Raw genomic sequence first — 288,358 nt, forward strand, 5'->3', positions numbered from 1 at the left:
GTGCGCGGGCCTCTCACTGTCGTGGCCTCTCTTGTTGCGGGGCACAGGCTCCAGACGCGCAGGCTCAGTAGTTGTGGCTCACGGGCCTAGTTGCTCCGCGGCATGTGGGATCTTCCCAGACCAGGGCTCGAACCCGTGTCCCCTGCATTGGCAGGCAGATTCTCAACCACTGTGCCACCAGGGAAGCCCTGAATTATACTTTTAATAGCCACATTTGGCTAGTGGCTATATTTCTGGGCAGCTCAGAAACAGAATATTCACACAGAGAGGAAGTACTGCAAGTGATTTTATAATGCAGTAACTTGGTTGTGTATTCCTAGTGGGGTAATGCCCTTAAGTCAAAAGAACTTAAAAATAATACTAAACTTTTTTCAGTAATGACTTTTAAATTAATAACATTGGTGTTATTCTGAGTCTGTTGGGTGTATATTATGAATTAATCAAATGAGTAATTACATCGGTGTCTTTGAGAACTCAAATTTTGGGGTTGTTTGGAGAGAGATTCAGACTGAAGGTTGATAGGGTTTAGTTTAAAAATTTTGAAGCATCTATATGAACTCATGATATATGTTTTCTTAAGAAAATATTTCCCAACGTTGTCCACCAAAAAGGCCTGGAAACAATGACCAACCCAGTAGCAATAGCATCTCTAGTGCTCAGATTATGGTCTCTAAATGCCTTTTCCCACTAAATGGAACCAAGACTCTTTGAAGAAAGAGGTGTTTCAGAGTTTAGGGCAGGGAACTTATGAGATAAACCTGGAACATCTTGCTATCATAGAAAACTGAGATGCTTTCAAAGACTGGTAGATCTATGTCAGAAAGACTCAGAGCCAGTTTGAAAAGCTCCCACTCAACAAAGATGGAAAAATGTGTGCACCAGTTTGGAAAACAACTGCAATGGACTGAACAACTTTAAATATATATATCATGAGTTTATATTAATACTTGAAAAACTCAGTTATATTTTAGGGTTCTAGGGAACAAACTCATCATTTTGAAAAGCTAAATAATCAAGCATTTATTCTGCCTTTTCTGTAAGAACTGTAATACTTAAAGGAAACCAAAGAGTCGATGAAAGTAAGTGTCTCTTTATAACACTATTCTATCTGTTAAATGAAGAAGTAATGATAAAATTAGAATATCACTGTCTTCAAACCCCTGGTAAATTAATGGATCTGGGCAATCATTACCGATGGATAATATCTTAAAAAGATGATAGAGATATGCTATGATGGATGTACACTGCTTTTTGTTTGTTCGATTTTATGTTATTGACATTTTGGAGAGGGTGGCTGGTATGGAAATTTTGGAGAGGGTAAACTTGATGGCTTGTATATAAGCCACATATCCCACTCCTAAGTCTGGAGATGGAGTCAGCTTCCTGAGCACCACTTGGGAAAACCAACCAGCCCAAAGCAGTGCTTGTAAGCGTGAACTCTGGGACTCAACTTCCTGGGTCCAAATCCCAACTTCGCGACTTGCAAACTGTGTAAGCTCAGGCAAGTTCCTTTGCCTCTCTGTGCTTCCATTTCCTCGTGCTGTATAAATCTTTGATAAGACTGATAAATCTTTGATGCTGAAAGTTTTGGTTTTTTTTTTTAAATTAACAGTCTTCTTATCAGTACAGTTAGTTTTCAGTATTCGAAGACAGTGGTTCTCGAATTTTAATGTGCATTAGAATCACCTGGAAGCCTTGATAAAATATTTATTACTGAACCACATCTCCCTCCCCACCCCAGATTTTTAATTCAGTAGGTCTGGTGTAGGAGCCTGAGACTTTGCATCTCTAACAGGTTCTCAAGTAATAATGATGATGCTGATCTGGGGACCTCACTTTGAGAAGTATTGCACAAAGAATTCCCTTATTCTGCTGCTGTCCGTTTCAAAAGAAAAAAAAAAAGGAAAAATAAGCACACATGACTTTAAAAAAAATTTTTAAAGAATAATTTCTAACCCTAACTTCATATAACAGAAGGAAACCACATTCTTAGTTTTGCCCCAAACTGAGAGAATTTGAGTTTTCTTTCTCTTTCTTTCTTATGACGGAATGAAAGAAAACGGTGCTTATGGGGTAAAAATGACATACCAGCTGCAGATTATTTTTCCCATTCTTTTTTTTAATAAAAAAATTCAGTGTAGCCAATTTCTCACCTACTCATCTCCATCTAAAACAAGATACCATCTGTTATGTATCCACTTAATCAGTACCGTGACAAATTGGAGCACACTCAGGCCTCTGATGCCATATACCACTCACCAGGAGTTTCTGACTAGACCTTTGGAAGGTCCTGATCAGAGGCTGAGAGGACAGCTGGCCATTATACTGCAGCTGGATACAATCAGAGAAGATGCCCCCAAGGACTCCCACCGAATAAGCAGGGTCAAACAGCCTGGCCAGGATGACGCTTGGAAAATGAGTTACCTGGGGTCTGAGAGGATTCTGAGTTTGATTTACTTTTCAAGAAGTTTATGTTATCTTTCAAAAGCGAATCTCTTTTCTCTTTGTGTCCACTGAACATGAAGTAGGGATGCGGAGAGTTTTCAGCATGTCCCTAGTCTGTGTCTATGCTATCACTGAGGTGCTGGCTTGCAGACAAAGTGCTTCTGTGCATGGAACTGAAGGTCTAATGTCTTCTCCTGCTGGTCCGAGGTGACCTGTAGACTGAAGCCAGACAATCCACATCGCTTCAGAACTCCCCTCCAGCAGCTACAGAGGTCTCTCATCTCTTTGCTAACAACCCATTTGAGTTCAAGAGCAGAGAAAGCAGGTGAGCATTTGAAATGAGTAGAAAAAAAATCAGCCAGAGAAAAGGAAACATGAAAAGCAATATTAAAAGAAGAGAAAAAGTGGAGTTGAAATTTGGAGACTGCAGTCAGGGGCAATGAGGTTAGCAACTGAAGTTTTAAGAAATATTATAGGTTTTTTTTAATATATGGTATAAAGGATAAAGAATGAAGATAAAGATACAGAACAGTAAAAGTTATGCAGATGATAACTATAGCCTTAAAAGGAATTTTAAGGTTTCATGATCTTTTTCTTTAAGGTTTCATGATCTTTTTCATGTCTCCAAGTATTTATTCATTAAAAAGTAAAACTAGTGTATATAATTTGAAATGGCTCCATGAAGGGATTTTCCACATTTCCTTAGTAATTCACATATAATATTAGGGAAAGAGGGAAAAACGCATAGTTTTTTTAATGAATAGAGTACATGGGAAAAAATTCCTAAGCCTGTAGGAGTATATTTCTACAATGCAAAAGGTAAATTGTTTATTTAAAGAATAAGTAGGAAATAAGATGTATTTGAAATGTGCTTAGCTCTTTTCTTTTTTCTTTCTTTCACTCAGCAAATATTTATGAGACCCTGCTATGGGCCAGGCACTCTTTCAAGGAATGGGAGATTCATGAATGAACAAAAGAAAGAAAAATCCCTGCTATCAACTTTTAGTAAGCAACAGAATACCTTGAAAATTTTGTTGAAATACAGATTTGGGGGCCCAAACCCAAGACTCTGATCCAGTAAATTTGTGAAAGGGCCTAGAAATATGTACTTTTAAGTATAAACTTAGGTGATTCTGATGCAAAGAAATATTCCCCATAGTTATCTCACTCACGCTTAAGGCATCAACTGTTTCTCACAGGAGTCCTGAATCTATTTCCCCAGCTCGGCCCCTGGGCTCCAGACCTGTCCATTTAAACTGTCTTCTGGACTTTTACACCCTGGCCTTAGGAAGTCAAATGCTACATGTAAACAAACTGGAATTACCCCTACATCCAAACCTACGCTTCTTCCTACATTCCCATTTCTGTGAACAACATCACCCTCTAGTTACCAAAGAATGAATTACAAGTTTACCCTAAAATTATGCCCTTTCCTTCCTTCCACAAAGCTAGTCACCTCCTGGTTTAGTTATTGCCTCCTTATATATTCATCCCTATTGCTTGTGCTTTAGGTCAGCCTCATTAACCACCACCTCGATTATTTCCAGAACCTTCTAACCTCAGAATCTGCCTTCCCCATCTATCCTCCATGCTGTTTCCACTGTGATCTTTCTAAAATGGAAAACCAATCATGTAACTCCCCTGCTGAACTCCTTAATGACTCAAAATTGCTCACTGAACAAAATCCAAGTTTTATGAAAAGGTTAACTTAATTCATGATCTGGTGGCCTCTCCAGCATTTTCCTCCTTACAGCCAACACCATACACTTAAGCCATAGCACAATCATACTTTTTATTCTGTTCCTTTGCTCTTGCTCCTCCATGTGCCTAGAATGGCTTTCTTAATATTCATAGCCCCTTGACGAATGCCTACTCATCTTTCAACACTCACTTTACTATAATATTTCCTGAACACCCCACCACACCTTCCCACTTCCCAAAGAATGGACTTCTTTTCTTTGTGGCCCCTTTTTACCATACGTTCCTAATATAACATATGTAAACCCCTAGGACACATACCACTTCATTTGTGTGTCTCACTTGGGTGTGTCTGCAAACCTATTGAGGACATGGAGCTTATTTTGCTCTGTATGGGAAATTTTATCACAGTGTATGCCACCTTGAATGAATGAATGAGAGAATTAAAATAACAACTCCTCAAGAAGTGTAGCTGAAAATTTTGTGCATAGATTTTTTAATATCCTATATTTTGCTGTAGTAAACTATTTTTATTTGCTTGTCCTGTCATACCAAATCTAAATCAAAAGTAAAGAATAGTGCTTCTGGGGCTTCCCTGGTGGCGCAGTGGTTAAGAATCCGTCTGTCAATGCAGGGGACACGGGTTTGAGCCCTGGTCTGGGAAAATCCCACATGCTGCGGAGCAACTGAGCCCACGCGCCACAGCTACTGAGCCCACGTGCCACAATTACTGAAGCCCGAGCCTCTGCAACAACAGAAGCCACCGCAATGAGAAGCCCGCGCGCAGCAACGAGGACCCAACGCAGCCATAAAAAAGTAAATAAATAAATAAATTTATTAAAAATAAAAGAATAGTGCTTCCTTTAGTTGGATGATATTTAAAGGTTAGCATGTACCTTTATCTTTAACAGTTAAGTCTCTAATTGAGTTCCTTAGTGGGTCCTTGATCTAAGCCGTGTACATCTTAGATTTTCGTTCTTGGGCAGAAAAAGACTTTTTCAGCTCCTCAGCTTCCTCCTTGTATATAAGTTTTGATTTACTCTGGTTTCAAGCTTTGTTTATATCTAAGGAAAGAAACTGATTACTAGCCATATTTTGTAACAGTAGAGGAATGACTCAGATTTATTAGTTTTATCCAAACTGTTTTCACAGTATCTGGATTAGGAGGGAATGGGGCCTGTTTTCTTTTATAGGAATAGACTCCAAGTACTTTCTTGGCATGTTCCAGTGGGTCAGCTCTTGCTTTCTGTATCTCAGATATTATTTTTTAAACCAACACCAAGTGAGCCTTATTATGTGTTCCAGGTCTTGTGAACTGCTCAGGGAATGCAAGGGTGAGTCCACAACTGATCTTGTTTACAAACTAGTGGGGGGATAGTGATGTGTTGTTTATTCGTTGCCATGATTTATTTTTTTAAACAAGTGGGTCATTGCTTATTCAGCGTCCTGTTGTACATTGAATTGTTCTTTAATCAGTAGTGATAGGTTCATAATTTTCCATCTGTTACTCAACCAAGCTTCCATGAGGCTAATGTGAGGTATTTGGCAGATGATGATAACCCCACATTTCTGTGGCAGTTTATATTTACAATGCACTTTGCCATGCATAATCATCCTTATTTGATGCCTGGCAGCTTTATGAGAATAGACTGAAATTTACTGGCTAGTAAATGCTGGCAGACTCTTGTGTGTGCCCTTGTAAGAATCACTTCCTAACAATCTGGGATAAGTGACACCCTTATACCCTCTCACCAAATAAATTTCCCAAACATTATGCAGGAAGATATTTAGGAAAGAAAAAAAAAATGAAGATTATTTTCCTGTGCTCCTTTCCTCATACATATTACTTTGTTGTGGCTGAAAAATAATAATGAGAGAAGCAAAGCTTTACTTTCAGGTAAAAGTGTCTTTGAATGAATCTTTCAGAGATTCCAGATGCTTAAATGCACATTTAGAGCTATAGTTAGAAAAAATCATTTTCAAACAGAACTGTTTGCCCTTGATTTATTCCTCGAAATAATTCTCATGCTAAAGAAAAAAATTAATCCTGACAATTATCTGAATAACAAGACAAATGTGTCATGGTTAATTGTCAGTTGACAGAAATATAATGGTGTAAATAGCACTTTAAAAAGATATTTGTCTATTCTGTACCTTAAGGTTCAAAATTATGTGTCCTGATTTTTGAAGCGCCAATCTTGAGTTGTTTAAATTCAAGGACCTCATCTGTATAGAGCTGAGAATTGCCAAGATATTAATACCTGCATTTTTATGATACATTCTAAAGTCAATAGGAAAGAGGTTTCTGAATAAAAGCCTTAAAATTACCTTATGAATTATTAATTACAGGGCATATTACCTTTGAATTATAAAAGCCCAGAAAAATGGAAAGGAGAATTGAAGAACATCAATCTCAGGTTCTTTAAAAATGTAATACCGATCATTTGAGCAGTGTACAAATCTTTTATTAAAGATAAAAAGGAGGTGATACGTTTTTTATTAACTGGAGGATATGTTCAATCCACATGATTAAAAATCTCATTACTAACTCAAGTCAGGAAAGTGATTTATTACTGAAACAGAATGGGAGGCATTCGGTTGTCCACAGCAGCGTTTATCAGCAGTAGAACTATCAGTTTGTATCTATTTTAGCATGCTTAATATATTTTAAAGGTGGCTTTGCCATCTGTTTGAAGAATTGAAGATATTTTTCTAAAGTTGGCAAGCTACCTTAAAGCAAAAACATTAGCTGTTTTTCATTTAGCTTAAAGTTTTAAGTTTTAGAAGACTCATTCTGTGTTTTAATGTAGGTAAAGTTTTCCATTGTAAAGGGAAAAAAATTACAGAGCCTATTATGGTTCCTTCCTCAATATTTGTTTTAAAATTGTTTCTAGTTAGGAAGTATTTATTATAGGAAGACAATTTTTAAGGGGGAAAGGAGAGAGAATCTCATGTGTGTTTGGTACTTGCAATAGCAAAGAGAGATTATTATTATTATCTTTTAGATACATTTGTTCCTGTGATTGTCATCACTTTGTTTTTAAGAGTAATTGTGGTAATTGCTTTTTGAATGATTTCAGACTCCCTCAGGTCTTAATTCAATATCTAAGATATTATATTTAGAAAACAGTCCCTTATTATTAACCTAATTATTTGATACTGAAGCTCATTTGTTCTTATCTATAATATAATGAAATATCCCTCCAGGTGTCAGGCAAGTTAATGAGGGTTGATGCTGTCAGGATGTGCCTCATGGCCACTGAGCAGAACCCAGAAGCTGGGCATGATTTGGCTTGATGGAGGGCGGACAACATTTAGTGAAGGGAAAATGACACTAGCTTCTTAACATGCTCAGCTGAGGATGAGCTTGGTGTGTTTGAGAACATAGGGAGAGGAAGCCTTGGGGAGGAATGGTGAGGAAACAGGCTCAGCTGTTCAAGAGCTTAAAGACATGAGTTTGGTTTAACTAAAACAGAACTCAGTTATGAAAGACTCATGATTGGACTGAAGTTATAGGGAGCGCATGGAAGCTTTTAGAACAAAGGAGTCATGGGAAGAGAAAATAGAGTGTCCTTCAGTGGGCTGGGACATTTAAGTCAGGCCAGCCAGAGAGCCAGAAGGAAATGATTCCATGGGCAGGAGGTGATGAGGCCCAAGGCAGTAGGAATTGAAAAATGATGTTGGTAAAAATCATCTTGAGAGAAGAATTTATTAGATAACTCTGATTTTTATGTTGTTTGCTTATAGTTGATTTTAAAATTCTCTGTTTCTTTTTAACTGAGAATTCTTACTTTTCTCCTTCATCTCTCTGTGCTTTGTCACGACTAGAAGGTCATTCTTGATTTCACATGGTTATGCCAGTACCACAGATCTTAGGAAGCACGTAAGAGATTTTTTTGAGCTCTTCTCTTTATGTATTCCTTCATGCACAGTCAGACATCAGACTCTTTTAGAGCTTCTGTTCTCCAGAGATCATCTGACTCTGCTCATTCAGGCTAGGGACAGCTGAGATTGCATCTGTGTGTCCATTTTGAAATGATGCCTTCAGGGATTGCTTATTTTAACTAACACTAGGGGCACCTTGGTTTCAAGGCTGCTTTGGAATTTGGGTTTCTAACTCTGTAAATATTAAGCAATAACTACCATGCTATAGATTGCCAGTATCATAAAAGACAAGAAAGACTGAGAACTTACCATTTTTTTTCCTCTCTCATTTAAAAAGAAAATTTTACTTAAGAATGGTTGCCATAGATATGCTCACATTGTCTAGTTTCTTGGCATTGGTATGTGTGTATATCTTCTCTGACTTATATAGTGCTTTCTGAAAAAGAAAAGTCTACAGAGTCTCATGTCCTTCTATCTATATTTATACGTTTCTGAGTGTATATATGTCTTAAAAAAAGAAAGAAAAGAAAAACTGTGCTTCAAATGCAAAATGCCTGTTACAAAGCATCATATTTCTTCAAGCTGTTTTGTCCCTTTGAGTATTTGAGTTTAGACAAATGCCTTTTCCCTGTTCCTTTTTTTTTTTTTTTTTTTTTTAAGCTGGCACATTCTTGTTCAATGAAAACAAGGGAGCAAGGGATTATTCCAGCCATTGAAATAGAAATGGTGTGTGAATCTGACAGCTGGAGCTTGGGTGTGAGATATTGCAATTTTTGCTGTAGGGAAAGGAGATAAAATGAGGGTTTGAATTTCATAGCATAAGGGGCTACCTAAATAGCAGCTGTTAGGTATGAGATCCCTGCTGAAGATTAAAAAATAGTAGGGGTTAGGTATTCCTAAACCCACTGAGTTGGAGATGGGAGTGGGGGGCAGCGCATTGCTTTATTTGAAGTAATTTTTTTTTTCCTTTTCTAACTCATGGGAATTGCTTTCTGGATGTAGAACTGCACATTCATAAATTCTGTTCACTTGCCTAGACTAAAAATACCTTCAGCCTTAGAATTTTCATTTTGAAGGAGCTGAATAATATCCATAGATTACATAAGAGTACATATTTTGAAATTGCTGAGATTGTTAATAACATTTCGGTGGGTTCGGTTCTGCATCTCAAGAGGGAATGTTGTAATGAGTTTGACTTCCAGATGACAATAAAGTGATCTCTCTCTCTCTCTGAATAGCACTTAGTTGATAACTTTTTTATGCATTTATTATTCCCTCCTATTATAGATTTTTGAAGCTGTCCTGTCTTTCTTGAAAGATAGATTCTTTCGGCATACTTCTTTTTTCTTATTTTCCTTCTCCACTATCACACACTTTCTGTACACTCCAGTCTCAATGTACTCCTTTTAACTCCACAAATATAAGTTGTTATCTCTCACTTCTGCGACTTCAGAGGACTAGAAGTATAGAGAATGATGAAGTTCTTTCCCCCAGGACCTGCTCGCTTTCCCACAAGGTAACCTCTGCAAACAGTTGCTTGAACATTGTAGTGCAGTGGTTATTGTGGTGGATCCCGAACATATCTTCCAAATTACTAGTCTAAATCAAGCCTTCTCAAACTTTGTGATAACAGAACCCTCTTTAAAATTATTAAGGACTCCCAAAGAACTTTTATTTAAGTGATTATATCTATCAATATTCACTATATTAGAAAGTAAAACTGAGAATACTTTTAAATGTGTATTTACTAATTCATTTAAAACTAACAGTAATAAATCTATTACCTGTTAACGTAAGTAACATATTATGACAAGTAAATATTCTAAAACAAAAAATATTACTATTTTTCTCAAATGGTAACTCTCCAGATTTCCTTCTGTTGTTATAAATTGTATGGGTCTAATACTATTAAATTTGTGAGGCTTAATTTGTGGCCTATTATATGTTCTATCTTGGGGAATATTCCATGTGCACTTAAAAGAATATACATTCTGTTGTTGTTTGTGGAATGTCTATACTATACTATCAATGTCTATTAGTTCTAGTTGGTTTATAGTGTTGTTCAAGATTTCTATTTCTTTGTTGATTTTCTCCCTAGTGTTTCTATCCATGATTAAAAGTAGGATATTGAAGCCTCCAACTATCATTGTTGAATGGTCTATTTCTCTCTTCAGTTTTGTCAGTTTTGCTTTGTGTATTTTGGATCTCTTGTTAGGTGCATATATTGATACATATCTTCTAAATCATTATGTATTCCTGATAGATTGACATTTTTATCAGTAAAAAAAAAAAAAGTCTTTCTTTGTCTCTAGTTTTTTGCCTTAAAGTCTATTTTATCTCATGTTAGTATAATCACTCTAGCTCTCTTTTGGATACTGTTTACACAGTATATAGTTTTCTATCTTTCTACTTTCGACCTATTTGTGTTATCAAATGTAAAACTTATCTGTTGTAGATAGTCTGGAATTATCTCTCCTCAGGTAAGCCTATGGCCCATTCCATCATTTCATTAGGACCTCTGGGCAAATGTCACTTCCTCATTCCTGCCAGGTCTCCAGTGCCTAGAATAGTGACTAATTCATGGCAGTGACCCAATACAAACTTGTAGAATAAATACATTTAACCTAATCTATCTAGACAAACTTAAATTTTATGGTTTAATATTAAATAAAGTACAAAAATTCTACTACTATAGCTTCAGAAATCACATGCAACTAATTGTTAACAACCTATCACTTATTAATTTTTAGTGAATTCTAAAGAAGAATATCCAGAAAAGCATTTTCAAAATGGCAAAGTAAGGACTTCCTTCCCCAAACCAGTCTTCCATAAAGCAATGAGAATACCGGCACAAATTGTCAAAATCAACTTTCTCAGAACTTGGAAACTTTCTTTTTCTCAGAAATTAATCAAAGGCATGTGACAGTCTGAGAATGGTTCATTCAAGAAAAATGGCTAAACCTTGGTAGGAATGGAGAGCTTGATAGTGTTTTAACTTGAACTATTCCAATCTTCCTCTCCCCAAATTCATGGTAGCATTGAAAACCAGAGCAAAGTTCCTGAGGCACAAAGAGCCCTGCTTGCCATGTTTAAAGCATAGCAAGAAGGCTTGTGTTGAGGGAGTGGGGTAAGTGAGGGGAAGACTGCAATGAGACCATAGTTGAAGCTAGATGCCAGATTGTGTGAGGTCTTGTGGGTCCTAGTAAATTTTGATTTTATTTTGAGGTAATGGGGGGATATAAGAAGCTATTGAATAGGCAATTGTTATGATTTATGTGTTAATGAGATACTTTAATCTCTGCTTCCTTTTGACTAGTTCACAAACTTCGGCTTCATCATTTTCTCACTTTTTCTTTTTCCTGCAGAAAGTTTCTTTTGCATGTTAAGATACCAGAGTTGCCGACTATGGATCTAATCTAATGAACTAGGAATCCCGCACCTGTGTGGTACATGAAAGGTTTTTAGTTGAGGGTTACAGAAGACTTCACTGTGCATCTCATATTCATGAAAGGAAATCCTATTTTTTATAACACACTTAGAAAACAAGCCACACTACTAGACTATCTTACACACAGAAATAATTATTTACCAAGAAGCAGTTTAGCTTATGAAAGACAGGAAGGAAAAGACTACTTCTCTCCCCTTCTGTTGTTTATAGTTAATAATAAGGAGAAAGAACCAGTCCTGAAATATTTTACTGGTAGTCAGAAATTAAACAATGCCACTGCTTTTTAGTAATAATAATAATAATTTTTTAAAAAGAATTATTATTATTTCCTGTATCCTTTTGTTAAAATACAGATTGAAAAAAAATATTTCTCTTTATTTTAAAACCTCTCATTCTTGAGCAACAAACTTGAAGAACTGGAATTGAACAGGGCTATAAAGAAGTTGGCAAAGAGGCAAACTAATGTTAATCCTTAATAAATGGTGTCAGGTATTCCATCTACTTCTTCCAACTTGGGATTATTTCATCAACAGTTTGTTGAATGTTTCTAATTAATTTCTGGAAATATCCAAGTTTTATCTAACCTATAACTATCATCTCTTTTCAGTAAAGAGCTTTGGAGAAATGCCATTTGCCATCTCTGGTAAGCCTATCTCTTGTGGTAGCCCCTGGATCTCATATTTGAACACAATTATATTAGAGAGCACAGATTAATTTGTCTTACATATTCAGAGCTAGTTTTGGGGGAAAATGTGATGCAAATTTATGTAAATTGGAATACATGTTTATGTAAAACAACATGTGATTATGCATCCCTACATTTACAAGAAAAATTCTGCTAGTCTTCTCTTAAAGTAGAGAAAATACAAATATACTCACAATCCCAGTTTGGACTAGGATTCTTGCTAGAATGGTTTGTCTGGCATGTGGAAAGGCTCTTATGTGCCATGGCATTGGTTAAGGATTCTGTGTTTCCTTTGCTGAAACATGGTTTTCAGCTTGAGTTTCAGAGGATGTTGCCAATTTTATCTCCCCTTCTCTGCTTTCCTTTATTTCTGTGATGAAAGATTTTGATTTCCACTAAGTAATTCAAAACGGTTTTGTGGGTTGTTGCTCAATTTTATAAATAAACATACATTGGTTGAGGCCATTGCATGTGCCTTTTTGTAATGAACTATCATAAAGAGAATGGTGTGTCCCCAGTCTTCGGAGACACTCCCTCTGTTCTTCTTTTTTTTTTTTTTTTTTTTCCTTTTTTACAGTGCACCTGAATAAGGTTGCTTCATCCTCTTTGATGAGGGTGGCCACATATATAATATTTTGTCTGAACAAGGATACTTTTGAGGGTAAACAGGATGTAATTTATTAATTAAGCCAGTTTTAAGGTTTAAACCAGTATTGTTCTAGGAAAACTGGGACATGTGATTACCCTAACTGTGGCTAATTCTAAGTATTTTTCCTCTCTTCAGCAAGTTTATTTGACTGCTGTGTTGTATGGTCAATACTAATTTTTTGGTCTTCCAAGCCTCACATTTTTATCAATCAGATATTCTCTAGAATTCTCAGATAAGAATATTATCTTTACCTATCAATTGTTTTAACTATTAGTTTAACTTTTCCCACATAATACTTTTGCACTGCTGTTTGGCTTGGTTAAGAGGTGGAAATTTTATTTTATTGGGTTTTATATTTGTTTCGCAGAGATAGAAGAAGAGTAATTGAGACATGAGCTCCCATCCTTGAAGAACCTCAGGCATTGTTTCTTTTCTTCACAGGTTCTGTCAGTTGCTTTCTTTTTACGAGTCTGCACGTTGCCAAACTGAGAAAAATTTTACCTTCCAGGAAAGGCTTAAGGCTGCGATAGGCAAAAAAGCATTGAATGTTGTAATAACTAAATAGCGAGCTATTTTACTTGCTGGAGGTGATTCCATTCTGCCAAGTTTGATGGCAGTTGGACTGAGACATCTTGAAAAAGAAGGAGAGTTGTGAAATTTGTGAAAACTTTCTTGGAAGGAGCCATCACCCTAGCAACCTAGGGGCTTAGTGATAGAAAATTGAACAAATTTCTACAAAGTAAATTATTTTCTACCGTTGCTTAAGCATGATAGGAAAAATATTTTTTTTTATAAAGAGATCTTACACAGGAGAGAGAACAGAGTGGAGCAGAGTTCCTACACTTTTAAGAGCATGTGAGAGGGAGATAGAAGAAAAGCTATACTGCTGAACAAGAGACTGTGATTTCACAATTTACTCAATATTTTTGAAGCTTGGGGTTTTGCTGATATTAAATGGGGGGAGTGATCATTTTCTTCAGTTTGGAAGAACAAATAAGACATTTAATGTTGAAATATTTTAGACATCACATCAATGTAAATAATACTATTATAATGCCATGTATCTACAGAGTAGGAATTAAGTAAAAGTGAATTGAATGATTATTAAATGATCAAGTGAAAGTATCGGTGTACAATTCTATTTTCTTCTCCTTATTTTAGCAGATGGACATTTTTTTAAATTCCTAATCTTCTAAAATCCATTTTTTTTAGAGAAAGGCAAATTAATCAATCTCAGGACAAGCAATTTCCTCTCAGGTAGTTAGTCATGTATTCTGTTGCTTCATATCCTTTTTGCAATAAAGCAAAGTATGAATAAATGAATAAATATAAAAAACACGGTTCTTGAAGGAAAACCTCCTGATTCAATGGTATATCCACATGAAGCTAGAACAATGGATGAGAACTGAATAAACATTTGGGAACATCCAGATTGCTTAAGTTTTTCACAATGTATTGTTGAGAATTTCTGAAGTGTTTATGATGGCCACAAGTTAAATGCAATACCTAAAATCTAGTAGATGATCACAAAATAGCCATCACTTAATATTCCAGGGATTTTAGCTTGATTGTCCTTAATTTTTATATGTAATATTACTTTAATTGATCTATAGTTAATTTCAGTGATTGACTGTCATTAACTTATTATATATGTGTATATATACACAGAAATATATGTGTATGTGTGTATATATTACATAACTTATTTTATATATGTATATGTGTATATATATATATATATATATATTTCTGCAACCCTTGCATTCTATTAATTGTGAAGTTCACCTTCAGTCCATATCATCACATTTTTAGAGAACTTTCTAGATATCTTCACCCATGTTAAGGGATTAAGGTGAACTTTATTCTAACCCTACTATTCATCCCTTCTCTCTTTTAAATTCTTTATAAAGGAAACTGCATAATTAAAGGGCAGTAGTTGCATGGAAAGCAAATTACTGCTTCAGCAATGGCTAAGGAAGTGAGTTAAACACTCTCCTTATCCCAACCCTACCTCCCCCTGCATCTAGTCCAAGGCAAGACTTTCTGCTAACTTTAAGAAAGTGTAGGTTGGGTTCAAAAACCTCAGTAAAGACTCTTTCTTGTCCCCAATTTGGGGATTCTTATATTTAAGAATGTCTGTAGAGGGAGAGAGACCTGTGATTGGACCCTCTTGAGTCCATTTACTCACCAGCTTAAAGATGGACAAGAAGGGATAAAACAGTTTTCCTGCCCCTGCAACCACCCAATGTTAATGTTTACTGCACCAGACACAGGAATCAAAAGACAGCAGGAGTACCATAGATTTTTGCCACTAAGGCACAGTAATCTTACATATTAGTAAAATGTAGCCCAACCAATGCCTCAGGTGCCTACCAATCAGGTTATCAGATCTTTCTTTTCGGAGGGGAGCCAGTGATAGATGCAGGTAGAAGAGCAGGAGATGCTTAGACCTCCATGGAAAAAAGGGAAGTGGTAGTTCCCTCTGATTTACCTATTGTTTGTCTTATACAAATAGGTTTAGGGGATAATCTTGGTCTGTGTTACTTGTTCTTCAAGGTAACTAAGAGTCTTTGAAAATTCTGATGTAACATATAAGCAATGCTATTGATGTGGGTTCTTAAGAGTGTGATGAACTTAAAATCTGCATCCCAAAAGCAAAATATTCAAGAAAACTCACCCCACCATTTACAGTCTCAAAAGAAGAGAGATGTCCAGAGAAGAGCATTTGCTCTCTTGTCTCACTTCTCTTGGCTAATGACTATCCCCTAACCTTTGTAACTTTTAGTACAAGGAACCAAGTAAATGATATACATTGTGTCATCAAGTACATTAGTCATTTTAACCACTGGTAATTGTAAAACGTGTTACAGGATTATAGTGACACATCAAATTCTAACAATGAGTATGAATCCTTATATGCCCCCCCGTCTTCATCACATGCTTACATGTGTGCACACATGTGCACACATACACATACTCGCATAGCAAAGAAAATGCTTTCTGTATAATACTGTTTTTCTTTTATGTAGTGTGATTTGTGTAGGCCAGAGATAGCATCCTATCTGAATTGTACAAGCTCATGGAAATTCTGATGTCCAATAAACGTAACCAAGAAGAAAAGTGAATAACTTAGAAACTATAGACCAAAGAAAGGTTGATAGTGGATTAATAGTCCCGTAGTAACCTATGTTTGAAACTCTAACATATGGCCTAATTTAACATATTCAAAGTCTAAAACTGAGTAGAGTTATTGCCTTGATCAGCCATTGTGAAAACTAACATTTATTAAGTATTCACTAATTGGCAGTTACTTGCGAAACATTTTGCAAGCCTTTATTTAATTGTCACACTAGCCCTAGGTTGAAGCTGCTATTATCTTCTTGATTTTACATCTAAAGGGTACATTTTTACCTCTAAAGCCTAGAGAAGTTAAAAACTTATTTGCACAAGGCAGAGTTTCCTCTGAATCCAAAGCTAAGCTCTTAACAATCTATTATTCTGTTTTTCCTGAATCATTTTTTATTCTCTTATATTGGTTTTGTTTTATATACTCACAGATATATGAAACCTGGTTATTCTGAGACATGGTTATCTTTTTGTGGATTGGCCAGCTGATTAGATCTAAAAAGTGGCATCCGTTTTTTAAGTATAATTTTTCATATATGTGTATATATGTGTGTGTATAAATATATGCATATAAATGTTCTCAATTTACTCACACAATTCATCTCAAGATCTGTTGTTATTTTTAAAAAAATTTTGCTGGAGTATAGTTGATTTACAATGTTGTGTTAGTTTCAGGTGTACAGCAAAGTGAATCAGTTATACATATACATATATCAATATCTGTTTTTAAGAAACAATACATAATGCTGAATAAAACAGACATTACATTGTTAGATTCTAAGAGAGAACATAATGTTTAACAGTTGCTAGGCACAATGGGGCAGTCTTAATCTCTCCCAGTTTATTAAAGTAATGCCATTTATTGTTCAACTGTGCCAACTATTTCAGATGGCTTTGAATACTCACTTGGTAAATGCTTTACTGAAACAGTCATTAAGTTCTCCCACTCCTGAGGCAACCAAATTTTTATCTCTCAAGATGAAATAAAAGTGATCTGAATGTTGCCTAAATCAGCATCTGAGAGAGAGGAAAAAGGTCACTCAAGAATGGAGTCAAGTTCTGACAACTTTGCAAAAAAGGAAGCAAGTCAAATTGTAAGTCATGCACTGCTGATTTAACGTGTGGGAACAAGAAAGATAGGAAGATGCTTAGAATGCTGGAGAAAGCTCTGTGCCTTCCAGTGTCATAAAATTCTCTTTGTAATTCAAGAAACAAAGTCAAAATGTTGGAAATGATCCAAATTTGGCTGCAATAACTTTTCTATTCATTCATCCTAAATGGTTATCAGTGGTTCTTTCTGGATTTGCATGATTTTGTAGCAACAGTTTTCCTTTAGGAATTGTAAATTGATCACCTGAACTGGACAATTAGCCAAACTCTTCAGTTTGGGAATATCTGGCTCTCTGGGAGGGTGAGGGGAGCAGGGGTGGGGGACTAGAGCTTAAGGGTGGTCTGGCCTGGAAGGAAGAGGAAAAGGTGTTGCCAAGGCAGTTGTCCTTGGTGTGTGACTGTTTATCCCTTTCCTCTTCCTGCCATTACCCTTTCTTTCACACTTGGGACTGTCATTCCCTCTACTTCATTCCTCCCTTGCTGTCCACTGCTGAACTTAATTTTAAACAGATTTTACAAATGCATAATGATGAAGGGAGGACTGAATCCCCACATAGCCTATGTGCTTGCTTCTTGGCATTCTCAGAAAAGGCTAGAGTATCAGACAACCATTCTTGTAACATTTGAGATTGACAAAGTCACTGTCATGGGAGTACAATCCTGGGTCGTCAAGGAGAATTGATTTATAATACTCCTAGCTGTAACTAGCACTTACTCTAGTTCCCATGCCTCATCTCTTCCTTTGTGCTTATTGGCTCTGTGACTCTGGAATAACCTAAGACCTTAAGTACTTGCTTTGCTCAGTTGTGCCTTCTCACAGCAGGTATTTAAGAGTCTCACTCTGGCCATGACCCCTCATCTACTTTTGTCTAAAAACTAGTACTGTTAAACTGTTCTTACTTTTTGAACTGTTTGACCCCCTACTCTTCTCCTATTTTGGATTTTTTTAATGTTATCTTTTAGTAAAGAAAGCTTCTTCCTATGCTATCTTATCACACAGCTATGACAGAGCACTGATTATACTTCTAGAATCCCTAGAAAATAGTTCACACCTTAATTTTTTGATAGATTTGAATGAAAGGGCTCTAAAATGAGGAAAACTAACTGAGTGCTTATTTTAAAATTAGGTAATAATGAGAAGATTTTGTTTCTTTTTTTAAAAAATTTTTATTGGCGTATAGTTTATTTACAATGTTGTGTTAGTTTCAGGTGTACAGCAAGGTGAATCAGTTATACATATACATATATCCACTCTTTTTTTTTTTTTTGATTATTTTCCCATATAGCCATTACAGAGTATTGAGTAGAGTTCCCTGTGCTATACAGCAGGTTCTTATTAGTTATCTATTTTATATAAAGTAGTGTCTATATGTCAATCCCAATCTCCCAATTTATCCCTCCCCCTGCCTTTCCCCCTTGGTAACTGTAAGTTTGTTTTCTACATCAGTGACTCTGTTTTGTAAATAGGTTCCTTTTTATCTTTTTTTTTTTTTTGGATTCCACATATAAGTGATATCATATGGTATTTGTCTTTCTGTGTCTGACTTACTTCACTCAGTAGGACAATCTCTAGGTCCATCCATGTCACTGCAAATGGCATTATTTTGTTCTTTTTTATGGCTGAGTAATATTCCATTGTATATATGTACCACGGCTTCTTCATCCATTTATCTGTCGATGGGCATTTAGGTTGCTTCCATGTCCTGGCTATTGTAAATAGTGCTGCAGTGAACATGGGGGTGCATGTATCTTTTCGAATTATGTTTCCTTTTGTTATTCTTTTTCCTGTGATGAGAAAGCATGAAGAAATGGGCTTTTGTTCATTCATTTACTCATACATATCTTTATTGATCATCTGTTATGTTTACATTTTGGACAGTATATTTAAATAAGATTTTTAGTCTTTTTTAAATAAGGGAGAATTTGGCTATCAATGTGATAAGACATTAAAATGAAGAAGAGAAAGGAAATAGTATCTACGTTATAGTAATTTTCAAGAAAGGGTGATACACTAGAAACAAGTTAGGAAGTTAGTTAAATAGATTTTGGCACAACCCTATACTGAAATATATATGTTATCATTACACTAAAAGAGCAAGACTCCAATGGGATTAAGAGAAAGCAACGTTTTCCTTTTTCTCTGTGTAAGCTAGTTTTCCCCCAACCCTTGGATGAAATCCAGGAGTGGTTCATGATTTTTATGGTCACATTCTTAAAATAAAAATTCCTTTACTCACTTTTAGTTGCAATCTAATTTTAATAATTGAAATAACCATTCCCACAGTAGAAACTCTGAACTACATTTAGAGTTAAAGATGCTGCTCTTCTGAGATGCTGAGTCTAGAGACTTCTGGTGGGAAATAGGTGTGGTCCGCTCTCTCCTTCTTCAACATTCTCTTCGCCTCACATCTCCTTAGCCAAGCTTTCTCAAATCCTTCCAGGAGAGTGGGGAAGAGAAGAGTGAGGAACAGGAAAGTTGTTACTTTACAGGTATTTTTATGGCTTGGCATTGACATACGTTAAGATTAGTGGATATTCAAAGCAGTCTCTTTTTTGGAACTTGTTTGGTGTTCTTTGGATGTTGGCCCTGGGGAATCTCTGGGCAGTGTAGTTCTCTGACATGGGCACAACAGTATCCTCCCAAGTCCTGCCCCTGATGGTACCTCCTGCAGCCTCTTATTGTGGAGATTCCTTCAAGAGATCTCCAGCCCAGTTCCCTTCTGCAATATCCACTTGGGCCATGAGGGACCTTGCCATACTAAATAGAATGTAGTTGCTCCCACTGCTATCTTTTTTACCTCCGGACACAAACGTCTGCATTTATTCTTCTTAGGTGGGGTTCGAACACCAGTCACCTCTGCTCATTCACATTTCAGGAAATACATAACAAATGCTACAAGGTCCTTTCAAAGTCCTCTCACTTCTTGTGATAGAAGGGAAGCACCTCTTTTCCTTTCCCCTAGCAGGAAGATAACCTAGAACTCAGCAACTTTCTCCAATAAAATATTCTCTTCTGGACTCTTTAACCTCGTTCTTTTTATATCTTTGTATAAAGTGCATACTCATCTCTAAATGGAACTGGTGGACAATTTGTTTTTCATCCCTATGCTTTTCTATATTTTCCAAGTTTTCTTTAATTAAATATCTATCTTTATATATTCCCAAAATAAAGATTGATTAATATGGGTGCTGCATATTTTACATTCATCTGCACAAAGGCAGATAATAGCAGTTCCTCACTACAAGATATGTGATAACTTTACCTATCCATCTGACACAATTATATGAATTATGTAGTGCTTTTTAAAAAAAGTTTTAATATGACCCTAACTTGGCATGTTATTTGATCAATGATATTTTAAAGAAGTGTTACAATTAGTAATTGGAAAATGGAATGAGATTTCCTCTTCATCCATTTTATAGCAGAATGAGAATCATTCTGGTTGAAATTTCCCTTCGCAAACTTTGAGACTACTCTGACCAAAGGGTAAAGTATTTGGGGTCTCTAATTCTACTTTCCTTTGATCGAGGGAGGGGAAACTCTCTAGCAGTTACCTTATGAGCTCTGAGGATCACATTTGGGAGGCATGATACTATGAACACTGGGATAAGAATTTTGCAAAACCTCAAGAAGGCATTGAATTGATAAGTAAGAGAACTGCCTTTTGAGAGTTGCGTGAGAGGAAAATGTCTGGGATGTACAATTTCAGAGTGGGATGGGATGTGTGCAAGGATGAGTAACTGATTGCCCAGTTGCCTTCAGTCTCTTTCCCTGTTAGGGGCCCATGTTATCTTAAGAGTATTATAGCTGACAGCTAGGATAAAAACAGGTCATCATTTCCAAAATGATTTCACAATCACCCATGTAACCAGGATTCTTTAAAATCAAAAAAGGCTTATGTTGGCAAATTCAAACAGAATGCAGGACAATAGAAAATAAAATAATCACATTATAGAGGGTACCCTAAAGAGGAATATGAAGAAATCTCTGATGATTTTCCTGTGAAAGTGTAGGCAGAGATCTAAGACTACCCAGAACAATTTATAATTTTAGTTAACAATGAAATTTAAATCTACTGCGTGGTTTATGTTTGTCAGTCAAATACATAAATCACTAAGCCATGCAAAATTTATCACGGTTGTTAGAATTTGCACATACCAAATATAATATCACTAAATTTTTTGCTCTTAACCTTTTTTTTTGCTTACATACTATACCAGTGGTTTTCAAATTGTGAACCTTAAACCAGCATCGTCATCACCTGGGAACTAGTTAGAACTCTATATTCTGGGGTCCTACCCCAGACCTACTTAATTAGAAACTTTAGGAATAGAACCCAGAAATCTGTGTTTTAACAATCTATCCAGGTGATTCTGATGAACCCTAAATTTGAGAACCATTGAACTAGAAGAAACAGTTTAAAATACCTGTAGTAATTCAGTCTGTCCTGGTTAAAGGGCTTTATCTGAAGGTGAGTGAATTGCAGTTTAATTATATTTTTGTGGATCAACCAAAGAAATAGATATTCTTACCATGGAGATGGAAGCAATTTATGGAAGATAAAAAGAAATATTCATCAGTTATGCATCAGAGCCAGTATTAGTAGATTTGTAGTACGTTGTATAATCCAGTGTTCTAAGAAACTACCTTAACTTCAACTTTCTCCAGTATCCAACTGTTGTTAACAGGTGCTGATATTCACATCAAAGATCTACTTCTTTGAGGAATTTTTTATGGAGCTAGGTATGTTTTAACTACATCAAGTCACTTTGGGTGAGAAGAATATGTTTGAGGGAATGAACTGCTGTACTGAGTTTATGATCACAATGTGAGAATGGGACATAATTATAGATAAATATTAAAAGATGCAGAGGAAAAAGTCTAGAACTTGTCTCCTTCAGGGATTCTTTCTCTTTCTGGGACAGGGCATTTATTCAGGCTAGTAGCTTAACCCAAGGAATAGAGAGATGTAAGGAAAATGTGATCATCTCATATTACAATATGATTCCTATGTTATAATGTGTCTCTCATCATAAATTCCAAACAGAGCATTAAACATCAGAGGAGGGAGAAAAATTGGAATTGAAATGATATAAAATAGGAAATATAAAAGAAAACAAAGTTAATTATGTAATGTATGCAACATTCTGGTGTTCTATGACAGTGTAAAAATTACAAATTTGTTACGATAGCCTCAAAAAACAAAGGTAAACCATGAAGATAAATTCATGGAGAAATCACATCGTGACTGACCATATTTCTCCACCATCTTTCTTTTTTCCACCTCATGACTTCTGGTGTTCTGATGTTCAAAATCATGTCTATGTGAAATGTGTAACACCTGATAGATGGATAGCACATTACCTGTGGCTGATTGAGCTGCTTGAGAGGATGGAAGTTCTTGAGGTCCCGGGAAATGATCAGGTCATCTCTGGGCCCCTGGCCTCCAGAGGCTAATGATAAAGGAGATACACGTTTTCGAGATGGTTCTGGTGGGTCCTCTCCATATCCCCATGGCCCTTAGGGGGACTGCTTGGCAAGTTAGAATAATACGAAATGGTAACACTGGTCAAATTGGAGTGATCTTTGTAACAGCTTCCCTCATTCCTCAATATCATCAGTGATGAAGGAGCACATATAGGACAAGAAATACTGAGAATTTTGTAGGATTCTCAAATGATCAAGGAAGGGTATTACTACTGTGCTTGGGAAAGCTATAGCTTTTGTCCACAGGGCTGTACTACAATATGCCAGACCCTCTCCATTTTATTTGTTCAGCTTAGAAGTTCTCGGCCAAAAGAATGATATATTGTTAGTAGTAGACAGGAGAGAGTTAGGCAACATAAGAACTGTGCATACAAGATAGCTTGGAGCATGGGGGAATGGTATACAATTTATTTGCAAGGAGGATGTTCAGAGTGGGGTGATGGAAGCAGCACTGGAAGGTTTAATGAGGATTATATATAATAGTTTATAGGAAAGTGCAAAAAGCTGGATGAAGTTAACAATGCTATTTTTAATCCAGAGTGAGCCAAATTCAGGAATTTGAGACTGTACATGTATACAGTCTCCATATAACTTGGTAAATTCTGCCACTTGTACAATTAATGGATTTTCTTTAGTGTGTCCAAAAATTGCTGCTTGACAGAGTTATTCTGTGGAGCCAAAAGAAAAAAACTTCATTATTATTATTATTTTTGCGTTACCACATAGAATCAATTTGTGGATTGCATAAACCACAGGATATAATTCACTATTTCAGCCAGAAACTTTCCCATCTGACCAAGACAATTGCAAATACACTAAACTTGCTTTAATGAAAAGTCATTCTTTACATAGCTTACATCGACATAAGATGACAAGTCACTCACCAGATAAAAGGTTCTTTGTTTGAATCAAACAATAAGGCAGCTCTTCCACAAAAAAATGCCATTCTATTCTGAACTGAATGCATTTTCAACTAATGCTGTATTCAGGACCAAAACCAAAGCAGGCCCATCTGCTAGGAAGGCCAAAAGCCCATTGTGTGGCATGTCAGTCCAGTCTGTTATAGAAATGGTCACTCTAAAACTGTTTGCAATTTAAAAGTGCATACTGAGTTTATGTTAACCTTTATTGACTGACTTCTGTTAAATGCACCATTAAGAATCCAATTTACCCTGGCTTCCTCTAAAATGTTGTGCTCAGGGCATTCCAATAGGTACATTATGATGGTCAGTTGTCATAGGCTAAAAGTCAGTACCTAATTAGCTCAAACACACCAAGCATTTGTCCCCAGTTTTAATCGGGGCCTCTCTTGCCCTGGGATTATGGGAGCACTGATGGAATATAACCTTATATAATGATTTTAGGGGTGTCAGGCTGGGTCCAGGGGTAAACGCTGATTGAACAAGGCTAAGAGGCCCTAGATAGTGAACTCTGACATCACTCTTTGCCAATCTGGCTCTGCATCTTCTGCTTAGAGTGAAAATTTGCAGAGGTTAGAACCTGAGTGTCAAGTCAAAATGAGATGATGAATTAGGTCAATTACTACATGGTAGACATGCAAGTCATGCTAATGCTTAGTAAATGTAGCACACTTTTAATTGCGATTACTGACATTCACATATATTTTCTTTTGTCATTTAAATCATCACAGGATTGTTAATAAAGTTATCCATTCACTGATTAACTCTTATGTGACTTCATATCAAGTTCTAAAATGCAGCACCTCCCTGAGGATGGCTTCCCCTACCATTCAGAGGGCAGGTTTCCAGGAAGGTCCACCAGCAAGTTTCCCACCATCCAGAGAGCCCTGGCTATGTCCATTCCAGAAAGGTCTTGATCTCACCTCTAGTCAGGCAGGCATGGGGTCACTCAGGCAGGCACCCCTTTGTCATTCTATCTCAGCCCTAGGGCTAAGAGTAGTGGCTATTACCTATATCTGTTATTCCTCTATTCTTTATATTTCTCTTTAACTCTACCTAGATAATTCTTTATTTACTTTCATCTCCTGTTAATAATTCTTTATTTTAAATTTCTCTGTTCAAATTACTGTGTGATTTCCATTTTCTGATTGGACTCAGATATAATAAACATCTTACTTTGTCTTATCTCTGATTGAAACCATTATTGAGCATCAATAGGCCTCCTGAAATCTTAGAAGGATAGAGAGATATGAATAAGAATCCCAACAAATTGTAAGTATTTTTTAATTTACTGGTAATTGCTTTCTTGCTCCAAACACAAATGTTTCGGAATTGTTTGGCATCACTGTGCATTGGGCATGTGAACTTGTGTTCGGTTACATCTCTGCTAAAAGGTAATTTAAAATATGTTCTTGGAAGGGAGGAGACAAGATGGCAAAATAGAAGGACTTGACACAAAAACACCAAAATCACAACTAACAGCTGAACAACCATCGACAAAAAAGACCAGAACCTACCAAAAAGTATATTCCACATCCAAAGACAAATAAGTCACAACGAGATGGTAGGAGGGGTGTTTTCATGATATAATCAGATCCCATACCCACTGGGTGGATGACCCACAAACTGGAAAATAATTACATCACAGAGATTCTCCCATAGGAGTGAGAGTTCTGAGCGCCAAGTCAGGCTCCCCACCCTGAAGGTCTGGCACTGGGAGGAGGAGACCTCAGAGTATTTGGCTTTGAAGGCCAGCAGGGCCTGAGTGCAGGAGCTCCACAGGACTGGGGGAAACAGAGACTCCACTCTTGGAGGGAACACACAAGCTTTCACGTGTACTGGGACCCAGGGCAAAGCAGTGACTCGATAGGACCCTGGGCCAGACTTGCCTGCTTGTCTTGGAGAGTATCCTGGGGAGGTGGGGGTTGGCTAAGGCTCACTGTGGATGCAAGGACACTGGTGGCGAAGGCTCCGGGGAATATTCATCAGCGTGAGTGCTCCTGCAGGTCGCCATTTTAGCACAGAGACCTGGTTCCACCCAACAGCCTATGGGCTCCAGCGTTGGGACGCCTCAGGTCAAACAATCAACAGGGTGGAAACACAGCCCGACCCATCAAGAGACGGGCTGCTTAAAGTCATCCGGAGTGCACAGCCACCTCTAAACACACCCCTGGACATGGCCTTACCCACCAGAGGGGCAAGACCCAGCTCCACCCACCAGTGGGCAGGCACCAGTCCCTCCCACCAGGAAACCTGCACTAACCCCTGGACCTCACCCACCAGGGGGCAGACACAAGAAGCAAGAGGAACTACAAACCTGCAGCCTGAGAAACAGACCACAAACACAGAAAGTTAGACAAAATGAGACAGCAGAGAAATATGTTCCAGACAAAAGAACAAGATAAAATCCCAGAAGAACAACTAAGTGAAGTGGAGATAAGCAATCTAAAAAAATTCAGAGTAATGGTAGTAAAGATGATCCAAGATCTCAGAAAAAGAATGGAGGCACAGACTGAGAAGACACAAGAAATGTTTAACAAAGAGCTAGAAGATTTAAAGAACAAACAAACAGAGATGAACAATACAATAATTGAAATGAAAAATACACTAGAAGGAATCAATAGCAGAATAAATAAGGCAGAAAAACGAATAAGTGAGCTGGAAGAAAGCTTGGTGGAAATCACTGCTGTGGAACAGAATAAAGAAAAAAAGAGTGAAAAGAAACAAGGACAGACTCAGAGACCTCTGGGACAACATTAAACTCACCAACATTTGTAATTATAGGGGTCCCAGAAGGAGAAGAGAGAGAGAGAAAGGGCCTGAGAAAATATTTGAAGAGAGAATAGCTGAAAACTTCCCTAACATGGGAAAGGAAGCACTCACACAAGTCCAGGAAGCACAAAGAGTCCCATACAGGATAAACCCAAGGAAGAACACAGCAAGACACATTTAATCAAATTGACAAAAACTAAAGACAAAGAGAAAATATTTAAAGCAACAAGGGAAAAGGAACAAATAACATACAAGAGAATCCCCATATAGTTATCAGCTGATTTTTCAGCAGAAACTCTGCAGGCCAGAAGGGAGTGGAATGATATATTTAAAGTGATGAAACAAGAATTCTACAACCAAGAATACTTTACTCAGCAAGGCTCTCATTCAGCTTTGATGGAGAAATCAAAATTTAAGACAAGCAAAAGCTAAGAGAATTCAGCACCACTAAACCAGCTTTACAACATATGCTAAAGGAACTTATCTAGGTGGAAAAGAAAAGACCACAACTAGAAACAAGAAAATTATGGATAGGAAAGCTCACCAATAAGGGCAAATATAGAGTAAAGGTAGAGAACCATCCACACACAAATATGATATCAAAACTAGCAATCATGAGGAGAGGAGAGTACAAATGCAGGTTATTGGAAACACATTTAAAATTAAGAGACCAGCAACTTAAAACAATCTTGTAGATACATATATATGTGTGTGCGTGTGTGTGTATATATATATATAGACTGCTATATCGAAACCTCATTGGAACCACAAACCAAAAATCTACAATAGATACACACACACAAAAGAAAAAACAATTCAAACAAACTCTAAAGATAGTCATCAAATCACAAGCGAAGAGAACAAAAGAAGAAGAGAAGGAAAAAGACCAACCAACACAAATCCTAAACAATTAGCAAAATGGCAATAAGAACATACATATTGATAATTTCCTTAAATGTAAATGGATTAAATGCTCCAACCAAAAGACATAGACTGGCTGAATGGATACAAGAACAAGACCCATATATATGCTGTCTACAAGAGACCCACTTCAGATCTGGGGACACATACAGACTGAAAGTGAGGGTATGGAAAGAGGTATTCCATGCAAATGGAAATCAAAAGAAAGCTGGAACAGCAATACTCATATCAGACAAAATTGACTTCAAAATAAAGACTGTTGCAAGAGACAAAGAAGGACACTACATAATGAACAAGGGATCAATCCAAGAAGATATAACAATTGTAAATATATATGCACCCAACACAGGAGCACCTCAATACGTAAGGCAAATGCTAACAGCTATAAATGGAGAAATCGACAGTAACACAATAATAGTGGGGGACTTTAACACCCACTTACATCAATGGACAGATCATCCAAAATGAAAATCAATAAGGAAACACAGGCTTTAAATGACACATTAGACCAGATGAGCTTCATTGATGTCTATAGAACGTTCCATCCAAAAGCAGCAGAATACACATTCTTCTCAAGTGCAAGTGGAACATTCTCCAGAATAGGTCACATGCTGGGCCACAAAGCAAACCTTGGTAAATTTAAGAAAATTGAAATCATATTAAGCCTCTTTTTTTACCACAATGCTATGAGGTTAGATATCAACTACAAGAAAAAAAAAACTGTAAAAAACACAAACACGTGGAAGCTAAACAATATGTTACTAAACAACCAATGGATCACAGAAGAAATCAGAGAGGAAATAAAAAATACATAGAGTCAAATGAAAACAAAAACACAACAATCCAAAACCTTTGGGATGCAGCAAAAGCAGTTCTAAAGAGGGAAGTTTATAGCAATGCAGTCTTACCTCAGGAAACAAACAAAAAATTCTCAAACCACCTAACCTTACACCTAAAGCAACTAGAGAAAGAAAAAGAAACAAAATGCAAAGTTAGTAGAAGGAAAGAAATCATAAAGATCAGAGCAGAAATAAATGAAACAGAGACAAAGAAAACAAAAGAAAAGATCAATGAAACTAAAAGCTGATTCTTTGAAAAGATAAACAAAATTTATAAACCTTTAGCTAGACTCATCAAGGAAAAAAGGGAAAGGACTCAAATCAATACTATTAGAAATGAAAAAGAGGAAGTTACAATGGACACCACAGAAATTCAAAGGATCATAAGAGACTACCACGAGCAGCTGTATGCCAATAAAATGGAAAACCTGGAAGAAATGGACAGGGACTTCCCTGGTGGTCCAGTGGTAAAGAATCCGCCTTCCAATGCAGGGGACACAGGTGTGATCCCTGGTCGGGGAACTAAGATCCCACATGCGGTGGGGCAACTAAGCCTGCGCGTGAGAAGTAGAGCTCAAGTGCCTCAACGAGAGAGCCCACGTGCCACAAACTACAGAGCTCATGTGCCCTGGAGCCCATACGCCATAACTAGAGAGAGAAAAACCTGCACGTCATGACTAGAGAGAAGCCCACACGCCACAACTAGAGAGAAGCCCATGCACCACAACTAGAGAGACGCCCACAGCCACAACAAAATATCCCACATGCCTCAACGGAGGGATCACATGTGCCACAACTAAGACCCAACACAACCAAAAAAAAAAAAAAAAACAGAAAAAAGAAAAAAAAGAAATGGATAAATTCTTAGAAAGGTACAATCTTCCAAGACTGAACCAGGAAGAAATAGAAAATATGAACAGACCAATCACAGTACTTAAATTGAAGCTGTGATTTAAAAACTTCCAACAGAAAGTCCAGGACCAGATGGCTTCACAGGTGAATTCTATCAAACATTTAGAGAAGAGCTAAAACCCATCCTTCTCAAACTCTTCCAAAAATTGCAGAGGAAGGAACACTCCCAATCTCATTCTACAAGGCCACTATCACCCTGATAACAAAACCAGACAAAGATACCACAAAAAAGGAAATTATAGGCTAATATCACTGATGAATATAGATAAAAATCCTCAACAAAATACTAGCACACCAAATCCAATAATACATTAAAAGGATCATACACCATGATCCAGTGGAATTTATCCCAGGGATGCAAGGATTCTTCAGTATCCACAAATCGATCAGTATGATACACCGCAGTAACAAATTGAATAAAAAACATGATTATCTCAGTAGATGCAGAAAAGCTTTTGACAAAATTCAGCACCCATTTATGATAAAACTCTCCAGAAAGTGGGCATAGAGGGAAACTACCTCAATATAATAAAGACCTAAATGTAAGACCGGATACTCTAAAACTCGTACAGGAAAACATAGGCAGAACACTCTTTGAGATAAATCACAGCAATATCTTTTTGGATCCACCTCCTAGAGTAATGAAAATAAAAACAAAAATAAACAAATAGGACCTAATTAAACTTAAAAGCTATTGCACAGCTAAGGAAACCATAAACAAAATGAAAAGACAACTCATAGACTGGGAGAAAATATTTGCAGACAAAGAGACTGACAAGAGATTAACCTCCAAAATATACAAACAGCTCATGCACCTCAATATCAAAAAAAACAAACAATGCAATCAAAAAATAGGCAGAAGATCTAAATAGAAATTTCTCCAAAGACAAATGCAGATGGCCAAAAAGCACGTGAAAAGATGCTCAACATCACTAATCATTAGAGAAATGCAAATCAAAACTACAATGTGATATCACCTCACACAGGTCAGAATGGCCATCATCAAAAAGTCTACAAACAATAAATGCTGGAGAGGGTGTGGAGAAAAGGGAACCCCCCTACACTGTTGGTGGGAATGTAAATTGATACAACCACTGTGGAGAACAGTATGGAGTTTAAGTTAAAAAACTAAAAATAGAACTACCATATGATCCAGCAATTTCACTCTGGGGCATATATCCAGAGAAAACTATAATTCAAAAAGATACATGCACCCCAATTTTCATTTCAGCACTATTTACAATAGCCAAGACATGGAAGCAACCTAAATATCCATTGACAGATGAATGGATAAAGAAGATGTGGTACATATATACAATGGAATATTACTCAGCCATTTTTTGAAAGAATGAAATAATGCCATTTGCAGCAACATGGATGGACATGGATTACTGTACTAAGTGAAGTAAGTTAGACAAAGACAAATATCATATGATATCTCTTATATGTGGAATCTAAAAGATGATACAAATGAACTTATTTACAAAACAGAAAAAGACTCACAGACTTCGAAAACAAACCTGTGGTTACCAAAGGGGAAAGGTGGGAAGAGGGATAAATTAGGAGTTTCGGATTAACATATACACACTACTATATATAAAAGAGATAATCAACGAGGAACTATTGTATAGCACAGGGAATTCTACTCAGTATTCTGTAGTAACCTATATAGGAAAAGAATCTGAAAAAGAATGGATATATGTATATGTATAACTGAATCACTTTTCTGTACACCTGAAACTAACACAACATTGTAAATCAACTATACCCCCAATATAAAATAAATTTTACATTAAAAAATAAAAATAAATAAAAATTTTAAAAATTACTGATAATATTAAAATAATTGAGAACTAATTTGCATACTGTTTCAAAAAGGCCATCTAAATTTTAAAAGGTACCAGAGCGTTTATATTGCTAAACTGAATGTATTAGGGCCAATCAATGAATAAATTGTTGTAGTTTTATGCATTGAGGTTAACCCACGAGCATAAATACCCATTAAAATTTAGAATTAGTTACATGGATGAAAAAATTTGTGAGCCCCAAAGTGTGAGTTGTTTTGTAAATAAAATGTCATAAAAAAGCTCTGATTAAAAATGTGAAATACTATTCCCCATCTTAATTTTCTAAAACAAAACAAAACAAAAAAGAAAATAATCCATGCTCAGTTCATGCTTTTAATAAAGTAATTTTAGTTTATCAGTACATAGTTCTATAATATGGTGGTTACATTCTTCTATCCATAACCCACCCCATTATTTATTGAGAACCAGTCAATTTTCTAGGCGAACAAGGAAGGTACAGCCCCTGCTGTCACAGTGCTTCTTATAGTCTAATAAAGAAAACTGTTATTAAACAAATAGCAAAACAGTAGTGTAGTAAATGTTACAAGAAAAAAGTTCACGGACTTTGAAAACACATATTGGTCAAATGAACTAAACAAGAAATCATGGAAGGTTTCCTGAGAAAGTGGTATTAACTTAAATAACTTGAAAGCTGGAGTTAGCTAAAGAAGGGACTGATAAGAGGAGATAGAGTTGAGTTTCTTGCAGGGTGAGGAATTGAAATATTTATCTATCTAATGATCTATCTATATATCTATATTTATTATTATATATTATTCTATTTTACTCACTACCAGTGTGCATTTAGATTTAATATGTCATAGTATATTTTGGATATTGTTTGTATTAACACACACAGAATCATCTAATTCTTGTTAATAGTTGTATATTACTCCATTATGTGGATGTGCCAGTAATTTATTGTCTCTCAGTTTCAGACCTACCCTTCTATACTCCTTTATGATGCTGGAACTGGAACTCTGTAGACCATGTTTTTCCTTTCCATGTGCTGTCCACCTCTTTCCCTGATTCCCCATTAATCTCTGCCAATAGGGGTAGTAGAAGGAGAACGGAAGGCTGGAGGACAAAGAGTGTCCTCCTTATTTTCTTTCTATTCCTGTTTCCTTCTATTCCTATTCCTATTTTCTTTCTGTTCTGTCTCTCTCTCCAGCATCACTTCTTTCTTTTGATAGTAGCAGTTAATTTCAGTAGTGGCAGTTGATTCCAATTTTCAGTTTTCCAACACGCCCACAACTCGCTCCTTTCTACCCCCTCAGAGACACAAGTACCACCTCAGGCAGCCACTTCTTAGAAATCTGGGAAGGACCACATTATAATTTTTGTGGGTCCTGGACCGTTATGCCTTTGTGGGTTCCTTCTACCTTAAGAAAATTTTAAAACTATATTTTCTGATGGTATTAGTATAAAGGCAAATACATTAATGTTATTTATAAAAACACTTTCATTGACCTAAAAGTTCATTCTTCTGATTTTAAAACAAATCAGAACAGTCTCATGGTACCCGAAAAGTACTTTGGGCCTAGGCACTGTGCCCACATTGCCTAAGGGGTGATTTGGCCATCGTTCTGTGTCTCAGATCCACAGGGTTCTTCCTCCTAGCTTAGAAGCACCAGTATCAACCCAGAGGTGCTTCCTCCCCAGAGCTCTAAGCCCCAGCTCCATGGATGCCCTTCCTTCAATGTGTTTTGGTAATTCTGACCTCTGTTGGCAGAGGTCTCTTTCCTTGGCTTGCAGATAACCACCTTCTTGCTATGTCTTCACATGTGGTTTCTCTGTTTGTGTTGTCTGTGTCCTAATTCCTCTTTATAAGGACACCAGTTATATTGGATTAGGGCTCACCCTAATGTCCCCATTTTAACATAATTACCCCTTAAAAGGTCCTACAGTCATATTCTGAGGTACTGAGTGTTAGGGCTTCAATATGTGAATTTTAGAGGAGGACACAACTCAGCGCATAACAAGTAGACTTGCCAACACTTATTTAACCAGAATTATATTGATGGTTGCTTTTGTTATTTTCAGCTTTAGCCATTACAAACATGTTTTAATGAACATTTTAAAATACATATTTGAACAAGTTCTTGTAAGTGTAGCAGTGGCATTAATTTCTTAGGACTGAGATGGTAGGGTACCTTCATTTTTAATTTATAGTTTTCATAACTATTGCCTTGTTGCACTCCTTACAGTTTCATATTCTTGCTCAAAATATATGAGCTTGCTAGCATTATCATCGCACTCTACATTTTGCTGATCTGATGTGTGAAATATGGTTGTATATTTGTTTTGATTTGCATTCTTTAATTATGAATCAGGGTATGCATTTCTGTTATATGTTTATTGTCTATTTCGATTTCTTTTTCTGAAGACTGCCTGTTTATGTGTTTAGCTGGTTTTCCGTTGAGAGTTTGGTTTTTCTAATTGATTTTTATGTCACATATCATCTCTGATTTCTTTAGCTGTCCTTATATTTTCACATCAACTAGTTAACTTGTCATTATCTTTGGTTCTTAGGTTAGAAATGACCTTCAGCACAAATCCTTCTATGGTCTCTCCTACAAAAAGCTTGGATCAGGGACACCCTCCTAAATATTGGGCTGATTTATCCATACTTAGAGCTTATCATACCTTTTTACACAGAATTGAAATTGCTTTTTATTCTCTTGTCTTTCCCACTAGATTATAATCTTAAGAGCAGAGATCTTGATTTGTTTATTGAAGCAGCCCAGGTAATTATCAGTGTCTGACTTTAAAGGGCATTTAATACAATTTTGGGACTTCCCTGGTGTCCAGTGGTTAAGACTCTGTGCTTCCAATAAAGGAGAGAAACAGAAGAAAAATTATAAACTTTTTTTTTTTTTGGCTGGCTGAAGGAAAGAAGGAAGGGGAAACAGTGAAAGTTCCTACTGAGCCATGATCCTTAAGGTTTTGAGTTTGAAAACCATTGATTCAAAAGTATTTGGAGATCTAGTCAGTCAGCATATATCTCATGTATAACTCCAGTTTTTGAAGTTAGCTAGCAAAGTTAATACACTGGCTGTAAGCAAAACGTAGTACTTTCATCACAACACAGGTAGTTTTTTTTGTTTTTTGTAAGAATTTTTAAAAGTATTTTGATTATTTTTAGGTGGAGGCCATCTATGTTGCTCTGGGATAGTTCATAATAGAGATTTGTTTGCCTTCTCTTCTCAACAGAGACAACTCCGCATCGCACTTAAAAGCTTGGTTTCAGTCTTATTTCCACCACTTCTAGCTTTGTGACCCTGTCCATGTTACTTAAAAGGTCTGGTCCCTAGTCTTGCCATCTGTAAAGTAAGGATGATATTATCATCTGCTGCATAGTGTTTCTGGGAGAATTAAAAGAGATAACATCTATTAAACACTTAGCACAATGCAATTAAGACACTAGTTATCATTATTATTAATACTGTCTTCCTTTCTTAGGGATCTGGAGCTTCCTTAGAGTGTGGTGAATTCGGAATATTTTCACTGACCTATCGTTTTTCAAGGATGGCAAGGTAATACATACTTTGATTGCCATGGAAAGTTAAATAGTATTGACTACAATAGGCAGTCACAGTGTGAAAAAGAGACCAATCTATCAGTTAGTGATGGGACAGAGTTTAAGCTGTTATGTATATGTATATGATACCTGCCCTTACGTATCTGCATGTCCTCTTGCATACATATGTGTACAATTGGCCTATTAATCTCATTAGGAAATTGTGGTAGTTGGGACAGTTGTTTCCCCCTCTAAATATTCCTAAAATTTTGTTTTTATATTTTGTTATTTCTTTCCTCTTCTAGAATGCCTCTCATATTCATTTAAATTTTATTTAAGCTATATAAAAAGATTTATGAAATGTGATACACATGGAACTGTGCCTTGAACCACCATAGGATTGTTTCTGGCATGTTATACACATGGAACTGTGCCTTGAACCACCATAGGATTGTTTCTGGCAAAGTGTAAAAATGAAAGCAGGATTCTTAATTGGTTCTAGGGATGCCTGATTATTTTGGAGTCTGTCTGAAATGGAATGCATTTGTTGTGGTCAGTTTTGTGGTTGAAAGAAGAGGCAGCTGCCTGAATGGTGAGATTTCAAAAGGTCCCAGAAGTACCGTTTCTCAGATCTCTTCATAATCTGCAATTAGAGGGAGATTTTGGGTGGGTAAATCTTTGCATTTTTCACAGGTGCCTTCAAGAAATTCAAACAGTGTGAAAATAATAAGCCATTCTTATTTATTATCTTTTTGAGGTAGTTGTTTTCTGATTATTTTCTAATATAATGGCTAATCTGGATGTACCTGTCAAACAAATAGGTAAAGACCTGGGACTTTCAGAAGCCCATGTTTGGTACTCTTGCAGAGGGACTTAAAGGAAGGGAATTTGTTAAATTTGTTAAACAGATAGATATCTATATCCATATCTGTATCTATATATCTATATCTATATCTATCTATCTATGATACGTGGGGATAACAACCATATATATATATGAATGCCGGATATGAGAATAAATTAATTAAACCTAATGCTTTAACTCTGAACCCACTGACTATACTGCTACTGCCTTGAGAGGAAAACATATTTCACAATGTCTATCAATCTATACTTTTTCAAGTCTAAAATGCATTTTATTCCACTTATGTCTGTTAATATGGTTACCTCTGGGTTATATAATTATAAAAGATTTAAACTTTTTTGTTATACTTTATACATTTTCTAAAAATGTTAACTACATGTTTGTTTAATAAGTAAGAAAAAATAAGAAAATACCCATTAGGTTTCTACCCACGTAAGGAACTGACCTGTAGCTGCCTAATTCCCCAGATCAATCATGAAGCAACCTGTACTTTAAAGAAATTGGAATGGAACAATATATAATTATTCAAAGTCAATACAAATGACTGGATTTCAACCACAGCATCAATATAATCAGAAGGAGAGTTGATAAAATGCAACGTAGATGTTACTTCAATGATTTTAGCTTAGCAAAATAAACCCTAAGAGAAAAACCCAATCATTTCAAACTTCAATTTTAAAGAGAAAAATCAAAACATTTAACCAAACTTCATACAGAAATGAGTCAGAAAGCTTCCATTCAGTTCAGTAAAGATTTATTCCGTGTGTGCTGTCTGTCTACCAGATACCACAACATGCTGAAGATACATACAGTAAATCACAGATTATGGAGAAAGTGTTTTACATAAACAAGGAACATATCTAGAAGGATGTAAGACAAAATTACCAGAGGTTTACTCTGCATGGTAAGATTATGGGCAACGGTTCTTCTCATTTTGCTTGTTTGTCTATTCTAAAGTTTGTACTATTACATATATATGTATATATTTTTCTGTTATATATACATATATATATTTCTATGTGATGTGTGTGTGTCCCTTATATGACTTTACTATCCACATTTGATCCTCATCCTCCTTTGTAACCTTTATTTCTGCTACTTCTCTCCACAATTCTTCTGCCCTGCTAAGTAAGAGCGTATCTGTGGGAAGAGGGCATTTGCTACATTAGGTTTTTACTTCACCTCCTGTGCCTGTCCAATGCCCTACTGTTGCCCATCTAAATACCATGTATTTCCAGCAGTCCCACATCCTCTGTGAAGCCTTCTCTGACCCTGAATTCCTAAACACTTGTCTCTTTCAAGGATGGGCATTTTGTGATAAGGTGCATTGTACTCCTATTTAACTTAATACCTTACCCTATATGGTACTTTACATTTCAAAGCAATTTCCCACAAATTATCTTATTTCCTTCTGTGGGATAGTCAGGGTAGATATGATCTCTAAGTTTTGTGTGTAGGAAAACAGAAGAATTATGTGACTTGCTTAAGTTTCTAAGGAGTCCAGACCAAGAACACAGTGTTTCTGATGCTTTTTTAAAAATTTTTATTTTATGTTGGAGTATAGTTGATTTACAATGTTGTGTTAGTTTCAGTTGCACAGCAAAGTGATTCAGGTATACATACACATATATCCATTCTTTTTCAGATTCTTTTCCCATTTAGGTTATTACGGAACAGTGAGTAGAGCTCCCTGTGCTATACAGTAGGTCCTTTTTGATTATTTATATTTTACATATAGTAGTGTGTATATGTTAATCTGAAACTCCTAATTTATCCACCCCCCCCCATCTTTTCCCTTTGGTAACCATAGGTTTGTTTATGAAGTCTGTGAGTCTGTTTCTCTTTTGTAAATAAGTTCATTTGTATCATCATTTTAGATTCCACATATAAGTGATATCATACGGTATTTGTCTTACTTCACTTAGTGTGATAATCTCTAGGTCCATCCATGTTGCTGCAAATGGCATTACTTTATTCTTTTTTATGGCTCAGTAATATTCCATTGTATATATGTACTACATCTTCTTTATCCATTCATCTGTCGATGGACATTTAGGTTGCTTCCATGTCTTAACTATTGTAAACAGTGCTGCAATGAATATTGAGGTGTATGTATCTTTTCAAATTATGGTTTTCTCTAGATATATGCCCAGGATTGGGAGTGCTGGATCATATGGCAGCTCTATTTTTAGTTTTTTAAGGAACTTCCATACTGTTCTCCATAGTGGCTGTGCCAATTTACATTCCCACCAACAGTGTAGGAGGGTTCCCTTTTCTCCACACCCTCTCCAGCATTTATTGTTTGTAGACTTTTTGATGATGGCCATTCTGACTGTATGAGGCAATACGTCACTGTAGTTTTGATTTGCATTTCTCTAATAATTAGCGATGTTGAGCATCTTTTCATGTGCTTTTTGGCCACCTGTGTGTCTTCTTTGGAGTAATGTCTATTTAGATCTTCTGCCTATTTTTTGATTGTTTTTGTTGTTGTTGTTGTTTTACGTTGAGCTGCATGAGCTGTTTGTATACTTTGGAGATTAATCCCTTGTTGGTTGCATCATTTGCAAGTATTTTCTCCCATTCTGTGAGTTGTCGTTTTGACTTGATATAATTTTATTTTCCACATATGGGGCTACACTTATTTACTTTTGTTCATAAAACTTTGGTCTCTCTGACTAAACTGTAAATAAATTTTATGAGCTCAAGGATTCTTTAACACTTACAACTATGGTACACACAATAGGTGCTCAATAAACAAAAAAAAAAATTTTTTTTTTTTTCTTTTGCCCCACAGCTTGCTTGTAGGATTTTAGTTCCCTGACCAGGGATCAAACCTGGGCCCTTGGCAGTGAAAACACAGAGTTCTTAACCACTGGACTGCCAGGGAATTCCCTAAAACTGTTGATTATTTAATATTTTGACAAAGTCTATGAGGCAAATAAACATAAATCAAAGCAATTTTCCTACCACATCATTAACATATAAACCTCCCAATATTAAAATCTATAGGTCTCTTCTTCCTCAGGATTTCATGTCACTATTCCATTTTTAGACATTTGTATTCGTTTAGGATATAAGCAGGACATTTAGAAAAAAAGTCAACATTTAGAAAGAGAAGATAACACTCTGATTTACCTGGAAGAGAAAGTTTACTAGAGAAATAGCTTGATTGAGCAGGGTACAACAGACGAAAACTCTCACCGGAATAGATGAAAAGAAAATCATAGGGGAAGAGGGAGGTGTCATGAAATGTGATTTGGAGTTCTTTCTGGGTTTTGTATATTTCTGACAAGGGTAGGGAGAGTAGGATTTCACAGAAACAAGATTCAAGGTTCAAGGTTTGCAAGATACCGGTGAGCTGAGATTTCTATCACTGGTGGTTTCCAAAGTGTATAACATCCTAGCTAGCTAATCTAAGAGTGGTAAAATTTCATGGTGAGCTTTGATGCTTCTGGATGAGATTGTTGGAGTGGGGAGCAAGGTGAACCCATCACAATCTAAGGACAGGCAATAAGTGTCCAGGGGAAAGTAAAAGTTTTTCTCATTGAACAAAAGACTACGATGAGGCAAACAGTGATGACAATGAGCTAGGATACTAATGGATAACAAAGCATAGTGTGCAATTGTTTCAATATTTGTATATCATCTTCAAGAAACTCATAATGTCTATTCAGGTCTTTTGCTCACTTTTAGACTGGGTTTTCTTTTACTGTTAAGTTTTAAGAATTCTTTACAGATTCCGGATACAAGTTGCTTTTGAGATATATGATTTGTAAATATTTTCTTCCATTCTGAGGGTTGTCTTTTGCATTTTTTTGATGGTATCCTTTGAAGCACATAGTTATTCATTTTAATGAAGTTAAATTTATCCAATTTTTTTATTTTATTGCTTGTGCTTTTGGTGTCATAGCTAAGAAACGATTGGTTATGAGTTTTCTGATGTGTTGACTTGGTTATGCTACAGTCCCAAGTTATTCAATTAACACTAATCTAGGTGTTACTGTGAAGGAAATTTGCTGATGTAATTAACGTTCCTAAACAGTTGACTTTAAGTAAGGGAGGCTATTCATTTGGAAGACCTTTAAAGCAGATCTTTAAAGAGAGAGAAGTAATTATGGATGAAGCTTCCATAGAGAGGGAAGTAATTATGGATGACAGCTTGGGCCTGTGCTGGTAGAGTTTCATTTTGCTCTTGTTCTTGCTTTCCTGATGGCCTGCCCTATGAATTCAAATACACGTAACCAGCCCCCATCATTGTGTAAGTCAATTCTTTTAAAAAAAAATTTAAAAAGACATCAATATCTGTATCTATATCTATATCTGTATCTATATCTTTATATCTATATAGATATAGATGTACATATGTGTGTGTGTGGTAGATAGACAGTTCTATTGGTTCTGCTTCTTGTTGAACCCTGACTAATATGGATATAGTATTAAATCTTATCACAGGATAGTGCTTCCCTATCAATAACTTCTCCCTTTTCCGGCCTTATATTCTGCACCACTCCCTACCCCCTCACCCCCCGCCATCCCAGCATTCTCAGAATCTATTCCTATATATACTTTCTCTGTTTCTGTTGGGATATGCTGGTTAGGTCCTGGAGGTCCTTCAGCATATACTACTTTCTTCATCCTCCCCCTCCCCCTCCCCTTCTTCCTCCTCCCCCCTTGTCTTGCAAGATAGATACCTTTGTGTGATTATTAAGCAAGAGGGGGCACACACCTTTAACAGTGAGGAGAGGCCACTTCTGCAGGGAAACCTGGGAATTTGATTTTTGAGTACATTAACCCGTATAGTCCCCTCCTACCTCTCAGGATCCTACACCTTTTCAATCAGAACCTGGACTATGGTGACCAGATTTGCTGTGGTTGGGAATTCCATCTTCTCTGGGGCTCTGCCAATCTTCCACTCTAATTATGGGTTTAATACTCACCTTTTCTGCCCTTCAGATTTGATTGATGAATATCTCTTTACATTCTGCCAAAAATGTCCCCTAGCTTTTATGTTTTTTTTTTTTTTTAAGTTGGTAATCGGTCAACCTCAAACTTTCATTAACTTGTCCAGTTAACTGACAGTTTCGAGAAATGGTCATCCAACGTCATAGTCCTGAACCTCTCAGTTACTTGATCTAGTGTCCCAGCAGTGCATTTCCTTCCACCAGTATTTCATCCCAGGTCACCACCTATAACAATTTTAACAATTGCACCACTATAGCATGCCACATTAGCTATCAGTGTCTATCAGAGTCAGGATTCTCATCTCCAGCCTGCCAACAGGTGATCCAGTCCAAAATCTCACTTTAGATTTTGCTTGTAAGGACCATGACAAACCCGAATTGTTTTAAGTCAGATACCTTAAAATAGACTCTGAAGCAGAGATCTGTGTAAAGGAGGTTATTGGGAGGACTTTCTGGAATAACACCAGTAAGGGAGTAAGAAGCAAGACTGGGCAGTGAGATGGGGATTAGGATTTCAACCCAGGGATTTTGGGGTGACACAAACATTCAGTCCATAACAGGGGGTAAGGTTTCTACATTCATTCAGAGTGGTAAAATGATGACACCAGTAGATCTTTGTGGTGATGATATAAATCTATATCTTGATTGTGGTGGTGGTTACAGGAATCTACCCATTACTATTGCTATGTCTTTGAAAAAACAGCGTAAGAATATACACACATTGTACCAACATTGATTTTTCTGGTTATGATATTATATTAATCATTATGTAAGACGTAACCATTGAGAGAAAATGGTTGAAAGATGCATGGAACCTCTCTGTACTATCTTTGCAATACCTGTATATCTATAATTATTTCAAAATAAAAAGTTTTTTTTTAAATGGGAAAAAAAAAAAGATTGGGCAGTGAGAGAAGCTGAGCTGCATTACACAAAAAGCCTTCAGATGTGTCTGTAGGGAGCTCTATAGCTGGGGCGGCATTTTAGAATTGTTCTGAATTTTGTCCCACATTCTAATGGGGCCAAGACTTTTTAGGCCATTATCAACCATTGTTTGGGTAGGGGCTGTCTCTAAAGAGGATTTTCAACTTTGGACAAGGCTGCAACTTTCCCCAGAAAGCAATTTCTGGTGAGGGACTTGGCTATGAACAACCAGCAGCCAATATTCCCAGAGGCTAAAGGAATGAGTGCCTTTCCTGAATGTAGAAGGGAAAGATTTGGGCAGCACACCACAGTATCTGCTCCATCACACTACCATCCACCCAACTTTCAGGCTCAAAACCTGGATTCTTTTCTCTCACATCCCACATCCAATCCATCAGAGTCAGCTTGATGGGACGTCCCCTATACAGCCTGAATTTTTTCACCTGTCACCATTTCCACTGCAAAAATCCACGTATTATATATCATTTTCCTTTATCAGGACAATAGTCCTCCAGTGGTTTTCCCTCTGTAGCCTCTTACCATTCTATACTCCATTTTCTTCAACACAGAGTTGATCTTCTGAAATATAAAACATATCATATTTTAACACCTTCCTATTGTTTCCTATCACAAGTAGCATAAAACTGATGTTCTTCACCATGGCGTATTCTAATAAATAACAGTCGCCATGCTTTGAGTCCAGAACCTGCTGATTCATTACCTCATGTAATCCTCACGATAGCCCTCACAAATGCTGTTATTGTAACTACTTTACAGATAAAGAGATTATATCTTAATGAGGTTGAATGATTAGCCCAAGGTCACGTAGCTGGGAAGTAGTGGGGTCTGGATTTCAACCCAGTACTGTTTGATTCCAAAGCCCTACTGTACCTCTTCTTAAAATGTCTACTTATGTAAAACTTCCAAGCTCTTGCCTTCAGTTTAAACAAACATTGTTTTGGCTTCTCAGATAACTCCCTCACCTATGAAATCATCATCATTATTAGGAACTCATATTTATTTCTCGAAACATACAGTATTCAATAAATTTGAGTTAATTTTGTATTTTGTCCTCATAGAATATCAGGAAAATGATTGGGAGGGGAGCTAATTTCAGATGGGAAAAGTAAGATGTAAGGTGGTCAAGTGACCAGTTAAAGGTAACAAAGTTAGCCAGTTCTGGGATCAAGAATGGAAGTATGGGGCTTCCCTGGTGGTGCAGTCGTTGAGAATCTGCCTGCCAGTGCAGGGGACACGGGTTCGAGCCCTGGTCTGGGAAGATCCCACATGCCGCGGAGCCACTAGGCCCGTGAGCCACAACTACTGAGCTTGCGTGTCTGGAGCCTGTGCTCCCAACAAGAGAGGCCGCAATAGTGAGAGGCCCGCACACCACGATGAAGAGTGACCCCTGCTTGCCGCAACTAGAGAAAGCCCTCGCACAGAAAAGAAGACCCAACACAGCCAAAAATAAATAAATAAATTAATTTAAAAAAAAAAAAGAATGGAAGTATGTCACTAACCTCTGACCAAGGACATTTCGTACCTTGGCTTCCTGCCCCCAGTGTGGGAGTTTCCTGATGGGAATGCTGCCTCCACATTTTCAGCCACTCCCCAGTAATACTCTGGAGAAATGCTTCCAGACAATAGTGGAGGAAACTGGAACCCTAGGAGAAGCAGTCTGAAGGACAGCATTGTCTAATTTGGAGCATGGGCAGCGGCTGGAGGGCTTGAGAGCTCTTCACCCAAGTGCAGCTTGAAGTGGCTGCCATCTTTGTGCAGTTGAGAACATTAAAACCTAATGTCTCATTGCGAAAGCTTGGTCTGGAAGTGAGAATTCATCCACACATTTAACTGAAGGTTAAACCTGGGTCATTGTAGTTACTGGAAGTATTGAAAGATGGAGAAATTGACATCTTTTTGTGTTCTTTGTCTCTTTGGCAAAAATGTCCCAACACTTCATGTAAATAATTATAAATAAAACAAAAGTCAGAAGAGTTGCTAGTTAATATTTAATGACTAGTTCTCTGGCAGTAGTGCACATTCCAAAGATTTCCCATTCGGTTGTGTTTATTATACTGCTATAAACTCCAGCAGGCCTAGCTTTCTCTGAGCTCAGAGCACACTTCAAGAGCTAATATTTCCCCTACCTGAGAACTTTAAAAATGGTCTAAAAATCCATAGCCAGATACTATATGTTGGTGCCTTGATGATGTTGTTAACTGACAGAAGTTAGCAGCAAAAACCATCTTCTTGTTTATTACTGAATGGATTGTGGGAATATCCACCTTTGCCAGCTTCGTCAGAGAAGGGATCATACGTCCAAAGAGGCCAAATCACTTCAAAACTTGGTACGCAAGCTATTTGTTTCTGGAAAATTAGGAAAATAACCTGAGCTTAAGGGAAACGAAAAAGCTCCATAGGCAAATTTGTAAATTGACAATATTTTGTTTAAAATACAGATACTGGGCTTCCCTGGTGGCGCAGTGGTTGAGAATCCGCCTGCCAATGCAGGGGACACGGGTTCGAGCCCTGGTCCGGGAAGATCCCACATGCCGCGGAGCAACTGGGCCCGTGAGCCACAACTGCTGAGCCTGCGCGTCTGGAGCCTGTGCTCCGCAGCAGGGGAGGCCGCGATAGTGAGAGGCCTGCGCACCGCGATGAAGGGTGGCCCCCGCTTGCCGCAACTAGAGAAAGCCCTCGCACAGAAACGAAGACCCAACACAGCCAAAAATAAATAAATAAATATATAAATTTATTTTAAAAAAAATTTATATAAAATACAGATACTGAGATCTATTAAATAAATAAAACTAACATTTTTGTAGGTGTTAGTGTAAAGAATACTTCACATTTGCTATTGAATTTGACCCTGTTAAGTTTTCAAGGATTCATGAAATTCTAGAGTCACAGGTAGCACCACTCTGAGTATGTCAGGAATAGAAAGTGTTGATGCTTGTATAGAGTAATAAAACCACTGAATCTTTTCCCAAAGAACTTCATACTAGTATTGTATTCTTGTAACAGCTGAGTTAGCCAAAGGATTTTTAATTTCAGCTTTATTAAATAGTCCTGGGTCAGGGTTATCTATTTCTAAATGAATATACTGTATGTACACAAAACCATGCAGTGTATAGATCAAACCTTTAATTAGTAATTAGCAAAAGAAAATCTATAAGGAAATGATGTGGTTTATGGGAAAAAACTTCAAGTCACAAATCAAGAGACGAGAATGCCTTTGAGAGTAAAAATAATAACATCCTGTATTTATTTAGTTTTTAGTTTGTGCCAAGAACTGTTTTAGGCTTTTTCTATATTGCCCATCTAATCCTTGTGACCACCCTCTGGAGTAGATACTGTTGTTAGTCCTGTTACGCAGAAGAGGACACTGAGGGATTGAGGGGTTAAGAACTTGCACAAAGGTGTTGAACTTCTAAGTGGAGTTGCTGGGATTCAAAACCTAGAAATCTAACTCTGGAGCCCAAGCTATTAACTGCTCTGCTAAATTGCCTTTTGATTAGCAACACTACCCTTGCTAAGTGAACATGGTCTTTATTTTATTTTCCCAGTCTATTCAAATGATCTGATACCTGCCATTGCTACTTCCGCAAAGTTGTTTTCAAGGTTAACTGAAATAATATATTGAAAAGCACTTTAAAAGATAATGTGCTCTTCAAATATGAGGTGATATTATTATATTGTATACAATGGTTAGTTACTCAGAGCAATGGTCCATGAAATGGTCAGCCATGAGTGTATTTGGTATACTAATAAACTGAACCACTGAGATAGGCTTCTAGATATATACACATTAGTTCTTCCCAGAATTCATGAGCAAGTCAAGGCTCAAACTGCCTCTGTGCACAGTTATTTGGAGATACACAGGCATATTTCTGGAAACAGGGAGGAACTGCTGTAATTGTTTGCACATGCAGACATTGTCTCAAATATGATTTCGCTATTTCAGAGATTCCCTTGTCATAACTACCAAAATGACACAAGCAGTACTTTTTTGTAATCTCCATATTTGACGCATGAAAGAAGACTTAATTCCTGTTTGAATAAACAACATAATAAGGTTATTGAGATTAGAGACCATTAGTATATAAAATTATGTCTAAGTGGCAGATATAATTAACATTGGATTGTAATTACACTAATTACAAGTCACATTAAGACACTCCAGTAATGACAAAGTGAGAACCCTATAATTGAATGGAATAAGTAGGGAAACATGCTGCTCACACTAATTACCTAAATGAGCTAACATGTCTTCGGAGTGACAGTCATGCTCAGTTATTACGCAGACAAGGCAACTGAGTGAGGTATTTTAAAAATATATATATATTTTTTTTTCTAATTTTCTTTCTTGATTCCCTCCAGGACCTATTTCAAGTCATGAGCAGCTTCAGAATTTTTCTCCTGCACCAAAGAAAACAAAAACTGCAATCAGAGCTTTCTCTAGCCTTGTTAAAGAAGAGCACATATAACAGTGATCTATAAACCCAGGTAAGATTCCAATCTTAGTGTATATGGAACACACTGAACACCAGTTGGTTTCTTGAACTGGGTAACGTTCTCCAATTTCTCCTCTGTCCTGGCTTTCCCAGCTTACCAAGTCAAGTAATGGTAGCTCACCGTGTACTTGGCAGCCTTGAGAATCATCAGATGGGGGTTCCAAAGTACCAAATATGGCTTCCAGCAGCCCAGCTCCAGAGAAGCCCTGGAGAGTGATAAAACCTGAATTATTCAAGGCAATTAATACCAGCATCATACTGGAACCCACATTTTAGCCCAAGCTGTTAAGTGGGAATATAAACTAATAGTATCAATAGAATATGAATTCATGGCACTGTGAAAATCGTTTATATTTTGTTGTTTCTTTTCCCCCCTCACATTACCTTTCCTTTATATACCTCTGACTGTCTGGGCACTACTTGGGTAAGAAAGGAAACTAAAAAAAAAAACAAAAAAAAAAACAGACTGCAGCTATTTAAAACCTTTCTTTGAAAGGAGAGATTTCTTTTTTCTTTTCTTTTTTTGAGGCAAGGAAGTCACAGTATGTGGAAAATAGAATTGATGCACTTCAATTGGTAAACAATGATGAATGCAGCTTTTCTTTCTCTTCTGTCAGTGAAGAAAGGACACTATGTGAGGCGTGCCTTTGTTAGTGGGGCTTTGGAACTGTTTCTGTCCATTCCTCTTATCCTTGTATTAACACAAATGAGATTTCCTTCTTTTAATCCAGACAATGCAGACAATGCAGTTTTGCCTCTAAGAAACCAGGTTTATGGGTTTCTAATACAAAGCAGTAAACCAAATACACAAGGTTCATTAATAAGCAGATACTACAATAGTCCAAAGGTGGCAATTTGGCCCTCCCACTCTGTTAATATTTGGCATGTAACTCAAAAATAATGACCCTGTTCTGTTGAAGTACTCTACTTCCAGGGTTCTGCAATTCTTGCAATCAATCATATTTTAGTTCAAAATGGACTTAATGTTGAATTTGAATTACGGGTTATACTCAATTAATTCTGTACTTGTACAAACTCATATAATCAAGCATTAGGAGTTTACATAAGAGGATGTTGATTGAAATAAATAGTGCTGGAGGCCAGCCTTCCGCTAATGGCCATGCAAATCAGAGGCTAATGGAGCTTGGCACGTTTAATCTAAGACGAGGAGTGGGGTGACTTAGATTTTATCGTTAGAACTATCCTCTTCTCACTGATGATTTTTCAAGTTGTTCATTATTTCTGTTTTGGTAAGATGGCAATTTCAATGGTTCTTTGCAACTTATTTAGAGTCCTTGAGGCTTAAAGCAGCTCACAAACATTTCATTTTATGTCACTACCTCCAGGTAAATGAGTCAGCCAAGGTGACAGAGCAGTCAGATACCCCAGGTCAGGGTTGGCAAACATATTTTGTAAAGAACCAGATAGCAAATACTTAAGGATTTCCATATCACGTATGGTCTCTGTTTTATATATATATATATATGTATGTATATTTCCAACTCTTCAAAAAATACATATATATATTTATTTATTTATATTTTCCAACTCTTAAAAACTGTAAAAACCTATTCACCATTTTTAGCTTGCTGGATTCTACACTAAGAGGCTGCAGGCAGAATTTAGGCCACAGGGCCAACCCCTGCCCCAGACTAATGTAACTGAATATGTACTACAGTGAAGAATAATTCTTTAAAAGAAGCTACATATAAAACTACTTAAATCAACTCTTTCAAAAGCACTGAAAAAAATGTAGCCCATAATTATTTAAAGTTATAGACATGTATATATATACTTGAATAAGTTGCTTTAACGGGTATATCAGATGTTGAGAGAGGAGAGGTGTGCTCTGCATAAGTCATGGGAGCAGCCTAGCATGAGTCAGAGCCTAAGTGAGGTGAGGAGGGCATCTGTGTAAGACTGGAGATGGGGGACTGGTTATATTGAGGGGGCTGATGAAATGACTAACTATGTTAAGGGTAAAGCCATCCAAGTATCAGAAGAGAACTACAGATATGGAAAGGAATAAAACTAGAATGAACCCTGAAGTTTTCAATGCATATGGATACATAAAGAAATAGACATAAATGTAAATTAAGTACCTACACACACGCGCACACACACACACCTGTATATACCTTCCCTAGCTCTGTCTACTGAGAGGCTGGGAGCAGCAAAACCTTAGCAACACTGAACAGACCTAGTGCTCAGATCGTGGCTTCTTACGGTCATTCTCCATCCACTCAAAGAAACCAAGGCTCCTTGGAGAAATAGTTGATTCTAGAACTGAGGCAGGGAATATATTAGTCTAGAAGATCTTTCTTGTTCCAGAAACAAACAAACAAACAAAAGGTCACAGAATGATTAGATCATGTCAGAAAGATCCAGAAACCACTTTGAAAGGATTCCCACTGGACAAATTGGGAATAATTTCAGCATCAAAATGAATAATGACAGTAACAGAATATTACGTTCAGTAAGTTAAGAAATCATGAGTAAATGAAAAGTTTGCTGAAAAAAAGGAAATTTACATGGTTTTAAAGTACCTCCTTACAAAGTACTTATTAATTACAAGGGGGGCTAGGAAGATTTACTTTACAGAAAAAAATCCTGGCAGGTACCACCTTAGTCAATGACCAAAGTGAACATCATCATTTGTGGGATAAATCTAAATTGTGTGCCACCTAATAGGATGCAATTAGGAAAACATGACATCACTCTTGTGATATTCTCATCAGAAAACATAACCTGAATCTAATCATGAGGAAACATCAGACAAACCTCAACTGAGGGACATTTTACAAAATAACTGCTCTCTAACTCTTCAGAAGCATCAAGGTCATAAAAATCAAGGAAGAACCGAGAAGCAATTCTAGTGTGAAGAAGAATAAAGAGATATGATAGCTAAATGTAACATGTAATTCTGAGCTAATTCATTTTTCTATACAAGACATTATAGGGACAATTAGCAAAACTTGAATGGGGTCTAAGGATTAAATGATAGTAATGTATCAATGTTAATTTTCTTATTTTGATCATTGCATTGGTTATGAGGAGACTGATAACCTTATTCGTAGGAAATACACATAAAAGATGATGGGGCATCAGGCTGACAAATTCCTCTCAAGTGGCTCAAAAAAAGGAGTTCTTGTCCTGCGCTTCCTGTAATTTTCTAAATATTCTAAAATATAAATAACTTTAAATGATTTCTTATAAATATAAGATATTAAAATGAGCATTCTAAGATGCTTTCCCATAGGGAGACAGCATGGTGGATTGGATACAGCATGAATTTTGAAATCTGTAAAATCTGGATTGGAATCTGGTTCAAATATTTAATAGCTGGATGCTTTTGGCCAAGCCACTTCACCACCTTAAATGTTAAATGTGTATGATATTATCTATATTGTAGTACCATTAAATAAATGTAAATATATTGTCAGGCATATGGAAGATGCTTACTTGAAGCTAATCATAGTAGAGGTTAATAGTAGTTAACAGTAGTACTAGTAATAGTAGTAACAATAATAGTATGAGTAGTAGCGGTGACAGTAGTAATGTTGTCAATGACATTATCAGTAATAACAGCAAAGAGTGGCGGTAGCGATAGACTTTTTACTACCGCAGTAACAGTAGCTGTTGTTGCCATAGATGGCATTACTATCATAATCATCATGGGCCCTCTCTAGGAAGGCTCACCTGGGTGGTCTGCTATGTCAAAGAGCTTCAGGAACCATAATCCATCGTGGGAAAAGGAGTAGCAGGCAAGAGGATATGTGGAGAACAATCGTATGGATGGAAAACATCCTCAGTATCAAAGGTGAGTTAATACCTAGAAAGAATCCATGATATTTTCACCTGGTGATCCCGCTCTCTTACTAAACATTATAGAAAGACACTTGGTTTCACTCTTGCCCCCGCCAACCTCCACTCCAGTGCACACAGACATGTAATTCTTATACCCCCTATCAGGCACACCCACGTCCTTATCCTCTGTGGCTTGCTCTGTCTTCAGAGTATTGTATATGTCAGGAGACATATCCGTGCTGAAGCCAGTTAAGAACCTTGAAGTCTCCACAATAGGTCAGTACAGGATTCTTCATATTCTTGCTCTGATTTCCTACCATAATTATACTAATATCCAAAGTCTCAATACTCAAGACAGATGTATATGCCTCATAACTCCTTATCTAGACTTTAAACTCTAACATGTAGTGTCTCACATTCCTTTCTTAACCTCTGGGGTTCAATACCTTGTGCTGCAGGGAATGGACCCTCTGCCAATGTTACTTGTATATAATAATCTTAGTCTAAAAGACCTTTCCAGAGATCATCTCTCTACTTAGTGCTGGAGGTACTGTACTGTCCAGATCCCTGTTTGAAAGTCTATTTGTAAGTATCTCCACCTATGCTGAATAAAGTGAGGCCTATTTAGGCCTCATTTCCCCTATTGTTTTCTGCAGCACTTCTGGATATGTGCAATGAAGACTCCCAGATGCAGACTCAATCTCCTACCTGTTCCTGAAGGATTCTTGACTACATCAGGGAATACACCAAATGCCTCACTCCCTCTGAAGAGCCTTGGAATTAAGACTCTCAGGCAAACGATTGATGTAGTCATGGTTGTTGGGCTTCCCTGTTGCTCCCCCAATATCTTTGCTGTGAAGAAGCCTATGAGCAAAGTTGCAGATACATTCCCTGCGAGGCTGTGCATTGCTGCACCCCTTCTCTTCTCTTTCCTGCCCCCGTGTCGGCTCAGCCCAAAGGCTTAGATTTGCTGCGGGTCCTGCTCTTTACTTCTGGCCAGGGCTCAGTCTCGTGGTTGGAGCCCTGTAATTTTCTCTTGTGCCAGCCCTTTCCATCCGAGAAAAGATTGCTGACCTACGCGTAGTCCAGGCTGCTGGTCAGCACACTGCTACCTCAGGGCAAATATTTTGAAGTAAAACAGCCTCCCCAGCATAAAAAGTAAAATATATTTTCAATGTGGTCTGAATTAGGTCCCTTCATTAGTGTTTGGTGCATATGGGTCCTCTTTTGGGGCCCCCTATAGGAGATGCTTCTCACCAGCCCCTGATCTGCTGGGCCCCACCTTCCTTATCCTTCCTGCCCTCTTGCTTGCTGCTCCTTGAGCTCACACTTCCCTGAGTTACAGCAGTTGCAGGCAAATCAGTCCTCCCAGCCCTCACGTTGCCTTGGTCCTTCATGTTAAGGTACATCCTGGCACCAAAGAATATTCCATCTGCCACGTGTTCCTTTTGGTGGCCTTACACCGCTTATGGAAACTGCTAAGATGCTCTATTTCAGTCCCTCCCAGGGTTCTAAAACACAGTTAAGAGCAGAGTTTTGGAGTTAAATCCTCACCTTGATTCTAATTCTGGGCAAGTGATTTAACTTCACTGAGCATGATGAGCATAATACGAGGATAATGTATAGACACAGTGGGGATGACAATTCATACATCACAAAGTTGTTAAGTACTGATATCGATAGCTGTGTATCACGTGTCACTGTGTGAAATGCTTTACATATATTACTTCTGATTCTTAGAGTTATATTGCCTGGTGTCCTGTATTCTCATTTTATGATGAGGAAATTGAGGCTCCGCGTGCCACACTAAAGCAAGTGGTAGAGCTGGAATTCAGTTCCAAGTTTTGGCTGACTCTTAAACTGGCATATTTCACTACTGTGCCATCTCTGATGGAAAGATTTTTCTCCAAAGAAACAAAGAGACACATTTCTCTGTGGCATTTCCTGTTTTCCTATTTCAAACATCTTTTTAGTTGCTGAAGAGTTGCCAGGATCAAAGACATAATTTATGTATTGAACTGCTGCAGGCTGGGAAAAAAATGCATTTGATCATGTTTAATCCTTTAACTCATTCACTACAGGAATTTAAACACTTCTAGTGAGGTGGCAGTAGACATATTTTAATGAGAAGTAATGTACACTGGACATTGGTGGGGCTGAAGGACACGTGGACAGAAATGATCAAGTCCTAGGGATCCTAGCCTGTAAGGTATCAGGTGCTGCAGAAAATAGTAAGGGGAAGAATTTAAATATTTGAGATCTGAGGAAAGGAAGTCTCCCCTGTGTGCTGGAAACCTCTCAGGATAGTGTTTTCTGACTGTCTCTTTAAACTTGGTCCTTTAAGTATTTCTCTATCTCAACCTCTTTGGTTTCCTTGATAACATTTTTTATACTTATATTTTTCCATTTTCTTTACTTTTTTCAATCTCCTTCTCTGGAATGTATGTTCTCTAAAGACCAGGATCGTGTCGCACAGCGACTGCTCAGTAAATGTGTCCTATTATGTAAAAGAATCTGAAAAAGAATATATATGTATGACTGAATCACTGTGCTGTACACCTGCAACTAACACAACGTTGTAAATCAACTCTACTTCAAAACAAACAAACAAACAAAAATGTTGACCGGGTGGTGCTGCGAAGCCTCTGTTAGCCGGTCCCCAGCGGTCCACGCAGCGGTCCCCAGTGGACCCCACAGGCAGGCCATCACTGTAGCCCCGAAGGGCATGCCTAAATCTGCACATGCTCAGAGACCGCCTCCTCCTAGGAAACGGGGCATCCCCTCGCCCGTTGCCCCACGCACGCAGGTCGCACGTCGGGGGAACCTGGTACAAAACCAGGTCGTAGAGGACCTGCCCGGGGACGCTGGATGCTGTGTGCTGGAGAAGGAGGGCCAGTGCGGTGAGCCTTGAGGCCTAGGGCAAGGGCCTGGTGGAGCAGGAGAGTTCAAAATAATGATCATTGTTGAATGAATACGCCAAAAGGCCAAACAAGATCCCCTCTCTTTGTGAGATCTGCATCAGGTACTGCCAGACTGAAATCCACATACCAGTGCAGGGATCACCAGGCAAGATAATATAATGCATGACAGTTTGTTTTCATCAACACTCCCTCTGGTTTGTACACCGCCCATCATAGAAACGGGCTTAGAAAGGGGATGTGCTGGCATCTCACCCACAAGGACAGTCAGGAAGGAAAACAGAAGCAGGTGGCACTGAAGAAATGGGGCCGCAGAAGTCGTTGACTCTGGCACAGGCGGCCAGGCAGTCCAGGGCAAGCAGTTCAAAGGTTGTGGACCATTGAGCAGATGTTTTCTTTTTCCAGAAAGGTTCAATGTCATAGGCTTCAGGCAGGTGTAGGCTGTGTAATACTGAGTCAGGTGGTGTCATACTGGGGACTTGGCCCAGGGGTGGCTCATCTTGGCAAAGAGTCAGGACTCAGAATGTTCCAACACTTGAAGGAGGAGACTTGTAAGAACTGGTCAGTATCAGTTTGCCTGTGAATTTCTGTGGGTTATCAGCATCCATAGGCAGCATACCATACACCATACCTGACCCTGTAGCCTTGAAATCGTGTTACAGAATCTGGGTGCCTAGGAAAATATTCACAACAAAGAATTGAGAGATAAAGAGAATTAAGCAACTATATGTACCATGTGAGGCAAAATATCTCTATCTCTGTATTTTTATCTACACCTATATATGCAGAGGAAAAGAACATATTGGGAAGAAATACATGAAGATGTTATTAGTGATTATCTCCAGGTGGTAGAATCTCAGGTGATGTATAGTTTCATCTGTATGTTTTCCAAGTCTTCTCCAGTTAACATGAATTACTTACAAAAAAGAAAAAAATAAATGTGAAAAAAAAAAAAACAGAGAAAGACTCCTCTAGGCAGAATAAATCTAAATAAATCAGAGACTGTGCGGGTAACTCTTCTCATGTTTCTGTTTCTCGTCCAGGGGAATGGCCTTCCTGGATATTCTTTGAAGTACAGACTCTGGTGCCTTCCCTGGCTGGGAGGCACCAATTACCTGCCCTGATGGCTCAAGACTCTCCCTTTTTGCTCATGGGTCGAACTTCTTGCTTCTCACAATATGTGATGGTGGGGGTGTTCCTCTCCTGTTCTTCTCTTTACCCAGCATTCAGTGGTGGTGGACACAATAGGCCTGAGCTTCAGCTTTGTTCAAAGACAAAGAATTTGGCAGGGACACTGAGGCAGGTATCACACTTTGGCAATGCCCCGTCCGCCCCCCGCCCCCACGTCTCTGGTACACTACGTGTCGGAGACCTTGAAGTGCAAACCCTTTAATTAACAGCCCCGCGGCAGCGCCACAGGCTTCTATATGTGTGGTGGAGTAGATGCTGGGATTGCGTGCACATTTGAAGAATCAAATATTGAATCTGTCGGTTTATTGCAAAAATTGCGATGGCTGGTTTAGAACCAAGGATGAGCCTAGACCTGCAGTTTTTCATGAAGCTGGAAAAAGCAAAGAGGGTGATTTATTCCTCTAGTGGTTAATCTCTCCCTGTCAATCCCTGGTTGCCCTTCACTCTTATTTTCCGAATTATACCTACCCTTCCTACCTCACAAGAGAGGCGGTTTGTCACATTTTCCTCTTAATTAAAATGTACAAGTCCTGTATTTTACTCTCTCAGATCCCCTGCTAGGTAACTGATTTAACTGATTACTTGAATCCAAGTTGAGGTGTTGATAGCTGATAAGCACTAGATGTGTTAGATGTGTTAATGTGTATGCTGATAACATTGGAATTTCTCCAGTGACCTTCAGAATCTTAGATCTACTGGGCATTTAAGACACCATGAGGTGTTGTAGGATAAAAATGTGAAGGCAAATGGGACTTTCATAACCCTAGGTGATATAGGCTACTATTTAATTGAGCTCAACATTTGGCCACTTTTATTTTCAGAGCAAATTCTCTGAAATCAGTAATGTTTGTTTCTGATTTCTGATTAGGTGTAGTACCCAATACTTGAAACTTAAATGAAAAAACTGTAACTAGTTATTTGAGAGGAGATTTGATGTTGAATTTAACAGAAAGTCTGATCTTTTTTGGATATGATTCCATTAAGATGAGTGTTATGTACTCTCTCCATCAAAAGACTAGCATAAATGGTAGCTGTGACATGGCATATTTAATAATGTATCCTTTTGTAAGTTAGTCAAAGATAGAGAATATAAGTTGGCTGGGGAAAAAAAGAATTGTGAAATTCAGTGATAAAACCTCTGATCATGCCTAAAAGGTCAGTTGAAATGGGCTGATTATACTTTATAATCAAGTGGTTCTTAACCTATACTGTGATGCTTTTAACTTCCTTGGCGTGACCTTGTTTTGGTGAAATTCCCATTTAGATTTCTGATTAGGGGTGTGTGAGTGTCTGTGTGTGTATTGGGAGGAAAGAAAGACAGCCACTTTGAAAATTCCAATCATTTATGCATTCTTCCCTCTTTTTCCGTGCTTTGATTTTAGTTGAACTGATTGCCTGTCTCATTTTATTTTAATCCATATAGCAATTTTTGCTTTCTGGTTCTTTCAAGATACATGACAAGTTTGAGTCTAATTTTTATTTGGCTATCTCGCTGTAATTCAGTGGATGTGATATGCACGTGTGTATCAGTTTGAAGTAAAAAAAAAAAAAATGTGAAGAAAAACCCACTAAGAGATCAGTTTTAAGGCTTGTAAGATTACTTCATTTCTGTCTGTCTCCTTCTCTATAATTTAAGAATAGTATCTGTCTTTTGTATCTCAAAGTGTAGTTGTAAAGTTCAAAATGAGATAATAAAATGAGTATTTTTAAAAGTATAAAATCCTGTTTAAAAATAATAAAGATGTTACTTATATTGCTTTGATTTTCAGTAGTTCTACCTTTTAAATTGTACATTATCTAAAGATAAAGAATCTACATGTTTTAATTTGACACACGTAAATACAAATATTTTTCCTTAAATATGTTTTTTCATTTAGTGTAAGATTCTCCTTTTGACTCTCAGTGAATAATTATTCCAAATTTAGCAATCTAATTAGCATTCATGCACATTGTCTTTATAAAATTATGGTGAAGAATATAAGTTATTTTTCATTAAAATGAAATAATACAAACTCTGATTAGGATTGCAACTATTCTGTTTTGCCAAGTGGTTAGAAGACAACAGAACTTAAACTTTGAGGAGCTAAATAAGTAAAACAAATTGTTTTGCCACTAGACAAAAGTCTCTAGTAAAATATGACCATTCTGCAAAATACTGGGAAAATATTCAGCACGAATTTGCAGTCAACAATTTTAAGAAATTTTTTTTCCCTTTGACGCTATGCTTCATTGATCTATTAAGCAGGTCCTGTTAGCATCCAGTCTCTTTAAGTAAGACATCCCGTGCTAGATAATCCCTGTACAGTTTTCAAAGTCATTTAAAATGAATGAATAAGCAAAGAATTTGTGATCTATGGGATTCTAGAGAAAAAGGTTGAGCAATTTTATGCTATATATATTAGAATAATTCGTATTGGTAAATACTGTATTCATGTAAATATGCATGCACATTTTTCAAGAGACTTAAAATAATACATGAACTCTTTGGTTAATGCTTGCCCCTGTAATAAATCTGTCATTTTTCCTTGGAAATGTGCAGTTACAAGGAATTTCTACCTCATTTGTGACCTCATTTGGACAGATATTTTTAAATGTTTGCCAGAAAATAAACAGGAAACGTATCTGAAAGCAGTTCAGAAAAGTCAGAAAGATACTCTCCTTCCAAGAATCTAGCTCAGTTACCATTCCTCTCCCTGTCCCTATTTAGTAGTCCCAGAGGTTTTTGTTTAAAGATCCAGGTCATAACTATAAATTAAGTAGTTTTCAGCACCTCTGGATACCTCTAAACAAAATTACCTAGATTCTTCTCTCTCCTGCCACACCACCTCCTCCCATTAAATGGAGAGTGGTACATGCTGCAGGAGACTCTTTGATCATTGAAGAGAGACAGAATGTTCTGCTTTTCAGCACATTTTAATCCACAGCTGGTGCACAGATTGGCATAGAGTATATGTTAATTTTAGCTGTGAATTTTTTCAGGTTGAGGTTGCCTATATTTAGATCTCTGGAGTTTTAGGATTGCTGAAAGTAAATGTTTGAATGAGAAAAAATATTGACTGGAGGAAAACACTGTTTAATAGAGGTGTTGATTTTGACCAGCCTAAAAAATGCTCATGTTGGATGAACATTTGTAATAGGAGAGATGAAACTGTGGTTATTACTGGGAACCACATTTATTCGATAACTATGCATTAAAGATAAACTGTGGTGTCTAAAGAATATTTGGCTTTTTTGGAAAAAAAAAATATTTTCCTAGGTTCATTTTAGAAAGCAAGGTATTACACTTTAGAGACAAACCAACACAAAACCTAATTTAGACTTTTAAAGTTTATTTTCAAATTTATTAAAATCCTAAAGTAATTATTTAACTATTGATTCTTGGACTGCCTTGCAAAACAGGCTCTTCATCCACAAGAGGGAACGTGATGGTCTATTTTATTTCCTCCTGAACTGGCTTTTAATTCCTTCAACAAATATTTATTGAACACCCATTAATTGCCAGGCAGTGTACTATTTGACAATAACTTTGATTGTTATTGCTCTGTGAGATGTAAATAAACACAGGATTTTTTTTATCCTGATAATACTATAGTATATGCTTTTCTGGTCAAGTAGTTTTAATTGCAGGTTTATCTAGTAACTCAGATAATTCAGAATGTGTATGTTTTGCTCAGAGCTCACCTCCATTCAGTCAGGGATGCATAGTATATGGACTCAATTAAAATAACAAATAATGTGCTTAAATCATCATTTTTTTTCTAATATTTTTCCACACAAAAAAACTGAAAAAACCTGACTCTATTCCAGTATATAAAAGAATAAATGTTTTAAATAGGAATTATGGTTTTAAAGCAAGTATATAGAAACGGATTGTTTAGATCGAGACCCCCAGTTTAACTTAAAATTCAAGATAAATAATTTTTATTTCATTTACATCTTATCACCAGAAAAAGAATTATAAAATATTCTAAATGAATCTTCATGAGAAGAGGAGAGATTGGCAATGTGTATTCAAAGCCTTTACAATGTTCATTATCTTTGAATTTAAAATACCTCAACTATGAATTTGGGGAAATCATCAAGATGCAAAGGGAGGTTCAGGATTATGTTATTTGTAATAGTGAAAAATGGATATAAATGAAATATATATTACAAAGTGTTTATTAGATAAATTATGATACATCATAGATTGAATGTGATGGCATGCTGTTACCACTGACATTATTTTCTTAACAGTATATCAGGAGTATGTTTCTTTTGCATTCCACTGAGACTACTTACATCAAGATAACCAATAAGTGGACTCCCCTGGTGGTACAGTGGTTAAGAATCTGCCTGCCAATGCAAGGGACACGGGTTCAAGCCCTGGTCTGGGAAGATCCCACATGCTGTGAGGTAACTAAGCCAATGCACCACAACTACTGAGCCTGCGCTCTAGAGCCCACGAGCCACAACTACTGAGCACATGTGCACCATGACTAATGAAGCCCGCATGCCTAGAGCCCGTGCTCTGCAACAAGAGAAGCCACCGCAATGAGAAGCCCGCGCACCACAACAAAGAGTAGCCCCTGCTCACCACAACTAGAGAAAGCCTGCACGCAGCAATGAAGACCCAACACAGCCAAAAATAAAATAAATAAATTTATAAAAAAAAGATAATCAGTAAGCTTCATAGAGCAAAATGCTCCATCATTTTTCTGCATATCCTGTGTGACCTATCTGCAGCAATCTTGTAGTATACTGTTCAACTGTTCATCACCCAGCAAGATGTGTACCCGGTACACAAAGCTACAGAAGTATAAGATGCCTTAATAAGGAGAATAAACTCTTGAAAACAAACCCAGAACTGACACAGATGTTAGAATTAGCAGAAAAGGACACTGAACATTGTTATAACTATTCCATATATTTACAAAGTTAGGTAGAGACATGGTAGGTATGAAAAAAAGATCCGAATCAAACATCTAGAGATGGAAAAATACAACATGTAAGATGGAAAATACACTGGATGGGATTAATGGTTGATTAGACATCGTGGAAGATGATTGAACTTGAAGTCATGGCAATAGAAGTGACCAACAAAGGAACACACGGAGGAAATAAAAAAGTACAGCCACAACAAATAAGTGAACAGATCATCAGTGAGCTGTGGACAATGTCAAGTGGCCTCTGGAGGAGGGAGGGAGGCAGAGAAAATATTTGAATGTGTAATGGCCATTTCTTTTTTTTTCTAATTTGGTAAAAATGATAAGCTCACAGATCCAAGAAGCTGACTAAACTCCAAGGGCAAGAAACATTAAGACAACCACACCAAGACACATGATAATCAAGTGCCCAAATCCAGTGAAGAAGAGAAAATCGTAAAAGCTGGCAGAGAAGGGAAAACGTATTTTAGTTGTAGAGGTACATAAAGCTTTTGTCACCAATAATATTTTGACATATGACCTTTTATTGTTGAATTATAGTTTGATTTGCTCTTTGACTTTAGAAAGCCTATTGTGGTCTTAATATCCTCAGTCATGGACAACTTCATCACCTCTGCCAGTCATCCATTTCACATTTTTTTTGCATGAGCTAAGTCTAAAATAAGTAAATCCTTTAATAATCTCCTTATTTTCTATTTCTTGTTTCTAAACATAATGGATGACTGGTTAGTGTGTCCTTATAAAGGCTGCTTATTTAACCCATTGGTCACTGGATTATAGTCATTTAGACATTTACGTAGTTGGTCATGCTTAAGGCTCTTATTAGCAGAAAATATAAACTTAGCCACACCACCAAAGTGGCAAAAGTTACAATAATTTACTAATATGATTGGTCAGTGCCTACTGTATAATTAAATGTAAATGTGTTGAATGAAAAATTGATAAATAGAGCCAATAGCGAATGTTATTTTTTTAAAAAGTAGAGCTTCTAACTTTTTCAGTATGATAATATTCACTGCTATCAGTTTACTGTCAACTGATACTTTGTAACGAACACATCAACAATGGTTGATTATGGGATATGGTATTTCAGATTTGTGAAGTTGATAAATTTATTTTTTAACCTATCTTTAGAACATTGGCCTTTTCATTAGAGAAACTTCAACAGATTTATTTTTTTGTGATGTAAACTGCGTGTGTTATTGGAAACATTATTAATTTTTAAAAGCAGTATGCCTGTGTTTTGAATAGAATTAAGTAGTCACTACAAAAGAATTAGTGACTAATTTCTAGACTACTCAGGGAGCTTTTTTCAGTTCTTAGGTATTATTATTATTATTATTATTATTATTTAAAAATCAAACCAAAGTACAAATCCTGAAGAGGATATGTGAGAGAGCTTCAAGCTAAGAATAGCATCTGAATTTGTTTTTTCCCCCTAGATTCCTAGGGGAAAAATAACAACAGCAACAACATTATATCAAGCCCTATGGTTGCTGAATTACACAACTTTATGCCTCACTTTTCTCTCTTGAATCTCAAACCTTTTATATTCAGATACTCTTAGGCTTTATTCTACTTGGTGAATCTTGATTCCTTCATCATGATTCAATGTTAGCTCCTCAGTGAAAATTATCCTTTGAACTGAAGCCGACTTAACAGATAGCTCTTGTGTATTCCACATTACTGTTACATATATTACATATTTCCATTAAGGTTTCAATCCCACGGAATGATCACATTTGTTAACATATCTGTTTTCTATGTTAGCCTATGAAGTCTTTGAGGGGAAGGCCATACCTGAGTCTCTACCGCAAGCATAACAGTAAGTACTTTGTAAATGCTGTTTGAATAGTCATGTTTAAAGAAATTAACATTGAAAGGTTATAAAATTTACTATCATGTAATTTTAAAATAAGCTAAATCTATTATTCTGTTCACTCCTCACTCCACTGCTTGCTTTCTTTTCATTCTTCCAGTGAGGATGCAGGGGAACGGACACTCTTCTTTCTAAAATTGTTTTATGAATGGAAGACAGAAATTAGATATTTACTAATATTTTCTACACTGAGTGAAATAACTTCAACTTCTTTAACCTTTCCTTAAAATATATATTTTTCAAAATTGAAGTCATATTTTTAGTGAGTATTAATTTAGATAATGTAAGTTAAAATGCTTTAAAATCATAGAATGCTATGCAGAGATGAGATGATAATAGGATTATTTCAAATCCAAGTTTCATTCATTCACAATTTGAGGAAGTGAGTTCCATCAGGTACGCTTTGTAAACACGATATCATTTTCGGCATCTATATGCCATTTTAAAAGGTCCGCTGCTGCCAGAAAGAAAAAAAAATCAACGGCCTACTCAGCATTGTCAGAAGGTTATAGGAAACAAAATACAAAGCATTATCAAAGCCTCGTTGTATGACTAAAGACGTAACAGAGCTGAAGATGAATACTGTGTCCATAATGGAATTTAATGCATCTTATGAGAGGTAGGGATGGGTCAGTGAAAAGGTCAAAGGACTTGGAGTCAGGAAAACTTATCCTCGGGGTCTCATTTCAAATAATGCAGTGAGGTCAAATAATGCACTAATAACATGAACACCCCAGAACCAAAGGAATCGTTATTTTAAAATCAAATTTCTAGTTGTTATTAGACATTTCTCTTTTAGATGATACCATATACATTTTCTCTGCTAAAATATACAGTTATACAGTTATTTAATTCTATATGAGTCTTCAAGTACAGTCTTCCAAGTGTGTTAAATTATAATTATGGTGAGTATGATCTGGCCCATTCATTCTTGCATGTAATTTGGTCACATACTCTGTGACCATGAAATGATTTCGTGTATGGAATATCAACGAGCTTTATTATGAGAGAGAAGCCCTGTGTTTGGATTCATTAAAACTTCAGTATGGAAGTCCAGTATGGCTTATTTATTTATTCATATGCTCAACTATGTCGATTTAACCCCTCATTTTAGGAATGTCATCTGTATGTTAGTTTATATGTCATAGTCGTCAGCCACCTAGAACAATTACCAATTTGTGGATCCTATTTATATTTCTATCATAAATGGCATTCTTTTGTAGACCAACTTTTGAACTTAAACCTTCACACAGTTGTAGTGTGAAGGGTTCATTTCTGTTTTATAATGGCATAAGGTTGTTAGAAAGATCTAGGGAGATGTGGTATGTGAAAGTGCTTTGTAATTTTTTAAAAAACTATCCAATTACAAGGTGTTAATTTTCTTTATTAGAGTACCTAGTATGTGCTGGGCACTGAAAAACCTTGTAATCAGTGAGATTTAAATTGATACTAGGAAATCCCAAATGACATTATAGGTTTATTATTTTAACCATTCAACCATGATTGTACATTTTAGAAATGGAGAAGTGTTTTCATTCACTGATGGAGATTGATTAATTTAGTGAAGGAAAAACAATTTAAATCCAATATATTTTATCATTTGATATTTATCTAATAGAGGAGTTGGTCTCCCTTTGGTCTTTAGTGACAGTTTATTGTCAATGTTATTATTTATCTAGCTGCATTGTAATTATGGAAATAAGTAATAGTAAAAAAATGTTATTCGTAAGTAGACTATAAGTCATTTCAATATCAATTGTGAATGCTTACAGTTTATGTTTATGGCTTACATCCATGCTATTGCAAAGATATTCAGGCAAGTACCTTTCTTTGTTAGTACCTTTGTTGGTCCTTCCTTTGGCAAGCCCACATGATTAGTACACTGGATAATTTTGTGATGGTGTAAATATGTTACATGTTGGAGAGACTTGATGGAGTGGTTTGTAACCAAAAGATGGTATAATAGCCATAGTTCTACTTGCCTGATTTTCAGAATAAATTTATTCCTTGATTTCAATTGCAAAACCAGTCTCCAACTGTGCACCACAATTTTTATATCTAAGAACATTATCACAATTGAAAGCAGTGACGAACTTTGTTAACGCGAGGTCTCTCTCACTCTTACTGTAGCATTCACTGTCTTGTTTTAACTTTGCACAGGCACAATACCAGTCAGTTAGGAATTTTTCAGTCTTTGCAAGCAACACTAAATACCTCTTTCCAGTGCAATATCTGCCTATAGAGAACAACTGTGTAGACCAAGAGGAAGGAAATTGTTTGTAGGGACTTTTGCTCCTAGGAATCTCTGAAATTAGAAAGGAATTTTATTCTGTGTGAATTTCTATACACATGAATTTGAGGGGTAGGTCTTAATTAAAGCTCCTACTGAAAGCTAGGAATTTGTATCTCATTCACTATCATTTTGGCTCAGACAGTGCTCCCAGGACCACTGCCTGGTTGAGTTGACGCACTTCACACAGTGATGCTGTCTACTTTCCAGTGGTCCTGTGTCTTCCACTTTAGGCTCTGGCTTGGGTCACCATTTGACTGTCTTTGCTCAGAGTCACCTTGCCCACTGTACAGCGACCTCTTTGGTAAGATCCGCAAGCCAGGATTTGAGTTCTCTCTATACCACGTAGGAACCGAGGGCCGCCAGGAAGAGCTGAACCTCAGGACCATCTTCTTCTTGAGCTCCCGGGGCACATGATGATGTATCTGTGCCCAGATTGTTACAGGGCAGCCTGAAAATAAGCCTCTTCCCAGAGTGAAAAGGGAGAACAGGATGGAGTAAGGTCTTCCCCTGCCCTTGGTGTGGACCGTGCTAACTAACCTCCTCTTCTCTGGACCAAAGCCCAGAAAGGGGAGTATTTACATAAGAGCCCAGTTTGGAGCTTCTTTGCAAGCTCTTGGTTTCCTTTTCTGGGATTGGAGAGTGCATAGCTTTTATTTTTCTTGTCTTACATGTGCCTTCCTTTGGCTCCATCAAAACCATAATGACAGAAACAAATAACTTCTATTATTTCAGGTGAACTCTGTGAACTGATTTCCACAAGCTGAGCTGTTAAATTGCTGCAGGGTTGGGGAACTTGCAGTAGGGATGAAAGAATAGAGACAACAAAATGACACTCAAGATAACCAGTAGAGCCTGAAGGTTGACTTTCAGGGTTGGGGAACTTGCAGTAGGGATGAAAGAATAGAGACAACAAAATGACACTCAAGATAACCAGTAGAGCCTGAAGGTTGACTTTTTGGGGGTAGAGTCAGGGCAAGGACCTTATATTCAGAAAAGCGAAAGAGAAAATTAAATAATTTAAACGTGTGTGTATTGTTTTTCTTCCCTGCTAGAATGTTATATACTCTTTTTTTTTAAAAGAAATCTCCGTTTTAATTATTTATTTATTTATTTATTTATGGCTGTGTTGGGTCTTCGTTTCTGTGCGAGGGCTTTCTCTAGTTGCGGCAAGTGGGGGCCACTCTTCATCGCGGTGCGCGGGCCTTTCACTATCGCGGCCTCTCTTGTTGCGGAGCACAGACTCCAGATGCGCAGGCTCAGTACTTGTGGCTTATGGGCCCAGCCGCTCCGCAGCATGTGGGATCTTCCCAGACCAGGGCTCGAACCCGTGTCCCCTGCATTGGCAGGTGGATTCTCAACCACTGCGCCACCAGGGAAGCCCGGGAATGTTAAATACTCTTAACAGCAGAGTCCTTATAGTTGCTGCTCATAAAAGATGCTCAGAGAATATTTATTTTATGAATTAAAAAGTAATATATAATACATGTTAAAATATTAACATGATTATCAATTTTTGGATTCACTGTATTGTGTTGAGAGAACATGAACTGTATTATTCTGTTTTTGAGAAGAATGACTTCTTTAGACTTTATACTTAGGAAAATAACTGTGATTATTTCATGTTGCTAGCAAAAGGGCACATTCTCTTTTGGGTAAAGTTTTATCTAATCATTCAATTTTATTAATTATATCAATTATTCATTTTTGTCCTCTTTCCTATTATTTTTCTCTTTCTGCCTGTTGGAGGGAGATGGAAATATTTTAGACATTTGTTGTTACTGTATTTTTCAACGACATACTTTTCATTCTCTGTCTGCCTTACCTTTTCCTCCTGTCCTTCTCCTCCCTCCCCTTCTTTCCTTCTCTTTCCCTTTCCTTTCCTTTTTGTTTCCTTTCTCTTCCTTGTTACTCTTCTTTTTTGTTTTGCTTCTCATTGTATTTTTCCCTTGTATCATTATTATTTTGTATGCTTTCACAGTCTTTTCTATGGTATTTGATATGTAACACTTGGTGATGATTTTCTTTAATGTTGCTTATAAACTTTATTAATAAAACAATCGTATTTATATATTTATTTCTATTTTCTAATTGAATTAGAATTTTATATAATAAAACTTAAATTTTTTTTCATTGCATGTGAATTACATGTCTTTGACTGCTTTGAATAATCTGAGCTATTTTATTTTAGGTATAAAAAATATAGGTAGAATCTAATTGCATTTTTTAAAGTGAATGTGAATCTGTCTTTCACTGAGGGAAATGAATTTGTTTATAATTACTGTGCATATCAGATATGCATATTTTATTTCTGTTTTCTTGGTTTAATTATGTCATAGTTCTTATGCTTCCTTGCTACTTATTTTTTCACATTTTCCTCCTCTATATTGACCATAAATTTTTTCATTTTTCTTTTCCTCTCTTTGTGCAAAATGTATGAGTATTTTCATTCTAATTGGAGTTAAATTTACCTTTTCAAGGCACATATTTGAAACAGTATTTATTTTAGATATAAAATTCAAAAATGAGATATGGTCAGATATTATGTATAATGTCCCTCAATTGAAATTTTTCTGATGTTTTTCTCATAATTAGATAGAGGTTATGTGTTTTTGGAAGAAAAGCCATCAATTATCTTTAAAGAGATGTAAACAATAAGAAAAAAATCTAATATATTTACAGAGGAAGGTACTATTTCTGTTGCTTTTCATTTGTTTGCATAGATCCATATTTCTATTTGGTGTCATTTCCTTTATGCCTAAAAGACTTCCTTTAGTCTCTTTTATAGTGCAGGACTGTTGGTGAGGAATTCTTTTAGCTTCTGTGTGCCTGAATGGTCCTTATTTAACCTTTATTTGGAAAGATATTTTCTCTGGATATAGAATTCACCCAAACTTGTTTTCTTTAAAGATGTTGCTCTGTGGCTTCTTACTTGCATTGTTTCTGACAAAAAATCTGCTATCTCCCTTAATGTTGTTTCTCCAGGTAATATGTTGTTTCTCCAGCTGCTTTTAAGATATACTTTTTCTTACTGTTTTTGAGCAATTTGATTGTGAGGTAGCTGGGTGTGGTTATCTTCGTCTTTCTAAACCATGGATTTTTTGAGTGTCTTGGATCTGTGGGTTTATAATTTTTATCAAATTTGGAAATTTGGGGCATTATTTTTACAAACATTCTTCTTTCCCTCTTCTTGTCCCTTATCTTTGAAGACTCTGATTATATATCTATTGAGCCATTTGAAGTTGTCTTACAGTTCACTGAAGTTTTGCTGATTTTTAAAAATTCTCTTTTCTCTCTGTGTTTCATTTTGGATAGTTTCTATTTCTGTCTATAAATTTGCTAACCTTTCCTTCCACAATACCTAGTTTGCTGTTAGTCCCATTCAGTGCAGTTTTATTATTATTATTTTGGTCAGGAGGATAGTTTTATTTAATTTTTAATATTAATTACAGCTACATTTTGTGGAATGAAGTTCTAAGGTACTGTTCTGACTTACACATATTAATTAATTTAGTCCTTAAAATAATCATATGCTGTGAGTACTATTTTTATCCCCATTTTACAGATGAGAAAACTGAGATGAAAAAGAGTTAATTAACCTCACGTTTACATAGATAAGAAGTAGAGAAACTAGAAATTCAAGCCAAGGTGCTCATGCTTCAAGCCATGTGACTAACCATGTATAGAGGAAGTCTTCAATCCACATGGAGCCAGCACTGCATAAATAAACATAAGCTTTTAATTCTCCCCACAGCTCTAGGAGATATGTGACATTATCCCATTTTTCTTTTCTTCTTTTTTTTCTCCATATTATACTCCTGTGACTTATTTATTATATAGCTGGAGGTTTGTACCTCTAATCCCCTTCACCTATTTTGCCCACCCTACCACTCTCTCCCTCCTGGTAACCATCCAGTTATTCTCTGTATCTATGAATCTGTTTTCATTTTGTTTTGTTTGTTTGTTTTGTTTCTTAGATTCCACATATACGTGAGATCATGCCATTGGAATTTTGATAAGGATTATTTTGTGTAATATGGACATGTTAACAATGTTAATTCTGCCAATCTGTGAGCAGAGTATGTTTTCATTTATTTGTGTCTCCTTCAATTTCTTTCATCAGTTTTCCATGTACAGATCTTTCACCGCCTTGATTAAATTTATTCCTAGGTATTCTCCCTGACACAATTGTAAATGGATTGTTTTCTTAATTTATCTTTCTGATTATTCATTAATAGTGTATAAAAATACAACTGATTATTGTATATTAATTTTGTACTCCGCAACTTTACTTTTTTATCAGTTCTCACAGTTTTCTGCTGTAGACTTTATGGTTTTCTATATATAAAATCATGTCATCCACAAGTAGTGACAGTTTTACTTCTTCCTTTCCAATTTGGATGCTTTTTAATTTATTTTCCTGCCTAATTGCTGTGGCTAAGGTTTCCAATACCTTTTTAAATAAAAATGGTGGGAGTGGGTATCCTTGTCTTGTTCCTGACCTTAAAGGAAAAGATTTCATCTTTTCTCTGTTAAGTGTGATGTTATCTGTGGACTTGTAATATATGGCCTTTATTATGTTGAAGTATGTTCCCTCTATACCCACTTGAGAGTTTTTATTATAAATTGATGTTGAATTTTGTCAAAAGCTTTTTCTGCATCTATTGAGATGATTTTATGATATTTATTCTTCAACTTGTTAATGTGGTGTGTCACATTGATTAATTTGTGGATATTGTACCATCCTTGCATCCCTGGGATAAACCCCACTTAATCATGGTGTATGATCCTTTTAATGTGTTGTTGAGTTTGGTTTCCTAATATTTGTTAAGGTTTCTTGCATCTATGTTCATCAGTGATACTGGCCTGTAACTTTCTTTTTTTGTGGTGTCTTTGTCTGGTTTTGGTATCAGAGTGATGATGGATTTGTAGAGTGACTTCCCATCCAGTATATTTTTGATGTCACATATTGTAGCTTTCATCTCTAAAAGTTCATTTTTGGGGTGTGTGTGTGTGTGTGTGTGTGTGTGTGTGTGTGTGTGTGTGTGGTCTAGCTCTCTACTTAACTTTGTAGACAAATTGAATGTAGTTGTAATAATTTTTAGATTATTCTTGTCTGATAAATCTAAGATCTGTGTCAGTCTATATTGTTTCAACTAATTTTCCTCTTTATTATGAGTTATATTTCTCTGCTTGTTTTCATGCAAATTTTTTTGTTTGGGGGATAGATATTGCTAATTTCACCTTTTGGGTGCATTATATTTTTGTATTCCTGTAAAAATTCTTGAACTCTGTTCTTAGACACAGTTAAGTTACTTAAAAATATTTCTATCCTTTCCAGTCTCGCTTTTTAACATTATTTAGGTGGGACCAGAGCAGTGTTACTTAAGAGTTAAGTCCCCACTATTGATCACTATTGATATAAGACCCTTGTGAGCACATGATCAAGTATGCTGTGAATCATGAACTTTTCCAGATTGACTGGTAATAGGCTCAACTCCTGGCCAAGTACTATTCCCTCAAATTATTTCAGGTGGTTCTCTCCCCAGCCTTTGGTAGTTTCTTTACATGCTTATGTTGATCAGTACTCTTTTGAGTACCTACAGGGGACAATTCACAGGTCTCTGGAATTTTCTCTATGTGCAGCTCTCTCCTCTTCAGTACTCTGTCTTGTGAATTCTACCTGCCTTCGTCTCCTTGGACTCTCAGCTCCATGTCCTTAACTCAGGGAGTCTGCTGGGCTCAGCCCTTCCGCCTTTTTGTGCTTCAGTCTGAAAACTTTATTAGGACAGTAAACCGAGCAATTGTGGCACTCATCTCTGAAAGAGTCCCATTTCTCAGATATCACACCACCTTCATTCCTAATGTAAAGAGGTTTGCCATATATTTTGTCTGGCTTTTTTGTTATTGTTGTTTCACGTGAAAGGGTAAATCTGGTCCCTTTTGCTGTATCTTGGCAAGAAACCTCTCTCATCTCTATTAATTCTTTTTGTTTATTTGTTTTTTGTCTTTGTATTGTGTAAAAGTTTTCAATTTGATGCTATGTATTTGTGAGAAAGATTTATGCATGCTTGCGCCTGATTTTGGTGCTTGAAATTCCATTTTAAATACTAGTTTCTCTTTTCTTTTACTTGGATTTTTAATTTGTTTTATGCTTTGTTTTTTATATATGTAAAAAAATATATATTTATATATATAATATCTTCTGATATCCAGTTACCTCTTTATTTATAAATACTCTATATTTACTTCTTGTATTATTTAATCTTTCTTTTTTTTCCTAAAAGAATTTGAGACTACAATGTAAATAGATGCTTTTTAAAAAAATTTGTCTGTTCCAGGCTTCTGGTATTCCTAAAAGTGGTAACAGATATTTTTCTGGTGTGGTGCAGATGGTGAAGTTTACTTTCTTTTACATTTACCTATATTTTCTAAATTTTCTTCATTGAATGTATACATTTATCATATAAAAGTTTATTCTATAAGAAAAATGCTTTTCCTTTCTCTCTGGTTTGTTGATTCTTTAGAGGTCCCTATCGCTATGGTTGGTGTTTTCCTGTTTACTTGTTCTTGAAAGACCAGAGATTTATTCAAGCCAAATAGTCTCCCAAATCTGGATGGGTGCAATCTCCTTGAATCTTCCCACTCACCTCCTGGGTGATATTTAAGAAAAAAAAAATCTTCCTTTTAGATGTTGAACTGGAGGGCTTTTTGGTATAAATTCATATTAGCATTAATAAATCCAAAAACTTTGGACCCAGAGAAGAGAAGAGAAAGTCTTATTGGGGGAATTTTATTCCTTCATTGTTTAATTTTGTACTGAGAGATATCTGTTCTCTTAGCACTCAGATTTCTAAGTCCAGTCATCCTGCTCTTGCCTCCAGCCAGCTCACATGAACAGCTCCTTTGATGCTGTGGCCCAAAGCATCAGGATGAGCCCTTCCACACCGGAGGGAAGGTCCTTGGCCCTGCCCACTTTCTACATAGTACAAATATACTTATAAGTGCTTCAGTGAACATGTTTTTCTTCTCCCTCATCTAGATTCCTGGAAGTGTTATTACTTGCCAAAAGTTATAGGCATGTTTAAGGAGTATTTTCAAATTACTTGCTTTCTAGAAATACTGAGCCGTTTTGCTCCTGCCATTATTATTGGAGAGCTGTCCCATCACTATATTACTTTTTTTCCCCTCACTGTTTTGATTTGTCATTCTTTATTAGTGAGGGTAAATTGTGTGGTGTGGTGTGTGTGTGTGTGTGTGTTTGTGTGTGTGTGTGTGTGTGTGTGTGCATGCATGTGTGTTCTTGCTATTTGGAATAAATTATTTGCTCATGTCCTTTAGCTATTTTTCTCTAGGATTTTTCATTATCCTATGAAAATTTCTGTATTGTCCTTTATATAGTAAGGTTATTAACCTTTTCATACTTTTTATAAACATGTTCCCACCCTTTTCTTATGTATTTTACAAGTACGTTAGGTTGATACTAAATTTTCTTCTCTCTATCTCTACCTCTGTGCTTTAACATGATTAAGTTAACCAAATAAACTGATGTGTTCCTTGATTCTTCCCATTATTTTACTTGGAAAACTAGTCCTCATAGAGGAATCAGATAAACAAAGACAACTAAATCTATTTATTACTTCTGTGTCTTAGTTGAATGTTTGTTAATTGAATGAACAGATAAAATTGTAGCTTCCTTCCCACCTATCCACCCACCCTGTAGTGCTTACACTGCTTCCAGCTCTCATTTTGTTAACATTATTAATATTTTACATCTCAAGATGCAATGTTAATTCTTTTAATGTCTACCATTACACCAATTTGCAGTTCCATTCAATTCCATTTCTAGTGTCTCTAGAGATGGGGAAGAGTTAGTCAGTAGGCTGACTGACCAGAAAGAATGTGATGTAATGGTGCCCAAATGGAAGTATTATGGCTCTGTAAAACCTTACCTCAAAATTTAGTGGTGTATACCCACCAGTTAATTTGCCTGTGGATTCTGTTGGTCAGGAATGTGGACAGGGCACAATGGAAAGCCCTTTTCTTTATTCTGCCATGTCATAATCTCAGTTGGACTCAAAGGCTGGAGTCTGGGATTATCTGAAGGCTTGCTCACACACATAGCTCGTGGTTGATCCTGGCTGTCAGTTGAGTCCTGAGCTGGAGCTGATGGTTGGAACATCTATCTCTCATCTCACCGTGCAGCCTGGGCTTGCACTCACCATGGTAACAGGATTCCAGTGATAAGTGTCTTGAAGTAAAGAAAGCCAGGCAGAAACTGCATTGCCTTTCATGACTTAGCCTTGGGAGTTATGTTGCATTACTTCTGCCACATTCTGCTCTTTAGAAATTACTCATTAAGTTTGATGCATATTCAGAGAGAGAGAACAAAGACCTGTGCCTCTCAGGAGAGGAATATCATGCCACTTTGTAAGAAGAGCACATATGTGAGATGGGATATATTGGTGCAGTCATCTTTGGAGAGCACAACCTGCCAAACTGTCTTTGAGATTTAGATATAATGCCCTCCTCAAGACTTCTAAACTCTAAGTTGTGTATATTCTACCAACCAAATCTACTTCCAATTTCTTTTTCTGTTACATTTTCATTGTTACTTGCTTCTCACTTCCAGTAGCAGCTCTTTTCTTCATGCAATTAAAATGTTAAATGTTGACCCTTTTCCATATTGTTCCAAAAGAACATTTATATGAGATATTTATATATGTATTAGATTTTACTGAAGGTTTGGTAGGTAGTTTAATGGAGGACAAGGATAGTAGGGATAGAAGAAATAATATCATAGCCACTATGGAGCAAATAATTTAAAATTAGAATATAAACAATCATGATATTAAAGACTTTTTGGATGTCCCTGTCACCAAGAACTTCTGACTGATGTACATTTCTTTATTGGGGATTCATTTTCTGTCACGTGACATTATTTTTTTCTACTCTAACCCAACCTCTTTTTCCTTTTTCTGCTTTTTCACATGCCCATTTTCTACTTGTATCATATCCAGAAATATTTAGGTTTATCATTATTTTACCACCAGGTTTCAGTTTATGCCCTGAAGGCCTTCTCTGTCAACCATAGCAAGGGGAACCATATGTTGGCACTTGAGCTGAAGATCAATCATGGGAATCCTTTAAAGGCAGAAGCTGCACTTATTTGTAATTTAAAAAACAAATTTGCCTCACCCACAAAACTATCAAATGAGTAAAGAAACAAGTAAGCATATAGTTTTCTTCAAGCACATTGATAATACTCTTTTTATCATTGAAAATGCCCTTTATAGTAGAGCAGCTGAATTTGTGATAGTTTTGGGGGAAAGCTTGCTCTTCTCTTTACTTTTTTCTTTTTTTCCACTGGGTCTTGCCAATTTTCTTGTAAAAATATGTTAACTGTAGGTGAACCCTGTAAGATTCAGCAAAGTGTCACATTTTTACATGAAGTGTGAGTTAATTGTTTTATGAGTAAGTGAGATTTATAATAGATTTGAGACTGGATGTTTGAAAGAGCTATTCTCAAAGTGGTGTACTCTAAAGGAAATATTTCTTTAGCACCTAAAAGCACCTCAATCCATTATAGCACAATAAGGTAAAACATTATTTCCAAAGTTTCAATTTTCTATGACTTGAATCCAGGATAACATTTTGCAATTTTAGTATTCATAGAAATGAGAAGTCAAAATGTACCTGAACGGTATGACTTGAGAAGATAAGATTTAAGTTAAAGATATTCTGTACCACCAATACATAACAGTTTTTCTTTTAGTTGGGAAATGCATCAACTAGTTTTTTTGGCTGAGAGCCATGTGGGATATCAGCTCCCCGACCAGGGATTGAACCCGTACCCCCTGCATTGGAAGGCGAAGTCTTAACCACTGTACTGCCAGGGAAGTCCCTCAACTAGTTTTTAAGACAACCTACTTGGTTGTAAAAACAACCCTTCTTATAGTGGGGCATAAGAAGAAAATTCATGCCCTCAGTTTCTGTGCACTAGGACAATGTTTGAAACAATGGTGGACATTCTAAGACATGCTTGTAGATTATATGTTGTGTGGTGTAGATTGTAAGTATTGATACTATGGGTTTTGAGAAGGAGGAATGATGAAAAATAACGCGTTAGGTTAACCTTCATTGAGCAGATAGGACGATCCTAAAGGTAGAATTCGGGTGAAGTCTTTCTAATTTGTAATGTGTGATAAGGATTACGGATCATTTGGGAGTAGTGTCAGGTTTACTGTTAGTTTAATGAGGCTGAATCTCCAAGGCAGCCATTTGCCTTGGACCTTGGAGCACAGGAATTTGTCAAAAATGGGTGGGGGTGAGGGTGAGAAGCATATCTACATAATCATTTCTGGTAATTTATATAGAGATACCTCAAAAGAGATCTTTGCTGAGATTTCTTATTTACTGTGATTTCCTGTTTCAGTCAAAGTATATTCACTTTCATACCTATTTTTGTATTTGTAATTTTATACTCTTTTTCTTAAAAGGTCTCCTGGTTTATATAAATCAGACCCCGCAAAACCTGTATCCATCCCTGTTTGGGAGACAGTGATGGAATCTGCAAGTTAGAAATTTAGTGTACATGGTTCCTTTTGATTTCAAAGAGGCAACTGATTCATAGCTATTTAGTATCAGAGCTAAGAACAAAACTCAGATCTGTTCATTTCTAGCTCTGTGCTGTTTACACAGCATGGTCTTGTATAGAAATCACCTTCAAGAGCTCTTCTTTCGGTTTATTAAAGTTAGCCGGATCTGATCTAATAAAATGTGGCACCAAATTATGTCATTGATAAAATGAAACACTAAAATCTGCTGTATGAAATGGCTCTGGCAGCATCTACCTTTCCTTTGTAGATACTATAGTTTCTTAATCACCACCATAGCTGAAATGCCTAGTGTTTAGAAATTGGAATGAGTTCATATAAGCACTTACATTATCAGGAAATATAAATAGCTCATTTATTCATGGTAGCATTACTGTGTTCCTAATATAGTTTTTATTGATGGATGCTTGAACTGTATCAATCCACTTAAAATTCAGAATGGTTCCTTTGTGCATGGCATTATGGCAAGAGTATAATTTAATTTAATAGAATCTTTTAAAACAATGATGTTTGTTTCATAAATGAATATTTTATATGTTGTGTTTAATTAAAATAAAACTATGCTACTGATCTAGAAAACACAAAACAGACTTGAGTTCATATTTATGAAGTGTAGCAATATTGGCAAGGCACAACTTATCTTGTTTATGAGACATGCTTGCTATTACTTGTACAGATTGCAGTCATTTTATTGCTGAGCTTTACATGGTTTACAACCCAACAAATGCAATGAAACTGTCATGAGGAAAATAAGCCTATAAAATTTTTTAAAAAAAGGTGACACTCACAGATCAAAATGCAGTTTTTGCTGAAGCATTGGTAGGTTTTGAACCATTATATCCATTTAGGCAGCAGGTTTCCTGGATATAGCTATAAATGAATGGGAGAAGGCTAAGATAGGACACCAAGGTTATTTTTAGCACCTCTGCTTTGAGTACAGTTCCTCTGAGACTTCGCTTTTGCTTTTACTCTGTCAATAGGTTCCAGCATCCCAGGTAATCATAGAAATGTTTTCAACAAAGGGACTGTTTGGAAATCAGGAGATGGTGTTTATATGTTTAAAAAAAAAAAAAAAAAGGTGTGTATGGATGGAAAGGTCCCTGTCTCTTTATTTAAAGTGTTCAAACTGAATATTGAATTTGATTCATATTTTTGTAAACTGGGACTGGAGCAAGAAATTTTAGTAAGGGCATCTGCAGGCTGCAGTGGTCAGGTGGGCTTGGCTGTCTCCGTGGCTTCGCACAGATAATTTATCTTCCAGGGCATTAAGCTGTAATTTACTTTGTAGGTTTTTTCTTTTATCTGAAAAATCATTTAATTTCTTGGCCAGTCATAAAATATTAGTGGCCTTAAATCTTGTACTTCTGCAGGTATATTTATGTTTATCTTCTTAAGACTTAGAAAAAATGTCATAAAAGCATTCTTAAATGAACTTTGGAATTGTTTACAGAAAGAACTCAGAGGGGAAAAATTCTTGTTTATACAGAGCACCTATTTGTTGCATATCCTCCCATAACTATGCCTAGTTTTGATCGTAACTGCAACACTTATTTTGTTTCCTGATGCAAGAATAATAAAGTTTTACTCTTATAGCTTTTTAACCAGTTGGGTCCTTGATTGTATCCAAGAGGTAGAAAAACAAAAGTGTGTAAAAGAAATTCAGGGAAGAGAAAGGAGAAATTTCAAAACATAAGACTATAATCTCTTTACTACATAGAATAAACCTTTTGAGAGCAATTAACAATGATAAACATACTACTTATTGGGTCTAGAAAATGTCCTGCTTGTCTTCTCTTATCTGAATCCTACCCATACTGCAAGGTGCAGTTTACATCCCATTTGCTCTCATCTGCAGACACATTTCATGGGTTTTTGTCTACAGTCCCTTTTCTGGAATTATGGATACAGCTCGTCTCTGGACCCAGGCCCACTGCAGTTTTTCTTATTTGTCCTGTTGTTCGTTTCTCAACCCACCAATACTTACAGAAGACAGCAGGGGGCCTGCAGTGTGGTCTCACTGCCATTAGAGGGCATGCCTTGTTAGACCCGGGTGTCTATGAGGCACTACCTACCCACTTCAACAAGCCCCATGCTCCAGTTCCCTGCTAGGTTAATCCCCTGCCTGAATGTCATTATGCTCAACTCTGGGACTCTGCCACACTGCCTTGCTCATGCCAGCCTCCTCCCACTGAGAAAACTGACCCTCTTCTCATTACTTACTGTTCTACACTCATACCTTCTCTACTTCCTCAACCCATTCAGTACCTGCTATCAGCTGGTATCCTGCCTTGAATGGATGGTTTTCCCTGGACTGTGCTAGGACCACCATCTTCTGGACTTTAAATATATCTTAGTTCAGTGTTCCATATATTAGATTTTTTTTTTCCTCCTTTCCTACCTCACTTGTGATTTCCACATAGAATCAATAATACACTGAGCTATACTTGAAATAGTATAATGCACATGTTAGAAAATGGGCATTGCACCGCCAAGCTATACCCAGAGGTACCTGCCCCATGACTGATTTATTTCCACAGTCCCATCACAGGTAGTCAACTTCAACCCCTTATTTACAGGTTCATATTTTCGACGCCTCAGCATTTCTCTTATTAAAACAGCCTGAATTGAATTAAAGTTGATCAGTGACTTCACCTGATGGCTTTCTTCTTTTGCTATGTACTTTAAAAGAAGTCCACATAGGCACTCTGCAGGCAAAATTCAATTTTAGTTATTTTGTGAATAGATAACACATGTACATAGTATAAAACTCAAAGCTTCCAAAATAAAGGTTAATAGTTTTTTACCTGTGGCACTTCCCATGCCACCCTCAATCGTTCAGTTTTTCCGAGCCACAACTACTGTTAATAGTCTCTGTATCATCCTTTCTGCCATTTTGCATGCATATATAGTACACACAAGCCTATGTGGATATGGTGATTGTGTCTATTCATTGTGCTTGTAGATATATAAATCACATACACACACGCACACACATACTAATACACTGTTCTACACTTTTCTTTCTTTTGTATTATACCTTGAAGATCATTCTATGTCATATATAAAGAGTTGTCTCATTCTTTTAGTGGCTATACAACATTCCATTTTAGGACTTCCTCCTATTGATGGATACTTAGAGAATTTCCAATATTTTATGTTACAAAGCTACAATGAATATTTGTCATTTCACAATGCGGTGGTACATATATAAAATGAGTATCTGTATATGAAAGTGCTGGGCCAATGGGTCTGTGTATTTATAATTTTAATAGATATTGCTTAGTTTCCCTTAACTGAAGTTGGACTGTTTTACTACAACTAGAATTCTTGAGGATGACGTTGTATCCTTAGGAGCCTAGCTGGAAATCGATGGATCAATTGGGTATTTGGTAAATGAACTGTTTACAAAATATGGGCAGGATAGAGAGAACTCCCAAGACATGCTGTAATATCCCAGAGCTAGTAAGGGGATGGGATTACTGCCACTAGACCTGAGAGGGCAAGAGGAGAGAGCACTTACTGGTACCAAAGACAGAGAGGAGGATGTGCGAGAAGGACCTCCTTAAATGGGCTGTGATCTTTGGTTGAGGAAGTAGCCAGCCAGAAGCAAACCCTCAGAGAGGAAGTCTGGAGGGTGAATATTCAGACCACATTCTCATCCCTCCTTCTGATGTCTTGTTGTTGTTACCTATTGCCCAAACTTGACAGGTGGCCAGAGGGCAAACGAGACCGTGGATGCTGTTCACACAGGTTAGCTAGCTGAGGTACAGAGCAGGGCAGAGAAGCGGGGCCAGAAGCGTACACAGAAGATACCCAGCTCATTCAGCTATCCCTGATCTTTACCAAAACATAGATCAACAGTATTTTTTTTATCCTTATGTATCTGAGTGGTGAGATATTGTATATGCATTTTTTCTGAATATGAGTGAGGCTATGAATATTTTGAAATAAGAGGTAATTTTATCTCTATTTCTATATCTATTCCTAACCTTCCCCTGTAACGTATATATTTTTCACTTTTATTTTGAAATGATTTCAAATTTACAGAAAAGTTGCAAAAACAGTATAAAAAATAGAGTTCCTATATATTTTTTATCCATATTTTCAAACTGTTAATGTTTTAGCATAGTTGCTTTTTCATTCCCTTCCTCCCTCCCTCTCTCTCCATGTGTGTGTAAATATTATCAATTGATAAATCTAAGATGTGTGTAAATATACACAAACATCTATATCACTATATATGGTGAACTATCTGAGAATGAGACGCAAACATGATATCCTTCAAGTGTGTATTTTCTGAAAACAGGTATTTTCCTACTTAGTCATAATACAAAATTAGGAAATTAATTTCATTATAATCATTTAATCTTCAGACTCTATTCAAATTTTTTTTCTGATGTCCACACAGTGTCATGCATTGTATTTGATTGTCATGGTCCTTAGTCTCCTTCAAGCTGGACAGTTCCTCTGTCTCCCTGTCTTTCATGACCTGACTTTTTGAAAGTTATAGGCTAGTTACTTGTAAAATGTCCCTTAATTTGGATTTGCTGATATTTTCTCATTTTCAGCAGGATTACCTCAAAATGTTACTGTGTTTATCTTATATCATATCAGCAGGTATGCAATGTCAATTTGTTTCATTACTGGTGATATTAAATTTCATTACTTGGTTAGCACATTTTATGCCAGGCTTCTTCACAGTAAAGCCATTTGATAAGTATTCGTGCTCATTAATTAATAAACAATCAAGTATCTTTTGGGGAGACACTTTGAGATTTTCACTAACCCATAAAGCTCTCTTCTCATTCATTCATTCGTTCATTCATTCATTCATTCATTCATGTATTTCTATCAATCAGGATTTGAGCAGAGAAGAACAAAGGATTTATTATAGGGGTATCACTTGATGCAGGAATGAGAGCTGATTACACAGTTTTGTGAGCCTTTTGTTTCTGTGCCTGGAGCTGCACTTGGAATCTCACTGGGCGGGCAGTCATGGAGGGCCAGTGGACATGAAATGAGGGAAGCAAGGATGAATTGGAACTAGTGAAGATAGAATAGAGTCCAATGGAGAATGCGCTCTCATCATCTCCAAGCCTCCAAGTTGGATTATGGAGTGTCCTGCAGGAGAAGCCAGTGTCCTTCACCATGGAACTAACCATGCATCTGGCCAGGCATCAGTGGGGCTGAGGCCAAAGATCTAGTGGTTGCTCCTACCTGAGAAGACAAGATAAGTAACAACGTGAGTGGGCTGCAACAGCATCGTGCTCTTTCAACTGACCTTCTGGTCATAAGGAATACTGCTGCTCATTTACTTCCATCTTACAGATCTTGTGCAAAATATCACTTCCGGGTCAGGCCAACTCAGAACTCTGAGGAAAGGGAATTCTGGGACATGTGGTCACAGATTAGTCCAGTTGATATAAGACAAATCCACCATAGTATTTATAGCAGTTTGAATTCATAAATTTTTATTTTACTCAAAGGATTACTACCTATTACAATTATTAATATTTATCTCGATGCTCAAATTGTTCCAGACTTGGCCAGTGGAAACCTTTCATGCTGACTCTTGTATTCTTTTGACATTTTCCCAGCACTGAGTATTTATTTACTTTTGGATACAAAAAGATGTTACAGGATCATCTTATATTTTCCCTGTCATAATCCAAGATTTAATCCTTTCTCCAAAGAGTTTTGGTTCTTTTAGTATAGAATGGCATTTAGAAAGTAATATCTAGAAGACACTTGTCTTCTTTGTTACTTAGGATCACTGCTTCTAGGTCCTCTCAACAGACAAAGCTAGGAAATACAGGAAAAAGGAAGGTAGAGAAAGATTTCTTTGCCTATTTTCCTATTAGGATGTTAGTCTTATTTTGTATTGAGTTTTGAGAGCTCTTTATGTATTAGGAAACTAACCCTTCATGATATGAGTTATGAATAGCTCTCCTAGAATATCGTTTATGTATGGTGTTCTATTGTAATTTAGTCTGTTTTGATTTTCTCCCTCTCTTGAGGGCAGTTTTGGTTACATATATATAGTGTAATTTGGAAATGTATAAAGCAGGGTTTTCATTCTAGTGATCATGTAGAAGACAGATAACACCATAAAATTGTTAAAGAGGGGGCAGGTATTCTTGAAAATGCATATGGGGGAGACTTTGTGACCTCTCTGCTTATCTGTAGGTAGTATCTTTAAGACAGAGTTCATGATGTGTAGGAAGACAATTTTTCAAGACTGGTTTTCATGGGAGACAAATCGGAGGTGTTTACAGTTATTTTTATTCACCATTCTGCCAACTGTTCAGAAAGGAGCTGTCCTGGGCCTCTTTCCCTTGATTTGGACCTTGATTATTTCTCCCTCCATACCTTTCTTGGTTCATTAATTCACTCTGTGCATAGTTCATTCATTCATTTAAAATTCATTCATTCATTAACTAGTTCCTACAGTGGACATAAAACTGAACTACCTTTTGGACAAGCTGGAAAGTGACTGAAACTATGGTTCTTATATTCAAGGCTTACTATGGTGTTTGAACGGCCAAAATAATATCACATGAATAACTAGAAAGTCACAGCTCAGCATCATAAATAAGCATAAAATATCTAGGACAGACTGGAGTCTAAGTTTACATGAAATATTACGTTTGTTAATTCAAAAAAGGAATCGGATTCTTTTGGTGTGCCTAAAGCCTATTTATATATATATATATATATATATATATATATATATATATATATATATATATATATATTTCATGTAACTTTTGTGCCTCAGAATTTAGGGTAGAAAAAAGAGACAGTGATTTAAGAATAGCTTGAAAACGCAAATCAGAAATCACAGGGCATTAGATGTAGGATAAATGGAAGTTTTTTGAACTCAGTTTCTTGTTGTTGTTGTTTTTTTTATATTTCCCTATATTTGCTTTCATGGCTTATTCTGTATTATCTAAAGGCTGGCACCACTCACATATCAAGACCCATAGCCTTGCCTCCTGTAGAAAGTCTATGTAAATACTATCACTAGCCAATTATTAATAATCATTTTCTTCCTTGCTCCATACTCCCTTGTCTTTCTATAATATCATTTCTGAGACAATATTTCACTTATGTATTTTCATATTAGTATCCTCTCCAAGACTAACTTACTAGAAGATAGGGATTGTATCTTACTCATCTTTGTTTCCACTGCCAAGTATAGTGCGTGGTAAATAATAGGTGCTCAATAAATGTTTGTGGGATAAATGAATGTATTAGTCTCCCATCTTAAATATTATTGGCTTTTGGGTAGTGAAAGTAGAAAACTGTTCCAGTCCAATCATTTAACCTAAATTGGTTTTCTTCTCCCAACTGTGAATTCAGTGGTGGGCATGATTATCCTGGTCTTGTTAATCTAGTTCATTTGTTGGCATGGAAAAGGTGGAAAGATGAGTTTCAGATGCTGTTTTTATGCCGTCCGTCAGACATCTCCTGTCCCATGCCATGTACAGACACATTCTGTTCACCAGCTGCTGATTTCTGTTTGTTCTCATCGTGTTGCTTCCTGGGCCAAAGGTGGTGCTGATGCTGCTGGTCTCTTTTCTGCAACAATGTCCCCTAATCACATCACCCAGATATAAAATGTGTTATCTATACTCCCTTCTGTCCTCCTCTGTTTTTTGTTTCCTCTAAGAAATAATGGGGAAATGCTTGCCAATGTGTATGTTTTGCAAACGTTCCCAGTACTCATGATTTATCCCTTAGTCCCTCTTCTAAGGAGATCAGATATTCCTCAGAGATACCACCAGAATTTGGAATTGTCTCTGGTACTTGGAGCAGATCAAAAAAGCTCTCCGGGGATTTAAATTTCCATAAATTTGAAAATTGGTGTCAAAAGGTTTTGATTCTAAGCCTGTAAAGGTGAATGCAGTACGATTAATTCATTGTTGCAGCTACTAAATTCACATTTTAATTTGCTGATAAGGAAAGGCAGAAAATAGTATGGAACTTAGACATTTCATCTGTCATGTTAGTTATACCCTGGCTTATAAGAGGTAGTTCCATGAGATTGTCTTTATGTTACTTTTCTCCCCTCGAGTTATTAAGAACCTTTTCCCCCGAAGTCTACCTGTAATTTCTACTATGTGGACCAGTATAAACTTGAGTAGACATGGCTTCTGCCAGCATGTATGGACTATAAGTCTGATATACCTTCTAAACTGTGAAAAAAGGATACATTTGGGAATTTCTCATTCAAATACTAATAAAGTCTGGGAGGGTGAGGGGAAAGACACTTGGATTCATATCTACTTCCTATCTCTATTCTAAGGTTAAATCACTGTTGGCATCTATCTGTTGTCTGACCACATATTCATCCAATTTTTAACTTATTATGTTTACCAAGAACTCAGCAGTCAGTTGGCACTGAGGTTATGCAGAGAAAGGACAACGTGCTGGCCCTAAAGAGCTCCAGACTCAAGGAAGGGGCATACTTGCAAATCAGGTTTTGATTGCCCTCTGCAGAGATCAAATTTTGAATGCTCTCTACAGAGCAAGCTTGTTGGAGCAAGAGTGGGCAGCTTCTTTCCCTTAAGAGACATCAAAGAATCTTCCTCAAGGAGATGAATCCTGGGTTAGGTGTCAAAATGTATTAGTAAGGCAGAGAGGAGGTAAGTGCTTATAAGATAGGTGTACGGTGTTAGTGTGTGGATGGCTCAACAATTACAGATCTTGGGTGGCTGTGGGCTAGAAACATAGCAAGAACTGGCATCTATTAAACACTTGGTATTACGTAGACCCTTTATTATCTTACATTTAATTCTCCCCCCAAAACATCTATGGCAGATATTATCATCACATTGGACCCATTTTTAAAGGTAAGGAAGGGCATCTCAGAGTAGGTTTGGTAACTGCCCTAAAGTTAAGTATACGGAAGAACCAGGATTTGTATGCAGACCATTTTTCCTACAAATTCTTTAGTCTAACAAATATATGTTAGGAGAAAGAGTTTAAGAGAGGATTGGAGATGTAGTGAGATGAGGTGTAAGAGAGAGGCAGATACCATATCATGAAGAGTTGTGTGGGCCTAATTAAGAATCTTGGCTTCTGTCCTGAAAGTGATAAAGTACCTTTAAAAGGCTTTAAGCCAGGAAATGGCATGATCAGATTTGCATTTAGAAAGATGTCTCTTGCTACAGGGTTCAGAAAGGCCAAGATTGTAGGCAAAGAGGACTGTTGTTGAACTGATCCAGTGGAGACATGACAGATGAGTTTATACAGCTCATTAGTAGCAGATGAGCCACACCAAAAAGTCATCTGCTTTTATAATCATCTTGATCCTACTTCCTTTTCAGGTCTTTGGTATCAGCTGGTTCCTCTGATTCCAAGCCTTTCCTTCCAGTTTTTAATTGATTTCCTTCCAACCTGCTAAACAGCTCTTGCTTCTGAAGCCTTACATTGAACTTCCTGTTAATTTGGCCTTGCCAAACTAGCAGTTGTCATTTTGATAATCTAATATTCACCTCACTTAAGAGACCTAATATTTGTGATCTGACTTGAATTTCTTCCTTTTAGTTTAAATTGTATATTGATAATAGATTTGGAAAGTGTACTTTTGCATAATTCTTCTTACCTTGTAAAAATATGTATGTAATTGCACCTAGGGCCTGTACAACACAGAATCATTTTTTTCAAGAGAATGATTTTAAACTGCCATTTTGAAGATGGGAAATATAGGAAAGGAAACTATCAGGCCGCGGAGTTGGCCAAGGGTGAAATCTAGAAATCTAAGCCATTGGAAGGAAGTCCGCAGTAGCTGGGTAAGTTAGACCGTATTTGGAGTGTTAGCGAGCTCTGTAAAGAAAATGTTGGCTGTGACTGCTCAGGCAAAGCAATAAATCCAACCCGTGAATTCCACGAAGGTCGAAAGTTCAAGAAGACTTTGGAAGATCAAAGAATAAGTTAGGGCAGCTGCCAGAAGCAGAAGAACCAGAAATTTGAACCGAGGGTGCGTGGTTTGCTTTATTTCCTTTTTTATGTTGCCTCTTAGGTATGAATTGCTGCTGTGTGCCACAGCCAGAGGATGACACAGTGTTCTCAGTGTAGTTAGATCCTCATTGCATGAGTTCTTGAGCTCAGAGGCAACTGAGTCTCTTTCTAATTGCAGGACTAAGATGAGTGGTCTAGTCTGAAAATGCATGTCAAAACTGGACAGCCCAAATAAGTGGGCTGCAACCCCTAAAGACCTTTGCATAGAGCTGTTTTTTTTTTTTAATTATTTATTTTATTTATGGCTGTGTTGGGTCTTCGTTTCTGTGCGAGGGCTTTCTCTAGTTGTGGCAAGTGGGGGCCACCCTTCATCACGGTGCGCGGGCCTCTCACTATCGCGGCCTCTCTTGTTGCGGAGCACAGACTCCAGACGCGCAGGCTCAGTAATTGTGGCTCACGGGCCCAGTTGTTCCGCGACATGTGGGATCTTCCCAGACCAGGGCTCGAACCCGTGTCCCCTGCATTGGCAGGCATATTCTCAACCACTGCGCTGCCAGGGAAGCCCTTGCATAGAACTTTGCAGACTGCAAAACTCTTTTCGTAGATATATATCGCACCCATGAAAATTTATTTTTATTATTATTATTTTTTAATATTCTCTCCCTTTTATTACTGTCAGTTCCTGGTATTTTATTTTTTATTTATTTATTTATTTTTCGGCTGCGCCGCATGGCAGGCACGTGGGATCTTACTTCCCCGACCAGGGATTGAACCCACGTTCCCTGCAGTGGAAGCACAGAGTCTTAACCACTGGACCGCCAGGGAAGTCTCTTATTTTTATTATTAATGACACTATACTAGCCTAAGGACTTGGACTCAAATATTCTGATCCAAAATCTTGTCTTTCCTTGAAAAACACTAAGCCCACAGTGATAGGAATGGCATGGGAATGTTGACTGGGTCACTGGAAACGACTCTTTGGGAATGCATTCCATCTAACTCTGTTTGCCCCTTACATATTTAGGCCTGTTCTTTCGCCTATTGAAGAACCATCTCAAGTACTAACTGCTATATACTCCCTACCAGATTTCTAGTCAGAAGTGATCTCTCTCCTCTTTGGTCTTCCCTAGCACACTTGCTTTGTATTTTTCTATGGCAGTTATCTTACCTTTCCATGTGTCATTGTTTTTCCATAATACGTCTATCCATGAATGCTCCCCTTTTCCTCTCACCCCAGACTTATTAACATACTTATTACCATGAATATACACCACGTGTCTTCAATAAATACATGAGTGTTTCAGAAAATTCTAGCAGTGCATGATTCTTTCAGTGTTGAACTTTGGGATAAAATGTTAAAAAGAATAAAAAGAAAAGTGCAAAAATTTATTTACCAATACAAAAAAAGAGATAGAGATGTATTGATAAAAAAGTTTACCTTTGTCTTTTCCAGTCCCATATCTGAGAAGCTCAGTACTTGCCTTTCACTGTTTTATATGCTTACATCAAACTAGCACATGCAGAATCATTCAGACACACAAAGATTTTATTTGAAATAAATTCTTGTGACATTGAATAATATAGTAACCTTCTTTAGTTTGGCAAAGGAGTTAAGGGGGATGGGTATAAAAAGGGAGAGTAAGATAGTGGTTAGTGGCAGGTGGGAGAGAGGTCCTGATAAATAATTTTTATTTAAAGGATTACAAGGATTACTGCAGGAAAACAGCCAGGCCTAAAAAGCTTGGCAGGGCCTTTGGATATGGTTTTACTATCTGGCAACCCTGTGCCATATGTAGAAAATGATCAAATTGGCCAAGATTTGGTAAAAAACAGTGGATTGCCAGCTCCTACTGTAGGTCATTAAAGTCATCTGTGTAAAGCAACTATACTCCAATAAAAATTAATTTTAAAAAAGTCATCTAAATTGCTTCTCTAAGTGAGGTGGGAATTTCTGTCTTCTCCCTGGTGGATTTGATAGTCCTTAGCCATAATTCTCAACGTGTGGTATCAGGAATTTGCAGGTACCACACCAGATCTACTGAATCAAAATCTCTGGGGATGGGACCAGCAATCTGTGTTTACTAAACCCTCAATGGTGATTCTTACGTTCATTAAAGTTTGAAAATTACTGAACTAGAAGAAAGAGTTAGAAAAAAAGGTTGGGCTAAGGTTGGGGAAGGAGATAAGAGGCTAGCTAGAGGAAAATTCTTTCATGGGGAAAGAACTGAAAAGAAATTAGAATGACTTTTTCCAAGCAGAAGAGCACTTAAAGTTTCTGGATAATTTGATGATCGGGAGACCAGAATTTAATGCCTCCGTATATTGCCTAACCCTACTTCTATAGCCAGAAATCTTGAGGTCTCTGGTTGGAACCAATGTGGAAATTCTGGTTAAGTTAATTTTTATCTCATGGCCTTGGTGGTATGGTGATAGACCAGCATTTCATCTTGCTTTCCTTCTAAGATCCTGGCCATTGATTTAATTAAAACCTAAATTTGGATGACACAGTTTCTCATAAAATAATGCTAATAGATATAAAATGCTTCCTTCTTGGTGTTAACGTCTCAAGATTGGATCTGTCCACACACTGGATGATAAGGTTGTGTTGGCAGAGTATCCGGCCTTGCGTACTGGGGAAAAGCTTGAGGTGGAGAGAAAAGTCTTTTCTCTCCTCATTTGGAAATCAAACAGCAGCAACAAAAATGTTGGAAACTTTTAAAAAGTTTAGTTTGATGGAGTGTCAAGCAGAACTGCATAGATTCAGAAATATTTACATTTGAGAACCAGAAAGTAGTGGGAACAGAAACTCTTCTGCCTCCTCCCACCTTTTCTGTCAGCTACTCAGTCATTTCTGAGTGGTTTGAAGTTTCTGTACAAGCATCTCGCTAATGACTGTAATTCATCACAGGAGGTGTTTAGTTTTGAAAATGAAATATGACTATATATTTTGGAGATAGATAGCGAGGGTTTGTTTATTGATTATACTCCTAGAGAAAAAAATAAAAGAAATATAACAGAGAAAAATGCATTTTTGAAGGTCCATCATAATAGCTAAAATAACTTGACCTGTAAAATTTCTTAAAAACATTCTACCTGTAACTTTACATAAAAGATAAAAAAATACTGATGTTGAATTTTTAAAACACTTTTGAGAAGACCTAAAGACGTATATGCCAAAAGTAAGTAACAATGATTAAGTCAATATCCTGGACACAAATTAGTGTTCTGACCATGAAGTCCCATATATTTGCTATCACCGAGCATTAGTTTTGCCTCGGAGTTTCCTAGTGTCTGTGGCAAAAAGAGAAATATGGGAAGATTCAAATTCCTTAATGAAGAAGTGGTTTTAAGGAAAAAGGTATAGTCTTGGATTTTATGTAGGAGGTACAAGGTAATGTAATGAATACTGCTCTCTGTAGTCATTTTTAAATAAATATAGAGGTGATTGGCATGTGACTTTTTAAAATAAGGAGATTAGGTGAATTCAAGGTCAAAGCATTTGAGGGTACAATTCAGGGAAGGTGAGTTATTACATGAGAAATTAAGCCAATGAACTTCACATATGTAGGCTTCTTGTGAATCTTATGTGTTAATTTAGAACTGAGAATAAGTGTATCCCTTAAACTTTCCCCTCCCTAGAAAACTTTAGTTAGACGTTCATGTAGTATCAGTTTAAAATCACTGTAGTTTCTTATATGCTAATATTATATGTTATTGGCTTAATATAGCTCCATATACTTGGAAGACCAGAAGAATGCTAACTAGGTAGAGATGTCATTATGTTAATAAGATGAAAAACTGAAGCAGTATTCTCACCCAGAAGGAAATCATTCCTGAAAAAGAGTAAACTGAAGGGACAGCACAAATTTTCCTCAGGAAAGCATCTTTAGATTTTCTATAGCACTTTAAAAAATGCTTTAACCGTGGAGAATGACAGAGAAAACTTTGGCCAGAATAATTTTCCAAGTAGTGCCTCCTCCTTCTCAATAGAAATACCAAGGGTTTATTTTCACATAAATGACACTAAGCATTAATCTAAAGATTAGTTTCATTCACTTGGGACAGTGAGATGAATAAACAAACATGGATAGATTTGGGACTTTCAGAGAAATCTGAATCATAGGTTAAACTAATCCAATCCAACTCTTATTTCTCTTTTTAGTCCCTTAAGAATCTTACATCCTCCAAATAAGAGTAGGTTCGCCACAGATGACTTTTTTCTCCCATATACATTGAAAATCATCCACTCGTAGAAATTTAAAGAATTTAAAGAATTGTCAGCAGAATTTTTAACTTTTAATTAACTGTAACTTTATTTTTTTGAAACTAACTGAAATATTTTGTCCTGATGATTGGAATGTTCACATTTAATTTGCCAAACAAACGTTTAAAAATATACTGTTAGAAATGTTGCAGGCTTTGTAAAGTGGCTTTCCGCTGGCTGAATGTTACAGCAGGACCAGACGTTTATTAATTCTCTCTGCCACAGAGCTAATAGAACTGTTCTTTTAATTCAACAAACAGAAGCCTGTGTTCTTTGGATGGTTATTTTATTTCCCATGGAGTCTGCATGCTGTTGGCTGACAATCACAATGGCTATGTATCTATTTGGCTCTGGATGGCTCTACTGAAAAAAAAAACAAAAAAAAAAAACAATCTTTTAATTTGTTTTGCAATAGTTCTGAAAATATAACTTCAAAAATTCTTAGCAAAGTTTCTGGAAATGATTTTTTTTCCCCCCGAGACACATTTTGTAGTGTAGAACTGCTAAAATCATAAGATAAAGACTAATTTGATCAATAACTAAAGAGTCTCACATAGTCCAAGTATTCTTCCAGTTACATTTAAGGTCCCCTTTTGAACCAAACATTGTCTTCTTTAACATATTATAATTTTTAAAAATAGAAAATCATTAACTAGTCCCTTGTACTCCCGTCTCCCCAAACACAGTCCATGGTTACTGCCTTACTCAGGCTGATGAGTAGTTAATAGCAAACTGCTGTGATAGGATGTTGGTAGGGGGTAGGGGGTAGGGGGTAGGGGGTAGGGGGTAGGGGGTAGGGGGTAGGGGGTGGTCAACTACTCGGACTCTGGGGCACAGCCCTCTCAGAGGTTCAAGTATCCTCTGCACTTTCAGCCATGTGATCTGGGGTGAATTACTTCATCTCTCCATGCTTTATTTTCCTTATCTATAAAGTGAGCATAAAGGTAATTGTGACTACTCCACAGGAGTGATATAAGAATTAGATTAATTTAGTTCATGGAAAAGCACCAGAGCAGTGTCTTACCAATAGTCGATGCATCCCATGAGTTGAGGTTATTCTCCTTGCCCTTGAGCAGCTTCCTTCTTAATACATTTCCACCCAGCTGCTTAACATTTGCGTGGATGCACCTGTTTCTGTTAGGAATTCAGTGTTACTTTAAAGGAGCATTTAAATGTAAGTGTCCTGAAGTTCTTCAAATCTTAACTTCCTCTGTTTGCTTTTTATCATTTTTTTGTTTCTGCTTTTAAACTATTAGCTTTCCTTTATTGCTTCCTGTATCAGTTGCTCAGCCTGCAACTTTCTGATTTTAATCTGCTGCACACCAAAAAATCAGATTATTAACCCAATTGGAATTTGAAATAAATTAGGAGTAATTTGACTCAGAGGAAGCACCTGGCGTGCTCTCCCTCTGTGTAAAGGAAATTCTCTTGACCGCATGGATTTTGTACTAGGTAGGATCTGTTTTGCTTTCCAGGGAATTGTTTTGCTTTTAAAAGTGAAGGTGTTAGATAAGTTGCCTTGGAAAAAGTGAAGTGTTACACTGTTAAACTGAATTTCCTTTTGATCTCAGTGTTTGCTGTGCTTATGAAAGAGATGGTGGACCTAGTGAGTACATGTAACCACATTTGTTGCAGGAGTGAATGAGACAATTTACAAATTCATGAATTTAAATATTACCCTGACTGCATTTCAAATGTCCTGGCTGTAGACTCACAACCTATTCCTCTGCTTTAGGCAAATGGAATTGATAGCAAGGGTCACTGCAGTGATTCTCAGATTTTCCTCCCAGAACCAGCCCCAATAAAGTTTTTTAGAAATGCAGATTCTCTGCCCCACCCTAGACCTATTGACTCAGAACCTCCGGGGTGGGCCCAGCAGTCCTTCCTGTAACAATCCCTCCAGGTTATTCTGATGCAGGCTGAATTGTGAGACTCCGGGGACCAAGGCTAGTGCACGGCAAACCTGATTACATATTAGATTCACCTGGGCGCTTCCAGCCCCAGAAATTAAATTAAGGTAAAAACAAGAACAGAAACAAAAACAAAACACCTGAAGAGAGTTCAAGGTAAACAGGGTTGAAACCTATTTCTCTAGACTGTGCTTTCAAGCACAAAGTAAAATAAGTCACTTAAAAGCTGTAATTTTAACAGGCCTCCATGATTCAGATTCAGAGTCGCTCCCTTTTCGCATCTGTGGCACCTGAACTCCTTCACCCTAATTGTTTACTGCTTACTTCAGCCTGGAAGGCCTCTGTGAAATGCACATGTTATCTGTGAGAGATGACATCTGGAATTAATATAGATGGATACATTTTCTCCTACTAACGTAGCCCTTCTTCTGTAGCAGTGCATCTCAAACAGCAGCCCACTTCATAATACCTGGAAGACTAGTTAAACGAAAGGTTGCTATGCCCCCCTCCAGAGTTTCTGATTCTGAAGGTCTGCGGAGAGGCTCAGTAATTTGCATTTCTAACAAGTTCCACGTGAGCTGGCGTTGCTGGTTCCTGGGACTATAAAAACCAGCGCTTTGAGGAAAGAAGGGTCCTGAGGAGTGGGGTTCCGAGCAGGTGAGGTTTTGCTGGGTGGGGGAAGGACAAGGCCGCGCTGCTCTTCCGCAAGTGGGAGACCTGAGTCACTGGGAGACACCCACCCCCCCAGGGGGTAAAGAAATAGAAGGGCTAGTGAATCTAAAATCAAGTGATTATTATTAGAATAGTTTAACTGATAAGATTAATTTCTGGTTTCCAAATTTTTATCTAGTGTTTTCCAGAACTTGAGGTGCAGCAAAATGGTGGTAGAAGCTTGTTTAAAAATTCAGACTTAGGGCTCATCTTTGCGACCTCTATTCACGAAATCTCGGATGAAGCGCAGAAATAAGCGACCCGGGTAAGTTTGTTGCAAATGGTCTTTTACTTATTTATTCGTTTGGAACTCTGTATTCGGGGGAACTGAGGGCCTGTATTGCTATTATTATCATGTTATTGAACATTTCTGGAGATTTAATCATAAAATAGAAATATTTTTCTGAGAGTAGTTCAAGTATACTTTTGCTTTGCTTTCAGAATGGCCTCTTCCGCTTCTAACTCCTGGTGTCTTTATTTGAAAATGGTTCAGTTTACTACTTAAAAATAATCTGAAGAGCAAATTCTAATATATTGGACATTTTTTATATGACATAACTGTCAGGTCCATCTAAATTCAGGAGAGGTGAGAGATCCTTCTATAGGTCCACTATTCGCAGTTGTAGAAATCAATTCAAATAACAAGGAGCACATGGGGAAAGTGCACAGAGCTTCATTCTAACAAATTCCAGTGACTCATCAGCTTTCCATATGATGATAGCTACCGTATTCCTGCCATACTGATGGAAATCTCTACAGATAGGGTTGTTGTCAACAGTCGTGATTTGCAAACATACAGCACTTCTAAAAATAAAAAATTATCAGCGGTTGTTGCTAGGTTTTTATTTTCTTGCTCCTTTTGTAATCCCCAGTTTAGGACCCAGTGTAATACAGGATAGTAGCATGCTTATAATGAACCTCGAATCTTCCTGTACAGGAAAAAAGGTTGCTTTCCACCCTCAGTAGTTAGGTGCAGTTTCCCTGAGGGTTATGAACAGGGAATGATCCCTCAAGAAATGTAGCTGGCATATTTAAATCTTTAAGCAAATTATAAAAGTCATTATAAAATCCGTTCACTGGGAAGGAAGGAGGGGTACAGTTCTTCAAGAACCTTTAACTCTTTTCAAAACAAGTTTAGTGGAGAAATCATTGTAGCAAAATACTGCCGGAGGAAGCTCTTCTATCTAGAAATCTAATGACCTCTGTCAAGAAACCGTGAAAAGTATCAGCTGAGGACATTTAGAAAGAATATGAAGGAATATTTGATGTTTTAAGGATATGTATACCTATTGTTAAACATGGAATTTTAGCCTGTATAAAATACTGTGTTTCACTAAGTATTTTTGATAATGCTTACAGAATGACCCATCTTGTTGGGTGACGTGTTCTGGAGATTTTCGTTTAAAAATGTTGCCTCATTCACTTATCTTAATAAGTCTGTATTTGTGTTAAAAGTTGTACAACTGAAATGGGCACGTGGGTGGTTGCCTCAAAGCGACACTGTGTTGAGGTCACTGCCTTAAACCACACATCAGTTTGAACGGGGCTGGCTCACATATTTGGCATTGGGAATTTATTTTCCCCCTGTGAGGAAATAGTTACGTTTATTCAGACATTCAACCTTGTCTTGATCGTTGGTTCCTGTATTCAGCAGAGAGAGAGCATGGGAACAGAAGTAGCTGCCTATCAGAGAAAGTTGCCAAGTTCCAGGGTCCCTAGGGAAATGTCTTGAGTAGAACACTCCAGAATATTTCCTGATTTCAATGCTGTAAAATAGTTAGTATTCTGCTCAGGCTGATAGGCAGTTCCTGTATTCACGCTGTAATAGGTGTTATGCTATAGAAGGCACAAAAATTGCTTCAAGCAGTATGTTTTCCTTTCTGGCGTTTAGGAGGAACTAAACGTGGGGAGATGTGAATGTCCCTCTGGATTTGCTTGTTTTCTCTAGGAGAGGGTTATTTAAGATCATGGAGTTACTTTTGTGAATGGTACCTTATAAAATAAAAGAATACTACTACCTTTTGTTCTGTTACTGTTACTCTCTTTCAGCAATAATATACTTCTGATCTTGGTGTAAATGTCATATTGTTTGAATATGCAAACATCACATCCGCCTACATATGTTCTGTTGCTTAGTAATTCTTGGCACTGGAGCACCATGAATTTTGTGCCTAATAAATGAGATACCCATCAGAATGAAAAATGAACTATGTTGGTCTCTTGAGTAAGATATCATTATTTCAGATTTTAGTTATGAAAAAGTAGGCTGCATTCTTGTGTGTGGTAGTCTAGAAATTTGGAGGGGAATTGAATTTAGGAATAACTTTTATTTACTTTTTCATCAAATAAAGCTTATACCATCTAGTACTTTTCCCTAGACATGGGCCAATATTTCAAAGCATTTATTTAAAGATAGACAGATTCTGGTTATATAAAGTTTTGTTTGAAAAAATTTTACTTAAGAATCTGTAAAAATCTCCTTTTATAATAAAACAAAATATTGTATGCAAGAGTGACTCCTGGAATTATGCCTTGAAGATCAAGTGAATTGTCTTCATCTTTGTATAATTATTACAGTCACCCTTTTCAACTCTGAGCCCATATCCCTTTTTGTAATGTCCATTCATAGATCTGAGTTTTGAGGTTTTTGATAGGGATCCCTTTCAGCTTCAAATCAATGAATTAAAAGATATATCTCTATTAACACAATTTAATCTTTCTCTGAATTTGAGAGACACTGTATCTCTCTGCCCCAAATAATTAAAGTGGTTTTCTCCAGTGGGGGGCTTTGAATCCACCAAACAAGATACCAGATATCATACTCTATTCATATGACATTCCTTCACTTCTAGATGTTCATTTTAACACTACTGTTTTCTCAGTTCTTACCTTGTGATAAAAACTGGGGATACAAAGATTTTAAAAAATCACTCTTCTCATTTCGGAGCTCATGCTCCTGTAGGAGAGAGAGACGTATACTTTAATGTTACAGTAGCTTTATAACAGGCACCAAGAAAACACTAGATACCACATGATAAAAGAGGTAAGAATCAGTTCCAAAGGAGGACAAGAGTCAAATGAATGCCTTTTAAAGCTCTCACCATGTTTTGAGTCACATCTTCTCCCAAGAGGGAAGGAGTATGGAGTATTCTGACTGTACCTCAAATGAAGAGAGGGGAATTTAAAGAGACCACTAAGAATTTGAGACAAGAACCTTGCAGTTTTAGGGATGAGTACAGAGTGGAAAATTGAAATGCTAAGAGGTACACCTCAACTACCTGAGTTTTCAAGGGCATCAGTGGATCAGCTATCTACTACATCATGGGATAAAGCCAATATAGGGCCACCTTAATTAATGAAGTATGTATTTTATATCCCTTACCTTAGGAGAATGTGGAATAAAAATATGAGCGATGTTTTATAGCCAAGTTATTTTTACTTTAGCTGAAACATGGTGCTTCTGTGCCTTTGCCTGACCTCTAAATGCTGATGCCTTTCTCTTTACTTCGCACATTGTCTCTTGGGTATTTTACTCTCTCATAGTTTCAGCTACCTACTGTGGGGTGATGGCTTTTAAGTTTTATATCAATATACTTTGGATTTATGTCTAATCACATATGTGACCTTTTCAACTGGCTATGTCGTAGGTACCTCAGATGTCCAGATAAACAAACTGTGACTAATCATTTTTTAAACCACCCTTCAGTATGCACTTCCTTTTGTGTTAATTGTGTCATCTGAAGTAGATGACACAATTATCCACTCAGTTGCTACCACATCTAGAAAGGGAATCAACCTAGGTACTTCAGTTATACCTTCACCCCTCATGTCCTATAAATTACTACATAGTGTTAAGTTTACCATCATTCCTTTCTCTTTATCGTCATTACAACTAGCATAGTTCAGACTTTCCATCCCTTGCTTAGACTCTCAACTTAACAACTTGCCTGCCTCCACTCCTGTCCTATTAATTTTTTATCTTCAATAAAATATCCAGAAAGGTTTTTTTTAAAAAACAAAAGTCTGAATATATCACTCCCTTGATTAAAAATCCTTCAGCATCTTGTTAAAATCTAAGCTTTGAAATGTAGTAAATAATTGGTTCCTTGAACTTTCTCTTGCATATACTCTGGACATATCTGTTGCCCTCTGCATTTGACTTAATGCTCATGAAATACATGAACTGTCTGCAGTTTCCACTTACATCATGCTAGATCTCCCTTCTGTGTCCCTGTTCTCATACTATTTTCTCTGCCTGGAATGCCCTCTCCACTGCTACTCATATTTTAAGATTAAACATAGCCATTAATACTGTGAAGCTTTCACTGACTGCCACATATAGGGTGGTAAAACTTACTCTGGATATTTTTATCTTGTATTGTACTATCACAATATTTATAATATTGATTTGTTTGGGTCCCCTGCTGAATTGTTAGTTTTGAATCTCCAGTGCATAACAAAGTAATTGGTATATTGGAAGTATTGGATGAATGAATGATTGAATAAATGTCTGCTAATCCCGCTTAGTAGTTTATGCTCTACATGTACACATTCTGTGAAGGGGCAGGCAGATGCTATTTGAAGTTGTAGGCCACAGAGCCAGTCTAGATTGTTGATCAAATTGAATATGCTAGTTGAACGGTGGAAGTGATATTTGAAGAATTATAATTTTGAAATTACTTGTGATATGGTGAAAAAAAGATGAGTTAAGAAAAACAGGAGATTTTGGCAGTTGCCCGAGATGATTATATTTAAAGTGGGAGTGGAAAAGGAAATGAGTAGGTTTGAAAGATACCATCAAGAAAAAATAAGCCAGGAAACTCAAGTACAATATATCAGCTGTAAGTGGTAGTGAGGAAACAAGTCTTAAATGTTGAGAAGATTTAACCATATAATCTGTGATTTCTTCCATTGGGCTGAGTAATCGAGAAAAGATGTATAATCCCTCTGGAACTGGAAAGACCCTAGGTTATATAGAATTAACATTATTATATATGTTAAAATTTGTAGAATTCTACTTCTGCCATGATGAAGTAACTGGTATTAGTCCTGCCTTACCACTGTAAACAACTAGAAAATTAGATGAAATATATAATAACTGGTTTCGGATACTGGGCAACAGACAATACAGAACTGTGAACTCTAAGAGAAGGAAACAATTGAGGTGTGCTCTGAGATATTCCTGGCTTTTAGATGGATATTTCTGGCTTTTAGATGAAATGACTTTCCATAGTACAGGGGGGCAGTTCAGGAGGTAGAGAGGGAAGAATTTGGAGAGGTTGAACAAACTTGAATTTACATAACAGAGAGTATCAAAGAGTTAGAAACTATGAAGAAAAAGAGTTCTAGAAAAATAGTTCTTGAAATATGCATAGGCTTGCCTTCAATCTGTTGCTGAATGGTGATAGATGTGTGTGCAGAGTGAAACCTTATGAGACAACAAATATCAAGGGATTTATAAATCACATAATTCCCAGAGCTCACACAAAGTTGGGAGTTTCCATCATGCAGAATAAAGAGATCTATTTGGACACCTGAGGCATTATGTAGGATACCAGGAAGTAGGTCCAAGCTGCACTTGAGTAAAGATTACTCTAAACAAGCCAAAAGAAATCTTAAAAACGTATCATGGATATATCAGACTGATCCATGAGTAATTAACTGCTTCTTACCACTAAATTTGAAACTTTCTAAAGTAACACTATAAAATCCAGATATTAAATAACAGTATTCATCAGGCCTCTTACTCAAGAGTTAGTAGGCATGTAAAGAAGCATAAAATGTGATTCATAAAGAGGAAAAAAATATCAGTTAATAGAAATATAGCCAAAGATAAAGAATTTGGAAACAAGAACTTTAAAAAGTTATTAAAAATATACTCAATATTTAAATGAAAACATGACCATAATGAGAAGTTAAAACTGTATGAAATGAAACCTCTAGAGCTGAAAAATAGAATAGCTAACATGAAAATTCGCTAGATGGGCTTACCACAGGATAGACTCTGCAGAAGAAAAGATTAATGAACTGAGAACATAGCAAAAGAAACTATCCAAACTGAAGCAAAAAGAATAAAAAAGTTTGCAAAAATTGAATGGAATCTCAGGATGGGACAATGGCAGTTGATCTAACATATATATAACTGGAGTCCCAGAAGTAAAGGAGATAAGAAGGCAGAAAAAGTATTTAGAAATAATGATCTATATTTTCCAAATTTGATGACAAGGATGAATTCACAGATCCAAGGTGATGATGACTCCAAAAAGAACAAATACAACAAAAACTTCACCAAGAATCATAATCAAATTGCTGAACCATTGATTTAAAAAAAAATCTTAAAAATAGCAAGAGAAAGGACACATTATATTCTAGGAAACAAAAATAAGAATGAATGGAGATTTTGTCTTCTGTTTGCATTATTTTTAATGCAATGGAATAGTGCCTTCAAAATGCTAAAGGAAAAAGTGAACATAGATATCTATAATCAGCAAAAATGTCCTTCCAAGAAAAGGTAAGATAAAAAATTTTCCAGACAATAAGATAAGAAATTCTAAATGTGATTCTTCAGGCTGAAAGCATATGATTTCAGACTGAAGCTAAATAGAGGAATGCAGGGCAACAGAATTGGAACATACATTGGTAATTATTATTTGAGGGGGGCATTCTAATTTAAAAGATAACCATTTAAAGCAAAAAAATAAAACTAAAATGTGTGGTTTAAATATACATAGAAGAAAATATAAGATTAGAAATATACTGCTGTAAGGATCTTACACATAACATATAATACAATCTTAATTGAAGGTAGATTCTGACAAGTTAAAGAAACTTATTGTAAATTCTCCATAACCTTCTAAAAATAAAATATTGAGGTATAGCTAATAATCCAATAGCAGAGATAAAATGAAATATGAATATATATTCATCCCTAAAAGAAGGCTGGAGAAAAGAAGAAACAAAATAAGAGAATGAACACAGATAAAACAAATAACAAGATACCAGGAAAATATCGATCATAATGAAGGTGCAGTGATTGTATTGATATCAGAAAGGCAGACTTTAAAACAAAGAATATTACTAGAAATAAAAAGACCATTTATAAGGAGTCAGTGCATCAAAAAGACAATCCCAAATGTATGCATCTAATTACAAGGCTTCAAAATAGTGAAACAAAAACTGATAGAAAAGGAGAAATACACAAATTTTAGTTCATTTATATACTCTCTGTAATTGATAGAATAGACAAAGTCAGATTTAGATTTAGAAAGCTAAAACTGCACTACAAACCAACTTTTCTTTATTTTTAAGAGTACTTTACCCCAAAGCAGCAGAATATATGTTGGGTGCAAATGGGAAAATTTATAAAAATTGACCACATTCTGGTCCACAAGGCAAGTTTTAATAACGTTGAAAGTATTATTCCTAGAATATGTTCTCTGATCAAAACTGAATTAAATTAGAAATCAATATAATTTAGATCATTCTAAAATATGGGACAATGAAAAACATTCTTTATAAAAGCCTTAGGTCAAAGAACAGATCAAAAGGAATATCCATATGAATTTAGAAATGATTTGAACTTCATGAAAATGAAAACAATAACTTTATGACTCAACTAAAACAATAACTATGACACAGCTAAAGAAGTTGCTTAGAGGAAAATATATAGAATTAAATGCTTTGTTAGAAAAAAATAAGTCTAAAATCAGTGTTCTAAGCATTTTCCTAAAGTTAGAAAAATACAAATTAACCCGAAAATAAATAGAATGGAGGCTATAATACAGATGAAACTGTAAATAAAAAAAATAATAAAATGGAAAATAGAAAATCAGTGAAAATAAAATTTGGCTCTTTGAAAAAAATCAATAAATTTTATAAATCTCTAGAGTGATCAAGAAAAATAGAAAACACAGTTACTGACAGAAGGAATCAAAGAAGCATTGGTACAGGGTCTCCAGCCATTAACATTTTGATAAGTAAATATGACATTTTTATGCCAACGTTTGAAAGACAGATGAAATAGAAAAATTCTTTTAAAAGAACACAAGCAAAACTGACTCAAGAAAAAAAAAAATTAACGAATAGCTAATAATGGAGTGGAATTCGTACTAGGAATTCTCCTTGTGGAAATATTTTCAATCTTAGATGGCATCACTGATGAATCCTATCAAAAGTTTAAGGAAGAAATAATACCAATCCTACACATTTTCTTCAGAAACAGAATAGAAGTTAATACTTACCAGGTCAATTTATGAAGGAGGTATTACCCTGGTACCATAACTAGGCAAAGACATTATAAGAAGAGAAAAATGGAGTCTGCTATCCCTATGAACTTAGATGCAAAAATCTTTAAATATTAGAACATCAAATCTAGCAGGATAAAGGGGGGAAAAAGATAATTATCTCAATAGGTGCAGAAGCAGTACAGTTGACCCTTTCCCAGCACGATTACCGTATTACCAAGTGTGATGTAAAGATATTACCTTGAAAGGAGCCAGAGAACAATACTTTATACACAGAGAAAAAGGAATATGAAGGGTGGCTGACCACTCTTCAGAAACAATGAAAATCAGAAGACAAATTAGATTTTTAAAGTCTGGAAAGAAAATGTCAGCCCAGAATTCTATATTTAGTGAAAATGTCTTGCCAAAAAATTCATCAGTTCAAGCTTTCACTTTTGACTTTGTTTCTTCTACATGTGTTAGTAAAAAAATATATATGGACATTTTTAGCAATCATGAAAATAAGTCCTGATTTTTCTGACTGGACAAGAGCCTAAAATATATATAATCTGTAGGCTGGATCTAAGCAAGACCCTCCTGACACTCAGTTTAATTGTATAATCAAGCATAATGTATAATTAACCCTAGGCAAAAAAGCAGTTTAGAAGTAAAATGTCTCCTTGTGAAAGAGAATGTTTGTAGAAATAGATATATTAAATTTTTCAGTACCTGAACATTAAGCACCTGATGTGCTCATCCAACTCTGCATGTTCTAAACCCTGCTCACAAGGCAGTCCTCTGATAACTGATTTTCCATCTACATCTGCCAAGAAGAAAAATGTAATAGCTATGCTCATGCAAGTCTTACATACCATTTAGCTGTAGCATTTTTGTTGTTGTTGTTAAAGTAATAAACTGGCATCCTACTTGGTGTATCAGCTTCTTATGAGCTTGGTTAACATGAGTTAGCCTCCTTGAACATTATCATAATTGGATCCTGAATGATCAATTTTCTGGCCCTTTAAAACTTCTCTGAAACCTGATTTCCCCATCACACAGATCTGCAGAAGATGAATAAACCCTACACCCCTGAGTCCTTTTTTTATTTTTTTAATTTGACGTAACTTCACATTTAAAGGAGATTTGAGAATAATCCAAGGAACTCCGGTTAAATTTTTTAACCAGATTTAGAAATTGCTTATATTTTCCCCATTTTCTTTATCATTTTCTGTGTACATGTACATATAAATATGTGCATATGTGTGCATACAGGAATATTTTTCTAATGATGTGTTAGAAACATCATGTTCCCTTTCCCCTAAATATTTCAGTATGTATGTCTTAGGAAAATGGGCATTCTCTCATATAAAACATATTGTAAAAATTAGAAAAATTAACATCTTAATTTGATACATTATTATCTAATCCATAGTCATGTTTAAATTGTTCATCGTTCCCAACATGTCCTTTATAGCCCCTTCTACCATCCCCTAGTCGAGTGCCCAATCCATGACAATGCATTACATTTAGTAGTCATCTTTTTCTCATTTTTTTGTGTCTAACATTTCCTCACCCACCCTTTGTCTTTTGTTAAATTGACATTTTTACAGCATTTTGTAGAATATCCCTTAGAGTTTACTTGATGTTTCCTTATTATTTAGATAAGGCTTTGCATTTTTGGTTTAAAACCACGGAAGTGATATGTCCTTTTTAATGAATCATATCAAGAGGCAACATGATGTTATTTTGTCTCAATTATGGCTAGGTAAACTTTGATCTTTTGGTTAAAGTGGTGTCTAAGAGGTATCTCTTTTATGAAGTTACTGTTTTAACCTTTGTAATTATCCATTGACTATCACCCCAATGGTAATATACTGTTTTCTAACACCATAGATTAATTTTTGCAGGTTTTTGAATTTTATGTATCTAAAATTATACAGTATGCGCCCTTGTATGTATTCTTTAATTTTACATTGTTTTGAGATCCATCCATATTGCTATGCAATTGCCATTTGTTTATTCTCATTACTATATAGTATTCCATTATGGGACTATACCACAATTTATCCATTCATGAACAATTGAGCAATCTTCCAGGTGTTACTATTAAAAGTGTGCTCTGTAAACAATCTTGTAAATGTCATTTGGAGAATCTATTGGGTGTACACCTAGAAGGGATAGAATTGTGAGTTGTATGGTCTCCATTTATGTAGTTTTGGTGGGCATTCCAAACGGTTTCCCATAGGGGTTGTACCAGCTTTTACTGTGACCAGAAATAAATGAGAGTTTCAGTTGATCTGAAATAATACCACTTTTATCTCTTCCTTTCCAGTTGTTTTTCATGTCATAGCACTTGTTAGAACCTCTGAGAAATATTGAATATAATTTTTATCGTGAATAAGAGTTGAATTTAATCAAAGAAATTTTCTTCATCTATTGAGATGATCATATGATTTTTCACCTTATTTTCTATTTATGTGTTAAAACATGGATTGATTTTCAAAATTTTTTACTTCTATTTATTTATTTTTATTGAAGTATAGTTGATTTAAAGTGTTGTGATCGTTTCTGGTGTACAGCAAAGTGATTCAGATATATATTATTTTTCAGATTATTTTTCCTTATAGATTATTACAAAATATTGAGTATAGTTCTCTGAGCTATATGGTAGGTCCTTGTTGGTCATCTATTTTATATAGTAGTGTGTATATGTTGATCCCAAACTCCTAATTTATCCTTCCTCCCCCCTTTCCCCTTTGGTAACCATAAGTTTGTTTTCTATGTCTATGGGTCTATTTCTGTTTTGTAAATAAGTTCATTTGTATCATTTTTTAAGATTCCACATAAAAGCAATATCATATGCTATTTGTCTTTCTCTGTCTGGCTTACTTCACTTAGTATGATAATTTCTAGGCCCATTCATGTTGCTGCAAATGGCATTATTTCATTCATTTTATGGCTGAGTAGTATTCCACTGTGTGTGTGTGTGTGTGTGTGTCTATATATATATATATATAGACACACACACATACCATATATTCTTTATCCATTTATCTGTTGATGGACATTTAGGTTGCTTCCATGTCTTGGCTATTGTAAATTGTGTGCAATGAACATTGGGGTGCATGTATCTTTTTGAATTAGAGTTTTCTCCAGACATATGCCCAGGAGTGGGATCCCTGGAGCACATGGTAACTCTATTTTTAGTTTTTAAGGAACCTCCATACTATTCTACATAGTGGCTGTGCAAATTAAATTCCTACCAAGTTTGGGTGGGTTCCTTTTGCTCCACACCCTGTCCAGCATTTATTATTTGTAGATATTTTGATAAAGGCCATTCTGACCAGTGTGAGGTGATGCCTCATTGTAGTTTTGATTTGCATTTCTCTAATAATTAGTGATGTTGAGCAGATTTTCATGTGCCTTTTGTTCATCTGTATGTGTTCTTTCAAGAAATGTCTATTTAGATCATCTGCCCATTTTTTTTTTTGATTTTTTTTTCATATTGAGCTGTATGAGCTGTTTGTATACTTTGAAAATTAATTCCTTGTTGGTCACATCTTTTGCAAATATTTTCTCCCATCCTGTAGGTTGTCTTTTTGTTTATGGATTCCTTTGCTGTGCAAAAGCTTTTAAGTTTAATTAGGTCCCATTTGATTATTTTTGTTTTTATTTCCATTACTCTAGGAGATGGGTCCAAAAAGATATTGCTGTGATTTATATCAGTGCTCTGCCTATGTTTTCCACTAGGAGTTTTATAGTATCCAGTCTTACGTTTAGGTCTTTAATCCATTTTGAGTTTATTTCTGTATATGGTGTTAGAGAATGTTCTAATTTCATTCTTTTACATGTAGCTGTCCAGTTTTCCCAGCACCATTTATTGAAGAGACTGTCTTTTCTCCTTTGTATATTCTTGCCTTCTTTGTCGTAGATTAATTGACTATAGGTTTGTGGGTTTATTTCTGGGCTTTCTATCCTGTTCCATTGATATATATGTCTGTTTTTTTTTTTGCCAGTCTCATACCGTTTTAATGATTGTAGTTTTGTAGTATAGTCTGAAGTCAAGGAGCCTGATTGCTCCAGCTCCATTTTTTCTTAAGATTGCTTTGGCTATTCGAGGTGTTTTGTGTTTACATACATATTTAAAAAATTTTTGTTCTAGTTCTGTGACAAATACCGTTGGTAATTTGATAGGGATTACATTGAATCTGTATATTGCCTTGAGTAGTATAGTCATTTTGACAATATTGATTCTTGCAATCCAAGAACATGGTATATCTTTCCATCTGTTTGTGTCATCTTTGATTTCTTTCATCAGTATCTTATAGTTTTGGGAGTACATGTCTTTTGCCTCTTTGGGTAGGTTTATTCCTAAGTATTTTATTCTTTTTGATGCCAAGGTAAATGGGATTGTTTCCTTAATTTCTCCTTCTGATCTTTCGTTGTTAGTGTATAGAAATGCAACAGATTTCTCTGTATTAATTTTGTATCCTGCAACTTTACTGAATTCATTGAGCTCTAGTAGTTTTCTGGTAGTGTCTTTAGGATTTTCTCTGGTAAGTATCATGTTATCTGCAAATGGTGTCAGTGTCAGTTTTAATTCTTCTTTTCCAATTTGGATTCCTTTAATTTCTTCTCCGATTGCTGTGGTTACAACTTTCAGAACTATGTTTAATAAAAGTATGAGAGTGGGCATCCTTGTATTGTTCCTGATCTTAGAGGAAATGGTCAGGTTTTCATTATTGAGTATGATGTTAGCTGTGGGTTTGTCATATATAGCCTTTATTATGTTGAGGTATGTTCCCTCTATGCCCACATTCTGGAGAATTTTTATCATAAATGGATGTTGAATTTTATGAAAAGCTTTTTCTGTATCTATCGAGATGATCATATGGTTTTTATTCTTCACTTTGTTGATGTGGTGTATCACACTGATTTCCAGATGTTGAAAAATCATTGCATCCCTGGGATAAATCCCACTTGATGATGATCCTTTTAACATACTGTTGGAGTTGGTTTGCTAGTATTTCATTAAGGTTTTTTGTATCTATGTTCATTAATGATATTGGCCTGTAACTTTATTTTTTTGTGATATCTTTGTCTGGTTTTAGTATCAGGGTGATGGTGGCCACATAAAATGAGTTTGGAAGTGTTCCTTCCTCTGCAATTTTTTGGAATAATTTCAGACATATAGATGTTAACTTTTCTCTAAATGTTTGATAGAATTTGCCTGTGAAGCCGTCTGGTCCTAGACTTTTGTTTGTTGGGAGTTTTAAAATCACAGATTCAATTTCAGTACTTGTGATTGGTCTGTTCACATTTTCTGTTTCTTCCTGGTCCAGTCTTGGGAGATTGTACCTTTCTAAAAATTTGTCCATTTCTTCTTGGTCATCCATTTTATTGGCATATAGTTGCTTGTAGTAGTCTCTTATGATCCTTTGTATTTCTTTGGTGTTGCTTGTAACTTCTTTTTTTCAAAGAGTTTTTCAAAGGGGTTGTACCAACTTTTACTCTGACCAGAAGTAGATGAGAGTTCCAGTTGATCTGAAATAACACTTTTATTTCTTCCTTTCCAATTTTTTTTCTTGCCTTATGGCACTTGCTAGAACCTCCAAGAAATGTTAAATGTAATTTTTATTATGAATGAGAGTTGAATTTTATTAAATAAATTTTCTTCATCTATTGAGATGATCTTATGATTTTTCATCTTATTTTCTATTTATATGTTAAAACATATGGATTGATTTTCAAATGTTGAGCCAACCTACATTTATAAGAGTGAAACAGTTTGGAAATTATCCTTTTAATATACATCTGGATTACATATGTTAATATTTTATTAAGGATTTTTGTGTTCATGAGGGAAATTGCTGTCTAACTTTTCTTCCCTGTAATACCCTTGTCAGGTTTTGGTATCAAATTTATGCTGGCCTCATAGAAAGTTGGAGAAGTTCTCTTCCTCTGTTTCAGACAAATTTAATATTGGGGTTTTTTCTTTAAATTTGGAAGAATTCGCTGTTAAAGCTGTTTGGGCTAGGGGTTTTGTTTGTGAGAAAATTTTAAATGGCTCACTTTCTTTCTTAGAATAATGTTCAGATTTATAAGGTGTCTGTCAATTTTGGTAAATTGTGTTATTAAGGACTTTTACTGCTCATTGAAATTAACATTTTTGGCATAAATTTGATTATATCTCCTTTTAAAAAAATTTATAGGATCTTTATCCCCTCTTTTTTATTCCTGTTATTGTCAATTTGTTTTGTCATCCTTTCTTCATTTTTACTCATGCTAGTTGGTTATCAAATTTATTAATATTTTCAAAGAACCAATCTTTGGCTTTGATTATCTCTATTGTGGATTTATTTTCCTTCTGTTAATTTCTGATTTTATATATATATATATTTTTAGTGTGCTTATATTTTTCTGGATTCTACTCCTATTTGTATTCCACTCTGGTACTTTCACTTAATACTATATGTTTCTCTTTGTTTAACAGTATCTACAGTTTTGGTTCATCGTATGTGATATTAAGTATTCATATGTTTAAAAATATTTTTCTAACAGTGTGATTTATTCTTAGATAAATAGAAGTTAAAAAGTTTTTAATTTCCAGTGTTAATTTTCACTCTATGATGATGTAAATGTTGCATATCTGAGATGTTCAATACAGTAGTTGTTAGTCATTTATGGCTATTGCACACTTGATTCATGGCTGGTGCAATTGAGGAACTGAATTTTTAATTTTATTCTAAAATTTATTTAATTAAGTATAAATGTAAATAGTCACATGTAGCTAGTATTATCTCTATTAAACAGCTTAGCTAGGTCTTCCAACAATCTAGTTTCTACATTGGCATACTTAAGAATAAGTTAATAGATGAAAAATGAGATACTACTGGTATTTTGAAATCTCTTGATCTGGGGTAGAATGCACAGTATCCTCTGAAGCCCAGATAGGAGTCTTTAGATTTAGAGTCAGAATGGAAATCGTTTGATCCCTGATTAGCTTGACCATTCTCCTGAGTCTGAAGTTTTTTGTTCTCTGATGATATAGTGAAACAATACCTATTGTGTTTGACAGCTCTGATTATTTGATTTAGAAAGCTTAAGTATGGCACTTAGAGAAAATGGAGGAATGTGAAGAAAGTCTAATATGGACCCCGAAGGACCACTGATGAATATTTTTAAAAACTTCTCTCCATTTATATGTGTCTTTTCTCCTTACCTTTCAAATTCAGCATTCATAAGAGGTATCTTGTTTCTCTCTGTTCCAGGGTGGGAAATTTCCATAGTAATATCTGAGGAAAAGAAAAATGGGAGAGTAAAAAAACAAAGGAGGGTCGGAGAAAAATGAAGTGTTGAATTCAATATACAACTGAGATTGTACTTAGAAACTATGACACCTGAAAAATTAAAATTCAATTAGAGTTTAGTTATCTTATTGAGGAAAACATGATTACAATCTTTATATCTTATAATTTTTTTTTCAGTATACCATAACCATTTTATTTACCATCAAGAATATATAAAATCAATGCAGGAAAATGGTATTACGTAAATCTCGTTCTTTTAATGGAATCAAAATCTCATGACTACAGAAGTATTTTTACTTGACTATAGTTATCACACAAACTTTAGAGCTCAATATTCTGATTAAGTTTAGAAGTATTTTAAACTAGCTTTTGGAATCTTAGAATTTATATTTTAGTCTTTCTTTTTCTTTCTCTCCCAGTAATATTGAGATATAAAACATAGCATATAGTAGGCTCATGATATACATACTTAATACATGATAGTTTATGTCATTTAGCTAACAGATTTGATTTTCCTGACAAGAAGCTTAGGTAGCCATTTGTGAGGACAGATTAGGTTAAAAAAAATCAGATCATCTCTGCCTGATCAACTTGACTTATGTGATTACTCCAGTGCTTAGTCTTTAAAAAAAAAATCTCCACTGGGAAGAACCAGTAACATTAGGACTATTAGTTGTACATACTATGACTCAGGATAAGCACTGCACTTTTAGGTAAAAGTTAAATCGATTTTAAGAAAGTATTTTCCTGACATAAGTGTACCTTATCTGAGTTTAATGTAAGAAGGCTCTGCAGACAATAAACCTAACTCAAGTACCACCTTAATGCTGGCAGGCAGTCATCCAGTATGTCCCTGCTTTGTTCCCTTGTCGTCTCTTCTACATGACTTTTTCACACCTTCTCTACTCAATCTACTGATAGTCCCATAGAGTCCCATCCCATTTCCATCCACCTACCAGCATCTGTGCCCGCACTCTGACTAGGAAGTTGGTCTGTTCCCATGGATGAACTCTTCATGCTCCTATCTAAAGCCAGTCACTCCAATAATTCTCCCCTCTGTCTCCCATCACCAATTTTGTTTTTTGCTGTCTCCTGGATTATTCCCTTCAGTGTACAAATATGCTGTTATTTCTCCCATCTTAAACAAAAATTTTATCTCTATAAACTACTGATTAAAATTTTAAAAATCAGGATACAGAACAGCATTATAGTATGCTGCCATTCCTTTAAGATGGAGTGGAAATGTGGCCAAATTGCCATATTTTTGTATAATATAGCCATGTTTATATATTATACATATATGTGTAAATATATGGATTTCCTTATATTAAAAATGGAAAGAAAAACCAAAAAATGAATAAAAATGGTTTCTTTAAGGGGGATGCAACAGGTGGAGGGAGCAGAAACGGAGGCTAGAATTCACTAAAAATGCGTTGTTTCATAATTTTGACTTAAAATTGTTATACTTGTGACTTTAAAATCAGGTATGAAGACCCTCATTACTATTTGTTGGAATTCTCACTCTCTGCTAATGCCCTTGCTTAAAGTTCCACTTAAGTGCTGCACCTTTATCACAATTTGCTAAGGAAGATTTTCTTCCTTTTAACACATACCACAAAAATGTCCTTGGCTGCTCCCTTCACTCTTCTGAGAATGGTTTTCCTTTCTGCCTGTCTGGGGGGGCACTGTAGAGAATACATCCCTGATCCCTTTTTGACCTGTGTGATTCCTGAAAGCCGACTGGGTGTTAAAATTCTTTGGGTTTAATTGAGTGTAAATATACCTTATAATTATCATTATGCTTTTCCTTATTCTTTGTTAAATATTTCAATGACTTATCTTACAGCTTCTGTAATTTTGAGCAAATCAATGCTATGCACTGATGTGGACCTTAGCTAGCTGAGAATGTTTATCTTTCACTGAATCAAAGGTGATTATGATTATTTTCAGGGAAAGCTAATGAAATTACCACCTGCTTGAAAGGGAACTCTAACAAGTCCCGAGTTTCAGAGAACAGAATCAGATCCTCGAGTTATAAACAGAAGAAAAAAATCCTCAGGGGTCCTGTGAACAATAATTTCCAAAAATAAAGCTCTTGTCTTTAATAATGTGTCAAAATTGTACCATAGAGTTGGTAACAGTGCAGAGAAAAGAATGAAACACTTTTAAGAATACTTTAGTGCTTGAGGACATTTCAAGATGAAAGTCCTTGAGGATGTTGTCACATTGGTAGAATTCCAACATTATAGTTCCTTTATGAAATGTCACCATCAGAGAGATTAATCTTAGAAGTATAGGATCACAGAAATGTTTCCATTGATGTAGGTTACTTTGTTGAACTCCAAAAATGTGTCAAGAGTAACAAATCTGACATGTCCAGTCAAGGACCTGTTTTAAGCAGAAACCATGGCTTGCAGGACACTGTTACATCTTAATTTTGTTTTTCAACCACAAAAAGGAGTCTTTGTTTGTAGTCAGGATGAACACCTGTGGAATCCTAAAACATTTACAGACATGTCTTTAAAAGCTCTATGGTACAGTTAAGATTTAATCTATCAAAGTGGTATAAATAATGTAGACATAGCCTTAGGTGCCAATTCTTCCCACAGCAGATAGAAAAACATAACAGTAAGAACTTCTTTACTGATTTTTATATAGCTCAAATTAACACTGCCAAGGGCAGGGGGGAGCAGTGTAATCTGGAGATAAAAACTTTTTGATATTAGTAATAATGTGCTGAAGACTAGAAATAGGAAATAATCAGGGTTCTGGCAAAGCTAAAATTATGCAGAAGAAATAAGATTCAGATAGTTTCATGCTTGAAACCTTGGTTATCATTTTGAAACTCTTATAATTAAAAAGAAAGTGATAAAATAATGGTCAAGCAGTTCTGGGACTAAGCATTGACCTTCCATATCCTTTTAATCTAACCTAAAGGTATTTCAATATTTATCCATGCCATTCAAACACCTCTGGTAGAATAGAATGTGGAGATTCAATCTAAAATTTAAACATTTATTTATTAAACATGAAGTAGAGTGTGCAAAGCACTGCACTGGCTACCATAAGGGATAAAAAAAAAAAAAAAAGTGTAAGATGTGGTTCTAATTCCAAAGATGATTAAGATCTAGTAGGAAAGATGAGAAAATATTTCAGCAGTAACTAAGATTCAAGGTGGTATATTTGAAAGGGAAATTTATTTTTGGTTGGGTTGTTCTGGAAATTCTCCTTGGTAGAAGAGAAAGTGAGACTTAATGAAGGCAAAGTTTTGCACAGGTCAATGTGATGAGGGAAGGAAGTTGTTGACAGCAGTACTAATGTAGAGCTGGAGAAACCAAGAGACAGAGTCACCAATTTTAGCTGGAGGGATAGATGTGTTAGAGGAATAGAGAAATAAGTTTAGAGAATTTTTCCCCAGAATGTGGAGGAACTGGAATCCCAAAGAAGTGTAGTCATTTGAAGAAAGTGGGTCTTGGGAAAGACTACCTTCATAGATAGAAACCACCATAGGGTAGATGTTTAATGGATATTTACTGAATGAATGAATTGGGAGACCATCACTGGATATTTATTACCAGTCTTAACAATAAGGTCCCTTATAAAATCAAACAGATAAACCCAAAGCAGATACATTAGAAAAGAGGTCCTTATTCCATCTAGAATAGAATTAGAGTCAAGGTGAGGTACTAAAGAAAAAGGAACTGCTCTTTCTGTGGCTATACATCAAGAAAGGTGTAATAAGCTAGTAATCCAATTCTCTTTTTTTGAGGTGAAAGAACTCTGTTTCCTTGCACTACTTATTTCATCTAGTACCTCCCAAACTCTGTTGTTCCTTACATAATCTTCCGTTATGAAAGACTTTATCCTTCTTCCCTTTTCTTCTGTCTTTACTGGAGGACAGATGTCTGTGTTCCAGGTCACCTTGTTGGGAAGCATCCCTTGATCCCTTTCAGGCAGTGTCAGTTACCTCCTTTTCAGTACAACAAAGGTGTGCACTACTCTTGTTATATTGTGCATTCCAAGTACAGTTCATTCCTTCACATGTTTGTCTCATGCTTTACTCTGTCCCTGTTTATCTATTTCTAGCATAGTGTATGATTGGCAAATATCTAGTGAATTAAGTAAATCCTTTCCAGTATCATAATTCTGACAATAGAGTAGAAAACTTATAAAGCAATTCATTATATCTAGAAAAATGAAAAAAAAATTGGTCAAGGGATTTCTGGCTCTCTGATGATGCTTCCTTAGTACCTGGAGGGAATAGAGAGGTGGTGATTCTAAGTGATTTAGACGTTTGGTCTTAGACATTTCATACATCTCTCTCTATGCACACACACACACACACACACACACACACACACATATATATATATACTCACATATGTTCATATATAATATGTATATATTATATATAATCTTAATGATCTCTCTTTTTCTACACACACACACATATGTACATTCTTAGTTGATGGGAGTATCTTCCAAAATACGATGCTTTGGCCAACATGGCTTTCCAAACAGGTTCCATAGAAACAAATGAAATAATCAAAACAAATCTTACTCTTCCTTCAGCCACACTCTTACTTAATTACCTGTTAATTATTTTGTGGGGAATTTGTGAATTTTAATAATTAGAAATGAGCAATAAATAGATATCCTATGGAACAAATCATACAATAAAGATATAGTAATTTACAAGAAGATAATTTTCCAGCAGTTTCCTACTTAAAGTTAAGCTTTTCATATCTTTGGGCATTTTTATTTGTTTTATTTCATTCTGGAAATCCACGGTTGGACTTAAAAGGGTCTGTGTGCTCCTGAAATTGTGTGCTATGTTTTGTAATGTGAGCATTTTTCTTGGGAAAGTGTCTTGCTTTTTTCTTGTCAAGGTCAGACTTTCAAAATTATCTAAGACTCAACGTATTCTACTCTGTCCATTATTGTCATGTGTTAGACAATGAGATATATATTCAGCAACAATAGTAATTATAGTAATAAACATATAGATAATTTCAAATTGATTGTATCTTTTAACCTGAACCCTAAGAAGTAAGTTTTTTAAATCTTAATTTTGCTGATTATTAAATTGAAATTCAGATCTCAAACATCTTGCATAAGCTAAGCAAGTTATTCCATGGTAGGCTGTGGAACCAGGTCTCCCATCTCCAAATCGGCAACTAATTTCAGTAGACTTGGTCCTTGCCCCATCAACTATATCCTCTTCAGGAATCTCTCTCCTTCCATCTGTTTTCCTCCATGAATAAGCACGATTAGTGCTTGGACAGCTTGTCCAACTGTTCCCAGTCTCACTTCCCACCATGGTTTCAAATCTTCTGAGCTTGGAAGGTTTTAGGGCAGGGAAAACTGACTCAGCAGAATTGATATTTTGAGTTGGCCGTAAGGAAATCAGTACGGTCACACTTCATTGCAGTGGTCAGAATGGTGGTACACTGGAGTGGGAACATAATTGTCAGAAAGAGATTTGTATTGGAAATTTGGAGGGGGAGATAAAAGAAAGTAAGTGAACTTGGAATAAAGCAAGGAGGGGAAGGTAAAGGAAGAGAGACCACTTGATATCAAGGACCTCAGCTCAAGCAGAAAAGTCTCCACATCTTAGGACTAGAGGTGACAGACTTCCATAAGGTCAGGAGAGCCTGTTCCCATTAGGTCTCAGTTACTCACAGTCTCTAAATACAGTCTGAAGCCATCCTCCCTGGACAAAGAAACACACTTTCAAGGAAGTTGAAGCCAAACGCATCCAACTGACCCAACTCTTGTAGGGACATTTAAAACGTCTTAACTCATCTGTGCTGCATACTGCTTCTTAGTTGATTGGATCCTTGTGATGCAAAACCATCTTCATTATTTTCTCATTTAAACGTGAAATTCTGTATCAGCATGGGAGCACCAGTATTTCTCCCCCATCCCCCATTCCTCATCCTTTTCCTGGATGTTTTCACGTACCAAAATTAAGGGAAGGGTTTTGCAATGTAACTTAAACCCGAAGAGGAAACAATGCTGGCTTCTGGTTCCTAAGGACTTCAGATATACCTCATTTATTCTTACTGTTTAATTAAGAAATTGAGATTCAGAAATGTCATATCACCTAATGGGGATAGAAACCTTGAGTCCTCAAATTTCTGAGTCAGGACCACTCCCTCCGTACTGTGCAATGTTCAGTATACATTTTCTTAATACTGCTGATTGACCAGAAAGGAAGTTGGTCCCTGCTGCTTAATCTTCCTGGTATTAAGCTTAATAAGTATTCTATTACTCTGATAACTTATTGCCATATAAATTCATGGCCCCTTGGTACTTAGTTATTTGTATCAATGCATGCACTAAACTAATCAGGTCAATGTTTATACCTATCATCGACCATCTAGTTCTCTGTCTTGCAGCATTTGGTTCAAGCCAAACATTGTGATTGGGCACATCCTAAGGCACAAACAGTTTTCACAAATCTGTACATAATTTTCCACCACTAAAGGAATAAAATGCTTTGCAAATAAATTCTATTAATATGTAAGAGGCCACCCAAAGCACTGCAGTATAGATCACCAGGGTATCTCAACATTCTCTGCTTGCTTAGTCTCAGGATTCTAGGCAGTGGAGGTGAAGAAAGGGTAGAGATGGGAAAGAGAATGGACCAGAGTTAAGTGATACCTTAATTTACCTTTCAGGTCAGAGAGGGCAGATTTCAAGCAAATCTTTAAATCTAGTGAAGGTTTTCTTTGAACTTTCCCTTTATGGTTCTCTATTTTAATCGGTAAGAAAACTTCTTCTTTGTCTACTGAAGTCCTGGAGTTCTGATCGAAAATGGCTTCTGGCTGACCCACAGCTCACTTGTGGAACATAATGTGGAGAAGGAAAGAGCTAAGGTTTTGCAGTCCTCTTTCTCTTCTCTTGAGATGGTCAGCACTGTTCTCTTTAGTGACTGCTCTCAGCCTCCATCCAGTGAGGGACAGGTAACATAATTTGTAACTCTAAGCCACTGAAATACTGGTTTGGTTTGTTACCAAAACCTCAGCACAAGCTAGTCTGTCCTTACTGATACATTTTCACTGTTTTCCCTCCTGATAAAAAGTCCATGGACCTGTGCTTTTGAAAAAGGACATTGAAGAGTTGCTCATATTTTACAATTAGTAATTCAGGTATAAACAAGCAGTATTATTGTAAGGCCAAATTGGTTGAAAGCAAGACAGCACTTCACATTTAGAGCAAAGCTGACAAGATGAGAAAGAGGAAGGAGTGGTTCTTTCTTTCTGAGATGGCTGTGGGACACAAGAGTATAAAAGGAAGACTGTAGGTCACCTCCTGGATTGGTATGTTATCCCAACTAGTACTAGGAAAATTTTCTTAACTTCTCTAAGCCTCAGTCTTCCCATCTGTAAAAAGATTTATTACTAATATCTTTCTCATATTGTTAATAAGTGGATTAAATGAGATAATGCATGTAAAACACCTAGCACAATGCTTGGATATCAGTAATAAATTAATAAATGGAAATAATTATTTTTATTCCAAAATTTTTTCCATCCCATCTTAATTCCTGTCTGAGTATAGTCACACTTGCTTCAGCAATGTAAAAATAATTATTTTCATTCCTATGAACCAGCTTACCATTTATGCCTAATGATGTGTAGCACAATAGCTGTTATACATATCATTAAATATGTGTCTGATTAACTTTGTTGTAATTTTAATTGCCACACAAAATTCCTCTTGTGCATACTCAACTATCAAAGACTATTGCTCATGAAACATGGTTGACTGCTTTCAGCCTGAAAGAATTACAGGGAATGTTGATCACACACTATAAATCATAGACCTGAAAGCAGTAGAGCACAAAGGAAAGAACACAAGTTTGGGATTCATGTAGACCAAGGACTAAAGGCTTCAGCTCCACCACTACAAGTTATTCAGCCTTCTTCTGAGAGTTTTTCTCTGTAGAACATGGCTAGTGACACCTACCATGTAGGATTTTGTGAGGAATAGAGGTGCTATATACAAGATGATCAACAAGGATCTTGGAACACAGTAGACAGTCAATTTTGGACTTCAGCTTAGAAGAGACTTCTGGAAGCCCATGGTATGAGCCACCTCTGCTTGGTAGGTATAATGTTATCACATCCTCCCCTCTCATTTTCTACAAATGCAGAGTGGGAGACACCAGCATGATTTGCCCAAGGTCATGCAGCTTATAAGTGAAGCAGAGAAGCTGAGCCAGCAGTGCGTGCCCCACCTCTTCCTCCACTCCCCTCTTTCACTCAGACCATGCCCACTGCTGGCAAAACAACCCAAAGCACACATTCTTCTGGGGTTGGCTCAGTGGCATCCTGTGCCTTCCTTCCCAAAGAGAGGAAGCACATTTGAGTCAGGAGGAAATGGAACTGCCAAGTAGGAAAAGAAATCAAAGAACAGAGGACAGCCAACCTGTTCCGTGCTGTAAATGTGGCAAAAAGCCACATCAATTTTGGGGAGGAAATTGGTACTATTTCCTGCTAATCAGAACTTGTCTTCATGGGGCCTGAGTTCAGAGTTTCATAGGAGACCTGCTTGCTTTTGGTAACCATCTCCGAATGCTTTCTTCCTTGTATAGTCCTCCTTCACTTGACCATGACCCAGGGTCCGGACAGACTGAGTAATCTGAGCTGTTTGAGATGATGTCTGCACACTGTCACTGTGGAGTAGATGTTCACCCGAGGAGCCCATCTGCTGCGTGCTGTTCCTTCTCAGAATGGGCAGCTGCATTCTCGGAAGGTCTGGTGCTGGTGAACAAACCTTGATTCAGAGCTCCGTGGGAGATTAATAGACAACTCAGACTTGACTACTGTCTCTCTTTGCTGCCTGTTTTCATCTTGGCCTAGTCTTTTCTCTGAGGCCCTGGGAATAGTTGATTTTGATCATTTGAATCTTGGTATATTACTTCATTAGGGAGGTGAGTTACTTTACTTCTCATGTACTCCTATAAAAGAGTAATTACAAGGATGAAATGAGAGAATATGGGTGAAAACATGCTAGATATATGTTAAGTATGAAGAAAATGATAGTTTTCCCCTCCTTCCTGCAAAATTAAATCTAGGGAAAGAGAGCTATAGTAAATCTAAATGTTTCTGATTATTTCAAAAACTGGGAAGGGTAAAAGATGGGAGAGGGTGCTAATTCCTTATCATATGGAATATTTCATTTTATTTAATTTTAAAAATTTATGATAGAAAAATGATGCAAATTAAACCCTATGGAGAAGCAGTGTACCTTTAGTGAATATTGTCTGTAGTAGGTATATAATTCATTTTAAAAATTACCTTTCAAAAGTCAGAAAAACCTTTGATAGATGAAGCAAAATGAAGCAAAATTACATTTGACATGGTTTGTTGTTAATGAATTCAGAGTATGAATGAAGCCATTTGAGGATAAATATTTTTCTGGTTATGATAAAATCTGATTATGATTTTTCTGATTAGGGGCTTGTGGTTTAGAAAATCAAAAGCACTGTTGCTAGAGGAGTTGTTTTTCATCAGCTCAGGTAATTTTCTTAGGTTCTTGCGAAGGTCCTGGCAAAAACCAAACCCATGATTAAAGCTGAGGATCCCATGATGCCCAATGACTTTTTTAAATCTAAGATTTATTATAATAACTAAATACATTGTTTCTCAATGTCCTTCATCATAGCAGTTGTTGAGTAGTGGAGAAGCAATTAGCTTCTTTTCCTGTATTAAGTGATGTGTCAAAGAAGGGGAAATGGCCTTTTATCTAGGTTCTACAAACTGGAAGTTCTGAAATGTCATTTTCCTAGAGGCCATATCATTTATATTACTAAGAGTTCAACATATATGTATATAGTTTATTTATATCAATAAGCCCATCTATTACACCACTGATGCCTCAAATAGTTTGAGAGAGGAATACTGAGGAAATGTTGGTGTGTGCCAGGATTGCTTGTTTGTGAGACTTGATTACGCTAGGTCTGTCTAGGCCTATGGGGCTGTTCCTGGACCATGATTTCCATCTGTGCTTTTATGTGCAACCAGAAAGGGCTGTGTGAATGCATATGAGGAGAAATCTGTAGCTGTTATACACTCATCTAAATAATTGAATTGAGGCAGTTGTACATGGAGAGCAATGAATGTTGTCTACCTTGCAAGCTACTGAGGAAGATGAGAGTGGTCACAGTGCCAATGGAACATTGATGTTTTATATAGCAGTGACTAATTTTCATTTTCTAGGTAACTATAGGGGAATATGAGAAAAATCTCCCAGAGGTCCCTTATTAATGATGATAATGGAGACAATGGCTTTTATACATGTATATGTGTGTACACACACACACACACATATATGGTGCTTGCAGTTTTCCAGGAATGGTGCTAAGTTCTTTATATGTTCAATAAGTATGATTGTTGTATAACCATCCAGGTGTGCTTATCATGTTGCTTATCATGTTTCCTTACATTAAGACTTTCACAAGCTTCTTCCCTTCCCCTATAACCCAGATTTCAGGAAGTCTAGAATCATGCTCCTATCTCATTTATCCTCATTTTCAGATAAAGAAACAGTTTCAGAAAATTTAAGTAACTTGACAAAGGTTGATTTCTAATCAATATATTAAATAATGTGAGAGGAATAACTTCTGAGTTAGGTTAGCAAAAATTATTCACGTAAGAGAAGGCCCTTGGGAACACTGACCTGATTGTTTCTCAGCCTTTCTTTTCCTAAATCATTATTTACTTTAAAAAGAAATGTATGTTCCAGCTCCCTTCTCTTTCTTTAAGGGAAAAGCAAAAAGTCTTCATTGGAAAAAAAAATTATTTAGCATGTACTGTATGTCAGGCACTGAACTTCTGCTAAGGATTTAGTTGTGAACCAGGCAGACAGGGTCTCTGTACTCACAAATGCAGCTGTGAAAAGGTAAGCAAACAAATGGGCAATTAATACGTTGGGGACTGGTTCTTCAAAGGCAGAATATCTGCTTCGGAAACTTACAGCGAAGAAGCTAATATCCAGTTAAATTATCTTTTATAAGATTATCTTGAGGTAACTATGTCAATTTGGAATCATAGGTATCCTTTATGACAGGTTTAAGACAGATATAGAAATTCAGACCTGTCTAAGGGAAGAAGGTTTATTAGTTTTCTGTTGCTTCACAAGTTATCACAAATTTAGTGACTTAAAATATCACATATTACCCCATAGTTCAGGAGGTCAGTAGTCCAAAATGGGTCTTATATTTCTAAAATCAAGGTATCAGCAGAGCTGCCTGCCTTCTGGATGCTCTAGGGGAGATGACATCCCTTGTTTTTTCCAGCCTCTAGAGGCTACCCACAATCCTTGGCTTGTGGCAATGCCACTTTGAACTCTGTTCCCTTGTTACATCTCCTCCTTTGCCTCTAAATCTTTTGTCTCCCTCTTTCACATACTGTATAAGGACCTCTGTGATTACATTGAGCCCATCTGGATAATCCAGAATACTCTTCTCATCTAAAGATCCTTAACTTAATCATGTCTATAAAGTCCCTTTCTGCCATGTAAGGTAACTAACAATTCAGAGTTTCTGGGATTACGATGTGAACTTCTTTGAGATTAAGATCTTTGGGATTATGTTGTCTAACATAGAACATTATAGTGAAAATAATAAATATTTGAATTTAATAGTTAATCTAGCTTTTATCCATTTGAAATCGATAAAATATAGATAGAAAGACATTTTAGGTTGAGTTGTTAAGAAATTCTCCTCAAACTCATTACTCTCAGGTTTGCAACTTGGCTCTTTTTCAGTCTGTGTGAAACACAGATTATGATTAGATCTTTTAACACTTAGGCCTTGCTTTTTATTTAATAGAATGAGCTTGTGTCTAGGTGTTTGACCTTCAAATAACTCCAAAGACCAATTTTAAGCCAACTGTAAATCAGAACCACTCTTCTTTTGGAATAAAGTAAATCAAAAATAGTGTGCTCACCCAAGAATAGGATGTTGTTTGCAAAAAAAAATAGACAAAAAAAGTGTCTACTATATTTCAAACCAGTGCCGGTTGTAAGAGTAACTACGGGAGCATATACTTCAAAGTTACTGGCCAAAAAAGTAAAGCAAATAAAGTCTCCATGGGATTTCTAACTTTAAAACTGAGGTAAAAGTGGATATTAGATTTTATAATTTACATTAGATTTGTATATGCTTGTATCAGTTAGGGTTCTCCAGAGAAACTGAACCAATAGGATTCATTTTAGGGGAGAGGCTCACACAGTTATGCAGTCGTGGGGATTGACGTGTCTGAAATTTGTAGGACAGTCTGGCAGAATAGAAATTCAGTTAGGGTTTCCATGTTACAGTCTTCAGGAATTCTCGTTTTTCTCTGGGAAAACAGTCTTTTCTTTTAAGGCCTTCAGCTGAATGAAGCCCACCCACATTATGCAGAGTAATTGGCTTTACTTCAAGTCAGCTGATTGTAAATGTTAATCGCATCTGCAATACCTTCACTGCAAGACTACTGTTTGACCGAACAACTGGGCATCACAGAGCTTAACCAAGTTGACACATAAAATCAACTATCGCCAATGCTCAGGGCCAAGAGCAATACTCTTATTCCTTTGGTTAGGGGCAGAGAAGTTTTTTGTTTTTGTTTTGTTTTGTTTTTTGCTTGTTTGTTTGTTTTTTAGTAGAACAGTCTTGAAAGTTATCTGTAATTCTCACCACTAAAGATTATATCAAAACAGACTGGCATTTAGATAGAATGAAAGAACTCAAAGGTTTTGAGAACTGAAAATTGAAAAAAAAATGAGATTTTGATATTTATTATCGTACATGATTTCTTAGTAATGGTTACTCTCATAACTGCTTTATTGCACAGACATCAGTCCATGTAGAAGGACATAGACATTAATCCCTGTGTTGATTAATTATTTTGGGAGCCTGGAATCACCTTGTGTTAATCAGCCAGGTTACTTAAGAATATGATGTCCAACATTAATTTTATTATATTATGACAACTATGGAGAAACCAGCTGATTTGCAAATGGGCCACCTATCATACTGATAAATAGGAACTGCCCAAATATACAGGAAATGTAGATTTAGAGCAATTTATAGATATTGATGTTAATAAAAATAGTTCTGTCATATTAAACATAACTAGATAAAAATTTGAAGAGATTAGGAGCTTAAAATAATTTAAAGATAAATAATGAGATTTTTATTAACTCCTTTTGAACAATTATTTTAACTGAAAAAAAAGGTTTTTTAAAAAGCATCAATATAATTTAAAAATATTGAGCAATGCATATCTTTGTGATGCTTATCTCTGTATCTGTTCAGTTAACTCTCTGCTGCTATCTTGCAGAGATGCCAGTCCAGAATCAGGATTTCTATACATACACCTTGTCAAATATTCCATGAAAGAGAATATTGGTGATAAAAAAAAAAATTAATTTCAAGGTTACTGAGATTGAATTTGGATTCTGTATTTGAGTTTTCCAGAGAAACATAACTACTAACAGGATAGGTGTGTGTGCGTGTGTGTGTGTGTGTGTGTGTAGAGAGAGAGAGAGATTTATTTTAAGGAATTGGTTCACGTGATTCTGGGAGTCTAAAATCTTCAGGGTAGGCCAGCAGGCTAGAGGCACAGGGAAGTGTTGCAGTTTGAGTCCCAAAGCAGTCTGCTGGCCTGATTCCTTTTTGCGTGGAAAAGGTCATTCTTTGTTGTATTAAGGTCTTCATCTAACTGGGTAAGGCTGATTTGAGAAGAGCAGATTACCCTCCAACCGCATAGTTGATCCTTGAACAACATGGGTTTGAACTGTGTGGGTACACTTATACATGGATATTTTTTTTTTTAGTAGTATAATACTACAGGATCCAAGTTTGCTTGAATCTCAAGATATGAAGGAATTGCATGTATGGAGGGCCGACTACACGTTATAAATGTATTTTGACTTTGTGGAGGGCCGGAGCCCCTAACCCCTACGTGTTCAAGGGTCAGTTGTACATACTTTGAAGGATAAACTGCCCAATGCAAAGTCCATTGACATAATGTCAATCTCATCCAAAAAAACACCTTCACAAAAACATTCAAAATAATGTTTGACTAAATATCTGGGCACTGAGGCCCAGCCAATCTTATGCATAAAATTAGCCATCATAGATTCTTAACTGATTTAAACTATGATTTGGAATAACTTGTGCAATAGTAAAACCAAGAAGAAAAGAGGCTAGGAATCAATATGTAGTTTTTATAGGCTTGATATTCATAAATTTCACTTCTCAAGATGTTTTATTTATTATTAATTTTCAGAACTTTTAAGTGCAGATAAAATTCTAATATTAACTACAGCAAAAAGGACTTTGTAAAAGGTGAATGATGGTGTAGCAGCAAGAGAAAGGGTGTAAGTGTCAGCTCAGAAGGAGACAAAAAGGTGGCTGTTTTATGCTAGTAAAACGTCCTGTTCATCTCCTCCCTAACGGGTGCTCTCTGCCTCTCCTTTACACCATTGAGAGCAGCTGTGGAATAGCATGCAGAGCTTAGGTTGTGGCTTCTCTGGCACCCACATGGTTTTCCTGAAAGCACAGGGGGAGCTTCAGTGAAGAGAGATTGCCAGCAAGATACAGAGGCAGAGTTGAACTCATCGATTTGTAATCCAGTCAGATTTGTAGGTAATCCTTCTTTATTCACCACTGTGAGATCAAGCTGGCCACAGTGATATGGAGATACGCATGTTTTTCTAGTTGACCTGTAATCGAAAACCAAAACAATAAAGCATACTAATTCTAGTCAGCCAAGAAGATAGCTGTTTACTCATTCATCTTTTTTCTTCTTGAGGTTTTTGATATCTTACCCCCAGTCAGTAAGAGAGTTGGATGTTTGAGTGACTCCATGCTTGTGTGCATTCTGGTCAGTTGCACTAGCCCATTACTAAGCTGTTTTACTATTACTGCTCCAGCGTCTATAGAATGCTCCCATGTCCCTCACCGCCACGATTCTCACCTTCTGCCAGTCCCTAGTCCATACAACCAGTGAGACTAAAGCAGAAATAGAAAACTTTTCAGGTTATTTCTATTTACCTTCCAAAATTCAAGGAAACTTCTACAGAGAGAAACTAAACCATTAACGATATCAATTTATTTACCATCCATCTTGGGGAATGAACATGGAATTAGATGTCCTACAAAGACCAGTGGCATTGAAGACCTTTACAGGCACTTTTCTCACCTGAAAAATGGTTTAGTTATATTTGAGCAAATATGTTTTAGAATAATTTCTTGGTATCTTCCTTTAATACTCACAAGGACCTTATGCATTTTAACTTACAGGGATAAACAAACAAAAATACACAGAATAGGCATGCATTCTATACTATACAAAATTAATTAACCAACTAAATTTCTCAATAAGAAGTAGTTATTTTAACTAATGGGTTCTTTCTTAATTAACATGGCAAAGCAGTCTAGTTTAATGTGTTTACATTTATTCTTCTGTTCCCTAGGCCAATTGTGTTTTTAATCTCCCTTTTATCTTGCCAGATTCTATTAATGAGTTTATTTAAATACACAGAACATTAGGTTAGGAAAAATATTAACATACACCGACTAATCACAATTATCTAGCCATAGTTTAGCTTTCTTCTCACCATGTGTACACTAAACTGGCCCTTTCATTAATGCACAGATTTTTTTTTTCAAGGTAAGCATTAAATTTTTCTCCTAACAGACTTTTTATGTTGCTAAAATAAATTGTGCATGTGTGTATAAATGTTGCTAATTTTGAAGTGGCTATTGCAAGTTGAATACCCTGGGACGCAGACTCAGAAAGATTGGCATGCAGGAAGTTTATTAGGGAGTGCCCATGAGAGCAGTATCTGTGCAAGGGAAGGGGAAGAAACAGAATTGGCAGAGTGAGAATTGTAATGGAGACTATGAAGCTGGGATGGCCCTTCAGAGTTGTGCTCAGTTGGAGCCAAGGGGCTGAGCCTTGACACTTTCATTTGGACAAGTCACCGGATGATGGCTGGCCCAAGAAGAGTACATGACTTGGGCAAGTTAGCTTTCTCCATGCAAGGGCAATTTCCAGAGAGGGTTAATAGCTGAGGAATATCAACCAGCATTAAATAAGTAAGGGTAGTCTTCATTCATAAAAATAAATTATTAGAAACTTTAAACAATGTCTCAATAACTTATTTTTATCAATCCTTTTTCCTATTTATCATCAAATACCATTCTATCTAAATACTTAGTGCCCTCTTCAATGCTTCTCTGAGAGTAGTTAGATACTACTTTATCTTTTCACTTTTCTTGTACTGTCTTTAGATAATATTAACAGGAAATTCATTTAAACACACTGTAAATCTAAATCCAAGTTATTTAAGCAACTGGAAAAAAGAAGAGGAAAAAGGATATATATATATAAAATCTCTAAATAATCGCCATGTAAGTTTTACCCAATTTTCACACATTTCCCACCTAGATTTTACACATTTCTATTACAATTAAAACAAAATACTAAAATGATTGAGGTAGTGTCAGAATTTTATGGTATACTTTGATAAGGTTTATGTTTAATCTATAATATTATAATCTTTAATGTAAATTGAAAATGTGGTTTTGTATAACAATAGCGTATTAAATGCCAGTAAGAAATTGTGATCAAAAATTTGTTTAGTGCTTAAAAAATAAACTGAAATATTATATCAGTTTAGAAAATAACTTGGTTAAGTTTAAGTTTAATTGAGTTTAACACTAATATGTTTCATTTGGCTCATAACCTTGAAGTCAGTTGGTCACTATGGCCATATTTTGTGATTACCTACCAGGAAAGTGGTCATCTCTGTGAAGGGGGAGAATCTTGTGATTGAGAAGGGCATCCTGGACCCTTTGGTGCTGTAGGCAGTGTTCTTCATACTGTTGGTACATGGATGTTCCCTCTATAACTATTTGTTCAACCCTACATACATGTTTGTGGCATGTAGAGTGTAGAGGTGACATATATGACTAGTGCTCACTGTATCTGGGTCTCATCATCTTTCTAGTGGGTGGGAAGACCTCTCAGCCCTCTTCGAATTAGGCTTGACAGTGTGACTGTTTCTGACCAGATAGCTATGAGCAGATCAAGGCCCTTCAGGATAAGTATGAATTCAATACCTCTCATTTCCTCTGCTGAGTGATGTTGTAATCTACATGTTGAGATAGCAGCATTTCAAAATCAAATTAGCTTGGATCCCTAAATCACTGTTTGGAAAGCAGCTGCCCTAGAGAGCCACAGGACATATAATGGACTTTGCACAGACAGGAAATAACCTTTATGTATTAAGCCACTGAGATTCCAGGCTTTTCTGGTTATTAAACAGTGGAGTTATGTTGTCTAATTAAAAAAAAAAGTATGTGTGTATATATATATATATATATATATACACACACACACACACACACACACACACTATATTTTATAATATGTGTGCTTGTATGTGTAGTGTTTAAAAACTGAATGGCAAGTAAAAAATGGAGAGGAAAATATGTAGATAGTTCTTGGTAGCTAAATTTCCTGGTTGAGTGTCTGATAGTCTCAGCTTATCTTTCTATGACACATAGTTTGATGCTTGTTAGCCGATGGGTCAACTGTGCTTAGTCTAATAGTGAATAGCTGGTAAGTGGTAGAAAGATGACGTGATTAAGTATTGGCCACTAACAAAGGACATTTTCTTCAGAGAAAAAATGGGCAAGCCAATCACTGTTTATAGAATAATATTAGAAGTCAACGTTTCTACCATTTACTATTTCTATGGCTATGATCCCGTGATTTGTACACTGTGTAAATTGAAAATGTCAGCAGCATCTTATTTGTCTGTGTCTCTTCCAGTCTTAAGATTTACAGTTCTTTGATATTGGCCATCTTACTTAACTAATTAGATGAGATTAATATCACATTATTTTTCAAGTAATTAAGTCTATTGGATATTGCTGCACTCCTTGTGCACTGCACAATTCACATGCACTACAATGTCAATGCACCTTCTTGTACTGTCCACTACCCAACCTGTATAACCGTATGTATGTATACACTAGATCTCTAAGTACTTTACCGTATACCTGCCTGTGTATCATCACTCAGGGTGTTTCCTTTATTTGGAAAGTCCAACTCTTACCTCAAGCTAAGTCAAGAAGTTGAACTCCAATTATACATTCTTCTATTTGGTTTTCTACAACACTTCTCTCCCTCATAGTGTATACCACAAAATTGAGCCCTTAATATTATAAAGTATCAGTGTAACTTATTCAAGGTTCAGATTCTAAAGTCAGCAGATTGGGTAAAAACTCATGTATAGTTAAAACTGTCCTTTAAAGTGATGAGTAAAGTTTGTATGTAATGGCATACAGTTTTCTTGTGTACACTAACGTTTTGAGAACCATGGAGCAAGATGAAAGGAAGCTTCTAAATCAGATGAGTGGACTTTGAAATTTGTCTTTAAGATAAACATCTTTTTCCTAGATAAGGAATTCCAAAGTTGTTTCTCCTTGCCTCCAGGGTTTACACTCTGTTTTAAAACTGAGTCTTTAAAATGTTAATACATGTCTAGATATTTTGGTTTCATTTGGAAAGCACTTGGTGCCAGTCCTGACGCAGTAGGTGCTCTGTAAATGTCTGATGGATTTGAGTCTGGTTCAGTCTATTCTTTAAAGAATTGTAGAGAAGACAAAGACCACCTGAGAAAATGTCAAGATTAGCTCAGATAATTTTGTAAAACAAGGACAAATATTTACTTAAAATTGGGGCTTGCTATTAAACTATAGTATTTAAAAGTGTGCAGTATTGCTGCAGGGTCTGAAAGATGAATGAAAAGAAATGGAAAGCCGAGAAATATATCAACACATATATTGGAATTTAGTACATGAGAAAAATAGCTTTCAAAATATAGAAAGGAATAAACTAGTCAATCCATATTGTTGGGATAATTTGTTGTCCATGTTCTTTCTATCAATTTATTTGTCTACCTACCTACCTACCTACCTACATACATATAACTGGGTGTCTTTCTCATACCATGAACCAAACAGTCTACATTGTTTACATATGTAAATGTTAAATACCTTGTTTTTGCTATCTTATATACATATATGTATCTACAAATAAGACTTCTGTTATCATACTGTTATTCTTTAGAAACTTGATTTTTCTGTTTCACTGATTTTTCTTTTCTAGATATTTCACTGTTGGTACATACAGATTTGATACACTATTTTAATGGATACATAACATCTCATATAAATGTACAATAATTTGTTTATTAGTAGATATATATGTAGGTTGTTTTCTAATTTTTCATTGTTATAATGTTGAAATGAAAATCATCATTTTTTCTTTTACACATGCATGACAGTTTTTTTCTAGAATGTGTACCTACACATATTGGGACAGTTTTGCCAATTGCTGTTAGTGGTGAACATAACAATTTATGATCACATTCAGTGAGAGCTCTCCTCTCCTAAAGTCTCATCAAATACTTGTAACTTCAGCCTTTCAACTTTTTCTTATGAGTGTGAGATTGTACTTCATTGGTGTTTTAATTAGCAGTCCCTAAAAAGTAGTAAGATTGAACATGTTTTCATGTGTTTATTGACTCATTTGTTGTTTTTTCTTCTTTAAATTCTTTATATTATATTCTGTTAGTAAACCTTTTCTTATTTGTAGAATTTCTTTCTTGAAACTAAAACTTTGTCAGTTATGAGTTGTAAATATCTTTTCCCAATTGGTGCTTTGTTTCAAATTTTATTTAATGGGTCCTTTAGGCAAAAAATTTTAAACTTAACAGTCTTTCATCAAAATTTTCATTTTATGTGTCTTTTAAAACTATTTTCTTAGCCAGATTAAAAAGTTTATAGTTTCTTCTAATGTTTTATAAATTTTCTCTAAATTTTAGGTGTTTAATCCATCTAGAATTAATTTTAAAATATTTTATGATTTTTTGATTTGAGTAGTCAATTTCTGAATATTGAATTTAGTATTCAAATGTTTAATATTACATATGTATTTATTTCAAATTGTGAAGATTCAGTATTTGCTAGTACCTGTTCAGTCATAATGAATGGAATCAGGAACATTTCTGCTTTGTAATAGGCAGGCACAGCATTAAGCTTTGTCAGGAGATGGTCCTTGAAGGGCATTCCAATAGGAAGGGGACTCCTCTCTCTGGTTCTGTGTGTGTTTCCTTCTGTTGCTTTTTGCTCCTGCTTCATGGCCGGTCAGTGATATGGGTGTAGGGGAAATCTGGTGCTCATCTATGTGCCCAGAGCTCTCAGTCCCTTGGCATCTGCTCCAATCTGGCCCATGTCTAGTGACCAGCTTCCCAGACGGTTCAGAGGCAGACACTATACATGCTTCAGGCCTGCTCTGGCCTGGGCAATCCAGTGGACCTCTCTGACAGGTAGCCTTCAAGCAAACCTTCTGAACCCCTGACTATAGGAGGGGAACTTTCATTCCAAGTTTGTTCTTCCTGGGGTACTCTCCCTCAGCTCTAAAGTATCTTCAGAATAACTTTTATAGTTACTCTTCTATTATAAAAGTAATTCTAGTTGACCTTGAACAACACAAGTTTAAAATGTGTGAGTCCACTTACATGTGGATGTTTTTCAGTCAGTACTACAGTATTACATGATACAAGGTTGGCTGAATCCTAGAATTCAGAACCACAGACATTGAGGGCCGACTATAGGACTTGAGCAACCACGGATTTTAGTATCCGTGGTGGGTCCTGGGTCCAATTCCCTGCTGGTACCGAGGGATAAATGTACATCAGTTTCCCATGTTTAAATTTATGTGTACTTGCTGGCTCCTGATTAGATCCAGACTAATACATCTATCACTCATTTTCTAATTGATTTGTAATGTTCTGTCATATTTTACCTGTTTTATTCATGCGTTTTTTTTTTGGATAACTTGCCTTTTGTAGGTTTTTTTAATGTGCCAATTCTTAATCATTTAACTACTACTCAGTGTCACTTTTCAACCATTCAGTTTCTAAAAAATTTAATTACATTCACTATAGTTTACATATGCAAACTATATATTATACATTTAAAAATATAATAAAGTATTTTATTTAAATAAATTATAATATATAAATATAGTACATAATTAATATATGCATTGTATAATTATATAAATATCTAAATATACTATATACTATAAATTAAAGTATATATATATACATATTTTAGATTAGCTGTATACAAATGCTTAATATTTTACAGAGTATGTTCCACCATTTTTATTCTTTAAACTCATCTGGGCTTCTACTTGCCCTTTGTTTTCCACAGTAAACTCAGAATTGCTTCTCAAATTCTTCAGAAGTTTCTGTAGTGTAGCAAATGGTATTAAATATAGATTCATTTAGGGAGAATTATCATTTTTACAATACTGAATCTTCCCATTTGTGAAAATGATATTTCTCTACATTTATTCAGATGCTCTTTTTTTCATTTTAAATATAAAGTTTTTTCAAAAATTACTTGGTTTAATCTACTCTTGGGTACTTTATATATTTTTGTCCTACTAATGAGTGGAATTCCTTTTAATAATACATCTTCTGATGAATAAGAGACGTTTTCATGTGTTTATCTTTTATCTAAACTTACTGAATTCTCTCATTAGATTTAAATTTTGTTTGGAGATTTAAAAAAATTTTTTCTAAGAGCACCTTCATATTACCTAGTAATGAGGGCAATTTCTCCTTACTGTTCCTATTTTTTAAATTCCTCAATATTCTTTTCCTTTACATTGGTTCTTTAATATAATTAATACAATGTTTAATAGAGGTTGTAATAAGCACCATTGTTTTGTTCCTGATTTAAATGAAATAAATCTGAAATTTCACCATTTAGTGTGATACTTACTATATTTTGGTGTTAAATACCTAGGGAAACTCCCTAGTGTTACTAGTTTACTATCAGTTTTGAATCAAAATTAAGAGTTTGATTTTTTTTAAATGCTTTTTCTCTATTGAGATAAGTATATGGTCATATGATAGCTTGAAGTAGAAAATTACATTAATAGATTTTCTAAATTTAAAATGTTCTTTTATTACTGAGTAAACCCTTCTCATCATAAAATGTGTTTCATAACTTGATTTGCCAATCATTTAATTAGGATTTTTGCATATGTGCTTATAACTTTTATTAGCCTGTTTTTTTTCCTTTATTATTCTGTTATTGTCCAGTTTTAAAACCAAGGTTTTGGGTTTCCCTGGTGGTGCAGTGGTTGGGAATCCGCCTGCCAATGCAGGGGACACGGGTTCAAGCCCTGGTCCGGGAAGATCCCACATGCCGCGAAGCAACTAAGCCCTGTGCGCCGCAACTACTGAGTCTGAGCTCTAGAGCCCGTGAGCCACAACTACTGAGCCCGTGCACCTAGAGCCCGTGCTCCACTACAAGAGAAGCCACCGCAAGGAGAAGCCCGCGCACCACAGCGAAGAGTAGCCCCCGCTCGCCACAACTAGAGAAAGCCTGCATGCAGCAGTGAAGACCCAATGCAGCCAAAAATAAATAAAATAAATGAATAAAAATAAATAAATGAATAAAAGCAAGGTTTTTCTAGAATCATAAAATGATTTGGGAGCACTTTTTTTTCCCCAATTTGGAACAATTTGCATAAGAAATGAATTATTTATTAATTGAGGGTGCTTTTCCATGTGTAGATTTTTGACTAGTAAATCTGTTTTCTTCATATGTATTTATATATCTTCTGAGTCTTTCTATATTAGTTTGAGTGAATTTTGGTAATTTATATCTTTCTGAAAGAATGTGCAATATATTTACATTTTTGTAAAGTTCTTCATGGTATTTTCAATGTGTCTTTATAAATCTATCTTTACAATCCCTAATAATTTTTGTATCTTTTCTTTCTTAACCAGTAATATTTCTAAATCAATTTTTTATTGAAATATAATTGACATACAATGTTATATTAATTTCAGGTGTACAACATAATGATTCAATATTTGTATGAATTGAGAAATGATCATCTATCACCATACAAAGTTAAAACATTCTTTTTCTTATGATAAAATCTTTTAAGATTTACTTTATTAGCAAAGATTTACTTTCTTTGAAACTTGCAATACCAGATTATTTACTATAGTCCCCATGCTGTACGTTACATCCTGATGACTTATTTTATAATTGGGAAGTTTGTACCTCTTGTCCCATTCACCCTTTCCACCCACCCCTTAACCCCCATCCCCTCTGGCAATCACCAATCTATTCTCTGTATCTGAGTTCCGTTTTGTTTGTTTTTGTTTTTGAGATTCCAAATATAAGTGAAATCATATGGTATTTGTCTTTTCTCTGTCTGACTTATTTCACTTAGCGTAATACCCTCTAGGCCATCCATGTTGTCACAATGGCAAGATTTCATTCTTTTTTATGGCTATGAGTAGCATTTGATGGTATATATTTGCCGCATCTTTTTTTAATCCATTCATCCATGAATGGACCACTTAGATTGTTTCTCTATCTTAGCTACTGTAAATAATGCTGCAATGAACATAGGGGTGCATCTGTCTTTTTGAATTAGTGTTTTTGTTTTCTTCAGGTAAACACCTAGAAGTGGAATCTCTGGATTATATGGTAGTTCTATTTTTTAATTTTTGTGGAACCTCCATACTGTTTTCCATAGTAGCTAACACCAAGTTACACTCACACCAACAGTGCATGAGGCTTCCCATTTCTCCATATCCTTGACAATACTTGTTATTTCTAGGCCTTTTGATAATAGCCATTCTGACAGGTGTGTGGTGATACCTCATTGTGGTTTTGACTTGTATTTCCCTAATGATTAGTGATGTTTTCATATGCCTGTTGCCCATCCATATATCCTCTTGGGAAAAATGTTTATTTGGATTCTCTGCCCATTTTTAAATTGGATTATTTGTTTTTTTACTATTGAGTTGTATGTATTCTTTATATTTTTTGGATATTAACCCCTTATCAGATACATCATTTGCAAGTATCTTCTTCCATTCAGTATATTGCCGTTTTATTATGTTGATGGTTTTCTTCACTGCACAGAAGATTTTTAGTTTGATGTAATACCATTTGTTTATTTTTGCTTTTGTTGCCATTGCCTTTGGAGTCAGATCTAAAAAAAATATTACCAAGTATGAAGTTGAGCTTACCACCTGTGTGTTTTTCTAGGAGTTTTGTGGTTTCAGGTCTTGCATTCAAATTTTTAATCCATTTTTAGTTAATTTTTGTCTGTGGTGTAAGATAGTGATCCAGTTCATTCTTTTGCATGTGGCTGTCCAGTTTTCCCAACACCGTTTATTAAAGAGACTGTCGTTTCCCCACTGTATATTCTTTCCTCCTTTGTCATAAATTAATTGACCATATATGTAAAGGGTTATTTCTGGGCTCTCTACTCTGTTCCATTGATCTATGTGTCTGTTTTTATGTCATTACCATACTGTTTTGATTACTGTATGTAGCTTTGTAGTACAGTTTGAAATCAGGGTGCATGATGCCTCCAGCTTTGTTCTTCTTTCTCAAGATTGCTTTGGCTATTTGAGATCTTTTGCGGATACATACAATTTTTAGGGCTTTTAAATTTTATTTCAGTAAAAATGCCATTGGAATTTTAATAGGGATTGCATTGAACCTGTAGATAGCTTTGGGTAATATGGACATTTTAACAATATTAATTCTTCCTATCCAGGAGCACAGACTATGTTTCCATCTATTTGTGCCGCCTCCAATTTCTTTCATTCAGTATCTTAGAGTTTTCAGTGTACAGATCTTTCTCCTTCTTGGTTAAATTGATTCCTGGGTATTGTTTTTGATGCAGTTGTAAATGGCATTTTTTCCCTAATTTTTTTCTGATGGTTCATTGTTAGTGTATAAAAATACAACTGATTTTTATATGTTGATTTTCTACTGTGGAACTTTACTGAATTCATTTATTGTTTCTAGCAGTCTTTTGGTGGATTCTTTAGGGTTTTCTGTGTATAAAATCATGTTCTTCACAAATTGTGACAGTTTTACTTTTTCCTTTCCAAATTGTATGATTTTTTTTCCTACCTATTTGCTGTGGCTAATATTTCTAATACTGTGCTGAATAAAAGTGATGAGCCATTTTTCTTATCTTGTTCTGATAATAAAAGAAAAAAATTCAGTTTTTCACCCTTGAGTATGATGTTAGCTGTAGGATTGCTATATACAGGCTTTATTAAGTGAAGACACACTCCTTCTTATACTCACTTTGTTGAGAGTTTTTATTATAAATAGACGTTGAGTTTTGTCAAAAGCTTTTTCTGCATCTACTGAAATTACTAAATGATTTTTATCTTTTACTTTGTTAATGTGACATCACATTGATATGCAGATGTTGAACCTTCCTTGCATCCCTGGGATAAATCCTATTTGATCATGGTGTATAGTCCTTTCTTTATATTGTTGAATTCAACTTGCTAATTATGTTGAGAATTTTTGCATCTGTGTTCATCAGGGATATTGGACTGTAATTTTCTTTCTTTTTTGGGGGGGTGTTCTTTTCTGGTTTTGATATCAGGGTAATGCTGGCCTTGTGAAATGAGTTTTGTAGTGTTCCCTTCTCTTCAAGTTTTGGAAGAATTTGAGAAAAATAGGTAATAAATCTTATTTAAATTTTTGGTAGAATTCACCATTGAAGCTCCCTGGTCCTGAATTTGTATTTGTTGGCAATTTTTTTTTTTTTTTATTACTGATTCAATCTTTTTAGTAGTGATTAGTGTATTAGATTTGCTTTTTCTTCCTGATTCAATCTTAGAAGATTGTATGTTTCTTTGGTGTATAATTGTGTGTAGTATCTGGATCCTTTGTTATTCTTTGGTATCAGTTGTAACCTCTCCTCTTTCATTTCTGATTTTATTTATTTAAGCCCTCTGTCTTTTTTCTTAGTGAGTCTAGCTACAGGTTTGTCAATTTTGTTTTCCTTTCAAAGAACCAGCTCTTAGTTTTATTGATCTTTTCTATTGTCTTTTTTGTTTCTTTCGTTTATTACTGCTCTGATCTGTATTATTTCTGTAGACCTGAAACAAATAGGCTGTCTCCAGCAAAGATGCATTTATTCAGGATCAGCAGAGAATTTCAATTTTGGGGTCAAGCTGTGAGCAAGTCCCTGCATGACAAGGGAAGGAGAACACTTTTACAGAGAGGGAAAGAAAAAAAAAAAAAGATAGGAGGTTTTATTAAACAAAGAGTCCATAGCTTTTCATTGGCTGAGTCCTTCCCAAGCAAGAAGAGGAGTCTTTCTTCTTCCTGTTAGGCTTTGTTATTTTCATAGGGCATGAGAGTTCCCCCTTATGTTCTTCCAACTCTATTTAGTTGAAGTTTCGGTTTATTAATTGTTTACATTTCCCTCCTGCTACTAACTTTGGGTTTTATATGTTCTTTTTCTAGTTTCTTTGGGTGTAAGATAACATTTTTTGAGATCTTTCTTGTTTCTCAAGGTAGGCCTGTTTTGCTATACAGCATCCATCTTAGAACTGGCTTTGCTGCACCCCAAAGATTTTGGTATGTTGTATCTCCATTTTCATTTGTATTCTCAAGGTATTTTAGAATTTCTCCTTTGATTTCTTTGTTGACCCATTTGTTTTTCAGTATCATGTTCTTTAATCTCCACGTATCTGTGATTTTTCCACTTTTATTTTTGTATTTGATTTAGTTTCATACCACTGTTGTTCAAAGAAGATGCTTGATATGATTTCAGTCTTCTTAGATTTATTGAGACTTGCTTATGAGCTATCATATACAACTTCCTTATGATCTAACATATGATCTATCCTGGAGAATGAATGTTCCATGTGCACTTGAGGAAAATGTGTATTCTGCTGCTTTGGATGGAATGTATCTATTAAGTCCAACTGGCCTAAAGTGTCCTTTATTATACACCTTATAATCAATAAGGTGTTTCCTTATTGATTTTGCATCTGGGTAATCTATCCATTGATGGTTAAAGTCCCCTATTATTATTGTATTGCTATCAATTTCTCCCTTTAGATATATAAATATTTGCTTCATATAGTTAGATTCTCCTATGTTGGGTACATAAATATTTACAAATATTATACCTTCTTGCTGGATTGATACCATCATTATGTAGTGCCCATCTTTGTCTTTTATTACAGACCTTCTTTTAAAGTCTTTTTTGTCTGATATAAGTATAGCTACCCCAGCTTTCTTTTGATTTCCATTTGCAGGAAACATCTTTTTTCATCCCTTCACTTTCAGTCTATGTGTGTTCTTATATCTAAAATGAGTCTCTTGTAGGCAGCATATTGATGGGTCTTGTTTCTTTATCCATTCAGCCACTCTGTCATTTGGTTGGAACATTTAGACCATTTGCATTTAAAATAATTATTGATAGGTATGCACTTATTTTGTTAATTGAGTTTTCGAGCTGTTTGGTAGCTTTTCTCTTCTCCTTTCTTCTTCTCTTGCTTTCTTGCTTTGTGTTTGATGAATTTCAGTAGTGTTATGCATAGTTAGTTTCCTTTCTCTTTATGATTTGTGTACAGGCCTATCTCTGTTTGTTGTGCTTCTCCACTGTATTGCACTTCGCAGGTATTGCATTTTAAAAATTAAAGGTTTGTGGCCACCCTGCATTGAGCAAGTCTAGGTGCAATTTTTCCAATAACATTTGCTCAATTCATGTCTCTGTGTCACATTTTGGTAGTTCTTATAAATTTCAAAATTTTTCATTATTATATTTTTTTATGGTGATCTGAGATTAGTGATCTTTGTTACTATTGCAAAAAGATTACAACTCATTGAAGGCTCTAGTGATGGTTAGCACTTTTTAGCAATGAAGTAATTTTAAATTAAGGTATGTACATTGTTTTCTTAGACATGATGCTATTGCATACTTAATAGACTACAGTATAGTGTAAATACAACTTTTATGTATACTGGGAAACAAAAAAATCGTGTTAACTCACTTTATTGTGATATTCTGTTTATTGCTGTGGTCTAGAACTGAACCTGCATTATCACTGATATGCCTGTATCTACCGTAGATTTTTGCTTTTCAGTTATTATGAAGCTCACCTCTAGCAGCTTATATGTATATAACAGTGTATTTTATGTTGATAGCAAGTTAAGTTTGAATGCACTCTAACTCTACGTTTTTACCCCCCACATGTTTTATTTTGATATCACATTTTACATCTTTTTATTTTGTGTATCCATTTTCTAATTATTATAGTTAGAGTTATTTCTACTACTTATGCCTTGTAACTTTGGTTTTTTAAAAAACTAATTAATTAATTTGTTTATTTTTGTCTGTGTTGGGTCTTCGTTGCTGTGCGTGGGCTTTCTCTAGTGGCAGCGAGTGGGGGCTCCTCTTCATTGTGGTGCGCGCCAGCTTCTCATTGCGGTGGCTTCTCTTGTTGCAGAGCATGGGCTTCAGTAGTTAGGCTCGCAGGCTCTAGAGCACAGGCTCAGTAGTTGTGGCTCACGGACTTAGTTGCTCTGTGGCATGTGGGATCCTCCCGGACCAGGGCTCGAACCCATGTCCCTGCATTGGCAGGTGGATTCTTAACCACTGGGCCACCAGGGAAGCCCCTTGTAACTTTCATACTAGCTTTAAAGTGATAAATTCACTACTTTACTATATATTTACCTTTACCAGTGAAATTATAACTTTCATATGTTTTCTTGTTACTAATTAGTGCCGTTTCTTTTCAAGTTAAAGTTCCTTTAAGCCACAGCAATTAGAGACAAAAAAGAAATAAAAGGAATCCAAATCGGAGAAGAAGAAGTAAAACTGTCTCTGTTTGCAGATGACATGATACTATATATAGAGAATCCTAAAGATGCTATCAGAAAACTACTAGAGCTAATCAATGAATTTGGTAAAGTAGCAGGATACAAAATTCACAGAAATCTCTTGCATTCCTATACACTAATGATGAAAAATCTGAAAGAGAAATTAAGGAAACACTCCCATTTACCGTTGCAACAAAAGGAATAAAATACCTAGGAATAAACCTACCTAAGGAGACAAAAATCTGTATGCAGAAAACTAAAGACACTGATGAAAGAAATTAAAGATCATACAAACAGATGGAGAGATATACCATGTTCTTGGATTGGAGGAATCAACATTGTGAAAATGACTCTACTACCCAAAGCAATCTACAGATTCAATGCAATCGCTATCAAACTACCAATGGCATTTTTCACAGAACTAGAATAAAAAATTTCATAATTTATATGGAAACACAAAGACCCTGAATAGCCAAAGCAGTCTTGAGAAAGAGAAACGGAGCTGGAGGAATCAGGCTCCCTGACTTCAGACTATACTACAAAGCTACAGTAATCAAGACAGTATGGTACTGGAACAAAAACAGAAATATAGATCAATGGAACAGGATAGAAAGCCCAGAGATAAACCCACACACATATGGTCACCTTATCTTTGATAAAGGAGGCAAGAATATACAATGGAGAAAAGACAGCCTCTTCAATAAGTGGTACTGGGAAAACTGGACAGCTACATGTAAAAGAATGAAATTAGAACACTCCATAATACCATACACAAAAATAAACTCAAAATGGATTGAAGACCTAAATGTAAGGCCAGACACTATAAAACTCTTAGAGGAAAATGTAGGCAGTACGCTCTATGACATAAATCACAGCAAGATCCTTTTTGACCCACCTCCTAGAGAAATGGGAATGAAAACAAAAATAAACAAATGGGGCCTAATGAAACTTCAAAGCTTTTGCACAGCAAAGGAAACCATAAACAAGACCAAAAGACAACCCTCAGAATGAGAGAAAATATTTGCAAATGAGGCAACTGACAAAGGATTAATCTCCAAAATATACAAGCAGCTCATGCAGCTCAATATCAAAAATCAAAAAACCCAATCCAAAAATGGGCAGAAGACCTAAATAGACATTTCTCCAAAGAAGATATACAGATTGCCAACAAACACATGAAAGGATGCTCAACATCACTAGCCATTAGAGAAGTGCAAACCAAAACTACAGTGTGGTATCATCACCTCACACCGGTCTGAATGGCCATCATCAAAAAATCTACAAACAGTAAATGCTGGAGAGGGTGTGGAGAAAAGGGAACCCTCTTGCACTATTGGTGGGAATGTAAATTGATGCAGCCACTATGGAGAACAGTATGGAGGTCCCTTAAAAAACTAAAAATAGAACTACCATATGACCCAGCAATCCCACTACTGGGCATATACCCATTAGTCAGAAACCATAATTCAAAAAGAGTCATGTACCACAGTGTTCATTGCAGCTCTATTTACAACAGCCAGGACATGGAAGCAACCTAAGTGTCCATCGACAGATGAATGGATAAAGAAGATGTGGCAGAAATATACAATGGAATATTACTCAGCCATAAAAAGAAACAAAATTGAACTATTTGTAGTGAGGTGGATGGACCTAGAGTCTGTCATACAGAGTGAAGTAAGTCAGAAAGCGAAAAACTATGCTAACATATATATGGAATCTAAAAAAAAAAAAGGTTCTGAAGAACCTAGGAGCAGGACAGGAATAAAGACACAGATATAGAGAATGGACTTGAGGACATGGGGAGGGGCAAGGGTAAGCTGGGATGAAGTGAGAGAGTGGCATTGATATATATACACTACCAAATGTAAAATAGATAGCTAGTGGGAAGCAGCCACATAGCACAGGGAGGTCAGCTCGGTGGTTTGTGACCACCTAGAGGGGTGGGATAGGGAGGGTGGGAGGGAGGCTCAAGAGAGAGGGGATATGGGGATATTTGTATACATATAGCTGATTCACTTTGTTATACAGCAGAAACTAACACAGCATTGTAAAGCAATTATACTCCAATAAAGATGTTAAAAAAAAAAGTTCCTTTAATATTTTCTGTATGGCTGGTTTAGTGGTGATGAACTTTATCTCTCTTTTGTTTCTGAATGATAACCTCAGCAAGTAAAGTGTTCTTGGTGGACTTTGTTTCCCTTTAACGCTTTGATTATATCTATGTCACTCCTTTCTGGCCTGCAAGGTTTCTGCTGAGAAATCTGCTGATAGTCTTATGGAGGCTCCCTTGTATATAAAAAGTTGTTTTCTCTTGCTGCTTTTAGATTTTTCTCTTTATCTTTAATTTTTGACATTTTAATTACAGTGTTTCTTAATGTGCATGTCTTTGGGTTCTTTTTGTTTGGAACTTTCTTGGCTTGCTGGGTCTGGATGTCTGTTTCTTTCCCCAGGTTAGGCAAGTTTTCAGCCATTATTTCTTCAAATCAGGTTTCTGTTCCATTCTCTCTCTCTTCTCCTTCTGGGATCCCTATATGCAAATGTTATTCTGCTTGATTTTGTCCCATAGGTCCCTTAATATATCTTAACCTTTTAAAATTCTTTGTTCTTTCTGTTGCTCTGTTTGGATGAGTTCTACTGTCCAGTCTTCCAGGTTACTGATTCATTCTTCCGCTTCATCTAGTCTGCTGTTGAACCCCTCTAGTGTAATTTTCAGTCAGTTATTATACTCTTCCGCTCTGAGACTTCTGTTTGGTACTTTATTTTATTCTCAATCTCTGTTGAATATCTCACTGTGTTCATCCATTCTTCATCCAAGTTCAGTGAGAATCTTTATGACCATTATTTTAAGTAATTTACCTGGTAAAGAGTTTATCTGTTTCATTAAGGGTTTGTTTATTGTTGTTTTTTTTTGTTTTTTTTTTTGCTGGGGTAGATTATCTTGATTTTTGTTTCAAATATACTCTTTTGTCTCCTCATTTTGCTTGGTTCTCTGTGTTTGTTTCTATGTATTAAGTGAAAGTGCTCTGTCTCACAGTCTTGAAGGAATGGCCTTGTGTGGGAGATGAACCTTATCATTTAACCTTTCCCTAGTCACTGGTTGTTTCTTGAGCCTTTGTGATTGTCCAAGCAGCCTGATTTTTTTCTTGTTAGGGCCCAGGTTTTGATGGTGTCAAGAGCTGTCTCTTCAATTGTTTCAGATCCATGAGACCCAGAAAAGCAGTACCTGTGGCACCAAGAGACAGGTGGTCAAGGGGCATCCCCTATGTCGGCTGCATGTGCCAGCTGACTTGGGGGGGGGGACGACACTGCAGCAGCTTAGGGCCAGGGCACTGGGCCAGCTGGCTTTATCTGGGCTGTGGGAGTGGCATGGGGGTGGGGCACATCTACTCTAACAAGTTAGAGGGAGAGTATAAAAGTGGTGCCTGCTGTTGCCTGTGCTAGCAAGGTAGAGGGAGAATGCAAAAATGGCACAGGCCATCACCTGTCTCCCTGGAGAGAGTCCCAACAGGTTCTGATGTTCTAGTAGGTGCTCTAAGACTAACAAATAAATCTTCTTCATGTATGGTCTAGGTGCCTCCCAAACAGCTGCTTCTGTGCTAGATTGCCCGGTGAATGAGTCTGCACGCGAGTCCTTTTAAGAGCAGAATCTCTGTTTCATGTGGTCCTTTGGTCCTTCTGCCTGCAAGCTCTATTGGTTTTCAAAGCCAGTTGTTTTGGGAGCTCATCTCTGGTGCAAGACCCAGGGGTTGGGGTCTGTGATGTGGGGCATAAACTCCTTACTCCTCAGGGAGAAGCTACATATTCATGAGATCCCTCCTGATTATAGGTCGCTACACTGGGGGTGGGGTTTTTGGTGAGACCACATTTTTCACATGTTTCTCCTACCTGTCTGGATGTGGCCCCTTTATCCTCTGTTACGGGGGGGATTCTTCAGCTAGTTTTTCAGTCCTTCCCAGATGGAATTGTTCCATATGTAATCCGTTGTGTAGACACAACAGATTTGTTGTGTCTGTGGGAAGAGGTAAGTTCAGGATCTTCCTACACTGCCATCTTGAACTGCCTCGTCTCTAAATCGATCTTTTTATTTGTGTTTTTCGAAGACTTCTCTTGGTTTTACTGATACTTTCTACTAATTCTTTCTTCTATTTTCTTTGGGCTTGCTCTCTTCACACTTTTTGTGTTAATATTTTTAATCCAGTATATTTAGGTCACAAATATGTCTCTTGAAAACTTTAAATTCTAAGTTAACTATATCCCACAAGTTTTGATTCACTGTAGTTTAATTATTGTTCAATTCTAAATATTTTGATTTACATTGTGATTTGACCAAATAAATAAATATTTACGATATTATTTAAATGTTCAAAGACTTTAAAATTCTAATTCCATTGTGTTTTGGCAAGAGGATTTGGTCTGATCAGGAATTTGGGTTTGTTTAGACTTGTTTCACAGGTAGTACGTAGTCAATTTTTGTAACTTTTATGTGTGTTTGGAAAAGTGTACATTCTATAAATGTGGTCTCGTGTATAAATGCACATCTATTAGATCATTTTTTATTGTGTCATTTATGTGCACTCTGTACTTTCTGTCTTTCAAATAAAACCTTTTACTATACATAAAATATGCATATCCAAGTATATTTTAGGTGTATATAATTACTAATACATACCTGAGAGAGATGTATTTAGTCTCTGTTAGTGGATTTACTGAGTTTTTCTTTATATTTCTATGTTTTCTGTATGTATTTTGAGACTGTCTTGTTAAGCACACACAAAGGTTTATCGTATCTTCCTAGTAAATTGTTTCTTTTTCCTAAGAGTGATTTCTTCTAATTTAAAGTCAATTTCATAGTTCTTAGATGGGTATATTGGCTTTCTTTTGGTTAATATTTGCCAGTTGTATGTTGTTCTGTCCCTTTCTTTTCAATGTTTGAGTTACATTTAAATGTGTGTGAAAGTGATAGTGTTCAGAAAATTATGAATATCATCTCTGTTTATTCCAGCCTCATTTCAATTGTGACCAGACCTGGCCAGTGAGCCATAGTGACCTCTGGTGTGGTGACTGTGTCTCATAGATAGAGAATAGCTGACCAGTGTATTTCAAGTTCATGGGAGAAATAACAATTTATTTCTTTAAGCCACTGAGATTGTAGAGTTAATTTATCACAGCATAGTCTAGTCTATTCTGACTAGTTTTATGGTCAGATTACAATTGAATTTCTGCTCTTCTTGTTAATTTGAGAATCTGTCCTTCAATCTTTGAGTTGAATTTGATAACAAATTTTCTGTAATTGTTGCTATAGTTGGCCTTATGTCTATGTTATTTTGTGCTTTCTTTTGACCATATATATATATATATTTTTTTTTAACATCTTTATTGGAGTATAATTGCTTTACAATGGTGTGTTAGTTTCTGGTTTATAACAAAGTGAATCAGTTATACATATACATATGCTCCCATATCTCTTCCTTCTTGTGTCTCCCTCCCTCCCACCCTCCTTATCCCACCCCTCTAGGTGGTCACAAACCACCGAGCTGATCTCCCTGTGCTATGTGGCTGCCTCCCACTAGCTATCTATTTTACGTTTGGTAGTGTATATATGTCCATGCCACTCTTTCACTTTGTCACAGCTTTCCATTCCCCCTCCCCGTGTCCTCAAGTCCATTCTCTAGTAGGTCTGTGTCTTTATTCCCATCTTGCCACTATGTTCTTCATGACCTTTTTTTTTTTTTTCTTCCTTAGATTCCATATATATGTGTTAGCATACTGTATTTGTTTTTCTCTTTCTGACTTACTTCACTCTGTATGACAGACTCTAGGTCTATCCACCTCACTACAAATAACTCAATTTCGTTTCTTTTTATGGCTGAGTAATATTCCATTGTATATATGTGCCACATCTTCTTTATCCATTCATCTGTCGATGGACACTTAGGTTGCTTCCATGCCCTGGCTATTGTAAATAGAGCTGCAGTGAACATTGTGGTACATGACTCTTTTTGAATTATGGTTTTCTCAGGGTATATGCCCAGTAGTGGGATTGCTGGGTTGCATGGTAATTCTATTTTTAATTTTTTAAGGAACCTCCATACTGTTCTCCATAGTGGCTGTGTCAATTTGCATTCCCACCAACAGTGCAAGAGGGTTCCCTTTTCTCCACACCCTCTCCAGCATTTATTGTTTGTAGATTTTTTGATGATGGCCATTCTGACCAGTGTGAGATGATATCTCATTGTAGTTTTGATTTGCATTTCTCTAATGGCTAGTGATGTTGAGCATCCTTTCATGTGTTTGTTGGAAATCTGTATATCTTCTTTGGATAAATGTCTGTTTAGGTCTTCTGCCCATTTTCGGATTGGGTTGTTTGTTTTTTTGATATTGAGCTGCATGAGCTGCTTGTAAATTTTGGAGATTAATCCTTTGTCAGTTGCTTCATTTGCAAATATTTTCTCCCATTCTGAGGGTTGTCTTTTGGTCTTGTTTATGGTTTCCTTTGCTGTGCAAAAGCTTTTAAGTTTCATTAGGTCCCATTTGTTTATTTTTGTTTTCATTTCCATTTCTCTAGGAGGTGGGTCAAAAAGAATCTTGCTGTGATTTATGTCATAGAGTGTTCTGCCTATGTTTTCCTCTAAGAGTTTGATAGTGTCTGGCCTTACATTTAGGTCTTTAATCCATTTTGAGTTTATTTTTGTGTATGGTGTTAGGGAGTGTTCTAATTTCATACTTTTACTTGTACCTGTCCAGTTTTCCCAGCATCACTTATTGAAGAGTCTGTCTTTTCTCCACTGTATATTCTTGCCTCCTTTATCAAAGATAAGGTGACCATATGTGTGTGGGTTTATCTCTGGGCTTTCTATCCTGTTCCATTGATCTGTATTTCTGTTTTTGTGCCAGTACCATACTGTCTTGATTACTGTAGCTTTGTAGTATAGTCTGAAGTCAGGGAGCCTGATTCCTCCAGCTCCATTTTTCTTTCTCAAGATTGCTTTGGCTATTCAGGGTCTTTTGTGTTTCCATACAAATTGTGAAATTTTTTGTTCTAGTTCTGTGAAAAATGCCAGTGGTAGTTTGATAGCGATTGCATTGAATCTGTAGATTGCTTTGGGTAGTAGAGTCATTTTCACAATGTTGATTCTTCCAATCCAAGAACATGGTATATTTCTCCATCTGTTTGTATCATCTTTAATTTCTTTCATCAGTGTCTTATAATTTTCTGCATACAGGTCTTTTGTGTCCTTAGGTAGGTTTATTCCTAGATATTTTATTCTTTTTGTTGCAGTGGTAAATGGGAGTGTTTTCTTAATTTCACTTTCAGATTTTTCATCATTAGTGTGTAGGAATGCCAGAGATTTCTGTGCATTAATTTTGTATCCTGCTACTTTACCAAATTCATTGATTAGCTCTAGTAGTTTTCTGACCATATGTTTTTCTTGCTTGTTTTTTCCACCTTTCTACCTTCTGTTGGATTGTTGATTCATTTATTTCTCCCTTTCTACTTGTTTGGAAATTATTTTTTCATTATTTAGTGATTCATCTTAAAATTTTAACATGCCCCGTTGTCTTAATGTTTACATTTAATCAGTTTATCTCTACCTTTCAATCAGAATCTCTGAGTAAGCATTCACAAGTAAATGATCTCACTTTCTCTCTTAACTGCCTTTATTTTGCATTAATATTTGATATTATTTCATTGGAACTTTAGAATTTTTGTCTAATGTTATTTTTTTGTCAGCAGTTTGAAGATATTTTTCTACTGTCATCTTACAGTTTTGGTGAGAAACAAGCTGTTATAAAATTTTCTTTTGTAAGTGATGAATTTTTTTCTTTAAAACTTTATTTTCTTTTAATACTTTTACCTATCTTTAAAAAGGTATATCCTTTTTAAAGGATATATGTATATCCTTCATTTTCACCATAAAATGTATCTTGGTTTGGATTTATATTTATTTCTTAGAATCAGGACTCATTTTGTTTATATAATCCAAGGTTCATGTCTTTCACCTGGGAACTTTTTAGCTTTTATTGAAATTTGCCTAGCTCCAATTAAATCTATTCTCTTCTCTTGAAACTTTTATGCAACATAAGTTGGTTCCTCTCATTTAAGCCTCTGCAATTCCTATTTTTTATTGTCTACCTTCTTTCTCTTTTGCTTCCTAGATAATATAGTTATATCTAATTTCCAGTTTATATAGTCTTCCTGAATCAAAATTTATTTGATGTTAAACTCTTTATTAAACAAGCTCTTAGTTTTAATAAGCTTATTTTTAATTTAAGTATAAATATATATAAATATGTATAAATATAAATATATAAGTATTTATAAATATATTTGGAATCCTAGTCAGACACAAAAACTTAGTTAGGACTTTTCTGGGCCTGAGGGTGTGATTTCTATAACTCCATTTTCATTAAGAGAAAAGGTTTCCTAGGATCCAAGCCTCAGTTAGGGACTACAGTTCCAACTCTGTGGCTTTTTTGGAACCAAGACCATGTCCTTTGCCCCTGTCTATGTAGTAATGCCCTGCTCTTTTCATGTTGGGCTTATTTTAGATATTATATTTCCCTCATCTCATATTTTAGATCTCTTATTTAAGTTTTACCTTATGTGCTTTGCTCTTCTGACTTCGAGACATTTTTTTTCTTTCAAGGTCACCTATGATTTTTTTCTTTTGTTTAATTGTTATATTTTATTCAGCATTTTTAAGTGTTTGGAATGAGGTAGAAGCCTATATTTCAGTCCACCGTGTTATGAGACTTTAATTCAGTCAGTTTTCATGTGCATGTTTTATCATGTTTTTTCATAATTATAGATTTTCATATATTATGAATTTATATGTCCTTTTCCTTTTAATAACATTTTTGCCATACATGAAAAACATTTCTTTCAAAAGTATTTGTCTTTTAGGTGTCCCCCATCATTCTCTGAATGATATTGATTTGTTGTTTTATCACTTAGCACTTAGTATTGGGTAGAGCATTGATTTCTGTTGTTAAATTAAGACATAAAGTAGGATACAGATTTACTATATATTTATACATATTACATATATATATTATGGTGATGATTTGCTAATAGGCTAATGGGTTGTATGATGTTTGAATTGTATTAGGAAAAAAATCACACTTAAAGAAGTTTGGGTGTCCAAAAAAAAAAAAAAGTGGTCAAATTCTAAGAACATTTTTAAAGCAGCATTTAAATGAATTTAATATAGGCCAGAGTCTGACTTTACAGCATATACTGTTCTACTTTTTGATGTTGAAGTCTTGATCAAACTCAGGTGCCGTCTCTTGCTGTCATCACTCACAGAGACTGAAGTAGAAGTCCAGAATGTTAGATTGTGGATTCACAATAAGTAATGTATCAGGCAGAAGGAACAAATTCTCTTGTTAGCCTGATTATTACATTTTCTCTATATGGATAAATACATGAAAAGAAAAATTATCAGATAGTTGTCTGACTATTTTGGAATCACAAGAAGTGTTGTTTAACAATTTTTTGAGTTTTAATGTCATCAGGACCTCATAACTTGATATGTCATTTCCTTTGATAGGAATGTACCTGTCTGATAGACCTATAGTCATATGTATCTGACACAACCTCTCATGTTGATAGTGCTTACTTGGTCAGTGACTGTGTTTTTTCAGTGGCTGTTCTGTACCTATGCTTCTATTGCTGAATAATCTTGCTTTGGTATAACACCTGCTTTTTTGAATTATGTTCCTATCTTCACTCAGGTTCTGACTAAGTTTTGTTAACCTTAAAGGCATTCTCTCTCCTTAATGTGACTTGATTTTGGTGTGCTGCTGCTACTACTATGTCTTTGCCTACCATTAGTATTACTACAAATAGCTGCTAAGATTCATTGAACTGTTCCTATTTCTTAGTCACCATGCTATGTTTTTTATGTGTATTCTCTCATTTAAACTTCGAAAACAACGCTAGGAAGCTGAAATTGTTATTATACCTATTTGGCTGATGTATAAAGTTCTAAGTTACCAACTTACCCAGTGAGAAAGTGACAGGTTCATAGTTTATACTTAGGCAAGTATATTAACTCTGGAGCACTTCTACCTTACTTTAATGTTCACTGATTCTTGGAATAAAGAGAGAAATACCTCTCTCACACTTCTTAGTAGCACCAAGTCATGGCATATTAGATCTGGACTACAGTCATCATCTTCATGTTATATGTGAGAATATAGATCCAGATGGTTAAGTGTCTTAACTAAAATCAAAAGCCAGTCAGTTCCTCATCAAGCTGGGACCAGAACCATGATCTTCAGACTATCTGTCCTGGGATCTTTCCAGTGTTATTTTCCCCTCATTTCCCTTCCACATCTTTTCTTCTTGTTATGTGAACCATTTCATTTACAGGATTGCCTGGGAGAGATCAGTCATGAAATTATTACAGTTATATATTGATTAGTGATATTTACATATCTATATAGACACATATAATTACATAAATATGAAGAAATGGCTATTTCTACCATTACTTGGACATGGATTCCGAATTTTTGGATGTGATGGTCAGTTTTTTTCCCCAAACTCTATATCCTTTTTACTCCATTGAGCAAGTATAGATATTTATGACACAGTAAGAATTAGGGTACAAACTCTGACCTTCAAGTAAAAAAACCTTAAACAAAATCTATGTGAAAACTACTATCTAGTTCTCATCAGGCTATAACTAGCTAAATAACTAGTTCAGAGAAACATCTCACTGGGAGTATTCTCTTTTTCTTATATCCTGAATGGATATTTCGCGGCTATGCAAAGCATGGATACTTTCTTGTTAAATTTCAGAAGCTTTATCATTGTCCAGCTGAGTTTCTGTGTGGGGCAGTCATCCCAAGGCTCCATCCTCTTATTTTTAAAATGACTGAAATAGCATGTTAAAGGATTCAGTCTTTTGAAGCCAGCAAGATATAGAAATTATATGACAGTAATCCCATATGGGGAGGGTTTTGTTTTTGTTTTGAAATTTTTAGGGAACATTATGCCCATGAAGTATGTCAGCTTGGCAGAATTGAAGATCAAAGTTCTTTTTTCAGGTACAGCATATACGCCGAGACTAAGACATCTCCCCTGGCTTATCATGCCCATGTGTACTAACTCTTAATAAAAGCTGCCAGTTCCAGCAAGAGAGAAAGCAGTTAAGTGCCCATGCTCATCCCTCCTTTATTGAGCCTGACAGGCAAGGTGACATTGTGATGATGCATTACCAATGATGGAGTCACAAGGAATTGAACAAACTAAGCATTATTATCCCGAGTAGCCAAAAGAACATTCTTTAAGAACACAATTCATCAGGCACTCTCAAATACTGAGAAGCCTATAGATTCAAAGTTAGAATTTCAAACTTCAGAAGTAAATAATCAATATAAAATGTAAAGGATTAGAATAGTTTATTTTTCTATTAATGCAGTCTCCTTTTGCTTTGCTTTTCATTTTTAGGGGATTTATTCTAGCATTATGATATATTCAGTATTTTTTAAATAATAGTTAAACATAATTTTCCATTCATATTTGATGTCTACTCAGTTATATAAATTTAGCAACTGACAAAGATAATGACTTTAGACTTTGGTCTCCTCATTTAAAAATTTTGGAGGCTGGGTGTTTCCTAACATGAACAACCAGTATTTTAAAATTTAGGCTGAAATGAAACAAAATTCATCAACTAAAAATTGTTGTAGAACAAGGTCTGGCAAATTAGAAAGGTTCATTCTTTACCAGTCTCTCTTCTATAAAGAGAGTTTTCACATGGTTAATTAGTAAATCATGTTCCATGTCCTGTGTTTTGTACTGAGGTTATCAAAATAGTTCCTGCTTTTCATGAGTTTACTGTATAGGTGGAGAGACATACAGTAACTAAGATAATAACACACTATACCTACAATTAGAAAGAGGTCGGTGACATGCCCCAGATTGGAGGAGGAATCGGGTAACATTACGTACTTGAGGTGACATTGAATTACTGGATAAGACTCACATTGGCCATGCAGATGTGAGGGGAAGGAGATGCCAATCCTAAAACAATCGTAAGACCACAGGGCAAGCACTAATTCTAACAGTCTCAACTAATAAAATCATCCCCACCCAGCACTCTTTTACAGCTGCAGTTTTACTTTCATCACTTGAAAGCCCAAATTGGCTTTACCTGCAAAATCATATAATAAAAGTGTTACTGGTAATGCACTTGTTTATTTGTGTTGCAATAATTATTTTCTTCTGTGTTTTTTTGCCTTTTGGTATTGTCTTCCTTGACAAGGAAGAAATTAATTTTATCTTATTCAGGATTTTATAGGCCCTACTGTGTGTTATGCCTAACCCAATCGTACTTTTTTCTTCTCTGTAATGATCTGAATCCAGGGATTTTTCTACAAACTTTATCTGTAATTAAATCTTAAATAGTCCTTCAAGGTGAACTGCCTATATATTTAAATCTAGAATTTCCTAATGTCAACAGTAATATTTTAGCCAATTTATTGTGAAGAAAATGATACCTTTTATTTCCAATGGAAAGAAGTTCACTGAGATTTTGCTGTCATAATGCACATGATTATAGCTCTTGGTTACTTTTTCTAGTTTTGTCTATCCTTTTTTCACAGCTCAAACAACTACTTGCCTTCCATACAGAATCCAGCTGCTTTCATCATTTACAAAGCATATAGAACAAAATGTTCTTTCTTATTCTCAGATTAGTTGGAAAAATGTGAAAAGTTACTTAAATTTCAGATCACTGAAAATATTAACACTTATGGGGTTTCAAAGCTTGTAGATACCAATGCTTTGAAATTTCTCATATGCAATTCCCAATGGTGCGCCATGTAGAACTTTAAAAAATCAGAGGCTTTTTTTTTTTTTTTTTGGTTAAACACAGTAGCATTTTAGGACAATGCGTGCTAGCTTCTCTGTTTGTGTAACTGTTGCTGAAATGGATCTTTTCAAGCATAGTAAGGGGTATGAATTGTGCTTGCCTAAAGGCTATGAAACCCAAAAACTGTGAAATGAAGTTGCAGCACAGCCCTTTATTGATGGCAGAAGTTCAGCTGTAGTTTGGGGTATTTTGATCAGCAATTTCAACAAATGCTTTGAAAACTTTACCTACATATAAGCATTCTAGCACTGTGCTGTTTCAAGTATTGAAAAGTGAGTTCTTTATTTTTCCATCCATTATGCAGTTCCTACTTTGCGGAAATAAAGACTACTCACTGAACACGTTTGCTGTGTTCACTACCAATTTAAATATATGAATAATTGATACACACTGGATTGACTGTCTTTCATTGCAAAGCCCTTTATTATCTCAGTATTTTGGTTTAGGAGATAGGTGGATGTGAACCACATTTCAGAAGTCCAATTTTATTGTCCATAGCTTCAAACATTTCTACTTTGTTTTTTTGCAAAAATTTAATGCAACCACAGATATGACTAAACAAACAAAGATCTACTCAAATTGCTATCTTACTCTATATTTCCTCTAGTCTTCTGATTTTGTGTTTGGAAATGAAAGTTCATGGTCAAATCCATTGGTTGAAAAGATAACATAATGAAAACCATGGCAAAACCCCATTGGATTCACTTTAATCCAAAAAACCTTTAGTAAAGGCCTGATTTTGACCCAAAGCCATTAGAATAGATGGAATCACTCCAGGAAACAGTGTTGAGTAAGTTCTCACTGTAAGTTCCAAGGATTATTTCTGATTTCTTTTTTGAAGGGAATTCCAAAATTTCTCTTTAAAATTGTATTAAGTTACCTTAAATATCTATTGTGAATTACAATTTATAAACCTTTTCACCTATAAAATTTTATTCATTTCGTAAGAAAGGAGTTAAAAGGATCTGGAGATCAATCCTGTATCTTCTGCTTACTGGCTATTTGACCTCAGGAATGTAACTGTACCTCTCCCGTTCTAACTTCAGTACCTTCAGCAGTGGCTGCATATTCTAAGGTTTTAGTTCCCTCTTAATAGCTCCCTGAGGGAGCTCACACAGGATGGCCCTGGTTCTGAGTGTCTTTCCTCTTGACCTCCAACCCTGGGTGGGGAGGAAGGGTGTATCTTTTTTTTTTTTTTCTTGTGCTAATTCCTAGGTTCTCTCAGCTACCCCTGAGAGCTTTTTCTGCTTTTGCATCACCTGTGTAAATAATTCCCAAGTTTAAATTCCCTCTGCTGGAAATACCTAGAGTGGTATTTATTTTCCTGACTAGACTCTGACTGATATATCTTTATAAACTCCCATTTGCCCCTTTGAAAATGGAGATAAAATTACCTACTTCAGAGGGCTATTTTGAGGATTACAATTATAAAATATCTAAATGATGAAGTCAGGGAATAGAATAACAGATAAATCAGCAGTAAGGGAAGGGTGAGGAGTTAAGAAAGGCTGATAGAAGGAAAATAACATTGTTTCCCTTGTCCTAAAAATCCTAATACTGCAAAATAATGATCATTATTTTCATTTTTAAGATGAAGAAAATGAGGTTTGTAGACATTAAGCACAACACAGTTAATATATGAAATCAGAACCCAGGTCTGTCCAGTCTCAAAATTTATATTTTATATTTTATTTTGTTTTCTGTCTGCCATAATAACTCCTGTTGGAAAAGTTTCAGATATAAACTGTCTACTAAACAGTGTTGAATTGTGCAGGCTCTGTTTTCAGGGATGGGATCTGTAATCATTGACAAAAGGCAGAACAAAATTTCTTAAGCAACACATCTGCTTTATTTACATGAGTTGAAGAAAAATACTCATTTAAAACAGGTACTTTTTAGAAGAAGGATAGGGTTCTAACTTTGTCCTATCACTCAGGTCTAGAAAATCTCTCACCTCCAGTTATTTGCATTTTTAGCCTTTGTCAAGATGATCAAGATAAGTCATGAATCAGAAATGTTTTGCTTTAAATTGCCCATAGGGTCCCTGTAACTGCCACTTTGAATTACCATCTGTTTCCCTTTTTACTGTGGGATGTTTTTATCCACGGGGTCTGGTAACCTGTTTTCTATCATCAAAAATAAGTCAGGTGGTGGCAAGGCTCAGAAATTATTTGTGGAAAAATACGAAATCTGATATGAACAGGAAAGGGATACCTTAAAATAAATATTCCAGGTATGGAAGTTAGGCACCCTAGTAGGTGCTCGTTCCCACCTCAATTTTTAAGTTTGTTGACTTTAGAAGGACTCGAATTATTTCTGTATGATGAAAATAAGGATCTTTGAAATTTGTTAGAGACATTCCTTTGTGCTTTGGCAGTTTTACAGGCGAAACAATATAGTTTATTTAAGGAAAATAACACGGAAAAACAATTTAATAGCATGACAGGATACATGAAGAGAACTTCAAAAGCTCCTGAAAGCTGTGGAGGGTGAGCTCATATTTTATGGAATGTAGCGGAGAAGACAGGTGAGCACAGACCTCAAATTTCCCACATGTGAGTTGCTTGGGAGGTCTACATACTACCGTGGGAAGCAGTAGTTTAACGAAGGAAAACTTCAACTAGACACACATAAATGAGGGGACCAATATTGATAAAATATTGATAAAAAGGAATCTCAAGGAATGTGGATATCACTTCCAAGAATTTTGTTCACATTCACTTAATTGATTTTTACTTTGTTCCTCATTAGGTATTTATTGTGTTTTTTTGCATTCATTTGCCTAGGGCCATACCAACCTGGACTGCAGTCTCCTTAGATGTGATAGACTGAGCAAAGTTTAGTCCAAATTTAGGTTGTGGGGGGCAAAAAGACCACCTAGGAGAGTTGTGCATGTGGTCACTTAAGTCCACATTTACTGAGGCAATATGAAAGCCATGAAATAATATGGATTCTTAAGCTGGAAATGGAAAAAAACACCTGAAATTGAGATAGGGAAAGTTAGAAAACTGTTTGATGACCTTTGACTATATATGAATTATATTATTTAATCTTTATTTGGTGTTTATATTATAGGATACTTAATAATTGAGCAAATTAATAGGTAATGTTATTAATAGCTACTAAATGCCTAGTACAGGCTGTGTAACTTACAGGACTATCTCATTTACTCTTGTTTTTAAAGATTTTTTTTTTTTCTGATGTGGGCCATTTTTAAAGTCTTTATTGAATTTGTTACAATATTGCTTCTGTTTTATGTGGCATGTGAGATCTTAGCTCCCCGACCGGGGATTGAACCCGCACCCCCTGCATTGGAAGGAGAAGTCTTAACCTCTGGACCACTAGGGAAGTCCCTCACTTACTCTTATAACAACCTTCTGAAAGGTACACCTCCCTTTTGCACACAGGAAACTGAGGCTCAAGGGTGCTAATCCATTAATACAGCGCTCACAGAGGAAGAAAAGAAGCAAAAGTGTGGGATTGGTGAACAAGACTTAATCTATAAAATAGTGCCAGTTTTTAAACTTTTAGGAGTCTAATGATTTAAAACCATTTCAAAAGTTACTAAAGTGAAGCATCTATTGGGTGAAACATACTTCAAGCCTTTGGTACTCCTTAAAGAAATGTGGCGGCTTTTTGATTGTAAAGAGATAGAGATCCAGGATTTATGCCAATCTCCAGTTTATCTAAAAGCCCTCCCACAATTTCAACATGCTACCAGCACTGACTGTGAATGAGTATGGCTATGAAAATACATAAAGTGTGGCTATGCCATTAATCAGGTGCGATCTTTCAAAGTATCATAAATTTCAGTGATCAATGCCAAGTCTCATTTTGATGACTTGGGGACTAAACCCATGGATCAGCCTGACAGAGACAAATAAGAAACTAAATGGGGACGTGATAGTCTGTTAAGAGTGGCAGCTACTTGTTAGATTTTCAGACATGTCATTTGTGAAAGATGCTGGATAATTTGAAACTCTACATATCCCTCATCTATGATTCCTTAATGCTTAAAAGTAGAATTTTGTATCATTCCTAACAGACTTTATTTTGTTTGAAACAAAAACATTAGCATTTAAGTAATTCAAAAATTATTTCTGCCTGAGTTTCAGATGAATTAAAAGCAATAAAAACAAATCTATATTACCCATTTCTTTCTTGTGGGTTTATACTTAGAGATTCAGTGAGAAATTTTAGGTTGATTTCATAAAAATATTTTTCCTGACAATGTAATACTATTGATAACTGAATCATAAAAATAACAATATAAACAAAAATGTATACTTAAATTTTTGTTATTATAATACTTGCAGTTCTTCTTACAGGTATTTAAATAGTAAAAAAAAAAAATAAATCTATTTCTTGAACAGCCATAGAATGTAATCTGTGGTACATGTCAGATGTCTTCCCCATGATTTTCAGTATTACTCAGGGTATCAGTCAGTGTTTGTTCAGAAAAACAGAAGCCATTATACCTGTCTTTGATAATACACAGAATTAGAGACATCCACAGTTGTGGGATGCCAGAGAAGAGAAAGGCAGAAGCTGTCTGTCACTAACTTGCTTAGCCTGCAGAATGGAAGTGGTGGATCTCAAGAGCTTGTGGTAGAGCTGCTGCAGAGCTCAAGGTCCTCTAAGAAGTGCCATATGATTGTATCAGACAACTGCACTGAAGTGAGAGTGAGTGATTCCCAAGAGGCCTTATCAGCTATGTCAGCTGCCTTTAGCACTGAAGTGGATACTTTGCAAAAGTTCACCTTGAAATACCTGCAAACTTCACATCTGATACCTGCTCATATGTCTGGCTGCATCTGCCTCCACTGAATAATATTTTCTTCCCTTTCATTTTCCAAAGTTCGCTTAGGTGACTGGCAGTGGTAGAATCTAACCCTACAGGACACCATACAGGAAAAAGGATTCTGAGGAATGTGGTACTAGTCTCTCTGCAATGCAGAGAAGACCATCAAAGGCGATGATGGTGATATTGACTTGACAGCAGTTAATCCAGCACAGTCCAATCATATGTCATCTTAGCATCCCATGACATTCTTTCACCCACATTTTAAGTTCTGACCACCACTACCACTACCAACAACAAATCAGGGTATTAACATGACACACATATACACATATCCCTCATATGATCAAAAGTATGATCACCATCTCTAGAATAAGGGAGGACACAAGGTCCTGTATGTCACCATATCTATCTCTAGGTGATGTTCATTCCTTTCCTAGACTAGTCAAATCCCTCTTTAACATCCTGTAACTTAAAGACCAAATTACAGAGTCAAAGTATGAACACACTGTATGTTAGAAAGTAGTATAGTAGTTTTTTTTTTTCTTTTTTACACTTCATGCTGATCAAGAGGAGCTATAACTGGACCTGATGAAGAGGCATCAGGCATTATCTGGAGATTCTGGACTTTAAGCTTGAAACTATGACCACATGGATTGTTTCCTTTGGCGAGGGTGAGTGTATTTACACGCAGGAAAAAGCGTGAAGCAGGCTTTTTAGTCATTAGAGTTCTTTATCAAATATTTCTGGTCCACCTGAGCAAGTGGTGGCATTATATTTCTCCCATGCTTATAAATAGGCATGGCTATGTGACTGGTTTTGAACAATGAAATATGAGCAGAGATATGGTATATGCTACACTATTTGTAAGCTCTGAAAACCAGTGCAAGATTGGCCATGCTCTCTCTCTCCCATGGCTAATGGCAATGTTACAAACACCAGCTGCTCTGTGAGCCTGGATCTTAGAATGAGGATGATAAGTAACAGAGCCTCTACCAAAGCTCTGATGGGCATATAATGTGTGGAAAAAACCCAGTATTTATAGGATAGTGATTACAGACAATAATATTGTGGTATAAACATCAAACTTGCTAAGAGACTAGATCTAAATTATTCCCACCACAAAAAAGAAATAACTATGTAAAGTGATAAAAGTGCTGGCTATTGCTACAATGGCAATCATACTGCAATATATAAATCAAATCAACATGTTGTATACCCTAAACTTATACAATAATATGTCAAATATTTCAATAAAATGAAAGAAAAAGTGTTTAAAAAGACTGACTGTTAAGCAACTGAGATTTGGGGGCTGTTTATTATTGTAGCCTGACATATCCCATTCTGAATAATGTATCCAATATTAAACATGAAAAAATATATATATTATCAAGTTTTAAAGTCCACAACTTGTCAAACACTTGGAAAGCAAAAGTTATTAGAAAATGATCTTAACATGTAATGCATCTTAGAAAATAGAAGATTGAACTGGTTTAATATGTTTCTGATTATATCAGGGTTTATTATATAGCATAAAACTTATAAAATTTCATCACATTCCAGATTATGAAGCATGGAGGGCTAGCCATTACCATGGTGGTGATTTGTCTACATAATATCTGGTAGGGTTGCTGATAAACAGTTTTCTCTTCTGAGGCTTACAAGCATGATATGAACCAGTCCACTGAATGTAGACATATGCCTAGCCCTGTTCAGGTGCTTATAGATATATCTTATTCACTTCTCAAACTATCTTGAAAAACTGATACTATTACAGAGAATCCAAAGTATTCTTAATTCTTCAAAATCAGGGTGTGTAAGATTGAGGCACTGACTTATCTGGGGAAAGTATACTGCAGTGAAATAAATGAGGAAATGAACGAAAGGGTCAATCTAGTTCTTAATAGCTGTATTACTTGGTTTAAATACTAAGTTTTAAATTCCAATTTTAGCTTATAAAAACTGAGGATAATAACTACTTCATAAATTTGTTGTGAGGTTTGATCAGCTTGTCAAAGTAGTTACTCAATATATATGCTGGGTTTTTATTTAAAGTTGTATCCTCAGTATACAAACGAGGTGCTTTGGATCAGAGAAGTTTCTTAGTAATTACTTCATAGTATTGAATAAGTAATAAATGAGTCTATCCACTTGCCCCACTGCCTATTCCTTGGACAGTGTGATGGCAGCCAATGAAGATTTTTCCCACATGAGTAGCTAGACAGTTCACAGGCAAAGGATAAGGAAAAATGATTTTCTCTGCATATATATGGAGGTAGTTGTCCCCATCCACTCTTGAAATGATCTCTTTGGAAATGTAATGGGTCTCAATACTATCTTTTACTTGATAATGTCATTGACCAAATGCTTTGATATATTTATGTACGGATACTTAACATCAATTGAATTTTGGAATATATATGTCAATTTTTTCTTTTTTGTTTGAAAGAGTGGCTGACTTCTCCAGTGCTTCCCAATAATAGAAAGCCCTCAATCACCCAAATCCAATGACACCACCTTTTCCTTCCAACAGTCCTGTTACCTCAGCTATTTGGCAGAATTAAAAGGAAAAGTTTCAGCAGCTGACAGTGTCTAGAAGGCAGTGATGTGTGGCCATGACACAGGGCAGTAGCTGCAAGATGTTTTCTTCTGAATCCAACTAGAAAGTCATGGAGCATGAGAAACCCTTTCCTAGACATGTGAAATCAAACAGGAAAATACACTCCAATTACTGTCCTACATAAATATCCAAAGTGAACAAAGAGCATCAGTCAGGAGGCTATTGTCTGCCTAATTATGTTCCAAATTGGAAATGGCAACTTGTTTTCTTCCTCACATAATAGTTCTCTAAATACATTGTCTTCTGCTGTCTGCAGCTCTCTTGAGGATTCGGTTATTTAGGGATAAAGAACTTGTGGTTGTGAACAGCATGGGTTACAGCCAGCTCCCTGCCTGAGAGAGAAAATGGAAATGAGCACTGGGGTTAAGACGTGCTGAAAATCAGATACTTTTTAGCAATTCATTTGTTGTGATTTGGGTACTATGGAAGACTTTTACACATTTTGTGTGCATCTCTTCTGACTTAGAATATTGTCTTAGCATGCTCTAAAGAATGAGTGTGCTTCCTGAACATCCCATATGGAATATTTGATTCCTCTGTCTTAAATTATCTTAATAGGTCTTGAAAATAATATTTTATTTGACGGGGATTTAAGAGAAAAACTTTCATTAGTATTAGTTCATCTTTACCATAAATTATGTTTTCTTTCTACATATTTTTATAAAGAAATATTTATTACCTTCAAAATGTTTTCAGAAGTCAACCTTAACAAAATTTGATGCTGAAATATTTATTTTTTGCTTAATGACTTTCTTCAATTATGAAATACTTGTATGATTTTTTTTTCAAAGATTTAATTTTATTTATTTTTGGCTGCATTGTGTCTTCTTTGCTACACACAGGCTTTCTCTAGTTGCGGCGAACGGGGGCTACTCTTCGTTGCGGTGCACGGTTATCTCATTGTGGTGGCTTCTCTTGTTGAGGAGAACGGACTCTAGGCTCATGGGCTTCAGTAGTTGTGGCACGCAGGCTCAGTAGTTGTGGCCCATGGGCTTTGTTGCTCCGCGGCATGTGGGATCTTCCCGGACCAAGGCTCGAACCCTTGTCCCCTGCATTGGCAGGTGGATTCTTAACCACTGCGCCACCAGGGAAGTCCCCTTCTATGATTTTCCTTAAGCGAATGTTACAGTGTTTAATGTTTGTCAGTGAAATATCATCTCAATTGTAAGGTGAAAAATTCAGTGGTGGAAGTTACATGGATAATCTGTCCCCAGTTTTTTTTTATTTGTTAGTACTTTAGTCCTATATTCATAGAATCTACTTTTATTCTTGAAAATGGTTTTCAACTGTTATTACCTTCTATGAATAAGACCATGAAATGAAATCTTTATTATAGTCCTAAACTAATTTCTTCTGAGTCCTTTCAAGCGTTTTTAATTTACTAGGGAGGTAAACTGTTCATGTTTTTTGATGTATAGATATTGTCCTTAGGAAGGTTTGTTTACTTTGTGGTCTAAATATTATTTAAATCTTCTGTATCAAAAGTAGTTAGTAGATAGTGCTTTATAGATTTTTATCTTCATAATATCCTTTTAGTATAAATAATAATATATATAATGTTTTAACCAAGTGAAATTACAAAAACTAAAGACATAAAACACTAAGAAGCAAAAGCTTGAGACACCTTTAAGTGAAAGTTACAGAAGCTTAATTCTCAAGGAAAGTTAGTATGTCAATGTCATTTTCCTGAGGGTAAATGTAGCATGGAACATATTGTGATAAAAAGTAAATTAATCTAACATGGTACTGTCAAGTAGAAGAGTACAAATAATAAGTATGTTATTATTTGAAAACCTTTCTAATTACTTTGGATTTTTCTTTTTTATATATTTCCTCTTTTTTAGAGTATAGTTGACTTCCACCCTTGATTGATCAGAAAGGCATTTTTCACGGCTCTCTGTTGAAATATGTTTCCATGTAAAAGTATAAAACTCCTAGTACCTTTTCTATGCTGTTGTGGAGAATTCCGTGTTTGATCAACAATCTTAGAGTTACTAAGAACTAGCAAAATCCTACATAGTCTCATTTGTCTCCCCCTTTCCCAATTTTGGTTTTATTTTGGGATTGTTCCCCAAACTTAGGCAATTTTTTCCTTTGAGATTTACATGCATTTGTTTGTTTATTTCTCAAAATAATTCTGCTGATTACAATTCATTTATCAATTTAATAAATAACACAATTAAAGTTTTAGAAACTTTAGTAATTGGACAAAATTACATATATACAACATGTGCATATAAGCATACAATAAGAAGTGAAACAGATATAATTTGAATTTTCCTCTTAGGTATTTCTTCTTTTTAATGAATTATGTTTAACAAAGTACCCATTTTTCTTCAACTTCAGAGTAAAGATTTGGGTTTCTGGGCAATCGGTGACATTTTTTTAGGTAAAGTTCTCTAGATTTTAATTTACAACTCATAAAGCAGAGTGAATCATTAAAGATAAATGGCAAGAATGACTTTGTTTTTGAATTTGACATAATAAAACTGTATATGAGCAGGTGGGAAGTAAGGGACAGTATTGAGGAACACCACTTTTGCTCATAGGTGTTCTTAATGTTCCAGAACATGCTATGTTTACAAATGGAGTGGGATGCATCAGAATCCCTGCTTAGTGATGGGCAGTAGAGATGAAGTCTCCTTCCGTTTATTACTCCCCACCTGAGCTATAACAGATCATCTCTTGCTATGCAGTGAGTACGGATTGACTAACGTAGATAAGGGATGACATTTTCATCTGAGGTTTTTGATCATCTTCACATCTGGCTAAAACTTTTTAGATATCATGTCAGGTTCACCTTAAGCAATAATAGCAACAAAAGAAATGGACACCCTCTTTTCCTGTTAAATCAAGTATAATGACACTCATCTGCCTAACAATTGCAATGGGACTGTGTTAGGAACCAGAGCACTATCTAAATTTTAAGAAAAATCTAAAATCTATACCTAAAATATAAGCAGGCCTAATAACTACTCTGTTAGTCATTGACAACTAATACATGCTTCTTGAATTTCCCTATAGCCAGATGTAATTCCAATCGGCTAATATATAAAGTTTCTTCCTTCTGTCCATATGAATACTTAAGGCCACATATTCATGGAAACAGACAATTAGGGATCATGCTTAAATAATACCTATGAACACCATACTGCCTCATAATGAGAATGTACCTTGAGGTCTCAGTAAATAAACTATGTGTTATGATATATATAACTGAAATATTTTCTAATCTTTATACAAAATGGGTCCAGTGAATTAATGCTAGATTTAGCTTCAGTTAAGAATGTACAAATTCGCATGAATAGGTCAGACAGTACAGCATTCAATTCTTTGCTAAAATATACTTTTTATTTATTTATTTATTTTAAAATAGATCTTTATTGGAGTATAATTGGTTCACAATACTGTGTTAGTTTCTGTTGTACAACAAAATGAATAAGCCATTTGCATACATATATCCCCATATCCCCTCCCTCTTGAGCCTCCCTCCCATCCTCCCTATCCCACCCCTCTAGGTCATTGCAAAGCACTGAGCTGATCTCCCTGTGCTATGCTGCTGCTTCCCACTAGCTATCTATTTTACATTCGGTAGTGTATATATGTCGATGCTACTCTCACTTTGCCCCAGCTTCCCCCTCCCACCCCGTGTCCTCAAGTCCATTCTCTATGTCTGCGTCTTTATTCCTGCCCTGCAACTAGGTTCATCAGTACCATTTTTATTTTAGATTCCATATATATGTGTTATGAATGGATAAAGATGTGGCACATATGTACAATAATATATACTTTTATATAGCATTTTAAGTCATCAAGGTAAACTCATGTATAACTCTTTTCTAGTTTTCTTCACAATGTATTAGTGTGATAGGTATGTGTATTTCTGATGAAAACCCAGAAACCGGAAGGCTTTTGCTCACTAACCCTAACTATCAGTTGCTGCACTCTTTAGGAGTCACAAGCCTTGACTGTGTTGCAGATTTTCTTGAAAGACCTATTCAGATGTACTTTGGACTAAAGATGTTTTGGTTGATGAATCTGCTATTTGTGTTCAGAAAATGGTTATCTGTGCAAAGGGTTTTATGATAACAACCAGTGGTGATAAATCCAGGTAAGCTGATGAGCTTTTTTGATATTGACGGGGTGGTTTTGATCTTTAGCTTTTTATAAAATGGACCTTTTTTCAGATGTATTCCTTCATATAATTAGATAAATGTACATACAGCTCTGTGTGTGTGTGTGTGTGTATTAGAGAGGCAGACATAAATAGTGTTACACTCTCAAGAATGAGTTATGGATTAAATATCAAATTCACTCCTTCTCCAGAATATGAGAACACATGGGACAGTTCAGACTACTGTTTCCACAGTGTCATATGCGGTGTGGATTAGTCACTAATGCAGATGGAAAAGTCAAACCATAGCTTATGTGCTTGCTGTTACCTGTTCAGACAGATCCTCAAGTCTTTATGGATGCATCCACTGGCTTCAGATTCACATTTTATTTCAGAAGAGAGCATTGCAAGTTAGTTATTTGTTTTGTTTATTTTTTTGTCAAGTCAACTAGATTTGAAAAGAGTTTGTGTAGAACATAGTCTGTAGTTAAACTGGAAAATACATTCCAGCTTTCAAATAAGTAACGGATTAACCAAAATTTGAGTAATTTCTGTTAGTTTGAATTTTTATAAACTATACTGGGAAATGATATATAGTGTCAAGCATTTTCTGCATCACTTGTGATATAAAACTAATAGTATGGAAAATTACTTTGAGAAGAAAGTGAGTTCCATGTTAGATAATTGGCCCTTTTTATTTAAAATTATTCAATAACTGAATGACAATTTGGGAATTCAGCATTTATGATGCTGAAATAATATCTCTATGTAAAAATCTTTATATTTAAACAGGTATATTTTTTACTATGTAAGTGCAATATATTACATGGTAGCAGGAAACAAATTTATCTCAGATTTTTTTAGAAGTATACTTTATTGGGCATCTCACACTATGAATTCACAATATTGTAATTTTATTGTCATTGTTTTTCTTTCTGGTTTTATGAAAAGCAAGATGTCCCCCTTTTTCTCTAACACTGACTTTATTCTGAAATATTAATAAGTTCAAGGAAGATAGAAGTTTTGAAATATTTAGGCAAATATAACATTATTTTAGAAAATTGGATGCTCCTTGATGTATTAATTTTCTACCTCCCTAAAACAATTAACTGTTTTAAGTTAAATTATTAGTAATTTATAAATTCTACATATATTATATGTATATCTATATTCATACTGGAACTTTTACTTCAATTTTTTGGCAGTTAGTTGTCAATAAATTTGCTTGGAAAATGGATTACACTAAGATTATGGTCAAATCTACTAACTGGAGAATTTGGTCACAAGTGGGAGAAGCTCCCCTCTTCCCTTTTATTTTTTCAACCCTCTTCTCATTGCCCAGAATTAAGAAATACTGAGCAACTATCTTTAAAATTAATCAACAAAATATTGACTCAGTTGATCTCCAGAGGCATTTTTTAACTTCTGTGCCTAGCCAGCTCAGCTTCTTTCTTTCACTGCAGTCTGGTTCTAATGGTAGTTGGTGACAGCTTTCTGACCACCTTGCTAGTAATTCCTTCTATAGCTTGTTAGCTAGAGTCTGTTTTTCCTGGCTGACCTCCTTCTACTCTACTTCATTCCTTTTCTCAAACTTCCTTTGATCTCTGCTAATTATTATTCTTCATTTCCCTTCAATCTCACCCCTCCTCCAGAACTGACCTCAGTTTATTTTATCCTGGTTACTGCTTCAGCCTAGAATATGAATGTGTAAGCCAGTATTCTCTGCCTCATTATCATCCATCTTAAATTGACTTTTCAGTCAATACTAGACTAATCCTAATAATGGTAATAATAAACAGTTAGTATATATTTAGTGCTTACTTGTACCAGGTCTAAACCAAGTGTTTTATATGGATTTGCTCATATGATTCTTTCAACCACATCATGAAGTAGCTGCTACAGTTATCTCCAATTTATAGCCTAGGAAACTGAGACTGTGATCACCAAGCTAGGAAGTGGCAGAGACAAAGCTTGAACCAGGGTTATTGTTTTGCAGAAGCCACGTATCTCACATATCTATGCAGGAGGGACCTATGCTCTACAGAGGCAGGGTATCTATCTGGTAATTTTTTTTTTTTAAGACCTCTAAATTTTCTTACTGTTTATAGGGATCCTCATTCCACGACCACATCCAAATTTATACTCCATTAATATTTAGGGGCTTCCCTGGTGGCGCAGTGGTTGAGAAGTCTGCCTGCCAGTGCAGGGGACACGGGTTCGATACCTGGTCCATGAGGATCCCACATGCCACGGAGCAACTAGGCCCGTGCGCCACAACTACTGAGCCCACATGCCACAAGTACTAAAGCCCGCATGCCTGGAGCCCGTGCTCTGCAGCAAGACAAGCCACCGCAATGAGAAGCCCGCGCACCGCAAGGAAGAGTAACCCCCGTTCGCCACAACTGGAGAGAGCCCGCGTGCAGCAATGAGGACCCAATGCAGCCAAAAATAAATAAATAAAATAAATATTTATTGATCACCTGCTATGTCTCAGGCACTATTCTAGGTATTGAGATAAGCAGTGAACAAAACCGATAAGTCACAAATATGCTGCTTGCATTCTAATGGGGAGGGACAGGTGATAGCACAAATATAATATTTATGTTACGTATAGTAGAAGTAAGTTCTATTAAAAGAATAAAGCAGGGTAAAGAGAAAGAGTGTAACTGTGCAGATGAATAACATTCTTCCTATTTGTCCTCTTTGATAAAGTGACATTTGAATAGAGTCAAAAATAAAGTGAGGAGTGAGTCATGAAAATATCTAAGGAAAGAGAATTGCAGGTTGAAAAAGTAGTACATGCAAAGACCCTGATGTGGAAATATGCTATGCTTGGCATTAGTAAGGATAACCAAGGAGGACCTTCAGACTGGATTGAAATGAACAAGAGAAGAATAACAGGAGCAGAGGTCAAGGAAGGAGAGGAGACGTAGGTCATACAGAACTTTGTAGGTCATAAGCAAGCTCTTCAGAATTTGCTTGGAGAGAGAGACAAGAAGCCACAGGAAGATTTTGAACAGATTTGTTGAGTTCTCTTGCTGCTGTGGGGAGAATCAACTCTAGGGAGTAAAGAATCTATAGGAAGCTATTGTAATAATCCAAGTGAAAGATTCAGGTGGTATAGAATAAAGTAGTGGTAGAGGTGATCCTTATATATGTATATATGTGTGTGTGTGTGTGTGTGTGTGTATGTGTATACACATACTCATTTATACACACCCAAACATTTTTTGAAATGTAATATACATATATAAAAGCACATACCATAGGTGTATGGCTGGATGAACTTTTTCTACTGAACACTAGTGTAAGTAGTTCTCATATCAAGAATCAGAACATTAGAACTTTAGAAGTCCCCTTACACTACCTTCTAGTTATTACCCCTACCTCCCTTGGCAAAGATAAGGGCTGTTCTCCTAAAACAGAGGTTGGCAAACTCTTTCTGCAAAAGATCAGACAGTAAATATTTTTAGGCTTTAAAGGCCACATGTAGTTTCTGACACATACTGTTTTTTCCAACTGTCTTGATAGTTTTGCTGTGTGTAAAATTCTCTGTTGGCAATAAGTATGCCATTATAATTTTGAGAGCCTTCCTCTTCAGTCTTCTGCTTTCTAGAAGAATATAAAATTTTGAGTCTGTAGTCTTTCATTTCCAGCTTGTAAGCCCTCAGATGTGGCACCTTTTGATCTAGTCTTTGAACTTTTTCCCAAAAAGAAAAATTATCTGCCCTACTCCCCATCCCCAACGTATAATGTGACTCAGGGACTCAGTTTCATCTTCATTGAATTGTCCTATCTATCAAATAACGAATGATCAAATGCATTATAATACAAATGCTATTGAAATATTGGTCTCATTTTAGGAAATTAAACAGTTTCACTATGTTTAGATTGCTCAGATTTCACAGCACTCAGAGAACCAGATGTTTCTAATGTTATACCAGAGGCTGTCCAATCCCAGGACAGTCTTTATCTAATCCAGGAAGTATACTTTCCTCAGGACCAATATTTTAAAAGAAAAGGAGAGCTTGGCTACCAAGATTTGGTACTTGGTAGCCAAGTTTTGGATACTTAGAGGGATTTCCTAGAGATGTTGCAGCACCCTTCACTAGGGATTTAGTAACCATACCTACACGATACATTTGCTGCTCTCTTTCCTTTGCCTGGCAAGTAATCTGGTTTCAGGAATTTATGAGGCCAATAATATTGTCGTCGGGGATCCCCAAGACCACCCTCAGTTTCAGGTATTTGCTTGGAGAGCTCATGGAGCTCAGAAAATCTGTTATGGTTTATTAAATTGAAAGGATACAGATCAGTATCAGCAAAGGTGAAAGGCATGTAGGGCAGAGTGCAGGATAGACTAGGTGTAACCTTCTAGGTGGCCTTGCCTAGTGGAGTCTCACAGCATCTAATTCTTCCTGCAACATTATGTGACAACACGTATGGGTTTTCTTAAGCACGGAAGTGCACCCAAGACTTGGTGTCCAGGATTTAATCTGGGGTTAGTTATGTAGACAAGGAGGGCCCATATAGTTGATCTTAGTCTCCAGTTCCTCTAAAAGTCAAACTAATACCCTGTGACCCAAAAGCCCCCACCATAAACTACATAGACTGGCCCAAGGCACCAGATAAATAAAGACACTCTTTGAGGCAGAACCTTTCAAAGGCTTAGAGGTTATCTCCCAGGAGTCATTCAAGTACCAAACCTTTATTTGGAAAGTGTGGGGTTTGAAAACCCCAGACCCACTGAATCAATTCCTCCATGCATAAGCATATTTTATTGCTCAAAACTAGGAATCTAAACTTCTCACAAGATATCTATCCATAATTTCCTAAGCAAAATAGCTCAAACTTGAGACTAAAATTTTATCTCACATATGAAAGAACTGTTTTCCCCCCTCTGGTTGGCATTCACTTATCTTCTGTCTACCTCCACCAGATTATAGACTATTTCAGGCAATGAAATGTTTCGTTATTGCTATATTATTCAACATTTGAAGACTCTAGAAAGCTGTGTTAGTCAGATTTTGCTAGGCAACATGCAACAACAAAAATCTCCATGGCACACAACACTCAGTACTTCTTGCTCTTGTAAGAAAGGACATACTTGTAGCCTGTGAATTGGCTGTAATTGTTCTTCATCTGTAATTTGGGGCCGCTCTGCTCCATTTGTCTCCTTTAGAGTACCCAACTGGAGGGGGAGCAGCTACCTGGGGATTGTTCTTCTCATGGCTATGACAGGAGCACAAGAGGACAAGAAGAAATGCCTAATTATATTTCAAGCCTCTACTCATGTCACATCTGTTAATCATTGGCCAAAGCATGTCACATGGCCAATACCAGTCACAAGGGGTAAGGCCACCTACTATAAGGCCATCATAAAGGAACAGATGAATGTTAACAGTACAGGGGAGAGAATTGGGACCATTATTTAATATACCACAGAGGTCATGGTATAATAGAAAGATTCAGAATGACTTTCAAACCCTGGCTTGATGACTGTCTTGATCATAGATCTGGAAGTAGTTAATCAACATGTTTATTACTTGATTTTCTCATATGTAAAAAGGAAATCAAAATAACTACTTAGAGTTTTGTTGTGAGGATTAAAGATAATGTGTGAAGTGCCAAGCATAGTGGCCTGATCATAGGTTTATAACAAGATTTATTATTATTGATATAATATTGGTGAAGACCCACTGCTTTCTCCTTAAAAACACTAATAAGTGAACGTTTATTGTATAGATGGTATTAGCCTAAGTGCTTAACGTAATAGGCAGGTACTCTTTTTTTCACCATTTTTTGGGTGAAGAAGAGCGACTGAGAAAAGTTAGGAGATATGCCCAAAGTAAGGAGACATGCTCATTGAATCTCAAATTCCCTCACAATCAAGTGGCTTACAAGAACAATTGTTTATTTAGATCACGATTTTATGAGTCAACAAATAGGGATGGGCTCAGCTGTATGGTTTTCTGGACTCATCCAGGTCCAGGCATGAATCTGTAGTCAGCTGGCTACATAGTTGGCTAGCGCTACATAGTCTAGAATTTTCTCAGCTATGTTGGTTCATTGTTGTTCCATGCAATTGCTCATCAGCCTGGGCTTATTTACCTGGTGGCTGAGCAGGGTTCCGAGAGAACAAGTGGTAAACAAAGCTTGCTTGAGTCCTAAGCTTCTGACTAGTACATCACCCCTTTTACTTTATTCTATTGACCAAAGCTGGTCTGGTCACAAGTCCAGCCCAGACTCAAGACAATGAGAAATAAGAACCAATCTCTTAAAGAGAAAAACTGTATAGTCACATTTCAATTAACATAGATTACAGGGAGGAATGATTGAGTATTACCAATTTTGGAATCTGCCACAGTTTGTCTTCTGGCTACAATTTTCACATCCATTCCCATGAAAAATATATTCTTCCTTATCTGAGTATCCCTAAAAGTCATGCCATGGAACTATGGGATCAGACTTAAATTCTAGAATGTAAATTATCCATGTAAAGTCCAGATGAAACTTATCTATCATATGTGGATTTCCTTGATCCAGAGACTCATGAAATATAAAGTTATCTGTCCTACAAACATCTGATGTAAACTGTTGATATGGGGATAGGGTAAATTCAATAAACACTACCATTCTAAAAGAGAAAAATTGAGAGATACATAGCCGTGACTGGTCCACAGCAACTTTAAAATCTAGGTGGGAATATTGTCAGGCTCCTTACCTTGGAATAATGAATACTCTTTGATTAAAGCAAGATTATGTTCCTTGGGACATAATGTTCCCCCATTTGTTTTTCGTGGCTCTTGGCTCTACCCTCTGGGCTCCTGGCTCCTTCCTCTAGAACATCTTTCCTTTTCAATTTCCTTCCTTTGCCCTTCGAAAAATTTTCTTAGCCAGCTTCCTTATTGTAGAAAGTTGGGTGTCCAGAGGGCTTTTGTAATTTGAGTAGTCATTCTCTCTTAATGAAGCTTGATGTCACTTTTACATATACAATTTCCTCCAAGTCATGTGGACTTAATATGAGTTTGATTTGTGCCTATTCCATTTGTTAAAAAGCCATAGCCATGATTGTTTTTAAGATTTGTGTCTCTATATAGGCTTTTTTACTGTCACTTTGGAATTGGGCGTTTGTGAAACCATGCTCTTAAGAATCTGAGGAGCAGTTTTGTCTATTTGAGAGAGTCTATTTGACAACATATTCTTTCAGATTTCTCAAAACAGGGTTTTGGAGCTACACTCTTGAATAAATCTTTGTCCTCAGGCCTCGTTTTACTTTGAGAATTTTTACTGGCTGGGAAGACTAAAGATAAGAAACAAATTCCTTTATATCCCAGAAAATTTTGTCCCCTCTAAATTCCTTCAAATTTCTCCTTGCAAACTGGCTAGTTCTTTATTTAGCCCATTTCTTTCTTCCTGTACGTATATGCAGCTAGGACCAACCAGCTGACATTTCAACATTCTGTGGAGATCTCTTTAGCCAAAATCAGAAGTTAATTATATACATTTGCTATCTTTCAAGTTCCTGTAGGCAGCTCTTTTGCCAATTATTTTATTCTAAAAAACACAGATTGCCATTTTTTTTAACCTCCAATAACAATTTGCTTTATTTTTTCCCAGCATTTGCTAAGAGTTTGTTTCCCATTTTCCCAGCCTCTGCTCAGTGCTCACTGCCAAAGGTGCTTATTTTAGATTTTTGTCATGGCAGCACCTCAGTTCTAGGAACCAATTATTTCTGCATCAGTTAGTTTTTCCCATAAAAAAAAAAAATCGCAAAACTTACTGTCTTAAAATAATAACCATTGAAAAATTTTTTAGCTCATAATCCTGTTGGTCATTAATCTAGGCTGGGCTCAGCTGAGTTTGTGTTTGCAGTCAGCTGCCAGGTCAGCCGGGGGCTGATTAGTCTAGAATGGCTTCTGCTGGGGCTGCTCATCTTGGTTCTATGTATTCTCTCATCATCCAGCAGGATAGCCTGGGATTGTTCTCACGGTGGCTGCTCAGGTTTCCAAGAGAATGAACAGAGGCAAGCAAGGCATTTGAGGATTTGGATTGTACTGGCACACCGTCACTTCTGCTGCATTTCCCTGTCCAAAACAAGTTAAGGGCCAGTCAAGATTTAGGAGAAGGGAAAATGGACTCTAGCTTTTGATGTGAGAAGCTGCAGAGTCACATTGTAAAAGATATAGATATAGAGAGTAGCAGGAAGATCCCTGCTGTTTTTGCAATATACCATACTATACTATACGTTACTATCAGTAAATTTTGTTACAATTACTATTTTATCAAGAAACACAACAAAGTAATTATGATTCCTTCCAAAAAAGAATGGCTGTAGCCTCACTAAACTTTTCTGCTTCTGTAGGGATTTATTCTTTCTGACCACACAACTCACTTACCCCTGCATGTATTACTAACCTACTCCTGATTCTCCTCAGTAGTCTGCTTGTTCCAGTAGACTGGGATTGGGAGTTGGCATCTCTCAATCTGACTCTTGCCTACCCGCCTGCCTCCAATCTCTGAACAACACGAACAGGTTGGATCCAGACTTGTGGATTTGTCTTTGGAGTGGCTTCTGATGCTTCACCCACCTTGTAGTCTTTATTAGCACTGCTTAGCCTGTTGTTGGGAAGGACACCCACCTACCTAACCTCCGTGAGGCCCATCTCAGTGGTGAACATGGTCTAAAGTCCCCTCTTCTCATCATGCACTTCCTTTTGATTAGCTCAGTGATTGGGCTTCTCTCATGAGATACAAGTTATCTAAAAAATACATGTAAAAAAATGTAACTTAATTTTCTTAATTTTTATAATCTATGGGTAATGGAGTCTAACTCTGATTGTTGAGGGTCTTGAATTTTGTCAAGGTGAATATCCTACATAGAAATTTCCTTCACTTAACATTTTTACTTAGAAGGTACATGGGTAAGATTGGATCAATATGAGGTGACAGGGCTTGAAAAAGGTAGAAATTGCCTTTATTATATATTTTATATAACAGAAATTAGTAACTACTCAACTTATCATATGGTCATTTAATTAATAATTAATTTGGTAATAATTAATTGACCTAACTGCTGGTCAATTTTCTCAACACTCTACAAATTTCTTATGGTGGTAGAAGTTTTTTCAAGAAAGAGAATCTGCTGCACCAATCACATAGAAGCATAGTGGTGTCAGTGGTGCAGTCATCTATAAATAAACATACTGGGGGAGTTGCTTGCTGTCCTTTGAAGAAGCACCCTGAGCTGAGTGATTTATCCTGTATTTCAGCTCTGTAAGAGGATTCAATCACGTTGATTTGACACTCCCAACACTGGGTAGAGTTTATGAACACTCTCTCAAAGGGGACCTGTATTCAGATATGTTTGTTTAACCATGTAATGTCTTAGACATTTAAAAAATTGCTGTAGTAATTGTGTATATGACTTTGACAGTAGTATCCAGCCTAATCTAGGGTAGCATCTAGTTTCACATCACATACAGTCAGACTCCCATACGTGTGGGTTCTGCATCTGTGAATTCATCCAACCATGTATTGGAAAAAAATTCCAGAAAGTTCCAAAATGCAAAGTTTGAATTTGCCACATACTGGCAACTATTTACAGAGCATTTACATTGTACTAGTGGACCCTTGCACAAACACAGGTTTGAAATGCACAGGTCGACTTACACCAAGATTTTTTTCATAAATCATACTACAGTACTACACAGTCCATGGTTGGTTGGATACATGGATGTGGAACCATGGCTGACTCTAAAGTCATATGAGAATTTTCGACTGTGCAGGGTTTGGTACCCTTAACCCTTGCATTGTTCAAGGGTCAACTGTATTTACAGCTATTTACATAGCATTTACATTTCATTAGGTATTATAATAATATAGAGTTGATTTAAAGTATATGGGAGGATGTGTGTAGGTTATATGCAAATACTATGCCATTTTATATAAGGGACTTGAGCGCCACCGTATTTTGTATCTGAGGGGGATCCTGGAACCAATCCCTGTGAATACCGAGGGACAAATGGATATATCCCATTGTGACAGCAATTACTAAAGTAGGGAAAATTTGTTGGAAACACTTTCTTCAAAAACTAGCCATGCTGACAAGAGGAATAGAGTACCTGTATAGGTCAATGGTGTCAACTCTGTGAGTTTCAGTTATTAAGAAAAAGAGTATATTGGATAGAAATGTTTGAGTTATATAATACAACCTGAGAACTGTTTTTCCTCCTACAGTGAAAGTAAAACCTATTTTGACTGAGAAATTTCACATGAAACATACAGTAGCAGGCACTCAATATTTGATGAATGATTGATTAATAATCACCCTCCACGTTTGTTAGATAATTGACCTTATTTTAAGGATGGTGAGAACTGTATTTTTACTTTTCCTGCAGTGATGAAAATGATGAAGAGAATGAAACAGGGATATGTTCATCTGATGTGTCAGTGTTACCCGGTTAGCTGTTAGGCCATCTTTTAGCCCTCCAACCTGCTGAGGCCATTCTATACTGAACCATTCAAATAAAAATGGTTTCAGCCCTCATATCGTGTATAGTAGAAACCCCCAAATCATTTTAGTACGTCCCATGATTTTTTAGGAGCTTTTCTGATAATGTGAGAAAGGTGGTAGGATGGAAGTTTTCAATAGTGTTTATGAAAATTAGAAAAGAGAGTTGACTAAGAAAACCAGGATTATCAGGCAGGTGTGAAAGTCCAGTTGAAATTATGGCAATGAGTTTTAAAGTTGAATGAATTTGTGAGGTTGTATGATTTTTATTTCAGTAGGTTGATAGCAGAAGTAAAGGCAGCAGATGACTAATTAACACAAGTGTGTTTTAACCCAATGGGGAAATTAGCAAAACAAATAATGATTTTATAAGAAAGGTTGCAGATTTATGAAATCATTACTTTTTTCTGCCACATCTTCTTTATCCATTCATCTGTCGATGGACACTTAGGTTGCTTCCATGTCCTGGCTGTTGTAAATAGAGCTGCAATGAACACTGTGGTACATGACTCTTTTTGAATTATGGTTTCTGACTAATGGGTATATGCCCAGTAGTGGGATTGCTGGGTCATATGGTAGTTCTATTTTTAGTTTTTTAAGGGACCTCCATACTGTTCTCCATAGTGGCTGCATCAATTTACATTCCCACCAACAGTGCAAGAGGGTTCCCTTTTCTCCACACCCTCTCCAGCATTTACTGTTTGTAGATTTTTTGATGATGGCCATTCAGACCGGTGTGAGGTGATGATACCACACTGTAGTTTTGATTTGCACTTCTCTAATGGCTAGTGATGTTGAGCATCCTTTCATGTGTTTGTTGGCAATCTGTATATCTTCTTTGGAGAAATGTCTATTTAGGTCTTCTGCCCATTTTTGGATTGGGTTTTTTGATTTTTGATATTGAGCTGCATGAGCTGCTTGTATATTTTGGAGATTAATCCTTTGTCAGTTGCTTCATTTGCAAATATTTTCTCCCATTCTGAGGGTTGTCTTTTGGTCTTGTTTATGGTTTCCTTTGCTGTGCAAAAGCTTTGAAGTTTCATTAGGTCCCATTTGTTTATTTTTGTTTTTATTTCCATTTCTCTAGGAGGTGGGTCAAAAAGGATCTTGCCATGATTTATGTTATAGAGTGTTCTGCCTACATTTTCCTCTAAGAGTTTGATAGTGTCTGGCCTTACATTTGGGTCTTTAATCCATTTTGAGTTTATTTTTGTGTATGGTGTTAGGAAGTGTTCTAATTTCCTTCTTTTACAAGTAGCTGTCCAGTTTTCCCAGCACCACTTATTGAAGAGGCTGTCTTTTCTCCATTGTATATTCTTGCCTCCTTTATCAAAGATAAAGTGACCATATGTGTGTGGGTTTATCTCTGGGCTTTCTATCCTGTTCCATTGATCTATATTTCTGTTTTTGTGCCAGTACCATACTGTCTTGATTACTGTAGCTTTGTAGTATAGTCTGAAGTCAGGGAGCCTGATTCCTCCAGCTCCATTTTTCTTTCTCAATATTGCTTTGGCTATTCGGGGTCTTCTGTGTTTCCATACAAACTGTGAAATTTTTTTTGTCCTAGTACTGTGAAATTTTTTGTTCTAGTTCTGTGAAAAATGCCATTGGTAGTTTGACAGGGATTGCATTGAATCTGTAGATTGCTTTGGGTAGTATAGTCATTTTCACAGTGTTGATTCTTCCAATCCAAGAACATGGTATATCTCTCCATCTGTTTGTATCATCTTTAATTTCTTTTATCAGTGTCTTATAGTTTTCTGCATACAGGTCTTTTGTCTCCTTAGGTAGGTTCATTCCTAGGTATTTTATTCTTTTTGTTGCAGTGGTAAATGGGAGTGTTTCCTTAATTTCTCTTTCAGATTTTTCATCATTAGTGTATAGGAATGCAAGAGATTTCTGTGCCTTAATTTTGTATCCTCCTACTTTACCAAATTCATTGATTAGCTCTAGTACATTTCTGGTAGCATCTTTAGGATTCTCTGTGTATAGTATCATATCATCTGCAAACAGTGACAGCTTTACTTCTTCTTTTCCGATTTGCATTCCTGTTATTTCTTCTTATCTGATTGCTGTGGCTAAAACTTCCAGAACTATGTTAAATAATAGCTGTGAGAGTGGGCAACCTTGCCTTGTTCCTGATCTTAGAGGAAATAGTTTCAGATTTTCACCACTGAGAACGAAGTTGGCTGTGGGTTTGTCATACATGGCCTTTATTATGTTGAGGTAAGTTCCCTCTATGCCTACTTTCTGGAGGGTTTTTATCATAAATGGGTGTTGAATTTTGTTAAAAGCTTTTTCTGTATCTATTGAGATCATATGAGTTTTCTCCTCCAGTTTGTTAATATGGTGTATCACATTGATTGATTTGCGTTTATTGAAGAATCCTTGCGTTCCTGGGATAAACCCCACTTGATCATTGTGTATGATCCTTTTAATGTGCTGTTGGATTCTGTTTGCTAGTATTTTGTTGAGGATTTTTGCATCTATGTTCATCAGTGATATTGGCCTGTGGTTTTCTTTCTTTGTGACATCTTTGTCTGGTTTTGGTATCAGGGTGATGGTGGCCTCATAGAATGAATTTGGGAGTGTTCCTCCCTCTGCTATATTTTGGAAGAGTTTGAGAAGGATAGGTATTAGCTCTTCTCTAAATGTTTGATAGAATTCGCCTGTGAATCCATCTGGTCCTGGGCTTTTGTTGGAAGGTTTTTTAATCACAGTCTCAATTTCAGTGCTTGTGATTTGTCTGTTTATATTTTCTATTTCTTCCTGGTTCAGTCTCAGAGGTTGTGCTTTTGTAAGAATTTGTCCATTTCTTCCAGGTTGTCCATTTTATTGGCAAATAGTTGCTTGTAGTAGTCTCTCATGAGCCTTTGTATTTCTGTAGTGTCAGTTGTTACTTCTCCTTTTTCATTTCTAATTCTATTGATTTGAGTCTTCTCCCTTTTTTTCTTGATGAGTCTGGCTAATGGTTTATAAGTTTCGTTTATCTTCTCAAAGAACCAGCTTTTAGTTTTATTGATCTTTGCTATTGTTTCCTTCATTTCTTTTTCATTTATTTCTTATCTGATCTTTATGATTTCTTTCCTTCTGCTAACTTTGGGGCTTTTTTGTTCTTCCTTCCCTTATCACTTTAGGTGCAAGGTTAGGTTGTTTAGTTGAGATTTTTCTTGTTTCTTGAGGTAGGATTGTATTGCTATAAACTTCCCTCTTAGAACTGCTTTTGCTGCATCCCATAGGTTTTGCGTCGTCGTGTTTTCATTGTCATTTGTTTCTAGGTATTGTTTTATTTCCTCTTTGATTTCTTCAGCGATCTCTTGGTTATTAAATAGTGTATTGTTTAGCCTCCATGTGTTTGTATTTTTTACAGATCTTTTCCTGTAATTGATATTTCCTCTCATAGCATTGTGGTTGGAAAAGATACTTTATATGATTTCAGTTTTCTTAAATTTATCAAGGTTTCATTTGTGACCCAAGATATGATCTATCCCGAATATTCCATGTGCACTTGCGAAACAAGTGTATTCTGTTGTTTTTGGATGGAATGTCCTACAAATATCAATTTAGTTCATCTTGTTTAATGTATCACTTAAAGCTTGTGTTTCTTTATTTATTTTCATTTTGGATGATCTGTCCATTGGTGAAAGTGTGGTGTTAAAGTCCCCTACTGTGATTGTGTTAATGTTGATTTCCCCTTTTATGGCTGTTAGCATTTGCCTTATGTATTGAGGTGCTCTTATGTTGGGTGCATAAATATTTACAATTATTATATCTTCTTCTTGGATGGGTCCCTTGATCATTATGTAGTGTCCTTTTTTGTCTCTTGTAATAGTCTTTATTTTAAAGTCTATTTTGTCTGATATGAGAATTGCTACTCCAGCTTTCTTTTGATTTCCATTTCATGGCATATCTTTTTCCATCCCCTCACATTCAGTCTGTATGTGTCTCTAGATCTGAAGTGGATCTCTTGTAGACAGCAAATATATGGGTCTTGTTTTTGTATTCATTCAGCCAGTCTATGTCTTTTGGTTGGAGCATTGAATGCATTTACATTTAAGGTAGTTATTGATATGTATGTTCCTATTACCATTTTCTTAATTTTTTGGGTTTGTTTTTGTAGGTCTTTTCCTTCTCCTGTGTTTCCTGTCTAGAGGAGTTCCTTTAGCATTTGTTGTAAAGCTGGTTTGGTGGTGCTGAATTCTCTCAGCTTTTGCTTGTCTGTAAAGGTTTTAATTTCTCCATTGAATCTGAAAGAGATCCTTGCTGGGTAGAGTAATCTTGGTTGTAGGCTTTTCCCTTTCATTACTTTAAGTGTTTCCTGCTACTCCCTTCTGGCTTGCAGAGTTTCTGCTGAAAGATCAGCTGGTAACCTTATGGGTACTCCCTTGTATGTTATTTGTTGTTTTTCCCTTGCTGTTTTTAATATTTTCTCTTTGTATTTAATTTTTGATAGTTTGATTAGTATGTCTTAGCATGTTTCTCCTTGTATTTATCCTATATGGGACTCTCTTCACTTCCTGGACTTGATTATTTCCTTTCCCATTTTTGGGAAGTTTTCAACTGTAATCTCTTTATATATTTTCTCCGTCCCTTTCTTATTCTCTTCCTCTTCTGGGAGCCCTCTAATTCGAATGTTAGTGTGTTTAATGTTGTCCCACAGTTCTCTGAGACTGTCCTCAATTCTTTTCATTCTTTTTTCTTTATTCTGCTCTGTGGTAGTTATCTCCACTATTTTATCTTCCAGGTCACTTGTCCGCTCTTCTGCATCAGTTATTCTGCTATTGATTCCTTCTAGAGAATTTTAAATTTCACTTATTGTGTTGTTCATCATTGTTTGTTTGCTCTTTAGTTCTTCTAGGTCCTTGTAAACATTTCTTGTATTTTATCCATTCTATCCAAGATTTTGGATTATCTTTACCATCATTACTCTTATTCTTTTTAAAGTAGACTGCCTATTTCCTCTTCATTTGTTTGGTCTGGTGGGTTTTTTACCTTGCTTCTTCATCTGCAGTGTGTTTCTCTGTCTTCTCATTTTGCTTAACTTACTGTTTTTGGGGTCTCCTTTTCATAGCCTGCAGGTTTGCAGTTCCTATTGTTTTTTGGTGTGTGCCCCCAGTGGGTAAGGTTGGTTCAGTGGCTTGTGTAGGATTCCTGGTTGAGGAGGCTGGTTCCTGTGTTCTGGTGTTGGGGATGGATCTTTTCTTTCTGGTGGTCAGGGCTGCGTATGGTGGTGTGTTTTGGGGTGTCTGTGAACTTAGTATGATTTGAGGCAGCCTCTCTGCTAATAGGTGGGGTTGTGTTCCTGTCTTGCTAGTTGTCATAGGGTGCCCAGCACTGTAGCTTGCTCGTCGTTGAGTAGAGCTGGGTCTTAGGGTTGAGATGGAGATCTCTGGGAGAGCTTTCACCGTTTGATATTCTGTGGAGCCGGGAGGTCTCTGGTGGACCAGTGTCCTGAACTCGGCTCTCCCACCTCAGAGGCACAGGCCTGAGACCTGGCCGGAGCATGAAGACCCTGTCAGCCACACGTCTCAGAAGAAAAGAGAGAAAGAAAGGAAGGAAGAAAGGAAGGAAGGAAGGCAGGAAGGAAAGAAGGGAGAATATAAAATAAAATAAAGTTATTAAAAAGAAAAAGAAATAATAAAAATATAAAAAATTAAAAAGTAATAAAAAAAGAAAGAAAAAGAAAGTAAGAAAGAAGAGAGCAACCAAACCAAAAAAAAAAAAAAAATCCACCAATGATAACAAGCACTACAAACTATGCTAAAAAAAAAAACAAAACAAAACGGACAGAGAGAACCCTAGGACAAATTGTAAAAGCAAAGCTATTTAGACAGAATCACACAAAGGAGCATACACATACACACTCACAAAAAGAGAAAAAGGAACAAAAAAAAAGGAATAGAGCAACTAAATCAATAAACAAATCTACCAGTGATAAAAAACTGTAAATACTAAACTAAGATAAACATAAAACCAGAAACAAATTAGATGCAGAAAGCAAACCCGAAGTCTACAAGTTGCTCCCAAAGTCCACCTCCCCAATTTGGGATGATTCGTTGTCTATTCAGGTATCCCAGAGATGCAGGGTACATCACGTTGATTGTGGAGATTTAATCCACTGCTCCTGACGCTGCTGGGAGAGATTTCCCTTTCTCTTCTTTGTTCGCACAGCTCCTGGGGTGTAGGTCACCTGAGGGTGTCTGTTCCCCGCCCAGATGGGATGCGGTTAAAGGAGCAGCTGATTCGGGGACTCTGGCTCACTCAGGTCGGGGGGAGGGAGGGGTACGGATGCAGGGTGAGCCTGCAGCGGCAGAGGCCGGCGTGACGTTGCAACAGCCTGAGGCGCGCTGTGTGTTCTCCCCGGGAAGCTGTCCCTGGATCACAGCACCCTGGCAGTGGCGGGCTGCACAGGCTCCCAGGAGGGGAGGTGTGGATAGTGACCTGTGCTCGCACACAGGCTTCTTGGTGGAGGCAGCAGCAGCCTTAGCGTCTCATGCCCATCTCTGGTGTCCGCGCTGATAGCCGTGGCTCGCGCCTGTCTCTGCAGCTCGTTTAGGCAGTGTTCTGAATCTGCTCTCCTCACGCACCCTGAAACAATGGTCTCTTGCCTCTTAGGCTGGTCCAGACTTTTTCCCACACTCCTTCCCAGCTAGTTGTGGTGCACTAGCCCCTTCAGGCTGTGTTCACGCCGCCAACCCCAGTCCTCTCCCTGGGATCTGACCTCCGAAGCCCGAGCCTCAGCTCCCAGCCCCCACCCACCCCAGCAGGTGAGCAGACAAGTCTCTCAGGCTGGTGAGTGCTGGTCGGCACTGATCCTCTGTGCAGGAATCTCTCTGCTTTGCCCCCTGCACCCCTGTTGCTGCGCTCTCCTCCATGGCTCTGAAGCTTCCCCCAACACACGCCGCCCGTCTCCACCAGTGAAGGGGCTTCCTAGTGTGTGGAAACTTTTCCTCCTTCACAGCTCCCTCCCAGAGGTGCAGGTCCTGTCCCTATTCTTTTGTCTCTGTTTTTTCTTTTTTCTTTTGCCCTACCCAGGTATGTGGGGATTTTCTTGTCTTTTGGGAGGTCTGAGGTCTTCTGCCAGTGTTCAGTAGGTGTTCTGTAGGAGTTGTTCCACATGTAGATGTATTTCTGATGTATTTGCAGGGAGGAAGTTGATCTCCACGTCTTACTCCTCTGCCATCTTGAAGGCCTCTTAATTTTTTTAAGCTAAAAAAGTTTGCAAATTAAAAGCGCAAGAATCCTTTATAGTTCACACACACATATAGTATGTATGATAAAAAGTATTCCTCCCCTGTTACGTTAGATAGCTTCACTAAGAATTTTACCACAAAAGAAGCAAAGTTTATACATGTGTGTGTATATATATGTACATATATATGCAAATTGGCCTTTGCTTACTTAATTTAAACAGAAAAGACCTCTAATTTCTAATTGATTCAGTAAAGTATACCATTATAAAGCCAAGAAATAATTGAACAATAATTTTGAAAGTTGGTAATGTAAAACCAATATATTAAGTATTTTTCTTATAGTCTCTGGTGCAGCATTTAGCAAACCAATATTTATTCTGGAATAGTGGTAGCAGAATCAATTACACATTTGAGATAAACAGATATGTTTATGTATACAAGTTATAGGAATTATACCCACTTCAATTTGAGATCTACTGGAAAAATCAATGCTTAGAAAATGCAAAAGGGAAACAATTACTACAGTAGTTTTTTTTTTTTTTTCTTTAAATCTAAGATGTTATGTAGTTATATGTTTGTAAGCAAAGCTGTATGGGGATAACTTTTTAATTTTTTTTTCTAGCAAAAGCTAAGTATAGTCTTAAAGTGGTATATGATTTACAAATAAGTTCTCATCCATACGTGTTCTCTGGCCTTTTATTGACATTACGTAAAGTATATAAGAATTTAAAACTAAAAATTGATCGGTTCAACCTTACATTGAAAGGTACTTCAACATGAACTCCTTTAACATCATGAAATATTTATTTTGCTTCATGCATGTTAGAACATAGACTTTTTTTCCTTGAGTCTCCAATTTGAGTTTTAACAAAATTTAAACATTTCTTTTTCAGCATGGAATCTGAGGAGCTGAATAAAATGGTGGCCTGAGCAGAGACTCTTAAGGTAGGCCTCCCTTCCCACCTCAGCCCAACCATCAGATTGACATTCTCCTATAGGAGACCTCAAGGCAATATCTGGACAAAATCCTTATTTGTTCAAAAAATTCATCCAAGAAATAAATGTTTCCTCTAATCTCTCAGCTATATTGGAAATGAGCTATGAGAACAATTACAGTTTTACAAAGTTTAACCAGAATGACTAGAAGTGCACAATGGTGCTGTTCAGAAATGTTGCAAAAGGTACATGAAGGTTACATGGCTCTTGTCCTTTGGTGGGGACATGGGACAGATGGTGTCATGAACAGGATCAAGCTGCCCACGTCTGGAGGGCAGAAGGAGACTATCTGGCGCTCATGGAAGTCATAAACAAGCTCAGGAAAAAAAAAATCGGGAATGTTGGAATTCTCTGAGGTATGAAGCAATATACTTCTGTTTAAGAAAACTCAACTGCTGTTGGGATTGGGCCTGGACCTAATATATTTGCACTCAGGTTTTCTCCACTTGGATCAGAAATAGTGTTTGAATGGGGGCAGTTTATTTCAGTTGGGAAAACAGTGAAGCACTTTGAGATTTCTTCTCTCAATTTGTCCGGCTATATACATAGTATGTCATCTTTGGGTTTACAAGGTTCTGTCTAGGAAAAATATACAGAAAGTAGCTTGTCATAAATATGACTGGAAGAATTGGTATGTAATGTTGTCCCCCATATTCAGAAAATGGAATCCAGACTCTAGTTCCATTGATGATTATGGCACTCCAGTAAAACTTTATAGTTGAGTTTTATGTGCCTACATAGATTTAAGTGACAAGTATTTGTCTCAGTTTTATGATATGCAGTGAATAGCATGTAAAGAAAGAAACATCAACCTTAAAACTGCCCTTTGTAACTTACTGAGAGACCTGTTTTCTTTAAAATTTAAGTAATCACAGAGAAGGAAACGATTATGTTTTGAATAATTTTAACAGTAATCTATCCTCTTTGGAACATGCTTTCTTCAGATATACCTTTTAATACCTAGTCAGCTCCTACTTCCTAGAACAGGCAACTGTTTACAATTTGACTCTTCCTGAATAAGAATCCAAGTGTAAAAAAAAAAATTGTCATTTCTTATAATGAGCAAGTCTATTGTAATAGCTACTGATATTTTGACAAACTTGTTTGTGAAAACGAACAATCCGAAACCCTTAAGGACTTAAAATGGGAAGGTTTATTTCTTGATTACACTACATGCCCTTCTCAGATCGTCAGGGAAAGAGCTCTCCTTTGCGTTGTCCTCACTAAATGAACAAACCAATGGAGCAGCTGCTATTTGGAACATTTTCTCTCACTGTGGTGAGAGGAGGGTGGGTTATAGTGAAATATATAGCATGTTATTTCTGCTAACATTTTATTAGCCAAAGTAAATCACATATCCATGCCTAATTTCAATGAGGGAGGTAATTAGGGCCTTGGTAAAAGCCCCAGTGACCATCTCAGGGACAACTTGGCAAAATCACTCAAAATTAACAATGCATAGCTTTGACTGAGTGATTCCATTTCTAGGAATTTATACTATGGCACAAGCATGTTCATTTCTGTGTTTTTATGATGGAAAAAAAGAAAATCCTTAAGAAAGATTTCTGTTTAAATAAATCAAGTTAAACACATTTAATGGGATAACTCATAGCCTTTCAAAACTGAGTGGGAGGTATTTGAGTTAACATGGAAAGCTATTCTAAGATAATATTGTTAAGTAATAATTAAGGTGCACGTGTGTGTGATGGTGGGGGTGGTGATTCGGTGCTGGAGTTTGTGTGTGTGTGTATGTGGGTGTGTGGGTTAATACATGCAAAGCACTTAGAACAGTGCTTGGCAAAAATAATAATAGTAGCAATTTACTATGTGTAAGCTACTCTTCTAAATGTTTTATATCTTTTAAGTCATTGGATGCAAAGATCATTTGTGGTGTTATTATTATTAGTTTTCAAATGAGGAAACAAAGAGTATATGCATGAACAATTTCTAGAATGATATTTGAAACTGTCTGCAATGAGTATCTTTGGGGAGTGGGACTAAGGGATGTAATGGGCTTTTAAAATTTTGCTGTGTTGCTTTCTATTGCTATTAGAATTTTTTATCATGAGCACAGATTACTTTCATAGTAAAACTCTGGTAATAAAAATAGATGTCATGACAATGAGCCAAGGGGAGCTGGCTTACTTTTGCTAAAATGCACTCTGCACCCTGACGAAGGTGAAGGTGTTTCTACGTCGGAAGAATACTTAAGACCTAAACTCTCAACTCCAATTTTTCTCTTGGTCATAATGAAAGAAAGCCTGAGCTGATCACTTTTTAAAAAATTTTTAAACTAAAAAAAATCAAAAACAATTATACTCATTTCTCCAAAAGTTAATCACTCTTGATATCAAGTTATTTATTTGGGTGTAGTGATCTGTGATAAGTTTGATTATTGTCCGATATTTTCCCTTCTTTCTGGATTCTGCATCCCTGTCCTGTGGACATCAAGCTTGTTTCAGTGACTGGTTTCGGAAGTGGTGTGTACTGCTTTCAAGAAGAGGCCTTAAGGATAACTGTGAGGCTATACTTTTGCTCTTTACTCTCTACATTGGGAAGGGTAATATCTAGACAGCAGCTGCTTCTTATCCAGGATCTTGGAGGGAAGAGTACACAAAGAACAGTTGTAGAACACATTACAGGAGTGAGAAATTAGAAGTAAACTTTCTTGTGTCAAGTCATTCAGACTGAAACATTTGCTACCATGGCATAAACCAGCAAAAGTTAATACAGGACCTCAGAGAAGTAATAAGAAAGCAGAATTGGGGAAAATTCTAGCCATCCTCTGGGGCAGAGATGTTGGGACATCTCAGCCTTTTGTGCTTTTGTGTGTGCGTGTGTGTGTGTGTGTGTGTGTGTGTGTGTTATAGTATTTTGCTCTTGGAACTGCATTCCCCGAAGTTCTCTATAGCTTGTTGTCCTGGAAGAAGGAAAATGTGTACTGTTCCATTGCTTTCATATTGGCAGGCTTGTTATAAACTTTCAATTTGACTTTTATTTCTATTTGAGGAAGACTGACTTGTGTTACATGTCCTGTCATTTGAAAAAGAAGTGCCAATATCATAGAGGGTATAAATAGCTACAGTTGTGTTTCCTTTCCAACAACTCATTTCTCTAAAGTTTCTCGCTTAATTGCAAAATGTTGGAATCATTTGAACTTTCAGTTTTTTTATTATATACATTAAAACATGCAGTAGGACTATAACATTTTTCCGCTAGGTGATGTTTGTATTTCATTTGGCACGAAATGCCTAAAATAAGAACTTCCAATGCTGTAGTTTGGTCTTGATTCTGTGTCCTGTTGTAATGATCAAATTAAGTGCTGCTATTAAAAGAGTCATGCTATAAATTAGTTTCCCCACCAAGCGTAATTGCCAAGTAATATAAAAATAATTTTTCCAAGAGTTGTTAAGATGTGATCCTATTTTTACTCATTTAAAAGCATAAAGGTTTGATTTTCTTCTAATGGAGTTAAGTTGATTGCTTATATCTCTTATCAAAATAAGAGAATAATCTGGTTTTATACTATGTTGGCCCAAAAGTTCGTTCAGGTTTTTCTGTAAGACGTTAAGGAAAAACCTGAACGAACACTTGGGCCAACCCAATATCTCTGTTCCAAGGGTCCAAATGTCATCAGTTTTTTTAGCTAAAGAGGAATACACTGATTTTTGTGTGTGTTTATTTCTGTTAGTTATACTGCCCAGTGGAGCACTGTTAGAAATATTCTTAGAATATGTGATGTTTGGGAGTTTGCCTTGGTCCCTAATAACGAGCACCATTTCAGGACTGTGGACCGAGAAGAAGGAGGCAAATTTGCCCCAGTATTAAACAATATAAAAAGTATCTAGAGAAAAGGTCCTAATATTACAATCAGTCAGCAATTAAACAGTCCCTCTCCCACTGTACAACCTAGTGAAGGGGCGGCACCCCTCTCTTACACATTATATACAGGATCTAAGCCCTTCTGGGGCACCCATCTAGAGGCTAATCCTTGTATCATGATTTCCAAACATGACCTCAGTAGGTGGACTGACTGAGAACACCACGTGATTTATGCACGTGATTTTTACAAGGTCTAGAAAGTATTTTAAAGACCACACATCAGCCTGTATTGGGGGAGCTAGGAGATTTCAAGGATAATCCAATCTGCCCTCTTTCACCCTCCAAAGCCACAAAGAGAAATCTTCAGATAGCATTCTAGTTATAGTAGCTCTTCAAGACTTAGACAAGGTACGGAAGCTTAGGTGGTTTTCCAAAGGTTATAGGGAGTTATAAAGCCTGTAAGGGTGGTGCTTCTATCTTTTTTTAAACAATTTATGCACACGACCTCAATTTCATTCTAAACTATATGTATTTTTTTTTGTTAAACTATATGTATTTTTCAATTACTACTAAATATATAGTGGATATATAAATAGGAAATAAGAATTCTGGTGGTTTACATACAAGATGAATTATTCTGTCAGCATTTGGAAATGTTTAAGGATATGGATCTGAGAGAATAGAAAAGAGTTCCCTTATGAAAATGCATGCTGATTCAAACATTTTTAATATCAATGACTAGAGTATTTGTTTTAAGTAGTGGGGCATTTGATTATGAGTCAAATATGTTACTACTGAATGTGATTCTGAATGTGGTATCCCTGGATCTTTGTATAAGATTTCATCTTGATTATAAATAATATTTTAATTTATTCATGTATTTACATGAGACTCATTGCATTTATTGGTAATATATTTAATGCCCGGTAGATCATACACCAAAGATACAGGGTCAGGCTCAAATGACATAGTATAATGTCTTGAGGGATGACTGTCAAGTCTGAGTCTTAAGGGGAAATCTGAGGAAGAGAAGGAACGTAATTACTGGAAGAACACTAGGAATCTTTTATTTTGACATGACTTTTCCTAAAAGAATCCGTAAAGGCAGGAAGAAGAGGTGGTAATAGTAAGGGGCACTAGTAAAATATTGAAATATTTTAATTTGATTGTGGCATCTTATTATTTTGAGGCCTTGGCAGGCAGGTTCTTGCTGGCCTCCAGCGATAGCCGCCCCCCCTAGTATTCACACCCTTGTATAATCCCCTCCCCTCAAATGTGGGCTGGCCCATTGACTTGCTTCTAACCCACAGAATAGAACAAAGGTGATGGGATTTCAATTTTATGATTGGCTTACAAGAGACTCTAACTTCCATCTTGATAGCTGTAGTCTATAGTCTTGGAGCAGACGCCTGTGTGCATGCCTGTCCAATGTATATTGTGTCTTAGCTTCCATTTTTAAAATTGTTCTGTACAGAGAGATGCAGCAGGGGGTGGGAGGGCAGAGTGGGCAGAGGGAAGCCACCCTGCTCCCAGCACTGGGGGTCTGGGGTGGGAGCAAGAGGGCTGCAAAGAGTCTGGACCGGCCCAGGCCCCCTGTTGGGCTCAGCACGAAAGCGCTTTCAATGAATTAAGTGAAAACTTCCTTACAAAAACACAAAAATCAAAGCTCCAAATGTATTGGAAATAAAATATGAACTTCCAAAAAAAAAAATATATATATATATACTTGATATATACTTGATAGTATATAAAGAGCCTTGCTGGCTTTGATGAAGCAGCTTACCTTTTTGGGCAGGCCTAAATGGCCAGAAAATGAGTCCCCTAGCCAACAGCCTACTAGGAACTGAGGCCCTTAGTCCAAGGGCCTTTGAGGAACTGAAATTCTGCTAATCTCATGCGAGTTTAGAAGTGAATATTTCTCCAGTTGAACCTCCACATAAGCCCTCAGCCTTGCTTGATGCTCTGATTGCAGCCTTGTGAGAGAGACTGAAGCAGAGGACTCAGTTAAACTGTGCCCAAATTCATGACCCATAGAAGCTGTAAGATAAATGTGTTGTTTCAAGCTAAGGTTGTGGTAATTTATTACACAGCAATAGATAAACACATTTATTACACAGAAATAGATAAACAATGCATACCTGAATCATAATTTTATGGTTCATTTTGTGATTCATTTCTTCTGTATGACATAGCTTGATATTAAAATGCATATCGTGTATTGTATATTTAGGCAAAGCTCAGTGTGTAAGATGATTTGATATAGAACAGTAGTTGTCATCATTTGTGTGCACAGAATGACCTGGAGGGCTTGTTAAAACAGCTGTGCCTCCCCTCAGTTTTTGATTTAGCAAGCCTTGGAGAGTTCTTCAGAATTCCCATTGCTAAGACGTTCCCAGATATTTTAGTTTCCTGTTGCTGGTATGAAAAATTACCTCAATCTTCCGTGATTTAAAACAACACAAATGTATTACCTTACAGTTCTGGAGGTCAGAAGTCAGAAACAGATCTGTATGTGTTAAAATCGAGGTGTCCTCTTTCTGGAAGCTCTAAGGGAGAATATGTTTCCTTGCTTTTTCCAGCTTCTAGAGGATGTCTTCATTGCTTGGCTTGTGGCCCCTTCCACCATCTTCAGATTTCTTTCTGATTCTGACCCATGACTCTCTTGTCTCTTTCTCACTTATAAAAACCCTTGTGACTACATTGGGCCCATCTGGATAATCCAAGATACTCTTCCCACCTCAAGACCCTTAACTTAATCATATCTTAATCAGAAGTCTCTTTTGCCATGTAAAGCAACATATTCACAGGTTTCAGGGATTAGGATATGGGCATTTTTGTGGACCCGTTTTTCTGTCTACCACATCAGGTAGTGTTGATGCTGCTGGCCTAGGGACCACACTGTGAGTATCAATGATTATAGGTTATTGGAAAACCAAGCTCGCTCTTTCTTGGATTCTGTCTGCTCCCACCATGGCTACTCTTAGCCTTCCTCTTCCTAAGATTCCACAGCTGCTGTTCTCTCTGCAGGGATTGGGAACAACTGCTTTAGTTTTCATGTATGCCCCACAGAAGCTCTCAAGGGTCTCATTTGAATGTAGGTAGAAGTTGCTGTATTGCTGACAGTTGAAATGCTTATCATTCGGACAGGTTTTTATGATTTTTGATTTTATCTATGTTTTCCCACAGCAAAAATCTTTACTTTGGTGTTGTTGTATTTTATTTTTTTCTGAGTTAGGCAAATTCCAACTAGGTTTTGAAGCTCTGTAAAGTGTTTTCCAGGATTAAGTGAGAACGTTGCAAAGACTAACTAGGAATGATAACAGGCTAGAAATATCTACTGTGAAGACTTTCTCACATTTTCATATTCTTTCCCAAAAAAACCCTTTGATTATTTTTTCTTCTAATGTGTGTGTACATGAGTATGTGGGTATTGATTCCAGCATTTAAAAATGCCTTGACTCTGAATACTTAAGATACTTTCTTATTAATGATTCCTTCTAAGAGAGACATAATTGTTGTCAATCAATTAAATGATTGAGATTGAAGGTTTAAAAAGACATGTCATGTGCCCTTGTCTGTCACCTTATGTAATGGCACAAATTTAGAATGCATGATATGTGTCTGTCTATGTGTAGATCACAAAACTCTCTTAAAGGGCAGGGATATGTCTTTAGATTTAATATCTTCATATTTTCCCTCCTAGCATGCTCAGAGCTATGGTGGTTTTACCTCTTCTAGGGACTATATCTTTCTCAAATAACTCAGGGTCATTCAGGATTCCAGCGAGTTCGCTTGATTCTGTCTGGGAGCACTAGGAATGTGAAGGGTAAAAAAAAGACTCTAGAATCTTAATATGTGTCACAATTGAGTGTTATTTAGGGTCTGTTATTATATGCAGGTGGTAGAATTAAAGAACCACATTTTGTTGAGTGAGGTCTTTGGTGATCTTCTACCAGTCGTTGTATTCCAGAGCATTTGGGATTCCTATGGATAAAGTCCTTTGTTCATCTCTTTATCCACGTCATGCTCCTTTACCAGTTCAGCAGCAGAGGTCAGGGATGTTGGTGGTCTCATGCACCCCTGCATTAACCTTCACAACCACTGGCAGCAGTTGCTCTCTAAAGCAAACATAAACTACAGTCCCATCGTACTCCCAACTTACATCAGCAGTTGGGCTTTCACTTGGTGTGTTGATTCTTCATTAGAATGGCATTAAAAATGGAAAGTATAAAATCTTTTTTTTCCAAATTAAATATAAATTGGATTTAGAAGCACATGCTGCACTGAATGCTTTTGTGTGCCCACAGATCTGCTAAAAATGGAAAATACATAAGTATGGAGGGGAAATAAATGCTAATGGACCTCAATAAAACTTCTAAGGGACACCTGTGGCTATTTGACTCCCTACCACATAGGTGAATTTCAAGTAAGTAGAGTCCCAAGCTGTCCTCAGCACAACCATCATAAAACATTTTTGGAGAACTTTAAGTTTGCCATGTCTAAATTAACTATTAGATGAAAAATAATTTTTGATAACTTTCTTTTAACTGAAAATTGTATAATAAACCTAGAAACCCAATCATTCATAGTACAAGATTTTTCAGAGGAAAGGAGATTTGATGCATGTGGAACATTGCTTCTGATTTTTTTTAAGCAACTATTTTTGCTTGCTTTGGCCATGTTTATGTGAATTCATCGATTCTATCGCTATTTTCCAAGAGAGTCACTGTATGTCATTTTAGATTTTTTTCAACATTTTTTATATTTCATTTATATTAAAGTTTCCTAGCTTGTGATGTTAGGGATGTTTTGAGAAATAGTTGACATTTCTATTGGCAAAGCTAGTATTTTTAATACATTTATGTAAAAAAATCAATGCTTTCATGAAACACAAGAATTATAGGTATAGATATATATTGAAACACTGGTGAAAGAGACCAGCTAATGTACATTAATTATCCTCTTTCTGTAACATTCAAAGCAGATATTTTCCGAAAATTTTTTAGATTTAAAGACATTTGCCTTCTCCTGAATTATTTTAGTCCATCTCTAGGGAGGAGTTCTGTTGCCGACTTATCAGATGTGAGACAATTTACACGCTATAAAAATAAGTGAAAGTAATGTGATGTGCCAGATTTCTAGTGGAATATGAGTAATCATCCTGTTGGCATGGCAAAAAGATTCATAGAAAAACACTCTTGTGATTATTGCTGAAAATTAATTGTAATTAAAGGCTTTATTATAAAAGGAGAAATATAGTAGATTGGATTCCTAACTGAAAATGAAAAGCTTCTTCTGTCCCTTAGCATGCTTTCCTCTGAAAGATGTGTTTTCTCCCTCTATCACTCATTAGTAAATAAATATTTATTAAGCACTTGCTATGGCTAAGATACTATGGTAAATAATGAGAAGAATAAGGAGTAAAAGATGCCCCCAAAATACACAGACTGTAACTGATCATAATTTGGGTGAAGAGTGATGCACACACCAAGAGTGGTAAGGAAGGAAGTTGGAGAAAAAAGAGAGAATTTCTATCTAGGGCTTTAAAGGGAAAGCTTAAAAAGATTCCCACAAAAGAACTACAAATGAATATAATATGCAAACATAGGCAAATGATGAGAAGCTGGTACAGCTAATGTTTCTCCTACTCCTGGTATGGACATTTGGCCACATTAAGAGGCTAAAAAAATAATTATTTACTTGTACTGACACATTGTCTTTCAAAAAGTTGACATTGTCAATAAGTCCATTTAAAATATGGATTTATAGATAATATTGCTAATGATAAACCTTTTTCTAAGTAAGACATTTAAATGTGTTTATTTCATCTTTATCTCAACTTTCAAAAATATTTTTAGTGTGTGTTTCATAGTATTTATATATAATAAGGTTATAATGGTGAGCATAAATACTTTGAAATAAATAAATATGCATATATTAGGTGTGTGCTCAAAAACATTTTACTGATAGATGGGCATGATCAAAACAAATTGGTTCTTTTTCTAAAGCAGAGGGTGTGCTTCTTTCCTCAGCATTAGTCAACCCTCTCTTATTAAGCTCACCCAGAAAGCTCCAACTTCTCCTTAATGTCTTCCTAGATTAGAAATGGACAGAACCAATACATTATCACCATCCCCTAGGAAGTCTGGGGCATTCCTTAAGCCATGGCACCTAAAGCCCTTCTCTCTGAAATGTTCATGCCCTTGGCTGGCACATAGATATTTTTTATATTTTATTTATTATTTATTCTTGCTGTTCTGTAGCCTACAGATTCGTCCATAAACCTATCAACTCAGTCTGTAAAATGTTAGAAATGAGGAGCCGAGTCAGTGCAGCCTTGGGGGCAGTTATAGTTAATAATGGGAATCCACAAACATGTCTGTTTTAATACAGATGGAGCTCTATAGTGGTTTGTTTCCTGCACAAGTCATTGTTTTCTCTTGTACAAATATGTGACTTTCAAGCAAGGAGGCATGATTACAGTGGGAGAGGATCATCATGGGATATATTTGGTGGAAACCACTATGCTACCATTTCCTAAATGTCATATTTTATTTAACAGATTTAATGATGTGAACTAAATGGCGAATATCCCCTTTCACAATGTGCAAGGATGGATTTTAGTGTCCACTTGTTGTGTATGTTTAAAAGGACATTTGAATGGTTTTTCCAGGAAACTGAAGGCACAGAGTAGTAGCTATATTAACTTCATCTGGGAGCTTGTTAGAAATGCAAAACCTAAGGCCCCAGGCCAGGCATTCCTGAATCAGAACCTCAAGATGTAGGGCCCAGAAATCTGCATTTTAACAAGCTCTCAGATGATTCTTATATACATTAAAGTCTGAGAAGCAATTCTAAAAAAAAGCAATAATAATTTAGATTGTCACTTCAGAATAGACATGAAATCTTTCAGAATTCTCCAGGAAACTATGTCAGAGGTTCTTGTTAGCTACCATGACCTGCCGATACGTTTTAAAGCAGGACATGAATTAGTCACATAATATTTCATGGCATTGAAAAATTATATTGTAATTTCTCAAACTGGTAGGGAATAAATCCAAAGAAAATCATATTTTGTAGAATTATATTTGATGAGCAAATAAAATACAAAAATGAATAAAGGTAATCCATGAAGGAAAGCAGATTAATCTATGTACTAAATATCACAATTATGCTGAAATAATGGGCTAGATAGTAACACAGCTAAAGCCACCTATACTTCTGTTTTTCCCTCAAAGAAGAAAACCATACCTCTTATGAGAGAGGTGAATCTAGGTGCTGGATCTGTAGGAGGGACAAGAAGGTCTGAGTGATAAGGCAGAAAAAAAATTAATAGGAGGAACTAAACATTTTTAAAAATTAATTTTGTCAGTATTTTTTCATGAAAATAGAAGCTGAAGCTTGTTTATATGTGACTCAGTTTCAGCTTGTTAATTGCTGCTTGCCATTCCAGTGTTAGTGTAACAGTTCGATGCCTAGATGATTCTCTATCAACAAAAAGGAAAAAAAAGAAAGAAAAAAATAAACAGCAGTGCTTAACAGCTCACTAACACTGATCCTATTTACTATGTGTCAATTTGTCACCCTTGGCAGAACAAGGAAAATATTGCCGTATAGAAACTGATAGCCTCTTTGCCTGAATTACATGTTTGTTTTTAACCATTTACATTTTCTGTGGGGAGTGGCAAAATTTATGCCACTTATTATCTACTGTATCTAATTCAGATCCTGGCAATTTGAGGGCTGTTTATAGTTTCATTTAAATGAATGTTACCCAATGTAGGAAATAAGGCTAGCTTACCCTCCCTTAGTACTTAGTGGCTTAATATAGTAGATGGAGATGAGGGACCTTTGGTTCCACCCCCAGCTATACTTTTTTTTGTTAAAATATGGTAATCTGCACTTTATATTTTTTCTTCCAGTTTTACAGAAGAATAACTGATACACAGCACTGTGTAAGTTTAAAGTGTAGAGCATAATGATTTGACTTACATACGTCATGAAATGATTACCACAATAAGTTTAGTGAACATCCATTCTCTATATAGCTACAAAATTAATTGACCTACAACACTACGTTAGTTCCTGGTACACAATGTAGTGATTTGGTATTTCTGTACATTTCAAAATGATCATCATGATAAGTCTAATTACCATCTGTCAACATACAAAGATATTACATAATTATTTACTATATTTCCCACACTAAACATTTCATACTGGTGACTCATTTACTTTGTAGCTGGAAGTTTGTACCTCTTAATCTCCCTCACCTACTTCTCTCATTACCCTACCCCTCTCCTCTCTGGCAACCATCTGTTTGTTCTCTGTATCTGTGACTGTTTCTGGTTTGTTATGTTTGTTCATTTGTTTTGTTTTTTAGATTCTACATATAAGTGAAATTGTATGGTATTTGTCTTTCTCTTACTTAGTTCACTTAGCATAATATCCTCTAGGTCCATCCATGTTGTGATGAATGGCAAGATTTCATTCTTTTTTTATTGCTGAGTAATATTACATTGTGTATATATACCACATATTTTTTATCCACTCATCTGCTGATGGGCATTTAGGTTACTTCCATATCTTGGCTATCGTAAAGCTGCAGTGAACATAAGGGTGCATGTATCTTTTCAGATTAGCGGTTTCATTTTCTTAGGATAAATACCCAGGAGTTGGGATTACTGGATAAATCTGTTGCATTTCTGTACACTAACAATGAGCTATCAGAAAGAGAAATTAATAAAATAATCCCATTTAAATCGCATGAAAAAGAATAAAATACCTAGGAATAACTCTAAGGAGGTAAAAGATCTGTACTCAGAAAACTATAAGACACAAAGAAACTGAAGATAAAATAAACAAATGGAAAGATAAACGGTGCGCATGGATTGGAAGAGTTAATATCGTTTAAATGATCATACTACCCAAGGCTATCTACAGATTCAATGCAGCCGCTATCCAAATAGGGCATTTTTTATAGAATGAGAACAAATTAAAGAGTTGTATGGAAACACAAAAGACCTCAAATAACCATAACAATTTTGAGGGAGAAGAACGAAGCTGGAGATATCATGCTCTCTGATTTCAAACTGTACTATAAAGCTACAGTAATTAAAACAGTATGGTACTGGCCCCCAGCTATACTTTAAAATTCTCCCATAACCTCTCTGGGCCTTGTTTTCCCAGTATTTAAAACAGGGGACTTTTCGTAAGTGATTATTAAAAATTATATGATTCTATAAACATTGATAGTGATTACTTTGGGGGCATAGTTCAGGGAAGGATGGCCAGGAGGGATCTAATATGAAATTAAGTTCAAGGGAAATTCATAATTCAAAATTTAACCACTTATCAAATGAAAATTACTCTGGAACCTAATGCTAAATTATGCTTTTAAAATTTCTTTTTAAGAGGAAGTGCAGTATTATCATCCAATGATGAGAAGTCTTAGAAAAACTATTAATAATTGTGATGCCATTGAAAGCCTCTTCCTGTGCCTTAGTTGCATCTTCAGTTGTAGGCTTGTTATTATCTTCATCAGAGTTTGCACTTGCACACTCTTAAGAGCAGCAGTCTAGCGCACTAGAAGACTTCCATATGTATCTTAATATCTAACAGAAAACCATAGCTTGTCTCACTTAATTTTAATGGTCTTCTATATCTATATTTAAATAGTTATTTCATTATTTAAATTAGAAATAGAAAAGATGTCTACAACCAAGAGTAGATACACATTCTCTAAGAGTCACCTTTTTTATGCCTTTACTATGCTCATGGACAATAGAAAGATCTTTCCTAAGACATCTAGGAGAAAAGATTCTTCTGAGGTTTACATCATGGATTTGAAGATTTGTTCCCCAGTCTGAGTGGCAATCTCTACAGATGAAATGGACTGTGTTTGCTTAATGTTTTTGCTCATGAGACACACACAATCCAGTGGGAACTTGACGTTGATTGTGGTCTCTCATACATTTTCTTATTCAGAATAGGTGAGGTTTATTTTGTGCTTTAAAAGCAGCATTAATAGGTTTATCATGTATTTAAGGGCTTGGGGGTCAGGAGGGCATGGGTTAAATCCATGCTCTGTAACTTATGGGCGATGTATATAATACTTGACCTCTCGGAATCTCAGTCTTCTTATCCATAACATGCGAAAGCTACCTATCTTCAATGGCTGCTATAATGCATTAAATCCTTTACATAATGTCTAGAATGTACTGAACAGTTGATTAAGTGAGCAATTTTTATTATAATTGAAGAACAGATAGAACTTAGACTAGGGAGTTTAGGCTATTATAGACTGAGGAGCTGAAGATATTACACATGACAGAAATAGCAACTGTGAAGTCCACGACAAAGCATGGCCAATAACGAAAAGTAGATGCAAGAGTAAGGGTAGATTGGACAGAAATAAGTATATAGAGATAGACTGGGTTGGCTCCTGAAGGGCCCTCTATACCAAAATAAGAAATTTGGATTTTATCAAAAGGGCAATTAGCAGCAATTGAAATGTTTTAGTCAGTTGAGTGACTGATCTGATTTATGTTTAGAAGGTTTATTCCATTGTCTTTGACCCCTTGATTTGTTCCAATTATTGCTACCACCCCATCCAGGTGGTTTTGTACCCCTTTACTTTTTCCTCAGGGACTGGCTCCATACTTACATTTTCTGTATCCCTGAGTTGTCTGTTTGCCCCTTAGTTGTTCATTCCTTGGCTCTTTCTTCTCCAGGTTATCAGACTTTACCATGTAATTCTGATCTTTTCAGTCCCCAAGCCAAGTCCATCCACAAGCCTGCATCCTGCCTGGGTACCCCTCTTGGGCAGAAGTAGAAAAAAATCAGCAGTCCTGCTTCCCCTGAATTTCCTTTGGCTTTTGCCATTTAAGATTAACTCTTTCCTCTTCAGACAATCTCTCTCCTTAATATCACACTGTGTTTTCATTTTAATCCTCTTTGTAAACTCATCTAAATCTTGTCCAGTAATATCCAAAAAAGAAAAAAAAAATTTACTGGGTGGTAACATAATTTAGGATGAAGGCAAAAATCTTCGATGTCAGACAGATTTAAATTTTAATGTCGGTACTAACTCTTACTAATCATATTAATTTGGGCAAATTGTGCAGTTTCTCTGAGCCTCAGTTCCCTCATCTGTAAAATGGGATTGTTATGATTATTGGGTTGTTAAGTTTGTTAAATTTATAGCAAGTCATGACTTGTTAAGAAGACCTGCAAATATTGAGCTGTTGGCACAGCCAGCATTTCCTTGGTGGTGGTATGTAGACCTTTGAGCATCTGCTGCCCTTCCCCCAGAGTCATAATTCTTATTTTCCTTCTGCTCCCAGAAGACTCGCCTCTCTTCCTCTGAGCACCTCCTAGGGCACCCACCTCTTTCCCTTTTCCTATGGATATGATTTAGGTTGATCCTTACAATTTAGACCTTGAAAAGCAAAATCCAGGAAAAGAATATTGTTTTCATACAACTCTTCTTTGGGGCTTTCCACACAAATTTGTCCCTTAGGCAAAGAAATGATAGCTGTGGGAGTTCCTTACTACTGAGTTGGGAGAGGAGAAGAGAAAAATATGCAAATTATTTTAGAATAAAACACAAATATCTCAATAACTTTCTTGACATGTATATTGCAGCATCTGGAATATATTACAAGCTCAGGAAATGTTAGTTTCCTTCTTCCTATTTCCTTTTTTCTCTTTTCTTTTCCTCAAAACTGATGTATTGATTAGTTTAAAGGAAAAAAAAAAAGCCTAACCTTAGCTAATGCTGATACTGACCAAGTAAAACAACAATTTGAGGTGTTAAGGTGATATTAAGAAATCACCTCCCTCTGTCCCCATTGTCACTGCTCCCACTTGACTTCCAGACCTTCCTACATGCAATGCCTCAGTGTAATGAGAAGGCCAGAGCCTTTTTTAAATGTTTCCTAATAGCTTTTAATCTTCACCCCTCTCTCTTCCCCTTGCCAGATCAGCTAATTGCCCACATCTGGACCAGCTGATAAGAAAGCCTAGGTGCCCAGTCTCTTTTCCTTGCCCTCTCAGACCATTTCATACCTGCCTGAGAGGTGTGCCCTGCTCTTCCCAGACTCCTCAATTATGTAAGCACTAAAACTTTTTATACCCTCTTGGTGTATGTGTGACATTATCAGTCTCAACATCGGAACCAAATTTTGGGTGAGGGTCCATCTGTCTCTGCAAGTGACCATAACACTTAGAAAGAAGATATACCTTATTAAAAAAACAAAAACAAACAAACAAAAACAAGTTACTAAGTTTAAATTCAAAAAGTCCTTGAAATTTAAAGGACACAATAGTTATCGATCTAAAACAAGCTTTATTTACATGCCCGGTGCTGTTTGATTGTAAGGATTGTAAGGATCTTGGCAACTTTCAGAATTTATAGACTATGAAAGTACAATATTAGGTGGTATAATATTTAGTTGCGAGTTTTCTACCCCAATTCAAATTCCAGTAAGCAAATGGAATGAAGAGTTTTAGGAATAAAAATCACCATGCTTGCTCAGTCCTAGAGGTCAAATCCCAGGGGGTTCTGATGGATTCATCTAGGGAGGGATAAAGGGGCCTTATGCCTCACTTTCCTAGGTGTAGCCCAAGAAACCTGAAAGCTTCTTAGAGAAGTCTCACCTAGCATGGCACTAGAAGAGCATGCCACCTGACCCTGCAAACTCTTATATACTATGGAGAAAGCAGATGGCCAGGGAAGAAGGATGAGAAGTGAATAGGCAATGAAAGCTGAGAAAGTTGAAGGGCAGAGAGATCTGGGAGGAGGCCAAGGAAAGTGTAGAGAAAACCTCACAGTAGAGGCCACATCTGGTGTCTGAGGCCTTGGATACCAGAGAGAATGGCAGTGCGTGTTTCCCAAAGATCAGGTAGGACTCGTATGTACAATTACATACCACGTTCCCACTTGGATATCTACTAGACAACCCCAAATTTAATCGTGCTAATGTCTGATCTTTCTCCTATATGAATCCACTTTTATGGCAATAATGATCAAATAGCATTAGCCCCTAAATATTGGTGGCTTACAACAATAAATATTTATTTTTTTTAACCCATGGATCTTCAGACCAGCTGTGGTGGCTCTGCTCCAGGCTGTGAGTCAAGTTGGCGTGTTTTCTCAGTGCGAGACCTAAGCTGAAGAGATAGCTCCTAACTTGAGCACCTGCCTCCACAGTAGAGGGCAAAAGTGCAAGCAAGAGAGAAGAAATTTGCAAAGCCTTCCTGTGGGACTAACACATGGTCCCTTCTTTCCATGTTCCATTGGAGAGGAGAAGAATCATAAGGTTTCAAAAAATGGATTAAAAAAAATCCATCATAAAAAAAGATTGGATGTTTATAGCAGAAAATCTGGGACATACAGCAAAATCTCATAAATAGTCCACCGATGATACTTTGATGTATGCATTTATATAGTAGTTGAGATTATATTACATATGTAGTTTTGCTTCTCTTTTTTTAGACTTTCCATTGTAAAGTATTATAAAAATTATATAAAAGTTATTTCAAGTATTGAATAATATTCCATAGTATATATGAACTATAGTTTTCTTAACTATGTTCTTACTAAAGGACATTAAAACTGCTTCCAATTATTTAATTATTTTTTGCTGCAATAAGTATCTTTATGTATGAAACTATAAATTATATATCTGGAGTAAAATTAAAGAACCAGTTTCAACTCCCAAGGCATTTGAAAGCATTCCATTAGTTTGAATCACATGAAATTACTGATGTTTGATAACGTTTGACCTTAAAAATAGCAATTTCATAATCATCTAAATAAAATAATTGAATGAATAAATCTATCAATAAATCTAAAATAAAGTCTATTTCATAAACTTTTGCCTTAATTTTTCTATCTCTTTAATTAAACCTATTTTCTTAAACATGTAAGTTATAAATTGAAATCGATTTCTTATTTCTGTTTTTTGTTTTGTTTAATTACTTGTATTCAACCAAAGTTTTTCTTTAATCAAGTATTATTATACATAAACATTATATCACCTACATTATTTTGCCAGTAGTTGGCAGAAGTGAATGAGCTTTAGAAACATAACCAACTTGTAACACTGAAGAAAATTCATACTTAAAATATTAATAAAATGAGGCTTTTTTTTTGAACATTAAGATGTGGGATCAATTTTTTAAAGATTATATGACCAGAATAGAGAAGGAATGCTAATGTGTCTTTTAACTCTGTATAATTTCTGTGCTGTAAGTTTGCTAAGCTGGTTATCCCTAATTGTCTTTGTAGCATACAAAATATACACACAAACCGATCTTTGTTTTATTAATGTAAAAATTATTGTATTTTTATTTCATTGCTTTGATGTACATTACTAATATAGTAGAAAGAGGGAAAAATATGCAATTTATAATTATGCTATAAAAAATAAACTTGGTGGCACAGTGGTTAAGAATCTGCCTGCCAATGCAGGGGACACAGGTTTGAGCCCTGGTCTGGGAGGATCACACATGCCGCGGAGCAACTAAGCCCGTGCGCCACAACTACTGAGCCTGTGCTCTGGAGCTCGCGAGCCACAACTACTGAGCCCACGTGCCTAGAGCCCATGCTCCACAACAAGAGAAGTCACCACAATGAGAAGCCTGTGCACCACAAGGAAGAGTAGCCCCCGCTCGCCGCAACTAGAGAAAGCCTGCGTGCAGCAAAAAAGACAAATAAATAAATAAATTTATTTAAAAAAAAAGCAACTTATATTATCAAAATAAGTTTTAACATAGAGGAAAAAAACAATTTCACTTATATATTTAAGAAATAGCTAAAACACAGTGTTAACCTAATTATATTATTGTTAGAATATACCTCTTGATAAAATTCACTATATGTTGATTATTCAGCTATTCTTGTTTATGTACCGTGTTTTACTTATTCCTTGAAAACAGTTTTACAAGAAGCAAATTTGCTCAACACATATGTTATGGGTTGTTACGAGACTTGTTGATAACAGATAAATGTAGTTTACTCTGTTAAATTAAGAAGGATTCTAAGGTAGAAAGCTTTCTCAAGGCCTAACTTATAAATATCTATAGGCAATATAAGTAGAATAAATTCAGAGATATCACTTACATTGACTTCTCTTGTGACAATATTTGGCGGGGATATTTAACAAAAGATAAATATATAAGAAGGCTTTGAATAGTTTAATTTAATATAATAGGTTGCTCTATCATCACCATTACCAATATTTGTATATGACTTTATAGCTTTTAAAATAAGGCCTCATCTAATTTTTCATATGGTCCCAGAAGTGCAGTGAAACTTCATATACATTAGAGTTTTAGAAAATAGGGACCTCAGATATCCTTTAGTCCAGTAGCCTAATTTCACAACTAAGTAAACCAAACCTCCATGAAGTGACACTATTTGTGCTTATGATTGTGAGAGGATTAAACTTACTGATAAATCTTCTTAGCTGCTTCCCATAGCTTATCTCAGTAGTGGGACCATGCGATAGAGAAGTGGAAATATTAGCAGAGTTCAAGATAAAATATAGGACATCCGTTAAACTTGAATTTCAGATAAACAATGATTTTTTTTTTTTTTTTTTTTAGTATAAATACGTTCCATATAGTATTTGGGGTACACAAGCTTACCTTGTTTTATTGTGCTTCACAGCTATTGTGTTTTTTATAAATTGAAGGTTTGTAGCAACCTTGTGTCGGGTAAGTCTATCAGTGCCAGTTTTTCAACAACATTTACTCACTTTGTGTCTCTGTGTCACATTGTGGTAATTCTCATAATATTTCAGACCTTTTCATTATTAGTATGGTTGTTATGGTGATCTGTGATCTTTGATGTTACCGTTGTATTCTTTTGGGGCACCACAAACCATGCCCAGTATAAGACTGTGAACTTAATCCATAAATCGTGTGTGTTCTGGCTGCTCCACTGACTACTGTTCTCCCACCTCTCTTGCTCTCCTTGGGCTTTCCTGTTCCCTGAGACACAACAATATTGAAATTAGGCCAAGGAATAATCCTACAGTGGCCTTTAAGTATTAAAGTGAAAGGAAGAATTGCAGGTCTCTCACTTTAAATCAAAAGCTGGACAGGTTTAAGCTTAGTGAGGAAGGCATGTTGAAAGGTGAGACAGTCAAAAGCTAGGCCTCTTGTGCCGAATAGTTAGGCAAGTTGTGAATACAAAGGAAAAGGTCTTGAAGGAAATCAAAAGTGATACTCCAGTAGACACATGAATGACAAGAAACGACAAGCCTTATTATTAATATGGAGACAGTTTCAGTGGTCTGGATAGAAAATCAAACCAGTCGCAACATTCCCTTAAACCCTTATATTGGAGAGCGTTAGCAAGGCCCTAACTCTCTTCTGTTCTACGAGGGCTGAGAGAGGTGACAAAGCTGCAGAAGAAAAGTTTGAAGCCAGCAGAGGTTGGTCCTTGTGGTTTACGGAAAGAAGCCGTCTCCATAACATCAAAGTGCAAGGTGAAGCATCAAGTGCTGATGTAGAAGCTGCAACAAGTTTTCCAGAAGATCTAGGGAAGATAATTAATGAAGGTGACTCCACCAAATAACAGATTTTCAGTGCAGATGAAACAGGCTCTTATTGGAAGAAGATGCCGTCTAGGACTTTCATAGCTAGAGAGGAGAAGTCAATGTCTGGCTTCAAAGGATAGGCTGACTCTCTTGTTGGGGCTAATGCAGCTGGTGACTTGAAGTTGAAGCCAGTGCTCATTTAGCATTCTGAAAATCCTAGGGACCTTAAGAATTATGCTAAATCTACTCTGCCTGTGCTCTATAAATGGAACAACAAAGCCTGGATGACAGCTCATCTGTTTACAACATGGTTTACTGAATATTTTAAGCCCACTGTTAAGACCTACTGCTCAGAAGAAAAGATTCTTTTCAAAATGTTACTCCTCATTGATAATGCACCTGGTCACCCAAGAACTCTGATGGAGATGTAATAGTGTTATTATGATTTGCTAACACAACATCCATTCTGCAGTGCATGAATCAAGGAGTACTTTTGACTTTCACGTCTTGTTATTTAAGAAATACATTTCCTAAGGCTATAGCTGCCGTAACTAGTGATTCCTCTGATGGATCTGAGCAAAGTAAATTAAAAACTTCCTGGAAGGGCCACCATTCTAGATTCCATTAATTACATTTGTGATTCATGGGAAAAGGTCAACATTATTAACATTTACAGCAGTTTGGAAGCAGTTGATTTCAGTCCTCATGGATGGCTTTGAGGGGTTCAAGACTTCAGTGGAGGAAGTAACTGCAAATGTGGTGGAGAGAGCAAGAAAGTTAGAAGTGGAGCCTGAAGATGTGACTGAACTGCTGAAATCTCATGATAAGAGTTTAACTGATGAGGAGTTGCTTCTTATGGATGAGAAAAGAAAGTGGTTTTTTGAGATAGAATCTACTCCTAGTGAAGATTCTGTGAAGACTGTTGAAATGACAACAAAGGTTTAAAATACTACATAAACTTAGTTGATAAAGCAGCAGCAGGGTTTGAGAGGACTGACTCCAGTTTTGAAGGAAGTTTTACTGTGGGTAAAATGCTATCAAATAGCATTGCATGCTACAGGGAAATAATTTCTAAAAGGAAGAGTCACCGCAATGTGGCAAACTTCACTGTTGTCTTATTTTAAGAAATTCCTACAGCCACCGAGCCTTCAGCAACCATTACCCTCATCAGTCAGCAGCCATCAACATCAAGGCAAGACCCTCCACCAGCAGAAAGATTACAACTTGCTGAAGGCTCAGATAATGGTTAGCATTTTTTAGCAATAAAGCTTATAATTAAGGCATGTACATTGTTTTTTAGACATAATTCTATTGTACACTTAATAGACTACAGTATAGTATAAACATAACTTGTATAAGCACTGGGAAACCAGTGTGACTTACCTCATTGCAATACATGCTTTATTGTTGTGGTCTGGAACCGAACCCACAATATTTCCTAGGTGAGCCTGTACTTACACTAAAAAATAATTCTTTGCTTATTTGAAATTCAAAATTAACTGGGTGTCTTGCATTTTTATTTGCTAAAGCTGGTGACCCTAATAACTAGTGTTCTTGATAGAATGTTGGAAAATAGTCTATACTTAAAACAATAAAATGTTCCTGTTCCAAATGTTCAGACAAAAGTCTGTTGAAATCTAGTACCCAATCCATTAGATGAACCAGCTTTTAATAAAAAGTCCTTTTGCAGAAGGAATAACCTGTTAATTTTTAGGTAGCATTCTTACTGTACAAAGAAATAATAAACAAATGCAATTTGAGGCACTCTTGCTAACACATCTAAACTGGGTAGTCAGAAGTGGAATAAAAATAAAGCACAAAAATGCTAAGCTTTCACATTAATAGATGAAATTGTGATAGGAAATTATAGTTTATTCATTGCTTACTATATCCCAGTCACAAAATCTCTTTGAGAAATGCATTATTATTCAAATTTTAAGACGAGAAAGTCGAGGTGCCTAGAAATGAAATAACTTGCCATTTTCCACTAAGGGGTGGAATTTGGTTTCCAAATAATGTGTTTGGTTTCGAAAGCTCAAGGTCTTTCTACGGCTTTTATTGTTCCATAACAAAGGAGTGTGACAATGTTGCCTTCTCAACATTTATCCACTCACCCTTCCACATACCCATCCTCTGATATCCTCTTTGCTAACAGAATACTGTTTTGTTTTGTTTTCAGTTATCCCTCAGGAAAGGCCCTTATCCTAAACTCCAGGCTGTGTATTCAGATAGTTTAAACAAATTGTAGTAAGCTTTCATTTTTCCATGATTGGTTGAGGGAAGTGCTTTGCACTTTGAGTGTGTGTCAGAATCTCCCGGGAGAGCTTATTAAAGTGCAGATGGTTGGTCCCTACCCCCAGAGGTTTTGATTCAGTAGGTCTTGTGTGAAGTTGGAGAAATTAATTTCAAACAGATTCCCACTGTTGCTGGTGGAGACTACACTTTGAGAACCTCTTTTTAGAGATACTCTACAGCCATGTGGCCAATGAGATGAGAGAAAGCTTTTGGAAAATGTTTAATGTTTTCACATTCTTAAAAGACAACACATTTCCTTACTATTTGAAATAATTTGTATTATGCTCTTCTGTTACTTGCGACCGAAGACATCCTAAGTGATACAAAAGAATTAGAAGTTATTATCCCAGTTATTATTTGTAAATTTGAGCTGCTCATGTTATACAGTTATAGATTAGTAAATTAATAGATCCTGTTGTATTAGCATTTATGTTCACAAACTATTTAATTTCTAATATACTTTACTAGAGGTAGCCATTACATTAAAAGATTATCATAAAAGTGCCTATTAAAGATATTAGTAGAAATAGTCAAAATAAATAGAATTCATGACTTTGTCACACCAAAAATTCTACTAGTATGCTGTACAGTAAATTGGACACATACTCTGAAATGTGTATCTCTAGACCTCTAGTCTATTTCGTGTGCTGTTAAAGGGTTTTCGCACTAGGTGTCACACGTATTTTATTTAGTAGCTAAGCATTGCCAACCAAGGTTCTCTAGGCATTCTTTGCAGGCATTTGAACACATAAACATTGAATATAGTTGTTTTGAAATTATTTTAATGAAAACATTATTCCGTGGTTTACATAACTCATTCTTAAAATACAGTAAATACAGTGATGCCATTTGAAATAAGAATCAAGACAAACCTAAAGTCACAGAGGAATGATAGTCACTTCAGCTGAGTAAATTATTGATTTCATGGTAACAGCTGTGTTCCTCTGTTTAATTTCTATGCAAGGAGTACTGATAAGTGTGGCTCTCTCTGACTCTACTAGCAAAAGTGTCAAGGTTTGCTTTGTAGTTAGCTACAGAGCCACACTTTTTTTTTTTTTTTTTTTTTTTTTTTTTCAGTAACTAGCTTTTCCATTTAAGTCTGTTCTCCAGTGCTTACTTAATACAATGGAACTTTTGTCTTATACCATTCAACCCCCAAAACAAACTCCACTCAAACTAAACTCATTGGAGAAGTACATCCAATTGAATTTACCTCTGTTACCTTGGTAACCAAAATATCGTTCCCTGCCAAAAAATTTCATCCTGCTTCTGTATTCCTTAGGATATCTGCATTTTATAACTTCTCCATTAGGTTCTAAAGCCAAGTTTTCATAAACTCAGGTCCTTGCCAGTTGAACTTACATTATGCATCCTCTATCTTACACTTAAAGAAAAGCAAATATGTTTTGGATATTAAACAACTTTTTAATTAAATAAGTGTTTTTCATATTACTAAGATGGCCTTTGTTTTTTCCTTTCTTTCATAAATATTCATTTAGTGATTAGTATTTGCCCAGCACTACTTAAATAACTTCCAAAATTAACTCTTTTAATCCTCATAACAAGCCTATGAGGTAATGCTATTATCCCCAATTTATAGATCGGAAAAGGAAGAGCAAACACATTAAGTAACTTGCTGAAGTTCACACAGATAGTGATAGAGACAAGATTTGAACCCAAACAGGTTAATTTTAAATATCTGAGCTCTTTTCATTCTTATATAAATAGCAACTAGAAGTCCTCAAATAATTTAGCATTGGTAAGAAAATAATTTATTGATTATATCTAGGTAAGTCTTTGACTAATGTTAACCATAATGATCTAAAAAACTTAGATCATCTGAGTCTGTTCTGCTCCTGAAAAAGTATTGAATCTTGTATTTTTTTAAATGGGAAAACAGTTTATTCTCAGTCCATCACAAAACCTTAAGCAATTCCCCAAATATCACTAAGATATATTTAAACACATATATAACATCTGCCACGAATTTCTGTAGAATATAAAGTATGAAAAACACTAATTACCTAATTATGTGTCATTTAACAAACTCTTATGTGGGCCTATTCTGTGTGCAGTATGCAACAATACTGTGGAATACTGGATATGAATTTTTTACTCTACATGGAAACGAATAAAGCGTGATATAAAAATGCATGTGTTAAAGCAACATGATCAATACAGATAAATCTTAGCAAAATAAATAAGCAATAATGCAATTAAGATTAGTTATTTCCTGGCTGAAGAATTGCTCGAGTGATATTTGATGGCAAGAGAAAATGCATCCTCATCCTTAATATGTAGGAAAGATAATAGTGCATCCTAATATTCAGTGTATTTAGACACATAAACACAAGATGTGATCCTATCAAAAAATGGTTGAGATATAACTATTTGCTACTAAACATTCTCTCCCCTGATCTCCTGTGTAACTTGAATGTTTTCCTGGTGCATACATGCACATTCTCTGTAATGTCTTTTCAATTATGATAGTAATTTTTCAGAATTACTCCCTTTTATGGAAGTCATCAGAATGAGTATTTGCATGATGGAATTTCAGATAGCTTTGGATGCTTGTATTAACTTCAACCTGTCAGAACATGCATTGTAAGTGCCTCCTCTGACTTAAAAACTAAGTGACTGAATCTTGACATAAAATTTTTGATTAATAGAGCAAGCTGTTGGTGCATTGATTTTTATATAATTTCCATACATTTTAAAGTGGAAGAGGTCAACTCCTTTTTTGTATTCAAAAGACAAATACCTTGGATCAAAGTTAATTTGTAAATTTGGAGGTTATGCATTCTGCCAGTTGCTAAATTGATGTTAAATCAAATGGAAGAATAGGCATTCTGTGGTAATTTGAACTGATTGCATCAAAAGTCCATTTTTTCTTAATCGGTAATGAATTATACCTCTCAAACAGTTTGGCTTAGTTTAGATTTGTAGATAGTCTCTTCAAATGCAATGGAAGTACATATAACAAACTGTTCTTTACTTCAAGGACAACTCTCCTGAGTCTACCTCTAGTTGATTTCCAGGAGGAGGGATGGGTTTTGCTGACTCTCCAAGGCTGCTTCAGTTGATTTTCCTCAAAGTAGTAAAGTTATTTGGCAGTCCTAAGAATTGACTGTGACTTCACTCCAATGAAATTAGATTCTTTAATGTTATTCTTAAAATAAAAGGTAGGTATTGTCCTGGGTTTAGGAGACTAACAAGTATTGAGTAAACATAATATATTACAAAACTAATTTAAATGTATAATTCTATGGAGTAGATATTTTATTTAGATTTTATACATGATAAAACAGAGTCAATTTTTTTTTTTTACTCTAAATATTTATTTATTTATTTTAAAATTTTTTATAGGAGTATAGTTGATTTACAGCGTTGTATTAGTTTCAGGTGTACAACAAAGTGAATCAGTTATACATATACATATATCCACTCTTTTTTAGATTCTTTCCCCATGTAGGCCATTACAGAGTATTGAGTAGAGTTCCCTGTGCTATACAGTAGGTCCTCATTAATTATCTATTTTATATATAGTGGTGTATGTATATATGTCATTCCCAATCTTCTGATTTATCCCCCCCCCCCCACCCCCTGGTAACCAAAAGTTTGGTTTCTACATCTGTAACTCTATTTCTGTTTTGTAGATAAGATCATTTTTACCCTTTTTTTAAGATTCTACCTATAAGCAATATCATATGATACTTGTCTTTCTCTGTCTGACTTACTTCACTCAGTATGACAATCTCTAGGTCCATCCATGTTGCTGCAAATGACATTATTTTGTTCTTTTTTATGGCTGAGTAATACTCCATTGTATATATGTACCACATCTTCTTTATCCATTCCTCTGTTGATGGACATTTAGGTTGCTTCCATGTCCTGGCTATTGTAAATAGTGTTGCAGTGAACATTCGGGTGCATGTATCTTTTCGAATTATGGTTTTCTCCAGATACATGCCCAGGAGTGGTATTGCTGGATCATATGGAAGTTCCATTTTCAGTTTTTTAAGGAACCTCCATACTCTTCTCCATAGTGGCTGTACCAGTTTGCATTCTGACCAACAGTGTAGGAGGGTTCCCTTTTCTCCACACCCTCTCCAACATTTATTGTTTGTAGATTTTTTGATGATGGCCATTCTGACTGGTGTGAGGAGATACCTCACTGTAGTTTTGATTTGCATTTCTCTAATGATTAGTGATGTTGAGCATATTTTCATGTGCTTTTTAGCCATCTGTATGTCTTCTTTGAAGAAATGTCTATTTAGATGTTTCACCCAATTTTGATTGGGCTGTTATGTTTTTTTGATATTGAGCTGTATAAGCTGTTCATATATTTTGGAGATTAATCCCTTGTCAGTTTCTTCATTTGCAAATATTTTCTCCCATTCTGAGGGTTGTCTTTTCATTTCGTTTATGATATCCTTTGCTGTGAAAAAGCTTTTAAGTTTCATTAGGTCCCATTTGTCTATTTTTGTTTCTATTTTCATTACTCTAGGAGGTGGGTCAAAAAAGATCTTGCTGCAATTTATGTCAAAGAGTGTTCTACCTATGTTTTCCTCTAAGAGTTTTATAGTACCTGGCTTTACATTTAGGTCTAATCCATTTTGAGTTTATTTTTGTGTATGGTGTTAGGGAGTGTTCTAATTTCATACTTTTACATGTAGCTGTCCAGTTTTCCCAGCACCACCTATTGAATAGATGGTCTTTTCTCCATTGTTTATTCTTACCTCCTTTGTCATAGATTAGTTGACCATAGGTATGTGGGTTTATCTCTGGACTTTCTATCCTGTTCCATTGATCTATATTTCTGTTTCTGTGCCAGTACCATACTGTTTTGATGACTGTAGCTTTGCAGTATAGTCTGAAGTCAGGGAGCCTGATCCTCCAGCTCTGTTCTTCTTTCTCAGGATTGCTTTGGCTCTTCGTGGTCTTTTGTGTTTCCATACAAATTGTAAAATTCTTTGTTCTAATTCTGTGAAAAATGCCACTGGTAATTTGATATGGATTGCATTGAAACTGTAGATTGCTTTGGGTGTTATAGTCATTTTCACAACACTGATTCTTCCAGTCCAAAACATGGTATATCTCTCCATCTGTTTGTGTCATCTTTGATTTTTTTCATCAGTATCTTATAGTTTTCTGACTACGGGTCTTTAGCCTCCTTAGGTAGGTTTATTCTTAAGTATTTTACTCTCTTTGATGTGATGGTAAATGGGATTGTTTCCTTGATTTCTTTTTCTGATCTTTTCTTTTTAGTGTGTAGGAATGCAAGAAATTTCTGTGTATTAATTTTGTATCCTGCAACTTTACCAGATTCCTTGATGAGCTCTAGTAGTTTTCTGGTAGCATCTTTAGGGTTTTCTATGCATAGAAATGTATATGTATATCATCTGCAAACAGTGCCTGTTTTACTTCTTCTTTTCCAATTTAGATTTCTTTAATTTCTTTTTCTTCTCTGATTGCTGTGGCTAGGACTTCCAAAACTATGTTGAATAAAAGTGATAAGAGTAGGCATCCTTGTCTTGTTCCTGATCTTAGAGAAAATGCTTTCAGTTTTTCACCATTAAGAATGATATTTGCTGTGAGTTTGTCATATATGGCCTTTATTATGTTAAGGAAGGTTCCCTCTATGCCCACTTTCTGGAGAGTTTTTATCATAAATCGGTGTTGAATTTTGTCAGAAGCTTTTTCTGCATCTATTGAGATGATCATATGGTTTTTATTCTTCAGTTTGTTGATGTGGTGTATCACACTGATTGATTTGAGGATATTGACAAAATCATTGCATCCCTGGGATAAATTCCACTTGATCCTGGTGTATGATCCTTTTAATGTGTTGTTGGATTCTGTTTGCTAGTATTTTGTTGAGGAATTTTGCATCTATGTTCATCAGTGGTAGTGGTCTTTAATTTTCTTTTTCTGTGATATCTTTGTCTGGTTTTGGTAGCAGGTGATTGTGGCCTTGTAGAATGAGTTTAAGAGTGTTCCTTCCTCTGCAAATTTTTTGGAAGCATTTCAGAAGTGTAGGTGTTAACTCTTCTCTAAATGTTTCATAGAATTCACCTGTGAAGCCGTCTGGTTCTGGACTTCTTTCTGTTGGAAGATTTTTAATCACAGTTTCAATTTCATTACTTGTGATTGGTCTGTTCATATTTTCTCTTTCTTCCTGGTTCAGTCTTGGAAGGTTGCACCTTTCTAAGAATTTGTCCATTTCTTCTAGATTTTCCATTTTATTGGTGTACAGTTGCTTGTAGTAGTCTCTTATGATCCTTTGTATTTTTGTGGTGTCAGTTGTAACTTCACCTTTTTCAGTTCTAATTACATTGGTTTGAGTCCTCTCCCTTTTTTTCTTGATGAGTCTGGCTAAAGGTTTATCAATTTTGTTTATCTTTTCAAAGAACCAGCTTTTACTTTGATTGAACTTTGCTATTGTTTTCTTTGTCTCCATTTCATTTATTTCTGCTCTGATCTTTATGATTTCTTTCCTTCTACACTTTGGTTTTTGTTTCTTCTTCTTTCTCTAGTTGCTTTAGGTGTAAGGTTAGGTTGTTTATTGAGATTTTTCTTGTTTCTTGAGGTAAGATTGTATTGCTATAAACTTCCCTCTTAGAACAGCTTTTGCTGTGTCCCATAAGTTTTGGATTATTGTGTTTTGCCGTCATTTATCTCTAGGTTTTTTTTTTTTTTTCTTTTCTTTTTTCCTCTTTGATTTCTTCAGTGATCCACTGGTTATTTAGTAACATTTTTTAGCCTCCATGTGTTTGTGTTTTTTACAGGTTTTTTTTTTTTTTTTTTTTCCTGTGATTGATTTCTGATCTCATAGCATTGTGGTCAGAAAAGATGCTTGATACGATTTCAATTATCTTAAATTTACCAAGGCTTGATTTGTGACCCAAAATGTGGTCTGTCCTGGAGAATGTTACTTGTGCACTTGAGAGGAAAGTGTATTCTGCTGCTTTCGGAAGGAATGTCCTATGAATAGCAATGAAGTCTCTCTGGTGTAATTTAAGGCTTGTGTTTCCTTATTAATTTTCTGTCTGGATGATCTATCCAATGGTGTAAGTGGGGTGTTAGAGTTCCGCCCCCCCCTTGTGTTACTGTCGATTTCCCCTTTTATGGCTGTTAGCATTTGGCTTATATATTGAGGTGCTCCTGTGTTGGAAGCACACATATTTACAATTGCTATATCTTTTTATTGTATTGATCCCTTGATCATTATGTAATGTCCTTTCTTATCTCTTGTGACAGTCTTTATTTTAAAGTCTATTTTGTCTGATTTTAGTATTGCTACTCCAGCTTTCCTTCTAGTGCATTTTTCATTTCAGTTACTGTATTATTCATCTCTGTTTGTTCTTTCTTTCTTCTAGGTCTTTGTTAAATATTTCTTGCATCTTCTCTACCCATGCCTCCATTCTTTTTCTGAGATCTTGGATCATCTTTACTATCATTACTCTGATTTCTTTTTCAGATAGATTGTCTGTCTCCTCTTCATTTAGTTGTTCTTGTAGGTGTTTATCTTTCTCTTTCATCTGCAGTATATTTCTTTGTCTTCTCATTTTGTCAGACTTACTGTGTTTGTGGTCTTCTTTCCACAGGCTGCAGGATCGTATTTCCTCTTGCTTCTGATGTCTGCCCCCTCATGGGTGAGGTTTTTCCATAGGCTTGTGCCGTTATCCCCTTGTTAGGGGTTTTGATTGGAGTTGTGGTGACCAGAGCCTGCCCTGGATATTGAGCAGGGCCTCCCCTTTGCTCTGTGGTTGTCACTGCCCTGTCAGGGGTGAGGTCTGCTTTCTAGTTGTTGGAGTGGAGGCCCTCATACCTGTTTCTTAACAGTGTTTCTGATCTGTGATGCAAGGTAGCTGGGATTGGAGCACTCCCACTGGGAGAGAAACCACTGAGTATTCCTCTTCTGGAGCTGTTCTCCTGTTAACGTGCTCTGTTGTGGCCCCTTTCACCCGTTGTGCAGGCTCACAAAGTACACTGTTGTTGGCACTGCTCTCAGTCCTGCCTTAACTGTGGGTATGCCAGCAGTTGGTCCTGGTGACTGCCAGGTGTTGTTTTCAACAGGCCACTGGCACAGATCCACTGAGGTCAGGTCCCATAACTGTAATAGTCGTGCACTTGGACCCACTGTGGGAGCTTTAGAGGCAGCTCAGACTCTGTCCTGGCCCAACCCCTGAGTGTACATGCCCACAAAGCCCAAAGTTGCTAAAGTGAGACAGAGACACAGCCCAGCTGCAGGAGCACTTATTTTCCTTTCAGATGTTTCATAGATGCTGAATTTAGGAAGCCATCAGCAGAGGTGTAACTCCACGGTTTGCGCAGCCACAAGGAGAGATTTTAGCTCTTCTTCCTTAGTCACGTGGCCCCTGGGACTCAGCTGTGGTTTCAGCCCCACCTTTGTGTGTGTTTCTCCCTCCGGAGTCTGCTCCAGAGGTTGCTGGAGCACAGGAGCCCATCAGGCAGGAAGGAGCCAAGGCGGGGATCGGGGCAAGCAAGCTGCTCAGTCGGGAGCGATTTGAATACGAGAGCCCATCAGGCAGCGATCAGGGCGAGTGTGTTGCCCAGGCTGGGGGTGGGGGTGTGGAGGAGGCGATGGCAGGGGCTTGTGAGCCAGCTCCGATGGGAGCCCTCCCTAGTGCCCGTGGAGGCAGCGGCCAGCGCGTGAGAAGAGAGGCTGAAACGGCAGCCCTGCTCTTTGCGCGTCACTCAGCAATGGCTCCTCGCTTCTCTGGAGGTCCACGCTTCCTCCGCAAGCATTCTTCCTTGTGGAGCTCCTCACTCCTGTCCCCTCAGGCTGTCTCGTCATGGCCAACAGCAGGCCCCTCCCCGGGTCTGCTTCCAGACCTCATGTTGCAGCCCCTAGCCCCCATGTGCACTGGGAGATGCCATCTCAGGCTGGGGTGCACAGGGCAGTGGCACAGACTATCTGTGTAGGTCTCACTCTGTCCGCCCTGCCACAGACTGGTTGCTGGGCTCTCCTTCGAGCCCCTGAGGCTCCCCTTCTGTCCCAGCTGATCTCCCCGCTGGTGAGGGGGGTTCCCCAGATGTGGGAGCATTGCCTCACCTTCACCTCCCCACCAGGGGTGCAGGTCCCATCCTGCTTCCTCTCCTCTTCCTTTTCCCTTCTTCTTTCTTTCATCCTACCTGGTTACATGGAGATCTTTCTTGTCCTTTTAGGTGTCCGAAGTCCTCTGCTAGTGTTCAGCAGGTGCTCTGTGAGAATTGTTCCGTTCGTAGATGTATTCTTGATGCGTTTGTGGGAAGAGATGAACTCCACATCCTGCTACACCTCCGCCATGGGACAGCACACTCTCTCTCTCTCTCTCTCTCTCTCTCTGATTCTCTTTCTTTCTCTCTTGGTGCCAACTGTGTAGTCTGTCAGGAGTCTCATCCCACTGGGGAGCCTCACCAGAAGCTCCAGCCAGCCCTGGAGCCTGTTAGGAGCAGGTCATGAAGGCCTGCTAGAGGTTGCCTGACTGTAGGGCCAGGCCAGCAGCCTCACAACCATGCAACCCTATCTACTGGCCACGCCCAGAGTTTTAAGCAAGGTCACATGACCAGTAAGCCTGTGAATCAGATTGATTCCTTACTTGACTCCAAAATGCATAAAAACCTTTTAGTGGATTCTAAGTTGTTTTTCATTTCCTACATATAGGTTGGGGAAATGCCTAGGATCTACCTGAAAGAAAATCCAATGAGTTTCCTCTGGTCAACCATATGTCTTATAGAAGGAACAGTTATAGCTTTAGAGGATACCTCCTCTATGTTATAGAGGATACCTCCTAATTTACTCTTACAATGTAAGTACAACCTTAACGAAGAAAATATGGAAGGAAATTAAAGCCTTTAAATGACAATGACGGTTGCAAAGGAGAAAAAAAAATATAGGGGAGAGTTTATATAATATGTACATGGAATAGTAAGAAATAGAAATTTATGAAGTGATAGGATGACCTTGCATTTAAATTTCTAAGCACTTTTATTAGCATCACTTTTGCTGTGCTGCCTCCTCAGACTTCTCCTAAGATTCTAGCAGCATAAGATACACCATGGCAAATTGACTATGCATGTTCTGCTGTTCTATTAAAGCCATAGATTTAAATGTGCTTTTGAATCTTAGCTGGAAGAGATACAATGCAACCTTCTCATTTTCCGTATGAAGACTAAAGCTCAGAATGGTGGCATGACCTAATTTAGACCATGTATATAAGTCATTGTAGAGCAGCACTGGACTCCCAGCCTCCTAACACTCAATCTAGCCTTCTTTCCCAATGAAAAGGGATTTTTTATTTCTCTGAAGATTCAATATGCCAGTGCTCTACTAAGGGGATATGGAAACCTTTTACAGCAGAGTCCGTAAGTTTCCGTATCAAACCGCATTTCCACAGCTGAGCCTTGACCTTTAATCCAATAAAATTCCTTTATTGCTGCTGTGTGAAATACTACATATATGACCACCTTACTTGGGAACTCTTTCAAGTGGGTTTTGTTTTTTAAAATTACTCTGTGTTTAATTTATCCTGTGGGCTGCCTTAGATCTCTGTCGAGGGCGACATTAAAATTTCCTCTCTCTATAAAACAAGTAACAAAATTATATTTGGCCAAAAGATGGAAAGATTTTATCAAATTTTGTGTGAGAATATACTTATGCCTGCAATGAATACACACACTCAGCTTCTTGAGGGAAGTGCCCTTTGTAGAGCCTGAGATGACTTATGGGTGTAGTTTATAAGCTGTGTGTCTTGTGAGGGCTGGGGCTCACTTAGTTTATTGATGGCATTTTATTGTATTGATCAGAGGCCACAATTTAGCTGTTTCAAGTGCCCTGTGGTACTTTCTAGATTGGTATAAACTCTTTATTTTTCTTATGATTTCTCTTGTCGTCATCCATCATTTTTCAATTTTGAGGCAGGCACAAGACTTCCATGGCTTGATCTCATGCCCATGCTTTTTAGTTTAGATATATTACCCTGGGCTAGAAATGTTTCATCTTTTTAATGATCATTCTTATCTTCATTAGAGTGAAAGCACATAGTCCTAAATGCTCTGCTGTTTCTTCCTGGAACCACAATGTGTTCTAATGAAGAGCCTAGGAGAGTCACTGCAAAGGGATTCTGTCTATTGGCACCACTGATTAAAATAAGCTGATTTCATCCAATTTGTTATCGGTGATGGTGGAAATTCAATTTGTCAGGCTTCTCAGTTAAAGAGGTTCCAGAGACTTACCATACTTTTTCTTAGAGTTTATCTCACGGAGTTTTTTTTTGCCTGCAAAAACATCAAGGAGTGTTTTGATTAAAAAGGAAAAAATCCCTGAGGGGTTTATAATACCCATTGGACAGGGCCATAACTATTCATTTAGAGCTATATCAGTGCCTGAAATAGCAGATTTAGAGATTCAGATGCCTTGGACTTGACTCTCTCCCTCCCTCTCTCACCACTTGTTTCTTTCTTCTAAAAATTATTTCTTATCTCCTCTCCTTTTACTCTTACTTCTTCCCTACTTTCTCTCAGCTATGTGGTTTGAACACAGCAGGTGTCAGTGAAGTTCCTTTCAAACATATGTTATCCTCTGTAAGTCATGAATCGCTTGTATTACACAGTAGAAAAGTCTTTAAGAGACAGTTTCATGAATGTGTCTAAAACAGCCATTAGAGGCACCTAGGATGCCCTTTGCCAAAGGAGCTCTGGCAGGGATTTTCTGCAGACTCTTTTAGTAATCTCTCCAGATGTTGGATAACTTTGAGTGTCATTCATTTGCTAATTACCTATTGAGCAGAGATTATGTCCTTTGTCTAACAGAAGTCCCCATGGACTAATTTTAAACATATTTTTTTTCCTGTTTTCAGTGAAGATGGAGTATAGGATATTAGTGAACTTGCAATTATATTTCAAATACTTGTAAAAGTTACCAAACTTTAATTGAATTTTATTCTAAATAATCTTGAATTTCTTTTATAATTTCATCACAAGTTTATCTCTTTTCTATTTATTTTATTTTCTTCCTGACCTCTTTCTGGCTTTTCCCCCAAATTCTTGTTGTTTGATAAGTTTCTAGGCTTTTGCAATAAAAGTTGGAGTGCATTGGACGAATCAGTAGTCATTGTCTTAGTTGAGAAAGAAGCTATATTTTAAGGAGACAAGGATACAAAATTTTATTCAATCATGCGAATGATGAAAAAGGAAAAGTATTTGTTAGGACTAGCTTCTCAGCATTGGGTTATGATTTATCAAGAGATGTAAGTGTGAATTTTAGCATTTTGGCTTACTGTTCACTCATAGAAAATGAAATGAAGTGTTTCCCAAAGATCATGGCTCCTTAATGCCAATAAAAACCTATAATTCGGAAGGTAATAATCAATGAGTAGCCAGTGACTTAATAGTGAGGCAGTTAGATTTTTGTCTTTCTCTTAAGAGAGAACTCTAAGTTTTAAACAGTCATGTCTCACATAAAGTAGATAATCTAATGGACATTTCACAGCAAAGAAAGAGATGGCTGTCCCCAGTAAGCTACTTTGGGAGAAGGAAGTTGGCAAAATAGCGTGATGTATTCCTGAGCATTTATGACTTAACCATCAAGATGTATTGAATTATTTGACATGACTGTTCACTTAAGACCATTAACCACTTTGACCTATACGTTTTTTTCCTAAGATTTGAAGAGAGGCAGAGGAAATATTGTAAACTCAATGGGAATAGAAGTCGTGGTCTGAACCAAAATATTCTGTTTTGTAGCCTAAAACTACCAGGTCATTATACTGGTACCTTTCATATTCAACCACACGCTTATTACAATTACACAAGAAATATAAAATTAAGAGTAAATTTCTAAATGTGATATAAACCTACTAAGAATCCAATCACAAGGCTGTAATATTAAGGAAAATTTTGGCAGTGATAAAGCCAAGGGGTTGCTTGGAATTCCAACCTTCCTATTTCCAAGAAACCTGAAATCCCATGTATCAATAGTTAAAATACTTTCTGGAATTTTTTGTTTTTTTTTTCCTGTCAGAACTCTGGAATGGCCCTGATATCAGAGGTAGTATGTGTTAGAAGTTGAAGTGAGCAGTGGGCAAGTCTGAGGGGTTAATTGAAGGGATGGAAAAAGGCTCTACCAGTTTCTCCTCTCAGTTATAGCTGTGGTGATTACCCTGAGTCCAGCTCACTGTAAATAAAGGGAATGAGCTTCTGTGGAATTGCCATCAATGCATTGGAGCTAGAGAGAAAGAAAGGATACTCCTGCAAGAAATTCCTCCTGCTCTTCAAGACTAGGAGCTCTTTATCCACCCACTAAGACTCTTGCAATTAAATTTGTTTCTAAGCTTAGGACCACAGGGATTTTTATTTGGATTAAAGAAATCCAAGCCAGCTGTCAGTACTAGTCAATCTAGACCAGTGGTTCTCAGATCTCTATGCATATTAGAGTCACTTGGAAAGAATTTAAAAATACGAATGCCTGGACCCTACTTGCAGATATTCTGATTTAATTAGTCTGGAGTGAGGCCCAAGTATTGATATTTCTAAAGGCTTTCCAAATATCAGAAAGAGTACTGGTTGTTGTCATGGCAAAGTAACAGACTAAAACTCCTGCCAGTGACAATTACTAAAGCTGGACAAAATATAAAAGGCAAGTATTTGAAGGCACTGAAGAACAACTAAAGTAGGGAGGATAAACTAGAAAGGATCTGATTCTTGAAAGAAGGGGAAACGACTCGGTAAGTTCAAAATATACCAAGCTTTTTGCCTGAGGACATCTCTCAGATCCTCTGGGTACAGATGAAGCCTGCAGTAAGCAGCAGTCTCACTGGACTGAGGAAATAGAGAGCACTGTTGGAGTTTGCAAGGGAAGCTGAAAATTGAGGAGAAAAATGTCAGAGGAAGCCACAGAGAGGGGAATCCCAAAATCTGCATAAAATTTCTTTCAGATAGTTAGCTGACTCCCAAACTGCGTACATAAGATTATACTCTAAAGAACTCAGCGGAAAAGTATAGCTTGGAGGATGAAGAGCTGTACAAAGCCTTTAGCAGCTTCTAGGCATACAAAGATAGTTTGGAATTCATGTCCTGCCAAGTCAGAGGGACTTGGTAAAAATATTCAGCTTCTCTTTGAAACCTCAGAAGTACTATGCCTTCGGACAATGGGAAAAAGTAAAGTGTGCCAGTTCTGATGAAGTGTAAACCCCACCCTCAACGGCATCAAAGTGATGTGCTGCTGCCCCTTCTCCTTGCCAAAGGAAAATTTATGTTTGGGGAAAGTGACCTTCTCTGGAGAAGCTAAATGTTTTTATCTACAATGTCTGGCGTGCAATCAAAAGTTAAGGAGAAATTTGATTCTGGTCAAGTTGGGGAAAAATGGAATGGGATTTACTCTGTCACCTGAAACCACAAAAACATTTGGATAATATATAAGAAGCAACAGCACTCAAGACATTGGACACCAGTCAGAGGACAGCCTTTCCTGAGAGGTAGGAAACCAATGAGGTAGACCCTCTGACTAAACCAGTTCATTGCCTGGAGAACGTTTCCAAGCCAGGGCACAGAGAAAACAGACCTAAATTAAGTGCAGTGGCTTTCTTAAGTTGAGGGGACTTTACTATGATTCCAGGGAAGCCAAGTCGGCAAGAAATCACAGAGCAGAGTACCAGATAGGAGAGACATGTGAAGAGAGAGAGAGCTCATTTTCAGATGGTCCCCCAGAATATGCAGCAGAATACTGATCAGTGCATGTGTCTGGGGATACTACTTGATTTTAGGATAAGAAACATCCTAAAGTATGAGAAGAGAGAGTAGCTGAAGGTCTCACAGGGCCAAGAAGGGTGACTGTTCCTAACAGAGCAGAAAGCCTCGTAATGCGTGAAGAATTGGTTATGGTACCAAGAATGGTATTGCTTCAGTCCTGGGGAAAAATTAACTTAAAACTGAATGCTACTCTGGTCCTGCCTAAGTAAGCAGAAAAGCAGGATGCAAATATATTAAATTGTTTCGAAATAACTACATTACCTCCCAGAACAAACTCCAAGCATATTTACAGGAATTAAAAAAAAAAAAAAAAAGTGCCTGAAGTGTAAAATTCACAAAGCTGTAGATTGTTTGTGTCCCTCCAAAATTCATATGTTGAAAACTAATCCCCAATGTGCTGGTATTAGGAGGTGGGGTCTTCGGGAGACTATTAGGACCTGAGGGCAAAGCCCTCATGATGGAATTAGTGCCTTTATAAAGAGACCCCAGAGAGCTCCCTCACCCCTTATACCATCTGAGGACACGGTTAGAAGATGGCCATCTTTGAACTAGAAGGTGGGTCCTCACCAGACATCAAGTCTGTCAGTGCCTTGACCTTGGACTTCCCAGCCTCCAGAACTGTGAGAGATAGATGTTTTTTGTTTAAGCCACGGAGCGTATGGTATTTTTGTTATAGCAGCCTTAGTAGACTAAGACACACTTTGTAGCATCCAGTCAAAATTATCAGCATGCAAAGACATAGAAAACATGCAACTCATAGTGACAACTTAAAAAAAACCACTGAAACTGACCCAGAAATGACACCAATGACCAAATTAGAAGGCAAGGGCATTAAAAGAGTTACTATGATTATATTCCATATGCTTAAGAAGCACGAGGAGAGACTGAATATACAAAAAGAGATATGCAGGATATTTTAAATAGATCCAAAATAAACTTCTACAGACGAAAACTACAGTGTCTGAGGTAAATACAATGAGTGAGAGTAATAGTAGATTATACATTGCAGAAGAAAATGTTGGTGAACTTGAAGACATAGTAATAGAAACAATATAAAATGAAATGCAGAGAGAAAAATACTGAAATAAACAGCATTAGGGAACTTCGGGGAAATTTTAGTTGGCTAAATATACATGTAATCAAAGTCCCCAACAAGGAGAATAAGGGAATAAATATATTTGAAGAAATAATGGCTGGAATTTTTCCAAATTTGATTAAACACATACATCCATACTATTAGTTTTCTTGGGCTGTCACAGCAAATTACCACAAACTTGATGCTTAAAAGACGGTAAAAAGAAGTCCTAAGTCAAGGTGTCAGCAAGGCCATGCTCCCTCTGAGGGTGTTCTAAAAGAAGTTCCAAAGCAACTTCTGTTGACTCGCAGCATTCCTTGGCTTGTGGCTGCATAATTCTAATCTCTACCACCATTTTAACATAAACTTCTGGATCTTACTTAAATCTCTCTCTGACTGCCTTTTATAAGGACACTTATTACTGGATTTAGTGCCCATAAAGATAATCCAGTGTGACCCCATCTTTAGATCCTTAATTGCGTCGGCAAAGACCTTTTATCCAAATAAAGTCACATTCACAACTCCTGGGCGGTAGGTATAACTTTTGGGGAGCCATCATTCAACTCACTTTACCCACAGGTCCCAAAGCTTAGCAAATCGCCGACACAAACCATGTGAAGAAACCTACAGCAAGGCACCTCGTAATTAGATTGCTTAGAACCAGTGATAAAGGGATAATATTATAAACATCTGGAGGGAAAAAGCACGACGTACACAGGAACAAAGACGGTGGCAGAATTCTTATCAAAACAATACAAGCTAGAAAATAGTGGAGCAACATCTTTAAAGAACGGAAAGGAAAAATATTCGGTTTACCTATAATTATTTACACAGTGAAAAGATTTTTCAAAATGAAAATGAAGCAGAGACCATCATAGACAAAGAGCAAACAAACAAAACTAAACAAAGTCATCATCAGTAGACCCGAACTACAAGAAATGGTAAAGGAAGTCCTCAAGAGAAGGAAAACAATGCCCAGTGGAAACCTGAATTTATACAAAGGAATAAGAGGTACTGGAAATGGTAACTCCCCGGGGATACATGCATACACACACGTACACACACACGTGCGCACACACACACACACACAGTAGAGCCTTGAACAACATGAGTTTGACATGCGTGGGTCCAGTGATAAGCAGACTTTTCTTTAATAGTAACTAAAACAGTACTACATGAACTAGAGTTGGTTAAATCTGTGGATTCAGAACCCGGAGTACAGAGGGCTGACTATAAGTTATACATGGATTTTCGAGGGCGTGGATGGTGGCCGCCCCAACCCCCATGTTGTTCGAGGGTCAACTGGGTATAAGTTTTTTTAACCTACGCTTTATTTTAGAATAGTTTTTAGAGAAATGTTTACAGTGATGGTACAGAGATTTCCCCTGCCTCACACCCTTTCACCTATTGTTAACATCTTACATTATTATGGTATATTTGACACAGTTAAGGAGCCAGTATTGATACATTACTATTAACTAATCTCAATACTTTATTCATATTTCACTGTGTTTTCCCTCATGTGGTTTTCTGTTCCAGGATCCCATTCGGGAACTGGATATTCAGTTGTCATGTCTCCTTAGGTGCCCCTAAACTGTGACAATTTCTCTGAATTCCCTGTTTTTGAGGACTTTGGCAGTTTTGAGGAGTACTGGTCAGATATTTTGTAGAATGCCCTTCAACTGGAATTTGTCTTATGCTTTTCTCATGGTTAGACTGGGGTTATGGCTTTTAGGGAGGAAGACTACTGAGGTAAAGTGCTGTTCTTATCACATTAATTATATCAAGGGCTCATGGGATCAACATAACTCATTGATGATGAAATTAAACTTGATCGCAGGCTAAAGTAGTATTTTTGAGGTCTCTCCACTGTGAAGTTTTGTTTTTCCCCTTTCCAAACGCTGTTCTTTGGAATCAAATCACTGAGGGCAGCCCGCATTCAGGAGGGGTTAGGGGATGACTTAAGCTTCCCTTCTGGAGGGAGAAGTATCTGCATAAATTATTTGGAATTCTTCCCTAACATTACGTATTTTTAATGGGGGAAAAAAGTTATAGAACAATGTGTGGTTTGAGTAATTCCAGGGTGAGCTCCATAAGGCAGGGTACTCTGTTTGCTGTCGAATATCCAGTATCTGTAACAGCATCTATCACATCAAATATGGTTTCAATAACTTGTATCGAATGCATTTCTGTGAAAAACAACAAAGTGCAAAAACAACTCTACTTCCTCCTAAAGTTCCAAGCCTATATTGTGTAATATTATATTACATTATATTATATTAATCACATTAATTGTATATAAAGATGGAGGTCATTTCCTATAATTTCTAAATTAGACTCTTAGGCAAGATACCCCAACACATAAGCTAACATTTACATCATGATGTAGAAAATGCCTTCAGAAAATAAACCTGTGCTTTTCTCTACTGGGAAGACAGAGGTCTCACAGAAAATTCTGTTTCTCACCTTTAGGAAAAGGTCTCTCCATTGAAGCACGTTTAGCATTTTCCCCTCAGAAGAAGGTAAACAACCCACTGTCATTTCAAAATTCCGGTCTCTCTTGGCAACACTCTCTTCTGTCTAGGAAAGGGGGAATAAACAGCCTGTGGCATTTAAGGGTTAAAAAATGAGAAACTGACTAAAAAATGCAAGCTTTTTGTTGGGGAAAAAAGTTGTAATTAAACCTTTTTTGTTCTTTAAATGCATGAACCCATTATCTGCAATAAAGCTTCACTGTCCAAGAAATATGTAAGCAAGAGATCTTTGGTATTAAAGGACAGGAGGAAATAATAGTAGGAAGTTGTGGGAAGAGAGCGAAGGAAAGTGTCCTGGCTCTGACTTTAGAAAAGCTGAGATTTGAGCTTTTCCTTCGAAGATATGTTTGAAATAGTTAGGCCTGGGAGGTTCTGGGGAGTGGGTCACTGGGAGTAGGCCTGATGCAGAGATCACAGAAGTGGCTCAACAAGAGAATTCATCGGAAGCACCTAGCTCTGATGGGGACCATGGCACAGGGAGGGCAATTGTGGCACAAATAAGCCACCCACCAAACTTCTGGTCACAGCAGGACCTCGAGGCTTGAGTTTCTTAACAGTGCTGTGGCAGAACCTGCCAGACACTCCTGGGTTACGAAAGAATCACACCCGTGCAATCTCTGTGGCCACCGTATTTGTTTGATTGAGAATTCTATCTCTATATTCTTTACATACTTGAGGCTAGACTCGGTTGTGGTGCAGTTTGTTAGCATGTGAAGTATCCTGATTAAGCATCTACATTCTAGAAGCAGCTAAAGCAAAAGCCACAAACATTACTGAGTTTGTCCTTGAGATATACATGGTTAACATGGTATATTGAAAATAATTTTTCAATTGTAAAATGAATGTTTTTTAATATCTGGTGTTAATTAGACCTTTTGTACCAGTACTTAAGTCTTTATAAATAGGTTATCTGAATCTGGGCAAGTAAGAATCTTTAGAGAAGGACTCTAGGTCAAAACTCTATTCTGTCCTATTCTACTCATTTAAAAGAGGATCTATCTCCTAGAGTAATTTGAAGGTGAACTTATTGTTTCTTTAGTATAGTTTTACACCTGCCTTTGAGCAATTATATTAGAAGAGGAGCTTATAGAAGAAGATAGAAAGTGGGAACTACATTGAGCTCATATACAGATTATATATTTTTTGTGCCTGTAAAGTGTTTACATGTGTGGAAAATTGGCCCTGACCTTGCTTTCACTCTAGTTCTACCTGCTAGTGAGGCTGTAGGGAAGGAAAACCTCTGCTCTCAATTACCTACAGCCACTGGGAACTGCCTACTCTCTCCAAAGGGAATCTGACTCTGCGGAAAAACTAAATTGGCATAGGTCAAATTCCTAAAAGTGGATGTGAGCTCCAGATTCTGGAAAGAAGTTGCGACACATTGGTTTATCCTGAAAACGTCAGGAAACGGGGGAAAAAACTCTATATCTGAGATATGTAAGGAATAGCCCACACTGTAGTTATATATGGTAGATGAAGGGAAGAAGAAGCAGGTAAGGTCATTCACTTTAGATTTTTACACGGCAAATATATTTCTTTTCAGATTATGTGTGTCAGTGTGTATTAATATGCATGTAAATCTATGGATAAGTTTGTAGCATATTAATTTTAGTTTAGAGTGTGAATTTTTTTCTTTTACTTGAGATTGGAGTGGGTACCTGATTTACTTATTTGGAAAGATTTTGTCTGCAGGTGTGAATTGTTAAAAAAGAAAAAAGAAGTCAGATTTCCTTCGTCAAATACTGTGCCAGTGAATTCTTTTTCAAGTTTAAATCTACATCAAATGATTTCTTTTACAGAAAAAAAGGTGTTACAAAACTATGCGTTACATTGTACAATATCTGCCTGCTTATTTTACACTGAACACATAGGCAATATTTTAATTTTTTTCATTATTAGACTTGAATAAAGACACTTTGCATTAACAATTTAGAAGTTCTCTGCGCTTATAGAGAAAGTGAAATTAAAATTCTGGTTTTTAATCCAGGAAACATTTTCTGAGTGTCTACTATGTGACACTTATTGTGTGTGTGGTGCTTTCTAATATAATTTTAACAAATAACACTTGAGTGCGATGACATCTGAGAATGGAACAAAAATTAATTTTTCCCCCAAATAAAAGAAAACACTCAGTTTCTTTTTCAGTCTTGATCTTCTGATTTGGTACCTTTCTTCTGGATGCAAAAGCCTCACAGTGTCCTCTTCTGGTGCTTTAGGTTATCTTGTATTCATGACCAGAGAGGTTCTCATTGCAATACACATGGTGCCACTTCCCTATGTGACCTTGGGCAAGTTATCTCACTTCTTTAAGAAGTAAAATATGTAATATATGTGCCTCTTATGTTTATTGGAAAATATAAAGCTCTTAGTACAGAACATGCTCTCAATAAATGTTAGTTGTCTTCCCTGATGTGTGTGTGTGTGTGTGTGTGTGTGTATATATATATATATATGTGTGTGTGTATGTATATATATATATATATATATATATATATATATACACACACACCGATCTTCACCACCACCATCATCACTGTCGTTATACTTCTTTATATGGAGAGACACAATTGTTAAGGTTATTTTTGTTACTTAGTATCACATTGAAATAAACTCAAATAAAAGAATTCTGGTTTGCCTATAACTGTTTTAATTTCAAAGTGAGGCTATTTCATATGCAGAGTAAAGAACTCTTCCAAATCAACAAGAAAAGGAAAAACGTTCCAGTAGATAAGAAGTTAGCACTTGAACAAGCACTTTACAAGACAGGTTATCCAAATGGCTGGTAAACATGAAAAAGGCTCAAACTAATTAGTAATTAGGGAAATACAAAATTGAAACCACAATGAGGTTTCAGTACACATCATCCATAAGGACTGAAATGAAAATGACTGTAATTCCAAGTGTCAGGAATGTGGGGAGACTGACACTGTCATACATGGCCTTGGGAACCTATCTTGTAAAACCACACTGGAAAACTTTTTGGCATTTCCTATTCAACCTAACATTGACTTATTTTAGGAGTCCTAGTTATATACCCAACAGAAATGCATGCATACACACACTAAAAGACATATACAGAAATGTTCATAGCAGCAGTATTTGCCATAGTTAAAACCCAGAAACTACCCAAATGTCCATCAACAGGTAGAACAGATAACTTGTGTATTCATACAATTGAATTCTATAAATCAATGAAAACAGATTACTGCTACAAGCAATATTATGGATTAATCTCACAATAATAATCACAAAATGATTGTCAAAAAATAATATAATGAGTAAAGTAAGCCAGACACAAAAGAATACATAAGTTGTGAGTCTATTCTATAAATTCAAAATCCCAGAAAACTAATCTATGGTAATGGGAATCAGAATCTCTTTGGGGAGGGGACTCGGGAATAGGAGGGAGCATAATGGGTGCTTATGGGAATGCTGATATAATATTCTCTTTTTTGTTCTGAGTAGAAGTTTTATGGGTATGTTCAATTTCAGAAAATTACTAGAGCTGTATATTTCTATATATAATTACATGTAATTTTGTATTTACTTAGATACTTTTGTGTATTTGTTATATTTCAATTTAGTAAGTATAAAATAATAAAGTAAATGGAGCTACCTCATAAGCTGTGATGTAATTCACTTAAGTTTTAGGAAGAAATCAGCCTGTTGGTGGGATTTTTTGTTTGTTGGTGTAGGAGGATGAGTCTGAGAAGATGGCAGATTGGAGATGTTAGCATTAACTTGGTAAAAATGATAGCTATTACATGCAACATTCTAGTTCACACTACATTTTCTCGTATATTCTTATATAAGCATTACATACCATCTTTTAGAAAGATATTTGTGATTCCTTTTTTCCCTCTGTAGGTAAAAAATATTTTAAAAAACATGAGTCTGAACAGTTTAACTCATTTAAGATTAAATGATATTTTTACAAATAGTGATTTTACATGTTCTTTGTAAGAAAACCACAGCAACATAGGAAGTAAAAGAAGATGTAAAGAAAATTGCCCTAATTATCAATTGTAGAAGGATGTTGTTTCAGGCTTCAGTCATAGACTCATAGACTGTCCCTCACAGACTGCACACATGGATAAGAAGAGGGATAACTTGATAGTCAGAACTCCGAGATTTTGACATTTTATTCTGCATGTTATTTTAATAAAATTATATTAAACTAAATTTAACATGAAAATAATTAGATATGAAAATGTAAGAATTAATGAACTTAATAAAAAACACCTAAATTTTCCTCTATATTAAAAAGATTATAAATACAGAAATTCATTTTTAAAGCCAAACACAGTTTACCTTAGGTGTGGTATAGTTTAACTCCCACTATTGATAAAATGAAGACATTTTCAGTTACACATATTTCTTTTTCTACACCTCTATTAATCGATTTTTTCTTATTTTTAATTTGAGATTTATAATATTAATATTCTAAAGCAGTATTCCTTATTTACAGCCCTAATGTTTTTGTAATACCTTCTCCAATTTAAATGTTATTTTGATTCATCTCTAAGTTGTTTGGTTTTATTTCAGAGAGCTCTTTTAAATGATTAATAAACATAACATAAAGGTTTTCTGCATATGTGACAATATCTGTTGCTTTATATTTAAATGATAGTTTAACTGGTGTGTTAATCAATATAGGCTAGGTTTTGCTACAATAGTGTGTGTTGTCTATTTGTTTCATCTGTTTTCTGTTTCTCTTTCCTTCTTTTTCTCCATTTGTATTGAGTATTTTTGTGATTCCATATTACCTTCATTGTTTTTTTAGCTAATTCTTTATTGTATTATTTTAGGATTTGTATTATACATATTTAAATTATCACAGTCTACTTCAAGTGATATATACCACTTTAGATATAATATAAGAAATTAACAGCAGAATGTTTCCATTTCTCCCCTCCAGCATTTATGCTACTTTTCATACTTTTTACTTTGGCATGTGTTATAAACCCCACGATACATTTCTATTGCTTATTGTATTAGTTTCCTATGGCTGCTTAACTAATTATCACATACTTAATGCCTTTAAACAGCACAGATTTATTATGTTATCATTCTGGAGGTGAGGAGTCCAAAATAGATCTCAGTAAGCTAAAACCCTGGTATCAGTAGGGCTGTGTTTCTTCCGAAGACTTAAGGGGAGAATCTGTTTCCTTGCCTTTTCCATATTCTAGAGGCTGGCACATTCCTTGGATCTTGGTGCCCTTGCCTTTCAGCAATAGCTGATCAAGGCTTTCTCATACCACATCAGTCTGACACACTCACTCTACTGCCTTCCCCTTTTACTTATAAGGACCCTTGTGATCACTATGGGCCCACTTGGATAATCCAAGATTATCTCCCCATCTCAAGGTCAGCTGATTATCAACCTTAATTCCATTTGCAACTCTAATTCTTCTTTTTAACGTAGCCTAACATAGTCACATGTTCTGAGGGTTAGAATGTGCATGTTTTTGGTGGGAGGGTACAATAGTCTGCCTAGGACATTGTTTTTTTTTGTTAGATGGTCAATTACAATTTAAAGAGATTTAAATAATAAGAAAAATTTTATAATTATGTAATTTCTATTTTCAGTTCTCTTCATTCCTTTATTTACATGCAGATTTGCATATGGTATTTTTTTCTTTCTGCCTGACTGATTACTTTTTCTTATAGCATAGGTATGCTGGTGATGAATTCTTTCAGCTTTTGCATTTCTGAAAATGCCTTTGTTTCACTTTTGTGAAATATATTTTTTGCTGAATAAATAATTATAGATTGACATTTATTTCTATCCTTTAAAGATGTTTCTCCACTGTTTTCCAGATTAGATTGTTTCTGTTGAGAAGTCATCTGTTATTCTTACCTTTGTTCCTCTGTACACATGTGTCTTTTTTTGTCTGACTATGTAAGATTGCTTTTTATCATTGGTTTTATGATGTGCCTTTTTTTTAGTAGTTCTTTCTTTTTTTGTCCTATTTCTTTTGCTTGAGTTTTGTTGAGCTTTTTGGATCTGTGGGTTTATTATTTTCACCAAATTTTGGGGACATATTTGAAATTTTTTTCTTAAGATATGTTTTATGTCTCTCTTCTCTTGTTAAGGGTCTCCTTTCACATGTAGATCAGGTCACTTGATATTGTCCCACAGAACTGATCCTCTTTTCATTGTATTCAGTCTTTTTTGTTTCTGGGTTTTGTTTTATGTATGTTTTATTCATATATTTTCAAGTTCTCTAGTATTTCTTCTGCAACATCTTACTGGCTTTTAATCCTGTCTACTATATTTTTTCATCTGAGAGATCATAGGTAGCTGGTGGATTTTGATGTTCATGTCTGTGTTTGTGATTTGTGGATTACCATGTAGCTGAGTTCCTGTTTTTGCCTAGTTTCTCATGGATGAAATTGCACATGAGCAATCATGAAATTTGTGTTAATGCTCAAATTGTTTTCTAATATATCAGTTGTGTCATAACAAATTGTTCTAAAAACAAACATCATAGCAGAACCAACTGATTATGGTATTGTTTTGTGGGTATTTTTCAAAAACATAAATGGCATTCTACATGTGCCAAAAAAAAAAAAAAAGTTTAACACCCAAATTAATGCCTGCATTAATAGCTCTTTCTTGAAGATTTCAGAACATCATGAAAAAAAAATTATAGTTTTCACCTCTAAAAGTTTGATATGGGTCTTTTGTATGTCTATATTTAACATGATCAATCTGTTTTCTAACTTCTTAAACATATCAAATATAGTTATAATGACTGCTTTAATGTCTTTGTATACTAATTCTGTCATCTATATCTGTTCATTATTTTGATTGATTAAGTTTGTTTCCTTCTTGTGGATTATAGACAACTGGTTCTTTGGTTCTCTAAAAATTTTATTAGATTCTAGACATTATCAGTTTTACATTGTTGGGTTCTATTTTTGCACTTCTATCAATATTCTTGATCTTTGTTCTGGAACATAGTTAAATTAATTAGAATCAGCTTGAGTCTTCAGGTATGGCTTTTAAGCATTGTTAAATGGTAGCAGAATAATGTTTGGGGCTAATTTTGTCCTTCTACTAAGGCTAACGTCTTCTGAGTACTTTGCCAATGCTCAAAAGAATTACGAAGTTCTCTACTCAGACAGCCAAGGGCTTGACTGGGGCTATAGAATCAGTTTCCAAACTCATCTATGTGGTTGTTGGCAAGAGGCTTCAGTTCCTTGCTGGCTCTTGGGGAGGGACCTCAGTTTTTCACTACATGGACATTTGCACAGGACTGATAGTGTGTCCTCACTTCAAGGCAGATAGCTTTCTCCAAGTGAAAATCTGAAAAAGAGAAATACGGAAGCCATGATGCCTCTCTGACCTACACTGGGAAGTCATACTCCACCATTTCCGCCAGAGTCTATTCATTAAAAGCAAGTCATTACTAATAGCCCACACTCAAGGGACAGGGATTCTCTACAAAGGAAAGAGAATCAATTTATTTGTGTACATAATTTAGAACCACCATAGTCAGGCTTCTGACCTCTAAATATTTATGCAAAATGCACTTACATCCTACAGGACCCCTAAATCTTCATCCTTTTACACCCTCAGTTTGAAGTCCAAGTTGTTGGTATCTAAATTAGGTCCAGGTATGGATGAAGCGTTCTTGCGTGTATGTGCTTAGGTAAAATTTTCCATGTTTAGTTTCTTTTGCTTTGAAGATCTGTGAATTAACAAGAGCAATAATCTGCCCCCTAGATATGCACAACAGTCAATGGTGGGACAGGTATAGGATAACTCAAGGAGAAGGAATATCCAAGAATTTATGGACATATTTAAAAACTACCACACCCCTGAAAATAATTATCTTTTTATGTTTATGATCATTTTTTTTTCATGATCTTGTTTTTCTTTCAGTCTATAAAGGTGATAAACCCTTTGGAAACTCCCACATCTAATGAAATGTTGCGCTCATAATACTCTTGAGATTACTCCTCAGATCCAAGAGTTTATTTCCTCAGACTCCTTTTATATTTCTATTTTATTTCCTCTCAAAATTGGGTTCTGTAAGAATAGCCAGGATTTTATCAGTTACCTTCTTTTCCTGCCACTATTACTGTGAGTAGTGGTGATGCTTAAATACACTAGCATCTCTATTTTTTCCAGCGTGTTCAAAGAATATGTTGGGAGGTTGTGCTTCCTTCTTTAGACAGTGCTGTCAGTATATTTCATCTGAATCCTCTTGATTTTTCTATTTTGTTACGTATTGGAGGAGAATACTCTGTGATCTGATCTGACTTGTCTTTACTAAGGAAGGATCTCATGGATCATAAATGAAAGGACATAGACCTGGACCAGGGCCTGAGCTTTATTTTGTGACCCCATTTTGGTACTCTCTCTTTTCTACTGACAGCATGTTCCCTGAAAAATAGAATTCTTTTATTCAGGAAAGTATTGATAAAATGGAAAAGTATCATTTCAAAAGCTGTAAAGTTCAGTGTGAAAAATGTGTTTTAACTTTATTTGGAAGCTTCACTTGCTTATGTACTGATTTCTGTATACAGCATTCCAAGCTTTCTGATTTGATGTTTATTTTAGTTAATGTTGGATGAGAATGAATTGCGATTGCTACATATACCATTTACTTAAAATACTTCTAATTTTATGCTTGCTTAGGAAGCACCAGATATGTTTGGACAGGAATCAAAGACACACCTGAATTTTTCTCATATTTTCATCACTCAAAGCCATTAATGAGGGTGCTGCCTTCAGATTCTATTTTTTAAAGTACATAGATAGCATTCAAGCCCTTTTTCTTCTTCTGAATTGGAACATATTTTAACTTCTCTTTTCATAATGACTAGATAATACTTATCTTATTCTTACATCCATGATATAGATTGGAAGAAAATTAGGACCATAATTTGGATCACAAATTATAGCTAGCAATAGTGAGTCTATATTGACTTAAATTTTTCTTTATAATTTTTGTAGTGTCTTTTAAGATTCTGTCTCTTATTTGAACATCACAAAAAAAAGTTTTCCTCTTATAGATAGAATCACTAAGGTTTTAATGCACTCTATGTCAAACAACCTGTTCAAAGTAGTCTTAGGTCAGGGACTGAGATGTTATGACTTCTAAAACAGCTCCTGCTTCCCCAAATTCAACACATACTTGATTCATGCACATTGCCTATATAATTTTTTCCACAATTATCCATGGTAATATTTACATTTTTTAAAGAAGCCAAGATTAACATAAGTTTTCTTAAATTATTCTGAACTTTGATTCTGAGAACTGGTGACATCAATGGAGAACAGGGAGATTTGTATCTCTTGCTAGTTATTGACTTTAAAAAACCTTTTCGATGAGGACCTGATATCTGCCTTCACTGGTATCAGATAGGAATACGATAGAAGACTAAAGAGGAAATATTTTTCATCCAGTGACATATCAATGTCTTGACAGAATAATAACTGTTACCTGATTTCAGTCAATTACTCCCAAACAATGAAAAAGCTTGTATTTTTAGAGATCACTTTTACCTACAGTTACCTGAAATGCAAAGAGGATAATAAGCCTTGGAAATTGAATGTGAATGCCAAATTTAAATATACAAATCCCCTCAAAATTGTATAACAAAGTTTTGCATCAGGCTACCAACTGGTAATACCATGGAGTCATTTTTATAATTAAGAATGAAATAATTATACAATGTTAGATGGGAAGATGAAACTTTATATAAATTTAGTTTGAAAACAAATAATGTTTAAGGGATTTATTTTAAGCCAGTGTGATGTTGTGGCTTTGGAAGAGAGACCAAACAGAGGAAATCTTTTTTTTTTCTAAAAAGAAGATATTATATAATGGGAATACTTGATACCTCTGCTTTGTTTCAAGGTAGGGTAACAAAGATTAAAATTATAATGGGTTTCAGATATTGAATATTAGGTAACACTGTGTTTCTCAAGAGCAGGGACATAAGATTGCACAAGTTATGACCGGAGGCAGTGGAAGTGGGCTCAAACAGAAACCATCAGTCTCAGTGATTTCAAGAGACGTGGCAGTCCTTGCAGATGCTCCTTAAGAATGCAACTAAAGAAATCTATTGTAATTTAGAGTTTAAAAGTGTCCTACCAAGAAAACTCTAGTGCTAGATGCAAAAAAAAGTGAAGCTGTCTTTTATTTGCAGATTACGCAGTTGTCTAAACTTCTAAAGGTTATATACAAAAAGTTCCAGAAAACAATAAGTGAATTTAAGGTCAAAATATAAGAATTAATTATGCTTCTGTAGACTAGGAATAAACAAATGAAAGTTAAAATTTTAAAAAGCAATACCATTTATACTAATATAAAAATATAAAGTATTATATTTATGAATGAATTTTAAAAATCTGGAAGACCTGTATACTAAACCCTACAATATTTGTTGAGAGAAATTATAGAAGATACAAATTAATGGGGAGAGGTCATACATTTGTACATTAGAAGAGTAATTTACATTAGTTTCATGATGACATTTCTTCATCAATTTATCTGTAGATTCCATGTAATGTCAATCAAAATCCCAGCTAGTCATTCTATACGTTGACAAATTGTTTTAAATATATATGGAAACACAAAGGAACTAGCATATCCTACAAAATTTTCCAAATAAAAACAAAATTGGAAGATTTACTTACCTGATTCAAACTTCCTGTTAAACTACAGTAATAATGCTCAGATATTAGGTGCATAAGAGTAGATATAGAGATTAATGAAGTCCACAGTAGGAAGTCCAGAAATGGTCACACATGTATAGATAACTTATTTTCAACCAATGTGCAAAGGACAAAGAGTGGTCTTTTCAACAGATGTGCCAGGATGCAAAAAGAAATAGAAAAAAAAAAAAAGAACTTCAGTCAATACTTTGCAACACATGCAAAAACAAACTCAAAAATGGATCACAGACTTAAATGTCAAACCTAAAACTCTGTGACTTCTAGTAAAAAAAAAAAAAAAAATAAGAGAAAAAATTTTGTTAACTTGAGTTAGGCAAAGATATATGATGAAACCAAAATCAAAATCCATAAGAAAACAAATTGATAAATTATACATTATCCAAAGACTTTGCTAATACAATGAAAAGGCAAGTCACAGGCTGTAAGAAAATATTTTAAAAACATGTTTTAAAATTACTCCTATCTATAATATATACAAAACTGTCAAAACTCAATAATAAGAAAACAATTTAATAAAAATGGGAGAACAATGAACAGAAACTTTACTAAAGAAGCTATACTGATGGCAAACACATGAAAAGTTGTTAAACATTTTTGGTCTCTAGGGAAATACAAATTAAAACTACAGTGAAATATGTCTGCATAATTTTACCATGGCTAAAATTAAAATGACTGACCATACCAAATTTGGGCAAAGATGTGAAGGAATTAGACCTCTCATACACTACAGATAGAAATGTAAAACGTGACAATCACCTAGGATAATTTTGGTAGTTTTTAAAATGTGTTAAATGTTAGACATATACCTACCATATGATGCAGACGTTATACCCCTAGGTATTTACCCAAGAGAAAAGAAGCATATGTGCATACAAAGACTTGCACACAAGTCTTTTTCTAAAACAGGAAAATTCTACATGCCTATCAATAAGTGACTATGGCATGGTATAAATGGAAAGGAATAGGCTATTGGTTCATGCTACAATGCTGATGAATAATTATAATTACAATTGCGAAATAATCATGCTAAGGGAAAGAAGCAAGACCAAAAGGAAAAAATATATACTGTATTATTCCATTTACGTAAAACTCTAAGAAATGCAAACTAACATATTGTGACAGAAAGCATGTCAGCAGTTGCCTGGGGATAGAGGAGCAAAAGAGGCAAAGGGCTGGAGTGAGGGGTTATGTAAAGGCGCTAAGATATATTTGGGGGTTATGGCTAAGTTCATTATCTTTATTGTAGTGCAGGTTTCACATGTATATGCATACGTGAAAACATCAAATCACATACTTATGTGCACTTTGTTGTATATCAGTTATATCTAAATAGTACTGTTAAAATATTTGATTAAATGCAAATAGGGCTATAATGGAGGGAAAAACATAAAACAGATGGGTCAAATGGAAAACAAATAGTGAGGTAGTAGATAAAGCTCTCTATCAGAAACCATAGTAAAAATAGACTAGGCAGATTTTAACACTGGATAAAAAACCAAACATAACTATATATTGCTTATAAGATTCATACATTAATATAAGGACACAAAAACTTGAAAGGGAAGAAAAAACTAGGCCATTCATATACTAACCCAAAGAAGGCAGGTTTATCTATACTAGAAGCCAAAGCTATACTAGAAAAACAAAGTGGACTTTAAAGAAAGAAGTATTAGAGAAAAAAGGAAATTTCATGATTAAGGCATCATTCCGATGCAATGATATTACAACCATACAATCATAAATATGTATGCATCCAGTAACATAGCTTTGAAATTTATAAAGCAAACTTACTGAATTAAAAGGAAAAATAGGCAAGTGCACGATCATAATGGGAAGCATTAACTTACCTTTTTCAAAAGCTGATATAAAAAGCAGACAAAAAAAAAAGTAATGATATGGAACATCTGAAGACCACAATAAGGAAAACATGTCATATGCAGCTGACAATGATAGAATATTGCATCTAACAATAGAAGAATTTGCATCCTCTTCAAATGCCCATGGGATATTTAGCAAAATTGACTATATTCTGTGCCAAAAAGAAAGCCTCAACACATTTCCAAGAATATAAATTAATTAATGAATATTCTCTGATCTAATGGAATTAAGCTAGAAATCAATACCAAGTAAATAGAGAAAATTCAACTGCCTGGAGTATATTTCAAAAGAATCCATGAATCAAAAAGGCTAAAACAGAAGTTAAAAAATATTTAAAACTCAATGGTCATGTGTGGGCTGAATTAAAAGCAGTGTTAAATAGAAATATATAGTCTTAATTGCATATGTGAGAAAAGAAGAAAAGCTGTACAATCAATGATATAACCTTCTATCTTAGGAACCAAAAGGAAAGAAACAAAAACCACCACAAAAAACAAAGCAAACCTAAGGAACGTAAAAAAATAATACAAAATTAAAGGTACAATTCAATGAAATGGAAAATAAACGTTCAAAAGTTTGTTATATAGAAAGATTGATAAAAAGCTTAACTTCAACAAGAATGATCAAGAAAAAGAGAAACCACAAATTACCAATATCAAGAATAAAAAAAAAAAGACACATCTACAGTCCTATTGATATCAAAAAGAGAAGAGAGAATTATGAAAAAAAAAAAAGTCATAATTTAGAAGGAATGGATAAATCTCTTGGGGAGGGACTTAGCAAAGGTGACAAAAGAAGAAATTAAATATCTGAATGGTCTATCCATCAAAGAAGTTGAGTCCCTTCTTTAATTTCACAAATAAAATGATACCTTCACCAGTGTATTATTTTAAGTATTTAAAGAAAAAGCATTAAAATCTTTCATTCTTTACTTGAAAATAGGGAACATTTTCTGACCCTTTATAAGGTCAGCATAAACTGATTCCAAAATCTGTCACAGAAATTACCAAATAAAACTGAAAATTTCTGGATAATATTTCTCATAAACAGAGACATAAAAATTCTTATTAACATAATGTCAGATCATCACCACGTAGGGTTTATTTCAGGTATGTAAAGATAGTTAAAAATTTCAAAAGTTACTAAGTGGGATTCACCACACATTATGAGGGAAAAATTAACTGTCTCAACCTAAGTAAAAAAACTACATAACAAAATTCAACACCCATTCATGTAAAATTTAGCAAATTAGGAATAGAAGGAAACTTCATTAATCTGATAAATTGTAGCTACAAAAAACAAACATCAAACATCAAACTGAATGATTAAGACTGAAAATGTTTCCTTTGCAATTGAGAATGAGATAAAAAAAGAAAAAAAAGTCATAATTAACAGATGACATGATTCTGTGTTGAAAACTGCAAAATAACTTGTAAATAAATAACTTTAAAATGTAAATTTTGCAATTTTGCTGGATACAAGTACATATACAAAATTAATTATATTCCTTCTGTCAAATAATTAGATTTTTAAAATACAATACTATGTACAAAAAATAAAATATCTATGGATAAATCTAATGAACATAAAACCACAAAATAATTTTGAGAGAAATTGAGGAGAACTTAAATAAATGCAAGGGTATACCGTTTTATGTTATGTATTTTTCATGGATTGGAAAACTCAGTGTTATAGAAATGTCAATAAATTCAATGACATACCAATAAAAATATCAGGAGGACTATGTGAAAAATTAACAAGCTGATTATAAAATTTATTATGGGAATAAAAATTGCAGAGAATATTCAAGACAATATTGAAGAAGATGACAAAATTGGAGGACTTACTTTGTCAGACATCAGGGCCTTTTATAAATCTGCTCTATGTTACATAGTGGGGTATTGGCCAAAGGATAGACAAATAGCAAACAGGAAGTAAAATTCCAGAAATAGACCTACATATATAAGGTACTAAATTGATGACAACGATTTCATTGCAAACAGTAGGGTATGGATGGTGTTTTCAATAAATGATGCTAGGTCAGTTGGATGGCCATACAGGAAAAAGTACATTTTTATCCCTGCCTCATATCATATGCAGAAATAAATTCTAGATGAATTGCAGAACAAATTGTGAAAGATAAATCAATGATGGTCATTCTCTGCCTAGACATTATATCTGTTGAAAATAGTATATAGGACCTTGCTTTTTAAAAAAATCACCTTCTCCTGTTTCTTTCATTCCTCTACCTGGACCCTATAATTAATTAATTAGCTCTTACTATGTGCCAGGCGCTGTGCTGCGAGCTTTACAGAGATTAATTTAATTATCACTGCAACCCTGTGAAATAGGTATGTGATTCCTGTTATACAGATGAGGAAATGAGACAAAGATAGGTTCATTCATTCATTCATTCATTTATTTCTATTTGCTTCCTAAATGTTGTAACAGAATTTGAGCCAAGGAATCAGAAATGCTGAATCCCAAATCGGGACTGATTCCTTTCTGTGAGACCAGGTTTAAGTCATACAATCTCTCAATTTCTTCACCTAAAAAAAAAAAAAAAAAAAAGGAAAATAGGGCTGGTATTACCTGTAGGAGTTGTGAAGATCAAATAAGACAAATATATAAAAGAGCTTTGTGAACTATAAACTACTATGAAAATGTGTTTGCAGTAGAAGACTTGCCCAAGGGAAAAAACCAACACAGTTTAGAAGGCACCAAGATTTAGTAGTGAAGAGCTCAGCATTTGAATCTTATCTCCACCCTTTCTAGTGATAAGATCTTGGCAAATTACCTGATGTCTCCCAACCCATTTCCTCACATATATTGGAGATACTATTATGCTGTCAGTATATGTCAGCTATTATTATATGCCAGATACACTTCTGAGAGATTTACATGTATTAACTCACTTAATTCTCATGATAACCCCATCAAGTAGATATATGACTCTCATTTTCAGATGGCAGATGTGAAGCACAGAGAGGTTGAATGGCTTATCCAAGAGTATAGAGCTAATAAGTGGCAGAGTCAGGATTTGACCCAGAGATCCAGGCTACTATTGGGTTCACAGGTTTATTATGAAAATTAAACACGATGACATATGGAGAAAAATAAGCATAGTATATAACACAGTATGAACATTCAACACATTGTAACTATTACTATTATTTTAATAAGCTAAGAATTTATGCCCCTAAGATGGATAGAGAGGAGTAATAAATCTGTAGAGAAATGCAGCACGCAAACTAGAACTGAGAAAAAGAACTGCTTAAGTGTTTGGCAAGGAAAAGGGGGTACTTTGGATGATGGGGGCAAGACACAGAGATGTGAGAAACTGAAGAAATAGCAGCGAGGGTGATGTAACTGGCAAATAGGAACTGCCTGCCCAAGTGACAATGAAGGCATATTGGGTATCTAGTGGGTTGAGTAAATATTCATCTTTCAGGTTGTTAAGGGTTGGTAACTTGTTGCCATGGTGACTTTAAACTCTCTTAGAGTATGTCCTGGTAAAGGTCCTTAAATTAGCTCATCTTTGCAGCTTTGCGTTCTACATAAGAGTTATGTGACTCCAGAAAATGCTTATAAATATAAGTGTGTACATCATCAACCAACACAATTTTAAAATCCTCACGTGTAGCTTTGTAGATTGACGCTTTGAATGAAACAGAGCAATCTGTCACTTGACTTTCTATGGCATTCAGGATATTGAAGTTTATAAGAAAAGACTGATTTAGACACAAGTTTAATGGAATTAAAAATGTGTGATTAATGACATCTGTTTTCTAAGCATGATAGCTGAAGTAAAATTAATTGTCTTATATAAATTAGTGATTACACTGTATTTTGCAAGGTAAATTTGTTAGGCTTAAGATTTTTGGATTTTAATACCTGGTGGATATTAGATCATATAATTGCATGGCGTTTATTTTTATCTCACTATTCCCTCCTGAATTTCAGTATTGTTTGAATATCATGATTCTATTTTTCAACACTGTGAATTATCAGAGGAGCCAGGTAATATCCAACTTCATTAGTTACCTTATAAAAACAAAGCCTAATATAAGCTTCAAATGTTTTGCCTCTAAGGCATCACGCTGTGCAATGAGCTGGGCAAGTGTTTCTCCTTTGTACCTTTTTGATAGGTTAAATAAAACAAAGAGAAAAAAGAGGGGTATATTTTCCTGGTAAAGGCTGCTACAGCATATATATAAAATGTATACAAATATACCACTCCCCCCAAAGCATTCATAATCTTTATAAACAAGCTTCATTTCAAATCCACATGAAAACTAAACCAAAAAATATAGGTCTTTAATCTGAATCAATAGGAAGTTATAGCCTCATTTTACGACTGCAGTGCTAACTTACCAATTCCTCTGTACATATACACATAATTCTGTGTTGTGAAGTACACTAGGATTCAGACATACTGAGAACACCTGGAAGGTTATAGAAGTAGGTCTGTCTTGAATTCAGACTGAGTGGTTTGAGTGTTAATATCTGTGGTCTTTTATATTTTGAGGATTTCAATTTGGTTTTATCCCTGTGGCAACCAGCAAGGAATGTCAACAAATCTTTTCACTATTGGTGCTGTTTACTGCTCAGAATACTGTGTTTAGACAGCCTGGGGCTATCTACAGAAGTTTATGTATATAATCTGGCATAACCATTCAAAAAGGATATCTGAATTGCTGACATGTAGCTTCAATAAGTTTAAAATGTATCAGGTCCTTTCCTGTCTCAAAGCAGTAGTACACTTATATGTAGTGTGAAACAGGGAGACATTATTATTATTATTTTTTCTAACAGCAGCCACTAAATTATACGACTTTGGATTTTTCCCCATAGTAGCCACTTTAATTGAAAAAACTGCTTTTGTATAAAATTAGAGATTAAAAAGAGCAGGCCAAGTGGTTGATTCACATATTGCCTTAAGCAGGAATTCCTCATCTTTATGCTACATTCTCCAGTACAGTTTATTATTTATGAGTCACATAGAGCAAAGCTACTACCTATGAGTTTTCAAATAACTACACCAGATAGTTTGAATTAAACATATTCTGAGAATTGTGGTCCACAATGGAAAGTGAAGTGAAGGAAAGATTATTTATTTTCTTCTGGCAGTTTGGAGATGGAGGGTCAAAGAAATAGAAAGTAAGGGTATGGCAAGGAATATCTGAAAATCTCACAATAAGAAGATCTTGAAAGTTAGGAAGCCCTTTAGTTCTCTTTTTCCTCACGCTCCTGAGGTTTGTGATGGAATAAAGGCATCACAAGTAAATGAAAAGATCTTGTTTTGATTAACTTTAAAGACAGTCTTTCAGCATCTTTCAGTAACTTCAAGGCTTACATATGCATCATCAGGAAGGTCTCTCAACTAGAAAGCCCGACTGTATGCTACGATTTAAGGTCATTTCCTTTTTAGTGAAGCCAGACATCATCATTTTGCCCCTCCTACCCTCACCCTTGATAATTAAAAACAAACCAAAAAACCCCACTGAAATTAGATATGACCTCCTTTTCATAATGTGGATTATTTGTGAGGGAGGAGAACTTCTCTGCTCGAATATCCACTGACTTCTCACTATAATAGGGTACATGTGAAGTCCTTAGCTTAGCATTTGCCAATTTCTACTATTTTATCTTTGTCTAATTTTCTCCCACTACTCCTCTGTGCAACATTCCAACGCCAGTCAAATTTGCCTCCCTTTAAGGATCACGGTGAGGAGTATTAAAATCATGACTTCAATGAATCACACTTCCCTGTATCCATACTCCTTCACAATATGACCTGCCTCTCCTTCCTCCAAGAGGTGGAGGCTGTTTCTTCACCTCTGGTATCGGGACTGGCCTTGTCAATTGCCTTGACCAGTAGGATGCAAACAGAAGTGATCTTGTATGAATTCTGAAACCCATACCTAAAGAGGCCTTGCAGTTTCCACCCTTGCCCTCTTGGAACCCTGGGAACAGCGTGCTGTGAGGAAGCCAGTCTATTCTTCTAGGGTATGAGAGCCATGTGGAGAAGAACCAAGGTGCCCCAGAAAAGAAACAGCACCAACTTCTTGGTCCTTCTTGGTCAATCAGTCCTCCATCTTGAAAGCAGTCTCATCTATGAGCTCAGATGAAACCAGCAGAGGAATTGCCAAGTCAACCCACAGAATCATGAGAATGAATTAACCATTGTTTAAAGCGACTAAGTTTGGGGATGGTTTGTTATACAACAATAAATAACGATAATGTAAAACAGTAGATAGTTTATACATGATCCACTCTATTATGATTTCCTTGAATACTTTATCCCTTGGCATTTACTTCCTTCTTAGAATAATTATGGCACTTGTATATCAGCTAATCCTGTCTTGTACTATTCGTATTTTAAGAAACTTCTCCTATATCCCAAGCAAAATGTAGGCTCTTTTATTATAGACTGGCATATTTTAAAGAGAGGTCCACTTAAGCTTTAAATGGTGTTTAGTGTCCTTGAAAATCTTCAGTCATCTGTCCAGATTGTGAACTGGTTGGTTATGCATTTTGTTTTTAAAATTTTAGATGCTGACATCCAGAGAAAGGGAATTGGGAGGTACATGAGAATTTTTGTGTCAGTTTTATTCAAGTTATATTTATTGATGATTTGCAGTATGAAGGACAAATGCTAGAAGTTTTGCAGGGTATACATAAAAGAATAAAAAATAACTTCTGTGTTAGATAAATTTATAATTTAGAACAGAGTTTGGTAAATTATGGTCAGCTGGATGGCTGCCTCTTTTTGTAAATAAGGTTTTTCTAGCATCACTTGTGCCTCCATTTATGTATCATCTGTGTTGCTTTTGCACAACAGTGCAGTTGAGTAGCTGGCTAAACCACTATATGGTTTGCAAAGCCTAAAATACTTACTATTTGTCCCTTTAAAAAAAAGTTTGATGGTCCATGGCTTAGAATAAGTAATAAATATAGCTGTATGCAGAGAAGAAATATAGACTGTGAAAGCTGGCAGAGAGATGAAAATGAAATATTTTACAAATACAAAGGACAGTACAATCCTTTTTGGCTGGAATATTAAGGAGAGGCTGCATGAATTAGAAAATTTCGACATAGATAATCAAATGAGTAATATTTTAGAGAGCAGTAGATTTTAGAGTGAGAAGTTTGAGAGCAAGAAAAATAGAAGAATCTCAGGAGTGAAGAAGAAGAGAATAGAGTGTATTTGAGAATTGGGGTGAGGATCAGGTTGTTATAATGGCTTTGAAACCCAAGATAGAAGAGAATTTTAAAGCAGGATGGTCCACAGTATAGACTGCCAAAGAAAGGTATTGTATTAGTTTCCTGGGGCTGCTGTAACAAAGTACCAAGATCTGGTTGTCTTAAAACAACAGAAATTCATTTTTTCACAGACTTGGAGACTAGAAGTCTGAAATCAAGTTTTTAGTGGGACCATACTGTCTTTAATGCTCTAAGGAAAAATTCTTCCCCTCCTCTTCTAGCTTGTGATGTTTGCCGTCAGTCCTTGGCATTCCTTGTCACATGGCCATCTTCTCCCTGTGCATCAACCTCCCTGTGTGTGTGTCTTTCTCTGTGTCCAAATTTCTCCTTTTCATAAGGACACCAGCCATATTGGATTAAGGCCCACCCTCATTTTAACTTGATTACCTCTGTAAAAACTTTATTTCCAAATAAGGTCACATTCTGAGGAACTGGAGGTTAGGACTTCAGCGTGTCTTTTTGGGGGAGGAGGCCATTCAGCCCAAAGCAGGCATAGACCAGAAAACTGGGAGGCATCAGAGGATGCAAAGATTAAGTTGTCATTGTTGAACTTTGAAGAACTAGTTTAGGTTAGATTGGTGAGTTTGAGAACCAGATTGCTATGGTGTATGGTATACTTGAAGGGGAATTAGAAGCTGTGAAGGTGAATAATTTGTGAAGATTTCAAAATGATGAAAAGAAAGATAAAGAACAGCGTAGCTTGAGGGGTCATAGAACTAACATTTGTTTTAAGAGAGTCAGTGTGCTAACAAAGAAGAAGAAAATGAAGCACAAGAGAATAAAACAACGAATAGAGCAAGTCTTAGATGTAAGTAAGAAGAGAAGCCATCAAAATGACAGACAGGTGGAGGGAGGAAACCTGGTCAGAAAGAAATTTGAGGGAGACGCTCCTTCAAAGATTGGAAGAAAGAAAGGAGGGTCCCATAAAGTTGTGGAGATATTTCACATTGGATTCAGAATTTCTTGGGAAATTAAGGTGTGGCATCATGTGCTTACAATAAAACAGTGAGGGTTGTGTTTAGGAATTAAGGCTAGTGAAAAAGCCTGGAATAGCCATCCTTATAAATTTGCTTTAGTATGAGCAGCAAATGAATAAATTATATATATACCATTCAGTAATGAGCACTAAGTTGAGATGAGGGAGCTTGGATTTGTAGTGAATCTCATTAGTATAGTTATGTGATTTTTCCACTAATAATCAGCAGCCCCAGAGATAGAACAGAGAATGCAGCTTGTAGGGGTTATTGAGACCTAGGGACTGGCAAAGAGTATTTGAAATGGTGAAATGCTTCAGTAGAAGTGAATACCCAGTAATATTTTCGACATTGATGCCAGAGTTTGTTAAAAAGGCAAGGGAAATGATAAAAGATGGGATGAACTTGGAGTTAAGAAAATAGGAAACATCTAGAATTTGTGATGAGAACTAAAAGTCCACACTTAGTAGCTGTGACTGAGTGAGGTGAGAAGGAGAGTTTACAATTTGGGGTCTTAGAGACAGAGAAATGTTGAATACTGATGAGCAATATGCGGTAGCTTGTTGAAGTCAAAAGATATTTAGGAAAAACAATTAAAAAAAAAAAAAACCTTGATGTAAATGGAGAACACAAAATCAGAAAAGAGATCCAATGAACAAAGAACTAAAGCCAAACTCATTTTATAGCTCAGTTAATGTAAGAATTTGAATAAAATACTTTTCTTTTAGCAGAAAGATCATTTTTCATGTGACTGGCAGAGTTAATTAATGGTAGATTTTAAATCAATGGAAATGTACTTACATATTATTATAAGACTAATTTTTTCACTTTGCAAAACTGGGTGGAGGGTGGGTGGAAGAATTATCACAGAATGTTTAATTGTTAATGGGAAATTGTGTGGGTGGCTTGTTTTATTGCTAGGCAAATCTTACTGAATAAATGCCTCATATTAGTGGTCTTTGATATTATAAAAGCTTAAGCTGAAGTCATCTTTTATATCACTTTTCATATCATAAACTGTGAAGAATTCTTTAGGGAGGATGCATTATCATTGGCCTTGGAGACTTGAGTAACATGACCTTGTCTACATGGTAAGTTGGTCAGACTGAACTCAAAACAAGTACAAAGGAAATTCCTTTATTTTTCTCCTCACCGAACATTTAAGCAAGATCTATCAAATTTCCCCTGCCTGTCTTTAGATGGCATCTCAAAAAGATCCCATAGCTCCCATTAATTTAGGCATGATCTGTGTATAATTAAAAACAAAACAAAACATCAAACAAACAAAAACCACCGGTGAGCCAGATGGTGGGGAGGGGGTGATCTACTCTTTCATCACTTTTCTCTACCTACTCTTCCCTTCCCACCTCCACTTTCTCTCCTTCTAGGGTTGGGGCAGGAAGTGGGGAGGAACGATTAGAGAAAGAGGAACAAAGAGTTTGAACCTCACTGATGCCCTCTGTGACTCTGTGATTTTCTTTTGGTTGATATTTTGTGTCTTTAATCATCATGATTATGGCAGATATTTGAAACCTGGAGTAAGTTTGCAGGTTTCGGGAGATTCCCTGTGAGGTCTTCGTGCACCATTGGTGGTGTACTGCCATGCTCTTTTCTCCTGACTGAGCTCTCCCTTTGACAGAGTCCATTAAGGGTGCCTTATGCTTGCTACCTTCTGCAAGCATATACATGGCCAACTGGAAACTTGTGCATCTGTGTCTAACCAAACTGTGGGAGACAGTTTGCATGACTTCTGACTCCTCTTTCATCCTGCCAAGCAGACAGTCCTCTAGCCAGCTTTCTGCTTTTAGACCTTTCAGTATGAATAGTAGGCACATTCTCTATGTTGTTGTTTGCTCCTAAATTCGAGTTTTTTCTTGAGCTCTCTCACCTTACCCCATCTAGAGCTCTCTAATGAGCCTCTTGCTGGGGAATGAGGTGCCTTTCCCTTTCTCATAAGCACCCTAATCCTAATAAGTAGTTTTCTTGGGGTGTCTATCACTTGGCTTAAATGAGGATGGAAGACCATATGTATCTCCTTCTCCAGAAGGAGGAGAAGAGTTAAAGGGGTTGTCTGACTCCAAAATGTGTGTTCTTACCACTATGCAATGCAACCATTTACTTCTAAGAGATTTAACTTAGATTAAAATAAGAGATATACAAAAAAAATTAAATAAAAATTAGAAAATCCAAAGTCAAGTAGTGAACGAAAGAGGAAATTATTATACTGAAGAGTTAAGCACTAAATTTAGCTCTGAGCTTTCTAACAAGCAAGTCGTAAAGGAAAATAAAATGATCTTAATTAGTTGGCTTTGATAGTCTTATCAAAGGGGAAATTAGAATTTATTTGGGTGAAGAAAATATCTCTAACATTCAATAAGAAGGGGTTTATATCAAGAGGATCTTTTCATAAATGATATGTCCCATAAAAATTTTTGCAGATTATATAGAAATTCTTTTTCTATTATGTTTTATATTAAGAAATAATCTGAAGATAATAAGGAAAAAATTAAAAATTTGTGAAGGAAATTCTAAAGGAAACTAATGTTTATTAACATACCTGCCACGCCTTTATTCCCTTTGAATTTAGTGATAGACCACAGACAGAGGAGTTATTTTCATAAATTTAAAAATTATTTATTCCTTTGTACATCTTAATTTAGCATCTTTTTTATCATAAGTTTAAATACTTGCAAAGAATGAAATTTCTGGTATATTGTAATTATTAATATTTAGAATAAAATGCCATATTATTTAAATGTATCCAGTAGACTCTAATTACTCTAGTAATTTAATATCTACCAAAATCAATTTTAAGGTACATGAGCAAGTTCTTCTTAGCCAGTCAGTAGGAAAAACTCACTTCTCTCTACTATGTGTTTCTCCTTTGCTCTCATACTATCACATTCACAATACTTCTGACACCAGATGTGTGGTTTTTTCCCCACACCGAGCATTTTTCTGTGATACCAGCTGGGTGCCCTACAAATCCATTCAATTCTAATACTAACCAGAGTTACTGTAGACCCCACAGGTTAAGGGCTCAGTCCCATGAGACTGCCCCCCATTTCAGATGTCAGTCATAAATGGGAGGTCCCAGGTTACCCACAACTTCTGTCCACATTGGCTACAAATTGGAGGTTCCCATCAGACCTCCCCTTGGATTTGATGATTTGCTAGAACAGCTCACAGCACTCAAGGAAATGATTACTTATGTTTACCAGTTTATTATTTAATAAAGGATATGATAAAGAATACAGATGAACAGCCAGATGAAGAGAGACATAAGATGAGGTGCCAAATGGTCCCAAGCACAGAAGCTTCTGGCCCCATGGAGTTGGGGTATGTCACCCTCCTAGCATGTAGATGTGTTCAAGAACCTAGAAGCTCTCCGAAACTTGAATTTTGGGAAATGTTATGGTGACTTTATCACGTAGGCATTATTGTGATAACTTAATTGCCAGGCCCTCTCTGGAGAATGGAGTTAAAAGTTCCAAGCCTTTAATCATGACTTGGTCTTTTTTGACGAACAGTCCCAACTAGGAACCTACCAAGAATTATCTCACTGGAACAAAAGATACTCCTATTAGCCAGGAAATTCCAAGGGTTTTAGGAGCTCTGTGTCAGGAAGCAGGGTCAAGGACCAAATATTAGAACAAAAAGATGCTCCTGGTACTCTTATCATTAGGAAATTACAAATCCCTAGATACAGATATTTGACAACAGTTCAGATGTTTAGTACACCAATTTGACTTTGGAAAGCTCTGGATGTTGAGGCTGAATTTCTCTGGTTTAACTGTAGGAATTCTGTGTCATTGGTTGACTATCCCTCTCTTAACTGCTATCTTGATTTCAATATCACAGATTAGTTTTGCCTATTTAAAAAATTTATATACATAATACAGTATGATTTTTGCATGTGGATATCTGACTTGTTTCTTTCAAGTTAATTCTTGGGAGGTTCATCCATTTTTATGTCACTGTAGTTTATTTTTATTTTTGTATTGCAGTCTGTCTTTTCAATATACCATAATTTACTTGTCTGATTTACTTGTTGATGGAAATTTCAGAGTGTTTTTCATTTTGGGCATTTGTGAATGAGGCTGCTATAAACTTACAGAAATTTCTTAGTCCACTGATGGGAATGATCTTTACCAGCCATCGTAGGGAACTTTGAGTCCCCTTCTTGTGCCTCCTAGTAGTAGGACTGGTGAAATTCCTTATTAAGATTCTAACCATTTGTTGAGACGTGGATGGATCTAGAAACTGGCATACAGAGTGAAGTAAGTCAGAAAGAGAAAAACAAATATCGTATATTAACGCATGTATGTGGAACCTAGAAAAATGGTACAGTTGAACCGGTTTGCAGGGCAGAAGTTGGGACACAGATGTAGAGAACAGACGTATGGACACCAAGGGGGGAAAACTGCGGTGGGGTGGGGATGGTGGTGTGCTGAATTGGGCGATTGGGATTGACATGTATACACTGATGTGTATAAAATTGATGACTAATAAGAACCTGCAGTATAAAGCAAACAAACAAACAAAACAACTAATACTAAACTTTCATTGGGCTATTTGTATGGAAATATGTTAATATACATGTTTCAGACATTACATGAAATTTCTAAAAATCTTATATGTTCTGGTATAATGCTATAAGTCATAATTCTAGTTATTACTTTAAAATGTATATCTCAGAAATAACAACAACAACAACAAAAGATTCTAACCATTGTTACAGAGATGAATGCTCGTGAAGAATGCTAAGTAGAATCTCCAGGACTAAAATACACGAAGCTACCACATGCAATTACTACTTCAGAAAACATATTTTATCATATCAAAGCATGCTCACCAGTTGAAGCTGTTTCTCCACAAAATTCACAGGCAAAAATACAGGCAAAATTTGCAGCCATTTATTTACTCACTTTAACTACTAGAATCTAGATGTTTTATTGAAAAGGCAAATAATTAGGAAAAAGTCCTAGAAGTAGAATTATTGGAAGAAAGAACAGATATATTTTGGGATTTCTGATAAAAGAGCAGTGACATTTTACACCCCATCCCAATGTATCAGAATGCCAATCCCCTCTTGCTAATGCCACACGTTCTTGATTGGTGCCAATTTTATTGGCTGGAAATGGGATCTTTTTATTTGCATTTCTTTGATTGTTAGTGTTAGTGAGATAGAGCTTGAAGTGAGGAGAAAGAGAGAAGAAAGAGATAAGCTTCTTTTTTTAGGGTTTACATTCTGATTTCTGTTATTAAAATGTGTAAAAACAATTTTGGATAAAACTCCCCCCCCCCCTTTATAATCAAGCTGTCTGTTCTACAACCCTTTTCCTATTTAACTATCTCTCTATTTTTCCAAATTTCAGATTTCTAGGTGGATCTGGAGGCAAAAGGCATGGAGTGAGGTCTAAGGGATTGGGGACCCTTAGGATTACATGGGATCAGCTATTATATTTCCTTTTCTTCCTCTCCTCTTCTCTCAAAAGTTAGACTGTGAATTAGATACACATATATTGTGATAATTCTTTTCTACCTTTTTAGAAGAGTCAAAACTCCTTAATTTTAAAATACATTTTGTATTGTTGCCTTAGCAGCAGTAAAACACAAAGGAACCACTACTGGGCAAAGAAAGCTAATCGCAAACCATTTTTCTTCATACGTTTCAGCACCTTGTGTATAGTAAGCATTTTTTAAATGTAGACAGAATGAATTAAGAAGAAAACGAATGTTTACTTGAAAGATGTGAATGGTAGTGGAAAAAAACCAAAACATTCATAACCAAGTAGGGAAATCTAAGCTGGTTTAAATTTCTTTTACGTCTACTTTTTACTGAAAATGTTAGATGTTTGATGCATTAAAGAATCAATTAGTAAAATATTAATCTAGAAAATAAATAATTTTCATTGTCCATTATTATGTATCAGTTTAGGCAGTTTAGGTGCCAGTATGGTTTGTCAAAAGCAAATCCACGTGTTTGGTGGAAGATTGCTATTGAACATATAATTACTATGGCTTAGTTGGTAATTAGATTAAACATCCTATGGCAAGAAAAATCAAAATATTATCAAAGAAAAACCTACTTTGATGTATATGCCTTACTTCAAAGACTTATCAATGTCTTACAACTAAACATAAAATTAGTTCTCAAATATGTAATGTTATATGTTTAGAAACAGAATCATAACAGCAATAATGTAGTGCAAATTACAAAGTCACTTCAATATAATAATTAACATTTGATTCCCATGAAGGATTAAGAAGTATGAAAATGGAGATGAAATTCAAGGAAGACAGGTAGAGACAAAGAACAGAGACCTACTCAAGTTAGCTTAGGTGACTGGAAGTGTTTATAAGATGGACACAGAATTAAAACAATGAAAGTAAACTATCTTATTAGACCCCATGAAATATTGGCACACAGTTTAAAACAAATTTAGTAGTCATCCTTCTCAAGAAATGAAATGTTTAGATGTAAAGCATCTTGGGGAACTACCTCAGTAGAGAGCATTCTTCACTACTCTAGTGTTCCATCTTTTTGATGACAAATTACTTTGTTTCAACTTCTTACCGTGGAAACTGATTAATTCTTTTCCTTTGTGGTAATATATCTTTATTTAAGACTTCTGCTTACTTAAGCTTGTTGGCTTTTATTGTTTCAGAGATTCTGCTTATTGCCTTCTCTTTTTGTATATATTCAAATTTGTTCATTATATTACACAACTTCTACTTTGTGTGTCTTATATTCCAAATTCAGGGAGAGAGCATCTAATTAGGTAAAAGATTCACAAAATATAATACCTTCCCAGTGTAAATCTTATGTCAGGAAAACTCAGGAGTCATTTCAGGAAAATCACCACTAGTATTTATTTATTATTGACTGTTCTGGAGTTTATCTTAAGGGTGAAAACTTGGGTAATAAAACGCTGCCTTGGCGTCAAAATCCCATTGCTGGGCAAATCACCTAGGTGGAATTCTGAGATATTCTCCATGTAAGGACACTCTTAGAAGAGGGTTGTAAGTAAGAGAGGTACATTGAGATTTTTCAGAAGGAGTTTGTGGAACTGGTAGGTACTTTTTGTGGTGTATCTTCCAACCTATGTTAATGGTGATATTAGACAAAAATATTAAAGACTCAATAAAAATAAAAGAACTGAAACTCCCAATATCATTTTATCATAAAACAATGTAGTACATTGCAGTGCTATCTTTTGTCATTTATTTTGCCAAGAAAATATGGTTATAATGAATAACCTCTGAATTAATCTGAGATGGTTTAAAAAATATTGGTATTTTAATCGTTTCTACATGGTCAGTCTATCTGATTAAAGTGCAGCGCTACAATAAATATTGACTCTACTCTCAATTTCCTTAGTAAAATTATATTTCATAATTTATTTATTAAAATAATAAGTCAAGCAAAAGAGTACAGTCTTTAGAAAGGGCCACCTTGTATGAATGTTGAAGTGACTTATTCAGAGAAGTCCCTTGCTTTTTATGGTAGAGACCCAAGTAGAAGTAAACTTTTATTTTAGGAGGTGAAGGAATTGGTGATTTTCAGGAGATTTGCCAGTAGTAGTTATTTTTTAAATTAAACATAATGGAGTTTATCTTGAAAGTAAAGATTCAGTCACTAGATCCATATCAGTATTCTGTTTCTTGAACTTGAGATGTTCCCTTTCTCAGTAAACAAGAAGATATAATGGTTTCAGGGAGGGAGAAATGTGAGCTTTTTTGTAACCTTTATTGGGTGTTCTTATGCACTGGTGAAACGGTTTCCTATTTTAGGTTAAGTATTAAGTAGAGTGAAGGTGGCCGCATCAATTTTACACCCCTTTGTTAAAGTGACGTACACTTACGAACACTATTTGAAATACTAAGTGAGCAATTAGAATTAAGTGTAGGTGTTAGTGGCATTTGCAGAATTTTGCCCTTGACTCCTGCCATTAGGCTTTTAACCAGTGAGAAAATAAAGCTAAAGACATTTTGAGTGATACACTGTCTTCCTTCACAACGTCAGTATAGAACTAACTTCTTCCCATGAAGCACTTTTTCCCATGGTTTTGAGGAGAATTTCAGGATGGCGGTACCAAATCTAGGATAGTGTATTAGAGATCATTTGTCCCTTTGTTTTTATTTTTTAGGATGAGAAAACAGGCCCAGAGAGGTTGTCTTGGATAAAAGCAAATAAATTGCAAATCAAAATGGATATTTTAATAAAGAGAGGATATATGTTTGGAGAGATTTTAACTAGAAAGTGTACGTTATTTTTTCTCTCATATTTATAAGAATATTTTTCATATTTTATTTAAATTTTTCTATTATGAGCAAATAAATTTAGAGATTTAATTTACACTTAATTTTTGAAGGAAACAGTACATGTTACAGCTCTAGTTAATAACTTTGCTTTAACTTACCAATTGTTTTAGGGGTATATGAAAGTTTTACTACGGAGTGTTCATGTTTTACACTTTAAGTATTCCCACTGTGGAATGGTATCAGTGTCTTTTCGTGGAACACAGTTGGCCAACATTCTGCCCATTATTACAAGAAAATCCCATCAACTTTATTAGATAAGGAACAAATGAAATATAAAACTTCTTAGCTCACATGTATTTTGTGTGCTACATTATTTTGCTCTTGTTCATATGTTCCTTGATACTTTCATGTTAGATTCTCTCTCAACATCTTAAGCTTCTAGAGGTCAGGAACAATATTTTACATTTCCCAATGCTCCTCCTTTGTGCCTGGTGCATTACTGTGAACATAGTTGTTCTAATAAATGATTGTTTGCTAAGTAATTATGGGATTATGTTTGGGAGAGCTCATGCATAAGGTGGGTTATTAAGCAAATAGTGAAAAAGCAGGTGAAGTCATACATGCCTTTAATTTAGTTTTAACTCTTTCTCTTTCCATTTTGTTTGTTGGTAACATTCCCTAGGAATACCTAGAACAAATCCTCAGGTATGCCTGCCTTATCCATTGTAAGAAAATAATTGCTATATACATATTTGTTCTCTGCGACTCAACTGTCTGAAATTAAATTCTGAGGTGAACCTGAAACTTGGAGACGAAAGACTTGCAAGTTTCAAACTGTCGTGGCTACTAACACTCTAAGTCTCAGTACATTTTAGAGAAATTTATCAGAATTGAGAGCTTTTATGAATATTTACATCTTACTGAGTCTTTTAAATAGTTCTTATGAGATACTAATCAGAAACTGTTGTTAAGTGATACAGTGGGAGTCTTCTGTAATGAATGGGTGAGGTTGCAGAGAATCTTAGATTAGCTAATCCTATTATTAGTTGTGTAAGAGAACCAGAAATAGGGCACACGATCAGGATGGGCACACATGCATAATTTGTACCTGTTAGGGTATTGTAAAGATGTCTTAGGTAATTTATCACAAACAGGCAATTTGTAGGCATGTCTTATTTGGCCTGTGTAATATTTTATGAACATTTGAATATACTGTCAACACTTAAAAGTTGGGAAATTTTACTTAAAGTTTGGATTTGTGCTTCTCTTGAAAATTAAGTCTGGCAATTCTGGTTTTGTATCTTAGCATAGCTACAATTGGCTGAATCATTGGCCCTTTTTGTTAGAGTAGTTACTGTTATTTTACAGAATGATTATATATTTTTTAGTCTCCCATAGTTACTACTAGACTCTTTTGCTCATTTATGTGATCTGTCTAGCACCTTTGGCTTTTGGCTTTGTAGGTCCTGTCTTAAACCCACAAATATTTGTGTCCTTGAATTACTAGAACTAACTTAAGGGGCTTACTGAACTACATTCAGAGATGGAACAAAGATCTACACTGTTAAATATGGTAACCACTAGACATATACAACCATTTAAAATTAATTTCATGTTGAAAGGATGCTCAACATCACTAATCATTAGAGAAATGCAAATCAAAACTACAATGAGGTATCACCTCACACCAGTCAGAATGGCCATCCTCAAAAAATCTACAAACAATAAATGCTGGAGAGGGTGTGGAGAAAAGGGAACCCTCTTGCACTGTTGGTGGGAATGTAAATTGATACAGCCACTATGGAGAACAGTATGGAGGTTCCTTAAAAAACTAGAAATAGAACTACCATATCACCCAGCAATCCCACCACTGGGCATATACCCTGAGAAAACCATAATTCAAAAAGAGTCATGTACCACAATGTTCACTGCAGCTCTATTTACAATAGCCAGGACATGGAAGCAACCTAAGTGTCCATTGACAGATGAATGGATAAAGACGATGTGGCACATATATACAGTGGAATATTACTCAGCCATAAAAAGAAACAAAATTGAGTTATTTGTAGTGAGGTGGATGGACCTGGAGACTGTCTTACAGAGTGAGGTGAGTCAGAAAGAGAAAAATAAATACTGTATGCTAACACATATATATGGAATCTAAAAAAAAAAAAAAGTTCTGGCGAACCTAGGGGCAGGACAGGAATAAAGATGCAGACATAGAGAATGGACTTGAGGACATGGGGAGGGGGAAGGGTAAGCTGAGACGAAGTGAGAGATTGGCATGGACTTCTTATATATACTACCAAATGTAAAATCGATAGCTAGTGGGAAGCAGCCCCATAGCACAGGGAGATTAGCTCCGTGCTTTGTGACCACTTAGAGGGGTGGGATAGGGAGGGTGGGAGGGAGACAGCAAGAGGGAGGAGATATGGGGATATATGTATATGTATAGCTGATTCACTTTGTTATACAGCAGAAACTAACATGCCATTGTAAAGCAATTATACTCCAATAAAGATGTTAAAAATTTTTTTAATAAAATTAATTTCATTAAAATTAAATAAAAATGAAAATTTGCTTCCTCAGTTGCATTAGTTAGATTTCTGATTGTATTTGAAACTGTCTTTCCATGTAAGTGGAGAACATTTTTTATTATTGCAGAAAGTTGTATTGGACAATATTAATATAGATAGTAAAACCTTTACAAATCACAATGACAAATGCAAAATCCAAGGATGATAGACTTCAGATTGAAAAAGCTAAAGCATAAATAAGTAAACGACCAGCAGCCACTGAATTAATCACAGGAAATAGGAAGTGTTTAAAAGATAATCTAAATATCCTTAGATCTGGTTAGGCACACCAGCCCATATAGATTTCATTCTAAAGAAATGAAAATATTTATACATGGAATGGAAAAAAACTACCATTGACAACAATTGAGGTTATGAACAGATGGATTTCTAGGAGAAAAACCTGAAAAAAAAAAGTCCTGGAAACTATATACAAGGGCACTTATTAATCTTTGGGTAGACGTAATTATATAATGGATCCCCAGTGGATTCCAGTGGTTTAGGAGTGCTTAAGAAAACAGTTTTATAATGAGCCAGCTTATGAGAAGAACAAATAATGGCAAAATACTTATTAATTAGACCACCATATCAAAAGAATTTAACTTCAAGGCATTTTATTGTCTTTCCTGATGGTAATTGCCTAGCTGATCTTCAAGGTCTCTTCAAGTTCAAAAATACTGTGCCTTTACAACTGAAATAAGAATACCTTTGAATTCAAGATTTAGAACAATTATGTGGATTTATAGCTGAGTCAATACCTTTACTTAAAACATAATTACTAAATAGATGGCAACTCGGGAGGGATCTCTTGAGGCATTTCATAAAATCAGAAGATTATATGCTGAGATGTGTCATGTTTTATATTTTTATCAATGACTTGAATGAATGAACTCATAGAAGGCAAGCTTATTAAGGTGACACAAAGCTGCAATGTCAGAATTAAAATCTGAACAGATTTGATGACTCTAACTAGAGTTAAGAGGAATTTCTTTTAAGGTGATGCTTAACGGATAACTTTTTTCAGGGCATACACTTGAATTCCTTGAGAAATTTTGAATTGTAGACTCAAGATTCAAACTAACTTGACAGCCTAGATAGAACTCTGGGTTGAATTGAACAAGGTGGTTAGCAGTGAGTTCGCTTGTGTTCAACCTAAAATAAAACCAGCTATGCTGATACACCTCTTCCTTGAAATGCCTTCTTCAGTTGGCTTCAGGAGATAGCGCCCACCTTGTTTTCCCCCTACTCTGCAAACCACACCTCAGTCTACTTTACTGGGTAATCCTCATCTCCCTGTGTCTCAGCGGTAGCGAGCTTCAGTGTCTGTACTTCCTATTCCACCTCCGTTCTTTCCTTGTGTAAGTGATCACTGACTGACAGCATTGGCTCCCTCATGTGTGGGGACTTCTCCAATTTTAAATCTCAAGTCTACACCTGTCTCTGAACTCCATATTAATATATCCAGTAGCACACTTGCATAGGCATTCTTCTCTTGAATTTCTAGCAGATACCTCATACTTAAGCTGAGTTCCTAATTTTTTCTTCCGAACTTGCACCACCTTCAGTTTTCTGCATCTTAATTAATGGCACTTCAGTTCTTCCTGTAGATCAGGACAAAAAATTAAAGTCATCCTTGACTCTACTTTTTCTGACACTCCAGATATAGTCAGAAAAATGTGTCCAAAGATTTCCAGAATTCCTAGGTTTTCAGCAACTCAGTTATTCCACCTTGATCCAATCTACCATAATCTCTCACCTGGATATTTCAATAGCCTCCTCTCCTCCCATTTTCACCCTTGCTACATTCTGTGTACTTTGAACTCTGTAGTCAGATTAATCCATTTAAATAGAAGCCTGTCCCTTCTCAGCTCAAAATCCTCCAATCAAGCCCCTTCTCACTCAGAATTCTGAAGTCTCTAGAATCGTCTACAAGTCATTCCTATCCCATTACATTGCAGACTTAACATGATTCTCTACCCCCGCATTGGCCCCTGTCTCTTCCTTTCACACTTCAGGCCCGCTCTTGTCTCAGAGGCATGGTACTCTGCTTGTAATGCTTTTCTCTAAGATACCTTTGTTGTTCACTCGCTCATAGCCTTCACGTTTTCATTTGGATATTATTTTCTCAGTGAGACTGTCCTAATTCCTCTATTTAAAAATTTTTAATTTCCCTTAATCCCAAACTTGCTTACGTACTTAATTTTTCTCCATGACATGTGTTGCCTTCTAAATTACAATATAACATATATTTGTTATTATTATCATGTATCTTTCTCCCCTAAAATTAAAACTTCACAATGTCAAGGACTTCTGCCTGTTTTGTTTGCTGTTTTATCCCTTACTTTTAGAATAGTGCTGGTATATAGCAGGTGCGCAGAAATTACTTTTAAATGAATGCCTGCATGTGGGAAAAATTAAAGAGTGACTAAATAAAGCTACTGCGAAAAAGATGAAGAATTTACGTATCCAAGTAAAATGTTCATCCTTGCTGAGACATCTAAGAAAGAAAAACATCTTTGTTTAAAGGAATGAAGTCCAGATTAAGATATAAAACATCCTCTGTCTTCTGTACCAGCACAAACTTTTTATTTTGCATTTCTGTCCTTGAAGAAGGCACTGGAAAAAAACATCAGTTCTAACAAATAGTGTTAAAAAGTTTAAAACAATAATTTAGGGACTGAAGGTATAATAGAGAAGAAAATTAGTGAAGTTAAATTAAATTAGCATACTTTACATTTTTGAGGTGTTAGATGAAAAAATAACTAAACTTATTACGAGTAGATTCAGAAAATACTAGTGGTAATGGGTGAAAATTATTGATCCAGTTTTAGTGTTTAAAACACTATCATTAATATTCTATATAATTACTATTTAAAGTGATACATGATCCATAATGGTTAGTTGGAAGCTTCCTTTTCTAGTGAGCACTCAAGCATAGGCCACGGATGGTTAACTATTTAGAAAATTACAAAATAAGATGTGTGCTGGATGGAAGGTGAAGTTGGTAGATCCTATCTGAGTTCTAATGTTCTGTAATTTTTACTAATACGCATAGTTCTATGCACAAATATGTCTGTGAGTAGCTATATGTGAAGGTACATATATGATTAGATTTATATAAAATTTATATATGTACATATATATCTCACATAAATATGCCCGTTTTATTTCTATGGAAATAAATTTTGATCCTTGAGACCACCTAATTGAATGTAATACTCATCAACATTTTCCTGAGCTTGGAGCTCGGTTACTATCCCGTTCCCTTCTAGTACTTTTTCCTCTCTCTGACATAAAATTCCATGCGTGAAGTCAGGCCTTTGGATTATAAGCATAACTTCAGATCTTTAAAAGATCAAGAGCTGACCATGCTGATTAACATTTCTACCAACCATTACTTACTGCTTAACCTAAGTTTTAATTTTTCTCCAATATAAATTCATTTTCCACAGAAAATACAATTATAATTACAGTTCTATTTTATAGGACAAATTTCTACCTTATAAATTAGTTCTTAAACTTCAGGCCATTTTCTGAAAATGACAAGCATCAGTTGATTTTATAGGTGTGAAGTTTACATGCTGAAACATGGAGTTATTTTTTATTTACTGAACTAGGTCCAAAGGAAAGAGAAAAAAGTCAATGAGCTTGCAAGATGAGTAAAATTCATATTCTCTGTTGTCTCAGAGAGCAGATGTTATATTTATTATATCTGTAAAGCTTGTGAGAATGTTGGTTGAAAATTTTCACTTGTTTTTCAGATAAAATTCCCTTGTGATGAACTGCTTCCAAGTATTGATGACATTATTAGATTTAAATATTCACATATATGTCAGTGTTTACAATAGTAATCATTTTTAAATGATTTCACGCGAGTGCTTTTTAAACTTCAAGGTACATGAGAAAAACCCAAGACGCAAGATATAACTATAGATTCTTGGGCCTGGCTTCTAGATATTCTGAATCTGTAGGTCAGGTAACACAGAGTCATGCTTATTTAATGAGCGCATATCCTTGGCCTCCCTCTACCATCATGTTATAGGTGGTCCATGGATCTTGCTTTGCCTAACACTGTAAACCTTTATGTAGATCCACATTTTTAAATCAAAGTTATCTTTTTGTGTGCCTGATTCATACTCTAAAGGTTTGTATAGTGTATATGCCTATTTGTGTTTAGGTCTAGACTTTTTTTTTTTCCTTCTCACACATGTTTATTCTAAAAAATCCGTTCACAACTTCCAAAATGCATATGGAAGGAAACAGCAAAACAACTGTCTTTCCTGGCTGAGGCCTGCTCACTTTACAGGCACATATTTGGGGAGAGAGCACCCTCATGTGGTAATAGAATGCTAAAAATATTCTGAGGTTTTATGTCTTGAGCAAGCACAAGAAAACAATTGCTGCTAACTATATCACCAACCCGTTGGATCATTTTGTTTCTGAAGAGTTTTCAGAGGAGCCTTTTTTTTTTTTTTCTTTTAGTCCTAAAGAGGAAGGTGTTAGCTTGCAAAATTGTTACATTCCCGTTGTGGATTTTCAGGTTCCCCAACTGTGGCTTCTTCTGTTGATTCAAGAAACCTGTCTCAATGCTTCTGTTAAGTCATAATGGACAGTTGAACCAAATTAAGCTTCTGAGGTCACAGGGCTCATCAACACACAAACACAATGTTCCGTCATTAGTTTACTAGTTTTCCAGGACCATGGGGAAAACTTACCTCTGCTTCAAAGTCATAAGTGAAATATCCAAAGTATTCTAGGGATTAGGGAAATTTTTGAATGAACACTAATTGGTTCAAAAACAACAATAAAATAACTTTTTACACAAATTAAACTACCCCTGAACTTAAGCACAAAATCTTTTAGATATGAAACATTGCTATAGAAGACAGATATCCGGCTCACTTTACTGCTGTGTTTGGGGAATGCTAGACTGTCTAATAAACAAAAGCAATATCACCTCCCAAAAGAGTAACATTAGCTCTAGTAAACAACAAAAAACTGCAGTCAAGTATGATAGCTTGATTAAAATTTATTATAATGTAAGGGAATAATTTCAAATGCTTACAAAGAAATTGATAATCATTTAAAGTAAAAAGCTTGCCATTCCAGTGTCAAAATTGGCATGATTGTGGTATAAGGAAGGCAGTCTTAACATATACCTCCCTGCTCTGAGCATGCCCTGAGGTTAGTCTGACTTAACACTATCTTCTCAAAAATTACATCTTTCTTGTAAAAATGTTATTTTCCAAGGGCTTTATAAGCATTCAAATTTATTTTTTCTACTGGATATTTTCCCTGTTTAACAAATGTAACTCAACCCATAAAGGTTTTTTTTTTTTTTTTGATAGTTTTACAATATAGATTTGCTTTTTATTAATACTATTTTAATGTAAGTAAAAAGCACATGCTCATTGTAATAATATAGTAGACACATAGAAAAGAACAGTATGTCGCCAACAATCTCCTCTTTCCATACTTCCTTGCAATAATTGTTTTTACCATCTTGGTCTGTTTGAATCCAGTATTTTTATGCATATGAAGAGTATCTTTACAAATAATTATATTTTATACAGAGAAAATACATATGCATATATATATATATATATATGTTTGTATTTGTATACAATGACTACATTGTATATATAGTTTTATATCTTTTGGCCTTAGATCATAATAATTTTCTGTGTAATCAAATGTTTAATACTCTAGTAGGTGAATATATGTATTAGCATTTATTTGGCCATTCGCTTATTTGGGAATGTTTCCAATGTTTTAATATTATTCATAACACTACCATCAATAGCTTTGTTCCAGAAATTTTTGGTGCATATTTAAATATTTTTAGGTTAAATTTTTGAATAATTTTAAAACTGCAGATACATGTTGGCAATTGCACTCTAGAAAAATTATATTAATTTACAGTTTTAGTAACAGGGGTAAAGTATTAGTTGTAATAGTAGTGGTAGCAGTGAGAGAAGTAGTACTAGTAACAATAGTAACGCTGAAGAACAACATGGAACTTATGGCAATAGATTACAGGGAAAATGTAAAAAGAGTATGGAGATAGTGTGATAAAAGTAGGGAAGGAGAATAATTTAGATAATATACTACAGGAAACGTGTCAATGTTAAATTACAAAGTCTGGAGTCATAATAGCATTTGAGGAATATAAGCAATTTAGAAAACCAAAAGAATCACAAGAAGCAAGGCAATCAATTTAAGAGAAAAATAATGACTTGGCAGAATCTTAAAGCTTATTAGAATAGCAAAGAGCAGAAATACTTCAGTAATCATAATTAGTGCTAGAGATGACAAATCAAGAAAATCATAAGAAAGCCTAAGAAAACTATATTAGTGAAGGTAATCGTAGAGAAGATGCCCTAAAGATTTAAATTAAAGATTTATTAAAGATTTGAATCCACAAGGCAAATGACTGATATCACCAAGTATCAGAATAAAAACTTGATAATGACCAAGAACAAGAAAATCTACAGAATCAATAGGCAGAGAATTTTTAGCTACAAAGCATATACGTTACATAACAAAGCAAGGGAAAGAGACATTTTCAAATGTACAAGGCTCAGGAATTACACAGTCCATCTGTTCTTCTAAAAAATTTACTGGAAGACATAACTCAGACAAATGAGAGGAGAATGGAAATTAGGAGCTATGAATGAAGACATTATTGGGGGCCAGAGAGGGTGCCGTTACATTACGTTTAATATAAAATTATGTAAAAAACAAAAAACAGGCAACATCATATAAAAAATTTGAAAAGCAATACGGGGGCAAAAGAAAACATGAATTAAAATAGCAAATAATATTAAATATATCTATTTTTAATTAAATATATCTATTATAACAAAAATGTAAAAAATATGAGCTTATAAATTAAAAAAATACCTTCAGCATGAATTAAAACATAACTTTATGCCATCCATAAGATATATACTCAAAATCATACTTAGTTTATAGTAATGTATGTAAATTGAAAGTTTATCCAGCACTTTAACTACAAATTAGACCATCAAAACTACTCACCAAAGTAGGTACTACTCTCCCTGTTTTTATATACAAGCAGGCTGACATTTATAAATTTTTATAATTTGAATAAATTCAGTTTTTCAACTAATGCTGGAACCCTGACCTCCTGATCGCTAAAATTTGGTGTTCTTTCTCTTATATTGTATCACACATTTTTCATTTTCTAAGTTCCTAATGTATATTATGTTTAGAAAATTTTTTCATTTTTTTCTTATTTTATAATTATCCGATTGCTCATTGTGGACTATCAGGAAAATATAGACTAAATGGAAATAAAATGAATGAAACAAATACACATGTTAAACTGATGAATTCAATAAAACATGAACTGGGTTTTTTTTTTTTTAATGGCTACCTTTTTAATTTGAAGTTACTTTTTTTTTTTTTAAAACGTTGGCTTTTTAAAAACAATTAATTAATTAATTAATTTATTGTCTGTGTTGGGCCTTCGTTTGTGTGCGAGGGCTTTCTCTAGTTGGGGCGAGCGGGGGCCACTCTTCATCGTGGTGCGCGGGCCTCTCACTATCGCGGCCTCTCTTGTTGCGGAGCACAGGCTCCAGACGCTCAGGCTCAGTAGTTGTGGCTCACGGGCCTAGTTGCACAGCGGCATGTGGGATCTTCCCAGACCAGGGCTCGAACTTGTGTGCCCTGCATTGGCAGGCAGATTCTCAACCACTGCACCACCAGGGAAGCCCATGAACTGAGTTTTAAGATACCTCTCTTCTGACTTTACCAAGAGCTTGCTGTTCTTTAAAATAATTGCTTGATTTCTTATCTATAAAATGAGTTAATACTATTAATCACACATATCTCAAATATTTTAAAGAAGAATTAAGTAACACTTTCTAATTTGGGCATTAGCAACTACCTAGCATAAAACCTTTCTAGTAAGAATGAGAACAACTGCATTATAAATAATAATGTGATTAGTGTAGCCCAGGACTGTGGATGTATGGGAAGAAGGGATCCATATCTCTTTCACTCACCTTTGCATTGCCAACACCCCACTTAATGCTTGCTCCACATTTGCTATTTAATAAACTTGTTGAATTAATTAATTGCTTAGCTTCTTAGTTATTCAATAAGAAAGAAACTTAAAACAACTTTCCAAGTGGAAGGGTCTTTACGCAGAATTTTCTAAAGGAAAGAGTGCTGAGAAAAACTAAATGTACTTTTTAAAATTACGTTAATATTATGAAGCATTTAACTTAGAGATAAACATGTTTGAAAACTGGAAATGATAACCAGTTATAGCTACAATGTGCGGCTGTAGTTAGCCATCCATCTTTTCTCACAAAAAGTCACAGATTCTGGCTAGCTGTTCACCAATTTCCCTTCTCTCCCACATACAAAGTTTAATATTCTAAGCAGCATGGTTCATATTAGATTGGCTATATCTGCATCTGAACTTACATAAAAATTTCAGAATTCTGAGTTATTGTACATGCAACTACTCAAAGAATAGCATTTAAACTACCAGCATAATTATCTGTATTTCTATGGCTCTAGCTCTTTGCTTTCATATATGAGTTATATAAACCATGAGGAAAAGGAGGACAGTCACACTCACAGCATTTGCAAAATATGTTCTCTAGCAGCCTGTTGATGCTGGGGGTGGTTGTAGGAGATGACTGCTGGACTTTGCTGGAGAGATTTGATTTAAAAAAAAAACAAACAACCAAATGGGAATCCCCTGGAGGTCCAGTGGTTAGGACTCCGTGCTTCCTCTGTGGGGGGTGTGGGTTTGATCCCTGGTTGGGGAACTGAGATCCTGCAAGCCATGCGGCAGGGCCAAAAACCAACCAACCAAGCACACACAATTTAATGCCATCTGAATGTGTGTCCCATAATTCTTAAGATTTTTTTTACTCAGTAATTACTTCAGCTGTGTTATCATGTATCGTTCCCTCACATGCTGTCCATTCCTCCCCAGCTACAGTTCCTCTGGTTAGACACTATCAACCTACAGCATCCTGATAAAGCTTACACAGAAGTACCCCTTCCTCCCAACCCCTGTAGGCACATGTGTGCTCATGAACACACACACACACACACACACAAACACACACACACATATTGTATGTGTTACTCAGTTTCTTTTTCCCCAGCTCTGAGCACTAGATCTAAGAGTCAGTCTGTTTATAATATGCATGGAAATATTGGGAGACTAATGGCTTTTGCAAGTTACGGCAATTCTAGGACATACGCTTTTTTGTCTGCATCTGGTTCCTCCTTTACACTACCAATAACTGAAGAAAGGGAACCCTTGGTTTAGTTTATGCAAAATATCTATTTTGTACTCCTAATTCACGAGCTTTGTGATTCTAAGTCATCATTTTTCTGGTCTACAGTTTCATCATCTATGAAAGAAATGAATTAAACAAATGACCTCAAAATTCTGCTTCATTTCTAAAAAATACAAGTCTGAGAAAATCAGTAGGTTGAAACTATGAAAATGACACTTTCCAGGTCAAATTGTTGAATGTTGGGACTTCATATAACTAGTCTTGGTAATTGAATATCTTGTAGGACTGAAAATGTCATATTGATCCTTGTTTCAAGGTGACATTGCTGTTAGATACATTTAGGACTATGTCATTCCTTTGTTTTTTCAGTAGCCTGAGATTCTGAACTCAATTAGAGCAGGGACTCTGTTTCTTAATGTTTTATGCCCCAGTGTCTAGAACAGTGTCTAGCAAGTACCAGACAGAGTAAATGTTTGCTGAATGAATAGTGTTGTGACTTAAAATTATCAAATTCTACAAAATTGTAATTATTAATAATGATGATAATCAGACATGTTGAAATACTAGAGTAGATAATACCAAAGGTGAAATTTCTGACAGCTCTGTTAATGGGAAGGTGACAAGTTAATCTTAGCTAAAATAATCAAAGGTGTGGCATAGCAGACAAAGATGTAAAAGCTGTGTCAGGTGAGTACAGGGCTTATACATGGTTTCATGAATTTTTCCTTTAAATTATATGCATTTTTATGATTATGTTAATATAAAATATAACACATAAAGACATGTTTCGAGAAAAAAATAGGTATAAATGATACCACCCAGAGAAAAGTAATAAAATTGGGCCATATATAATAGCTTCTCATGCCATGATCATTTTTCCTACGTGATGAAATAGTCTTTGAAAACATTCCTTTATATTTTGCTTATTTTTTAGGTTGTACGGTGTGATTTTATTTAAGATGTGCAATGTGATGTTTTAATATATTTATACATTGTGAAATGATTACCACAATCAACTTAATACATCCATCACCTCACATAGTTACCTTTGTGTGTGTGGGGGGGGGGGAGGGGGGTGGGTGAACACTTAGGATTTACTCTCATAGAAAATTTCAAGTGTACAATAGAGTAGTTTTGACTGTAATCACCATGCTATACATTAGATCCCAGAACTTATTTATCTTATAACTGAAAGTTTATACCCTTTGACCAACATCTCCCCCTTTCTCCCATCCCCCTACCCCTTGGCAACCACTGTCTAATCTCTGGTTCTATTAGTTCAACTTTTTTTAGGTGCCACGTGTTCGTGAGATCATACAGTGTTTGTCTTTTTGTATCTGGCTTATTTCACTTAGCATAATAATGTTCTCTGGGTTCATCCATGTTGTCACAAGTGACAGGATTTCCTTCTTTGTTATGGCTGAATTATATGTATAACATTTTCTTTATCCATTCATCTGTCGATGGACACTTGGGTTGTTTCCATATTTTATCTATTGTGACTAATGCTGCAAAGAACATGGGAATGCAGATGTCTCTTCAAGATACTGATATCACTTCCTTTGGATATATACCCAGAAGTGAGATTGCTGGGTCATACGGTAGTTCTATTTTTAATTTATTGAGGAACTTCCATACATGGTGGCTTCACCCATTTACATACCCATCAACAATGTACAAGTGTTCCCTTTTCTCCACATCCTTGTCAACACTTATCTCTTGACTTATTGGTAATAGTTCTCCTAACAGGTATGAGGTGATATCTCATTGTGGTTTTTATTTGTATTTCTCTGATGATTAGTGATGTTGACCACCTTTTCAAATGCCCGTCGACTATTTGTGTGTCTTTTTTAGAAAAAGGTCTGTGCAGGTCCTTTGTCCATTTTTTAATTGGATTATTTATTGAGTTTTTTTGCTATTGAGTTGTAGAAGTTTTTATATATTTTAGATTTTAAACCTTTATCAGAAGTATGGTTTGCAAACATCATCTCCCAGTCTGTAGGTTGTCTTACATTTATGTCTCTAATCCATGTCGAGTTAATTTTTGGGAGTGGTGTAAGATATGGGTCTGATTTCATTTTTCTACAGGTGGATTTCCAGTTTTCCCAGCACCATTTATTGAAGAGATTATTATTTCCCAATTGTATATTTTTTGTGCCCTTGTTAAAGATTAGTTGACCATATGTGCATGGATTTATTTCTGAGCTTTCTATTCTGTTCCTTTGGTCTCTGTGTCTGTTTTTATGCCAGTACTGCACTGTTTTGACTAATATGGTTTTTGTAGTATACTTTGAAGTCGGGAAATGTGACGCCCCCAGCTTTGTTGTTTCTCAAGATTGTTTTGGCTAATTGGGTTTTTTTGTGGTTCCATATAAATTTTAGATTTTTTCCTACTTGTGTGAAAAATATTATTGGAATTTTGATAGTGATTGCATTGAATCTGTAGATTGCTTTGGTGGTAGTATAGACGTTTTTAACAATATTATGTCTTCTAATCTGTTAACATGGGATTTCTTTTCATTTATTTGTGTCTTCTTCAATTTCTTTCATCAATGTCTTGTATTTCCAAGGGTACAAATCTTTCACTGCCTCGATAAATTTATTCCTAAGTATTTTTTTCTTTTTGTTGCTATTGTAAATGGTATTGTTTTCTTAATTTACTTTTCAGGTAATTTGTTGTTAGTATACAGAAACACAACTGATTTTTGTATATTGATTTTTTTATCCTGAAACTGCTGTGAATTCATTTATGAGTTCTCACAGTTTGTGTGTGTGTGTGTGTGTGTGTGTGTGTGTGTGTGTGTAAGGAATCTTTAGGATTTTATATATAAGATTAGGGTTTTGGATACAAGATTATGTCATCTTCATACAAGGTAATTTAATGCCTTTCTTCATAGTTTGTATTTTTTTCATTTCTTTTTCTTGCCTAATTGCTCTGACTAGAATTTTTAACACAATGATGAATAAAAGCAGTGAGGGTGAGCACCCTTGTCTTGTTCCTGATCTTAGAGGGAAGAATTTTAGCTTTTCACTAAAATATGATGTTAGCTGTGAGCTTGCCATACATGGACCTCATTATGTTAAGATTCATTCTTTCTGTACCTAATTTGTGGAGAGTTTTTAATCATGAAAGGATGTTGAATCTTGTTGCAAGTTTTTTCTGTATCTATTGAGATGATCATATAATTTTTATTAGGTCTGTTAAAATGTTCACACATAAATGAAAGTAGTAAGAATAGTACAATGCACGCACATATACTCATCATCCAGATTCAGCATTTATCAAGATTTTACCTCATTTGCTCCATTTGTCTTTTTTTCCCTTCAGTGTCATATTTAAATACAAATCCCAGAATCGAGTTATTTAATCTGTGTATATGTTAGTATGTGTTTCTAAAAGTAATACATAGATTTTATGTAGCCATAATATCGACAAACACTTTAAATAAATCTTTAAGATTGCCTAATATTCTGTACATCACTGAACGGCTCTAGTTATCTTAAAAATGTCTTTTTACAGCTGGTTTGTTTTTAGGCACAATCCAAACAAGAGCCATACTCACTTTTGGTTGTTCAGCCTCTTAAATCTCCTTTAATCTATAAAAATCACCCCTCCTTTTTTATCCTGTCATTGTCTATTACAGGGCAATTAGTTTTTCTGTAGAATATTTTACATTTTGGATGTGTCTGTTTATTTCCCTAGTGTCATTTAACTTTTGTTGTTTTAGTATGCCCTATAAATGGGAGTTAATGCCAGAAACTTGAGCTTCATGTTCAACTATATAAGACTGATTTCCATATTGTAAAGCTTTCTATCAGCCTCTCATCTAATGTTTCATCTGTTGGTAATTGTTAATTGAAGTAATTATTTTATTAGGGTTGCAAAATATTGATTTTATAATCATATAATTTAGCCAACATATATTAGCTAGAATTCTTTGGTTAAAACTTTGTCTTCTACGAGGAGTTATCAGTTACCTTGACAACAGTGTTTGTAAAAGTGAGGGTGAGTTAAATATTTAATGATTTCATTTTATTTGTCATTTTTCAGAGTAAGGAGTCAGAACCTTAGATATCTTATTCCCGTTATCCTATCATATTCTAAATTGATTTCAAAATACTACTACTACTACTAATATTTACAATCAGACTAGAGGATAAACTTTAAGATTTTTTTATAGGTCCATTTTTGCTTAGGACCTGTATTCCTCTAGGCAAAATACAGTCAAAATACTATGCTATAAAGTCACTTGAAATAATTCCTCCTTCTGATATATGATTAAATTTGTTTATTTCCATTAAAGAAGTTTAGGTACTTTTTTCTTTTTATGTAATTATATTTTTGAAAATGTAAAATACTTAGGTTTCCAATGTTAAAACTATGAAGCAAGTTATATTTGGAGAAGTCTCACTTTCTATTCCTGTCTCTGATAACTTGTTCCCTCTCTCTCCCTAGAATAACCATCATAATCAGTTTTGGTTTATCTTTTCAGTATATTCAAATATATATAAATTTTATATATCCTCTTCCTTTTCACAAAGAAGTGAGCATTCAATTCATGTTATTTTACAGTTTGCTTTTTTTCACTTAACTACATATCCTGATAATCACTCCATTTGCAGTGTATAGCAGTGGCTCTTAACTGGGGGGAATCCACCTCCCCCCAGAGGACATTGGGCAATGTCTGAGACATTTGGGGGTGTTACAACTTGAGTGGGGGAGTCATTATTGTCATCTGGTACATACAGGCCAGAGATGATGCTGAACATCCTACAATGCACTGGAAAGCCATCAAAACAAAGAATTATCTGGTCCCAAATGTCAACAGTGCCAAGACTGAGAAATCATGGTGCATAGTGACCTGCTTTTTAGTGTCCTTATCTGCTAATTCAAAACATTTGTGTTAAAGTCTCTATTAATTAATGTTTCTCTTGATTATGGGGTCACAATTTCTTGCTTATTTACGTGTCTAGGAATTTTTAAAAGTATATTCTGAACAGTGTGGATATTATGTTACAGTGAATCTGGAATATGTTCTCTTCCTTTAGGTGTTCAATTTTCTTCTGGCAGTTGTATCAGTTACTGCCTGACTATTGATTCTGTCAAGGTTGGGTTAAGACTGTGTTAGAATTTATCTATATAATATTCTTCTTTAGTTCTATTACATGACCCTGGATCTAATTTGTAATCCTTACTTCTGAGCTATAACTTTTTCTGGATCTCAACTGAATTTTCTTGGTGAGACATCTCCACTCTGCCTGAGTTCCAGTGTCTTCCAGCATTGCACATGCTCTGATATCTCTCTACAGCTTTCTACATCCCAGTTAGGATGACCAGATTCATCCTGGTTTGCCTAGGACTATTCCAGTTTTAAAACGCGAAATCCCCATGTGCTAAGAACTCCCTCAGTCCCAGGAAAACTGGTATGGTTAGTTACTCTGTTCCCAGGGACTACTCTCTGCTAGAACTCACAGAGATTGTACCAGTACCTGTACAGTCCAGCTCTCAGCCAAGGACATATATGGACACCCAGTGCAGATTTCTGGACCCTTCCTCTGTGCAGCTCCCTCCCTTCCGATATTCTACAATAAAAATTCTAGAAACCCCAACAACCCTGAACTCAATAAATTAGAGCTACAAATTTTCCAAGACCAGGCTAAAGACTTGAAGTGACAAATGCAAGAATCACCACAAAGCTAAAATGGGAAAAACATGAAAAAGAAGAAAGAGACAAAAGAAAAATTCTCTAGGCACATTATAGTAAACATATTGCAAGCCAAAGGGAAAAAAAAAAGAAAATTTTCCCTCTTAAATTACATGTTTGTCTTTTAGCTGAAATGTTGATAGATTATATATGTTTAATGTAATTCTTGATTTAATTGGATTTAACTCTACCATCTTGGTATTTGTTTTCTCTTTTTTCCCATATGCTCCTTTTTGTTTATTTCTCTGTTAACTTTGGATTAATCAACTACTTTTTGTTCCATTTTCCCCTATATCAGCATTTTATTTATGCCATCTTTTATTATTTTCTTAGTGGTTATATTGGATACTAAAAATAGTAACCTTACCTCATTTCAATCTACCTTAAATGAGGACATTTACTACTTCCCAAACAATGTGAAACCTTGTAAGAGTTTAACTGCCTTTACCCACTTCTAACATATTGTGCTATTGACATCTACTTAGTTTTATACGTGTTATAAATTCCACAAGACTTTTACTTTTGTTTTAAATAATTATATTGTTTAAGCAATTTATTTTGATTTGTTTCCTATATAGTAGCATTTCTTATACTCTTAACTCCTTCCTACAGTTTCATGCTTCCATCTGGGATAATTTTCTATAGCCTGAAGAATTCCTATCAATATTTCTTACAGTTTAAGCCTGCTGGTGATATGGTGTATGTGTGTGTGTGTGTGTGTGTGTGTGTGTGTGTGTGTGTGAGTGAAAACATCTTTATTTGGCCTTCTGTTTTAAAGAATATCTTTATTCAATATAAGCTTTTAGGTTGGCAGGATATTTCTTTTTTTAACCTTAAAACATATTCCATTTTCTTCTGACTTTCATAGTGACTGTTGAAAATTCATCTCATAATTGATATTTATCCCTAGGTAATAACTTTTATATTCCCTGGTTGCTTGAACATTTTCTCTCTAATATTTAGCAGTTTAATCCTTATGTGCCTATGTGATTTGTTTGTATTTATCCTGCTTGGGGTTTTTCTGAATTTTTAATCAAAATTAAATCAAAATTCTTTTCGTGCATTGTTGGATTCTACTTACTAATATTTTGTTGAAGATTGTTATATCTATATTAATGGTTGATACCTATCTGTAGTTTTCCTTTCTTGTAATGTCTTATCTGGTTTTGATATTTTGGTAATGCTGGCCTCACACGATGAATTAGGAAGTGTTCCCTCTGCTTCCATTTTCTGAAAAAGAGTGTAAAGAATTGCTGTCATTTCTTTCTTAAATGTTTGGGAGAATTCACTAAAGAAACCATATGGATCTGGTGCTTTCTATTTTGGAAGGTTGTTAATTATGGATCCAGTTTTTAAAAATAGATATAGACCTATTTAGATGATCTATTTATCCTTGTATGAATTTTGGTAGCTTATGTCTTTCAAAGAATTGGTTCATTTCATCTAAGTTATCAGATTTGTAGAAATAGTGTAGTTCATAATATTCCTGTATTGTCATTTTAATGTTCATGAATCAATAGTGATGGCCTCTCTTTGAATTCTGCTATTAGTGCCTTCTCTGTTTCCTTTGGTTAGCCTGGCTAGAGTTTTATCAATTTTATTGAACTTTCCAACAAACTAGCTTTTAAAATGAAAAACAAAAATTCTGTATTCTCTTTTTTAATTTCATTGATTTCTACACTAATTTTTATTATTTCCTTTCTTTTTCTATCTTCATATTTATAATGTTCTTCTTTCTCTAGTTTCCTAAGGTGGCAGTTTAGATTATTGATTTTATGTCTTTCTTTTTCTAAAAAATGTATTCAATGCTATATATTTCTTTTAAGCACTGTATTTGCTGCATCCCACAAATTTTGATAAGATGTATTTTCATTTTCATTTAGTTCAAAATATTTTTAATATTCTCTTAAGACTTTTTCTTATCCAATGTGTTATTTAGAAGTGTGTTGTATAATCTCTAAGTATTTTGTGATTTTCCAGCTATCTTTATGTAATTGATTTCTAGTTTAATTCCATTTTGGTCTGAGAGCATACATGGTATGATCCCTCCTTTTTAACTTGTTCAGATGTGTTTTATGGCTGAGATTGTGGTCTGTCTTGGTGAATGTTTCATGTGACTGTCGACTGAAAAAAAATGCACAACCTAAAATTTGAGAGTTATATTTTTATTCAGCAGATATTCTGAGGACTTCAAGCCCGGGACACAGTATCTCAGATAAGGCTGAGAAACTGTCCCAAAGAGGCAAGGGGGGTGGGGCAGGATATAGAGGAGTTTTTGCAACCAACAAAAGACCAGGTAGTTGGAACATCAAAAGATTACTGTTAATAAAAGAAAACCAGATATCTCCAATTGAAGAATTTAGCACTTTTCTATGTATGGGAAGATATAAGAGTCTGGGCTCACTGAACTCATTCCTTTGATATGCACCTCAGCTATCTAGGGCCAGTATCTTGTGTTTTCTCATCCCAAGTCTCCTCAGGGTGCACTGTTGGGGTGGCTGCAGAAGTTGACTGCTAGATGGTGGGCATTCTTTGTTTCCATCCTGAGTGCCCTTGTGGCTCGCCATAGGGGCAGCTGTAATGTGGTGACTTGATGGCTGCAACATCCTGTGTTTACTGATATGGCAGATAATATTTTAGTGACCTTGAGGAGAATGTATATTCTGCTGTTGCTTGATGAAATAGTCTATATATGTTAATTAAGCCCAACTGATGGATGGCACTGCCCAGTTAAGCTATACCTTTACTCCTGGTCTAGTTGTAGTACCCATCAATTCCTGGTAAAGATGGATTGTGAAGTCTCCACTATAAATAATGTATTTATATATTCTCCTAGCAGTTCTATCATTTTTTTGCCTCATCTATTTTGGTGCTCTGTTGTTAAGTGCATACTCATTAAGGATATGTCTGTTTGGAGAAATGACCCCCCCCCCCCCTTTTCATTAGATAATGCCCCTCTTTATCCTTGATAATTTTCCTTGTTTTAAAGTCTGCTTTGTCTGAGATTAATATAGCTACCACAGCTTTTCTTTTTGATTAGTGTTAGCATGATATTAGCATGATATATCTCTATCCATCCCTTTACTTTTATTCTATGTCTTTATATTGAGTTTCTTATAAAAAACATATAGTTGGATCATACTTTTTTAGCCACTCCATCAGTCTCTGTATTTTAATTGGTGTATTTAGACTATTCACATTTAACATGATTATTGGTACAGTTGGATTAGTATAACTGTTTTCTATTCATTATACTTGTTCTTTGTTTCTTCCTTTTTCTATTTTCTGTGATTTTAATTAAGCAATTTTATATGATTCCATTTTCTCTACTCTTTTAATGTTACTTATACTTTAATTTTTCTTTTTAGTAATTGCCATTGATTTTGTAGAACGCATTTATTTTATTTTATTTATTCTTTTTGAGGTATAGTTGATTTACAATATTGTATTAGTTTTAGGCATACGACATAGTGATTTAAAATTTTTATAGATTATACTCCATTTAAAGTTAGTATAAGATACTGGCTGTATTCCCTGTGTGTGGAATACTTTTAAAATAAATTTATGTCCACTTTCAAATAACATTTTACCCCTTCACAAATAACATTTTACCCCTTCACTGATAGTAGAAATAACAGAATATTCCCTTTCCTTCTTATTCCTTAGAATATTGCTGTTATTTATTTCACTTATCCATAAGCTATAACCTAAATAAAATTTATTATTATTCAAATGTCAAATTATTATTAATTTTTTAAAATATTAAAATATTTTAAATAATTATTAAATCATTATTAATACATAACAGTTATCTATTCAAGCAGTTAAAAATAAGGAAACTAAAAAGTTAAATCTTGCTTTCATTTATTCCTTTTCTAACATTTTTTTTTAGATCCAAGTTTCAGAACTTTATCATTTTCCTTCTCTTTGAATGACTTCTTGATGTTCTCTGACCTGCCTAGGTTTGCTCATAATCATAATTTTGCAAAATTCATAGCCATTATTTGTTCAAATATTTCTTCTGCTCATTTCTCTCTTTATTCTTCTTCCGGTGTTCCAAATTCTTTAGAAATTACCTCTTCTTTTTATTTCCACCCCATCACTACTTTCTTTTTAATCTAGAATCTAAAAATTATTCTCTTTATACTTTTTTAAAGATAATCAGCATATTTTTTCTAGACAATTAAAGTTTTTCTATTTAGGTTTTATCATATTAAATCTTTCTTTGCTATTTGCATTGCTAATCACACTATCTTCTTTGACATCCTTTATCTCTGTAGTTTCTAATGTTTTGAATATTTTCCTAGTAATAGTCTAGCCTTTGTTTTCTCTAGTTTATCTCATCCAGTTTGGAGAGACCATTCTGAGAAACGGTGCTTCTCTAAACATCTTCTCTTTTTTATCAAGCCGAACTCTTCAATTTGTCTGTCTTGTCTGTCTGATTCCATCTTAACTATTGAAATTCATCTTCCCTGAGTCCTTAATTCTGAACTGCTTTGAGAATGATTTTTGTTCCTCACTAGAGAGTGTCTCCTTTTCACCCCAGTGTATCTTTTTATGCTTTTTTCTCCACCTAGATGCTCTACCCTGCTTTTTCCTGGAATGCTTCCACTTGCCTTGCCATTCACTACTGTCAATTCCAATCTACATTTCCTTCCAATGTAGGACTCATTACAAATAAAGACAACTCTCTTCCCCCTTCAGATATTTTTTCCACTTATTTAACAATACAGTCTCTATTGGGAGAGTTATTTAACTAGAATGGTTTTAGGTGTGTGTGTCTTCTTTTCTATATTTAAAGCACGTGAATGATATAGATGGTACCTTGTTCTTTGTTGTGGTGCCACTACTTCAGAGCTTCTTTGGAAGACCCATAGCATGTACTAAATGAATACTTTTGTTGGAATTTCTCAAGTCATATAAAATACATTCAATGTAGTTTACTCATCTAAAGATAAAGAAGATAGATAGTTTTAAAATCTCAAAATTTTAAGCCACCACCAAGCTTCGTGGAAATACTGGCTATTGGGCCTTAATGGCTACCTAATTCTCTTAATGTTAAAGGTTGGCTCAAGGGAGAGTCTGAAGCCCCCTTAAACAGTGGGGTGTTGATACTTTTAATCCTCGAATAAAGATAAAAGCTGGTCATGGGAGGGAGAAGGTGAAAAGGTAAGGGAGTATCAGGCTATTAGACTTTGTGCTTCCCTTTTTATTTCTGCCCTCATCCCTACGTTTCTGTTCTGAGGCTGTCTTTTAAACCCTTATCCTTGCCCACCTAAACTACCTTCCTCTACCTATATCCATAGGTGTAACTACATATCCCCACAGAGGAATGGGAGACAAGGCTGATGAAGCACCCATGATGTTGCAAATGTAGAGTAAAGCTCACTTTTGACTAAGGAGGGTGAGAGTAGGAGATTGTGATTTATCTTTTCCCTATTACTACTCTACTTAGCGCTTCCTCATATACATCTTGGTAAGCCTGAGGAAAGCAAGGGAGAAAACATGACCACGTAAACGTTACACATTCCAGTATTCAATTCAGTTTTTTGGAACTCTGTTACCTTTTGCTAAACTCAATATGCAAATGCAAAACCTCTCTATAAAATAAATAGTGAACATCTAAGTCTATAGGATAAGGCACAGTACAGTATGATTTAAAGATACTAGGAGAAAATATTGAATACCAAACCCACTTAAAATTTTATGTTGGAGATATACAAAGCTTAATAGATCATCACAAAGTTCCTTCCAGCTAAAAATTGCATACAGATAAAATGACAAGGATTGTGGAGGTGATGATGATAATCATTAATCGATCAAGCTGATTTTTAATTTAACTTAGTCATAGCTCTGTGTGCCATCTCGGCTAGAGATAAAGTTATCACCTCTTTTCTTGTCTTGAACTAGCTTGCTAAAAAGTAAAGATGCATGGTATCAAAATTAGTAATGGTACTCGTTTCCCAGGTCTGTCATAACCAAGTTCCACAAACTGAGCGAGGTTTAAAATGCTGATTCAGCTTTGGAATTAGAAGAAAGTGGAATAGTAGTTTAAAGAACAGTAAGATACTGGAGAAATAGACAAGTACCGTGAAGCTTATTTGAACCTTTACTTTATTCAACTATAGCTAATAGGAAAAAAGGCATTCAAACTTTTAGATACTTTCGCACTTAATGTGCCTTTATTAATATATTTGTTTGCTTGATGGTGTATGAAGCAATACTGCTTTCTTTAACATGGTAATGAATTGCACTTTGAAGTTTTCAAAAATACTTGGGAATATTCATAAAAAATAAACAATCTAGAATCCATGTCTATATATCATTCTTATTAACTATGAAAGTTTCTTACACTAATATAGCTTCTTATTTGAGAGCATATTTACTAGTAGTTATGATGAAACAAAGTATTAATATGTGTTTACAGTATGTAATATAAATTATTTTATGTATATCAATCTGATATTCCTGACATTTATAAACTTCTTGGAGAAAGGGCCCTTATCATTCACATCCTTCAAAATCTCTCAGTGACACAACACAATGTTGAGACTAAAATTTATGCTCAGGGAAAGCAACAACTTGTCTTCAGTTATTTTTAATTACCATTAAAATCTCATTTAACTTATTTGCTTGGAAAGAAAACTAAACATCTTATTAAAATATTTACTGACACTTATAACATGAGAAATGACTGACAACCCAGTGTGGTCTCAGTCCCATCTTATTATTTCTTTTCTTTATCAGATGAGAATAGAATGGGGAACAAGTAATTATGTTCATTTTTATTGCTTAACTGATCCAACACACTGTTTCTAGAAGGCTGTATTTTAACACTTAGGCTTTGAGACAAATAAAATGTCTTTGTCTAACCCTTTCTGAGAGGACAGTCTATCAATATTTAATTTGACCAGCCAGAGAAAGCATTCACATAGTGTAAAACAATTTATGAGATTGGCTCAGTCTTGGATTTCCTTATTACATGTAGTTAAAATTTATCAACAAGAACATTATGGGTGCATGTTTGTTACTGCAATAATTCTAATTAACTTTTGGTAATTGCTGAGAATCTGCAAGTGACTATTTCTATTTTTCATTGTTATAGTTCCCTATAAGCCTATGAGAAATGAAACAATGCGGGCCAACTAAGTTTTCTTTCTCATTGGAGAATATAAAAATTACCAATAAATATTCTATATATAAATATTTGAAAAGAACCAAAAGTTCCAGTACAGTAATAAGAAAATATGGGAATTCTTTAAAATATTACATACACATATACATATACAAATACAAACGTGTGTGTGTGATTTTTTTTTAAGAACTTTTCTTATTATTACTAATTACTGAGATGTGTGACTCCAAGGATTGCATTTCCACTGATAATAAGTCTGCTAGCTTTGGTACTTAATTTATATCAGTCTCGCTATAATGGGCATGGATTGTGAAGATGCATACACAGAACTGAGCTACACAAATGACTCAGATTAATTCTGACTTAAGTCAGTCTCACAGAACAACACGGTATTGCTCATTCTCCAATTATTCATGTCACAAAGCCGAGATTACAGTTAGTTTCTAGTAATAGACTGACAAGTTTTGGAAAGATATATTTTGTAGAGATGACGTCTATGGGCCCTTTACCACATTTAATGATATGGAGTATATAATAGTAAAGAAAAAAAAAAAAAGCAGCAAGAGATTATCTGTGTGAATCAACTAAGAGAAAAAAATTTAGTTATCATAGAACCATGAGTTATAGTAAATTATTAATTTAAAATAAAAGCCATACTATTTTACATATTATTTGACTTTTTAGATACTTTATCAATTTGTTAAACAAAATAAAACAGTGTATGTATGTTAAAGAACTACTACCCTGCCTTATTCTTCAGTGTAGAGAAGTAATTTATTTTTATTCATTTATTTTTTTAGTGTTAGAAAGAGATACTTTATTCATCTTCATTTTTTCTGAAATGAGGGTAGGAACAAAAGAAAACAAAAAAATTAATAATCCTTATTTGAAAATCAAGAGGAATACAAGTAACAGAATGAATCCAGTCAACATTCTGGAATAGAGGTATGTTATATTATGAAGGAGTATTTCATCCATTAACCCAACTATAATGGTATCTACATACAAAAAGTGAAAGAGACAAATGTCATTAGTTTGAAATATTTGAGTAAATTATAAATGATGTAAACAGTTCATATTGATTGAAACTCCAGGAAAGGTGCATATATGAGAAGACTATTTTCTTAAAAGTTCTGGTGAAAGGGATTATTTAAATCTAGAATTAGATGTTATTAAACCTAACAAAATGTTACAAAACCAAAATGTCTTATAAAACTATGAGGAGAAAAGAAAATCTCAGTGTATAAGGAAGCTACAAAAATTAACCCCAGCAAGATCAGAAAAGAGAATGCTGAATTTTCTTTCTTTGCTAAAAATAACTGTCATGAAATTAAATAAAGAACTATGATCTTGAGCTGTATAATAGTTTTGATTTCCTAAGTTGGGAAATATACAATTAAAATAGTTTTCCAGGTTATGTATACCAAGTATCATTTCTCCACTGTGCCTCCTAAAATACTGAGACTCCTCATTTAGATAATCCAAATCCTGTCACAGTTTTTACAGATAATACTCATTGGGTTTTCCTGAATTTCAGAATAGAAAGCTATTCTGAAATTTAGAGAAGTAATTTAAAATGACCAACTTCATAATTAGATATTGGTTCAAATTTCAAATCTGTCATTATTTTAACTTCATTAACATCTCTAAGACTTAATTTCCGTATCTGATGATTGGTTTTAATGAGTTTTACCTCATAAGGCTGTTGTCATGATTAAATGGGATGCACTATGGAAAGAATCTGGAACAGGGAGTATCTAATAGAGCATGGTAGTGTTGCTTGACTATGGTTATTTTCTTCTTTATTGGAATTGGTTGATTTGTCATTATTATTCTTTATTTTAAAGTTCACAGCTACTAAGATATGTTTTTTAATGTGCCAAGAAGGAGAGAAAACAAAATCCTGGGCCTATGAAAAATAGGGAGATGGAATACATACTGTTGCATAAATCTGGGGTGTTCAAAAGTAATGATCGAATGATAAATATCCTGGTTGCTAGGTAGAAAAAACATTAAACTTCGTATCCTCAAGATGCAAAATTATATAGTCATTGGTCTGCACAATATATAGGCTTCAAATATTGAATACAGGCATACCTCATTTTTTTATGCTTTGCTTTATTGCACTTCACAGATGTTGCATTTTTTACAAATTGAAGGTTTGTGGTAACCCTACTGCAAGCAAGTCTGTCAGTGCCATTTTTCCAACATCATTTGCTCACTTTGTGTTCCTGTGTCACATTTTGGTAATTCTTGCAACATTTCAAACTTTTTCATTATATTTGTTATGGTGACCTGTAATCAGTGATCTTTGATGCTATTATTGCAAAAAGATTATAGCTCCCTTAATGCTCAGATGATGGCTAGCATTTTTTAGCAATAAAGTAGTTTTTAATTAAAGTATGTACATTTTTTTTAGACATAATGCTATTGCACACTTAATAGACTATAGTACTGTGTAAACAAAACTTTTATGTGCACTGGGAAATCAGAGAATCTGTGCAACTTGCTTTATTGTGATATTTGTTTTATTGTGGTGGTCTGGAAATGAACCTGCAGTCTCTCTGAGGTATGCCTGTATTCACTGTACCCATTGGTCTATGAATCACCCAAAATAATACAAAAAATGGTCTCATGCTGGTGATAGTTGAGTCATTTGACATAATTAACACAAAATAAATATGGAGACATAACATTGCAAACATGTGTAGTGTTCCAAGGTAGAACAACCAAAATAAATTAGATTTTCCAGCAAGATAAACAGCAGATTATCCATACTGATACAAAATGTATGGGATTATAAAACTGGTATGTTTCTTATGATTGAGATGTGAGGAAAGTCTATAAATCCTAAGAAAAGAATATAAAAAAGTACATATTTTAAAAAATGATCTTGAATATAGAAATGAAACTAAGGAAAAGAAATAGGTAGATATGAAAATAATCTTGGATTCTAGAAATGAAATGTATAGACATTAAAATTAAGGAGAGATATTAAAATTCATGTGAGATATAACCCAAAGGTCCAATGCAGGTCTAATAGATTTCCAAAGGGAAAGAACAGATAGAATGGGAGAGTATAATCAAGGAATTATCAAAATTACATACAAGTTGGAAAGATATAATTCAGAAACACAAAAGAATAAATTTGCTTTTCTGAACATTGATTTAATAAACACATTATATATTGAATTCGAATTATATTATGTAATAGAAATAGTGACTCCTTTGGAGAGTGTAAAATGGGTCACAAAATATTGGAGAACAGGTGTAAAAGAGAATGGAGCAACCAGCATAGAAACATAAATATTGTTCCATAGGATTTAGGGATCTTGATTATCTTTAGACTCAGTTAAATAGTCATGTTAAAATTTAAGATTAAGCATGACAAGGACAGAAATACAATACAGAACTTACAAACTATTGGGGAGAGAGTAAACAATATTTCATTAATAAAATAAAAGCTGGGAAACAGGGAGAAATGAACAAGAAGAAAAAGCATGGCAAGTAGAGAACAAAAAATTTTATTTAGTTGTAAATAAATTCGTAATTAAAGAATTACAATAAATATAAAGACATTAAGTCTGTTTTGCTTTAAATTCATAGAATTTCAATATAGATAATAAAGTTTCAATCATATGTTTAGAAAAGAAATCAGGTAGATAAATTAATGAAAGTATACCTTAAAGTAAAATCAGTATTAGGACTGCAATACACAATAAAAAACAAAGAAAGTGTATTCACCAGGGTGAGATAATGATGCAGTATTTATGTGCACATTGTTTCCAAATACATAAAGAAAAGTTGGCATAGGTAAAACAAAACAAAAATTTTTTAACAAGTAGGCCACAAAGCAAATCTCAACCAATATTTAATTTTTATTACTGTGAAAATGTCATTCTCTAACCATAATGCAATAAAATTAGAAATAAAAAGAGAAGAAAATTAAAGCACTTACATGTTAGAAAATTTTAAAATCTTTTAAATTTATTTATCAGATAATATATTCTGATAACAGGGAATATTTAGAACCTAGTGATAATAAAAATTACTATACATCAACATTTTAAGTTTGATAAAGCAGTCTCTCAGAGGTTAGAATATGGTTTGAATACATTTAACTGGAAAAAAATGATTGAAAATCTGTAAGCTTAAAATTCTATTCAAGAAGTGAAATAAAAAGAAAGACATTGTGTTTGGTTTCTAATACCATTCTCCAGTAGAAGAAACAATTTCTCCAGTTGGAGAAATGGCTGAATCTAGGGTTGGGCAGGGAGAATACACAGTATGATCTTGTAGCATCTTGCAGTGCCAGAAAATAAGGACATGTTTAAAAACCAAAATGATGGTTGTATGTCAAAGGGACATATGAGCCTTCTGAAAGAGATCCCAATAGCCAAAGCTAGAATTATTTGAGTGAATTTGAGCAAGCAAAGTAACTACTGTTAAATTGTAACCCAAATATAGCAAATATCCATGTGCCCAAAAAGATGATATACATAGATGACTGAATAAAGAAATTAATGGAGGATAATAGACAAATCTCCCTTATAGAAAAATTGCAAATAACTGTGTAAATATTTCTCCTTTAAAAGCTGGAGCATGACTTCCCAACCCTTAACCATGGAATGCACACAGTGACTTCCATCCAAAAAGCATAGAATGGAAAGGGGAAAAAAAAGAAGCTTAACATAGAGACACTTGACAAACACTGTCTCAGCCAGGTGATGAAGATTAACATCATCAGTAACGTCATGTTCATTCTACATATCATTGATGTGATCTGATGAGAATGTTACCTTAATCTAACAATGAAAAAATATAAGACAAACCCAAATTGAGGAAAATTCTATAAAATACCTGTCTAGTATTCCTTAAAACTGTCAGCATCATCAAAAACCAAGGAAAATCTGAATTACTATCATAGTTTAGAGGAGCCTAAGATATGATGGCTAGATGTAATATGGTACTCTGAATGGGATTCTGAAACAGAAAAAAATGACTTTAGGGAAAAACTAAGACCATCTAAATATAAAGTATGGAATTTAGTTTATATTAATTTATCAAAATTGTTTCTAAAATTAATGAATCAAAATGTACCGTAATAATGTAGTATATTAACAGTAGGGGAAACTGGGTTTTATATTCTTTGTACTAACACTTCAACTTTTCTAAAATTCTAAAACTAAATTCTAAAAAAAAAAATTTAAGTTTATTTTAAAAAAATAGGCATTGCACATCCAAAGAAAAAGTCTACTAGGAAATTAAAAAGGAAAATAAGAACATACATATATAATTTTTATCATATTAAAAAAAATTAAATGTGTGGGATATGGAAATTTGGTTATTTGCAAAACCTAATAAAACAGACTTCTGCCAAAATGAATCCTCTAAAGAAGAGAAAGCATATATAAATTTGGAAGGAATTAAAAAGGATATGTAATTATAATTATGGCAGACTATTTATAATCAAAATGAAATACCATACAAAATTTTATGATATTTGAAGTAGTTGAAAATTTAGACCAAATATATTTGAAAATATTTTTAACTATTTGAAAATTCAGACCAAATAAACAATTTCTGGGAAAAAGTGCAATTTAGTAAAAAATGACCCAGAAGAAACTGAAAATTGGAATACATATTTATCAATTAAAGAACATAATCATTAGGTAGTAATCCACAACCCACCCTGCTCAGACGTATAACAACAAAACACCAGACCCAGATAATTTTAAAATTAAGAATCACTAAGCCTTTAGGAAACAAATAGTTTTTTTATGTCAGTTTTCATGAAAATAGAAAGAAAAGGAAATTACTCAAAATAATTACAAGAGACGGTTGTCTTAATATCATTATGACAAAGAAAGGCATAGGCGACCTGATTTCTGAATACAGAGACAAAAATGTAAACAAAATCCAAAAAATATATGTAAAAATACACTATGGCAAAGTGGGTTATTTTTCCCCAGGGAAACAAAGAAGTTTCAATATTTGGAATATCTCAAAATAATTCACTTAAAAATTAAAGGAAAAATATATATGATTCTAAAAATAGCTGATGAAAAACACTTGATGCATTTCAATATCCATATATGATTTTAAAATTTTTAATATTCTTGGAATATGTGGAAATTTTCTCTTTTAAATAAATTTGTGAACCAAAATTGACACTACATTTCCTTTTTGATGACTAAAAAGAAGCAGCAATCATGACGTATTGAAGGATAAGAAAAGAATGTTTAAAATCATAGTTCTTATAGTTATTATATTGGAGGGTTTATAGACAGCTGATTAAGTGAAGAAAAAAATAACAGAAGGTATGAGACTTACAAAGGAAGGAACTATATTGCCATAATTTTCAGATAATATGAATATCTTATTAGGGAATCAAGAGATACTATAGAGAAAAATTGGAAAAATAAACTACTTGTAAAATGTTAATATACAGAAAACAGCATTCCTATACAACAAAAAAGTTGTTATAAACTGAATCTTCCCACAAAAACATCATGTATATATTTAGCAAAAATTATAAGAAGCTGAATAATAACCTAAGTTATAACAAAAGTACAAGATATTTATAATGTAAGTTATGTTTCATTTAAAAATATGAAAGAGACAATTTGCCTGTGAAACCATTTGGTCCTGGACTTTTGTGCGTTGGAAGTTCTTTAATCACAGTTTCAATTTCAGTAGTTGTGATTGGTCTGTTCATATTTTTTATTTCTTCCTGGTTCAGTCTTGGAGGGTTGTACCTTTCTAAGAATTTGTCCGTTTCTTCTAAGCTTTCCATTTTATTGGCATATAGTTGCTTGCAGTAGTCTCTTATGATCCTTCGCATTTCTCTGGTGTCCTTTGTAACTTTTCCTTTTACATTTCTAATTTTATTGATTTGAGTCCTCTCTCTTTTTTCGTGACGAGTCTGGCTAAAAGTTTATCAATTTTGTTTATCTTCTCAAAGAACCAGCCTTTACTTTTGTTGATCTTTGCTATTGCTTTCTTCATCTCTATTTCATTTATTTTTACTCTGATCTTTATGAATTCTTTCCTTCTACTAACTTTAGGTTTTGTTTGTTCTTTCTCTAATTGCTTTAGTTGTAAGGTTAGGTTATTTATTTGAGATTTTTCTTGTTTCTTGAGGTAAGATTGTATTGCTGTAAACTTCCCTCTTAGAATTGCTTTTGCTGCGTCCCATTAGTTTTTGATTGTTGTGTTTTCATTGTCATTTGTCTTTAAGTATTTTTCAATTTCTTCTTTGACTTCTTCAATGATCCATTGGTTGTTTAGTAACATATTGTTTAGCCTCCATGTAACTGTGTTTTTTTATGGGTTTTTTTTTTTTTTTGTAATTGATTTCTAATCTCATAGTGTTGTGGTTGGAAAAGATGCTTGATATGATTTCAGTTTTCTTAAATTTACCTAGGCTTGATTTGTGGCCAAAGATGTGATCTATCCTGGAGAATGTTCCGTGTGCACTTGAGAAGAAGGTGTATTCTGCTGCTTTTGGATGGAAAGTCCTTTTGATATCAATTAAGTCTATCTGGTCTAATGTGTCATTTAAGGCTTATGTTTTCTTATTAATTTTCTGTATGGATGATCTGTACATTGGTGTAAGTGAGGTGTTAAAGTCCCCCACTATTATTGTGTTATTGTCAGTTTCCCCTTTTATGGCTATTAGCATTTGGCTTATATAGATATACTTTTTTTAAAGATTTTTTTGGATGTGGGCCATTTTTAAAGTCTTTATTGAATTTGTTACAGTATTGCTTCCGTTTTATGTTTTGGTTTTTTGGCCACGAGGCATGTGGGATCTTTGCTCCCTGGCCAGGGATCAAACCCATCCACACCCCCTGCATTGGATGGTGAAGTCTTATTCACTGGACTGCCAGGGAAGTCCCCAGCATTTGGCTTATTTATTGAGGTGCTCCTATGTTTAGTGCATATATATTTACAATTGTTACATGTTTTTCTTGGATTGATCCCTTGATCATTATGTAGTGTCCTTCCTTATCTAACAGTCTTCTTTTTTTTGTTTCTTATTTATATTTTATTCTATTCATTTTTTAAAATTTTGTTTTTTTTATACAGCAGGTTCTTATTAGTTATCTATTTTATACATATTAGTGTATACATGTCAATCCCACTCTCCCAATTCATCTCACCACCACCCCCACCCCCGCTTTCCCCACTTGGTGTCCATACGTTTGATCTCTACATCTGTGTCTCTATTTCTGTCTTGCAAACTGGTTCATCTCTACCATTTTTCTTGATTCCACATATATGCGTTAATATACGATATTTGTTTTTCTCTTTCTGACGTACTTCACTCTGTATGACAGTCTCTATGTCTATCCACATCTCTTCAAATGACCCAATTTCATTCTTTTTTATGGCTGAGTAATAGTCCATTCTATATATGTACCACATCTTCTTTATCCATTCATCTGCTGATGGACACTTAGGTTGCTTCCGTGTCCTGGCTATTGTAAGCAGTGCTGCAATGAACACTGTGGTACATTACTGTTTTTGAATTATGGTTTTCTCAGGTTATATGCCCAGTAGTGGAATTGCTGGGTTGTATGATAGTTCTATTTTCAGTTTTTTAAGGAACCTCCATACTGTTCTCCATAGTGGCTGTATCAATTTACATTCCCACCAACAGTGCAAGAGGGTTCCCTTTTCTCCACACCCTCTCCAGCATTTGTTGTTTTGTAGATTTTCTGATGATGCCCATTCTAACCACTGTGAGGTGATACCTCATTGTAGTTTTGATTTGCATTACTCTAATAATTAGTGATGTTGAGCAGCTTTTCATGTGCCTCTTGGCCATCTGTATGTCTTCTTTGGAGAAATGTCTATTTAGGTCTTCTGCCCATTTTTGGATTGGGTTGTTTGTTTTTTAAATATTGAGCTGCATGAGCTGCTTATATATTTTGGAGATTAATACTTTCTCTGTTGATTAGTTTGCAAATATTTTCTTCCACTCTGAGGGTTGTCTTTTCATCTTGTTTATAGTTTCATTTGCTATATAAAAGCTTTTAAGTTTCATTAGGTCCCATTTGTTTATTTTCCTTTTTACTTCCATTATTCTAGGAGGTGGGTCAAAAAAGATCTTGCTGTGATTAATGTCAAGGAGTGTTCTTCCTATGTTTTCCTCTAAGAGTTTACAGTGTCCAGTCTTACATTTAGGTCTTTAATCCATTTTGAGTTTATTTTTGTGTATGGTGTTAGGGAGTGTTCTAATTTCATTCTTTTACGTGTAGCTGTCCATTTTTCCCAGCACCACTTATTGAAGAGGCTGTCTCTTCTCCATTGTATATTCTTGCCTCCTTTGCATAGATTAGGTGACCATATGTGCATGGGTTTATCTCTGCGCATTCTATACTGTCCATTGATCTATATTTCTGTTTTTGTACCAGTACCATATTGTTTTGATTACCGTTGCTTTGTAGTATAGTGTGAAGCCAGGAAGTCTGATTCCTCCAGCTCCATTTTTTCCCCTCAAGATTACTTTGGCTATTCAGGGTCTTTTGTGTCTCCATGCAAATTTTAAGATTTTTTCTTCTAGTGCTGTAAAAAATGCCATTGGGAACTTGATAAGGATTGCATTGAATCTGTAGATTGCTTTGGGTGGTATAGTCATTTTCACAATGTTGATTCTTTCAATCCAAGAACATGGTATATCTGTCCATCTGTTTGTGTCATCTTTGATTTCTATCATCAGTGTCTTATAGTTTTCTGAGTACAGGTCTTTTACCTCCTTAGGTGGGTTGACTCCTAGGTATTTTATTCTTTTTGTTAAAATGGTGAATGGGATTGTTTCCTTAATTTCTCTTTCTGATCTTTCATTGTTAGTGTATAGGAATGCAAGAGATTTCTGTGCATTAATTTTGTATCCTGCAACTTTACCAAATTCATTGATTAGCTCTAGTAGTTTTCTGGTGGCATCTGTAGGATTCTCTATGTATAGTATCATGTCATCTGCAGACAGTGACAGTTTTGCTTCTTCTTTTCCAATTTGTATCTCTTTCATTTCTTTTTCTTCTCTGGTTGCCGTGGCTAGGACTTCCAGAACTATGTTGAATAATAGTGGCAAGAGTGGACAACCTTGTCTTCTTCCTCATCTTAGGGGAAATGCTTTCAGTTTTTTACCATTGAGATTGATGTTTGCTGTGGGTTTGTTGTATATGGCCTTTATTATGTTGAGATAGGTTCCCTCTATGCCCACTTTCTGGAGAGTTTTTATCATAAATGGGTGTTGAATTTTGTCAAAAGCTTTTTCTGCATCTATTGAGATGATCATATGGTTTTTATTCTTCAAGTTGTTAATAGGTGTATCACATAGATTGATTTGCGTATATTGAAGAATCCTTGCATCCCTGGGATAAATCCCACTTGATCTTGGTGTATAATCCTTTTAATGTGTTGCTGGATTTTGTTTGCTAGTATTTTGTTGAGGAATTTTGCATCTGTATTCATCAGTGATACTGGTCTGTAATTTTCTTTTTTTGTAGTATGTTTGTCTGGTTTTGGTATCAGGGTGATGGTGGCCTCATAGAATGAGTTTGGGAGTGTTCCTTCTTCTGCAGTTTTTTGGAAGATTTTGAGAAGGATGGGTGTTAGCTCTTCTCTACATGTTTGATAGAATTCATCTGTGAAGCCATCTGGTCCTGGACTTTTGTTTGTTGGAAGATTTTTAATCACAGTTTCACTTTCATTACTTGTTATTGGTCTGTTCCTATTTTCTATTTGCTCCTGATTCAGTCGTGGAAGGTTAGACCTTTCTAAGAATTTGTCCATTTCTTCCAGCTTGTCCATTTTATTGGCATAGAGTTGCTTGTAGCAGTCTCCTAAGATGCTTTGTATTTCTGCAGTGTCCATTGTAACTTCTCCTTTTTCATTTCTAATTTTATTGGTTTGAGTCCTCTCCCTCTTTTTCTTGATAAGTCTGGTTAAAGATTTATCAATTTTGTTTATTTTCTCAAAGAACCAGCTTTTAGTTTTATTGATCTTTGGTATTGTTTTCTTTCTTTCTATTTTGTTTATTTCTGTTCTGATCTTTATGATTTCTTTCCTTCTACTAACTTTGGGTTTTGTTTGTTCTTCTTTCTCTAGTTCCTTTAGGTGTAAGGTTAGATTGTTTATTTGAGATATTTCTTGTTTCTTGAGGTAGGATTGTATTGCTATAAACTTCCCTCTAAGAACTGCTTTTGCTGCATGCCGTAGGTTTTGGATCATCGTGTTTTTGTTGTCATGTGTCTCTAGGTAGTTTTTGATTTCCTCTTTGATTTCTTCAGTGACCTCTTGGGTATTTAGTAACGTATTGTTTGGCCTCCATGTGTTTGCGTTTTTTACATTTTTTTCCTTGTAATTTATTTCTAATCTCATAGGGTTGTGGTCGGAAAAGATGCCTGATATGAGTTCAGTTTCCTTAAATTTACTGAGGCTTGGTTTGTGCCCCAAGATGTGATCTGTCCTGGAGAATGTTCCATGTGCACTTGAGAAGAAAGTGTGATCTGCTGTTTTTGGATGGAATGTCCTATAAATATCAGTTAGGTCCATCTTGTTTAATGTATCATTTAAAGCTTGTGTTTCCTTATTTATTTTCATTTTGGATGATCTGTCCATTGGTGACAGTGAGGTATTACAGTCCCCCACTATTATTGAATTGCCATTGATTTCCTCTTTTATAGCTGTTAGCATTTGCCTTATGTATTGAGGTACTCCTGTGTTGGGTGCAAATATATTTATAACTGTTATATCTTCTTGGATTGATCCCTTGATCATGATGTAGTGTCCTTCCTTGTCTCTTGTAACATTCTTTATTTTAAAGTCTATTTGATATGAGTATTGCTACTCCAGCTTTCTTTTGATTTCCATTTGCATGATATTTCGTTTTTCATCCTCTCACTTTCAGTTTGTATGTCTCCCTAGGTCTGAAGTGGGTCTCTTTTAGACAGCATATATATGGGTCTTGTTTTTGTATCCATTCATTGAGCCTGTGTCTTTGGGTTGGAGCTTTTAATCCATTCACATTTAAGGTAATCATCGATATGTATGTTCCTATTACCATTTTCTTAATTGTTTTGAGTTTGTTTTTGTAGGTCCTTTTGTTTTCTTGTGTTTCCCATTAGAGAAGTTCCTTTAGCATTTGTTGTAGAGTTGGTTTGGTGGTGCTGAATTCTCTTAGGTTTTGCTTATCTGTAAAGCTTTTGATTTCTCCATCGAATCTGAATGAGATCCTTTCCTGGTAGAGTAATCTTGGTTTTAGGTTCTTCCCTTTCATCATTTAAATATCTCATGCCACTCCCTTTTGGTTTGTAGAGTTTCTGCTGAGAAATCAGCTGTTAACCTTATAGGAGTTCCCTTGTATGTTATTTGTCGTTTTTCCCTTGTTGCTTTTAATAATTTTTTCTTTGTCTCTAATTTTTGTCAGTTTGATTACTGTGTGTCTTGGTGTATTTCTCATTAAGTTTATCCTGCCTGGGACTTTCTGCGCTTCCTGGGCTTGGGTGGCTATTTCTTTTCCCATGTTATAGAAGTTTTTGACTATAATCTCTTCAAATATTTTCTTGGGTTCTTTCTCTCTCTCTTCTCCTTCTGGAACCCCTATAATATGAATGTTGGTGCATTTAATGTTCTCCCAGAGATTTCTTAGGCTGTCTCCATTTCTTTTCATTCTTTTTTCTTTATTCTGTTTCTCAGCAGTGAATTCCACCATTCTGTCTTACAGGTCACTTATCCGTTCTTCTGCCTCAGTTATTTTGTTATTGAATCCTTCTAGTGTATTTTTCATTTCAGTTATTATATTGTTCATCTCTGTTTATTTGTTCTTTAATTCTTCTAGGTATTTCTTCTTTAATTCTTCTAGGTCTTTGTTAAACATTTCTTGCATCTTCTCGATCTTTGCCTCCATTCTTATTCCGAGGTCCTGGATCATCTTCACTATCATTATTCTGAATTCTTTTTCTGAGAGGTTGCCTATCTCCAGTTCATTCAGTTGTTTTTTCTGGGGTTTTACCTTGTTCCTTCATCTGGTACATAGCCCTCTGCCTTTTCATCTTGTCTTTCTGTGAATGTGGTTTTTGTACCACAGGCTGCAGGGCTGTAGTTCTTCTTGCTTCTGCTGTCTGCCCTCTGGTGGATGAGGCTATCTAAGAGGCTTGTGTAAGCTTACTGATGGTAGGGACTGGTGGTGTGTAGAGCTGGGTGTTGCTCTGGTGGGCAGAGCTCAGTAAAACTTTAATCTTCTTGTCTGCTGATGAGTGGGGCTGAGTTCCATCCCTGTTGGTTGTTTGACCTGAGATGACTCAGTACTGGAGGTTACAGGCTCTTTGGTGTGGCCAATGTCAGAATCCAGGCTCTGGGAGGGCTCATGCTAAGGAGTACTTCCCAGAGCCTCTGCTGCCAGTGTCCTTGTCCCTGCAATGAGCCGTAGCCCCCCACCCAACCCCCCCCCCCCCCACCTCTGCAAGAGACCCTCCAACACTAGCTGGTAGGTCTGGTTCAGTCTTCTATGGGCTCACTTCTCCTTCCGCCTGGGTCCTAATGTGCACACTGCTTTGCATGTGCCCTCCAAGAGTGGAGTCTCTCTTTCCCCCAGTCCGGTTGAAGTCCTGCAATCAAATCCCACCACCCTTCAAAGTCTGATTCTCTGGGAATTCCTCTTCCCATTGCTGGACCCCCAGGTTGGGAGACCTTATGTGGGGCTCAGAACCTTCACTCCAGTGGGTGGACTTCTGTGGTATAATTGTTCTCCAGTTTGTGAGTCACCCACCCAGCAGTTACTGGATTTGATTTTATTGTGATTGCACCCCTTCTGCCGTCTCATTGCAGCTTCTCCTTGTCTTTGCATATGGGGTATCTTTTTTGGTGAGTTCCAGTGTCTTCTTTTCAATGATTGTTCAGCAGTTGGTTGTGATTCTGGTGCTCTTGCAAGAGGGAGTTAGCGCACGTCCTTCTACTCAGCCATCTTGAACAAATTTTGCCTCTTATAACAGTCTTTATTTTAAAGTCTATTTTGTTTGATATGAGTATTACTACTCCAGCTTTCTTCTGATTTCAATTTGCATGGGATATCTTTTTCCATCCCCTCACTTTCAGTCTGTATGTGTCCCTAGGTCTGAAGTGGGTCTCTTGTAGACAGCATATTTATGGGTCATGTAAATTATGTTTTATTTAGAAATATGAAAGAAAATAAAAATAAATGGAGTGATTACCAGTTATTGTTGGAATGATTCAATACTGTAAAAATAGCATTAACTATAAAGCATTGGAAGGATGATAAAATCCTAATAGACTTGTTCCTGGAATTTGGCACATGATCTTAACATAGATATGCAAGTGAACAGGGCATGAAAAGCCAAGAAACACTCTTATATACAGCATGTCTTTGGATCTTGCTTGTTATTGATCCTGACATTTTTCTTTTTTTTAAGTGGAGTGTTTTCTACATTAATATTTAATACAATGTTAGATATTGTTGGATTCAGTTTTACCATTTTATCATGTGTTTTCTGCTTACTTATCCCCTCCACTTCATTTCCTTATTTTTCTGTTCTTTGTTTTCTGACTTCTTTTTAGAATATTTTACCTTTTTAAAAAATTTCATTTTAGTCCATCTGTAGGCTTTTTAGCTATACCAATTTGCTTAGGTTTTAATGGTTGCTCTCAGGATTACTTTCAAAGACTATGAAAGGTCTAAGGTTCTACCTGATTTGCAAGCTAACAAATTAGCTTGCTCCAATTTCATGGATGCTGGCAGAAGACATTTCTGGGTCAGAGATAAGGGACTCTTTGTGCAGAATGTGAGAGACCCAGACGAGTTGTCTTCCACAGCATACATTCTTCATGTCTACACAAGTGAACATTTTCCCTCAAAACACCATACCAGTGACTACTCCAATTTATCTGACAATGACTGGGACAAAATTTACTCAGTTCATCTCATGAAGCATTTTACATTTACTATCAAGCAGCAGGATGAGTTCCACTGCAGTATTAATCTTGACCATGCCCACAAACAGCTGAATAAATCTCTTACACCATCGCAATCTACACTTGAAAACCAGATGGCTTTCTCCTTAAGTTTCTGTATTGACTTTTCCACTTAGCTGGAGGCATTCATCTTTAGAATGTATTACTGTACAGATTCCACCTTAGCCCATAAAGTGGAGATCTAAGGCTACTCTAGCACCCCGTACAACACTGACCAATAAATTGAGACTGACCTGAAAGAATTCTAAGGCCAAGGTAGTACTGATCACTTAAGCTAAAGTCAGGGACAAATTCTATATCACTTTTTCTAATTGAATTATTCCCATAAAAGGGATAACTGCCTTCCAAATGTACGTAAGTAATGAGTCATTCATCCTTCTGGGAAGCACTCCCAGAAGAGTAGTCTTATTTTGAGGACATCTCCACAGTCATTTGAGGCTACATAATATACTGGGGTGTTTTCTTAAATACTTGAAAATATTTTATGACCACTCGTAAGATGCAAATGACTGTGTTTTCAGGAGGGAGGCAACTTAATGAGCAGTTTCCACAAAAGCAATATAGTTCCAGGGTAAACATGGAAATAAAGTGTTGTTGATAATTGTTTGGAAGTGCATAATGTGAAAACTGTATAAGTTGGAGGTACACCAGGGGTACAGGCTGACAGTAAGTTTTCCCAAGTAGTTGGTAGGCAGGCCTTATAGGACCCCAGTTCATTTGCAATGATTGAGCCCAGTTGGTTGGTGGTGGTGGTTGTTAGGAGGTACTAATAATCTAATTTGTACTGTTTGTCGACACCACCAGCCAGATGACTTTCACTTTTCCCATGGAACGTCTGAGTGATGGCTATGGAAGTGCAGTGGGGAATACATTCAGAGATGTTTACAGGTGCTTTTTGTGGGAGCTGGGACCATTCACTGCTATTTCTGATAGACGTCTAAGAGAATGACAGTCATGCCATGGTCAGAAACATCCAGTAGAAGACAGTAGACCTTGCTGCCACAGTTTGATATAGGGGAGAACTTTCTCCTTTGTGTGGAAATCTCCACAGTTCATCCCTTGAAGCAAAGTTCATTAAGGTCTCTCTCTCTCTTTCCCCTATAC

Source organism: Eschrichtius robustus, chromosome 5 (assembly GCF_028021215.1).
Source record: "Eschrichtius robustus isolate mEscRob2 chromosome 5, mEscRob2.pri, whole genome shotgun sequence".
In the NCBI taxonomy this organism is placed as follows: domain Eukaryota; kingdom Metazoa; phylum Chordata; class Mammalia; order Artiodactyla; family Eschrichtiidae; genus Eschrichtius; species Eschrichtius robustus.